The sequence below is a fragment of the Pogoniulus pusillus genome, chromosome 6, assembly GCF_015220805.1.
Source record: "Pogoniulus pusillus isolate bPogPus1 chromosome 6, bPogPus1.pri, whole genome shotgun sequence".
In the NCBI taxonomy this organism is placed as follows: Eukaryota; Metazoa; Chordata; class Aves; order Piciformes; family Lybiidae; genus Pogoniulus; species Pogoniulus pusillus.
The window spans coordinates 44,477,057-44,765,414 of NC_087269.1; the positions used below are offsets into that span (position 1 = coordinate 44,477,057).

Consider the following 288,358-nt stretch of genomic DNA (forward strand, 5'->3'; position numbering starts at 1 on the left):
GCACCAGAATGTGAGAAAATACAAACCAAATATGAGTGAGAGAGTTTTTCTAGCATTTCCTGTACTCCATCTCACTGCACAGAGCAAGGGTTTTGTACTAAGCTGGCAGTGGTAACTCCAGTGAATGTAACAGCTATGTTCCTTAATAACCTGCATTAGATTCATGCTGTTTACTACTGGTCTTCCAACTGTTTTCAGGGTTTTGCACTGCTTTCCCTTTTACTCAGGCACTACCAGTTTTCTGTGGGATTTTCCCTACCACAAATGCAGATTAAAATATTAAAGAAAGACTTTCATTGAACCATCTATGTAAACTGAGAAAGCATGTGCTACTCCAAGTACCCACACCTATGGTATCAGAGATTTGACAATTCTTGTGTTTATAGATATCACATCCTACAGCCTATATTGCTAATTTAGAAGAAAAAGGCAATTATCCCAAAAATATGAACAAATGTGAAAGTACCAATGTACCAACTTTTCATTTTTTTTGCACCATATCTTGTTGGGTAGTGATTGTAACTCTTGAATGTTGTGTAAGGTTTTCTGCTGTCACTGTACATCCATCAATTAATAACATATATGGTGGAGCATGTACTGCAGTTACCATATTGATTTGCACATTAAAGAAGTGCATCAGGCTTGTGGAGGTGTAAACCAGACCTGATTCATGTTGGCAATGATTATTCCTGCTAGAACTATCAACACCATTCAGATGACCAATCTAAGTGCAACATGCCAATGCTGTCCCGGTTATTGTTCCTGGAAGAAAAGATAATACAAGTCATAGAATCAAGCAGGTTGGAAGAGACCTCCAAGATCATCCAGTCCAACCTATCCCCCAGCCCTAGCCAGTCAACCAGACCATGGCACTAAGTGCCTCAGCCAGGCTTTTCCTGAACACCTCCAGGGATGGTGACTCCACCACCTCCCTGGGCAGCCCATTCCCATGCCAGTCACTCTCTCTGGGAAGAACTTCCTCCTAACATCTCGGCAGAGTGTTTCTGAACTGGGTTCCCTTTTTTGTTACTACCTAGGATGCATCCACCTAGAGTTAATATGATGTTTAGCTCCACTGAGCTATCGTGGGTGAATGCTTATCACCCTGAATAAATCTATTACAACTAAACTGTATCCCATGCTAGGCAAAGATAAGTTTTATTTTATATTATTTCTGCAGCAGCACCATAAAGAATGTATTTTACACCTAGCATCACCAGCAAGGCAGTGAGCGGCAACCTGGAGGGGGTGAGTGCAGCAATAGTCGGGACTGTGGCAGTAAGAGGAGAGGTGTTTGCCTTTAACATTGTATAGTCTATGGCCAGGCGCCATCTTTTGTCTGTTTTTTTACCTGGCCTTACAGGGAATTCTATGGAGAATTCACTCAGGAAGTAATGTGTCTTTTTTCTGGGTGGCAGAGGTGGGATGCTGAGGTGGCTTTGGACTCAGGCAGCGTGGGTGCAGCTCACAGCGAGTAAACTACCCCGGTTGGAGGTCACCACGGGTAGCTGCCGGTTTTCACTCAGCTAACCAAGGACACTCCAAGCCACAAAAGAGACAAAAGACAAAACACTAACCTCTAGCAATTTCCAACCTCCTCCATGTCATACATCAAAGCCTAACACATTTTCTTTCCCTGAAAATAATGCAAATTGGTGGCGTGATATCCTTTTGTCCTCTGGCAAGAAGAAGTTTATTTTAGCTGCAGGGCACGTTTTACTTGTCTTGGTAAACCCTGTTAATTTTAACCCTCCAGGGGCACTCAACTTTGAGATTACTGAAATTTGGACACCTGTGTAAAAAGTAAAAATCACCAACTCTCTTTGGGGACCAAATGGGACATAAATGTGAAGGCAGTCTGTGGAATCCCATTTATGAGCTTCAGTCCTCCAGACAGCCCAAGTTGCCGTCCAGGGCTTAATAATTTTCCAACTTTAATATTTGTAATTCCTCTTTACAAGATCTGGAAGGATTTTTTAGGACTTTATTTCAGATTCTCTGATATCCTTTGTTTTTCAAAAGCTTGAATCAGACTAAGTATAATCCCAGTAGGCTGGTGATGTATGGCTTCCCATTGGAATGGGCTGCCCAGGGAGGTGGTGGAGTCACCGCCCCTGGAGGTGTTTAAGAAAAGCCTGGATGAGGCACTCAGTGCCATGGTCTAGTTGACTGGCTAGGGCTGGGGGATAGGTTGGACTGGATGATCTTGGAGGTCTCTTCCAACCTGCTTGATTCTATGATTCTAAGGTATGCCTAGTGCTAAGCCTTTCCCCCACAGTTCACTGTGCCAGTTTCAGGGGTCCACTACCTCACTTCATGAAAGCAGGAGGGTGTTGGGAGTTCTGGGGATGTTGTTTTACTTGACAGGTTCTTCTGCTGTCTGAATCAATTTGGGGTTACCCTGAACATGTTCCATCCTATCTCTTGACCATATACCCATAGTGCTATGGATCAGCATCTCCTCACACCACGCCTCTGGCTGCAGTAGCATTCTGCTGTGGCAAAATATTTCTGTGGGGCACAACTCCTGGAACATAAGAAACTAGGCCTTATACATAGAAGTAGCATAATCTTCCCATGACTCAGCTCTGACTCACCCAGGAACCTTTCCCACATTTAGGAAAAAAAAAAACCCAAACATCTAATTCAAGACATCTTTAGCTCAGATCACTTTTTACCCAAAATTACTCAAAATATTCTTCAGCCATTAAGAAATGCAAGCACTGAAAGATTGCCTTTCATAGATGTCCCAGGTAAGCACCCTAACCACTGACTAGAGATCAGACTCAGAGAGCTGAATGACATGATATTGAACTGAAACTGACTAAAATCAGTGTTATGTTCTCTGTATTGACCACAACGAGGCAGTATCTGTGTAAAGGGAAGATGGTAAATTCAGGGTTTTGTCCAACAAACATTGTCTGCCTAGCTGATACTTTGCATCAGTACATTCATTCCTTGCCTTTCAGCTGCAGGGAGTGAGAATCTCCCCGTGGCAATGAACAGCACAGCCACAGAATATTGGATGGCAGTGCCACCTTATGTGGGTCCATTCTACAGCTTCACCCAGGGTTCCAATAGTGGCCTCTCACCTCAGCTGTGTGCATGGAGCCAGAGGAACATGTGCAAACACAGGGTCAGGTATGATGGTAATTTACCCTGGCCAAGGAATTATCTCTTTCCTTCTTTGTCCACTTAGCTAGTCTTAGATGGTTACAACTGACTCAAGCACATAATTTCATGGTGGATCAGAGACCTCTCCTGGAAACAAGGAAAGGCATTTTGTCTTTTCAAGCAGTTGTGCTATTTCACCTCTGCACATAATTAAGACCCACAAATATAAGCCACTAACATTCTACTTCCTTCAATTTGAATTTAATCCTAAAGCAAGGAATGAAAAATGTGTTAAGCAAAACCATATGTGATGCTCAGATGCAAATAAGAGCAGAATTAGGGAGATGTCAAAGCTTACAATTCAATAAACAGTTTACAATTCAGGCTGTGGCTAGTTGTTTGTTTGTTTAATCTCAACAACGCTATAATTTTTTCTAAGACTTTACAAACTTGGAATATCTCGGGCAGTTATATGCAACACTGAAATTACCTTGCGGTTATACACAGATTTACCGACAGAGGGAGTCCTTTTACTGCCTACCAAAACTATTGCAGCAAATATTCCGAGAGGTTTCAGATGACGAACTGTGCTTCCCTGCTGTTCGACTACCACTGCACTAAGGAGCACGAATGAAAAAGGTTTGCAAAATAAAGTCACTTCAGGGTATTTAGCAGATCGAAATAGGGGGTAATCCAATCACTAGAAGTGCACTGGAGAATCCAAGTGGCCATTTGTGTCATTAGAGCAATTGTATCCGTGGACACAGCTGTGAAACACCTATGAGGATAATAACTCTTCAGTACATTGAGAAGTGTTCTAGCAGATAACTACATCTTTTCTCTCTGTTAGCAAATCAATGTTTAACTGTAAAACTAGTTTGAGTTCTTTCCTGATGGTGTAGTTAGAGCTTGTTGAACAGCAGATATTCACTTAATCCTAGATGCAGTTTGAAAAAAAAAACCAACATAATATGAACCCAAATCCAACAAGTTTCTTCTACACTGCAATGTCATTACATATTGTGAAATTTTAATCATGATGGAATTAAGCTGTATACAGTAAGGCCTTCACAGCTTCTTTTACTCTTTCATCACTAACCAAACTTTCTTTTGGATTATGAAATGTTAATTTAGTATTTTGGAGCCATTGTTCAGATCACTATTGCTTCTGATGTTTACCTTCTAAGTGGCCAGTTCCCCTCTAACTTGGTCTGAAGATTTCAATAGCTGATCCAATTATTACAGGAATCATGTTCTGCATTAGATTGCATTCAGCATCTTTATTCGCTGAAGGAAGACAAAATTAAGCAGAAATAACTTTTATACTTACTACACCAAAGTAAATTCTTGACAAATACAATATATTGCCAGGGCTAGCAGAGTTCTGTGGAACTACTAAGTAGCCAAACCAAGAACTGAGGAGCAATCACGTTTACTTGCCTAGAGGTATGGTGGTTTAGTAATATTAGCATCATAAGTACAAAAAATATGAGGTTATGTTCACATCTGTGTGACAGTATCTCCTCCCTTCTCACAGAAATTGACATTTTAATAGCAGTTAAATGCTCATGAGACAGCTCCTAAGTCTCTGGACTTTTTTCAGCTTGACATGTCAGTGGGTCTTTTAAGAAAAAAAACTAAACATAAAAATAGAAAATCAGTATTACCTGCCTTGGTTTGCTCCCCTCCTTTCACTGAGACCTGGGTTTACACTGGGATTCTAGCAGCATAGAATCATAGAATCAACCAGGTTAGAAGAGACCTCCAACATCATCCAGTCCAACCTAGCACCCAGCCCTGTCTAGTCAACCAGACCATGGCACCAAGTGCCTCACCCAGACTTTTCTTGAACAACTACAGGGATGGTGACTCCACCACCTCCCTGGGCAGCCCATTCCAATGCCAATCACTCTCTCTGGCAACAACTTCCTCCTAGCATCCAGCCTATACTTCCCCTGCACAACTTGAGACTGTGTCCCCTTGTTCCGTTGCTGGTTGTCTGGGAGAAGAGGCCAACCCCCACCTGGCTACAACCTCGCTTCAGGTAGTTGTAGACAGCAATGAGGTCACCCTTGAGCCTCCTCTTCTCCAGGCTAAACAACCCCAGCTCCTGCAGCCTCTCCTAATTCCCTTCCAAAATCAGTTCATAATGGACAAAACAGTGCTGAGTAAACTTAAGAACGGGTACAATCTTGAACATAATTGTTGGTGTGAGCCAAATACGAGATTTTATTCTTCTCCTCTTTCCAATGAGTAAAAAATCTTTGGGTTTTACTCCTTGTTAGCACTGCAAACATATCAGCTTTTCAGGTTTTGGATATTTGGCCATTTTAGATAAACATTCCAACCTTTTAAGTGCTTACAGTCTAAACTGAAGAGCTAAATGTTTATGTTGCTGTGAATAAATTCATCATTGCATTTAACAGAAAACCTGCTAATGTAATATTATTCCCATCAGTGAGTGAAGACACACACTACTGAATCATAGAATCACGGAATCATGGCATCAACCAGGTTGGAAGAGACCTCCAAGATCATCCAGTCCAACCTATCCCCCAGCCCTAGCCAGTCAACCAGACCATGGCACTAAGTGCCTCATCCAGTCTTCTCTTGAACACCTCCAGGGATGGTGACTCCACCACCTCCCTGTGCAGCCAAATCCAATGGCAAACCAAAGTTTTAAAGTAAGATAGTAATATTGCTCTTTAAATATTTAATACGTTTCTACATAGTAGGTTTTATAGCTGGATCATATAAAATTTTCCAAGTTCACATAGTTTCTAACTTTAAATCTATTCCCCAGGCCTTTTGAAAACAATTAATCATAACTATTAGTTTATATGAAGCCTAGAAGGTTGCTTCAGGGGTTTCAAATAGCATATTCCTCCTGTAATTCTGGTTTAATATTAAATAAAACCTTGGCCTTGTATTTTAAGAAATATGATCTAAGATACTGCTAGGAACAGGATTTGGAGCCCATTGTTATATCTGTACAGAACAAGAGTGAAATGGCAGCTGGTTTTAAGAATGCCTTGTGTTACATAAAGAATTTGTTTGGTCCAGAAAAGGCGATTTCTAGAGCCAAGTATCTGTTCTTGATAAATCTCTGCTCAGTTTTCACTAATGCTTTTAGCTTTTGTCTGCTTAGGTTAATGTGAGTGATGTCTCTCACTTCTTATTGTTTACATTTTCCTACTCTTTGGGGACAGCAGTAGGATTTACTAGTGTGTAAATCTGAAAGTATGCCATTCACTCCAAAATACCACTCATGCCTGCAAAATGAAACCAAACTGGGGTATGAAGTTTTCTTCTAAGAAGAAAAACAACACCAACATAAAAAGCATTGCATGGTGGTAGCAGCTTCTCATGTAAAAAAGTTTCCATGTGAAAGCAAAGTAACATAGATGAGGATGTTTCTTACCCTCTGTGGTTAACTTGTATGAGTCCATTTCCACTGTGAGGTTTGGATGCATGTGTTTGCTGCAAGGTCAGGAGAGTTTGCCATGGATCAGCTCCTCTGGGGTTCATACCATTACACATTTCCTGTTTTGCACATGACAACCCAGTAACCTTTTTCAAAGGCACAAGCTCTATGTATAAGCCTTCTGAACAGATTTACTACTGTACTACTGCAAGTGAGTCAGACAGTACAAAGCTGAAGGAAAGCACTCTTGAGTGAAACCTGTCATTTTTTTTACAGAGCCCTTCAGAACCTGAACTTTGGTCCACAGCTGAAACAATTAGAAATCAAAGAATGACCATGTCAGAATTTAAACTGGGGTTTCAAATCTCTAAATATATCAGATATATCTATATTCTGAGTTATTTAAGAGGTCAAACATGTCCAGTGATTTACCATAACTCTGTTCTTTTACTAGACTGCAGATAGTATTTTCAAAGAAACTAATGTCTTCAAGAGTTTTTTGTTAATCATAGAATCAACCAGGTTGGAAGAGACCTCCAAGATCATCCAGTCCAACCTAGCACCCAGCCCTAGCCAGTCAACCAGACCATGGCACTAAGTGCCTCATCCAGGCTTTTCCTGAACACCTCCAGGGATGGTGACTCCACCACCTCCCTGGGCAGCCCATTCCAATGCCAATCACTCTCTCTCCCAACAACTTTCTCCTAACATCCAGCCTATACTGCCCCCAGCACAACTTGAGACTGTGTCCCCTTGTTCTATTGCTGGTTGTCTGGCAGAAGAGACCAACCCCCACCTGGCTACAACCTCCCTTCAGGTAGTTGTAAACAGCAATGAGGTCTCCCCAGAGCCTCCACTTCTCCAGGCTGCACACCCCCAGCTCCCTCAGCCTCTCCTCATAGGCTTTGTGTTCCAGGCCTTTCACCAGCTTTCTTGCCCTTCTCTGGACACCTCAAGAGAGGTGCTGGAATGTGTCCAAAGAAGTTTCTGAAAGAGAAAGCAACAAAAGTGTGGAAATTACAAAGAGAAATGTAAAGGAAATGACTGTTAAGAAACAGTTTGGTTTTGTTTGAGGTTGTTTTTTTGCTTGTTGGTTTGGTTGTTTTTTTGGGGGGTTTGCTTGTTTTTAATCATTTCAAGTGGAGATGCATCCATTTGAAAGACCTGATGCTCATCTATGAAACTGGTGCAGGAGAAGACTTGGCATAGGTCTCACTTTTTCCAAGACTGCTGGAGTCACAGTTGAGATGAGGATTATCCATCCCTTATGTACATTTCCATTGCTATCTGGTCACAGAGCACCTTTGGTGTATCTTAAAGATGATAAAGAAATCATCTGAATTTGTCAGGTTTGTCCTGGTGTAGGATGTGATCTTGTGTGCATAGCTGTGCTCCAGAAGTGAGACTGAATTACATAAAGCAGGACTTCTAACTGACAGAATCTGATAGTCCTCAAAACTAGGATCGTTAGCATAATTAATAACTCTTTCCTATGAGAAAACTCTTGCAGTACATCGGACAGAACAGCAGGAGGAGGATGAAGGCAGCCTTCATTTGTGGGTGCTGCAGTCCTCGTAGTCACCAGGGAGTCTCAGTCGTACAGAGACTGAGGCAAAGGCTGCTCTCCCCCATCCCTCCCGGAGCTTTTTCTGTGTTATCGTTGTCCCATCAGGAAAGGAGGACATAGACAAAGCTCAGTCAGAAACAGTGCATCGTCCTGTAGGGCACTGCTCTCCAAAACTAATATTTGGGTTATTGATTGAAAACAAGAATTAAAGAAAAATAAATAGAAATATCATCATTTCCTTCTGGCATTTCCCAGGATCAGTAAGCCACCAGCCTGTATCCAGCTTCAGAGATGGACTGTCTCACTTCACACACAATGAAAAACAGCTACAGGGAACAGGCAGATGCCTGCTTGAATCCCTCAGTGAGCTCTGCGCAGGGTGCTGAGTCTGCTTGCATTAAATTCAGTCAAGGACTGGAGATGAATTCTCTGTTCCCACAGCTGTTTGGTAGCGTGCAAGATCCTGGCTGGTGAGCTCAGATCAATCCTCAACAGGCACATGTTCACCTCTTAAAATAGTACATTCTGGCAATAGATTGTAAAAAGACCACAGATACACATGCTATAAAAGCTAATTAACATTGCAGCCCACATCATGGCCTGCCATTGCCAATGATGCATCATAAAGAAAGGTTTTACTCTCCAGTACTCTGACAGCTCAGCACGATGACTTTCCACCCCTGCAGTACACTGAAGAAATATACCAGAGAGAGAGATTTTTATCTATTTTTCCATAGTGAAATATTTTTTATAGGAGTGACATCATAGATGCTAGAAACAGAGAAGGAATACCATTGAATTTTCTAGTTGTATTCCATGCCAAAACAAGGCAGATCCAAACTGCACACTTACTACTGTTCTATCTGAAAATGTGGTTCCCACTGCTGCCATCCTTGCAGTCTAACAGAATTTGCCATCAGCAGAGTAGAAATGATCCATGGCAAATCATATTTCTTAATTTCTTACTCAAGCATCTTAATTTCTCAGCTCTAACATTTACAGCTTCCTCTCGGTTCTGGCATTATCTGAATATTTTGCTAATCTGCTCCTGATTTCTTTTACAGTAGGTTTATTATATACTTCAAAATAATTTGTTTGTTTGGGGGGGGGTTGTTTTGGTTTGGTTTTTGTGAATTAAAAAAAAAAAATCAGTGGGTTCATCTATGCACACAAGATTTAAAACCAGAATGAGTATTTTTTTTCAGTGCTATCTCCCACTATACCTTGCATTTGCAATCTATTGTTTCTAACTGAGTTCAACTCCAGATGTATTGTACTCCAAGCTTTTAAAATCTGTTTGAAGCTCATCAAATGAAGTCCTATAGTCCTAGGAGTGGAAACTTAAGAAACCATTTATGTCAAACTAGACTCTCAATGCTACCTGTATGACCAGAAATAGCAGAGTCAAACAACTTCACTTTTAAAGTCTTTTTTTCCACGATCTGTGAGGGGAAAAAGACTTTAGAGATGCAACTAAGTTACAGGATACAAGCTATTAACAAGAATTACTTACATTCTTTGTTGATATATAGAGTAAGACACTATTTTAAAGCAGTCTAGTATTCCTACTAGATACTAGTGTCTAACAGGTAATAATAGATTAACATGCCCAAATCACACAAAACCCAAGCTATGTGGGTAAGAGTCCTTCAGACTATTCTGTAAAGCAATTCCTGATGTTTTTGAAGAAAATTACATACAAAATCCACTTGAATTTCCAGTCAGAAAAGATTTAGTGAAGTAGATCTCCTCAAGATAACCCTTTAGCAGTTCTCCCTTGGAAACTGGATATCCAAAAGGATAGGAATAGAGTGTTAAGAGAATGCATACTTTGAACAAGAGGAAAGAGCAGCTGTCACTGTAACTGCAATGCATTTCTGCTTGTAAGACAGCCTGAAAGTTGCAAGGAGTAGTATTAACTTTAAAACAAACAAACAAACCCCTTCTAATTCAGTACCTTACTCAGTGTGTGCAATTTTAACCTCTCCTGAGTGATCAGCTGAATGCAAAGAAAGAAGGACAAGCTAAAAGAAGTCATGGGAGATATATGTTGGATTTTGAGCAAGGTTCTAAGTCCACTTCCAAAGTCAAGCAAGCACTTACTAATCCTATCCTTAATAAATTATCATTTAAATTGACACATCTACTGATCCTATTACTGGCTAGGTACAAAACCCACTTTATATGTGTAATAATTCCACAAGCATTAAGATCTCCTTTCAAAAAACCATCTAGTGTCTACAGTTCAACACCAGCACACAGGACTTGGGGTAGGAAAAACAAATTATCTTAGTCCTCAGTTTAACTGCAATAATTTGACAATTAACAGCTTTAAATGGTGTGCAATTGAAGGTTAAGGTGAAAGAGAAGACTTGAACATTTGCTACAGTTTGGTAGCAGGAAGGCTCCTTTGGATCCTGGAGATTTACATAGCCTGTTGACTGAAAAATAAGGCATTGTGTGGATTTCTATGAGGCTTCTGTGACAAGCAACAAAAGTTGTCCTTTCTGAGAAATGTACCCAGAATAAGAATATCTCCTGCTGGATAGCTTGGACAAAGAACTGAAACTGCCAAGAGGTGAGGTAAGATGCCAAAAGAGAAGGAAGAAAAGTTACAGAAAGCACTAATGTTTTATCAACAAAATCTTTAGGGTAAGGAACAGCAAACTTACAAATACCAACAGCCACCATACACAGAACGCTGAAACAGAAGAGCAGCAGAAATTCCAGCTGGCAACTGCAGTTAAACACTTTAAATAAGCAACGAGGAGATCACATTACCATCAAAAGGTTGATTTTCTGAAAGGACCCAGACAGACAGTAAAACAAACAGTTACAATCCTATAACCTCTTTTAACACTATTAGTAGTCAAAAAACCCAAAAGTAACATGTGAGCTGGAGTTAACCTGAAAGCACTCTCATGGATTACCACCTGTAAAACGCAGCAAACAGGCTTAGACTTCACAGGGTAAAGTGTGAGGAACACTTATCAGACTAAAGACACTCTCAGATAACATTTTACTGCAAGTCACCAATATCTACACTTTGTTATTTCCTGGATTAAAATAGAATTCATATCAATAGTGGCATGAAAGCAACAAGCCTAAGCTATTAAAACTCCTATGCAGCTACTCAATTCTTATGAATAGGACTTCAAAAGTAAAACGAACTTTTTTCCCTCCCACATTTGAGGTAGGTAGAAAAAACTCAGAAAGCCACCAGCATACTCCTTAAAGTCTCCAGAAAATAAAACCAGTGACAAGGTATTAGTGAAGCAAGAGAATATTTAAGCTCTGCCCTCAAATGAACTGTCATTTTCTTTCCTTCCAAGCAGGCATTTTCACATGTACTTTTATATGAGGTTGGGAAGGAATTCCAAAGAGGTATCTTTAGGTTTTTTCCTGCTCTCATGTAATCAGGCCTGAGTTGAACAAGAAGTTACACCTGACTGAAAACTGAGCTGCTGCATTACTGCCACAGAGAGATTAGATATTACTAAAATTAAGAACATGGAGCCACATGCCAGACTTTGCAGCATAGTCACTTCTCTCATTACAATCTTCAGCATATGCTTCTTCAGTAGTTACATGGAGTATGTGGCTATGCATTTGTGTATGCATATGCACCCTCTACTCCAAATAAATGTGGTCCTTATCATGTATTCTTGGTATGGATGTTTTTATTTCAGCCTTAACTGCAGATGACTGATAGTATCATGCTTTATGGTTTGGAAGGTACATATAGAGGATAAGAAAAACTGTCATCCCTTCATTTGCATGATCAGTGAAAGCAGTCGCATATAATCTTGATCATCCTCTGTGTGAATTGCTATAAAAAACATACAGTAGCTGGCATTGAACTCTACGTGGCAGTAATGTACTAGCTCAGGCTGTCCAGCCAAGACATCAAATAGATTGGAGATTACATGATGCAGGTGTAAATTAGCAACCTGTGAACCTTGAGGAAAAGAAATGACTCCTGGAAAAAAAAAAAGTGAAGAATTGATGATTTACCACAATTCAGGGTGACAACTGCCTGACTAGCAAAAATTACCCTTCATCTTTCTCAGAATTTATTCATGTCTTAAAAATCTACATATTGTTTTTGAGGGCATACTGTCTGGCTTTGTAGGATCTTTTGGAACAGAGCTCAGCAATTTTCCACCCTAAGACATCCGATAGCTACCCTAAAAATAGCCCCCATGGCAGTTTCTCTGTTGAAGATACACCTACTGGTATGTGTCATGCTGATCATAGTTTGCAGTCCTCTTGGACCCTCAACCTACTGCTGACTCCCTAGGGGCTGTAACAGAATGACTTTCGGTGTGCTCTTTAAATGGTCGTTATTAAGTTAGGTCCATAATAATCTACATTAGAAGTGTCTTTTTTCTGCACATTAGGTATATGCAACTTATTGTGTTCTCTGACCATATGGCAGAGGGAATGCAAATCAGTGAGAAGAGTGTGTGAAGAAAAACACAGCATTGTTTGCACAGCTATGCTGTCATTTTCCCCCTTTTCATTTTCCAGTATTCCTGCCCCAACCAGTTAAATACTCAACCAAATCCAACAAACTGATATTTTATTAAGAGCCAATAGTTAGAAAAGCTAGATGAAGTCCTGCTTCTAAGAATATCCACTCAGACAGCTTAGAGCAATGTGAACTAGTCTCTCACTAGGGGTCTCCCTGAAAAATCACCTCCCCAGTAGGGCTGCTCAGATGTACAGTAGTAACTCACCCACTAGCACCTCAGGGGAGCCTTCCATAGTTAGCCTATGGCAGTTAGCAGCAATGAATACTATTGTAGGAATGTTTCCAGGCAGCTTTTGCTACAGATACATCTCTATATGTATATGTGTAAGCATCAAAGGTTATGTCAAAAACAACAAAAATCATTGAAAAAGATTAAGATTTGGTAACAAAATCAAGAGAGTAGAGTGTTAAAGGTCTAAGTTTCTGCAGTGTATTTACAAGCCAGCACTTCCTAGGTTTTTTACTGTTTGAAAAGATATCCCTGCTTTTTTCAACTGATAAAAAGGAATCTCTGGAGCAAGTAAACTGGTTTAAAAAAAAAATGAAAAAAGAAAAAGCAGTCTTTATTAGCCTGTCAGCTTCTCACAGCCTAAAGATATTAAGATACTATATCCAAATTAGTCATTTGATCTCCAGTCATGCTTCGCTTTCTATTTATGGTGCAGAGCAATTATTGCTTAGATTAACTTTCCAAATGGGAACTTAGAGAACACAGTAAGACTTGGGAAAAGTCTAGCCTGCTTCCTTCTTTCAGATACAAGTTTTCAAAAATTGTCTTATTAGAGAAGCATTCAAACTGAATCCACCTCAAAATATGAGCAAGAACCAAGCTAATCATATTGATCCTAAGCTAAATTGTCATGCCATACAACAGGCACCAAACATGAGGAAGGAATGGAGTATGTAGGGGGAGGCATCTTGAAAAAAATAGGAGCATAGAATCAACCAGGTTGGGAGAGACCTCCAAGATCATCCAGTCCAACCTAGCACCCAGCCCTGGCCAGTCAACTAGACCATGGCACTAAGTGCCTCATCCAGGCTTTTCTTGAACACCTCCAGGGATGGTGCCTCCACCACCTCCCTGGGCAGCCCATTCCAATGCCAATCACTCTCTCTGGCAACAACTTCCTCCTAACATCCAGCCTAGACCTCCCCTGGCACAACTTGAGACTGTGTCCCCTTGTTCTGTTGCTGGTTGCCTGGGAGAAGAGACCAACCCCCCCCTGGCTCCAGCCCCCCTTCAGGTAGTTGTAGACAGCAATGAGCTCTGCCCTGAGCCTCCTCTTCTCCAAGCTAAACAACCCCAGCTCCCTCAGCCTCTCCTCACAGGGTTTGTGTTCTACCCAGGGAGATTTTTCTTATTGTTTTGCCACTGCTGGCTTCAAGCTGGAGTGGAAAAATGTTATCTATGTATGTGCTAATTTGGTCAGTCTATTCTCCAGGAGTTGCTTTGATTTAACATAAACATAGTGAAGTCAAAAGTTAACAACTGCATGTTCTGAAGTACATCATTCATCTTCCTGTATTCCCACGTACTTCTTGCAGCTGTGCTATGTAACACACATGGTTATGACCTGACTTCAAACTGGAGAAGGTCTGTCCTTAGCTTTGAGACTAAGGGTACAGAGAGATGGGGAAGAGAAGTACATGAATGTCATTAAAGGATTCAGAAGGCAGATGATGAAAATTCCTATTTACCCTGACCCACTTACCTGTTGAAAAAAAAAATCCTTCCTGCAAATAAAACAATGTGTTTTCATGCAAGGAGTGGAGTTAGACTGACAGATTCCTATCAAAAGGCATTTGGAACCAACACAATCCTTCTCTGTGCTCTAGAAAATCCAGTTCTGGGTATACAAACAACAGTAGATGTGTTGGTTTTTAGCAGCAATGTGATTCATCTCTAAAGTTGTTGCTCTACCAATAGCATGGGTAGCAGGCATCTATGTTTAAATGAGGCCAGCTGAAGTGGGGAGAGAAAGGTAGAAGAAAGGAAACATTTAGGAAGTTAACATTAAAAAGCTTTTGAATAGTTTTTTTTACTTAGTAATAAAAGACCTCAAACTATTTAATCTAGCAAAAATAAAAGGTAATGTCATTAAGGACAAAACAATTTCTATGGAAAGAAAGCACTAATTAAACAAACCAACAAACCTCTTTACCTGGGAGGAGAGGGAAGAAGAAGGTACCAAAAAAGAATTCAAAAGTCAAACTGATAGTATCATAGAATCAACCAGGTTGGAAGAGACCTCCAAGATCATCCAGTCCAACCTAGCACCCAGCCCTAGCCAGTCAACTAGACCATGGCACTAAGTGCCTCAGCCAGGCTTTTTCTGAACCATTTTAAATGCAGAGAGAGATTAATCACCAAAGTTGATGCCCTACCTATTGCAGGGTGTTTTTCAGATCAAGAATCATAGAATCAATCAGGTAGGAAGAGAGCTCCAAGATCATCCACAGTCCAAGCTATCACCCAGCCCTGTCCAATCTTAGCCAAAGATATTAGAAAGGTTGTACAATTTTTGGCAAAATTCAATAGTTTACATACTAGAGTTGGTCAGAATAGACATTTCCATCAGCCTCTGTCATCTTTAAATTCTGCAAAGAGTTAGACTTTCCTCCTAGCATTCTGAGGTGAAGTGTTTCATTCACTTGTCTACACAAAACCCCATTACCCACTAAGGTATCTAGTAACATCAAGTTTATTTTTAAGAAGGTTGCTACTTCCCACCAGAAGGGAAGAAATATGAGCACACACAATGAAACAGTTAAGCCCAGTGCTAAAATGCAAGCCCAAGGGAACAGAACCATATTCCAGCCATGTTGGCTGGGCTGAGTGGTCAATTAATCAGGTCAATCTTTTTGTAGGCAACCGACACACACACACAACAGGGAGTTTTGCTTTTCTTTCTCTAGTCCTTCCTAAGAGAAATCCTGAGTACACTGAAAGGGAATAAATCCACAAATCAATACACTGGAAAATGCTCATGAGAAAACACACTATCAAATCCTTAATCTAAAAGTCTTCTATGCCTGCATAAAGTTACACACTACCACAGACTTCAGAGGTGTGTGTGTGTATGTATTTGAACTTGAAAATACCTAGGATTCCATCATGAAATCTCTTTACATGCTTGAAAGTTCTTCTCTAAGCAATGTAAGAGCCAAACAAGTGGGAAAAAAAAAAAAGAGGTATGTGGGTGACACCAAACTTTCTGAACATCTACATTTGAATACCAGAAGGCAAAAAGTGTGTTTTCTAGGTGTCATGGGTTGCATAGCATTTCCTTTTACTTTTGGTCACCATATTTTTCAGGTTGGTATTTCTGACCTTCATTTTTCCATCTGTTTCAGAAAGACCAACCAGGTCAAACCCTGGCACATTCCAGGTCAAATGCAGATTGATACTCTGTGGTCTTGATAATTTGGTAGGATGAAGAATTGGTCAGTTCAGGGCTTTTTGTTTGTGTTGGTGTGCTAGTTTGAGCCTAGCTAGAATGTTTTGGTGAGAAGGACTAGATTACAGGCTGTGGAAGGAAAACAAGGCTGATGTCTACCTCACTTATAGGCTTGCTGAGATGTATAAAAATCCAAGTATAGATAGGGGAGTCTCCAGTTCTGCTGGGGAACTGGCTGAGCTGCATCTCCAACCTCACCCCTCTCTGCCATTCCTTGGACTAATCCACTTTGCTTCCTAATCCCCTGGCCAAACTTCCATTCTTCCTTGGGACAGGGGTAAGGTTGAGAGGAGTAGGGGGAAGGTAAAAGGGCAGTTGGGAGCCCCTCCTGGGGACTCAGGTTTCTGGGAGGGCTGCTGTGTTTCTGTATTAGCTTTTACCTTGTATATATCTGTATATACTGTAAATATCTGTTTGTATATTGTGCTAAGCTGTAAATATAAAAGGTTCATTCAATTTCCAGAGCTGGCTGAGTCTAGTCTGGGTGATTTCCGAAGTGTGGGGGGGGCAGGGAACACCCAAACCATCACAGTTGGGTTGTTTGGTTTTGTTTATTTGTCTTTCCCAAAGAGCACCTTTTACATTTTTGTACTCTTCATTGTGGACCATGTTTTTCAAACAGCATGAAAGTACTTCAGCAATATGTATCAAGTGAGTTTTCTGTTTGGGGTAACAGGAGCATAAACAAAGCAAGAGTGTCTCTGTGGACATTGTGTCCATCACACAGGACCAGGCAGGCTGCCTTACTGTGCTGTTGCAGGAAAAAGACAGTCACTGGCATGAAGGTGTTGCTAATCCAACAAATGATAAGCTTAACCTCTAAACATGGTATATTAACCTCCTTAACATTTGTCAAGCCAAAGAATTCATCTGGAAAAAAAAAAATCTCTTTTAATCCTTTGTGCTAAAATCAGCATAACAGAAAAGTAAACCTGTTACATTGCTTTTCAGGTCACAATTTTTCCTGATTGTGATCCCTCTAGGAAGTATCTGCTGCATGCACTGCAGATGGGAAGAATCCTCTAGCTAAGTTGTCTCCTTTTGAAAACAAGTACTTGCAATCCTCACGGCATAGCTAGATAACAACTCTGGCCAGATGCTGAGTACCACAAAGCCACCCTATTTCACTCCAAATCTGTCCAGTTGGATTGCTGTTAGTGTACCTGACAATGCACAACATCATTTTGCATATGCCTTTCTGGCACAGTGGATATTAAGCTGGTCATTCTCAGACTGAAGGTTTATGCTTACTCTTCTCAAACAGCTCATCTTATTTGAACCCCTTGTATCCAGCCTCAAGGTAGGGAGGAAAGTTTAAACTAGGCACTAGTTTAAACTTTACTCTTTATCAAAAAGCAAAGTGCAAGAGAGTGCAATAGCTACGGTTCAAGGTAGCAAAGAGTATGGTGAACTTTAGCTATCTTTCCAACACAAAACAACATGACATGATAATTTCTGATCTAAAAACTGACCTGTAGGACTACAATACTGGACACAGCAGATGAATTTACATAGATGTGATTGGCCTGTCCAGCCAGGCCTTGTGCTGAGCTTGGCTAAAATGAGAACAAGGCATAGTCCCTAGATAAAAAAGGCCAGACAGTCGAGCAAAACAAACCAAACCAAATCAACCCCAACCAAACAAAAAAAGACAAAATAAATGAATGGATTTTCCTAAGGCTACAGAATAGTTCAGTAGCTGAAAAAGAGTAGGAACACAGCTCTTCCCAAACTTCATCTATGGTGCTAACTACAAGATGGCCTGCTGCACACCAGCAGTTCTTCTTCAAGATCAAGAATACTGTGTATTGATTCACTGTTCAGAAGCTGAAAACAGACAAGCAGTTCAGAAATGTAGCAAGAAATAATGGATCACTGTTAATTTCCTTCCCAGTCTCCATTGTTCCTTCTAACATTCTTCAACCCAGCATTTATGGGAGCTCTCTAGGAAACAATGCAGCCCTTCTTAACCCAAGCAGTAATGTATTTTTTCAGAGTTTCATTTCCAAGAAGATACTTCAGCAACTACAGGGTTTAAAATGTCTTCATTTATCAAGCTGGTTCTGGGGGAAAAGAAAAGATTGGCAGGTTCAGCAGTGAAACCAAATTCCTCAGAGGAGGGAAGAAGTTTGGACACTGAAAAGAAAGTAGAAAAATGGCCAAAACATGAGTTTTGAAAACTCAGACTTCTAGAGACTGTTTCTCCAAGGTCTCACATCTCTTTACAGACAGTAACATATCTAGACTTATAACAGTCTTATGAGATAAGTAATGATAGCCATTTCTCTGCAGACTAATTATCCAAGGTGCAAAAGACATAACACTCCCAAGCCAAATTCTGCTGCAAAACTAACAAGGTCAGACAGAACATTTCCTGGTGCTGATATAAAACTCCTTCAAAATAGCAGGCTTCACTAACACACAATGCTTTAGAAACTTCTCAGAGCAACAAAGGGACTTCAATTGTTTGTTTTTAATGCGGCAGTACAGGAACACTGCCAACCATTTATCAGAGGCCCCTTGTATATAGTAGTGGCACCAAAAGTCAGTTCTGTACATCATGAAACTACTGATCTGTACTCATCCTGGCTTTGCTTACGAATGTAAGCAATCTGTACAGCTAAGTAGAGAAAGCACATTTCAGCAAGTCCTAATAGGTAATTTTCATGAGGAGTACACTGCATTAACAAATATTTTACAGAGTATGTCTAATAGGTGTTTAGACATAAATGCAGTATTTTGTTTACCTATTTCAATGTAGACATCCATTGACTATTTACAACTGTAGCTAAGGTTGTGAACCGATATTTTAAGAAGAGAAAGTGGTCAGAACTCCAAAACAAAATGCCCAAGCATTTGCTTTGTCCTCTCATACAGCTGTACAGATACCGTGTAAAAAATGCTGGTAGATTTGGTTTTCATAGAATCATAGAATCAAGATCATCCAGTCCAACTTGTCAACCACCCCTATCCAGTCAACTACACCATGGTACCAAGTGCCTCATCCAGGCTTTTCTTGAACATCTCCAGGGACAGCAACTCCACCACCTCCCTGGGCAGCCCATTCCAATGCCAATCACTCTCTCTGTGAAGAACTTCCTCCTAACATCCAGCCTATACCTCCCCTGGCACAACTTGAGACTGTGTCCCCTTGTTCTGTTGCTGCTTGCCTGGCTACCAACTCCCACCTGGCTACGACCTCCCTTCAGGTAGTTGTAGACAGCAATGAGGTCCCCCCTGAGCCTCCTCTTCTCCAGGCTAAGCAACCCCAGCTCCCTCAGCCTCTCCTCATAGGGTTTGTGTTCCAGGCCCCTCACCAGCCTTGTTGCCTTTCTCTGGACATGTTCCAGCACCCCAACATCTCTCTTGAATTGAGGGGCTCAGAACTGGACACAGGACTCAAGGTGTGGCCTGACCAGTGCTGAGTACACTGTGCAAGAGTGGTCCTAAAAGAGTAAGATGAAGATTTGTGGTTTAACGATGGGGAAAAAAAACCTGCTGTTTCACTGTCTATATAAGCCGCATTACAGCCAATCCTTGCCCAAAGGATAAATTGATATGGTTAACTTTCTACCAATTTGTAGCCTCCATTGACATCTATACTCACAAGGCTAAATGGAACTAACTCCATTTGAACAGCTATGCAGTTTAGCACTATTTCAAATCTATAGCTAAAATTTTAGGCTTTTGCAGCACTTAGATTCAACTAGTGATTATTTCCAAGAGAATAGTATATGACATGCCAAAAAAACCCAAAGTCATCTGAATAATTAATTCCCTTACATATCCCTGGAGTTAGTAGCAAATGGCTTTTGGCCAAAATCTGCAAGACAATCAATTAAATCTTAAAAATGTAATATGATGCATCAGAGATTGGGCAAGACAGTCAAAGAAAAAGAACAAAATGAAAGAAATTTGTTCATGGTAAAATATTTTTTCTGCTAAAAATTAGAAAACTTTTTTTTTTTTTTTAGGTTAGATATGTACATATTTTTTTCCATAGACTCTGACCCCATTCTAAGTTACTGATAAAATGAAAAAACCCAGAGCCCATTAAACATTGGAATGGGCTGCCCAGGGAGGTGGTGGAGGCACTGTCCCTGGACGTGTTCAAGAAAAGACTGGATGAGGCACTTAGTGCCATGGTCTTGTTGACTGGCTAGGGCTGGGTGCTAGGTTGGACTGGATGATCTTGGAGGTCTCTTCCAACCTGGTTGATTCTATGAAACATGCCATATTTCATGTTGGGTGAAAACTGGGAAGGAATTAGCTGCATTACTTGGTGACAGTCATCATCAAAAGCCTTCCAGGAAACTCACTCACTGTGCGATAGAGCGAGCAACAGAATCACTAAGTCTTACATAACCAGTGGTCAAAACAGCTGGAAGGCAACATTTCAACAGCTGTCAAGCAACATTTCAATAGCCACTTCTTCAGCCCCGAAAAAAGGAAAAAAAAAAAAAGAGAAATTGGTAATTGTAAATGTTAATAATTGCTGCTGGATAAAGTCTGAATAATTCTCACTTTATCCTTAAGCCAAGTATAGCCTGAAGTAGGAGGCAGCAAATTAAAGTATTTCAAAATATACTGCTTCAAAGCAGAAAAAAACACTTTGTAAGTTTTTAGAGAAAGGAATTTTTTTTTTAAATAAAGCTATCCTAACAACACACATTAAAATACAGCAGATGAGTGAAAATTTTCATTACTAATTTTTTCATGAAGCGTCATGAAATCACAGAATCAACCAGGTTGGAAGAGATCTCCAAGATCATCCAGTCCAACCTAGCACTCAGCCCTGTCCAATCTTAGCCAAACCCCATCTGGCTACAACCTCCCTTCAGGTAGTTGTAAACAGCAGTGAGGTCAGCCCTGAGCCTCCTCTTCTCCATGCTAAACACCCCCAGCTCCCTCAGCCTTTCCTCACAGGGTTTGTGTTCCAGGCCCCTCACCAGCTTTGTTGCCCTTCTCTGGACACGTTCCAGCATCTCAACATCTTTCTTAAATTGAGGGGTCCAGAACTGGACACAGCACTCAAGGTGTGGCCTGACCAGTGCTGAGTGCAGGGGCAGAATAACCTGCCTTGTCCTACTGGCCACAGTGTTATCTCAAGATCAGAGAGTTTGCTAAAAGTAAGGAGGATAAGCAGAATTGAAAGATAGAGAAGATCGCAGCACTGTCAGCAGAGGCCCCTCAGGACTGCAGTCAGACACTGCTGTACCTTTTTCAGCCCCACAGAAGTATGTTGATTATGAAGGCAGTAACTTACATATTCACACTTCTAAAACTTCTGGTTTCAGAGAAAACAAAAAATAAGAGGCAGTTTTTTCTCTGCTGTAGAACTGTAACAAGCTTTTCAACTATGCAATTTTTGCCTGAGATTTCAAAGTTGCTATTGCTATTAAAAGAAAAAAAAAACAAAACATAAGAGAAATTGCAAATACAAATCTGGAAATACTCATACCAAATCTTTCAGGCTAAATACACAAGGCAACTTGCATCAAAAGGGAAGCAGAAGAACAAGGAGAACCAAGAGGAAAAGAATATTCTGTGTTGTCACGTATTGAAATACACTATAAATACTTACAATGCTGGTATGCAAGAAGACAGAATTTAGGGCCTATTACAGAAATTATTGTAAAGTATAATTTCTTAATCAAGATGGTAATGATCATGAAGTGTAAAATGAAAAACAAAGAACTCTGCTTTAGTTGCCAGTAAGAACTGTTATGTCTTGAGCTCTTACACAGATATATTTGAGAAAGCAAATCTTTAGTATTTTTAACTAAAGCTATGCATTGTGGTTTCCAGAGCAGAAGCTGGACTCCTTCCAGGAGATGGAAGCACTCTAGGTAGAGCCAGGATGCTAGGAGCAATTATGACAGACCCAGACTCTTCCTCTTGTTAGAAGAAAGGGTGGCTTAGTTATGGGAATTCATTATGACCAGCCAGTGGAAAAAATAAGCTGGAGATATTCCAGGTGTAAGATGCAGAAAAAAGGCCAGTTAACAAAGCATTTCCCACAAGGTAGGGTTTTCTGTTGTTTGCTTTCATTTATTTTGTTTTAATGCTAAACAATATTCTCCAGAAACAGTGATATCCCAATTTAGCCTGGGTCTGTGTTACTGCATGAGCAGAAGTTGCACAGTAACAGTAGAATTTTAGGTAAAATATACATAAAAATGCAAAGTTTGTCATAAATTACCAGCTTATGCTTGAAACTTCAAGGCCTGGGCAGACACTTTAAAGCCACAAACACACTTGTGGCCAAAGAAACAGAGATTACCACAAAGATACAAGCCACTGCTGAAAATTTGGGGTTTCATTGCCTTCACTGGGTGATCGGTTTAGCTTGAAGGGATATCAGTGTTTGATAACATTGTGCAGTGACTGTAACAGATATAGCTGGTCCTGGGAAGAACAGGAAAAGCATTATTTTTGTTTTCCACAAGTATTCCACAGGCAGTGAGTGGGTTTAAGCTTTTAAGCCTATCCCAGCCTGAATGGCTAGATGCCAAAAGGCAGACGGGTTCTTTCAAGCTGCTGCTTTGCAGTGGGGTTGTTTCTCACTCTTAACAGCGGTACAAGATTGTCTGAGTTGTGTGAAAACAAAGGAATAAGTGAAATTAAGGCTTTTACAGTTCTCCAGAAGTTTCTGTCACTCAAAACACAGTCACTTTTAATCCCAGTTCCAATAAACTGTGGAAACCATTCCTCTGAAATTCACATTGCAAAGCAGGGTAAAGGGAAGAGTTCAGATAACCGCCTTGCTCCTGGGCCCTGAGGGATGCCAGCAGCTTTAGCAGCCAAGTCAGCTCATTAGAAAAAACACAGAAACTAGCTCAAAGGTAAACATAACAATGAAATAAAGGAGAAATGCTCTTTTTGGGCCCAGATTTTAGATAGTCTTTAAAGAGGATAAAACAGGAGAACAGATAAATCTCAGACGAGGGCTAGCTGACTAGGGTTATTTTTTTGTTACTGAAAACTGTTCTCATCTCAGGGAAAATGTAAGATAGGAGTTTGCAGCCCAAATCCAGATCAGTTTTCAAGAGAGGGGATGCATTTCCAGAGAACCCACTGTTAAAGCACAAGCATCAAATCCCTGCAATGTGTGTTAGGGGATGGAGTAGGAAATTTGAAACAGCTTTGGCTAAAGTACCATTCAGCTGAGGGTCATTAAAGAAAAACAGTACTTTTAGAGCCTGAAGAGAATGATATAGGGACAATTTCTTCTTTCCTTGCTCAACAAAACTTGGCCTACATCACTGATACAATCCTGACTTGGCCTACATCACTGATAAAATCCTGACTTGATGGCTGTTTAGTTTCCATAGTCTTGATTTTGTTCCCAGCAAATACACGATCATCAGAACAGCACTGGCCACTGTAATTGGCATCAGCCCTTCTGGAAGCCTCACAGAAAGGACAAATAAGCTGCCCAATAAATGAGACACACACACACATATATATATATATGTCAAAGAATTAAAGTGAAACCTGAGAACATTTTATGACCACTGGAATGCCAATATGGGAAGGTTTCAAATAACATTCTGTGCCCTTCGAAAACACAAGAGGACCATCTTACTATTTTGAAACTCTTACTACCAGCTATAGCTCTCTTTTATACCTCCACAGAGGAGAAAGCATAAAAAGCTATGTAACTGGAAAAATCTCAAACACCACACAAAAGGAAGAACTGGTATAATCAATCCTAAATGGATGTGAGCTGGTAGAGACCTTTAGTCCCAAGACGCAGCATAGCAGAAATAGAAGTATATTACATCGTCTCTCAAGAGCAAAGGAGAGAGCCAGAGACACAATCTAGCTCATGGGCTGCTCTCAGATAGAGCCCACTTAAAAAACACCCATGTTGACATTTTAGTTCAGGGCAGGAAAATGATCCTGTCATAAATATTGTGGTTGTTCTCCCTCATCTCTTCAATCTCAGAGTACACAGAGTGTACCTTAAATCTGTGCTAAAACATGCTGTGAGCGGTGAAGGGCATTTAGTCTAGATAACTACAGCTTGCTCTAGAGAGAAAAAATCCTGAAATTAGTGGAGTGTAGACAGCAGGTCTACATATTGCCCTTTTTTTAGCTTCTTTTTTTTTTTTATTGGGGGAGTAGTAAGAAAACTAACCAACCAAAAAACCAAACCTAAAATACCACCATGTAGAATATAGCCCTATGTGCTACCCACCACTTGGGCTGAACTTTCACTTCCCCAAAGAGATTTTCAAAACAATATGAACCCAAGCTGTTACAGGCCAAGAGAGAGAGGGAACAAAGACTCTACTGATAAGGAAGAAAGTAAGGGAAAGTGGATAATTAAAGAAGGAGGTTGAAAAGCACGAGGCCTTCTCCCTGATCTCTGAGAATTACTACAAGCCAAAAGAAACCCAGAGAAGATATATGATTCTTTCAATTTATACTGAGTTATAACTGACTGGTTTTCATGCTTTCAATGAAGTATGCAGGTACCACGGTGCCATAATAGTCCGATTAAAAATGCATTATAGATTCCAAAGAGACTAAGCTATATCTCTGGGTAACTCAGTGGAATTTATTAGTCTTTGTAGGCTGGCTGCTATTATGATCAAAACAATTATTCATATTAAAATTGTGACTGTCAGCTTAAAAATGTCCCAATGTAACCCAAGCCTCCTGCTAACCTGTCTTTGAGCTACCCAGAAAGCAGATCTTTAGGGGGTATAGCATGAATTATTTATTTATTGGCCCTCGGGAGCCACTCTTTATGGAAGAATTATAATTACATGATTACAATGGTGGAGAGAATAAGAGAATCTTTGAAATGCAGAAACAATACAAGATAAGGATATTTTAAAATTGGAAATCAAATAAAACCTGAACCTAGTTCAAACTGTCCAACTACAACTGAAGATGAATTACTTTGGAAGTACTTCTGCAAACTGCACCTCCAGCTGACACCTCAGCCACAGTTAGGCACTAAGTCAAAGTCAAACCACAAGGTTTTGTTGGGGATGTTAGTTGTCACTGTCAATTCTTCACAAAAGACTATTAAGAGAACATAATTTTGTTCACATATGCAGCACAGTCAAATTTTCAGTTCCTCCATGGGGAAAAAATAAAAGCTATTGAACAAAGGATATTAATTCTGATATATTATTACATTCCTTACTAAGTATTGGTACATTTAAGCCAAGCAAACTTTTTAGGTAGCACTTTCCTGCTGACACACAAAAAACATAATACAGATGGTTTTCTTTCTAGCTGCATGAATCCTCTTATCTTACCTCAAGACATTTGGCAAGATAGGAAAACAGATGCAGGACAGTGACATCTTCATTCAATTCGTTCATGACCTAGAAAGAACCTGACTAAAAAGCACAATGCTTTCTTGTACTGTGCCTTACCATGGGTGCTACCATGATAAGGCACAGATGATACCATGATATGAATACAGTCAAAATACATGCACTCACATTAGAGGCAAAATGACCACCATCACACCAGCAACAAAGCAGAATATGAACTTTTTTCTCCAGAACATACAGTTGCTCTGGACTCCTCTGGATCTCACTAACAAGGCACAACAACCTGCACCTTTACTTTCAGACCAGACAAAACAGCATTTATATCTGTTTCTTCAGATGTCATCTGTGCTTGATGGGGTCTTAATTCTTAAACAGAAGATAAACCTTCCTTTCAAGCCTTTTTTTAACCTACTTTCTCACTTTCTCTGATCCCTAGAAAAGGGAGATGAATACAGACTATTTAACAGCACTTGAACTCACTCACCACCATGTTCTTCATTCAAAACACACTGGTAACAAAGTAAAAACAAATTACAGATGCAGAGGGAACGTGTAATAATTTCATAAGTACTAGAGGTAGTATCAAACAAATTGCATATTCCAGACATGTTAAATAAATAAACACTCACTGAAACATCCTTTTTTTGTTTTGGGGGTCTTTTTTTTTGGTTGGTTGGTTTGGGGGTTTTTTGTTTGTTTGTTTTAAATCTATCTGTTTTCTGAGGCTCAGAGACTCAACATGTTTGATATTAATTCAGGTGTTTGTCCAAATACTGTCAATAAAAAGAGGGTATTTTGTATGAGAAATTTCTCCAATTAAGAACAAAACAGGCAAAATCCCCAAAATGAACCAAACAACAAACAAACAAACAAAACCAAACCAACAATAGTTGAGTTTGTTCTAGTACAGTTGTGTTTCTCCACAGAACTGGATAAATTTTTTGCTGAACAGAATTTTGCTGTGTCTTTGTTCAGGGATGGGAAAAATATTTCTGGTGAATGTCTTACATAACTGTGCCATTAACAAAGTTGGAATTTGGCAATGGCAGGAACAGGCAAGTGCTTTTGACATCACTGGTGTGACACATGCTGGTGAGCTGAAATTGAAAGATGTTCCACCTGAAGGCAAAAAGGGCAACCAGTGTATGAGGAAGCCATCATGAAACAGTGATTTTCTATACTTTATATTTTCAGTGTAAAAACAGGCAAGACCTTTTGCTATAGTTTGTAAGGTGAGCGTTAGCATTGTACTGGAACATCCAGGAGTGTCTCTGATAGCTTGATGGGGATGAGTGTTTTTCACTCAGACATTTAGAGTGACAGGAATATCGTGGCAGAATCAGTGAGGGGGATGTGTCAGCCAGATAATGTGTTTCTGTAGATACATGGTCCCATAGATGCTCTGCAGTTGGCAGTGGCATACACCTTGACCTGAGACAAGTGAATGAAAATGAGGTTCACTCAGTATAAGAAGCGAGGAAATAAAATCCATGCTTTTTTAACTAGTTTGTCAAAAATATATCATCTATTCATTGGCTCTTCACATTTCCTAGCAAATACAACGTTCCATGAAGCAGAAACACTGGAAAGTTAATTTTGGAGAAATTACACCCTTGCAGACTTCCTCAGCCTTGAGTTTTAATTTTCATTCAACAACTTACTAGTGTTAGTGATAGTCTTGGCTAATCTCATCCTCACAGGACCAGGTGGTACATAGTAACACCTTCAAATTAGCAGCTGTGTCTGAGATAGAGACACTAGTAGGCTTGTTCAGCCCTTTACACGAGAAGAAGCTGCTTGCTACTAAATGGGAAAAGATCAAGTCAGTTATTTGTGGTCTGGTAGAGTCTTAACTTAGGAAGTTCATCGTGGGAGTCTGCAGTAATGTCTAGACCAACACGGAGAGTAAAAATAAAGCTTCAGGTTAGCAGGCAAGAAAAACTGCCAGAAGAATATGACTTAAAAAACTCTATTTTTACACCAGAAAGTTCTACATGTTAAATGATATAAAATATTCCAGTTTTACACCTAAAGCAGGAGTACTGTAAACTTCACTGTGACTCCATCTTTGTTATTCAGGACTGTATTGAAGAAGCAAAGAAAACATGTCTTGCTGAAAGTTCACATTTTTGCCTTTGGTTGAATTAAAGAGGGCAAGCATCAAGGTTAATTTGATCAGAGACAAGCAATTCTGTACTGAGAACTGTCTTTACAAAGGCTTTGGGATAGCACTTTTTTCCCTTGTGAATCTTTCCTTTTTCCATTCCAATGCCAATCACTCTCTCTGTGAAGAACTTCCTCCTAACATCCAGCCTATACTTCCCCCAGCACCACTTGAGACTGTGTCCCCCTGTTCTGTTGCTGGTTGCCTGGGAGAAGAGACCAACCCCCACCTGGCTACAGCCTCCCTTCAGGTAGTTGAAGACAGCAATGAGGTCACCCCTGAGCCTCCTCTTCTCCAGGCTAAACACCCCCAGCTCCCTCAGCCTCTCCTCATAGGGTTTGTGCTCCAAGCCCCTCACCAGCTTTGTTGCCCTTCTCTGGACATGTTCCAGCACCCCAACATCTCTCTTGAATTGAGGGGCCCAAAACTGGACACAGTACTCAAGGTGTGGCCTGACCAGTGTTGAGCACAGGGGCAGAATAACCTGCCTTGTCCTACTGGCCACAGTGCTCCTGATACAGGCCAGGATGCCATTGGCTCTCTTGGCCACCTGGGCACACTGCTGCCTCATCTTCAGCCTACTATTCACCAGTACCCCAAGGTCCCTTTCCTCTTGGCTGCTTTCCAGCCACTCAGTCCCCAGCCTGTAGCACTGCTTGGGGTTATTGTGGCCAAAGTGCAGAACCCTGCACTTGGCCTTGTTAAATCTCATCCCGTTGGCCTCTGCCCACCCATCCAGCCTGTCCAGGTCCCTCTGCAGGGCTCTCTTACCTTCCAACAGATCAACATCTGCTCCTAGCTTGGTGTCATCTGCAAACTTACTGATGCTGGACTCAATCCCCTCGTCCAGATCATCAATAAAGATATTGAACAGGACTGGGCCCAGCACTGATCCTTGGGGAACACCACTAGTGACAGCTGCCAACTGGATGTGGCACCATTCACCACCACTCTCTGGGCTCTGCCATCCAGCCAGTTCTTGATCCAGTACAGAGTGAATCTGTCTAAACCATGAGATGCCAGCCTGGCTAGGAGCTTCTTGTGGCAGAGGTTCTAATGGTCTATCAGCAGTGTATATTTATGTAGTATCACTGATTTTTATCTATTATTGATAAATGTACTTAAATGGAAAAGGTTTTTTTTTTTACTAGAGTAGCTTAATTTTTATACCTGCACCAATACCATCGTTCTCATGAAAGCATACACAAGAACTGATGCGGTAATTCTGATCCTGAACCTGTAAACCATGTTATCTTTCATAAAAACTGATGACTTTTAGATCCTTTATAGCATGGTACTAGGTGATGGCTTCTTACTGTTCAGAGGTGTTAAGTGGATCAGTACTTACTGTCACTCCACTGCCTTCATCAGGCCACTCAAAATCAGATGATGCACAATACAAGTTCTAGATGACCCTGGAGGATTTCATAAGCAGGTCAACAGCTGTGCTGACCAAGGCAAGAACTGAGCCCATATATGGAGACAGAGGTCCAAGTTTCAGGCCATGAAAACAAAAACATTTTATCTTCAGGCATCTCTAATTCACTCCTTTCATGTAAAGGCCTGTCCAAAACCTCCTTGCAGAGAATATAAATATAACACAATAAATACTGTGTCAACTCACAGTGACTAAGAAACAAACTTCTGTGCAACAGGGTTAGTGTTAACAGAGCAATGCAGATTCTGGAGTGAACACATGAACTCAGAATGGATAAGATGCATGTACTTCTGAACAAGTGAAATAGTCATTCTGTTATCAAGCCTAATGGAGAGTGGGGATGAAACAGAGAAGGCAAACCCAGAATCATCTGTGGGTGTGTAAAGAAGGCATTAAGAAGAAATCAGTGAGAGTGGAATGTTAAAGCACAGAGAAGTGATATTCTCTGTGACAACTGCGGTACAAGCAATAAAATACTGCTTCCAGACCCAAGCTAACCTATGGACAATCAGTAATTCCACAAAAAGCAGTGAAATAATCCATTAATCAAAACCTAATCATAAATACAATTCACCACAGGTCCCACCAGACTTATTTCCTGTCAACCATTATGACCTGTGGCATCTACTAATCATCATTTCATGTATCTTTATCTCTGCCACTCTTTTCTGTCTCCCAACGTTGCTCTCTTATTTTCTCAAAGCCTTGTTCTACCTCAGCAAGTCAACTCAAGTGAATTTACAATTACTGTAAGAAAGAATCTGCTACAGATCCCGGGGAAACAAATAATTAGGGACTGTCTCTGGCTCCAGGAGCATGTTGTACCATAGATTAAATGAGAGAGGCATATGGGCAGAGATACTATATGCAGTAAAGGTACACACGAAAAGGTACACATTTAAAAAAACCCATCCAATAAAGAGTCATCTTTCCCCTTCTGAGGCACTTGTCTGACTATTTTTACTACATGCTTTAATGCCAAGGTCTTTAAAGGGGCTCCATTGACACTACCTATCCTCTTTGTCTGGTAGCCAGTTACAAAGCAGTGAGGACATATAAGAAATGCCCTCAGTAAAGGGTCTCCTACAACATAAATCAGGTTATACTCACCTGCCCTCTCTCTCAAAAGTGCTTCCAAGGCAGACACTAGGCAGTAGGGCAGATGGGCTGCCCCTGCACCCGCTTCTCTTGCTAACTGCTGTCGCCCTTCTTGGCCCTCTTCCTTGGACTTCCTCTCTTGGATTCCTGGGTCAAGCAAGAGAAAGTGGCCAGGGTGGGCTAAGTAAAAAGGAGGAGATGTCTGAACTCCTCTTTTGAACAGGGATGCTGAACTTTTAGATCAGTACAAGAGACAAAGAGCTATTGCCTTTTAAAACTGAAATAACCATACCCTTCAGAAGCCTGAAGTGCAGCTGGAGTTTGCAGAAAGCTTTGCAAAACAATCCAAGTATCAAAATAGTATTTCTCACACAGCTACTCATATCCAGGGCATCTTTTATGCCATTACTCGGCAAAGCACTGACATCTCCAATATAGAGCAAGTGAGGAGGCTCCAAGATCTGAAACTATAACCTGCTCAGGTACAAAACCTGTATGCTTCAGGGGGATCTATTACATCAATTACCACCCTGAAGGACAGAAACAGTCTTGCAGGAACTATGCTTCATACATTACCCACAGCAAATCATTACTGTATATGGTATGTATTCACCAAAATTCTACACAAGCTATAAATTCTTTTTTGTCCACTTCCAGAACTTTTTATGTGAAACCTATAGGAGGAAGAATAGCTTAAAGGAAGGAAAACACGAGTGCTGACTTTTGTGCCTGTGCACTAGCTTGCAGCTGAGCCTTTAAATCAGTGCAAAAATACATGGTGTTGCATACAGCAAGCACATGCATTTCCTAGACTTGCTTTCACGAAGTTTGTTTTATGTCATGTTTCATTGCTGGCAGCACAATTATACTTTCCCAGCAAGCACAAGTGGCTGTAACTCTGAAACACCACATGCAGATGTACTTTTACAGTTTACAACTCTGCTGAAATGTCTTCTCATGATTTGAAGAACACTTACACAGTTTCCACTGCATAGCTGAATTATTTCATAATAATATGAGCATCTTTGTGCAACATATAAAAAACATTATCTTGCAATATATGAGCTACACTGCATCTGAAAGGACCATTGCATTATGCATATCCCATTTACAGAAACCAGAGAATCCAGTGGTGGGTCTGAGTTACCTGTTCAGCCTTATTTGCAGTTTTGGATAGTCATTCTGTTTTCCTTTTGGAGTGCCATCTAATCTAGAAGAAGATTAAAACAATGGCAACTCAGACCAATACACCTTTAAAAACATTAGGACAACATTCATTTTTAAAATATGAAATGCCATTAAACAAATAATTGCATATGTAGTTTAAAGGCTGACATAATCTAAAGGTATGAACATTGAAATCAAGAACATAACTAAATCAGATTATAAAACAAGTAGCCCTGGCCAGAAATGGCAAATTATGTTCCATGCTCTTGCAGAGATGCCTTGAGAAGACAGCAGCTGGAAGAGGTCCAGCTCACTAAGACGACAGGTAGAGTGAGCAGTTATAAAACCATCTTGAACACAAGACATGGTCACTCAGTATCACAGAATAGGACTGAAGCTGATGGATCCTATCTCTGTGCTTGCCTTTGACCTGTTTCAAGGCTTCCACTTTCCAAGTTGCTTATTGCCATGCAGATTATTTAAAGTTTCATGTTACAGTTTTCACTGTGGATTTTTTACATCGTGAGCACTGTTTGTGAATAAACCTAGGAGAATAAAGAAACAAATGTTTCAGCACCATAAGGCTGATGATGTGTAACCCAAACCATACAGTTGATGTTGCTTATATTCCATTCTAATGTAACCAGTAGTAACTGTGCATATATCCTGAAGATATCTTGCAGCCATTGTCTCAGACAGTTTTGTCTTGCATATTTTGTAGGACAAAATTTTGTCTACTGCCATGCTAAACAGACCATTTGTACCAATTTTATCCTCATTAATCTATGACTTCAAGAGATTAAGAAGAGATTGACAATGAAAAGAAAATGCTACCTTGAACACAGACTGTAGCAAATGTGGTGCAGCATTTTGCTAAGCTACGAGCACTATTAAATCCATAACGGGACAGGAACTGCCTAGAAATAGTTTAACAAAAGAAACTGCAGTAGAAGACCAGGACAAGAACTGAATCTCAAAGTGTGGGTGCTCTTTAGTTAAGCTATTAATAGCAGAGGTATTTGTAACCTTTCCCTTTCTTGATATGCTAAATAAAGCATGTATTCAAATCAGTCACTCCTCTGTGTGGTTAGCAGAAGCCACCAGGGCTACTATCAAGAAATTACAGCCAAACCCTTTCAGTGTTCAAATGCATCTAGTGGAATGTATGGTGTCCCTAACATCATAGGAGTTTGATGCACCTCTCACTGCAGTTGCTATAATAAATGTACTCAGATTTTGCCTGCTCTTGCTTGGATGCAATCTGTTCTGTTCTAAATAAAGCAGTCATGCCAACCAACTAGCTACAATAATGGTTATATTCAGTTTGGAAAAGAAAGTATCAAAATATACAAATTCTCATCATTCAAAATATTGTATCGCTTCAGCCACTCCACACTGTGACCTTCACTGCTACAAGAACCCTCTTAACGTTATCACTTCTGCTTGTCCAGAACTTGCACAGCATCTTACTAAACAGAGTGAACAGTGGAACTGTCAAATAAAAACACATGTGTTTTTCTTTATCAAGTAGAAAAGGGAAGTGATAAGAATAGAAATTGTCTTTAAGGAAGGAATTAGCAAGCCTACCAAAAAAAAAACCTCCACAAAACAAAACAAGCAGCTTCAGCCTAGTTCCTTCTTCTAGACTTTCTACAATATCTGGACTTGACTTTCACCATCTTCCAGAAAGCAAACTTCCTCAGATGAGATTTGTATTTCTTGCTTTTTTTTTCCATTTACCAGCAGATCATGAAAAATCCTCCTCCATGACTTATTAGGTCACTAAGCCTCATTCACCTTAAAACCTAAAAAAAGTTTGGGATACAATTTAATTCTTTTGTTACTATCATCTATGCAACAGACTGTTACAGAGCTCGAAAGACCTTTTACAATGACATAGATTGCTCCTTCTAATGCCAATATGTGCATGTTTAGACATGCCACAAAGGGCTTGCAAACCAGAGCATCTTAAATATTACCACTGATAAATGAATTCTGCTTGTTTCAGCTGTACCAAACTTCATCTTCTCTTGCAGTTCTGGAAAATTACAGTCTTCATCTTCACCTTCACTTAAATTACTGCAAGCAGATAGCTGTGCTGTCTTGCTACCTGTTCTCTCAAGTGAAAAGCATCCATTTTTGTTGCTAGCAGTTGTCAGTTTAACAGTTTTCTACTGTGTGTATGCTAACCTGCACTTTCCATTGCTTGTAACCCTGCCTTTTCAGAACAGAGTTTTCTTCAGTCTTGACAGAGATGTATGACTCATTACAGCAAACCTAGATGCCAACTTTGATAGTTCAAAGGTTCCTTCTCTTAGATAAGTAAGAAAGGCTTCCCTCCCCAAGACCATACTGAGAAGACATTTATTTTAAGCTTTCTGTCACTCAGAAAGAACACTGCTTAAGTTTTCAAGTTACCTTCTGGGAATTCTTTTGGTTTCACAACTGCAGTATTAATATGGAAGCAAGATATAGCTTCCCTGCTCTGCTATGCTCATCTCAGAGAAGAGTTGAAGAACTGCAATTAGCAGTTTACCCACTCAGGCTCCTTCCTAAAAGGAGAATCGTTCATCATCCTCTTTTGTGCTACCGACTCCTTAAAAGGCCTACTCAGCACTAATGCCAGTGTATCCCACCGCAGCCGTGATACCCAAGAGCCTGTGCCAGGGATACCTAGATGGGTTTCAAAGGGAACATCGCGCCGCTTGCCTGCCTTATTTGGGAAACCCTAACTCTGCAAGGCTTGGCACAACCTCAGTAACCGAGTAAGCCTTTGTAAACCCAGAGCTCTGACAGAGATTTAATGAGAAGGAACCCCAGATGACAATGAAGTCCTACCACAGGCCAGAAACATGAGAAAGGAGGCTGAAAACAAACTTGCAGAGTTAAAGACAAAGCCGAGGCCGCCCGGCGAAGAGCCCTCGGAAGAGCTTTGCTTGTATTTGGCTTAAAAACCCTCAGGAAAGAGGAAAAGGAAGGCCGGAGAGCGACTGAGCGAGCCGGCGCGAACCAGGCCGGCAAGTCGCCAGCGACAAGGGGACACCCCCGGCCAGCGGCCTGGGGACCTCCGCGGCTACGCACACACACAAACAGGCAGGCAGCCGGACCGGGCGGGGGCGGAGCGGCTCCGGGTCGGCCGTGCATCCAACGGCGCGGCCGCCCCTGCACCCCCCGGCGGGCGGGAGGCCTATGGGGGCGCGGCGCCGCGGCCCAAGAGCCCGCAGCCCCTCCCCGCCGCTGCCTGCGGGAGTGGGAATAAAGACAGATAGCGGGGCAGGCACCGGCCGGGCGGGGAGGGAGAGCGCAGAAAGTTTCCTGTGGAGCCCGCGGGCGGCAGCAGCGATGCCCGTGCTGCGCGGAGCGCTGGGGCTGGGCGGGCGCCGGCGGCCTTAGGGGGGGCGAGAGCGGCGCGGGCCCCGTCAGCGACTCCCCGGCCCGGCCCGTCCTCTCCTCCGGGCGGCGAGGAGGAAGAACTCCGGGCAGGGACGGGAAAGCGGCGCCGGCCGGAGCGCGGGGAGGGGAAGCGGCACCGCGGGGACAGCCGCCGTCGCCAGCAGAGCCCAGGGGGAAAGATGAGCTTGTTGTCAGCCATCGACACCAGCGCCGCGTCCGTCTACCAGCCCGCCCAGCTCCTCAACTGGGTCTATCTTTCGCTGCAAGACACGCACCAGGCCAGCGCCTTCGATGCCTTCAGACCCGAGCCCTCCTCGTCCCAACACCCTGATCTCGGCTACACCAAGAGCACCCCGGAGCTAGGCTCTTCGCTCAGCTCCAGCTATCTCAACAGTTTCTTCCAGCTCCAGCGCAGCGAGGTGAGTTCGCGCCGCCGCCCCCCGGCGCGCCGCCCCCGGCCCGCTGCCCCTGGACACCCCCCCGGGCCACAACCGCCATGATGCCTCTGCCAGCCTTACCCCCGCTCCCCCGAGCCAGGACCGGGTCTCCCGGCTGGACGGACAGCGGCGGCGGCTGGGAGGCTCGGCCGGGCGCTCAGGCGCCTTTCACTACCCCGGCCCCTTCCCGCCTCCAGCGTTCTACAGGGCTGCAGCGCGCTGCCTCGCTCTTCGCGCTGGCTGTCCCGCTAACGGGACGGCAGCCGGGCCGGGGCGAGGCGCCGCCGCCGCTGCCGCCTCCTGCCGCCTGCGAGCGGCCAGGGGCGCCCGTGTTGACAGTCTGGTAAATGGTTACACTGGTTTCTTTTGCGCGGCCAGGACTGTGCCGGAGGGACGGGGGCGGCACAAAAAAAGTGCCACATCTGCAACAACTTGCAAAAAGGTCGCCGCTCTCACAGTTTAGTTTTAAATTAATACTATAAAGACATATATATAGCTCAAGAGATCTCCTCAGAGGCCAGCATTCTCTGACAGAGATACACACGGGAAAGTGACAAAAAGCGTGAAAAAAGTTTTGCACACGTTTCGTAACACCAGAGCAAGCCTACGAGAAAGCAAAGGGAAGGAAACTAAAAACTGGGGTATGCAAAGATAATTCACTATGGAACTCCCTCTCACAGGAAGTTGTTGAGGTCAAACACTTCTGCATTGAAGGGATTTCACATGTGTGGAGATAGTGCAAGGTGGCATCTCTCCCACCACCGCTCACAGTGTCTCCAGAAAAGATCCAGTTACATTTTCACTCCCTGCTTATGAGGCTCTTGGAGCCATTCAACGGTGGCTGCGTCCGAAGAGAGTTGGATGGGCTATGCATCCAGCTTTCTCTGGCGCTTCCCACAATCACATTAGAGTCCTGTTAACACTATTTATGCCGAAGCATTGGTTTAAAAAGTAGTCTCAGTCAAAATGCACTTTCTCCTTCTGTCTGCACAGGCAGGGGGTTGTTAATGAAAAATTCCCCAGCCGCACTGGTTAAGAGCACAGCTGTTAAGAGCTGGAGTTAACATACACAAATTTTCCTTTCCGTAGTTAGAAGTTAATTTTTCCTTAATTTCAAAAGCACAACTAGTCTGAAAAAAAAAAAAGACACTATTTTTGCAACTGTATAGTTCAAAATCCATTCAGTCCAACATCACAGTATCACAGCATCATCAGGGTTGGAAGAGACCTCACAGATCATCAAGTCCAACCCCCAACATACCCAGATTCATCAAGTACATCTTAACATCCCTAGTTTAAAAATATGCAGACTTAACAAAAAAGCAAAAAGACTAACAAGCAGTGTACCTTAAACTTCCAGCTACCTACCTGTTGATTACAAACTAAAGGTTGCCCTTTTCTGCTTGGCTTACAAGCTTTGTAGTGCCCAGGTAGTGACAGGGCTCTAGAAGTTTGGCCTCCATGAACTCTATCCAGATCAGGACTCCATTCAGGTCTGTGTTTGTTCAAGTCAGGATACATTCTGCTCATTGGAGATTCTCTTCTTGGGAGAGAACGAAGAAACAAGTAAATGGAGGCTGCACCCAGGGAGCCTTTGAAACAGTTTCTGAGAAACAGTTTTCTTTAAAATTCTCCCAAGTTCATTTTCTGCTCCTACTATACACTTTGCCAGTAGGAACTAATTCTTTTGTCACACTCTCCATTTGGCTTACATTTCTTTTAATTGTTTTTTTTCCCCAACACTTTTATCCTTCTAGAAAATTACATCCCCACTATGCCAGGCCTTCCCCAGGCTCCTGCTTGAGCCCCAGCTCTTGAGTGTTCAGCCTGTCAGGAGCCCCTCCAGTGCATGCTGCTTGCGGATCCTATCAGACACCTTAGCTGCATTTCTGTATGGATCCCTATCCTCCATGATCTCTATATCCTGCTCTTTTTATCTCATTACAGTTTCCTGAGGCACATGAATGACAACAGCTGAGAGCACCAGCTCTATAGAAGCCTAGAGCATTCAGGAAATAAGGACCTATTTCATTTCTATACATATTTTAACACTTTTTAAAGTTAAAGCGTGTTAATTTGCTCTAGTTCATTTTCCAGCCTGTGACAACAGTAGCATTGACTGTGTGGCTGGTAGACACTTCTGTAGTCCTTCCCAGAAAGACATGTTAATATGAGGTAACCTGAAAAGAGTGAAAGGGGCATAGTTACCTTTTATGGCATGGGGTTGCATTTTTCCTGCTGGATACACCCTGAAGAAAGTGGGGGACCCCTCTAGTTCCTCAGGCTAATGCTACCTACTTGTGCAGCAGCTTTCATTCAGAGGTTTAGAAGGTATTAGAGATACTGCTGTGCAAAAAGAAAAGAGTACTGTCAATATGTTTCAAGCTTCATTCTTTCCAAAAACTGGAAACAACTGTTTTTTTGACAGCAGTCACCCAAGAGTTTCCTACAATGTCATGCTCTTAATTCTTGAGATTCTAACATCTATTTATTTGCAGATGCCATTGGGAATACACTACATATTTCAACTGTGTAAAATTATGTTGGGGAGCGTTAGTACTGTATGCTTCTTTTACATCAAGTGGGCTAATGCTATCTTTGGAACAACACATAGCTTTCAGCAGTTAAACTGTTGACTGTTTTCTACGCGCTGCATGCTTTGGTTAGCTTTTTTTTTTACCTTGCAGTTTTGTCCTGAGTTGGCTTAGCTTGGAGTTGAGCTGTGACAATGATTGACACATAGCTGTACACAATATTTGGAAAATGACCTAATGAGGGGCCAGAATAGCAGCAGATTGAGAAACGATAGGATCATAGGGTGTAACATAGTCACAGCGTCCTGTACGTTGCCTTGCAATTAAAAAGTTCTGGAAGAGAGTGCTTGGAATAAGAGACAGCACTTACAAACCCTGGATAATAGCAACTTTTCACAAGGCTGCATGGCAGTGCCTGTGTATGTGACTTGCATGCTGACCAAAGGAACTGGACAGAAAAAAAACCCAGAAGTGCCATCACCCACAGAGTGGTCTTGCACTTCAAGATTTTTGTCCTCCAGACTTTTTCCACTACAATGGACGCCTTCTAAATAAACATGATGAACACAGCTGTTTGGTGCATAAAAGCCCATTGTACCAGGAGAAAAAAAAAGGGCAATAATAAAGGTTTAAACAGTAAAGCAACAATGAGTGTTTTGTTCCATACGCAAGACTCATTTTGCAAAACAGACCCGATTTAAACAAAACTTTATTGCCCTGTTTATTGTCCTAAATATGAAACAAAAGCATGTTAGAGCATTAAGACACATTAAACTGGCCATGGAACTGAGTTCCATCCTCATTATAACACCATTAGAGCTAAGCTTTTGAGGTTTTGCTGTGGGGCTGGCTACGTCAAATTGAATGCATTTGAGACACAGCCAGGTAACGTGGCTTTGTGTCACTGAGTGGTGGTATAAATGATAAACCTAGAATAAGAGTGTAAGAGACTCATGTATTTTTCTATGCTCACAGTAGGCATGCTACCACATGATTGCCAACCTTGTTTCTTTGAACCTAGATCATTGATTCTGACACAAGTCAGTAAAGACATGAGGAGGAGCCTGTGTCCTCATTGATTCTTTGCTCACATGCAATACTCTGTCTTTCATGAGGGGAATTCCCTCTAGAAACCTCTGTGGCAGCCACTTTGTGGATCAAAACCAGAGCTAAGCACATATAAATGTGTAGATCAGAAAATAATCACTGCTTTCAAAATGCAATTCATGTTTCTGACTTAGAGACTTCCAGATCCAGAGAAGGGCGACAAAGCTGGTGAGGGGCCTGGAACATAAACCCTATGAGGAGAGACTGAGGGAGCTGGGGGTGTGCAGCCTGGAGCAGAGGAGGCTCAGGGGTGACCTCATTGCTTTCTACAACTACTTGAAGGGAAGTTGTAGTCAGGTGGGGGTTGGCCTCTTCTCCCAGGCAAGCAGCAATAGGACAAGGGGACACAGTCTCAAGTTGTGCCAGGGGAAGTCTAGGCTGGATGTTAGGAGGAAGTTGTTGGCAGAGAGAGTGATTGGCATTGGAATGGGCTGCCCAGGGAGGTGGTGGAGTCACCATCCCTGGAGGTGTTCAGGAAAAGCCTGGATGAGGCACTTAGTGCCATGGTCTGGTTGACTGGCTAGGGCTGGGTGCTAGGTTGGACTGGATGATCTTGGAGGTCTCTTCCAACCTGGTTGATTCTATGATTATAGGCAAGAGAGAAGCTAACTGGGAGTGAGAGTTTGCTACAGTGAGGGATAGATCAGTCATTTAGAATGGAAAATTTGTGGAATTAAAAATAAATCACAGAGTACTCTCTGGAAATAATGTCCAACCCTCTGAAACAGAAGCAAGTCTGTAGCTTTGGGATAGATAACTGTTTATTGGATAGTTTCCCAAAGAAGCAAAGTTAGTATGACATTAACATTCATATATTAGTAACAACAAAATCCCATGAAACGCTGTCAAGAATAAAGATATGCTGAAGGAATTTGGCATTTCTACAGAAAACTCTTCATATCAGACAAACTTATTTTCTGTCTTTCACAGAACTGGATTAATACAGAGTAGCTTGATACTTGGTGAAGAAAGATCTATTTAGCCTAGATGAATTAATTTGGGGGATGATTATAAGATTTTTAGAAGTGACAGTTCTCATTGTATCAGAAAAATACATGGATTGCCATAAACAATCAGGCCACTCACTCACTAAACTGCTGTATCTTTGGGAACAGACATATTTAAAAGAACAAAACACCTGGGCAGAGGCTGCTCACAACTAATAGTTGTGAAGTCCTAGGGCAAGTACAACAGAAATGCACTTTAGCAGGAATTGTCACATGCTCTAAAACACTTCAGATTCTCTTAGATTTGTGGAATATGATTATTCTAATACAGAGCATATTTCTCATACACCAAGTGCTTAATGTGCTCAGCACTGCACTTGGTACTTGTTTGCTTCTCAGCTGCAGACTAAACAATCACAATATTATCATAGAATCAGCCAGGTTGGAAGAAACCTCCAAGCTCAGCCAGTCCAACCTAGCACCCAGCCCTAGCCAGTCAACCAGACCATGGCACTAAGTGCCTCATCCAGGCTTTGCTTCAACACCTCCAGGGATGGTGACTCCACCACCTCCCTGGGCAGCCCATTCCAATGCCAATCACTCTCTGCCAACAACTTCCTCCTAACATCCAGCCTAGAGTTCCCCCGGCACAACTTGAGACTGTGTCCCCTTGTTCTGTTGCTGGGTGCCTGGGAGAAGAGACCAACCCCCACCTGTCTACAACCTCCCTTCAGGTCGTTGTAGACAGCAATGAGGTCTGCCCTGAGCCTCCTCTTCTGCAGGCTGCACACCCCCAGCTCCCTCAGCCTCTCCTCACAGGGTTTGTGTTCCAGGCCTTCCAGCAGCTTTGTCGCCCTTCTCTGGGCACGTTCAAGTATCTCTTACCCAAGCATAATTATTGACACAGTAGTGCAGTTTGCAGATTGTCTGCAGCACATGAAGGTGTCTTTTAATAATAGTGATGATTTGATTGATTTCCTCATTATTTTTTCCACTATCTTCCTGTAAGTATTAATACTGCAGTACCTGAAGGGGACCGACAGGAGGGCTGGGGAGGAACTGTTTACAAGGCCTTGTCGTGACAGGACAAGGGATAATGGAGTTAAACTTGAAGAGGGGAGATTTAAACTCCATGTTAGGAAGAAGTTCTTTACAATGAGGGTGGTGAAACACTGGCAGATGTTGCCCAGGGAGGCTGTGGCTGCTCCCTCCATGGAGGTGTTGAAGGCCAGGTTGGATGAGGCCTTGAGCCACCTGTTCTAGTGGTAATGTCCCTGCTTATGGCAGAGGCTTGGAACTGGATGAGCTTTGAGGTCTCTTCCAGCCTAAACCCTTCTGTGATTATGATTTTGTATTTCAGTACTCTTATCCTACACGTTTTGTTGAAAGGCTGTAATTCCTGTGTTGGAGGAACCTGTTCTCTCTACCTCAGGATGACTTCCTACACATACTTTGTGGCTACTTAAAGTAGCAGTCGAGGCCTTTCAAACTGCTTTTTAAAAGTTAAATGTCACTTCTCCAGCTGGTCCTTGTAAGAGATTCCAGGGAGCTGAATCTCTGTTAGTCAGAAGACAATGCCTGTTTGGGGATTTTGGTGGCATCAGCCTCCTCAGTCCTCCCATCCAGCTGACTCTAGAGCCCTTTGGATGATAAGTTTCTCAGTATGCAAAATGCAGCTTTCACAGCCCACTCTCTATTCTAGATTTAAAGGTCCAGATCCTATTACAAGTATTTGAACTAAGGACTATTAATAATTCCACTTGGATGTGTGCTTTAAATTGCAAAAATCAAATTTTTAAGTCCAGAAGTATTCTTTTTTTCCACCCAGTTCTTATTTCTGCAGCCACAGCCTGGTGCTCTGCTACTTCTGTCTCTAGAAAGCACCCTCTTTTGCCAAAGAGCAACATGCATGAATATACTATAGGAAGATCTATATTTTGTGTAAGAAATCTGAAACTCAAGTTATCATTCAGATTACACTCTAGCCATAGCTTTAGATTTCTCTACTCTCCAGGATTCATTTTTATTCTTTTTCAAATGAAGTGCAATGCATGGTAGATACTCTCCTTATTCTTCACACTGAGGCTGATCTACCCAATAGGAGTTTGATTGCAGAAGAGAACATGTGAGCCAAATATGATTCTCTAAAGTACTTGCTTAAAATAGTTGTGTTCTTTTTACTGGGGCTTCCTTACCTGAGTAAGAACAGCAGAAAGTTCCCAGAAATAAGAAGCACTGAAGATGTGCTTAAGTTATGCCATCAGCCACAGCATCTCATGTTGCTTCCTTACCCTCCCCACACCTGCAGCAAACGCTGCTGTGGCTCAGCAGTGCACTGACATCAATTTATGGCAAGAAAACTATTACCCATCATAGTGGATTGTAGTGCAGCTACAAAGTGCAGCTTCAAAGCTGGTGAGAGCTAAAGTATTAATTACTGAACCTCAAGTCATCCAGAACAGGGATGTGAGCTTCATGCTTTACTACTGATTTCTCTTGGACAGGTTTAAAAAAAAAAAAGAAAGAAGGGGGGGAAAAAAGCTGTTAATAAAAATTAGACCAATTATGAAAGAAAGAAAAAAGGGGGAAAAAAACTATCAATAGATATTAGACCAATTATGTATAGACTTCTCAGGTGAAAATTGTCACCAACCCTTTTAAATCACTTAAAACTGCTACTTTAAGAAGCATGAAAAACAATACATAACAGAGTGCAGCTGCAGAATGGTGCAGGTATAGATATTGCAAAGCTAAATCACACAATACTGATAAAGGATAGCCTTTATCAGTAGAATAGAAGCCGAAGTAAAGATGTTCTGTTGTCTAAACTAGGTGCATACTTAAAAATGATGCTTTGAAAGTGATACTGGTTATCATCTTAAAGCTTCTGAATGGTTTAGTGAATAGGAACAGGGAATATTTATATCTCTCATTGGTTTCTTTTTCCCTGGAAGATTTTCAGTAGCATGATGCCCATTTTGCCAATCTCCTGAACTGCCATTCTTTCTCTCCTAGAAAGCCAAAATTAAATGGTTACATTAAATGGGAAGAATAGATCTTGCTTCATGGCAGTTTACTTAGGTTCTGTCTGAGTTCCAGAGAAGATACAATGGATCAAATAACCAATTTTTACAAAGCTATTCAAATCTTGCAGTAATGCCAGCATAATTCAGACAGTATTACATATAAGTTTCATAACTTAGATTGCTTTTGTTTCCCCCTGAAGGTTGTTTTTTATTCTCAGAAAGATTACAAGCAATCTGCAGTCTACCAACAGCAGAACTTGAAATGACAGACAGAATCACTTGAGGAATGCAGGTTGCAAGCCCTAGGCTTTGTCTGTGTCCCTCATTTTCTAGCCAGGCCAGTGCAGTGCTCTGCTGGTTTTTAAACATAACACAAACCCAGCCCATTACTTTGTGTCACATGTTTTGGTGTAAGCAAATACTAACAAGTCCAGCACTTTGATTAAGATGAATTTTAAGGAGCCTATCATAGGCCCTTTTTCTTAGCTCTTTCAGCAGCTGCTGACAGAGCTGTTGTGTGGTCTTCCAAACCTGTATTTTAGGAAATACATTGTGTGTTTCTACAGGTTTACTTTGAAGATAAGGAAATTTACTTGTGGTCTGGGACTCCATATCCAAAGCAGAAATCTGTTCCTGCTGTATTAAATGACTGCCTGCACCTACTCCCTGCACATGGGAGAATTTGTTGTCTCTTGAATGAATACAAGTGCAGTACTCTAGATAAAGATCATTGAGATCTGGACATCTATATTTACATCTCATCCAGCTACCTGCCAACCAAGCAGACATTTTAAAGGGATCATCTTGCTCCTGTAGTTTCATTTGCTGTCTTAGGGGCTCCACTTTTCTAAACTTGGTTGTGATTGTAGCAGGGGAGCTGGAGCATATATTTCTTCACACCAAGGCAGACTGCATAATTGTTAAGATTGTGGCTATTTGTGGTTGAACAGAAAGCAAAGGAGCTATTGTACAGTCACTGCATTCTGAAAATGGCAGAGAAGTTAGAGGTCTTCAGAGGGTTTGAGCACCAGATCCTTGAAATACATAGGTGTACTTACAACCATCTTTCTCCCAACTGAAATTAATAGAATTAATACATTTTTTCCCTCTCATACACTCAGTCTGGAAAAAAATTCTTACACCTGCTTGAAAACTAGACTGCTTAATTGTTATTTTCTAGTTTACCTGAAGCAGATTGTGAAGATTTAGGTTTACTTGCTCAGATGACACTTAAGGCTTTGCTGTATCACCACTGATTAAGAAAGCTTCAAATGTGGATAAAACCATCTGAAGGCTAGAGTCACAAAATTCAATTCCAGCCTGTCATTCAGTAGATGGAAATAATTTCTTTTCATCCCTATATTCAATTTAATAAAAGTTCTTGTCTTCCCAGGAGTGCAGGCACTGAGGTGCTGAGCAGATTGTGAGGGGCCTGATCTGGGCAGATGATGTATTGTTTCTACCTCTGACAGAGACCTTAGCTTTGCCTCTTTTAAACTTTGGCAGCCATCACAGAGGTTTCTGTGCAAAGAAGGCATTACTGGATGTAAATGATATAAACAAAACCATCTCAGACTTAAAGTTCTGTGTAACCCAAAAAGGACATTTCTTAGCAAAACCTTTCATCAGGCAAGAGCTGCACAGGAGGTAAATGCCTTCCTAAGCGTGTCTTGAGCAGACACATATCTATTTCTGGGTGTTATTTTTCTTAGGTTTGGAGTGTCAAAGGACCCACCAAATGAGAGGAAACCTGACTCTTGTTTTTCAAACTGCAGGTCGGATTGAGACAAGATTTCCTGCAGGAAACAGAGATGTTAACAGAAAGTGCAGGGGTCAAAACATGTCCATCCGTTCCTCCCCTCACTTTTTGCTATGCAACCTTCATAAACTCCTCTTTGTCTGAGAGCATTGTCTCAACAAAAAGGCTTGCTTTCTGATAACATGAAAACAGGCAGGGAGGTTAAGGTATGTGGCAGAAGGTGCTGAGGTATCTGGCAGAGGCCTTCCCCATAGCCCTCTCTCAAGGAATTTGGTGGCCTGCAGCCTGGGGAAAACTCAGCTTCAGGCAGTGAGAGGCAGACTGAGAAATTAAAGCTCCTGCAGGTATGTGTTAATCTGCAATGTGAATGGTCTCCCTTGTCCCTAATATAGTGCTCATGTGTTAGAGTGTCTCTTTAACGTAAGTGGACAGTTGCTTGGCACTCAGCCAACAAAAAGGATCCCTGCAGAACTTGGTGTGAGTTTTAGAAAGTTCTTCCAAGACTGTGTACCTTTTACCAGAGGAAATCTTTATCCTGTCCTTTTCCACCTTCCCACATCTGTTATTAAAGGCTTTTTGTGAGGTCCACGTACATTGTGTAAAAGAAGTGTCCTCACTGACATCCACAGCAAACCTTCCCGAGGCTGAAATACTGAGCACTTATTTCTCTACTGGCAGGCTTCTCACCTCTCTATCTGAGCTTCAGCAAGCTTAAAGATGGTGACTGAACGACTTAACTCTCAGTGTTTTGTTACTGCCATACCACTGTATAGTAGACAGCAGCATTTTCTTTTAAGATCTAAAGATCTGTGAAATTCATTGAAAGCTTTCTATCAGAACGTTAAACCAACAGAGTTAAAGCAAGATGAGATGGTGGCATGCATTCCTCTTCAACACTGCAGTAAACTGAAGTTACAACAGTCATACACCAGGAGTGTGTTGCACCCACTCGTGTTCTGCAGTCTTAGCAGTGAGGAGGAGTCATGAGCTACCCCAACCAGCCAAGCTGTCAGGTCTGGGATACCTAGATTAGGTAGATCTATCCACTGGTTTAAAGAGTCATCATCCTACCATTGACTCGCTTCACAAGTACTGCCAAGTCATGCTGTGTTTATATGTCTGCTTAAGATGCTCTTTCTGCAGAAGACTGTCCTGGTGCCATGTCTCTGAAAAGATTTAGAAGTGACCATTACTGCCAGCACATATTTATCTAAAACTCCCTACAGAGGGAAGATGAATGAAGGTATACTTTGACTAATCTATCTAGGCAGGAATATAATCTGTATTTTAGAGTAACACACATTTTGCTCAAGTCACACCAAAACGAGATTTTTTGACAGCTAACTTCAACACTGACTTCAGAAGGAAACAGAAGCCTGAGTCTTGCTTTTTTCCCTCCAGTAATTTCTTCACTGGATGACGACAGCTGATAGACAGCTGTGCTTACGGATGTCCAGTGATAAAATGTTACTAAGTAAACCCTTAAGCTGTTTTCTGTAACAGTATCTATTATTTATCAGAGGATCTAAAGCAGACATAAGCCAGTTTTAAGGAGCAATTTTTGAGGTTTTCCAGTTTAGTCTTCATAAACTTATCTATTTCTTCTGGCTCTAGTTAGTGCAACTAAATTTATGATAGTATTTTTAGTTAATCCCTCTATTTTCAGAGGCTTTGGTTTTGGCTATGAGTATTGACCCTGCAATGGGGACAAAACCAGGAAGCTCTTTTGACCACTTGCAAAGAGCTGGAGCACAAAAAAAGTCAGAGACTTCTCCACCTGATTGTCTTAGGTGCAGTTGTTGTGCTTTCACACTTTGCATGGCCCTACAGATAAATACCACACCAGAAGCAAACCTTGGAGCGCTAGCAGAGAAGACATACATAGGTCCTTGGTTTGGGTTTTGTGTAGTAGGATGTGCAAGCCACTGAATTACTGTTTGAGTCATTTCACATTTCCATTTCCTCCAACATGGAAATAGCAACTGAGTGAAGGAAATTACTTGTTTGTCCTACTGTTTTATCCGTGACATAGCACAGACATGTACTCAGTTCTTCACAAAAATCCATGCTGGTAACTTAAGCACCTTTTGACATTTCATAATAATTAGCATGACTAGTCTGGATAATGTTTGTAATTTACAGTACATGAAAACCTTTTTCTACACTAATGATAGGGCAACCCAACTCCTTTTTCCAACAGAATACAAACAACCATAGTGCCTGCTCATTTAATCTCAGCTCTGGAAGACTGCTTTATTTTTGTTTGCTTTATTGGGTTGGCAATAAAGCAAAAGTAAGTAATTAAAAATTCTTTGCTCGTTGCCTTTCAGTTACAGACTGTTTCATGTAGTGAAAGAATTGATGTGATAATGGTATAGGAATACTGAAATCCTGCAAGACCTCACATCAGCTCGTGCAATTAAAACAAGCATGAAGAGAACCACTGTCACAAGTCATACTACCTTACAGCTTGAGCAGGTTCTTTCATCAGTCTTTCAGAGGTATTTTTAAACAGCTGTAAATAAGGATTAATTTTCTATATTGGACTGTTAGGGGAGGACATGGTTGTTTGTTTGGTTAGCTCACTGGATTTCAGGTGGAATAGTCACAATAATGATTACACAGAATCACACAGAATATATCTGGTTGGAAGAGATCTCAAAGATAATCCAGTCCAACCTTTCGACCCAGTACTGAAGGGTCAACACTAAATCATGTTCCTAAGTGCCAGGTCCACACAGCAGGTAAAAAAGAAATCACTCTGCTAAGGTGGAGTAGTAACCTCTGTCTGTTTCAATGCTGAACTACTTAAAACTAGCAGGAACAACAGGACACCTGTGATAAGGGAATACTGTGCATAGAGTCCAGCAGTTTGAGATCATTATTTGGCTGCTCCTATCCAGCTACTGAACTTAAACAGGAGATAACTTCAAAGAGGGCAACATGCTCATTTGACCAATTTAAATATTTCTTTCTGTCTTTTATTTTAACCTATGAGGTACTGTGTAGGGGTACCACTGTTGTTTTTTGGTTTGAGATTTTTATTTTGGGAGGGAAATACAGGGAGTGTTTTTTCAAAGGATAGCTTTTAAGTTAGCAACAACAACAACAACAACTACTACTACTAATTAAAAAAAACCAGCAACAATCAACCCTAAGATTACCAAACAAATGCACTGGCCAGATACATCCTATCAAGTGCTTAAATCAACACAGTTTATTCTAGCTTCAGGTAACTGGTGGATCTATTCCCCTTTATCACTGCTTTACATGTCCAGCAGCCACAAACTCAACTTATGACAGAAACATAATTTTCCTGATACTCCTATATATCTCTAGTCCCATTCCCAAAAGCTTTCCTTTTTAACTCCTGGAAGTCCCAATAACAAGATGCCATTCCCACATAAACAGGTTGCCATTGCTTATTATTATAAGTTGTTCTGGAAGACATGTCAACCTATTGCCTTTGGGCAGAATTAAATGTTACTGTAATTGAGATGTTAAAATGCTCCCCTTTAAAAAATAACTTACACAGCTGAAGCAGTATCCACACTTTCAAAAAAGTTCACCTGACACCTACTTGTTCAAATATTTTCTTGCAGATTCCTAACTGTCTTTATTTCCAACGTTATACCATTGCTAAAACAAAAAGCTGAAAAGAAAAACTCTGTTTCAGCTTTTTTTTATCCACCTCTTGGCACATCAGCCCCCCAAAAGCTGTTGCTGAAAGGCAGAGACCAGCCAAGGCAATCGAGCATTTGTCAGATCATTCATTTAACTATAAATTCTTAGAGGCGAGTTAGATGTTGGAACTCTTGAGTCACTCACATATGTTACCCAACTGGAAATCAGCGTAAGGAAGCTATAGAAGACAATAACTGCCTTTTTAACAAAGGACCACACTGCAGCTTTACAGACTATGTGCCCTTTAACTGGAAACGCTAAGAAAACAAACAACAAAGGAAGCCTTACTTCCCAATGCCACCAATAGGTACAGTTTAAAGATCTACTGAGCATAGAGTTTACCTTTGGGAAGTACAACACCAAGTTTTAAGTTTGCTTTACGTTCAGCTTAAGTCAGCAACTTTCACAGGAAGAAAACCACAAATAAACAAACTAACATTTTCAGCTCCAACTTCCCAGCAAGGCAGTTTCTAAGTTTTACCATCAGGTCCCCACCTCCTTCCAGTTCAGCAAGATAAGGAAATCCTGAATTCATTGCAGCTGGCCTGATGAGCCTTGTAATTAGGACATGCAGTGTGGTCTTTTGGCTTCTTGAGAACACTAACTCTTTCACTGCCAAATCCTTTCTCTACTGCTATAGCTAAAAATAAGACTTCATTTGAGAGGTATTATTTGTTCTCTGCTTTTTAAAGAAGTATGTTGGCTTTGCTAGTGGCACACTGTGAACACAAAACAGTCATTGCTTTTGGTGGAACTCATCAGAGCAGGTTCCTTGCCCCCTCCCAGATCTGTGCCAATACACTGGAGACTAGAATGAGTCAGAATGCATTTCCCTCTTCTTTCTACTGTTGTCTGGGACATGTCTGTCCCTGTCACTCTGATCATGCCCTGGACATCCCCTTTGACTAAAGCCAATTCAAAGATTTTGTTCAAAACCCTTCTTAAAAAAATCTGGTTTGTGGCAGTGTAAATGCTAAGGGTGGAATTGCTGATTTCCTCAATTAACTGCCCCAGACAAAACAAACCCCAGTTTATGTATCTGAGCAATAATTCATCTCTTATCTACTATGAAGACAAAATGGACTAAATCAGCATTTACTTTCATCACATTCATTATTTGTCCCTGAGCTTTTAATATTTTGTTCTAGAGGCAGGGTTGAACTTTCCCATTACCACCCTTATTATATAACATGGCTTTTTGGAGTGGCTTTTTTCCACATCCCCTGAAGAACTGGAGATTTCCACAGTCAGCAAGAGGATGTAGCACCATTTGTGCTGGTGCTCTTTATAGTGTCTTTCAAGTGCCAGATTGATGCACTTTTCACTTTGAATCAGAGTTAAACTAATTTAAGACCATTTTCCAGGTCTAGTTGACTGGCTAGGGCTGGGGGATAGGTTGGACTGGATGGTCTTGGAGGTCTCTTCCAACCTGGTTGATTCTATGATTCTGTATTGGCAAGAACTGCTGAAGCAGTTTGCCTTACCCTGTACCAGGAAGGATGGAGTGCATTTTGGGGTAATTTAGGAATTTTAATTCATTGTTCTCTGAAGCACCAGTGGTGTAGGCAATGTCCATCCTCTCCTTTACAGTCATCTTCTAGGAGGTTGTATTTGTGTCTTTTCCTTTTTAACACTGGGCCTCAACATGATTATAGGGAAGCGTTTCATGGTGGCAGTCACAGACTGAGTCTTTTGCTGTGTCCAGTTCTGGCATGTACTACACAAACGCTTTTCCAGCTGAACCTGATAGCCACTTTCAGAGCCATGTGTTAATGTTCAGCCTCAGAGCCATTGGTGGCTTCTAAGATCATGACAGTGTCAGTACAGACTGTAGCCTGATGGAATCTTAGCCTTTGCCAAGGCTTTTGGCTGCTGAGATTGAAACAACCAGAAGCTTGTAAAAGTTTGCTGCCAGAGTGGGCAACCCTTACCTTTGACCTCCTATGTGATGACCTGAAACATGCCAAGAAGGGTTTTTGAAGGAGTAAATTACGTAATATCCAGCTGTAGTGCCAAACTGCTCCCTTATCATGTGGGTAATAGCTCATTGTAAAGATGCGTAGAGAAGAAGATAGTCACCACTGAAGGCAGCAGATAGCTGTGTCTTGCTTTGTCACTAGGTTAGCCCAGTGGCAGAAATAACAGCCTCCTGAAGGGCAGGAGTCATATATCCTCCATACCCCAGGGATGTGCCAGATTTCAGTAATGAGTAAAGAATTTGGGATTTCACATTCAGTGTGTCCATACACTTAGCCTACTATAAAAATTAGATTAATAGGGAACTTGCAAAGCTACTGATGGTTATAATGCACATAAAGTACTTGAAGAATATTTTGGCAAGAGATGCTCTTAAAAAGAAATATTTTGTGTTATTCCAAGTGATGTAAGAGAAAGTGGCTCCTAGGGAGACAAGAGCTTCTTGAAGACCCTTAATTAATCCTATTTTGGTATCAATAGCACTTCCCCTTCCTTTTAACAATTTGTTGCCAAGACTTTCTCATTCCAATAGTGTCCAGTAAGCCCTGGAAAATAAATTCCAGTGACCACTGGAGATATGTTTGGTTGCTTGATAGCTAAACCAGCTAAAAGCTTTTCATTAGTTTTTAAAATAGTTTTTCTTTCAGAAACAAAACAGCTAATTACCCTCTCAGCAGGCAGAAGAGTTTGCAGCAGCACAGAACCGTGCTGTGCTGAAGGTGGAATGATGGGTGTTTTGGTGCCAGCAGGTGTCAAGTCCCCTGTGAGAGCAGACTTCTCTGTGGCCCCTATGATTTGGCCCTGCTGCTGTGCACCAGCTTCATCTTTGCAAGAGGAGTCAGTGGAGCTCAGCATGTTCTCTTTGACTGCAGTGAGAGTGGGTGAAGTGGATTATCTGTGGCAGGGACCTGGCACATAGCTCATTTTTTTATACACCATCTGCAGTGGGGTAAGATTCAGTGATAGTTGGGACACGTATATGTAATTGTGCCTAGAGTTTCAGTATGATTCTTTTGGCATGTGACACTCACCCAGATAAAGCACTCGCTGTGCAGACGTACAGAATGTTTGAGATCTCTAAGATAAATGGAATTTCATTTCAGATTTATTTCACAATCTCTCTAAATGAATTTCAGTGTATGTCTTCAACATAGAATCATAGAATCAGCCAGGTTGGAAGAGACCTCCAAGATCATCCTGTCCAACCTAGCACCCAGCCCTATCCAATCAACTAGACCATGGCACTAAGTACCTCATATATACAACATATGTAAATACAGAAAAACATATATAACATATATTAAGACTCCAATTAAATATTTTGCTTTAGTGGCAGTGAAAAACAAAGTGTCCACAGAAACTCGGATTGGACCTCTTCTTACCTCACTTTTCCATAGGCCAGCAGTAGTTCTGTGGTGAAGGGAGAATTACAATGAGCATAGTATTACTGTGAGGTGTATCAGACCTAATAGAGGAAGGGAGAACTACAATGAGCATAGTATTGCTGTGAGCTGTATCAGACCTAATAGAGAAACACTCTGGAAAATGTGCCCCATCATTTCAGGGTGGAGAGGACTGCCAATAGTTGGCCCTGTTTCTACAGTGACTCATTGCCATGTTAACTTCTTTTAAAGTTGTATTTTTGCTTTTAAAATTCCAACTACACAGTTCTTTGTGAGCCTTGGCACGTTTAAGTGAATGAATCCTTGTTATCTCCATTAAAGAGATTAGCTGTTTAGGTGATTACAGGTTTCCTGCTGTTCTAAAAACAACTGACTAGTAAATTTGCAGTTCCTGGTTTTGCAGATGGAGACAGTGAATATCCTATTGAGGTGAAGCTGAGAAACTTGGTATTTACTCTTTATCAGGAAACACTTAAACCACAGCAGATTTCCCCTTAGAAAATCCAGGACAGATGTATAGCTGCATGCTTCTTGTTATTGTTTGAGCGTGGAACTCTGTGTTGACTGTCTCATTAACCAGATTTGAAATTAAAGATCACTTCACATTTTTCTTGGCATTCCTTTCATTTCCCTGACTTCACTGTTGTTCCTACAAGTAGTTTTGGACAGAAAGACCTTTTGTGGGTTGCTTTTTCAGCTTTTTGCCTGCATATTCTAACTGTACAATGAATGTGGCGTGATCAAACACAAGAAAGCAATTGCTGCTTAGTGGAAAGGTTTGAATGATTGAGCCACAGGAAGCTCGATAGTTTCCTCAGTAGTATGGTGGCCAGCTCCATTCTGCTGCCCTAGTTAATGACTTGTATATTGCTTTCCTCAAATATGCAGCCATTTTCTTAATGAAAAAAGTAATTAAAACCCAACACTTTTCTGCAGTTCTTAGCCCTCCTCAGATCAATGTCAGAACAGTCCTTAATACAGTATTGTGTTTCATGTGACTATTTTCCCTCTTCTTTTGCAGGCCCTAAGCAGCAGCCTGTACAAGAGTGCATCACCTTATGGCTCCCTTAATAACATTGTGGATGGGTTAAGCTCCCTCACTGAGCATTTCTCTGACCTATCCCTTTCTTCAGAAGCCAGAAAACCCAGCAAGAGGCCACCTCCTAACTACCTGTGCCACCTCTGCTTTAACAAGGGACACTACATCAAAGACTGCCCACAGGTAAGGTATATACAATATTCATTTTCGCCATTCATTCAGTCAGTAACACAGAATTCAACTGAAATGCCTTGGTTTGTTTTTTAGAGTGAGTAGCACTGAGGAAATATCTTGACAAAGCGCCAAGCTAGCCATGTGTGCTTTTAATCTACTCTTTATCACAAGCTGATGGAAAAAATATGCTATTCCATTTGACCAATAAGCGTTACAAAAAGATGTTAATCAAGGCACACGAATAAGTAGACCTTGGAAACTTTAAAAATGCCTACTATGTGATTTTCTGTTACAGAGATTGTGTAAAATACATTTTCAAGCAGCACACTATGTAGTCAGTTTGGCAATGGCACTTAATAAAAATATAACAAGATACATATGCTAAAGGAGAAGAAATTGTTTCACTGGATGAGGACTTTATGTAAGTGTTGCAGTAACACAAGCTCCAACTATTTCTGGTGCAAAATGTCTTTGGTCTCCTAGAAGACGTTTGCTATACTTGGCAAGATGTGATGTTCTTGGACTCCAACAAAGTTTCTGTAGTGGCAAAGCTGGCAATATTTATTTCCTTAAAAAAGAGGTATAAACCAGTGTGCACTAAAACCAGTCACCAATCTGCCATTTTTTTTTGCCTAAGTGTAAGGTTCCTCCATCTTCAAGTTTCAGCTGGATATTACTGGCTTAAACTTTCACAAATCCAACAATATTCTATGTAGAGTCCCAAAGAAATTAAACTGCTGCCAGTACTCTAGAAACACAGATGTGGACACCATCAGCATCCACTTCACTATGACTTTATTCTCTTAATGTGTGACTTTCAGCAGAATTAATCTGCATAAAATTAAATACAGTTAATCCACAATTGAGGTTGTCAGACATATATAAGCCAAAACACAAGCAGAAAAGCACCTTCCAGCTGAGCAAGGTCAACATGAAAGCAAGTCTAGTGTCAGATGAGGATACTCCTCCTGATGTTTTGTGTAGACTAAACCTTTTTCTTCATAGAGTTTAAGTATCTATTTTTCATTTATTCTAACAGTATCTGTGGAACTGAAAGTACATTTTCAGTGTTGGGTGTGGAACTTAAAAATATTTTTAACTAGTATTATTTCAACCTACATTGACTAATTTTCTTTTAAAAACAACTGCCACTAGATCCAAAATATTCTAGAAACTATTGTGTTTAACATCCTTAGCATGTTTCAGCAAAACATAGAGATGGGACCACATAATGGCGTACTTTACTTAACGAGGGGATTAAATCTACCACTACCAGAGCTGCGGGAAGGTGGCTGTGCTGTGCTGCATAAAAAACTAAGAGGTCTCTAGACAGTCAACACATGCTTGCTGCAGCTTGCACAGAGGGTCACAAGTGCAGTGTTGGAGCAGTAAAGCATTGTTCATTTCTTAGGTATTTTTGCAGTTTGGGGCACTAGAAATTTAAGAACAGTTAATGAAATTGAAGACATCCCCACAAAAATCCAAACAAATGAAGAGTTTTGTAGTTTAATTAACTTGAATTGCACACCCTGTTAAGATTCACTAGTAAAGTCTTCAATTCCTCTGGAAATGAGGGAAGAAAAGACTTCCCACAGAGCATACTCCATGGATGGCCTGTGACCTAGTGAGTAATGGAAGAAAGGAACACAGGTTCGTGTTTGCTCACTGCAGGCAGTCTTCTACAGTTACAGGCAGCCATATCACACAGCTCCTTTTGTAAACTGATCAAGTTTTAGTTGGGAAGTATTTTGGTCTTTTTCCCTTGCTACTGCTGATGTGTGAAGTTGCTCCAGGGGCTATGTTTGCCCCTCATTAGAAACCTTCCAGTTTCCAGGAGAAGTGTAACTCATGACTACTTTATGGTCATTTGTTCTTTTGCCAATGTTGGCATCCACTGGTGTTTATCTCAGGATGTATTAACAAACTGCATAGCACCACTTTCACACCACCCATCAGCATTTGTTCTGTAGGTCTAATGACACATTTTTTTCTCAGTCTTCTTACAAAGAGCAGATCAAGTCTCTGCTTTCCAATCCTTCTCCTGGATGTTCTCTTGTGCTTTTAATCTCCTTGTGCATGCATGACTTGTGGCATCCCAGAACAAATCTTACCAGTGCCTTTTGCCATGCATGCAGATATCTGTTTCTGTGGATGAAAATTTATGTTGGAGAACAGGGAATACGAAATTAGTTCTACTTCACTGGAAATTTCTAACATAAGACAGTGTTTTATAGTCTAGTCTGCATATAAATGCCTCCTTGAGAAAGAGTAGACTTAAGCATTCGCAGAAACTTAAGCATTTCCTTTATGTTATCTAAATTTGGTGACCTTATTTGCAATGGGTTGCGTTCAAAACTCTGCAAACTTGCACAAGAATTGAGCACCAATGGCAGGATCAGGCCTTTGTCAGAAGGACCCATTTGGTACTGTTGCTTTTGACAACAACTGAGTTCTTAATTTGCACACTGTATGCACTACCTAAAAGCTTAGGTGCTTAGTTTTGCTAGTGCTGTCAAAAGAGAATTGCAGCTATGCATTTCTAACTTACTTCAATTTAGGTAGAGAAAAGAGATAATCTAATCTGATTTGGACAAAATGCACATCAGTAAATCATACAGTATTTTTATTTTCATTTTATGGAACTAATGAGAAACATTTTGAACTGGAATTTTTAGTAGATTTGTTTGTAAGGAAGAAATTGTGTAACCACTTTGACCCTTTATATCCTCCCTTAATTCTGCTTGCTGTAAACACTGTAAAAATGACATTAACACTCTTCCATGATGTCATTCTGAACTCAGACTTATCCTATAGGGTGAATATGTAGAAAGTAGGGACTGACCATTTTCCATGGTTACAGATTTTCTTGAGAATATATGAACATAGATCCTAGACCTCATTTACTGCATTTATCATTCCTCTTGTTAATTTGAGCGGTAATAGAGTAACAGTAAAAACAGAAAAGAAGTTTGTACTTTAGAGGTCCAAGCTCAGAACTCCAGCAAAGCATCTGTAATTCAGAGTTTCCAAATAGCTCTACCTTGTGTTTCTGCCAAGCACCAGTTCTATCTGCTGGTCTTTGTGTTCTAACTTTGTTTTAGTGTTGTCAAACTGGTTTGTGAAAATACATGCAGGCCTAGACTCTTGTAAAATATGTGGTTCCAGCTATGATTTTCTGAGTGCTGAACAAGGAGACTCCTCTGATACCTGTGCCAGTACCAGGCTCTCTGGAAAAAAAATAATCTTCCTGACATTTCCTGTGAATTCTGCAGTCAGGGAATGCTCACATCATGGAGACTTGGTGGGGAAAGGGAAAAAAGTGTGCACACACAATAATCACCCTTCTGCAATCAACTCTCTGGTGCACTGCAACTACTCAGTCCAGTCTCTGGGAGCTAGAGAATTGGCATACAGTGTGTTTCCTGGCTTTGCACTTTCCTCAGAGAGGAAAATGCATGCAGGCATCCCACCAGCAGACATACAGAATGGGAACTGTGTTAGCCTCATTTTGCACTGCATTTAAGAATCTGTGAATCACAAAAATATCCAGGCTGGAAAAGACCCCCAGGATCACCAACCTCTACGAGGTTCATCCCAAACCATATCCTCAAGCACCACATCCAAACGGCTTCTAAACACATCCAAGGCTGGTGAGCCAACCACCTCCCTGGGCAGCCTGTCCCAATGCCAGACCGCTCTTGCTGTGAAAAAATGTTTCCTGATGTCCAGTCCAAACCTACCCAGTCACAGGGTAGTGAATGAAATGTGTGGCATGATCCAGATTAACGAGGCCAACAGACATGATCTTTCTGCTGCCAACAGTGATCTTTAGAGCAGATCCTGTGAATCTAAAGTGCCTTGACAACACAAATTCAAAGTCAATGAGAGTAGTAGGTAATTACTGTGGCTGCTTGCGTTTGCATAGATTTGTTTTTGTGGTTTCAAGCAGGATGTGGAAGAAATAGGTGTCAAGCTGAGTTGAACCCTTTCTTCTTAGTCCATAGCTTGGTCTGCCAGATCAGGCTGCCCTGAAGCTGTCCCGCTCTGTGGTCAGATATAGTGGATCTTTGGCAGCAGAGCAGGCTCAGCAGGCAGTTGTTTGGCTGCAAGATTGCATCAGCCCTCCTGTTTGAAATTTGATTTGTCTTGTGCCTTATGGTTGTGCAAGGATCTCAAATGTCTGTGTTCAAGGAGCCAGCAGCTGTGCTTTCTCCAGGTTCCGAGGCTAGCTAAGATGGCAATGATGAGCAGGCTGCCATCTTAAAGACAGAAAAATTTAACCTTTCTAGGTTTTTAGCTTAGAATCTTATGTTTTAAAGTGCAAACCAAACACAAACCTATTGAAATTTAATTTTTAAGCAAAAGATGATGTTTCAGAGAACCCTAAAACTAAGTGACATAGTAGATCCAGAAAAACCTTAACATTCACAGTGAAAATAATGATTTTTGACAGCTTCTATATTTTATAGTAGTATTTGGATATTAGGTGATGGCTTTCAAATAAACACCTTTTTGCTGCTTTGAACTGAATGAAATATCAGTGTTGTTATCCAGTTGAAGGATAAAGGATCAGTCTCCCCAGTCTCTCAGGAAGCTGAAACTCTGTCTGGCTCAATTTTGCCAGTTCTACCACAGCTTTTGATCAGAGCATACTTGCTGGCATTTGATCTGCTGCTGTGCAGGTCTCTCATGTTTATGCTTCAATTCTGTTGGCTGAGGGAGAGATTACAGGCTTGTCAGTGCAATCTCTGATATGCATAAAGCAGTATTTGGATCACCAATATTGGTGGTGTTCTTACCAAGATGAAGAAAGTAGAGACCCATAATGAAAGAAAACACCATCTGAACTAATCTCTTCTGCAGCAGCACTGATTTCAGTAAGACTGGCACAGAAAGATAACCTCTTCTGGAGTGTCACACACAGTTTGAAAACACATAGAGCAGATACAAAAGTATCTCTATATCCCGAACCTTTGCTGCTTTAGATTTGAAAGACAGTCTGATACAGTGACCCATTTCAACCAGTACATATTTCTTCATTTAAATGTATCTCTGTAAGAAACTGTAATTTGTAGGTATTCATTCTGTAAATACCTATGCATATACTAAACTTCCACATTACAGCATACTGGAACAATTAGAGGCTTCTCATAGTCCTGGTTTTTAACACCATGCCACTTGAATTTCTTACTCTTTTTCCACTCAGCACCTGCACAAAATTGTTTTAGATGATTTGGACTTGGATAGCAACTCTTCAATTATTTTTTTACCACATATGGCTACTTTGACAACTCCATGATATCAAATGTACTACAGAATTTATTGCAGGTTTGTTGCTTTCTGAGATAAGCTGGATATAGTTTGCTCAGATAATTTCTACTTTCATTATGACGACTTGCAGAAATCTTGTAACAAAAGTATGGTGAGCTGCATTTTTATCACATTTGCCACACTCTGGAAACTGTAAGCTGTTTAAGATTATAGAATCATAGAATCAACCACACTGGAAGAGACCTCCAAGATCATCCAGTCCAACCTAGCACCCAGCCCTAGCCAATCAACTAGACTATGGCACTAAGTGCCTCATCCAGTCTTTTCTTGAACACCTCCAGGGACAGTGACTCCACCACCTCCCTGGGCAGCCCATTCCAATGCCAATCACTCTCTCTGACAACAACTTCCTCCTAACATCCACCCTAGACCTCCCCTGGCACAACTTGAGACTGTGTCCCCTTGTTCTATTGCTGGTTGTCTGGCAGAAGAGACCACCCCCCACCTGGCTACAGCCTCGATTCACGTAGTTGTAGAGAGGCTGAACCATCAGAAAATACCCTCTGCACTCTGCTTTGGAAGCTCTGTGCATATCATGGATTTAAAGCATTCATCAGACAGACATGTAACTCATATATATTTATGTGAGTAGAGGGGATCCAAACAGCCCTGCTTTGAGACCACACTCCCAAAGTGCTGGTTTTAAAACTGTGTCTATAATATGTGGCATTTATGTTCAGTTGTTTGATAAACTGCGTGCTTGGAAAGAAGATACTGAGGCCTAACATACCAAAATAAGAGCAGTCAGTGTAAAAGAAAGCAGAACTGTCAAGTGAACTCTGTCCATGCCCGTTTCCTGCCTAGCACACAATATTACATTCCCAAAAGACTGGAAGATGAGCCAAAACCAAACTCCTCCTCCTAAGCCATTATTACTGCAGCTCAGAACTTATTAGTGCTGTAAGTTCAAACTTCTTTTTTTTCCCCTCTGTGGAAATGCAGTGTAAAGAGACATGCTAAAGGCAAAGCCTGCAAGAGGATGACATGGTTGCTTGGTCTTTGCAGCAACCCTGGAGTGGAATCTCAGATCCTGTGTGATAGTTTCCAGTGAACTCTGTGACAGGTGTTGGGGGTCACCCACCACAGAATTTGATTTCATTTCACTAAGGTTTTCCAACTCCCTTTAATTTACTTTTGATTCTCATTTGCATATTTACTACACAGATAATTTCAAGCCAGTTGTTTACTGGCAACGAGGTAGGTATCAGAGAAAGTCTGTTTGAGTGTAAAACCTGTATGGATCCCTAGCATTTAAACTGAATAACATTTCAGCAGTGGTAAAGCCTCATCTGGATCCAAGCTGAGCACAGTAATTCAGGGAAGACTAGAGAGGAGACAAATTAATTTGGGGTTTCTGAAACATGACTTCTGCTGAAAGACTGAAGAACCAGTGTTATTCACTCCCATGAAAAGGCACTTCAGTAAGTCACCAATACATAGAGAGTCATGCACAAAGGGCACAGGTTTTTTTTCCCCATAACTATAGCTAATAATGCCAGAGTACTGGATGTATCAACCAGGCTGCTCTTTCTAATAGTGAGGCATTGGAACAGGGTTCCTGGGAAGACTATTGATCATTGCAAGATTTTCAGGACACTGTAGGTGAAGATAGATGAGGATTTTCACAGGTGATCCTTTCCATGGACAAGTGAGAGAACATGTCAAAGCATCTCCCAGCCTATTATCATGTATCTTGGTACTAATAATACAACCCATTGTCTTAAACATGCAGAATTTATACATTAAAAACTACACACAACATACTAGATCTAAATCCTATCAAAGTTACTGAGAGACTCATTTAAAATAAGCTGAACATAGTTATTGATGTAAATCTGAATTCTGTTTACTAACAATTAGGTGTTCTCTTAGTTTGCAGTAAAACTCATGCTAAACTCTACTTAAGTGCTTAACTTGGAAATTAATGCTATGAGCATGCCTCTTGAGATAGAAAGTGAGGTGAGGTTTCCAGCCTTCCACAAGCTGATTTATAGATAAAGTAGAGAGGTCTAAACCACACTAATTTATCAGTTCAACATTCACACTGATAAGGAAGTAGTAATGGAAGATTAAGTGAATTATGTTTTCCCACTTTGTCAAAGTAGTTTGGTTTAGTGTGACATATAGGTTGTGGAATCTCCATCCTTGTTTCAAGACCTGATTTCCTAAAGCCATAGGAAATCTGACCTGAACTCAGCGTTGGTCCTGCTTTGAGCAGGAGGCTGGACTTGGTGACTTCCCAATATCCCTTCCAAATGTAATGATACTATGATGATTGACCACATTTTCATGCCCTGGAATGAGATCACTGATTGTTCATCAAGATGTCTCTTATCTCCCAGATCTAATGCTTACCACACTCCTTCCTCATGGCTCTTTTAAATGTTGCAAAATACAATCCTGCTAAAACCTGAAGCAAGCAGGCATTTATGGTAACAACAAATACAGAAAGCAAAAGATTCCAAACCTTGGAAATAACACCTGTCAAAATGCCTGTGCACAAGCACTTCCCAGAAAAATGCAGCTTTATGTAGTCTCTGTTTAGGAAGTTAATCAAGTTACTTTTTTTTCTCCAAAGTAATTTTCTCTAGGAAAATGTCTGTTTCAGTAAGGTGTTCAGCTGGGAAAAAAACACCAATCCAGAAAATGTTAAAGTGGACATCTGAAGTGGTAGAAACCACTTTGCAATGCTTAGAATTTGTTTTGCAACGTTTCAGATGCTTCATTTACCCTAATGAACATTTTTATCTTGGCATTTTCAATGTGAACTTGTGCAAATGTTCACATCTGCCAAGTGTGTCAGTATTTCAACTCTCTCAGTTTTAACAGAGCCTTGTTTCCCTGACAGTTGAAAATGCACTTTCTGATAAATGCCATGCTGAATCAAAGAAAGCCTAAAGAAGTGAGGTTGCTGTCAGATAAATGAGGCACACTTTGGCTGTTGAGGAGAAGGTGACCGTGAGGGGAGTGAATTCCCTTGTCTCTCTTTCCCTTTTCATTCTAAGAGGGAGGCTGGCAAATAGGTAGTAGAAGTGGTGAAGAATGAGAGCAGATCTCTCAAGGCAGAGCAGCAATTTCTGCTGGCAAGAGCTAGCAGCAGCAGCTCAGCTTCTTGCTTTTCTCATTATCCTAGAACAGTCTATAGATTGTGAGGACACAAATCTAGCCCAAAGGGTCCCTCTCATTTTCCAGCTTTCAAGAGGTACCAGTCAGATGTGCCTTTCCCTCCTGTTATGCCACTTCCCTCAAGAAAGGAAGATACTAAATGGAAAATAATCACTTTCATTTCCTTAGTGCAACACAAGTTTTATTCTGCTGTATTTGACTTATGTCAGTAAATGTAAAAGGAGCCTTATATATTTTGATAAAGCCCTTTTACTAGCTATAAAAAAGTCTACTATGAGGTGTGAACAGTTTCTCAGGTAATTAATGCTCATCTATGCCTTGTGGGATTGTATATATCCTTCAGACTGGCTGTGGCAGTTCTATCAGAAGTTGGAGGAGGGAGGCAGCACTACGTGGATCAGGAGTACAAGTCTTTGTGCATGCCCAGCTGTCAGCATCATAGACATCAGGCTTGAGATAAGCTTGCTGCAAACTTGGGCATGGTGTCAGTCTGTAAGTTTGGGCATGATTTCAGAGTCACATTGAACATTTTCCAGTTTCAGAGGTTTCTTATACAAAGCACTGGTTTCAAGTCACTTTCTAATTTTAACCCACATCGCAGGTGTGCAGCTATAGATAAAGCACTGCAACAGCACAGACAAATCAATACTTCCACCTGAGCCAGTCTACCCACACCACCTGACAGCCAAGAACAGCTCAAGTGCATACTCAGCCCTTCCAAACACTGCCCTGTGCATCTTACACGGATGAGGAAAGGAGACCCCCCCCACACACAAAGGCTTCATGAATAGGCATGCTACTCTTACTCCTAAACACCTATTTACACAGTTAAGGAAATTAGAAGAGCAGAAAGTGAGGGAGGGAAAGGCTCATTTCAAAGAAAGGCATTAGTAGAATATCAAAGGTGGTTCAGCATTAAAGTAGAAAGGTGGCTTTGCTTTAAATAGTTTTAAAAACCCAAAACTTAATAGTAGTCACTCCACACTGGCATTTTGTATTTCTTAATGCAAGTTAGAGCTGTGCTATTTAAAACAGATTTGTGTAAATTCCAGTTAAAGTTCAATAGACTAAAGCTAAATGGCAGAACTGCACTGCTGTCTCCATCTGACTTTACAGTGTCCTTGACGTTTTTGCACTGAAGTTTCTATCAGATCTTCGATAGTCTTAACTATATTACACAGTTGTAACCTATGTGATGTAATGTGGACATCAAATGTGTAGACTGAAGTTCTGAAGAGTAGACAGAAGCCTGTTTCTATGCAGTTTTCCTGAGGTGGCTTGCAGAGTAGATACGAAGGTCTGATTTTTGTGTCCAACTATTCTCATCTGTAATCACTGCCCTCTCAGTTTTTCACCATTTTGTAATTCTGTTTGATTCAGTGTCCTAGACCCATCTGATCTCCTAAAACACAACAAAAAGCTTCTTGTTTATCCCTCTTTCTCAGTGGGACCTAGTCACAAATGAGTCTCATATCTCTGCTCAGTGCCTTTAAAAGATCTCTGACTAAATAGAATGGCACTCGCAGCCTGAAAGCCAGAGGTCCTTGTGTGCTAGGGAGGGGAGGGATAAGGTGGATTGCAGACTTTTCTCTTCTACAGCTTCTATCCAATATTAGCATAAGTGGGTGCAGCTAATAGGGGTTGTAGGGTTTATGCTTATGATGTGACTCACACTTTGTGTTTGTTTGTAAAGTTGGAGAGAACAGGACATTTTCTTTTATACCATTAACATCACTTTAGCTCTCATCTGCTTTCTTCTGAGTTCCCATTCCTGATTCAGCATGCATGAGTCTACTAATGAAATCCAGATGTCAAACGAGAAAACAATAAGCTCTCCCACCCATCTGGGGGATTAGGTTTCTGAGAGACTAGGGGGAAAAAAGAATCAGGAAAGATTCCTAGAATGTCTGAAACTTTAGATTTCGATGTGTTTTCAGAGAGCAGAGGGCAGCAAGGGGGTGGTTTGGAAGTAAAACCGATAGCAAGTCAAGATTCTTGGTGGAAAATCAAGAAGAAATTGTCTGGTTATCAGTTTACTCTGAGCTCTTAACAGACCTAGCATATCCCAAACTCAGTGCTGCTACTGAAAAATGACCCTGAGCATCACAAATAGCAGTTGCAATTCACGAGTCAAAAAAACCCAACAATCCTGTGATGTAGATTACTAAATGGTTTCATTTCTTGGCTTTGCTATGTCAGGGTCCCAGCCCCTCTGAAGACTGGGACCTAGGAAGAAAAGTTACAACTTCAGCCCCAGTATACTTTGGAGGATTGTTTGCAGATTCACACAGCTATGTTTCCAGGCTTCCTGCATTTCAACCCTTAAATCCACCATTAAGCCTCCATAAGGTGCCCAAGCCCTTTCCAAGACCAAGACTTGATCTCAGGGAACAAGTCTTTTCACAACCCTCAGCTTCTCTGGCAGCCTCTTTCAAGCCCAAATCCAACTGTAGCTTCAGGCTTTCTGCTGCTTTCAACCCTAACCTTGACTATAAACCTAAGCTTCAGGCAGAGCAGTCATTCCTACAGCTGGAGCTTAGCATTTTTCTTTCCCTACAGTATTTTTCATTTCTGGAATGTAAAGTAGTCCTTTAAATGTATTACACCTGAGGCCTTAGAAGATTCAGAAATTGAAACTCTTGTTCCAGCCAACTGGAAAAAAGAAATTGGTTTCATTTTTTAGAGGAAATACTTAACAAAAATCAATTTTACTTGAGCTTTAGTGTAACTCAAAAGAACATTCCCAGTCATTTTCAGTCAAACAAATAATTGTACTATAAGTGATGTCTTCTGCACTTCCGATAACATTAGGGTGCATCTTGGTTTTTCTTTGACACCAAGAGGTGTTTTGCCATAGGCAAAGATCAGGGTGCTTTACAAGTTTCCCTCATTTCAGCTGTATCTGACTTAAACCAGGCCACAGCAGCTTTTATGCTGCTTCTGTGTCTGTGCTTCCTCAGGCATACTGTTCTAGATGGGCAGGACAGAAAGAAAAGTCACACAGGTAGCTTTGCCAGCTATTCTGCAATTGCAGGCTTCTCTTCTCCATGAGCACTTCCCCAGCTGAGAATGGTGGGTTGATGGCCTCACCACGAAGGAAAGTTCTCTCTCAGTCACTTTGGTCTGTTCACTTCTGTTGCCCAGAACATTTAGCTTCTCAAGACACGGTTGCGGTTTGCTCTCTTAGTCTTTTCCCGGGGTCAGTTTGTACATACAGCATTAGTTTCTAGCAACCATTAAACATCAGAAAAACTAGGTCAGGTATATGTGCCTTGGACTTGGAATAGAAGTTCCTGGTGAGCCTTAGTTGCTGTGGGATTATGTAATATTAATATTGTCTCAAGTCAGTTTGTAAGCCAGGAAATCTCCCCTTTGCCTACTACACTAATGCTCCATGGCACTTGAAACCAGAGCAGTTAAGAGAAGTGGCCTTCTCTCAGCACCTGCACCTCTCCCAGGCATGTCTGACTGTGGTGCTTGTGGACTTGGGCAAGTTTTCTTCTGCTCCAGCCCAAGTGGTCTGGTGCAAAACTCCTGTAAACATGCTTGTTGAGCTGTGATGCAGCATTCTGTAGATCTGGGGTTTTCAAATGCCACAGCTTCACATGCACGAATCTTTTACTGTACCATGGAGTACTGTGGTTATACCTATTATGATGGAGATAAATTTTGGGTTATGATGATGGAGAAATTTTGGGTGACCATGAGGAAATGGTAAAATTTCTCATGGATACTGCTTAGTGGTGGTTAGCATCTGCACAGACTGCAGAGCTTTCTGCTGTACGACTGAACAGACCTACTGAACGTTTGTGCCTCTAACAAAGGGAAATGCCCTGTAGGTAGCAGCACTTCAAAGTACTTGTTCATTGCCATGTATTTGGCCCAGGTTATCAAGCTGTTCATTATTTATGAGCTGGTCTTATGTGAACCCTAGTTGACATTGATGATCACTGGTGATGATGAATGGTTGGAGTTGGGTGCAGTCTGCACTCCATGTATTAGAGCCTGTTTTGTTTCAGCTGGCTAATCAGGCAGCTGTTCACTATGATTCAGTAGGATCAGTGCACACAGAAACCACAGGAGTGAGCAGTGGCAGAGCAGTAATTGGCCACTGCTCTTGAGAGACAGAATTATCTGCCCATGAAGGATGCATCTCAGTGCAATTCCTTGGACCTTGCCCATCTTTCTCAGGAGAAAGGGCAGTATCTTGGAATAGCATCACTCTACATAAACATTTCTTATCGTCTCTTTCCTCTCCACCCTATAGTCTCCTCTCTTACAAGACCCATATACATTTCATGGCTGATAAGGGCCAAAAGCAGAAGCTAGTAGAGATAAGAGCCAGGGAGGTGTGAGAAGACAGCTGTTGCCTAAAAACTACCAGCTGTTGAAAAACACTCGGAGAGGGCATTGTACAGTATCGCCCTAAGGTGAGTCAAATAAGGACTTAGTCTAACTTCCCTTTGCATCTGTGGAAGAGACCTACCTATGTCGCTAGGAGTTGAAGACAGACATAAGCAAGTTTGGATAGTCAGCTTTCAGACACTCCAGCAGAACTACTGGAGCATGTACAGAGGGTCTGACCCTGCTAACCCCGTGTTCTGCATCCTGTCATACCTTCTCTTTATCTCACCTTCATTCTTGAGATTCTTTCCCAATCAGTTGTCCTCATCCAGCTGCTGCAGTTAAATCCCTAGTTCCTTTTCCAGAGCATCTAAGATCAATACTTTGACCAATTCAAGTGGGGTCTTTTCCAGGGTGCCCTCCATTGATGTAGGAGTTACGGCTGAAGAATGAGTATTTGTTGCACCGAAACAGACATAATGGGGAATGGAAAGCACAGCTCTTGTATTTCTTTCATACAGTTCCCAGAGACACTAGCCTTATCTAGCTTTTCCAAACTTAGCCTCTTGTCTGATATTTTTCTCTTTTCATTTCCATTGGCTGTCATTTAATTTATCACTGTCACTCTATTAATCACTCCAGAAAACAGGTTTATCTGCTTAGCACATCTTGCAAGCTAAGACAGTAGTTTCAGTTGGGATATTTTTAGCATACCTTGGGTTACATCAAGAAACATCACTGAAGTACAGTGAGCCCCAAGAGTTACATCTGGAGATTTAGATCTAAGGAAAAGAAACTGAAGTTCTTGAAAAAGCCCATAGTAGGTTTTAGTAGGACTCTGTGTGTCAGGCTGTCAGCCAGCAGTTGAATATCCAGCAGTAAATACTCACTGGCTCCTTGTAAAACTGATTTATTCCATACTGCTTTTTAAAAACATCATTCTCAATTCCTCCTCACGTAAGGCAGCTCTTGCTGGGTTGAAAAACTGAATTTGGACACTATAAGAAGTATCATACTGTACATCTCCAGAAGACAAATCTTCTTGGAGCTGATTTTTCTTTTAAGCCTTTCCTAAGTTTTCTGTTGGAGTAAATGGCATGAACTCATTAGATAAACATCCCGGAGAATATAGAACTGGTGTCCCACTACATGCAGCTGAATCTTTTCTGCTGATGTGGCCTGTTTTCATACAGGTAGAACTAGCCAACTATCCTGCACTAACATAGAATAAGGTGTCATTTCTGTTTTCCTTTGTGATCAGTTTGGAGGGAAGGAGTTTGTTTTCAGTTGAATTGGAATAGTCTGACGTAGTTTTAACGTGCAGCTAGCTTTTAAGTACTCTTAACATTCACGTTTGTGGCTTTACTGTGGGTTCCTCATCACAAAAATAGCCATATTGGCTTCCCAGAAATACTGTGCCAGGAAATATGTCTGCTCAGATTTTCTATAAAGAGTGAAGATGCTAGAAGACAACTCACTAAAGATCAGTAGATATATTAGAAGAGATTTGTCGTGCACTCAGTCCTCCTCAAAATCTAGTATTGTGTATTTTTGCAGTCCTAAACAAATCAAGAAATTAGGCTGCCCAGGGAGGTGGTGGAGTCACCATCCCTGGAGGTGTTCAAGAAAAGCCTGGATGAGGCACTTAATGCTATGGTCTAGTTGACTGGCTAGGGCTGGGTGCTAGGTTGGACTGGATATCTTGGAGGTCTTTTCCAATGTAGTTGATTCTATGATTCTATGACTTCAGGACATCCATATGAAACCCTGGTGCTTGCAGCCTTCTCTGCTGTTCATACTACATACCACTTTTATCCCCCCGATACTCTTCAGAACAGACTGACTCTGCAGTGTTAAATCACTGAACCAACAAAACGGCAGAGTCTGACAGGGACCTGGAAAAATTGGCAAGTCCAGCCCCCTGCTCAACGCCACTTGGGTGTTGTCTGTCTCCAAGGATGGAGACAGCACAACCTCTCTGGGCATCCTTTACTATTGCTCAGTCATCCTTACAGTAGAAGTAGTTTCAGGGATTTCAGTTTGTGCCCATTGCCTTTTGGGTCGCATCCCCGCTGTCACTGGATACCAGTCACCAGAGTCTTGCCCTGTCTTCTTCAATCTCTCCCCTGCTACATTCCCAGCCACACAAAGCAGAATCTGGGGCTTTTTTGAATTAAGTCAATGTGTGGGAAGCCAGGATAGCCACACCTTTTTGCCACCTGTGATCCAAAGTCTAACATGGTTGAAGTTAAAATATCTGATTCATAGTATGCAAGATGTCACTTGGACTTAAACTCTGTCCAGGCTCAAAATAGCAGTGCACTGTGGCGTGTAAGGTTACACCTATGTAGAGAATTAGGGTTCAGGCATGGCAGTGTGCTGGGTCCACTACTCTAAGTAGCTTCTTCAGATCTGCCATGGTACAAATACACCCTACAATTCCCACAAGATAGAGATATAGGCATGAAAGATTACCAGGTGGAAGACAGCTTTTTCTCTCAAATACTAAGTACACTCTCCAAGAAAAGAGCCCTCCAGCAAGTCAAGGAACTGAAAGAATTTTGTGCATCTAGGTAGTTGATACAGAAACTTCTGCTGATGGCAGGAGAGTATATTTCAGATGCTGGGGGCAATGATGCTCTGAAATGATGTTGTGATAGGAAAAGGAACAAAGAAGTTCTGCCTTAACACAAGGGGGAACTTCTTTACTGTAAGGGTCACAGAGCACTGGAATGGGCTTCCCTCTTCTCCTCTGAAGACTTTCAAGACTTGTCTGGATGTGTTCCTCTGTGATGTGCGTTAGATAGGATTGTCCTGCTCTGGCAGGAGGGTTGGACTCAATGATCTCCTTGGGTCCCTTCCAACCCCTAATATCCTGTGAAACATTGGATTAAGGCATGCAGAAGTAATGACCTAGAATGAAATAATGACCCAAGTAACAATTTTGCCATTTCAAATTCCACTTTTTCTGTCCCAGTTGAATGGGACAGAGGACAAAGAAAGAAATAAACCCAGAACTCCATTTTAATTCAGAATATCTGCACTGGCTTCAGTATTTCCATCAACTTCTTGACAGAATTTTTGTTGCAATACAGATTTTGTGCTGCAGTTAGTTTGCAGTTAGTTCTCCAGTTCAAATGGAATTACAGAACTAGGACTTTTTAAATCCTTACTCCCTCTGTCCTCCCCTCTAAATTTTTCAGCAGTGTTTTGTGTGTTAGACATTAAGGCTGAAGGTAGGCAGGTAAGACAGGGTCAGTGCCAAAGGACAGCTGAGCATGATTCTGTTGAGTCTCTGGGGATGCATCTGTGAGGCTGGATAACATGGCCCTGGATAACAAACTGGAAAGGCCAGGTAATAAGTTAGCTGAGACTTTCAGCCAGTGTGACTTTATTTAGCTGCTGTGTTGATTTGGTGAAAAGAACTCAATTTGCACAATGTGTACACCAATCTTGAGTCAGAAGTGGCAAAGCAACTCCCTTGACCATGTGTTGCATTTCATCTTTTTCTATGCATTTCCACATAAACCAAACAGTTCTCATTTTGTGCAGTGCCCCTCATTAGAAAGCTAGCTGCTGCTTTGTGATCCAAGGCTGGAGATACAAGTTTTGACTAGCTGTAGCTGATACTGAAACCCTTGGGTCAAATGTACTGGCAGTGCTGCAGTGCTGGCCAGCAGTGAATACGTACTCTGTTCCCAGCATTTTAGTCTCCTTAGGTCTTTGGAAATAGTAAACATTCTGCTTGTTTCTGCACAACTACGCTAATTGCTCAGATAAGTGAACTAGAGTACTTTGTTTTTTAACAAAGGAAATGGCAGTGTTGTGGCACACAAGCTCATCAGCAATGAGGAAAAACGTTTCATTTTTTTCATAGCATCACAATGGAAACTCAGATTTAACTGATAAATAGAAACTGGCCAGAGTTACTTTCAGAATCACTCACACAAGAAGAAACCTAGTCTCAGGGAAACAAATTCTACTCTAATTTTTGGCCATGCTAGAATATGGTCATGTGTGACTTACCCAATGATTGAGATAACTCTTAACAGCTGACCTCTCCCTTGTTTACCACACCCCAAACATTCTGTCCTCTGCAGAATGTTTAGTTCTTGATTCAGCTTTGTTCCTCTCTTGGCAACCACTCAGTGTATATTATCAAAATGAAATGAAAGCATGTTTAAAATTATGCATTTTTATTTCTAGATTCAGCTCCTCTCTAAACTGCGTTTGATGGTGTGCAAAGCATCTTGTTACAAACGATTCAACTATGGGGATGATTCAGGGAACGGTGAATTTGTAAGGCTGAGTTACTACTCATCACTATGAGTAAGAACCAAAACTGTTCTAGGAGTTTTCCAAAACATAAAAGCATTTTGACTTTGGATGTTTGTATTTGAACCATAGCTTTTTAATTGTTTGTATCAGCAGAGTTAACATTCTGCTTATGGTCTTCTGTCCTATAGAAATGTTGTGGAATCACAAACAGGCAATGAAAATGTCTGAAATGTTTAACTGTGACAAGTAATAAATCCTAGACAACCTCTGCAGAAAAAGTTTGAGACAAAAAGCACTGTGAAGGTGCATTTGATGAAAATCCCTGAGATTTTCTTGCTTTAATGAAAACAGCAAAAGGAATAAAATCTGATTCAGACTTGAAACAATATAGTGTCCAGTGGAACACTTCACAGGATCACAGAATTAACCAGGTTGGAAAAGACCTCCTAAGATCATCCAGTCCAACCTATCACCCAGCCCTATGCAGTCCAGTAGACCTTGGCACTAAGTGCCTCATCCAGTGTCCTCTTGAACACCTCCAGGGACAGTGCCTCCACCACCTCCCTGGGCAGCCCATTCCAATGCCAGTCACTCTTGCTGTGAAGAGCTTCTTCCTAGCATCCAGCCTAAACCTGCCCTGGCACAGCTTGAGACTGTGTCCCCTTGTTCTATCACTAGGTGCTTGGGAGAAGAGACCAACTGCCCCCTGACTACAACCTCCTTTCAGATAGTTGTGGAGAGCAATAAGGTCTCCTCTGAGCCTACTCCTCTTCAGGCTGAACAACACCAGCTCCCTCAGCCTTGGTGCCCTTTAGAAATAAACTCAAATATTTTGGGGCCAAAAAAAAAAAAAATTACTGTTTTTGTGATCACCCAATGATGTTTGAATGAATGATCCCAGACATGTACTATTCTGGTACAGAAGTTGCTCTGAACTCTTATTTCTCCCTCATTTAATTCTTACACTTTGAGTCGCACTTTGTGGGCTTACACTAAAGCTAAGGTCTCATTTTTAAGTCCTACAAATCAATCCTGAACACCTTTTACACCCATAAGTATGTTCCACCTAAACTAACAGTTTCTAAACACCAGCAGAAGTTGTCACTCTTCTAATGTTTATTAAATCTACTCAACTATGATTTCTTGTTCAAGAGCTGTGGTCTACGCTGGTCGAGATGTACAGAAACTTAAAAGCCAGGAAGGAATGAGAAGCAGTTGCACTATAAGTCTGTATTTTTGGTGCATCACTGTAGTGAATTAGTTACATCATGGTGGCTATTCCTTCTAGAGCCATTTATGAAAGTCTTTTTGTCTTTTATCTTATCTTTACTAGCAGTTACTAACGCTGTTCCAGTCTGGAGAAGGGTGCCTCAGAAGAAGTTAAAAAAACCATGTAGCAAATACACCAATGCCCTGCCAAAAGTCAAGGGAAGGCAAATAACTGGATGGACTGCAGAACTGCAGCAAATCTACTACAGGCTACAGCTGCAGGTGCATTGGAACCGTAGTCTGATAAAAAGCTGCTTTCTTGTGCCTGTTGAGCTTGGTACTTTTACCGCTCATTCAAGGCAACGTCACAAGTTTGCTTTAGTTCATGGGGAAAAGGGAGCTTTCACATATTTTACCATGAGTCTGATTCTCCTAGACTTTCCTCTTTAGAAAGACACTTTTCACCACTGTCACCAGGGAATGCATTCAGCAGACAAGCTGAGCATTCACTTCTGGAGTGTCATTTAAAGACATTAGCCCCAAACTGAAAGCCCACTTATGAAAAACTCCAGGCTACAGATGCTAGTCAGTGTTAAAGCATGTTTTCTCCAACCACCTTCTTCACATATTCAGATATCTTGTAATATCCAGAAGGTGGATCTCTGCAAGTCCTATCATTTCTGTGTGTCAACAAAAGGAACAGGTATCAATGTGCTTCTGCCTAGGAGACTGGCTGAGTTCCTTCCGTCTTTCTGGAAAGCGAGTAGCTTGCGTTAGCATCTAACAACACTCACAATAATCCTTTTTTCTGTACCACATCTTAGTTGTATATGATCTTAGCAACACCATGCATAGGATGCTGGCTGAAGAATGAACTAAGAGGACATTGTTACAAAGCAGCAGTATTCTCATGTGCTTTAAAAGTCTGTTCCTCATCAAAATCTCGACCTCCTGTATTTTACCACATGGCAGTAGCATTTCCCAGATACGTCATGCAAAGATGGGTACAATAGACATCTTCCTCTTGTGTAATTTTCTACTGCTACTCAATTCTCTCTGTCTACAGGGAAATGCCATGGAAGTAGTGTTTTTCCCTTAGGGCTTTCCCCGAAACCAAACTGATCAGGGCACGCATGCTTTGTTTGTGTGATGCACCGATTGCGGTGTGACTTCTTGCAAACACAAGCCATTGGCTGATCTCATGATTCCTGAAGGAGGAACCAAGCTGGTGTTTCTCAGTGAACAAGAAGAGGGAAAAGGGAAGACAATAGCAAGAAAAATCAAAAGTGCCTTGCCTGCACAGAGAACATAACTATATATAGCTCTACTGAAATGTGATCTGGAATAACTCAGTGGCTTACTGCAGAGGAGAAAATGGAAGCAGGTTCTGTGACACTTTTCTACTAAGGATACCTTGAAAAGCTGCACTGACAACTTTCACTTTCAGTACTAAATGGCTTTATCAATCATTTTTTCTAAATGCCAAGTCTCTCCATGTACCTCCTGGTATTTGGAGTTAGTAAGAGATTTGGTACTCCATGGCAGTTCACAGCATTTGGCAAATCTAGAACTCAAATCCAACTATAACTTCATTTTAATCAGTATTGTATTATCAACAACAAAACAAAACTAAAAGGAAGATCATACCTTCATTACCTGTCTTACATTACATTTTTAATTAAGTGCTTTCTTACTTAGAAACAGCAACAATAGTGCTCTTCTCTCGTAATCCCTACAAATGCATAATTGTTTCTTTAGCACAAGATGCCATAAATCTTGTTTGATTTTGACCAGTAGGATCAAGACCTGCCACAGGTTTGAGTCAACCCAGACTTCAGTGGCCTCATAGACCTGTGTATATCTAAGCGGTGCAGCAGGTAACTAACCATATCCTCTCGGATTGTGGGAGTTCACCTTTACCTTCCCTAACTTCCAGCTCAAGGGCTGAGAATCCATTGAACTGCTCTTACTACTAAAGACTACAAAGGATGTATTGAGTACCTTAGCCTTGTCCTCATCCTTGACCATTATATTCCCCCTCTATCCATTAAAGGACAGAGATTGTCTTTGGTCCTCTTTTTATTGCTAATAGATTTATAAAAGCAATTCTTGTGGTCTTCATCAGCTGAAGCCAGGTTAATTTCTAGTTGGGCTTTAGCCCTTCTCATTTTCTCCCTCATGACTAGGAGTGGCCTGCCCCTTCTTCCAACAATGATAAGCTCTCTTTTTGCCCCCAAGCTGGAAACAAACATTGCCATTCACCCAGGCTGCCCTCCTTCCCCAAGGACTCATCATTTGGAATGTGGGGACAGCCTGTTCTTGCACCTTTAAAACTTCCTTCCTGAGGGATGTCCAGCCTTCCTGGATTCTTCAGCCTTTCAGGACTGCTTCCCAAGAGACTCTGTCAACCAGTCTTCAAAACAGGCCAAGGTCTGTCCGCCGGAAGTCCAAGGTGTCAGGTCTGCCAACTTCTCTCTTTTTACTTCTCCAACAATCAAGAACACTATCATTTTGTGATTGTTGCACTCAGGATGCCTCCCCAGCATCACATTCCTCACAAATCCTTCTCTGTTCACCAACAGCAGGCCCAGCAGGGTCCCTTCCCTGTCTAGCTTCCTCACCAAATGCATCAAGAAATTAACCTCCACATACTCTAGGAACTTCTAGGATTGCTTTCTCTCTGCTGTGCTGTATTTCCAGCAGACTTTAGGGAAGTTGAGGTTCCCCACAAGAACAAGCAATTGTGAGACTTCTTGCAGATGCCTGTAGAATATTTTATTTATCTCTTCAAGACTATTAGTAATTGAGAGTATGGTCACTTGTCTTGGATTTACTATGCCAAGTGTTGTTCTTTACTTAGCTACAAAAGTTACTAGTCCCACAAGCCTGGGAAATGTTAACAGTGGAAGAGGCACCTTCTTTACACAAAAGAAACAAAGGAAAATAAAAGTTAGAAACCTTCCAAAGATATCTTAGGTTTTCTGTGACATATTTTGGCCTTTCTTATAGCATCCTACGTACAAGATGCACTAATAATGCTTCACCTTTGCATCAGCTTGGAGCACCACATCACAGCATCTTTAGGCCAAACTGTGGGCTGCTTCTAAATACTTCTGGTCTAGAAGCTGCTTTTTGATACTGACTCCCATATTAGAACCTAGACAGTCCAATTCTCAGTATATTATAAAGATATTAGAAGCCTGAAGAAAGATAATCCCATTTGCTGTTCAGTGAGGACATGCCCATCTGCTATTGTCTTCTGCAGAACCACATAGTCACTACAGAAATACAACACAGAGATTGTGTGCAGACCTCCCCAGTTTAGCTGCAGCGTGCAATATGCTCCGGAATTTCAGCCACAAAGAAGACCCTTTTTTTACAAGAAGGGGGTAATGTGCTCTTAGAATCCATTAGCATCACATAAAACAGAGCTGTGTTTGTTCTGCCTAATGTACTTTTTGCATGGGGCATCTTCTAGCACAGCGAGAAATATATTCCTTGGCCTCTATCAGTTTGCCCTGAGGCACTGCAGTACCCTACACATTCTCCCCAGGGAATTTGTGCTTTTGAAATTCATAGCTAGGTCCTCTTTAGTAAATGTGCTATGAACTTCATGTTTGTATCTGTAGAATATAGGTTGGAAATGGTATATGTGGGTTTTGTGGTTTAACATAGCAATTGGACTATATAGTTTGTTGAAGTCAATTGCTCTTGCTTATTGCTTGTTTAATGGAAATCACATTACTACTTCAGTTACAGTAATTATGGCAAATAAAAGAACAAGCTCCAAAGAAAGCAGAACAGCACAGCTTTCAGTAACTAACACCAAAGTCATGGAGAAATTCCTGAAGAATATGACTTCCATGGAGGCCTGCTGAGTCAGCAAGCTTCTCTAACTTTCTTTTGTTTCTTTGGTGGTTGCAGCACTCAACTTTATAATCATGCATTCTCAAAGCCATATTTTTTTTCTTTTGTAGGTCATGACTAGTTTCAGTAGCTGCAGAACCTGGGAGTTAGGGGTTTTGGGTCTTTTAGTAAGCATAGGTACTGTGCCTGTTGACTACAGAATCACTTCTGCTTACTGTCTGCCACAGATACATCAATAGAACATACAATCTTGTGTGGTTTTCCTGAGTTAGGCTGGCAGTGAACTCACTGAGGCCTAGCTGAATCCCAGCTAGTTTCCTCTACAACAGGCATTTCAGATATTGCTGTTTGTATTTAAACTTCTTGTAATGTGTAGCACATTCATTTGGGTGTGAGAAAATGGCCTCGTGCTCTAAGCTCTGGAGTGGGATGCAAAAAAATGCAGGTTGAAGTCTGACTAATAGTATGCACTTGAGTTAGTGGTACTGCCTGGCCGTGATGAAGAGTTGCAGCAGAATTCCATTTTACCTTTGGAGTCTAAGCTTTTGTGACCAAAGTATTTTGCTACCATTTTGTACACCTCCTACTGCAACAGTCTCAGGATCTCTGCATAGCAGTAAGTGATCAAGAGACAAGGGTTGAAAACTACTTCATCACCACAGGTCTGTACAGGTTAAGGGATAAATGTATTAAGTTAGCACAGCTGACATACCACAGGTTTACAGGGTACTGTTTACAAAACCCATGAGGAACCAAAGAATTCAAATATGGTTCAGAACTTCCAAGTGGAACCTGGCTTAGCCTCCTGGACGTGCCAAGCGGGGGTGGAAAGCAGACGAGAACTCTCTTTCAGGACATTTTCCTATTTCTGGTCAGGCCAGAGGTTTTGCAAGAGCAGCTTTTCTTCTGATATTCTGGCAAGTTTCTTTCTGGTCTTGCCTGAAGCAGAACCATGTGAAAACACTAATGGAAAAAGCAACTTCTCTCAACGTGTTTGATCTTCAGCTACAGCCTGAAAGATTCATGTTCTCTTTTATACTTAATTCACGTCCTGCTGTTATTTGCAGGTCTGAATGTTTTTTAACTCATGTCTCCTACTTAGCTGCTGTAAATGTGCAGCTTTACATACAGCTTAATCCCTTTTCATAGGAAGAAATTGAAAACATCCAAGTGAAGTCTCAAAAGATAAAAATTTAAAGGAGAAAATTGTGCCATCCAGAAATCCTATGAACAGAAGCTACCAGAACATCTTCTACTTCACCCAAGAACTTCCCTGCTTATTGCCAGAATAGTGGGACTGATTTGAGCATTGACATACTTTGAGCAGAGCTCCACAGACCTTGAAAACAGAAGTAATCCTGCATGATTTCCTGATGCTTGGTCTATGTCATTGTCTAGAGGGTACTCATTCGGGGCAGGACTGCTTCTATCCATGAGTTCCTACCAGTTCTAGCATGACAGACACCTCCTCACAAACAGTGAACAATGATGCTTATATCAGACCTTTGTCCTTTGGAGCTTTTGCCCTCCATGCAATGTAGCAAATCGTGGAACCCACAGGGGTTAATAGGAAACGACCTTTGGCCCTCTTAATAGGAAGCTTTTCTTACACCCCAATGAACACTGAATCTCTGCACCTTACCTCTGACAAAGGAGACATCTTGACTATGCCTAGCAATCAGAAAGAAAGAGTTAAGACCACATTTACCCTCCTTGCAAATTTTCTAATTACACCATTCCCCTAAACTTATCTAACCTGCTCGTGACTATCTGCAGTGTTAAACACAGTGATGTTTTTGCCAGCATGCCTGCCTGATTTCTCTCTCACTCTGTCTGCAAGCATTTGTTCACTGCAGACATCTGCCAAACCCAAAAGTTGATGCTTAAGGGAATTATAGTGAGGAATCTTGTGAGTTTTCTTCTGGAGTGGGGAGTAGACAGAAATAGGAGACGAATGGACTGATCTGTTCAGTCTTTCTTCAGAATAGCACATAGTGTTGTCCTCACCTAAATATTCTCACTCCAGAACACATGTATGCATGTTAGGACCCATCACATACATTCTCAGATTGTGTTCTGGAGACAGGTGATAACCATACTCTGCACCACTGAAATTTCATTTAGTCTGCAATTTATTTATTGCTTTAACTGCAGCTGTTTCTCAGGTGATAAAAACAGGCTCCTGTGCCAGGGCTTTTTCTGAATATTTTGCCAAAAAAAGGATGCATGATTAGATCCTGTTCTGACCCATATGATCCAGAGTGTGGGCAGGGTCACATGAAATTTTCTTTCTATCAAAATTATGGGGAAGTGGAGGGGAAAATGAACAAGCAAGAAACAGATAGTTCCCAAACCTTCAAGCCTTTGTAGAGCCTTTCGTGAAGATTTGTTACAGTTTGGGTGTTACTCACCCCACCCCCCTCGTGTGAAATCGCCCAGACTAGACTCAGTTGGCTGGAAATTAAGGACTGAAGCTTTATATTTACAGCTTAGCACAATAGACAAGCAAATGTTTACAATATATACAGCTGTATACAGAAATACACCAGTTAAAAGCAATACAGAAACACAACAGCCCTCCCAGAAACCAGAGTCCCCAGGAAGGCCTCTCAGCTACCTTCTTTCCACCCCTCTACCTTATCCCAAACTTTGCCTTATGTGCAAGGTGAGTTTGGAGGATGAGCCAAGGTGGGTTAGAAAGCAGATAACCCTGAGTTATCTGTGTTTATGTTCTTGGTTTTATACATCTCAGCGAGCCTATGAGTGAAGTAGACATCACCACTGTTTCCTTTTCACATCTGTAATCTAATTTCTCTCACTAAAATATTTCAGCTAGCCTCAAACCAGCACAAGATTGCAAACTGCCTTTGGTAGAGCACTATGCTGTAGCTTTCTTCAGTACCCCAATTGAAGTGAGTGTTAATAGGAGAGTACGTGCCATGACAAAACCATTAGCTCAAGCAGAATTCAACAGCTGATCCTTGGCTGTCCCTGTGGCAAACACAAAATAGCACTACCTGGTTCTGTGTCACTGTCCACATGCCAAAGTTGGAGTTAAGGACTGGAATTAGGTCAGGGCATCAGCCTGGACATCAGTTGTGGCACACCAGTGATCACTGTGTTCGACTTCAGATAGCCCACTGAGTCACTTTGACTGCACTATTCTGTTCCACGTAATGGTGTTCTCAAGGTCTGTGCTTCTCTCAAATTACTGTACCAAGTGAGAACAAAAGGAATTTTGCACGTTCAGAGCCAAGTTCCTAATGGGCAGAACAGGAAAGGAGTAGGATTGGACAGAGGTTCCATAGTTTGGTATTGGGAAACTGAGTACTTGAACAAGAGTGCTAAGCTTGGACAGGAGGTGATGAACCCAGTCTGAAGAATACCTCAGAGCAGACAGAAGCAAACATTCTGTGCGGAGTCCTGTTAGATCCAGTACTGATGAATTTCTGTTCTACAGAAGTTACAGAAACCCTGCAGCAATATCCTCAGAAGATGATGTTGAAACTGAGATACAAGTAACTTCTAGTTTCAGAGGCAATACTGCACACGGTCTCAAATATCTCCAGCTAGTATAGGTGTTACTCTTAACAGGCCATTGCAAGACAACAGCAGCAATTCAGAAGTTAGGAAAGAACATGAGTCAAGCTAGAGATGATCAAGTAATCTTGCAGTTACATGCCTCAAAATTGGCTAGTGACCTAACCAGCACAGGAAGAGTAATTAGTCATTTATTCCAAACAAGGGTATGGGTGACTCTAGAAGTCATTCATTCAGATATACCCAACTCACTTTAGCAGACGCATGAAAGATTTTGGTAGGAATCTAAGCTTCGATTTATCTGAACCTCTGTAGAGTCTACTGTTATCTAATAGGATCAGAAAAGAGAAATAACGTAGCCCAGATAAAAATAAACAATTATCAGGTTAAATACTGTCCCTGTATACATCTAAACAAGAGCTTCTTGACTCTTCATTCTAGAGAAGCAAATTACTTGGATTATGTAGCATTGTATGACGTGCCCAGAGCTACTAGATACAATCCCCAACAAAACACAGGGAGGAAAACAACCAACATACCAAACACAAACCCCACTCCTGAAAAGTTTTGCTTCTATATCCTGCACATATTTGTAACTGAACATCTTTGACCGTAAAGCATCTATTGTCCCTTCGTAATAAATGCACTATATTGGTAAGAACATAGCACTTCATTCAATTACTTATGTACAGTCTTCATGAAAGCACTTCATAGTCCAGCTGCCTGGATGCTTTCTGCCTTAATCTTGCACAGCTTTCTCTCGCAGCAATAGGTGCTAAATCATCAAGTGTGTTCAGGCACATCTGTGATGTCATGCCATATGCAGAAGTGATCTGTTTATTATATGATGTGGTGTGCATCTGTCCTAGTGAGTCATTCCTATCGTTGTCTTCAGCAGCAGCACGCCCTTTTTTCTTTCCTCCCCTAGCACGTGAATGCATTGTTTTACTTTAGGAGCACAGATATCTTTGGAAAAGACCCAGCTTTAAAAGTTAGCAGTTGCATGGACCTAACTGGGCAGGAATGACCAAAACCAGGATATAGCAGAGGGTACTTAGAGTGAGATGGATGTGTTTATGGAAACCTATGGGAAAGCTCACCATCTTTTTCAGAGCAAACAGGTTATGCACACTCATTACAGATTTGGAAACTTCTTCTTTTACTACTTTGCTGTATGCTTTGATTGGAAGTTAATTGCAAATAAGTTCCTGTTTGCTCTAATGCTCCTTTAGGCTTCATTTTAATACTTCACTGTTGTTCCAGAGTATTGGGGACAAATTTTCTCCTGGCTTAACTCCGCTAACTGCAGTGAAGCTACATTAGAATGGATTTGGCCTTAACAGTTTATCCTTTTGGTTTTTTTTAATCTTTTCTTCAGGGCTGCTTTTGCTTGGCTCTGTACATGACCAGAATATGAATACAGCAAACTTACATTAGAAACAAGTCACTAGAGAAACTGAGAACTCTTTCTAAGCTATCAAATGTCTTTTCCTGGAGTGTAAATGACAGCACAGTTCGTTTCCTTTCTTTTCAATACCTTCTGGCATTAGGACAGTGCCAACTGTCATGTAAACATCAAGTTTCACAAAAGGGTTCTCAAAAGCAAGTTAAATGCTACTTTGTGTTACCTAAGTTACTTCTCCCATTGTTTATACACAAACCTGAAGTCCCCATCACGGAATTACAAACATAAACAATGACAATCCCCCCAAAAAAGGCTCTTTCAAGAGGACAATATGTTTCAACATTTTCATGGCTCTCACTGATGTGTCAACTGATAGAACAGCCTCCTGGGTTTGTGGCTGATCTGTTGTGCAGCAGATGCCAGGGAACACCTGCTTAGTCATCTAATTTAGGGCAGTCTTCCCCTAACACAGGATTTTACCCCCTCTTGCCAGCCCATTTTAAATGACTTAGTGATGAAACTTCCATGCTTCACACTCAAGTAATTTCCACGTTCCAATTAATGGTCTGCTTTTTTATTGTTAGTTCTTTTCATGGTTGAAGGAGAACTGCTTTCTTAGCCTTAAGGCACATGGCAGCAAGAGATGGAAACACTTCTGTCATAACCTTATCCTGATTAGAGATTCCTTTTATCTTAGGGATAAAATGAAAACCAAACTGAAATAAAACAACCATGTGTAATGACTGGTTACTAGTACAACTGTCTGGTACTTGGAGTATCATATCAGGCAGTATAGTGACACATTAACTAACTGGATAAAAAAATCCAGTATGCCTGTGTGAGATGATGTCAAAAAACACAGTAAAGGAGAGGAAACATTTCCAAGGTTGAGGCTGTTGTGTGTGTTTGCAGAATATACAGAAGCACAAACGAATCTGAATATGGAGGAAATTGGAGCACTCAGAGGGCAGCAGTCTTCCTCCTGTGGTGCACTATGCCAGCAAGCTCTTTGCTTAAGATGATACAGTGAAAAAGCAGTGTCTTAAAGGTAGACATTTTCTAGCTTGAGAGCTGTTGGAGATCGGTGTAGGCACCTCAACTTATATAAGTATCTTAAATGCTATTGGTGGCATTAATGTAATGCCACATAAATCTAAATCTCACCTCACCTGCATGTATATATCTGTGCCAGGATGGTTTGCTCCTTTCCAGTGCTGAACCTACTGGACTTGGAAAGTTAAGCATAACTGCTCATCTTGTCCAACTGAGGGCATGAGGATTGTCATCTCATCTTTGGCAAGCCTGTGTCTTCTGACTGGAAAGCGAGGACATCAGAAAGAAGAGACATGATGAAATCCTACATTATGTTTAAGAGATTTTTTTTTAAACACAGTTCTTCAAGTAGAAGTCTGAGTGGGATGCCTTGGAGGATAGCCTTGGAGGATGCAACAATCACAACTCAAAATAGAAGAGCCCGCTGAGTTTGCCTTGGCATTTCCTCAACTGATGCTGCTCCATTTTAGGCACTAAATTCTGCAGTACGACTTCAGAAGAAGTGGCATGTCTGCCATTTCCTACCCACACAGCTATACTTTGTCATTGTGAATTTTCTTCTTAGACATTGAAACTGAAGCCTCACATACAGTAAAAAGAACAGCACTTACTACTATGCACTTTGCAGTAGCCTGATGCTCTTCACTTGCAGCCGGCCACAAAAATTCTTTGCTCCCTTGGTGTCTGCATTTAGTGGATCTACAGAAGTGTTCTACTTCTGAAACTGACAGAGTATTTACTTAGGCACTAGCAGAACATTGTCTAGGGGCTTTGCCAACAAATCCTACTGCACTTCCCTCTAGTCCAGTACTTGATACATTAAGACTAACATTAAAGAAAGAAATTCTGAGCAATTCTGACAGGTCTTGCTCTATCAAACTGTGGTCCTAATCGCTAGTATTTGGGGAACTTAGTGCAGCACTCTTACGTCTGTCTCATCTAGTCAGGAATTCTGCTTCAATCACTTTGGAGAGTGTGATGGTTTGGGTGTTCCCCCCAAAACACACTTTAGAAATCACCCAGACTAGACTCAGCTGGCTCTGGAAATATGAATGAAGCTTATATTTACAGCTTAGCACAATATACAAGCAGATATTTACAGCATATACAGTTATAGACAGAAATGCACAAGGTAAAAAAGTAATACAGAAACACAACAGCCCTCCCAGAAACCTGAGTCCCCAGGAGGGGCTCTCAACCACCCCTTCACCTCCCCCTATCCCTCTCAACCTTATCCCAGTCGCAAGGAAGAATGGAGGTTCGGCCAGAGGGTTAGGAAGCAAAGTGGATTAGTCCAAAATGGAGGGTGAGGTTAGAGAGTATGATGCAGCTCAGCCAGTTCCCCAGCAGAAGCAAGAGCGAGATTACCCATGTTTTTATTTCTTCTTCCTATACCTCTCAGCAAGCCTATGAGTGAAGTAGACATCACCCTTGTTTCTCTTTCACAGCCTGTAATCTAGTCCTCCTCACCAAAACATTCTAGCTAGCTTCAAACTAGCAGAGAGAACTACTGCTAGTTTTTAATGCCAGCTACTAAATTCCCAAATCAGTCACCAATAATTTACATTCCTATCTGCAAAACCCCCTTTCCTCACAACACTTATTTTCTGCTGGATTCTTAGCTTGAAAGAAGGAAAAAACCCTTAATATTTTACTGACACTTGCGGAGCTTTTCCACCCTGCTGAGGAAGCCTAAATACAAGCAGATTGGAGCAGAACAGGAACAAAGAAGCCGTGCTGGAGGAACTTGCTCTAAAAACACAGCTGAGCATGCTGAGTTCCCAGTGCACCGGAGACGCAAACAATAATATGAAGTGGGGCTGGAAGCTCTTGCTGTGAAACCTCTTGTCCCTGTGCATCTCTAAGAATATAGCCAGCCTAGAGGCCACTCTGAGGCTGCATGGGCCAAAGATGCAGCCAGAGCATGCAGAAAGCTTTTTGTGTTTACGAGAGGCCAGTCTTTTGCTCAGGGAGACATGCTTTATTGTTTACCCACTGGGGTTCTGCCTCATAGCCCCTGTTAGGGCCCCTGCCCCTACAGGCATTTCTTGGTACAGTCACTGCAAGCATTTTTTAACTATTACTTGCAAAATGGCAGTGGCTTCCCCAAGGCCATATCTTTGTTTCTTTGTACAATGCTGTGATTGTGTAAATTGTCTTGCATAAGCACGTCAGCCCACTCTGGAATATTTTTCCCCCCATTACAGCCTTTCATTGTTGTTCTTTTATGGTGGGATTTGTTCTTTTGTCATTCTGTCACAAATCCATTCCTGTGGCTATGTCACTTTTAAGGAACAGCATGGCTAATTCTGGCCTTTTAATCTGCAGAAGTCTGAAGAATGGATAGTTCTACTGAGAGAGCTGTTGCCATCAGACTGGACATGCTCTTGTGCACTGCCACAGAAAACCTCTGAGCTCTCAAGACCCTGGAGCCCAGTACAGCTGTTTGTAGTACTTGTATGGCAGACCTTTCCTGCATACAGCTCAGCGACTTGTCTTCTAAATCTCCTGATGCGATTTGTCACATCAAAGTGAGGATTAAGAGAGAGCTTCCTTTCCTGGCATGATCAGGCAAAGCAAGTCCTTGAATCATGAATGCAAACTGTGCAGGCCTCAGCACTGTGTACAGATATTTCCTTAATTTGTACACAACACAAACTACAGGTGAAAACCAGACTCTGTGAGAAACTCAGTTTCAACTGTTGATGGTTAGACAATAGCATGGTTCTTTGGAGCATCTTTGTTTGCACCTCTGTCTCCACCTTAGCTGTAATTCACAGAATCACAGAATGCATCTGGGTTGGAAGGGACCCTTGATGATCATCTTGTCCAACTCCCTTGCAATGATTAGGGACATCTGCAACTATATCAGGTCACTCAGGGCCCCAACAAGGTTGACCTTGAATGTCTCCAGGTATGGGGCCTCCACCACATCACTGGGCAACCAGTTCCAATATTTCACTACCCTCTCCTAATATCCAACCTAAATATACCCTGCTCAAGTTTAAAAACATTGCCCCTTGTCTTCTCCCTGCATCCAACTCTAAACAGTCCCTCTGCAGCCTTCCTATAGGTCCTCTTCAGATACTGCAATGCTGCTATAAGGTCTTTCCAGAGCCTTCTGCAAGGGCAGTAGTATTAGTAGTGTATGAGATTTAACTCTGTTTTCCTCAGTTGTTTGTACTGATCTAGCAAAAGTGTGACCTGAAAGCACATGTAGAGTCTTCCCTATTTTCTTTTCCTCCAAACAGAAGCAGGTTGACTGGCCATTGGGCATTGCTGCCCAGCACATGTGAGACCCCATCAGAAGATATCTATATGGGGAGAGGCTGCTACGAGACAAATTCTCAAGGTTGCAGGCCATGTCTGCAGAAAAACTGAAACCATTCCAGTTGGCACTGGCAGCTTTAGACAGGCTACAGCAGCCCCATCTGGGCCTCAGGAATACATTACACAAGTGAAGCTGAGCAGAAAACGGTTAGCAGCTGTCAGTCTTTTTTGGAAGAAAGGGAAAGTGCACTTAATTATCACATGCCACCTAGAAGGATCGAGGCTATTTATTTATTTTAGCCAAAAACCCACTCCAGCAGAACATGCAAACCAGGATGGGTATTGCTGACTTGACATTGAGGATGTAATTGAGATCCCTGTATCCTAATTAAATGTTAAGACCCATGGAGGTTACTTCTTACCCCTCACACAGGATTAGCCACATACTCCACTGAGCAGCCAATAAGGAATAACCCAAAGCCTGGCTGAGGATAACAAAGTCCACTGGCTTCCAGCAAGCTTTAGAAGTGAGTATGCATGGATCAGATACATCGAATAGATAGATTTTTACGTGTGTTCATTATAGTACAATCACACTCTGATATTGTGTTCAAATACTCTAAGCCCCATGTTTGCACTTGCAAATCTATTGTTTCAGGCACACTGAAAAAGAATCAATGTTCTTAAGGCCTGAATGCCATACATGTTCAGATCAGATATCAGAGACAAACCATAAAGCTCATTAAAAGACAGGAAAAATAACCTTCCTATAAATAGTCTTCAACAGTTAATAATTCTGGAAGAGTTTACTTCCTAACATTAAGTTAGATACTGTTTAACATCTATGTGAGGTGAATGATCCTATGTGGATGATGACAGGTGAATATAAATTATGCTGCAGTTATCAAGAGGAATTAACAAGTATTAGAAGTAGTTTCCTTTTCTTTGGATGGTGTGACCTTGAGGTCATCTCTGAGTCTAACATGAATTTTTACTCAAAATCAGTTAGCATAAAATATAAATGCTGCAGATCAAGTAGAAACTGCCTTTGTAGTGGTGGTTATCTGTGTCTGCCTTGTTCCCTGTTTCTCCCCTGGAATATATGTGAGGTGCTTGTATGCATTTCTGATCAACTCAAAGAGCCACAAAGCACATTTCCTAAGAAGGCTCATGGAAGGCTGTAAGTCTTGGTGGTCCCAAATACTCTTTTGCCAGTGCAGTGAAGAACAGGTGTACCAGGTCTTTGTCTTGACACATGTCAGCATCAATGTTCGTGTATAGATATCACAGCTAAATCTTTTCAATTCAGAGCTGGCTCTGAAGCCTTGGCTGATTGACAAGATGTTGTATGGGCTAAAACATTGCTCCTCAACTTTGGCTTGTGCATCTGAGGCTATGTTTGCCATGTGAGTCTTGAGTTTGATCCTCAGCTAAAACACTTCATTTTTATAGCTACTAGTGTTACTCCTATTCATACTGTTCATGTCCTAACACAGTGATTACTGAATGTTGAAGAAAACAAAGGAGAGCTATGGTGTCAGTTGCCAGCTAAATTGATGAGTGCTGACATTTATACTCTACTGTTATGCACCCCCATTTAGCACTAGGGCACAGTCTCTTTATCAATGCTGGACTTTCCTGGCAACAGTAATAAGAAGATGGAGTGGAGTTAGAAATATGTAGATTAAGTTTTACCTCTCCGCATTTGTTTGAAGCTTGGCAAGCAAAATCAAGATCTCTGTTGTATTAGAAGAGGAAAATACCAAAAAGCAGTAAAAATGGGAAATAGCCCTCGAGGGAATGATCTGATTGGTAATATCATTTATCTAGTAATCTCAGGAAGCTTGGAAATACTCATTCTGCCTATACTTTGGCTTCAGCTACTGCAAAAAGTATTGTCTGTGCTGTTCGTATTGGTCTAAGCCAGTAATAGGAGGAAAAAGTTCAACTGCAGGACATACAGGGAGCAGGAGTCATTCCTTTTGCTTTTTGTCTTGGAGAAAATCCTGAAATATGCATAGCCAGCATGAAGAGGTCTCAAGTTCTCATGAGATGTATATCCTTTAATGTGCAGGTGATCTAACTGCAGAAATCAAGTATATACCAAGAGACAGAGAGCAAAGATAACCGCAAAGGTACAAGTTCTCTGTTATATGCAGATCATAGCAAAAAAAACTGTATTATTGTAACTTAGAAATAATGCAAAAAATAAAACCACAGCTTTATCCTCCAGTAGTTCCTCCCTGCCTGCCCAGGTCAGTGCCACACCAAGTGCTCTCTGCACCGTTTGATGTGCAGAGCAGGCAACAGACAACAACCTGGCCAGTGGATGGATGCAAAAGTACGCATTAATCCAGAGACTGATGCTCAGGGATGAATCCAGCACTTCCTTTATAGTACTGATGAGAGTTGGTTAATAACTTGTGCTACATGAAAAGATATGAGTAGTCAGAACCTTTCCAGAAAGGTGAAGGACTAGACTTGTACACTTTCTTCCTCACAAACAAGCAAAGTAGAATTGCACATTTCTTAACAGGAAAACTAAAAAGGAATTAAGGTATAAGACAAGTCCTTATTTAGCAGGGTGTTCAGTGAGGATATTGAACCTGAAATTCTCATGAAGTAAAATTCTGAAATTTTCAAGTGGTATTTTAGACAGTGCACATTTAGAAACAGCAATCAAGCATGGCATGGAAAACATCCAAGTATGAGGTCCTTCAGATACTTGCAATTCTCTATTTGCTTTAATACAAACGAGAGATGAGGCTGTTCTATAAAGAGATGTTTCTGTCTCTTCAAGCTAAATACTAAGCTCCAAAATCAGGAGGTAAAGGTGACCACCATGTAGACCAGTATGACAAAAACCTGGTGTTGAGGGTCATTGAACTAGGCTAAGAACATTTTCAGTGGCCAGGCTTATATGAACAGATCTTTAATTATATTCCTACAGTCACAAAGCCCAAAATGTATGTGAGGGTCCTGCTAACTCCAACTGAACTGAGGCACAGGACTTTGTATTAACCTTCTTCCCAGTCCCTGTCTGAGGCAGGCAGCACATTGTTAAGCCACACACAAAGGAATAAGGAGTGAAATGAGAAGTCAGGTACAATCTGAAGCATCTCCCAGGAAGGCAGCCCAGGAGATGCTTCAACCATAAGGCATCAACCACAAAGCTTTTGCCAGAATGATCTTCCCTGTGCCCGCACTTCACTGCAAAACCAGCACTTGAGAGTAACATCACAGAAGCTGCTGTTCTTCAGAAATTACACCTGCTGCCAGCCTACCAGCAAAATGCATCAAGTGCAGGCAAGGAAAAGGGCAGTACGAAGAGGAGAATGTGAACTTCAGTAGTAGAACTGTTGTTATCCTTGGCCTTTAAATTACAAATCACTTCAAATCATAAAAACATGGATAGCAAGCATTGGAGAAGAACCCCCAAGAATGGCAGTAAATAAAGAGCATCCTGTTCCTCTTTATGTCACAGTTCATGTGGGAGGTGATACAAAACCCAAGCTTGGCAAGTGCTGCATGTCAGAGTTATGAGCTGAAAAGATGTGCACATACAGAGACTCAAAAGAAGCAACTTCCAGCAAACAGAGGGATTACTGCAGTGGTTACCTTAGATGTCATCCAGCACAATAACATTTGCTCTGATGTTTTGGAAGAGCTCTCCTGCATTTTCACACTGGCTCCTATTACCCTGGAAGTGGCAGGTGGCCTTTGCAGGGCTCCCTGAGGCTGGCATTAGGGGGGGAAGCTAAGCTCACCAAGTACTTCCCTGTCAGACGCCTCACCACCCTGGGAAGAGGAGAGATTTCTCTTTCTGCTTTGTCCCAGGTCTGGAGTTCTTGCCTGGGACTCCCACCTGCTCCTGCAGTTCACATCCCCTGAAACCGGACCCCATCCAGCAGCTGCATAAATCATTACGAACAGGGCTGTAGCAGGGTGTCGAGCCGTTGGCAGCACATGGTGAAGTGACTGCCTTCTCCCTTGCCCGCCTCCATCTTCCCCTAAAGCAAACAGCAGCAGTCCCCACGGTGAACCCGGTTGCGAAACCGCACAGCGCTGAACTTTATCTCTGCGCCGAGCGGGCCTCCGAGGGGCGGCGCGGCCGAGAGCTGCTCTGCTCTGTGTTTGCCTGCTGCCAACCAGGGAATTCTTTCCATAGCTCATGCAGCTGCCCTGGGAAAGGCAGCTTGCCTGCCAACAGGCAGATGAACATGGTGGTGGTATGGGCAGCTTAATGCCTCCTATTTTCTAGGGCTGTGTCAGGTCTGCAAATGCATTTCAGTGAATTGCCAGTACCCATTTGCATGCAGCCAGATCTGCCAACCATTTATCCCCTGTCAGATAGCTCTCATTCTCACCTAAAAACTCTTAGCATTAAAACACCCACCCAACAATGCAAAAACACCGGGCAGTCAGGATGCAAAGTTCAGTTACAAATCAGAATAGGCACTTTCCTCTGTCTAGATAATGCAAGCAATTTTTGGTTCAGGCATAATTATAACAACATGTAGTCACTGGTGCCTTCCCCTCCCCCCCCCCCAAGCTGGAACTTTGAAAACTGGTAAAAGCTGCCACATCACAAATGAGGAAACCACACTCCCTTGGTGAAGAGAAGATAGCCCAGCATAAAATCAGGGGAAAAGGAAACCCTCAAAAAGCCAGCACATTCATTGAAGCTATCCATACACAGAAGTGGTGGTCCAGAGCAGTAATGCTCTGCAGATGCCTTGTGAATCAAGTCACGTTTAAAGGAATTCTTAAGGTCTCACCCACACAAGAGATTCTGGTTTAAAGCCAGCCCCAGGAAACAGAACTCTGCAATATTTCTTTCATACTACAAGGACTTTCTGGGGTTGTCTTTTTCATTATGAGCATTCTAGCAGCCAGATTAAAATGGAGGACCCAGTTCTGCATGCTCAGAGCAAGTTTATTCCTCTTCCCCTAAGGACTGCTCTCTTATCGATATTTTTGTTACACTCATTGATCTTTTCTGCCATGACCTGAAGTCTTCAGGAGTTTTTAAACGTGTATACTAGCACAGAGCCTCCAACTCAAGTTATTTATATGAGTTCTTACAAAATAGAATCATAGAATCAACCAGGTTGGAAGAGACCTCCAGTCCAACCTAGCACCCAGCCCTCACCAGTCAACTAGACCATGGCACTAAGTGCCTCATCCAGGCTTTTCTTGAACACCTCCAGGGATGGTGACTCCACCACCTCCCTGGGCAGCCCATTCCAATGCCAATCACTCTCTCTGGCAACAACTTCCTCCTAACATCCAGCCTGTACTTCCCCCAGCACAACTTGATACTGTCCCCTTGTTCTGATGCTGGTTGCCTGGGAGAAGAGACCAACCCCCACCTGGCTACAGCCTCCCTTCAGGTAGTTGTAGACAGCAATGAGGTCCCCCCGAGCCTCCTCTTCTCCAGGCTAAACAACCCCAGTTCCCTCAGCCTCTCCTCATAGGGTTTGATATATTCCAACAGAAGTCTCTCTTCCTGCATTCAGGCTGGAAAACTGGCAAGCACAGGACTATGCTTTCAATGCACAGCATTCCCCATCTTCTAATACATCATTAAACAAAAACCATCTCTCTTTGGAATGCAATCTGGTGTTAGAGGTCATAGCGAATTCCAGCAACTGAACAGAAATTTTCCTCCCCAGTTTTGTTTTCCTCAGGCAGTTGTGGTTTCCAGGTAAGCACTTCAATGAGCAGGCCCTTTGTGACATGCCTGACAGAACACATATTCTGCTAACACATATCCTTAGCAGCTACAAAAGAGAGTTCTGCCGTCTCGCTACACTTTGCCACTATCACCTGAGCCTGGCTAAGCTAAAAATCAGACCAAAGGACAAAGTAGTGCAGGCACGTTGAGAGAAAGCTATGGCTGATAACTTCACTGTTGTTTCTGGATTTTATCCTGCTTTCATGCTAGATTTCTAGCTCCAGGAAATAATGTTCAAAACCCATGATAGATGATAAATAAGGAAAGGGACAGGGATAATATAATATAATCTGATACTGATTCGATTCTTATTGCAGCATGCAGCAACAGCCTGTGACATTCAGAGAATTTGCTCTAAAAAATAGATATTTACAATTATACAAATCACTTCCTTCTGTTTTTGTGTAGTGTGATACACATTGTCTTACTATAAAAGATCCTCTCCAGTGTCCATCCACATTCGTAAGCCAAGAGCATTATAGTTTGGCCCTGGAGGGCAAGGGGAAAATTTTAAATGCAAGTTATTCTTGGAAATAATTTGGATCCTGAACTCCAAGTCAGAGAATCTTTGAGCCTGCCTCAGCAAACTGTTCAGTGTCTGAGCCTAGCCCAAGTCTGAATTTGCAGTTAGAAAAAGGACAGAGGCCAAACTAGGGACCTGGATGCTCATAAGCTCCTGGGCATTCAGTATTTTTGGATTCCATTCTTTTTTATCCCAACTGAGCTCCTGATTATTTATACATCTCTGAATCTCATAGTGGGGTTTTTCCTCATGTGCACACATTTATAATGCTGGGATGCTATTAAATATTTGTGATGTTTACTAAGCAAAGCCACAAGTAGTGAATTTGGATCAGAGCACCCAGAGATTTCTTCCACAAATTCCAAGTGCAGGCTCAAGGCAAAAAAAATGCAGCTCTGGCATTTACTATTACAGGATGTTGATCTTTAAGGTGTGCACCTCCAGTAAAGAGATTCTGTATTCATCTTGCACATAATCATTTGACATTATTCCCTCTCAGCCAAATTGTAATTCTTTATCCCAGTGGAACAAAAGGGGAGCAAATAAAGCAGAAGGCTGTATGTGGAACATCTTACAGCCTGGGCACTTGGTAACTGATGCTTAGCATGATAGAATGAGAAGAGAAGAGCCTCACATCCAAGGGGTGAGAACCCAAATGAATTGGGGTTTCCTTCTTGTTGAGTTTTGTTTTGTTTCTTTCCCTTCATACAAAGCATTTCTCTGGAAATGTCCACTTCCCTAGTGGAAATCCAAACCCTGAAGTAGCTAAAATAGCCTTTCTTTCTCTAGTTGGGCTTCTTGAGTGCAGCTTCTTGAGGAGGGCTTTCAAGCAGAAGGTCATGCTGGTTAATGGCATGAGATTGAGCTTCCAGAGGAAAATTCACCTGCAGACATTTTTTTGAGGTTGGTAATGAGATCATTTTAGGCCCTTCCTTTTTTTTCTGTGGAGAACAAGACCAAAAATAGATCCTAATCCAAATCCTGAGTTCTTCATTTGTAGGTAGCTGAGCACTTCTTATTCTCCACAAAGCCTCCAAAAAATGCTGGGTATGAGAATTATGTTACATGCAGTAAACTTCCCATACTCCACTAAAATAGCTGAAAGAACCTTAGGGAACTGGACACTTGAGTCTCACCATTTCCCACAATTGTTGTTTGGCTTTCAGCTTGCAATTCTTTTGTCTTGTAGGCTGTGCCACATCTGTGTCTTATTCCTTGTGTTCAAGCAATAAATCTGTTTTCTTGTAGTGCCCTAGTACTTAGTAGTAAGCAAAAAGGCACATGCACTTTTGCAGTTGCTGCTGGCTCCATGTCTGAACCCTGTAGTTCCAGAGAGTATTACAACAATCTGCAGAGCTCTAAAGAAGCAGGGTAGATGGAGATGTTCACACCCCAAATAACCCCTTCTTTAATAAAATCACAGAAACCTTTTGGCTGGAAGGACCTTTGAGATTGAGCCCAATCATTATGTAAATCTACCAAATCTGGTGCTAAACCTTGTCCCTCATCACTACATCTGTGCTTCTTTTAAACACCTCCAGGGACAGCAATTCAACCACCACCTTCAGGAGCCTATTTCAGCTTTCAAGAACCCTTTCAGTCAAGAAATTTCTTCTAATATCCAATCTAAACTTCCTCTGGTGCAACTTGAGGCCATTTTGTCTTGTCCTATCACTTGTTACCAAGGAGAAGAAACTGCCCTGCCATGTGGCTCCAACCTCCTTTCAGGAAGCCAGACATTCTCCCCTCAGCTTCCTTTTCTCCAGGCTGAACAGTTCCCTGAGCTACTCTTGATATCAAAAGCTCTTCTCCAGACCCTTCAATAGCCCATGCTAACTGGTGCTGATCACCTGGTTGCTGTGCACATGCTGCATAGTAACACTAAAGATGACCCACTCCACAGCACTAAAGTTAGGCTGACTATAGTTTCCTAGATCCTCCTTCTGGCCCTTCTCATAAATGGGCATCACATTTGCCAGCCTCAGGTCAACTAGGACCTTTCTGGTTAGCCATAGAGTTCTTTTCTCTACATGCATATCAGTAAAGACCCAGCTCCACAGCCATAAATTTCTACTTTCAAGCAGTGCATGTATCCTTTTTGATACTTAAGATATCTCTTGTTATGTTTTCTCCACTGCCAAGCATTGATTGTTGATCAGTCTAGTTGACTGGATAGGGCTGGGTGACAGGTTGGAATGGATGTTTCCACAACGTGCGTTGAATAGGTCTTGTGCCATTAAGTACTGTGAAAGTGCCCTTCCTGTTATCTGACAAAGACAGGACTGACCCCACTGCAGAACCCAAATCGTTGAACATCAAAAAGCTGCCTGGGCTGGGAACACAGCATGAGCAAACAGCACAGCCAAGATAGACCTGCAGGATTACTGTATCCTCTTTGCTGGATGAGAATTCTGTTTTTAAACTGACTCTGAAATAAATATTTAGCTATAGGCTTTTGAGAATCCTGCTCTGTTTGGGTTTACATTCTACATCAGCAAGTCACAGTATTTGGTAATTCTCATCCCTTGGGGTGGCTTCCTACTTAGAGTGTTACTCAAGGAATGCACTTTCAGACTAGATTTCCAGTAAATAGCCTTGCAGTTCTCAGTCTCGGCGAGTGTCAGAGCTTTGAGCTAGACATTGTATAATGCATCTGCCCTTAAAATCTTTTCAGTATACTGTTTTCTAATTCAGTTTGAGACCATCCTCTGCAAAAGAGCTGTCACAACGTCCATTTTTCCCACTCTGCCTTTCTGTCAGTTACTCAGTTACTGTGTCTGAACAGTCCTAGTGTTTCATTTGGCCTTTACAACAGTCTTCTGTATCTCCACACTTTATCTGTCTACGGATTGCCTTAAATCAAGTTCTTGACACTCACTACTCTCCCCTTATCCACAAATCCAGCTATTTTATCTTAGAAGGCAATCAGGTATGATTTACCCTTGGTAAATCTGTACTAACTCTTCCTGAGGACCTTTCATGTACCCAGAAGTGGCTTCTAAGAGGATGTGTCCCATAGTTTTTCAAGGGACCAAAGGGAGACTGACCAGCTTTTATTCTCCCAGGTCAAACTTTGGGCCTCATCACAGCCCAAACCAAAAGAGTTATCAGGACCTCTACAGACTTAAGGTACAACAAGCAGAATACCCAATGTAGATTTTAGCCTTCTCAGGAGAAATTAGAAAGGTTTTTGCCAAAACAGAGGGAAATCTGTTCTGGATGATTCAAATGGTCTTAAATCTGAAATAAAAGAAATTAATGACATTTGTTTAGCTTGTTGTGTTAAGAGACTGCATACAGATAGCATTCTCACCTCAGCCATTCCTAAAACACAATGTCAGCTAGCTTACTGCAGGACTGGATGCTTAGTGGCTGGCTGATACATACTAGGGCAACTTAGCAATGCATTAAGTGAGGAATGTCAGAAGAAAACCTGTATAATATTTTGGGTCTTGTTTTCAAAGTGTTTTCCACAGCCTCTCACTGAATAATTGATTTTCTTCTCTCTCCTTATTTCCCTTTCTCCCCTGAGTTTTTCATCTCCTCTCCTGTCTTCCACTGGCCTACACTAGCAGGAGGTACCACTGAGCAGAAGAGAAGCCTCTCTCTCACATCTGTGTAGATTTACTATTACTTGCTTTTGCAGGGCAGTACTTTCACTTACCCCATATTTCACTCTGCAGAGACAGGTTGGCCAGAGCATAGCACATTTTTCCAGTCACAGATGTCTCTATCAGATGCATGCCTGTTCTTGAAGAGGAGGGTTGTTTTTTTTCGTGTGTGGTACTTAAATTAACACAAACGATCCCAGGGCAGTGTAAAGCAATTCCTTGATCCTTTTTGCCTTGTACTGGCAGATCAGCTCTTTCTGGCTGCATGTGCTTGCCTTAGTACTTATGAGGAGAAGCTGATGTCTAATTCCAAATAAGAGTTATTAGATTAGATTTTTAATACATTCTCTTTCAAATATCAAGACTGCAAGTCTGGTCTTACAGTAAGCAACAAAACACATATTCAAGATCATGGATTTACAGTCAGATCCTTGTGTCTATGAAGATTTTACCTAGACTGCAGGGGAATTTCCAACCTTATGGAAAATGTGTCAGCCTATGTGAATCTGATTGCAAGACTGAAACCTAATGTTACTATTTTTTTCCACATAGAACCTCTAGCTAGTTTTAACTTTTGAAAGAGAGAGTGCAATTCCATTGCAGAGTTTAAATACTCTCTAACAATATGTATGACTGCAGAAATCAGAACACTGCAGATATATTGCCAAGGAAAAAAAAACAAAACAAAACATCAAACTACACCTATGAAGATAAGCACAAGGTATTAATAAGTTGGTATTTAAACCACTGATCAGAAGTGGTTGTTGAACTGGTCACTGCTAGTGATGGAGTAACAAAATAGCTGCAGCATGTAACAACGAAGTAACTCAGTTTACATCAGTACAGCCAGCAAGCATGTTTGCAGACCTACACCTCCAAAATTTTGCTACACATGGGTTTTAAATGCAATGGGAAAAAGCAGTCACTGAGCCTGATAATACCCGTGTCCTCCATCTTTTACTCATTTAATTCACTTCTTTCCATAATTGCCACACAATAGAAAAAGGTGTAGGGGAAGGAGAGATAAAGAGAAGCAGCTAGTCCAATTCAGGTGCATAGTGGTGTCTCAGTGCTCCACAGCAGAAAAGGAATTTGTTTGAAAAAGAATTTCTGTATTTGGTGTTATTTTTTCAGAGCTAAAATCAAGTGAAAGAATCAATAGGTTGGTTTGTGCATAGGCACTGTTTCCAGATAGCAGCCCTCCCAAGAAGCGACAGCTGATGCAACAGAGCACAAGCCACAGTCTGCATCAGGGTGCTGCGCAGGCAAAAGATGGGATGCCTGCCAGTTCTTGAATTGAGTGAGAGCAAAGTCACAGGTATACAAGTCTCTAACTTCCCCAGCTGTGGGAGAAGTCTGTGTTACATCAGTAATGTTGTAGGTCTTCTGTGACTGTTCATCACAGTAAGTGCCACAGCTCTGATGTTTATAGTATCTGATATGAGCTCAGAAGAAAAGTGTCTTTGTCCTGAGTGATGAACAACTCTTTACTTTGAGGTCTATGTAACTGCATATGCTCATCACAAGACAACAACCACACTCACCCATCAGCCTTTTCTTTTCTCATGGAGTTTCTGGTGCACATGCACCAGCATTATAAAGCAATGCAGCAAAAAAGTCACAAAGCCTCAGCCTTAATGGAACAGTCATAGAGCCCAGCAACCAGCCTTTTTTGTGTTTATTTACCCTAGCATCCATTTGACTTTCATGAATAACCTAACAGAATTTTAAAGAAGTAACATTTTAATACCTAAATAAAAAGTAAGATTATTAATTTCTTTCACAGTTTGTCTCAATTACAGACCCTGTGGCATCCTGTAGTCTTGGCAGCTGTAGTGTTGTCTTATGTGGGAGCATAGATGCAAGCTTGTCTTGAGAGCTCCCAAATCCCTGCTTTCTCCACTGGAAAGAATGGGACAGGAAATTTCTGGGTTACTGGGCTCTTTGGCACAGCTGTCTCTTTTGCTTTCACACGTATTTCTACAGCAAGATGACAGCCATCTTAAGCAATGGAAACAGAGTCTCATTCAGCAATGCTTCTTTGCTCTTTTGTCTGCTCTAAAACGCTCAGTGTTAGGAAGTGTAAAAAGCACTGAACTTTTCCCCACATAACACCACTCTTACACAGGAGTGAAATTGGGTTGAGATATGAATATTTTCTTTTCTCTCAAACAAACAAGAAAACCCCCACACCACACTCCCACAGTTTAAGTTTAGGTTTCATCAAACTAAGTTTACTATTGGAGTCATAAACCTATGATCCAGTAAGATTTACCTGACTTTAGTATAATTTTCATGTCATTTCCAAGTTAAATATTTCCAAACTGGCTTGCTAGGATGGTTATGCTTGTGAGAGAAGATACATGCAAACACCTGTATCTTGGCTTTCATACATACAGCTTTAGGTATCAAGTGCCAAAGACATGGCCTTTACATGCTCAAATATTTTGCCATGTTCCAAAGTCTTTTACCCTTAAATTCAAAGAGAGCATTTCTTGTTCAGTAACAGAACTTAATCTGTTTTTCCTCTTATTTTTGTCCCTGCTGACATTTTCTTCTGTTTGGCCCTCATTGCTATAACGTCTAAAATTACTGTTTGCCTTCCTATTAAGACAAAAGTAACTGGTAATCCATGGGGAAGTGTGAGAAAGAAGAAAGGCAACAACAATCTGAGTGGAAGCACTTACAGTCTTCTCTTCAAGTCCTGTTCTAGCACTGGAAAGGTTTTTTTTCCTTAACACAGCTTCTTTTTCAGCCATATTTTGTACTTTAATTCAAAAATATAGGTAGGCAGAAGCCTACTATGCAAAGCAGAAAATGATGTGTACTTAGTACTTTGCATGAATACTTTGTTTCTGAGTAGGAGCTGTGTTTTTTGTTCTTTGATATAAACTAAGAAATAATAGAGGCTTGCTAGAAAATATAAAGGATACATACACACAAAAGAAAGAGGCAGCCAAAGTGTTAAGAACACCTAATGTCTTAGCACTCATATGCAGTTCTTATCAAACTAGATCTTGATTGCAAGTCAGAAAATGTTATTGCCCCTCTATTCACGTTCATCCCATCAGCAGCTGTATCTTATGCCTACTGACTTCTACAGCACAATTTCTGCTGCCATCAGTGAAGCCCAGTTTGAAACCACAGAGGTCATTCAGTACTGTGCTTTCTGATTTCCCTGTAGATTATAAGCACTGTGCCTTGCCTGTATGGTAATCTGTTCTCAACTTCTGACAAGGAAACACACAGCTCAAAGGCTGTATTACAAAAAAAAAAAAAAAAAAATCACTATTTTAGACTTAAATGTCAGAGAAAAGGCATTAAGCAGCTGCAGCAGATATAGCCACTGCCCATATTTTGTATAGGAACAAGATAGTATCTTAATGTAGAATACTTTAGGGCAAGGTAACCCACTTAAAACTGCTCACATTTTAACTGATGACATCTTGACCACAGCATACAGTCCCCAGACATGCAATTTACTGAGTATAAACAAACCAGGAGGAGAGGAAACTCCTTGGAGTCTACTACACATGATCAACACAAGCACTGCAGAAACCTGCTGATAGTCCCCTCTTCAGTTCTCTCTTCGCAACTAAGTCGAATTCACTTCCTATGATACTGAACAGTATACAGTCCTTTGAGGTGCACCACTGTCCATAAATCCCAGACAGGAAACAGTTTTCAGGCCAAGGAGGAAAGTCAACATTTCTTTTTCTAAAGCTAGCCCAGAGTAACCAGGTCAAACGAAGTTTGGAACTGAAGCTCTTGAAATACAGGATATAATTGTGTATGTTTTTCTGTTTGTTTTGTTACCAGTTCACCGGATGCAACAAATAAAACCATTTCTCTTCTTTTCTCTTGTCTCTTTGGGAGCTCCTCTTTGGACGTTAACCTCCCTGTAAACCAGTGCTTGAGGTCATAGTTCCCTAAGTTTAAGACATCTGCTAGGTCAGATATCCTTGAAGAGAATCAGCTGCTTGCAGCAAGCACATTAGTAGCACAAACAAGTCACAGACAAATGTTAAAGGCATCTCTCTTTTTCCATCTCTTGAATGGATACTTATATCCATATGTATCCATATATCCATTTCCAGTGCCAATAATGATCATTAGATTCAGAGTTGAAGGTCTTAAATGATTCCAATGTAAGCTATAATAATTACAGAGAAAACAACACAGAACAAAATACTGCCCTTCACTTTTGACATTAGATACTGAATTTGCACTGTATTGCATGTACTAATTTGCCCCAAAATCACAGAAGCAAAGAAACAAAAAGAAAATATACTATTGTAATGTGTTGAACACCTGAAAAACAGATTGATGAGCTGCATTTTCTTACAACCTCTACTGATGTTTGAAACTGAACATTCCAATTCAGAGATTCTCCAAAGCACTGGCTGCTTATGAGGCACTTGTTGCCCCTTCTTATATTTGTTATTTGAAGCATATCTATAGTCATTTCAATAGCACAGACACAAACCCAGCAAGTAAATACCCAGGATTGATGCTCATTTCTCCACTAACAATATGTACACATATGAAGAGGGAAAACCACAGTCAGTAAAAAGACCAAAGACTTGTCCTAGAACTCCTTCAGGCCACCTTTTACATACCATAAATGAAATGTTACTCTAAAATAGAGCAGCCAGTTTTTATAGTAGGGGGGGGGGGAATCTGGCTGGAAAAAAAAGCTTGATTGAAAACTTGCACATTGGAGTGCCAGTTTGGCAGCAGTTGAAAGCACAATGGAATTGAAAGGTTTCCATCTTGCCGCAAAGCTCTCGCACAATGTGTTAGACACTCACACTGCTTTGGCAAAGGCCTGCAGTCTCAAGGGTTCTCATTTCTGTCAGGTTTTTGGAACTCTTGTCCAGGTGCCTGAAAAAGTAGAAGGTGTGATGGAATTGGTACCTAAATCTTGTCAGAATTGCAGTGCCATTATTTAGGCCATCACAATAACTATGGTTCCATCGTTCATCTCATAATAGAGTGTCCAAGTGAAATGCTCTAAAGCCATCAAGCTGTGTTTACCTATACATATCTATTTAGACTAAGGATCAATCCTAAATCTAGTGTTATGAAGGGGGAAAAAAAGGAGAAATCATCACATATTAAGTGCCCTTTTAAGCTCTGTCCACTTTACCTTCTGTCACTTGAAACACTTTATTCTCTCCATGTATATTGAGATCTAATTTACAGATGTATTCATTTCAAGTCTGCTAAGACAAAACATTAAGGAGACAAGATGCACTCAAACTGATGCAGTCCTCCTACTGGACTTTCTGTGCTTTTACAGTAAACAAAACCTTAAGAGGATAAATGTAGTGTGTTAATTTAAGCAAGATCTACATTTTATATTTCATATCGTTTACACCATCCTAACAATATCAAAAATTGCTTGAGGTTCAGGTTTTCATTTGATGGCCCTCAAGGAAAGCTCCTCTGCTTGTCTGCACAGACTGTACCATCTCCATGGCAGTACCACAGTTGTACTTCTCATCCCACAATTTAGCCCAGGTCTTGGAGGAGCTTACTCTGACTTACAGCACTGGCAGCCAAACTTGACTAGAATACAGATCTTCATACACTGAAGTCCTGCTCTTAGACATCATCCTTCTGGAAGCTGCTTAGAATTAATTACTATCAGAAGTTTGGTGGGTTTTCATTAATTTATGTCTCTTTGCGCTTCATTGTTTTCTGGATTTGCCAGTGAAAATGCTTACTGCTCTCCCATTCTTACTGCCCTTCCCTGATTTCTGTGGTTCAGATGTTTGGAAATGCTTTGTAGAATTCTACTAACCTCTTCCAGCCATGCCAAAGCAAATCTGAACTCAACAGCCTCCTAAGGCTTTCCCATCGCTGCTGACGCTCTCTTGGTCATCTGCCTGATAGGAAGTTTTTGCTGGGGTTTTCTGACCATTTTTACACATCCACTGTGTTACAGCTAAATGAGCTATGGCTGCCAAGGGGATAAAACAACACCCTACATTGCTTCCTCTTGGTTAGTTGCATTCGAGAGTTTAAAAGAGAGAAACAGAGGTTGGGGGCTTGGGGTGGGGGCAAGGGCAGGAGGAGAGAAAAGCAATGCACGCATGTGTTTTTGAGAGAGCAGGGGAGCTGTAAATGAAGGTGGTCTGAGTGAAAAGAAGTGCTGTCTCTTTAAAAATAAAACGAAAAAATTACCCTCAGTGTTTTCTTTAGTCTTTTTCATTCTTTGGCAGCTTCCCAAAGATTTCACTGTCCTTGTCTCCAGCATCTGGAAACCATCAGGGTAAACAATAGAGTGCTAGGAACTGGAACCCCTGCCTCAGCTCCCGTGGGACCTCACTCTGGAGAACATGAGAACACAAACCATTGGACACCATGTGGTCAATTACTTCAAACTAACAAATCTGTGTGCCTTCCTATTTTCTGTTTTCCTTGGCACCACATGACCCTTTCACAATGGAACCCAGCTGTTGAAAAAGCCAGACATTTTCTTTTTTAACCTCTTGCTTACTTTTGTGCTTGCTTTCCACAGCAAGCTTAGGTTTGGCATGTGCCCTAGGTAAGGGGGGGGGGGGGGGAAGAAAGGTGTCCTGCATATGAAAATCCTGGCTGGCTGTAATGTTTGCCTGTATTAGTCAGCAGAGAGGCTCAAGAGTCTTAACTGAACAGGATCATACTGCAGTGAGCACTCCACAGGTGGTCCTGTGTTTTCTGCATTTCCTGACATTGCGTGCCAGCACTTAAAGCAGATACACCAGGACACTTTTATAGCCTGCTTGTTTTGTGCAGTCAGTAATTGTACGTTGTGACCTACTTTTTAAAGTGTGTTCCTAGTGCAGGTGCTGTATTGGCAGTTGGAAAGAGCTGAAGTCATCTCAAAACTAAAGACTGCTGAGGGGCGCCGAGCCTTGCAGTGCTGCGAAATAAACTTTGCTCTGGATTAACCATGCATGGTTAATCTCCGTGACTGGAGATGAAGGTTATGAGCAGGGAGGGGAGATGACATAGTTTTGTTCTCTGTAGGCTTTTGTTTCCCAAGACAGCATGTGAACTGCATGGAGCAATCCGCCGTTGCTGAGCGCACACAAGTCTGGGCTCCTATAATACAGTAAAACACACAGAATAAAACAAATGATCCAGCTTCCTCCGGAAAGTGAGGATGCTGAATGGGATTGTGAGAAAGATTTAGGACTTCAAAGTTGCTGAACATTCCTAGCATATGCTGAAGAAAATCTTCTGACATTTCACCTGTATATAATTTCTGTAAGAAAGAGAGGTGTGTATGGAAGGCTACAACTAGAGGACAGGAATAAACCAAAACAAGAACGTGTCATGCAGCTGGATCCTTGCAGACAGCAGTGCACCCAGGATGTTGGTCTTGCATGCATTTTGGCATTCAGCTTCATCAGCTTAAGACCTCAAATGGGTGATTGCTTGTCTGCTGAGCAAAGACAGCTCTATCAGTTTGCAAAGCTTAGGGACCTGGCAGTTGTGTGGTCAGGAGACTTGTTCAAGGCAACTAGATGCACAGTATTAGCTATTTGGGTCACAGTGTAATACAGATTTGAAAAGGCTGTTGGACTGAATTGGTCCAACACATCTCCACAGGTTGACTGGCAAGGCCTTTTGCTAGGTGTTAACTGTTCAAGCCCTGACATCTTGATTAAGCACTGAGGACTATGCACACTTCAATACAGCATCCTGGAAATAACTGAAGTATACCAACCTCATTTCTATTATGATTACAACAATCTGTACAAATTCAAGATCCTGACAATTTATTTGCATTTCCAGTCAGTAGTGGAGATTTCCCCCCCCCCCAATCCTCTTTGGATTTATACATAGAACTTTTTCACTGTACAGGCAAAAGGTGACCTGGATAATAAGAAATGAAGCATAGCAATTACATAAAAATATCTGCCTGGAATCTATATATAAATATACTGGTGAGTTACAAACACAATAGCTAACAAGTTTAAACTTGAAGGCAAACAAACCAGGGCACTGCTTGAGTAGGCTGAATAAGCAGAGAATGCTTTAAAATATCATCTGCAAGCTAAAGAGAGGCTGCTAAGCCTAAGACTAACTGGAATTGGTGGGATCTTGTTCCTCCCTTTCAGTGAAGTGCAGTGTGTATTTTGTGTGCAGTTTTATAGTTATAACTCTCTTAAGAGAAATTAAGATGAACCATTAAATAGGTTTCCTACTGCAAGATGAAGCCATTTTGTGGCCAGTAGGTTTTCAGGGGTTTTCTTTGTGATATGCTTGTTTTTTGGTTTTGAATCTCAGATACAGCATTTAGTTCAGGAGCAATACTAGGGAAGGTATTTTTCTCCCTGCTCAACCAGTGGTGTTTGATCCTGAATGTGTGCACAATTGATTAGCAAGAAACTGAAAGGGCAGAAGCAGGGGAAAAGGGAGAGCTGAGACAATGCACTAACAACTTCAACAGCACAGCCGTAGTTGGCCTTTTAACACTGATAAAAGAGTGGGTTAATTGCATGGTACACTTGAAAATCAACCCCCTGTTTCTGTGTGTGAACATCTTGAACAGCTTCTTAGCTTTAGGAGGAAGTTGTTGGCAGAGAGAGTGATTTGCCATTGGAATGGGCAGCCCAGGGAGGTAGTGGAGTCACCATCCCTGGAGGTGTTCAAGAAAAGACTGGATGAGGCACTTAGTGCCATGGTCTGGTTGATTAGATAGGGCTGGAGGATAGGTTGGACTGGATGATCTTGGAGGTCTCTTCCAACCTGGTTGATTCTATGAGTCTGGCTGACAGGTACTCACAAAAGCACAGATAAAGAATACAGACCTTTGAAGGAATGCTTTGCCTGGGGCAAGAAGTACGCATCTTACAGGACTTAAGGGAGTCTGCCCTAACCGAAGCAGTCCCAGCACAGCTTGGATGCAGGCCAGAACACAAATGAAACCACTGTAATGGCACTGACAGATGACCTCATTTTGGCAATGAAGGGCGAGCACATCCATTCTCTTTATCCTGCAGCTCTTTAGTGTTTGACACCACTAGCCATGAGGTACAGCTGTTGCACCAAGAAGAGGTGGCAGACAACCAAAGTGATGTGTTAAGATGGCTTCAGTCTTCTTTGGCAGGAACAGCACTTCCAATAGCTGTCCCTCTCCATTGGCTCAGTTCTGTGGCATCTCATGGTTTTCCCTCTGGTCTCTCATGGTATCTGTGTAGTTGCATTTAAATGCCAGCAATATGTACATATATATTGCACCTAGCACTAACTGTTTTATACTGCCTGCAACCATATCACTTCTACATAGTGAGCCCATGTTCAGTGGGATGAAATGAAGTCACAGATGAGAAACAGCTGCTTGAAGCTGAGTAAGAGCTGATGCTAGCAGCCAGATGAGAAAGCTTTGGAAAAGGTTTTAGAGCTAGTGTAATCTCAAGATCTGTCAAATTTAGGCAGTCTTGTAGGACTACTATAGTTTTAGTCTCAGTGAGTAACTTGTCACAATTATCAAGCAATATTTTCCTTCCCCTCTCAAAATGCTGCCATTTAGTACTTCTTTGCAAGGAAATTATCTAGCCTGCCTTACTTGCTTCTTCTTTACCTCTCCTCTTAAGTGCAATACTGTACACCTGAATACAATGCCTACACCTCTCAGGAAGGCAAGAGTGTTCAAAGATAGTCCACAAGTGTTCATAGCAATTCAGTGGCCAGCTTTTCTACAGCTTTTCATGAAGCAATATAGACTGGATCACATGCTGAGGTACTGCAGACACTTTGACCAAGTTCATGGGCTAGGGTAAACATCTTTCATTACGTGGTCCATATAATCATCTTTGAGTTGCTTCATGAGCTAAGCCATGTTGCTTAGGGACACCTACAGTTCCCATATTAGGATCGCCAGCAATTTCATTAACACCTGTCCCCAAGAACAGCAGCCTTTTTAATGGAAGAGTCATCTCTTCAGGAATAAGGGCACTCAGAATTAAGGATCACCACAAACCACCCTACAGAACTAAGTGTGCACATTTTGAGTTTATCTTCAAGTAAACACACATTGCAATATGTATTTTTACAGTATAGTTAAAAATGAAAAGTCCTGTCTAGAGCAAGGCTTCCACTGCACTGAAGTAGGGTGAGAGAGATTGCTAAGTAACATTATGACATAAGACTGTGTGGGAGTCTTAATGCTGGATAGAAAACTTTCTAGGATATTTCCTTCCCTCTTTCTGTGCACCTAAAGGATGAATGTATCTCTCCTGAACCAGCACAGTATGGAGTACACTGCAACTTCTGTTGTCTCTTTACAAGTACTAGTAACGTGTTTAATATGAGTAACTGATTGTCTGCAATTAACATTTCCATCAGTCAGGAGTGGTTTTTTTATTCCCAGTCAAGTCTGGGGAAGAGACTGCAATTTTGATTGGGTGGAAAAGAGGTAAAAAGGTACATTTTCATGATTCCAGCAAGTTCTTAATACTATTTTTAAAAACTGTCACCTACACTCATTTTGAGTTTGAGATTCAGAAGCATCCCAAAGCCAGTGTGCAATATTTTCTCATTTGCTACAGCTTTACACTCTGCTGGAATTTCCTGCTGAGTTTTGAATGGAACTGATAAATCGTTAATTGAAAACTATTTACTAGTACAGTTGTGTTGAAAAATCATTTGCAAGTTCTATACAGCCACATTCCTGTGACTTTTTTTCATTGATTGCCACAGTTTGTGTCTGTTTCTGCAGTAGAGTCTAATAAATAGGTCTGTAAGCTGCATTTCCTACAACTACTTAGAGTCCTACATATCACCACTTCTGACAGATAACATAGACTATAATGTTGTATTTCTGTCTCATGAGGCTGAGTTACTACTAACCACAGAGGGATGTCTATTTATCATAATGTGCAAGTCAAATGAGCAAGGAGTCATCATGGAGGATAGTGCTGAGGGGGAAGAAGTCTAACCGGAAAGAAAGCTTCATTGGTAGATGACACAGAGCACTGCTCTTATGCAGAGAAGAATGACTTCAAGATTTTACACCTACTTTATTTTTAACTCCACTGCTGAAGTTTTTGAACACTAAGAATGCCAATCCAGAAAAGGTGAGGCAAAAAGAATAAGGAAGAGCATGAAAGTCGTAGCAGGAAACACAACTGGGTAGAGAACTCTATTAATTAACTACTAATAAGGGCAGACAATTTGATGGTCATTTCACCTCATTTACTCTTCAGTTTTCTGGAAGAGAACCAACTTTAGGCAGCTGGCTGTTGAGAGGGATGCACATGTAAGCAAGCCTGAAAGAACCTATTATATTGCTTGTGGTGTTTCTGCTGAGGAAAGACAAGGGCACTGCAGTCATACCTGCCTCTAATGCTAGTCAGCATTTTGGACAGCTCTGTTTCTCTCTCAAACATAATGCAAACACTTTGTCATTTCCATTTAACTGACCAAATTCTGCACCATCTACAACAAGTGTACATTTTGTGTCTACTTTGTGGTACTTGGTCTGCAGTACAAGATTTCATAATATTGCCTTCAAAATCTGATACTGCACATACCAATTTCTGCTAAGAAAGGACCAAAGATACTGAAGGGGAATAACACATTGCCTACAATATGCAGTTGTTTGGTTTGCTACTTCTGGTAGGCAGGGTCCAAAATGTACTGGGATTTAGGGCCTTCATTTAGACAGTGCCACCTGAACGACCTTCATTTAATTCTGGCTCAGCTAGCACCTGGGCTTGTTTTCAGAAGCGTATTTATATGACCAAGTGCTTGGATTATGGAAAGGAAATGTACAAATAGTGCAGATGCTGCAGAGAGAAGTTCATTATCACACTGGCCAGAACGGTCACAAGGCCTTTCCTCCTGTTAAATACCTTGCCATGATAGTACATGAGTAGTCCAGGAATTTCAAGGCACTCCTAGGAAATCAGTGGGCCTTCCATGCTGAATTCCTTCGGCAAACTATTTTGTCTTCAGTGTAAGGCACTGTTCATCTCTCTTCACTTAAAGGAATTATTTTATCCTTTGCTTGTGGTGATATCAATGTGCATCTAGATATTTAAATATGGTAATTAAGTGCAAAACTCTGGGCATTAAGGCTTTTATTTACTGTACTTAACAGGTTTGTGAATAGTTAGTCTTTATTTCCTGGACAGAAGAAAAATTCTCCATCCTTTATTTCTGCACCCTTTTACCTGCAAGGTCCAGCTCTTTCCTTTTGTCTTTCCTATTAATCAGCACAAGTATTCATATGACCTGCTCCCACCTGCTGGAACTGTCCCCATGCCTCTGCCAGTCCTTTTGCTAACCAGGAGCCAGCAGCTGTTGCTGTGCACAACATAAGCACTGCAGGCTCAAATCCAGGCAATCTTGATCGCTGCTTTTCTAGAGGCAAGTTTTCAACTGTCATTTGGAAAGCTCTCACTGTCAGGCGAGAGTTCGATGTGCAGTTCTACTTCTGGTCTGCATTAATCTATACTGATAGTTAACAGAAGAGCCTTTACTTTTCTCTTGGTCAAGTACTTGTAGTATAAGCCACTTTCAGCTGAGCTAATTGTTTGGGAGAGGGAGGAATGCAAATGCTAAATTGGCCCCACATGTTTCAACAGACTATTGTTAAGTTGTGGTTGAATGCAGTTTCTTCTGGAAGCTTACAAAACTGACTTTGCTCTAACAGTGCTGCCTTAAATTTTCAGTACAGTGATCCTTATACATTGTTGGATGTGTCCTACAAAGTCCCAAAACAGTTTCCAATGAACACAGATGGAGAAAATGTTTTCCCAAGGAAAACATGGAAACTGCTACACAATTGTGTCCGTGTTAGTCAGGACAGAGCACCCAGCTTTTATGATAGCAGGGCTGCCGTGGCCCACCCCTGTCACCTGAGCAGAGGATGCAAACAGCTGCATCGCAGTGTGCCTCTTGCTGTGTGCATGCCTGGTCTAGCTGCAGGACAGCACCATCAAAACAGAGGTGTCTGGCTGCTCCTCCACATGCTTATCAAGTGGCAGGACAAGAACTGCAGTCCAGGCAGGCAGCTATCTGCAAGTTATCCCAGTGACACATGGACACCAACAGCACTGCTTGTGTATCCTTCCCACTACCTTATGCACCAAGCAAATGGCAAACCCTTCTGCAAAACCCTCCCTGCAAAACAGTGCTGCCCACTGATAATGGCTATGCAGTCTGCAGAGCACACAACTGTAATATCTCCACTGGTGGTTTTAAATACCTCTTCTTGGTTAAGGAGTCTTGTTAAATGCACCTCTACCTACACACTGAGAAGACTTGTGATAGCTTCAGCTTTTCAGCAAACGGGCATGACTAGTGCCATTAGACTCACTACATTCTTTTTGCAGGCACTGTGAAACAAAGCAGTTGAGTTTAACATCAGAGATCAAACAAAGGCAGAAAAGACTTTTACAGCTGTTCTCCTGCCCTGGAATTGGTTGTGCATCTCTCCTTTTTTGGAACACTTGTTTCACAGCGCCTTCAAACATATACTGTCATCACAAACTTCTTGCCAAGTACCACTCCTAGCTGGTTATTCACCACTGCCTCTTGCCCAGGTCAAACTCCACATGTCTAAAACATCTCTTGAAGTCATTGACTGAGAGCAAAGTGCTCACTCTTTCAGGCCAGTCTGAAGTAATCACCTGATCTCTGTTTCATCTGTGTGAAGCAATGAAACACCTGCTTCATAAGAGAACTGAAAGATAATCCTTGTGTGATCAATTTTCTGGCATCAAAAGCTGTTGGCTTGGTTTTCTTCCCATCACTGTTCCCACACACAAAAAATCCCCAGCTGTTTTGACAGATTTAGTCAGCTGGGTCTAACTCCAGGGCAGCATAGATACAAACTAGTGGACAATCCCACATTAGAGACAATTTTGCATTCAAAACATTGAGTTCTTTTTTATTGCTCTACCTACTCTTGCTTACAGGAAATATTTTCATGTTTTAGGCTGTACAAGTTTTATGTAAGAGAATAATGTTTTAAGTAACCTGGATAAAGCCTGTGTGAGATGAACAGCCAAAGGCAGGCATAGTAAGAAGTAAGCTGCATCCCAAGACAGCAATGTGCCCTTGTAGGAAACAGCACCCTGGGGTTCACTAAGAAAAGTGTGTCCAGCAGGTCTAGGAAGGTTCTCTCCCCTCTCTGTTGTGCCCTGGTAAGACCACACCTGGAATACTGTGTCCATTTTTGGGCTCCCCAGTTCAAGAGAGACAGGGATCTATTGGAGAGCCTCTGATGGGAAGCTGCTAGCCTGACTAGAGGTCTGAAACATCTCTGTTATGAAGAGAGACAGAGACCTGGGGCTGTTTAGTCTTGAGAGAAGGCCGAGAGGGGATCTTAACAGTGCCTATAAATATCTGAGGAGTGGGTGTCGAGATGAAGGTGCCAGGCTCTTGTTGGTATTGTTCAGTGACAGGACCAAGAACAAACAGCACAAGCTAGAATGCAGGAGGTTCAACCTCAACACTGAGAGACACTTCTTTATGATGAGGGTGATGGAGCATTGGAACAGGCTGCCCAGAGAGTTTGTGGAATCTGCTTCTCTGGACACTTTAAAAACCCACCTGGATGCATTCCTGTGCAGCCTGACCTGGGTGATCCTGTTTTGGCAAGAGGATTGGACTTGATCTCTGGACATCCCTTCCAACCTTTAACATTCTGTGATCTGCTAGATAAGATACTGTATCATAAACCTAGAGAAACAAGGATCTACAGGAAGGAAAAACTGATATTATCAGTTATGGCAATTTAAGTAACCTCTGGAGGCTTTTTAGAAGCTTTAATGCGTTTAAAATTGCTAATAGGTGCTCTGGAAATCTGGATTATTTTGCCATTTCACAAATAAAGCTGAAACACAAAGAATTAAAGCTACATGCATAGACATTGCAACTACTCTTTTCACCTTAAAACATTTTAAATGTTGGGCAGTCATTATCCCACTCCTCCTAAAGGAGAGCACTATTTTAGTATCTAATATTTAAGATTAGAGCCCATTGGAAAAAGAATCCATCAAGGAGCTAGTAACATTGCTGACTGACAGAAGAGCTGCTGAGAGAACATGGATGTGTACTTCTGATCAATGGGCACATTTATCTCTGTGCAAGTTTGTTTGGTATGGACACTGACCTTGCAAATCACAGTGAATATGTGATTCCACACTTCTTCATTCAATCTCACTCTTCACATGTGTTGCTATTTTAATCTACTCTTACCATTGAATTCACTACAGATTGTTTATGGTCTTTTGCTTCCCTATGATCTCTGAAGAACTTTTCTTATCCATTGTGCACTTCTAATCAGAAAAAGAGAATACCTACTCAACTCTTTTATAGCTGTGGGAAATACAGAACAGGTAAAAGAAGAGATTTTTCAGCTCCTTCTTTGCCTGATATTGAGGATTTGACTTCAGCTCATGCTGTTTAAACCCCACTCCTAAATTATGGATTAGGAATAAGGCACTTAAGTGTGGGTGCTTCAGGGAAGTGAGGAAGCTGTGAATTCTTCCGCATAAGTAGAGAAAATGAAGGAGGAGGTTTTTCCTGTTTATATCCCCATTTTGTCAGCAGAAATATGTCCTTAAACAGAAGCAGATGATGGGCAATCCCTAAAGTGACTCCTTGCGCCTTTCCTTGAGCACATCCTGGCAACACAGCCCACTGCCCACAGGCCAGTCTGACAGCTGAAGCATGTTTTACAACCAAAGCACTCCCCACAGCCATCACAACAGCTTAACAGTGACATTCTTGACACATTTCTTCCTTTTATCTTCAAGAAGGAACCGAAATGGCTTAGAACACAATTCCTCTCGAACTGGCTTGGCTATGCCAGCCTTTAGGAAGGGGTCATCTGAGGCACCATTCCACCCATCTCAGAATCCTCTCTGGCAATTTCCACCAGCATAGAAATATTGAATTGCAGCTTTACTGATGAGCCATCTGGCAATAATGTTACTGAACCATTAACGTTCACCACTTTAAGGAAGCTTTCCTACAGTTGCTGAGTAAATATGTGTAACTCTACATTTGTTTCCATTTATCCATGCAAGTTAAATGCCTAATTAATACATCTTTGGAGATCCTGTCCTTATAGCTGCTTATTAATCTTAGATTTAGACTAATTACATACCACAGTTAAATGGTTTCAGCGTCTCAAAACCGATTCAGATCCTGTTGTCATGAACAAAACCTTGCATTTGGTAGCTATTCGAAGGGGCTTCTTATTCTGAAGACCATTCATACTGAGCATAAAGCAATACTCAGAGAGAAGATTTATTACTGTGAACAGATAGCAAAATGCTATGCAGAGACTGGCACCGCTGTGCTCTAGGAAGGTAACTCTATTTCTGTGCCGGCAAACACATTCTGCATGGTTTTGTGTGCTCTGGTATGGAAGCAAGTGGGAAACAGCCCACAAAATTCATCTCACTTGCCACTAAAATGCAGAAACCTCTTCAGTGAGGTATGGTAAAGCTTTAACACAGCCTCATTAAAGGACAATTTGAAATAGAGACAAAAGGTTGTTTGAGATTCTAAAGCTTGCCCAGATCTCCATTGAAGCAGTCTTCGTATCACAAATATCCCAGCGTTAACCACCTCAACCACATCTACTCTCCACTCTGAGTGGAGCTTTCCAAGTGAGCTTCTGCTTAGCTACTAGGTAATGTGATGTTTAGAAGACTACTGGATCCATTTTCAATAGAGTGGAATGTTCTTGGTTACATGGTGCTACACAGAGCCAGCTACTTTAATGCAACAGTGAAGGGCAAGGAGCCAATGCTGTTTGTGAGGAGTCATCTGCTGACTGAGCAAACTGCCATAAGGGCTTGGTCTCTTCCATAGGCTGTAGTTGATACATTTGCATCCAGTAGAAGTATCATAGAATGTCAGGGGCTGGAATGGACCTCAAAAGATCATCTAGTCCAGCCCTCCTACCAGAGCAAGATCACCTAGAGCAGATCATATTGGAATGCATCCAGATGGTTCTTGAATATCTCCAGAGAGGGAGACTCCACTGCCCCCTTGGGCAGCTGATTCCAGTGCTTTGTCACCCTCATAGTGAAAAAATTCCTCCTCAGGTTCACATAGATCCTGTTATGCCTCAACTTCTACTCATTGCCCCTTGTCCTGTCACTGGGCATCACCGAGAAGAGGCTGGCTCCATCCTGGCACTCACCCTTATGTATTTATGAACATTAATCAGATCAGCCCTTAGCTGTCTCCTTTCCAAGCTAAAGAGCCCCAGCTCTCTCAGTCTCTCCTCATAAGGAAGATGTTCAACTTCCTTAATCATTTTAGTGGCTCTCTCAAGCAGCATCTTGTCCTCTTTGAAATGGGGAGATGGGGGGCAGAACTGGACACAATACTTCAGATGATGCCTCAGGGCAGAGTAGAGGGGAAGAAGAACCTGTCTCGACCTACTAGCCACACCCCTTCTAATACACCCCAGAGTGACATTGGCCTTCTTGGCCACAAGAGCACACTGCTGGCTCCCCTTCACTGCTCAGCACTGACCAGCAAGTCGGTCCCCAACCTATACTGATACATGGGATTATTCTTTCCCAGGTGCACAACTCTACACTTGCCCCTGTTGAACTTCTCCCTGCCCAATTCTCCAGCCTGTCTAAATCTCTCTGAATGGCAACACAACTCTCCAGTGTGGCAGCCACTCTACCCAGCTTGGTGTTGCCAGCAAACTTGCTGACAGTGCACTCCATGCCCTCACCCAGGTCATTAATGAATACATTAAGCAATACTGCCCCCAGTACTGACTCCTGAGGGACTGCACTAGTTACAGGCCTCCAATTAGACTCTGTCCCATTGACCACAACTCTCTGACTTCTTTCCTTTAACCAGTCCCAATCCACCTCACTACTCCATCACCCAGACCATACCTCCTCAGTTTAGCTATGAGGATGCTGTGGGAGACAATGTCAAATGCTTTACTGAAGCCAAGGTAAAGCACATCCACTGCTCCTCCATCACCTATCCATCTAGTTACATCCTCATAGAAGGTTATCAGCTTGGTCAAACATGACTTCCCCTTTGTAAAACCATGCTGACTGCTCCCAGTGACCTTCTTGTCCTTGATGTGGCTAAGCAAAGCGCTGAGGATAAGCTGCTCCATTACCTTTCTGGGGACAGAGGTGAGGCTGACCAGTCTATAGTTCCCTGGGTCCTCCTTCTCACCCTTTTTGAAGACTGGAGTGACGTTTGCCCTCCTGCAATCCCCAGGCACCTCTCCTGTCCCTATGACTTACCAAAGATGACAGAGAGTGGTCTGGCAATGCCCTCTGGCAGCTCTTTCAGTGCTCACAGGTGCATGCCATCAGAGTGAAATCAGCTGACGAGCAGGCCTGCACAGTTACTGAAGTTGGGGCTGCCTTGGAAGAAAGCTCATTTGTTGGTAGTCCATCATCCTGAAAAATTAACCTGAGTTTGCTCTGCAAGCCAGGTTGGAGATGTCCATCCAAGACAGCCCTCTCTCTCCAGGCTGGTCAGACCTGCAAACTAACAGCAGCTCTCTTGGAGTACAAAGTATGACTGAAGAACTTTTTCTGCCCCCTCAAAGGGCTTTTCCTGAGGCCCTCTGCCTGTCTTCTACCCAGTGAATGCTTTCTTTGTTCCCACCAAGCAGACAAAGGGCAGCATTACAGAGTAAGGATGGCATTTCTGCCGTGGCATTAAGGCTGAGGAAGGGGATTATTCTGCTTAGCACCGGCCAGGAGGCAGGGAAACACCATTGTCTGTGCCGTGACAAGGCAGCCCTTGAAGGCTGCAGCCAAGACCAAACACAAGACCTGTGTGTGGGGAGACGTGCGCGCACACTTGAGGCAGTGTCCCTGGCCAAGTCCTGGCCCTGTGGCACACCTGTGCCAGCTTCCTCCCAAGGCCTATCTATTACGCCCGAGCACACAAAGGGGCAGCTGCGCTGAGGATGATGAAGCCATGGCGCTGGCTCAGCCAGAGCGAGCGGAAACCCAGAGCGGCCGCCGCTTGTCACCTCGCTAAATGGAGGGTTTGTGGTGAGCCTGGGCAGAACACTGAGCCTCTCAGCAGGCACACACTGAGCTGCACATCCCCCCCAAAGCAGAGCGGATAAAGTTAACCGCTCCTTGGAAACACTCGATAGAAATAAACCAAGGGCCTTAGAAGATGCTTGCTGCTGTGCCAGCACGGACAGAAGAGACTGAATCTGTGGCATACCAAAACAGCACAGCCTTGGTAGTGCCCCTTGATTTGGGAGAACACCACCCATAGGCTCAGAGATGTTACAGTACGCCAGGTGGGATGCACTTGTTTCTCTTGGATTTTATCATTACATACTGGCTTGGTTTTGTTCCTGAACTCAATAACACATCTGAAGTAGTCCCATGCAACAGAGTACCTTTGTATGAAAAACACAATTAACAGCTCCTGAGAAGGCTGTCTCAATAACTTGGAACTTTTCTTTTGCCTCAAATATCAGGGTCATGTATTTGTCCTTAATTCAGCATCTCTCAATGGGAAGACTATCAGGGTGAAAGAGAAAAGGGGAAACAATAGCAAAAATGGTGAAGATCTGCATACTTCTCTTCCCCAAATCCTAATCCCATCTTTCCAGCCATCTGCACCAAATGTTATAGCAAGCATTTTATACCAGATACTTCTTGTACAATACCCTTTCAAAAATAAACACTTTTTAGCCTTGAGCAAACAGAGACTGTGTCCAGTAAGGCCATTTTGCAGTGGCCTTTTCAGTCTGCAGCAGGAGAATTGCCTTAGACTTCAGAAAAGCTTAAAATGGCCTTAGTCAGAACCATGTTCCCATGAAAGGTACTGAACATAGCACAAAGCCTTGTCATTCCTTCTGTGCCACATAGCCCCTTGGTGGATCCTCTGCTCTTGTGAGATTTCTATTAGAGCGTGTATTCAGCCTTTCTGTTGTTTGATAATGAGCTTCTCACTTTATTTGCCTGTGGGTACTGAAACTGTCTGCCAGGACAAAAGTGAAATCATCCATTTTGACCAGGGTGATGGGTGTAATCTCTAAACCAGAACTAGCTCCTTAGCAAAAAGGTGCTCCTAAGACATACAATCAACCAGGTTGGAAGAGACCTCCAAGATCATCCAGTCCAACCTAGCACCCAGCCCTATCCAGTCAACCAGACCATGGCACAAAGTGCCTCATCCAGTCTCTTCTTGAACACCTCCAGGGATGGTGACTCCACCACCTCCCGGGGCAGCCCTGATCACTACAACTGCCATTAACATGCTTTCTGGTGCAGCATGTTCTCACTAGTGAAAAAGGTACCAAACTGGTGGTGGGTGGTGGTCTGTTTTTCCCACTGAAAAGAATTTCTCCCTTTGGAGAGAAAGATTATTTACTCTAAGGCCTGTTCATCATCTGATGCTGCTTTGGGTCAGTGTACATCAAAGAATATGGAACTATTAGTTGACTTAAAGCTACTCCTCCATTTTAGGTCAGCTGCTAGCAACAAATCTGGGGTACTTTCAACATCATGTGCTCCAAGTATGAGACTGCTCTGGTGACAGCTACTTCTCTGTAATAGTGACTTGGAGGAAGTGAGGTTTTAGGTATCCATGATAAGGAAATGCTATGTGTGTCTTTGATGATAAAGTGCTTAAATATGGGAAATGCTGTATGGGACCATGGTACTAACAGTGTGAAAGCTGCAAACAGTTGAATAGTTTTGCTTGTAGAAGAAGAAACAGGCAAGTAGATAATGAAAAAAGGAATAGAAATATCACCCCCTTGCATTACTCACTCATTTAGACAGTTACCTTTTTGTTTCACTTTCTAACTACATTCTGGTCAGAACAGAGTTTCCACTGAAAAATTTTAACACCCATAATTATCTTCATTTCAAAGCTCCTGCCTTGTTTCAAAGACAAGCCTAAGACACAGGTGTCCAAGAGACAATTTCTTACAGTACGGCCAGGCAGCCTGATGAGTTTCAGACATGAGTTTCCTATTTCAACACAGAAGAGATTTTATTTACCTCAAAAGCCACAACTACAAACCACAGCATACAGCAACTGTGACTTGATTTGACCTATGATCTGCCAGTTGCCTACAACATTTCAGACAGTCCTTCTGCTGACTTGCTTTGTGACAGGTTAGAGGAATAAAGTAACTAGTAGTGAAGAGGAGTCAGTTGACTCATTTCTTGGCAGAATCTGAATCACTGAAAAGGCTTTGCCTATGCTGTGCATCAGTCACCTCCTAGATGCCATTTTTTGCTTCCAGTGTACTTACTACTCTGATGTGAGAAATCCTCCTCATTCCAATATTTTTGGTATATTGCTCTCCCACATTTCAGATACCTATTAACATTCCTACTCTCAACTGATTACAGTCCAACTTTTCTCATCTTCAAGGCATTGTATATTTCTGTATGTGAGCAAGAAAAATACTACAACAGGAAAGACTTTGCCTTGGTTTCTTTTCACGAGAGTTTCAGTAAAAAGCTCAAAGCTTTTGTAATGCTGTAAGCATCAATCATTAATTTTACAGAATTGGTTACAAGATTGGGCAGCTGCTGATCTCTTTTGAATCATAGAATCAACCAGGTTGGAAGAGACCTCTAAGATCATCCAGTCCAACCTAGCACCCAGCCCTAGCCAGTCAACTAGACCATGGCACTAAGTGCCTCATCCAGGCTTTGCTTGAACACCTCCAGGGATGGTGCCTCCACCACCTCCCTGGGCAGCCCATTCCAATGGGAAATTTTGGTAGCATGACAGCAATGTTTTAAATGATTCCACTTAGCTTTGTGCATTGTGTGTGTGGGGGGGGAAGCAGTAAAAGAAGCACGGTGGAAAATGCAAATATAACTTCAGGAACAAGATGGGTTAAGAAGAGAAAAGATATTACCACAAACATTTCACCTAAGGATGGTTGTCCAAGTCCTCTAGAGGAGTGTATGCTTACAAGTTCTCACTGCAAACCGTGGTTATGTCTAAAACAGTGAGATGTTTGTAATGCCCTTCAATTAAGATGTTAAAAACCTGCTCTTTCATAATAGAGACACTAACTCTACAGTAGAACAAAACACCAGCCAGGAAATCCTCCCAGACACCTGCACATACATAGGGGTCCAAAGCAAGTGAAGAGCTCTCAAGTGATGTCATGCACATGAAGTAGCTGAGGTTTGAGGGCTTTTGAGGCGAACTGACTTGCAGATGGCCCTTCTAGGCAGAAAGATATAGGGTTTTTTTTCTATGCATTACACTTATGTGTGATCTGGCAATAAGTTTCTAGAAGAAAGAACACTGGGACCAGAAAAAACCCCAACACTCTTTCACGTTATAAGGATAAAAAACATCTCTGCTGTTTGAGGATCAGCAACACAAGTCCTGCTTCATTTTTGGGCTATGCACACCATGTTTTTTTCAGACTCAAAAAGAATGCTGTAATTTAGTGCAGGCTGACTCAGGGTTTTTGTATGTCATCTTGGGGGGATGGGGAGGGAGGGGAAGGTGGAGGAGAGAAAAGGAGGCTGAGGTGGAGAAAAGAAAGGCAGTTGCTCATCTGGTCTTTATTTCCTTTCCCTATTTCTTAATAGTTCAAGCAAAGGCCCATTCCAGCTAGAGGCAATGACACTCTTACTGTGGTATTTGATTTTGAAGGAGGACAGACCGCAGCCTGTTCTATGTGCTGGGGTCCTGGGAGTCTCCACAACCATGCTGCTTTGGAGTGGAGAGATGACAAAGGGGTTGGGCAGTCCTTGCGTTGCTTTCTGTTGCAGTGGGAAGAGTTCTAAAGAGATCTCATGCTTTATCTTTTACATAAAGAACTTCCTAGCTAGGAATCTTTAAAACAACTGTATGTGTGCTTGCCTTACCTTCTGTCACAGGTTTTTTGTTTACTTTTCAAAGTCAGTGGGGATGTCACAAGCAGTTAATGGAAAAGTACCTTTTGTACTATCTTTAAAAATACATGTGGTATAAAAGAGAAAAAAACCAAACTTCTTTTAAGCAGAGCCTTTAAAACAATTGTCTCAAAAGATGAGGTCAGGGTCACTGATGACAAGTTTAGAGTAGTTCTTGTTCTGAACACTTATCTGAGGATTGTGTAACTCAAGATTCATGCACACTGCTCACTTTGGTAGTAACAAACATGTAATTACACTTCCAGAATGTGAGGTGCACTGGTACTGCCTGTACTCCAGATGAGTAATTGAAGCACAATGAGATCTAATAACTCATCCACAAATTCAAAGGGGCTACAGTCAAGACAGCAAAGTCCAGGCTTTCAGAGGCCCAGTCCAGTGCCTTAACTATACAATCACATCCCCTCACGATGTGTGCTTTGATGTGGGGTTTTCCTTATTGTAGTTACACATATTCCTGTGCAGTACACAGGATATGCCATGGACCAGGTCTTGCACCCTTAAGGATTTAGTAGGTAGTTGTAAGTAATCCTGCTTCTTTTAGAGCAGAAGGAAGGAAGAAGGCTGAGGGAGTTCTAGAAACATCCTTTCCCCTGAAACTTGCTCTTATCTTGACAATATTTCCTTTGCTTTCCAAGAGCTGTTTTGAAGAGATAAACCTTTACAAGAGCAGAAGCATTTCTAGTTCAGACTAAAAGAAATACATTGCTGTTATGATTCATACACATGTGAAGGGAACCAGAAAAAAGTATTAATCTAGAGAGTACAACAAGCTGTGTACAGTCAAATCAGAGCAAAACAAGCCATTCTGTCAGTGGTGTAACACTACTGATGATATACTTCATATTACATAGTGCAACTGAATTTAAATAGTCATTGCTTTGCTACCTTCTTTTCCTCATGCAATACCTTCCCCTGCACACCTCCTTGCCCAACCCGCAAGAGCAGAGAGTTTGTTCTTTGGCCACCATGAGAACCTATTCAGGAGTCAGCATAGGAAATTGTATGGTTCTTTAAATTTTTCTGTCAGTTAAGGGTATTAAAACATCTGTTGTATCATGTTGACCTTGATGTGGGCTACAAGAAAAATAGATGATGCTTTGAGATGACCATAGTTTCATTGGAAAACTAGGCAAGTTGTTATTTTTTACACACACACACAAATGTATATGAATGATGTCAAAGCTTCTAATCAAATATTTACTGTAATTTCCTCATTAATGTCCTCCAAGCCCTTCAAACAGCTGCCTTGGATGAAAAAAAGTACCATACCATAAAGCAATCGTCTATCCTGACATTCCTGAACATCACAGACTGTGTTCCTAAGTAACAAGAAAAAGTAGCAGATTCCCAAGTTTCTTCTTAAGGTAACTGAGGTATCCAAGTCCCTCCCAAAAGTACTTTCAGCAAGTGTAGCCCAGCAAATACATGGCATGGGGAAAGCCACAGTGGGTCCAGCCTTACAAAAGGATAAAGGCACCAAAATACATAGATAACCACACAGCAGAGGAAGCTGTCTTCCATCAGCACCTACAGTCCTGTTTAATACAGATCCTTTCTCTACTCCCCTCTCAATTCAGACCAAAGTTCTATCAAGCTGCTTACTCAGTGTAAGATTAAGCTACCATGGTTCCTGAAGAGCTAAGTACTGTTTTGCAAAGTGACATCTCTGCAGTTAAAGTTCCTACACAGCTTTCATAAAGCCTTCAAACAGTAGAAGTGATGCTAGTTCTGTGTGCAGTCTCTTTACCTAGACACATGACAATGAAAGAAACACCATCACAGTATCAACATCATAATTCAGTCCAGATCTCTTCAAGCAGGTACTTTACATAAGCCTATCTTAAACCAGCCATGAAGAAGAGGGCAACATCCAACATTTTGACTGGGGCTTCAAAAGCACCTGCCACTCAGTTGGAATAAAATTACCTCCAGTGACATCTGTCTGCCTTCCTATCTGTTTTGCCTGTAGAAGGGTCCCATGACCAATGTGGAGGCAAGGGAGCTATCAGAGCTATTGCACTGCTTTTTCAAGGGCAGAAGAACATAATCTTCAAGTCTGCCAGCACATCACTAAATCAGTGCCCTGGATGTGCTGCATTAGTCCTAAGATAAATCTGAAATCCACATGAAACCACCTGAGGTGGACCAATTAAACAGGTCCAAAAAGATGAGTCTTGAGCTCAGCTTGGAAGAAGTAATGTTTGATTATAGCAAGGGTGTGAGCCTCACTGCTTCAAATCTCCAAGGCATTGAGAAAAACACCAACATATTTTATGTAGTATTCTATCAGAGGAGAAGGGGGAGGGAGAGAGGAAGGGGTATTGCCATTGTGTTTTCAAGCAACAGATCAAGAGGGACAAAAAAGTCCACACATCAGGAAACTATTAAAATGAATACATTCCTAGCTTCCTCATAATTAATTCAGCATGGCAAATTTTGTATCAGAGAAGGGAAAGAAAGATTTCAACTACTTCCTTTTATCTCAAGCTGTTAGGAAGAATATGATCGTGTAACACTGAAAAGAAGCTCTTCACTGCACCCCAGCAGGCTAGTGCAATTTTAACTTTTCCACATGCCTAACTGGATATGCAAATCTCTGCTTTCTGTATGACACACAACAGAGACTCAGGTTCATTTAGGCACTCTCCATCCCTACTTGTAGACCCAACCCTTTTTTTTCTTTCATATTGCATTAAATAATAGAGTGCCAACAGTTTTCTCAACACTATTCTTCTAGGGGGAGATTTTTTCCCAGTATGCTTGCTTTGTTCTACAAGTTAACATTTCGTTTACATTTCAGCAGTTAACTCCACATTCGTAAGAGGCAAAGACTATTCTTTCCCTGTTCTTGAATCTTTAGGTTCTGGGTTAGACCAAGTTATGCAATACTTGCAAAACTATCTTTCACAGTCATTCACCGTGCAAAGAGTTGCATGCACAGCTAAAGTCAGTCCCTGAAGCAGAATTAACCAAGATAATTATTTGCAGCTTTTCTTAACAGGAGATTGAGGTAGAGTTAGGTGAGTTCTGTGGCTCTGAAAGCCTACCAAGCACATTCAAAAACTGATCATTGCCTCTTTCCCTGTATATAGTGTAACTGAATGCATAAGCATACTGTCTGAAATTCTAACAGCTGGAAAATTGATGCCAACACCCAGAAAACAAAACAAAATACTGAGTTAGAATTTTGAATGCAAAGGGTATTTCATCTCCTCTTAAGACTCCACTGACAAGCTTCATCTAGAGAGAACATGTTTCTTTCTCATACATTATACACCCAAATTTTCTTGTAGGAAATGATTGACTGAAAGGTACTTGGTGTAACAGTGCTTAGATGGCTCAGATGAAGTTCAGGGTTGCACTACACAAGGTACATTGTGGTATGTAGCCCAAAGTGGTTAGACAGTGTCATGAAAAAACACAGAAATGGCAGGGAACAGCAAAAGGACCTCTCCCTGCTACAAATGCTATAGTCCAATTACATGAGCTGATCAAGGTCAGACAGGAATCATAGAATCAACCAGGCTGGAAGAGACCTCCAAGATCATCCAATCCAACCTAGCACCCAGCCCTAGCCACTCAACTAGACCATGGCACTAAGTGCCTCATCCAGGCTCTTCCTGAACACCTCCAGGGATGGTGACTCCACTACCTCCCTGGGCAGCCCATTCCAATGCCAATCACTCTCTCTTGTCAAGAACTTCCTCCTATCATTCAGCCTATATTTCCCCTGGCACAACTTGAGACTGTGTCCCCGTGTTCTGTTGCTAGTTGCCTGGCAGAAGAGACCAACCAGTCTCATAATCACATAACTCTCCTTCCCAAATCCCTTCCTATTACAGTTTGCTTCTGCCAAAACCTCCAAGTAGTTTAATTAAGAGAAAAGCCTAAGACAATAGCTCACTATTATTTACTACAGTTGTTTCCTCAGTATTTACGGTGCTGAGCTTTCAGATGTTTTCTCTATATATACTAGCTGTTGAGTGCTGACTAGGATTTGCAAAGGAAGCCCATACTATTGACTTCTTAAAGCATTCCATTTTTAGCAGTTAACACATCAGATAGTTGCTAATATTTGGCAATTCTGCAAATATTGTGCTTTAAGCAGACTTAGCACAAAAATATTATGTATCTTTGTTGGTTCAAGTGATCAGCTCAACTGGGCATTTTGTAGCAGAAGACTTTGTTCCAAAATGCATGGCCAGGATTCAAAAAACCCCCAGATTTTAATTTAAATATTAGCATGTTTGCCAAGCCAGCTTCTTGCATTTGGAGGCTTTGATCAGCTTGTCCATGACAGCCATGCCTATTGCTTTAATCATTATCAGAAACCATGTGTGTGTTATTAGTAACAAGCAACTGCCAAATTTTACTTTTGGTTTACCATTGTGGAAATGACACCAAAATTGCATTTAACGTAGAATGTCTTGGCAACACTGATTGTTCAAAGCAATTGAGAGATGCATAAGCATCTGTTAGAATAACAAACATAAAACTGGTCTTCCACCACTTCAGAGTTCACCTGTAAAAGTTCATTGATATGGCTTAATTGAGATGCTTCCCCTAAGAGTAAGACCTAGAGAATGAAGATGTTTGTAGATGCAGAAGTAGGGTATTTGTTCAAGCAAAATGAAAAGACTAATATCATTGTGGCTTGTATGAACTGCACAAACTGGTATGATTTGTGTAAATGTTCTGTTCCTGAAGGAGGGTTGGACTTGATGATCTATGAGGTCTCTTCCAACCTTGGTGATACTGTGACTGTGTTCCACTCTGAAGACCACTCTGCTAGAAAGAGAGTAACTGCAGGGCCAACAAAGTAGACAATTGTATTTATGCTCAGTAGAGATAAATGTATGAAGATGAAATAATTGAAGAAATGTGTGAAGGGACAAATTTCTGTATACACTTGTCTGTGAAATTGCTGTCCACATAAGGCAAAGATATACTACTATCAAAAGCAGAATATGTTGACCCCTGGAGCACCAAGCAGACACAGAAAGAGCATAAACAGTCTTACAAGTAAGATTTCCTTCATATCACTAATGCATAAATTATCTTAGAGACAAGAAGGCTGTAACAAAGCATTACTTTGGTTTCTGTATTAACTAAACATTCTTCCTGTGTTGCTTGTACTACTAAAAGATTTAGCAGTAGTTCATTTGAAGTCTTCAGTGTCACAGACAAGCAATACCATACACCAGTGGCTTGGACTACACACAGCAAGGGAAACAAGACCAGCTATGTCGGAGTTAATTTGCTATACATAACTTCTCTGTGTGTCTGCCTACTCTGTTGATATTCAGATTTAAATATATACAAAAGTCAGGAAGGAGAAGGGAGAAAAGTTGACCAATCTAAGAATTCCCTTTAGTAGGCCATTCTGGCTGAAGTGTGCAAGTGTGTCCTCATTCTCTACATAGCCTACGCATCGCTGAAGGTGGTCAGAGAAGTTCAGCCAGTTCCCCAGCACTCTACAGCTTGCTACACAGTCAGCACTAGAATGCCAGAACACCCACTATGCCAAGCCAGACCTAACACACGACTTCTCCTTTTCTAATGGAACATTTTGGGTATGCTTTATCATAATTTCATCTCTCTCAAAGGTATGCATGTACAGTAGCACAAAATAAGAGCGTTAGGGTTTTTTTTTTATGCTATCTCCTAGTTGTGCTGACTCATATTTGAGAGCACTCTATAGCTCACACTTCAAAACACAGGTCTGCTCCTCTCATTCCTGCAAACCACTTGGGACATGGTGAGCATATGAAGCTGTTGTTTGCTATCACTGCTTTTCTGCTTTTTTGAATCATACCTACAGACTTCTAGGAAAGGGATCCACCTGCCAGTGTCATGCACACTGTCTTCCCCTTGTGTTGTATGCCTTTCAGCTGTGCAGTGCCAACTCAAGGGAAGATGAAGAGAAGAACCCTAAATAAATTGTTCCTCTGCATTGCAGTTTGAGGGAACTCTGGCCCTTGTTTATAATGAGTCAAGTTTTAGGCAGGGCCTGTGAAGGGATTTGTTTTGGTTTTGCTGACTCTGCAAACAGATACTTTGAGAGAATTGTCTAGGGGAAGCAAAGAGTCTTTTTTTATGTCCACTGCTGCCAAACAATTTGGCAGATTCCTCTGAGATGCACAATCCAATAGGTTGAGAGAGAGCTTGGCTGGCTGGTTACCAGCAGAAAAGCTCAACTTAAACACTTTTAAAATCTTATAATGGCCAATTTGAGTTTTGGCTGAAGAAAGGAAGAGGACAAAAATTAGAGGCAGCTGGGTGTCAGTGAAGAATGGAATATCAGTGTCGTTTTCATTCTTAGGCCATGAATAAAAACAAACATGAAAACCATACATTGGATATAGCTTAGGCAAGTGTGTGCATTGGCTAGGTAGGTCTGGAGTGATTATTTCATTTGTCTTCACGTTTGTCTGGGAGACCAAGGTGATGTACTGCTGTCTCAAATCAGAAGGCAAGGTCCTTTCATTTGTCTAACTGCTAGTGGCCAGAGGGAGGTGGTGAAGTTGCTGTCCCTTGAGGTGTTCAAGAAAAGCCTTGATGAGGCACTTAGTGCTATGGTCTAGTTAACTGGCTAGGGCTGGGTGCTAGGTTGGACTGGATGATCTTGGAGGTCTCTTCCAACCTGGTTGATTCTATCTATGATTCTATTCAGCCTGTGAGCTAAAAACACGAGTCCAAGGCTGGTTTCAGTTTGCAAGGCATGAGAGAAGGGGCACCCCAAGGAAGGAAGGAAGGAAGGCAGGTTCTCCCCCCTGCAAATCCCCTGCTGGTTTCTGGAGTCAAAGCTGCACAAAGAATCTCTCGCATAGACCTAGAACTGGACTATGAGACATAATGCAGGTAATGGGTAGTTTCTGGTCCTTCTAGACAAATCTGTTTGGTTTTGATCATCCCCAAAGGCCTACCTGTCCTGGCTGCATTAAAACAAAAGATCTTTGAAATGTAGGCCTGAAGATACACAGAAATGTAGGAGAACCATAGTCAGCCCTGTCACATAGCCAGAGAAAGTCTCAGAAGAGGACATTGAGACATATACAGTGGCTGGCTTCTGGTCCTTGCCAGTCAAAAATCAGGACAGACAAAAAATTGTCAACTCCCAGACATTGCTGAAAACATTTTTTTTTTAATGTTTACATTACAGTTTGTAACCTAGTTCCAGTCTTATTTCAAAACTCAACAACAAGGAGATTGCCCCAACCTTCTGCAGCCAAGGGCAGAAACCAGACCAAATAGGAGAAAGGGACCAAGCTTAAAGGAAATGGGACAACATGTTGACAACAAAATATTTTGCCATTATGAATAGGGGCATAACTTTGCTGTGTTGCCTTGGAACATACAGAAATCCCTATCTGAAGAAAGAATGAAAGAAATGGCTCAGCAAGAAAGTTACAGGACCTAAACCTCAACTGAGGGTGAATAATAAAGACTATTCAGATCAAGCCAGGGTAGGAAGGGAATAGGAGATTAATGTTTTAAACAAGATAAATCTCACATTCAATATCAAAAGTCAAAATGTGTCTTCTCACTCTTTTTTTGGCACTTAGTTAAGAAGAACCTTTGATGAAAGCAGTTCTTGCCCTCCAGCTGGATGAACACTAAGACACCTCTGTCACAGAGCAGCCGGGTGCTTGAGCACCCTGCCAGGCAGGGCTGGCTGCTTCTGTGCCAAGGAGCAGGCTGTTCTTTGGAAATGTTTATGTAATTCAGCTGTGCTGCTGCTGAATCCACAGACAGGAGAAAAAAGAAAAATACCTTTGAAAAAGCCCTGACAATATAGAAAACACCCAGCCCCACCGCTCCCAGCCCATCAGTGTGTCCCACTCAGCTTCTGCCTTCCAATCAAACACTGATACATTTTTGTTTTGCTTGGACCCGAAGGGTGGAGGGAGTTGGAGGGTTGCCTTTGCTGCTCTCAGTGCTTCCTAATGATGTGTCTCACTAGAGAAAATGAACTTGTTTGTTTGAGAATTCAAACTCCCTGTGGGGCTCGGTTTGGGAAACTGAAGATATGGGAAGGAAAATAATGTCTGTCAGGGCAAAGTATAAACATCCATACAGCAGAGCGCTGAAGCACCTACAGAGAACCTTGTAGCTTTGCCAGTAAATTAATTCAATTCACCAACTGAGGAGGGAGCTGTGACAGCCACAGAGTTAAAATAAATCAGAAGTCTCATCTGGCTACTCTAACAGGAAATGATTGCCAGAGTCAGGGCTTCTCTCTGCTTTCCCTGGTTCTATTTCCAATTTACTGAGCAACTCAGAGGGCGACAGACGTTAAAAGTAGCTTCTAATTTGAGAAGTCTCCGTTTCTGTTGCCTGGCTGTGCCACAAAAGGCTTCGCCAGCTAGCATCTTCCGTGCCCTCTTTTGCACTTGTAAGGGCAGAGCATCGGTGTTTGAAGTCTGCTGCCTGACCTACAGTTATCAGCCTGATCAAAGTGACCACATCTGAAAGCTTCCCCTGCTTGCAGATTGTGCTTTGCGCAACATATTGCTGCGGGAGTCTGACTGTTTAACTGCTCTTTGTGGCTGGCATAACATACTGCAGGGGGAGTGTTATGTTTGAATATTGTTGGTAAACGTTTTCAAGACTTCTCAGGCTGCTGTCTCCCCAAGTCAGTGCTGTTACTTTTGGAAATAATCTGCCCTCTGACCAGCACATTTTCTGAGAGGACTCAGGGTAGCGAAGCTTCATTTGCAGGTCTGACTGCAGGAGGTGGTGCAAGTGCAGTGGGACTGAAACTGAGAATGAGTAATAACTTGCCTTCTGTTCAGTAACATAGCCTCAATTGAAGCGTCTCTCCACCGTGGAAGCTCCCTGTGCCCAGAGCTCCTATTCAGTCCCATGAGAATTTCTAAATGAAAAGAGCATGTGGCTCCTTCTTACACTGACTTGAATTGTACCACAAGTTCCTCAGAGACAGAGCCAAATGAAGTGCCCAGAATAAGGATGTCTCTATAAATTGACATTTTCCTGCCCTACCTTGAATTACAAGCTCCCATCCTTGTCAAGGGACACCATGGATCAGAGGATCATGCTGGCTGCTTGCCAACACTCATTTAGCCATAGAAGTCCAAATGCTTTTATTATTCCAATGAACTGATTTTTCACTCTTCTAAGCAATACTCTGTAAGTATGTGTATTTTAGTGTCAGCTTTATCTTTGCTACAAGCCAGACTGTTTACAGGGGGTTGTCAGATGGTGTGTGGTGAAGCAAATTCCAGATATTTGCCAATTTGTAGCAGGTTGCTGCTGCATCTGATTGTTTCAGAATGTTGTTATGCTGAGGAATAAACATGAAAAACAGAGAATGTAGTTCACTGAAACCACAAAAAAAATAAATTAAAGGCAAATAGGACAAAAAAAAGGGGGACCAAAGTATGTTTGTGGGCTCCTACTCATCCGCTCTCCAAAATGGTGCAGGATGGGGGTAGCACACTGAAAGTTTCTTTTCCCTTTCTTCCATGTGCAGCCTTGAAGGCACCACAGTGTAAATCACCTCCATCAGCTACCAGAGCTTTGCTTTTAGGGCTTCTTCCAAGCTCAGGGCTTCTGCCAATCACCTGCTATTTCAACCCATGTGCTCACATGGAAAGGAATTTGGATCTACACACTAAGAAATTATACAAGCTCCTGAAACAAAGACAGGCCAGCACAATGGATGATTTAATTTCTGTAAACTTCATCTGAGATCAGAAAAAAACCTCAACCACAAACAAGTAAAGACCACAGAGGCATAACAAAGGCAAAGTAACTCCCACTAGACAAGAAGCAAAATGTGGCACAAACACAGGCAGTATTTCAACACCTGCTTAGAAACTCTTAGGAAACAGCTTCACCTTCATTCTGTAGAGCTGTTCTTAAGACAGTTGCACTTCTCACCTTCAATTTAACCTATTAACATGTTATGTATCTTACCCTTTTTTTTGGTCAAGTGCAACACCATTTTAGTGAGTGGATTTAGAAGAAGTAAAACTGTTTGGGTAATTTCATTGTCCAATCTGCTACCATCCATTTGGGAATACCTTCCTATTGCCTTAAAAATGTAAAAATTAGTCAAATCATTTGCCAAAAGCAGAAAAACCCAGTGAAGCTCATAAAATTAGTTCTTGCCACTAATCAAAACTATGTCTTTCCTTCACACTCAGTTCCTTCTTGGTGCACTCCCACCTAAGAACACACATCCACACACGAATGACTTGCCAATATTTCCATGCTGAGAGGCTGAATTTTAGAAAGCTTTCTTGATTATAGATTCTAGTGACAAAGATCTAATTAAACAATACAATCCTTCAATATGGAGCTACTTCTCTAGATGCTGTATGTAATATTAGCAATATCTACTCCAAGATGATTTTAGCATAATCACAGAATGTCAGGAGCTGGACAAGACCTTCAAAGATCATCTAGCCCAAGCCCTCTGCCAGAGCAGGGTCATCTATACCAGATCACATGGGAACCTGTCCAGGCAAGCTTTGAGTGTCTTCAGAGAGGGAGATTCCACAACCCCCATGGGCAGCCTGTCCAGTGTTCTGTCATCCTCAGAGCAAAGAAATTCCTCCTCCCTATGCCTCAGCTTCCATCCATTGCCCCTTGTCCTGTCACCAGGCATCACTAGGAAGAGCCTGGCTCCATCCTCCTGACACTCACCCTTTACATATTTATAAATTGAATGGATATTAAAGCTATTAATTGCAAAAAGCACACGGGCACATTTCTAAATACCATGTTCAGCATCACAAGCACTACAGGTCAGAACCTCTGTATATCTCTTACAGAAGTAGCACTCCAAACTGTTAAATTCTAGCTTCAACATAGGAACTCTTCATTAAAGAGATACAACCTTCATGCCTGCTTCCAGTGTGTTTTGCCCAAAGTATCCCAGTTAAAAGAACCTTACTTTCCTCCTACTCTCCCACTCTTTTTGGTCACTGATTGCTCCTTCCCTTTGTTTTATAGGCTCGTCCAAAAGGAGAAGGCCTGACTCCGTATCAGGGCAAGAAACGCTGCTTTGGTGAATATAAATGCCCCAAATGCAAGAGAAAATGGATGAGTGGAAACTCCTGGGCCAATATGGGACAAGAATGTATCAAGTGCCACATTAACGTTTATCCTCACAAACAGGTAGGAAAAGACCTTCTTATATACAGACTTAGAACTAGGAATACTCTTTCTAAAGCATGGACTGTAATGTGCCACATAATTTGATTCTCAGAAAAGCTGCTGTTCTCAGTCCTGGAAATCTGGTCTGGTGTTAGTTACAAAATCCTTTCAGTAAAGATACCTCCAAACCAAAACCTTAACTTGCCTTTGTTACAGAAACAAGAGGTGGGGGGAGTGTAATCCGAGGCAGAGTAAAAGAAATTCAGCAGTAGCAGTGAGCCTCCTTGCTATTCTGATCCTCTTCATATTTACACCAATTTAATGTTCATTCTGCTGGCACCTGTGGAGTTATGTCCCTTGTGCACTCTTTTGCCTGATGAAATACAATTGATTTGGTAACGTGGCTATGGCTGTTTATGAAGAGTGGTGATAGAACAACACCAAAGCGACTCCTGCCTATGGAATTCTTTTGTTAATGACAGTAAAGCAAGACAACTCGGTTAAAGAGAGGTTGTTCAGTTTCCATAATGCCAAGTGATGCCCAGGCTAAGAACTTCAAGAGAAAGCCTATTAAGACAAAAGGATCAAGTCAAAGGAGCAGCTCTGCTAGGAAAGCTCTAACTGCCATCCTGCCAGCCACCACTCATATGATACACAGACCCTTCTTTCGTGATTCCCTTCAGACCACAGTTGCATCTGTCCCCTGAGGTAATTTCCTGCGTTCCCAAGATCACCATGGTAAAAGTGCCAGTTCCAGCTTCTATCTCAGCAGAACTACTCACAAGCAGTCAACCAAATCATCAGTCTTCAGTGAGAGGCCAACTCAACTGCATGAGGTCATAGTCCTTATTTCCCTGACAAAGCAGGCTACAACCACTCTGGTTGTCAGAGTTGATATCTCATGCACAAAGTCACTTTTGACAAACCCATGAGAAATAAATTTGTCCATCAGGGACAAGATTGAGGGGAATTTCAAAATGCAGAAGATCATTGTAGATGGAAAAGGTGAGCATTATTTTAAGAGTCTGGAGGTGCAGTTTGCCTCAGGTGTAACACATCCTAGCTGCGTCGCAGGAATAAATAGAGCTCTGCGTGGGTTGTATTACCTGCTGCCCAACCCAAGAGACTGCTCAAACCATAGACCCTTTGGATGCACATGTAATGTAATAGGTGCCAAGGAAATTCCATCCTGAGCCTTGCATGTCTCATTAAAGTGTGTGCAAAATCTCTATGAAACCCTCTTTCCATGGGTATTATAAGGAACACATCCTGTCATTTCCAGGAGGTTTTGGAGAGAGTGTATTAGGGGGAAAAAATCCTGAAGGCTTTATCATAACAAGCCAGGAATCTTGAAATTCATTGCAACAAGCATGCAGATGATATACAATTAAGTGTATTAAGCTTTATCCCACACAAGACTAACAGATGAACTGTATTTTCTCTTCTTGCATGCATGTGCATATTCATCTATTTCTAAGGGTAGGATTGAGCTCAGTCTCTACAGCCACATTGTACACCAATATACAGACCAAACAGTGATTTACAGTTACTATACTTTGAAATAGGACAAGAAGTAATGGGCACAAACCAGAACACAGGACATTCCATGTAAACATGAGGAGGAACTTGTTTACATCTAGGGTGGTGGAGCACAAGAACAGGCTGCCCAGAAAGGTGGTGGAGTGTCCATCTAAGGAGTCATTCAAAGCCCACCTGGACACTGTCCTGTGCAACCTATTCTAGGTAAATCTGCTCTGGATGGAGGGTTTATCTAGATGATCTCTATGAGTCCCTTCCAACCCCTATCAGTCTGTGATTCTTTTGCTAATTTGCATGAGAATCAAAAAGCTTGCAAGGTCTCTCATTCCTTGCCACTGTTTAGACAGCCACATCAAAACCCGTGCTGAGCACTGAAGTAATTTATCACATGCATGGAAGTAAACTTCTGAGGGTGAGAGAAATTACAAGATCATTGATTTGTAATACAAGTTGATACATATTTATATTGATCTTGCTCTTCTAAATTTCTTCCATCATTTAAGTTACTGTCCAAAGGGTCACAAGAAATTCACACTCTACAAAAGGCTTTATAGACCTGTAAGTATGCCCTTTCTGTAGTAAGAAGGGGTTAAGTAGTCCCTTGGACAGAGTTGCCCCTCATGGCAGGGTTAAAGGAGTCTAGCCTACATAATAGTACTAAAGACTTCATACACACTGTGGAAGGGTTGCAGTCTACAGTTCTACAAGCTGTGCTTGCCTTGAAGCCATATTCATGCTGTTTTCCAGAGAATAACCATAGAATTTGCAGTGCAGGCTTCCACTGCTGACCTCCATTGCTGTGTTCCCATGTCATTTCCAAAGGACACTATAACTCACAATGTGGAAGAGCTTTGCTCTTATGTTCATGTCTCACCAGTAAGCACTGAAGCTACTTGAGGTCTTCAAGACTAGAATGCATTCAGCTAGGCTTCAAGATATAAAACTTGCAGCCAGTCAGTAGTACTTTTTCCCAACATTTGAACTTAAAACCTTGAGACAAAAGATTGTACATCCTGAGAGTGTCACCACCTCACCTCTGTCTGTTTCTGTTTCTCAGAGTTCATGTCCTGATTTTTTCCTAGAGGTGCTCTGTGTTGCTTCTGATGAAACATACCAGTAGTGGCCAGAAAGTAAAGAAAATTGCATCAATTCATGCACAAAGCCAGCAGCAAAGGAGAGCTAACAGACTGCATGAGGTCAGCACTACTTCTTGACAGAGCCTAGGGTTTTCTAACCCATACAGTGCTTTTTATCCAAGCTTCCAGCTTCACACCAGACTCTCTAAACACTTGTCAGCGTTTGTGTGGCATTACTCTGCACCATGTTGGAAAACATGCTCTATCCAGTCACCAGTACTTTTACACCGATGGCTGTAGTTTGTAAAAGCACTGTGAAAGATACTTAAATCCAGTATTTCTATTTTGAGACTTAAAGCACGCCCAAAAAATATCATACTGTACACATAAGATTGTTAGTAGTTCTAATTAGCACCACTACACCACCTTAACGTTTTCTTTATGTATTTCTTCTAGATTTTAAGTTTTCATTAGAGTTACTGCTTTGTTGACACCTACCACAAAGGACTTTTCATCCCTGTTTGACTTCCTATTAATTTCTTGATTTTAGCAATCGCTTTCTGCCTCCCTCCAAGTGCATTAGTGGATGTCTTCAGATAGTAATGTGCTCCTACTATATAGTATCAGACTATTTCCACACTCTTGTGAATCTTCCATTAGACAGTTTCTCCATCTTAAATAACTCATCTAAGATCAGATGCTGCCTCTCCCTAGAGGCCATGTTTTTCTTGTGCCCTTTTAACTCCACTCAAGAAAAAGAAGTCTCTGTCATTTTTCTATAGCACCTGTTCTTTCACTGCAAAGTCACCATGCTGTGGGATGTGATCACAGTGAAGGTAATCCATAAATAGTTTTGGTTTTTAATTTTACAAAACCCAGAAGAACTGGCCACACTGGACAGCATTTACCTCTAGTGAAATAACTTGTTTCTACTTCTGAATCATCTGCAGAGAACAAACATCAACAAATGTATTGAAATTCATCACCTCAGTTTTTCACTCCTTGCCCTGCCATTTGGTGAACATACCATGGTGACCTAACAGATGTTACATATCATTTGGTGAACATACCATGGTGACCTAACAGATATAACACACCATTTGGTGAACATATCATGGTGACCTAACAGATGTTACACACCATTTGGTGAACATATCATGGTGACCTAACAGATGTTACATACCATTTGGTGAACATATCATGGTGACCTAACAGATGTTACATACCATTTGGTGAACGTATCATGGTGACTTAACAGATATAACCTACCATTTGGTGAACGTACCATGGTGACCTAACAGATATAGCATATCATTTGGTGAACATATCATGGTGACCTAACAGATGTAACATACCATTTGGTGAACATATCATGGTGACCTAACAGATGTTACATACCATTTGGTGAACATATCATGGTGACCTAACAGATGTTACATACCATTTGGTGAACATATCATGGTGACCTAACAGATGTTACATACCATTTGGTGAACGTATCATGGTGACTTAACAGATATAACATACCATTTGGTGAACATATCATGGTGACCTAACAGATATAGCATATCATTTGGTGAACATACCATGGTGACCTAACAGATATAGCATATCATTTGGTGAACATATCATGGTGACCTAACAGATGTAACATACCATTTGGTGAACATATCATGGTGACCTAACAGATGTTACATACCATTTGGTGAACATATCATGGTGACCTAACAGATGTTACATATCATTTGGTGAACATATCATGGTGACCTAACAGATGTTACATATCATTTGGTGAACATACCATGGTGACCTAACAGATGTTACATATTTGGTGAACATACCATGGTGACCTAACAGATGTAACATACCATTTGGTGAACATATCATGGTGACCTAACAGATGTTACATACCATTTGGTGAACATACCATGGTGACCTAACAGATGTTACATACCATTTGGTGAACATACCATGGTGACCTAACAGATGAAAAGGTGTCTTGCACATGATTAAAAAAAAAATAATAGTCATTTTATCAGCAGATGAAAATCTCTGTTGGTTCCTCAAAATCAGCTATCCTTATGTCAAGTTACAAGAACTTTGCACTCCAAAAGTGCAAAAATTACTTAACTGCAGACAACTCAGACCATGTCTGAAACCAGTCAGGTGCCACATTTCCCTTATGAGGGCATATTCTAAAGAGTCTCTATTCACAGTAGTATATAGAACATGGAAACTTAGAGCAGATCAGATTGACCTACACTGTTCTACATCTGATCCTGCACAGCAAAGGGAAGGTGTGCATACAGACACAGCTAACACCTGCAAGGACAATTTCCCATCCTCTGCTCTGGCCAAGTGAGTGTCTCCACATTTCCCCAGTTTCCTGCCATGGAGACCAACCTCTGTAGAGTCTATTGGATAGGTGAAATGCAGCCACCAGAAGGGCTACCAGGACTCGCTTCATCACCCTCCATGGTGGAGACTGGGATGCTGTTACCCAATTTGAGAGTGAAAAAAGGTGAAAGCTTTATTTCACAATTACTTGAGATTTACTGCAGTGAATTAAGACTCTATTCTCAAATTCCAGGCCTGCCCTTTCCTCCAGTCCTCTTCTCTATCTCTGCATTTCATATTCCCCACATGCTTTCCTCAAACCTATGGACCTCTCAGTCAGGCTTGTCCATTTTAGAATAGAATCAACCAGATTCAAGGAGACCTCCAAGATCATCCAGTCCAACCTAGCACCCAGCCCTAGCCAATCATTCAAACCACGGCACTAAGTGCCTCATCCAGGCTTTGCTTGAACACCTGCAGGGCCAGTGACTCCACCACCTCCTTGGGCAGCCCATTCCAATGCCAATCTCTCTCTGCCAACAACTTCCTCCTAACATCCAGCCTATACCTCCCCTGGCACAACTTGAGACTGTGTCCCCTTGTTCTATTGCTGGTTGTCTGGCAGAAGAGACCAACCCCACCTGGCTACAACCTCCCTTCAGGTAGTTGTAGACAGCAATGAGGTCCCCCCTGAGCCTCCTCTTCTCCAGGCTGCACACCCCCAGCTCCCTCAGCCTCTCCTCATAGGGTTTGTGTTCCAGGCCCCTCACCAGCTTTGTTGCCCTTCTCTGGACACCTTCCAGCACCTCGACATCTCTCTTGAATTGAGGAGCCCAGAACTGGACACAGCACTCAAGAGGTGGCCTGACCAGTGCTGAGTGCAGGGGCAGAATAACCTCCCTTGTCCTACCAGCCACACTGCTCCTGATCCAGGCCAGGATGCCATTGGCTTTCACACAAAGGGTGGTTTGTACCCAAGTACACAAACTTGGCAATAATATGATGATCATCTCCACTCTGGGATAGTTCTAGGGTAGCCATTTAAGCACATGCTCTGGTTCTGTGAATAGCTTTTGCATCTCTGCTCCAATCTTGATTTCCTGTCCTTACCTTTCATTAGTGGGTCCCTGGAGAGGCAAGCAGCCACTCTTCCCTACCACCTGCTCTTTGTTCCTGAAGGCTTGTTTCACTCCAGGAAACGATCCCGTGCCAATTCTCCACGAGGAATGCCTTAATTCAGCCCTGTGCTCTTAACTCCACATACCCTATCTGTGAGAATGAGCTTTTAATCTATCTGGGGCAGGAAAAGTCTTCTCAGCTATTGTACAGCTGTGTATGTACTTCAGAGTGCTCTATAAATAAAGCTCCACATTTCTGTATTTAAGAGAGATACTGAAGCATGTGTTAAAAGTAACATAAGAGCCTGATAGCTCTCTTGCTGCCATTCACTCCCCAATTCATCCATGGAACAGGGAATCAGGTGGCTCTCACACCTGAACAGCAGAGGAGAACTTCTCATCCCAAAGAAGCTCTGCAAGCATTTCTGTTCTCATAACTCAGTTGTATTCCTCATCTGGAAACTGCATTTCCACCACATCCTTCAAGTAGTTAATCTCCCTGTGGCAGTCTTTACAGGAATTCATAGGACATGGGGCAAAAACTGGAGTCACAAGCTCAAGCCTTTTTGAGGAGTAGAAGACCAAAGAACTACCCTGAAAAGGCTGCTCTATGGCCATTCCAATAGTAGTTTTCCAAGTAGTAACTTCAGCAACTCTAAACATAAACATACATCTCAGACAGGACTTAAACCTACCTCTTATTCTTTCAAAGAAGCAGGATTTTGTAGTTGTGTTTATGCTCCTTCTTACCCTGCTCCAGCAGTGGAGCTACTCCTTATAGCCATTCACCAGCATTCTCGGCACTGTAATAACCCAGATGCCAAACTCTGAATTCTCATTTTCTTCCCCTGCCTCACTATAGCAGCAACATCTACACCTGTGGTCGCTTCCTGGCTGGCTGCTTATCAAGGCTTCTTCTCTGACTTTGTGGCTAACTGCAGTGCTGTTTGTGATGACAGCTGTTGCAGTGGTGCAGAACCAGCCATCTGGTGACCGACTTGTCCTCTTGGACACTATTTTCTTCCAGCTGTCAGGGATTTACTGTTGGACTGGAAATAATTTGGTATGTAAATACATTTTTGATGATATCCAAGCTATTACTTCCATGGGCAATGCAGTGACCCCATCACAACTCTCATACCCCAATGCATCCACAAAAAGAGATGGAGTCTGATCATTCAAACTCAAAGCACTGTTCAACACTTTGAACCCTATACGTACGCTCTTTTGACTTCAGGTTCAGTAAAGCCTGCCCAGCACGTCCATTGTTGTGTGCTCTGGCAGTAGGAATACTGATCACTCCTGGCTGCTGCTGTTCTCAAATCGCAGGAGACTGTCACCACTGAGTTCATGTGGTTATCATTCATTCCTAGCCAGCCTGCCCCACAGGCATGCTGCTGACAGGCTGCTTGCTTTGGGCATCATACCTCTGATCTGCAGCCTTCTTAAAGCCTCTGAGATCCACAGCAAAAACTGAAGGCCTCATTAATGCTCTTGTTCACCCCAGGCAGACAGAAAAGCAGGGGGTCTGCTGCTCAAGGATGCTCCTTGCATCCCTTTTCCCTGGAGTCTAATTTTTTTATTGGACTAAACTATAGGCTGTGTCTTGAGGGAAACATAGGAGTCATGGCTCCTGCGAGCTAGAGTTGCAGAATCCATTTCTGTTCACCTATCTAACCTGCCATTTAATCATCTCAGTTTGTGCAACTAAAACCTGATGTTAGTAACAAATCCAGAAAATCGAGTGGTTCTTACATTTTCATTTTGATTTGATCCTTTAGCTGTCAGGGTTGCTAATTTTTACATTTTCAGTCTTCTAAATGCAAACATCAGCAGCCACATTCTTCCCTCATGCTTCTTAAGCAGAGGCAGTTTTCCCTCAAGGATATCCTGGTGATGCTCTATGTGACGCCTAGCACTTAATACGTGCAAGCTTTTTGTTTCTGAGAGGCTTGGGTTTTTAACTGTCTTGTGGGGAATGCAGAGTTCATTTGGTACATGTAGACTTGGACAGCAGTGGTTCACAATCAAAAGTTAATCTGCAGAGCAGGAATTGCTGTTGAAATTTATTTCAGCTTCATTCCCCCAAAGCAACAGCTTTAGTCACAAATGCTTTCCTGGTGGAGCTGCACAAGATTATTGCTACTCAGCAACTACCAAGAGAAAATGAGAGAAAGATGTATGAAAATGAAGAACCTAAGAGTGCCCATCCCTGTATTTTTTACTGAAATATGGACTGCCAAATCCTGATGCTTGCATTCAAAACAAAATATTGTAATAAGTATTATATTTAAACTCTCCATTGGAAGGGGGGGGGGGGGGGAGAGGCAGCATACCTGTCCCAGAGAAATATAAGCAGAATTTTCTGTTGGTTTGCAAGCTCCATTTCACCTCTAAGGAAAGGAATTACTTCATCAGCCAAACAGTCCACCCCCTTCTCCGTCCCCTCTCCAAATGCATAGCTGACCTTTCCACACTACCAGCCTCTCAGCAGCAGCACAGAACTCTTGCAGCCTCCTCAGCTGTTTGGAACTTGTGCATAATTCAGACAAACCCCAAAACTAAGTACAGCTCTGCCACACCACTCCTGCACTGGCATGTTTTCCTTCCCCTCTGCTTCTGCCATGCCAAAGCTGGAGAGAATTGTCCACAGTCAGCCTGTGCCAAGGAAGTCCAACATGAGCCAGCCAAAGAGCTGTGCATCTGTCAATATCCTACCCTTTTAGCATGGTGTAATAAAGGCTGCAAGGGTGTAAAGTTATTGAAGTCCTCCATAATTGATAACAGACAAATAGCAGCAGAACAGGAACAGTTGCTTCTCAGGGTATTTGAAGAATTTGGTTTTCTTCCAACCCATGAGGAGAAAAGGGAAAACTGATGAGAGATGAAATTTGATTTGATGTAAAAACTGGATTGAAAGTTTTTGGGGACACAAACCACTCAACTACGCTACCAGTTTCAAAGTCGCAGGCTCCTACAGTCCCCTCGGAAACACAGCCCTGGCTCTGCTCATCTGCACTTCTTCCAGCTGGCCTTTGGCAACCTGCTTTCCTGTGTTCATAACCCCTCTCTCCCCAGCCTCTGTGTCGTAACACACTGTTAACAATAACATTTCAGAAATCAAAATGCTTCACTGGCCAAAAAGCTGAGCTCAATCAATGCAGGGGGAAAGCAAACCACAGAGAGCTATTGTTTCTGAAAACTGTCCAAAAACTCTTGGCACTTCAAGGCATTCCCAATATCCTTTGCACTATTTCCAGGAAAAATTATTCCCAAGACCTTGCATATTAAATAAAAATAAAAAAATCTGGCTTCTACCAATAAACATGATAAGTGCTCTATTTTTTCTCTTTAATCAGAGCACAGCTAGCATGTAGAAGCAATCAGAGCCGAGTCAAGTAGCCTGTTTTAAGAGGACTATGTAAAAAAATCTCAGCTGAGGAGCATCAACTGACTCCTGAACCTGAGCATCACCTTTTACTTCATCTATCTAATGCAAATCTTTGCAGAAAAAAAAAATTGAAGGAAGTTTGTGGGCAGATGTTGGTGGCAGAAGGGTGGATTTTCTCACCAAATAAACTTGTTCAGCTTTTCTGTGTTGTGGCAGAAGCACTGCCTGCACCAGTGGTTGGGTTGCAAGCCTAGAAGCTAGAGTGATGGTTCTGATCTCAAATCCTAAAGTAATGGCAACTTCCAGTAAGTCATTCAAAGCTCAGTGGAATTACAGGGGGAGGTTAGAAGCTTTGAAGGAGATGAGGAGCCCACCTACTTTCCTTATCCTCTACCCAATACAGGGGAATTGTAATGGAGGGTAATTAACTGATGTGAGATGGGATTAATTAATATTGTTTACTGCTTTTGATATTCAGGATTCTCTCACCTCCCACCCAGTACATTTTAATAACCATTAGGATCTGTGCAACAGTCATGGAAACATACAAAGGAATAACTGAATCTAGACCAAATAACTAGCACTAACACAACATCCAACTCAATTGAACTGGAAGAGGAGTTCTTGCGGTCAATGTACTGCTTGCCCACTAAATGGGCTCAAGAGGCTCCTTTCTGTGTAAGGCAGAAGGCCAGGATTCAATTAGACTCAATTACAGACTTTGCTGAAGAGACTTTTGAGTATTTACTCACAAAACTAGCTCCCGACTTGCAGGGTTAGCTACAGTTTCAGCCAGTACCCAAAACACTTGCAGGGAGTTCTGCTGATATCTTTTCAGCTATTGAGGCTTCTGGTCTTCCCAGGCGCTTAGTAGAGGCACTGGGAGAGAAACAGACAATCTCTGATCTGGCTGCTCTTGGCTTCAGACTCAGCAGTGAGGCTTGCAGAGGGCCAGGCAGGATGTCTTGCAGGTGTGCAGTCTTGCAGGAGACTTGCAGGTGCCCACCGCATGCAGGCACTTTTGCCTGTTGCTGGTAAACCTGAAGCGGTTTCCAAGAGGACAAAGCCAAGTGTCAGGGTCTGTTACTGTGCAGCCAGGCTGGCTTACAGTTCAGCAAACAGTGCTGTAGAGCATGGCACCATGCAGCAGCGGTGAGGCGGGAACGGAATCGCTGCCAGCAGCGGAGAGCACTTGAAGGCAGAAACAATGAGGGGAGCAGCAAGCACAGCGTCTCTGCCTGCTCATCTCTTCTCAGCGCAGCCAGGGTCTAATGGGCCTTTGGACATAGACTGGCCAACCAGAAGGGCACTTTTCCAACCCTACCCGTATTAGGTGAAGCCAGGGCTTGCTTTTACCTTTTAGGGCAGAACACAAACAAGCGGTCAAGTTGTTTACAAGTCTGTAAACAAGTCTGGACAGACACGGTGGCACCAGGGGCCTTTTGTCTTCCTTTCCCATGGTTGCATCTTGCAACAACAGGAGGAGGAGGAGGAGGGAGAGCAGAGAGACATGTCTGGGCAAGCCAGGACATAGTTAGGCCTATTACAGCCTACCACGAAAGGAATCCGATTTCCAACTAAACAGTAAATGAAGTTAGACTCAAAGACATATAATATGTGACCCAGAACAGACAAAATGTCAGACAATACCATGGGTAAAAACATGGAATCAGTAGCAAACTGTTGTCAATCACCACTTAATTAGTCCCATTTACTCTATTGCACAACCAGCAGAAGCAGTACAGTGTTGTACTCACTAATACAACCGAGTACTTGCAGAAATCCCTTGTTCAGGATAGCAGAATGTATTTCAGCTATTCCAAGAGCTGAGAAATTCTTCTGTTCCCTAGACTATGAGCCTTTCTTGCAACGTTATGTACTCACCAAAAAACCCAAAAAGCTTTGAATATCTCTGCCCTTCCTGCCCACAGGGGCCCAGCTGTGAAATGAAGAACTTATAAATCAAAATTCAGGTGATCACAGTATCACAGTATCATCAGGGTTGGAAGAGACCTCACAGATCATCAAGTCCAACCCTTTACCACAGAGCTCAAGGCTAAACCATGGCACCAAGTGCCACGTCCAATCCTGCCTTGAACAGCTCCAGGGACGGCAACTCAACCACCTTCCCAGGCAGCCCATTCCAGTGTCCAATGACTCTCAAGATCAAGTGTATCTTTCCATTTCACAGATAAGGGACATTCTTTAGGATTTAGGAAAGATGTGAAAGCATAAACAGTCATGATTTCCCAACTTCTATTTATCCAGTCCTTGCTCTGGCAATCTTGTTTCACAGGAGGTAGGCAAGAGGCTAGCATCCATGTGAGAACAGAGAGAAATGTATGGCTTGTTTGCAGATTGCATATCACATCCTGTGTCTATACCACAGTCCCAGAGCACAACTGCTGCCTTCAAGGGGAGGCACAGTGCAGTGAAGTAGGCAGGTACAGTTCACATAAAAGCCCCAGACATTATGGGTTAAGGACTTCTGTTTGCTTTTTCAAACAGTGGTGCACTTTACATTGTTTTATCTTGCATCTCTGATTATTAGGCTCTCCAAACACTTAAACCTCATAGCAATATTTAACATGAGTAGTTTGTTTTCAGAATGATTGGGAAACCCTTTAAGTATTATGCAAAATTAAAGAATCTACTAAGAACGAAGCATTTTCATTCCCTTTTAAGAGCCTTTCATAGAATCAACCAGGTTGGAAGAGACCTCCAAGATCATACAGTCCAACCTGGCACCCAGCCTTAGCCAGTCAACTAGACCATGGCACTAAGTGCCTCAGCCAGGCTTTGCTTCAACACCTCCAGGGATGGTGACTCCACCACCTCCCTGGGCAGCCCATTCCAATGCTAATCACTCTCTCTGCCAACAACTTCCTCCTAACATCCAGCCTAGACTTCCCCTGGCACAACTTGAGGCTGTGTCCCCTTGTTCTGTTGCTGCTTGCCTGGGAGAAGCCAAATATACCTCTGCCCCTGCAATTGCACAAATATTAGAAAGAATTAGAGTGCCAGTTCATTACTCAGAGTCAGGCAAAAGGTTGTGTTGTGAGGTTGGGTCATTAGCGGGTTTCAGGGTTTTTATCAATGGTTTTGCAGCTGCTCTACTTCAAAAATTGAAGCCTCAGAAGTCGGAGATTGAGTGTTGAGAAAACTTCATTTGGCAATGTAATCTCTGCGCACGATTAAGACGGTTTTCTTGTTGTAGCAGCTAATCCTAACGTTGGTAACCCCTGCTGGCATTGTTGGGTAATGGGATTCTCATGCTTGAGACTAATGCCTTTGGTTCACTCCAGTTACTGGAGACAAAAGAATCAACCTTTGTGTTACTCTTTTCACAAATACAGTTTCCAATTCAGTTCAGTTACCAGCACCTTTGAGAAGAAGAATGGCATTAAGTTGTGAGGCTACTCTGAACCAATGCAGACCTGAAAAAATACCTTTCATCCCTTCAGGAAAGAAATACAATATCTTTACAGCGATCAGGAGAAACCTCAGCTAGGCCTAGAACCAGACTTCCCATGCATATCAAAGGATAACAGGGACAAAAATGCAGATTTAACCTCATTTCCTTCCCTTCATTAGAGACCCCTGGAAAAGCCGGACGGCCTGGATGTTTCGGATCAGAGCAAAGAACATCCCCAGCACCTGTGTGAAAAGTGCAAAGTTTTGGGCTACTATTGTCGCCGTGTGCAATAAGCCTTGCAAGTGGCCTTTGCCATCCCTCTCATCCTTCAGCATCCTCTGGCAGCATGCCATCAACAGCAACACAACAAACCAAGAGGAAAGCTCCAATAACTGCCAACACTGCCTATCTAATAATATGCCTTACCACTGAGAGAATGTAGTGTTTCTCCTGTGCATGCACGGGCATGCCACAGGTACTTACAGGACTATGATTTGTATGCATACATATATATGTACGTTTATATATGTATATGTACACACACCTATGTAAAGCGTTACTGATAGTGTTCACCACAGAACCACGGCCACAGGTTCTGCAGATTGTTTACACAAACCTTATTGTCATGGCCAGGTGAAATGAAGTACTATTTAATAGGCAAGGTATAATAGTCACAAGGAGTATGTTACATGTATGGCTTTTGCAGAGGTTAAATAACTGTGGGGCCACTAATTGCAAGCACTCACCCACAGCTTGAACGTTATTCCTATTATATGACAAGACAAAGGAAGGTGAAACAAGCCACAGTGCAAAAGGAGGAGAATTCTTTCTTCAGTTTCAGAAAGCCTGACAGTTTTGTGCTGCCAATTTCTTGGACTTCTTCTACTTGTTACCATCACTTGGACAAGGCTTAGGCAAAACCATTTTTGCAGAATGTAGCAAAAAAAAGTGAATAATTGTTTGAGGGTGTGGGTTGGTTAGAAAGGGAACACCATAATGAGACCCAGAGCATCATGACAGATTCCCAGAGGTTTTTGGAGGAGACTAAATTGACTTGGTTGTGCAACTAATAGATCTTTCTCTTGTCATATAATCCCACTGAATGGTCCTTGTACGTGTATGGGGTGTAGTCATTAGGCCACAGGCGCATTAAATTTACTGTGAACAAGGGGGATAAGAATACTCAAAACCACCCCCAAAAACCTTGATTGAAAGATTAGCCAAACTTACTATCATCGTTTTAAAGCCACTTTCTGGAAGCATTTGTGTGTCCTGTTTTCTACTGTACAAATTTGTTGTAAAACTTGCTAGCCATAGGGGTGTCCTGCAGCACAGAGAACACTCCATAACCTCCCCTCTTTACGTCTTCCCGAAACACCTACGTACCTGAGGAGCAATGCAGGAGTTACATTTCATTGTCCCATTTCAGGTAGAACTTTGTACAGGGGCATCCTGCTTCAAAGGAATATCTCATCAGGGATTGGGAAATATCATCAACTGAATGTACCTCGAGACAGTATCCTGTTTGCATGTCTACCGAAGCGCATAGTGGCAAAAGGACACAACAAGCAATTCACCTGAAGCATTCACTAAAAGCCACAGGGATGAGGCTTGTTTGGAAGGCTATTTTGAACAACTTCTATTTTTATGAAGTTTCCTTTAGAGAGATAGATTTGTGTGAAAGATACTTAGTGGAAATACTTCAATTCCTAAATAACTTGATGTGAGTTAAATTTGGGTTGAGGATTAATTCCATTAATCCTGAGACAGAGGAGGTTTTATGCCAAGTGATTACAGGACATTACCAGCATGTACAGTCAAGCTCTTGTAAAGCTAACTGAACAGTCACCATTCATACAGGAAATGTGAAGCCTTTCACAAACTTCTGCCATTTCTCAGCTTTCTTTTAAGCAAGGCAAAATTGTTTCTGCTTATTCTGGTGGTAGTGTCACGTAGCTGTCTTTCGAACATCATTGTTTATGGGTAGCCCAAGTGATCCAGCCCTCTGGATCACTTCTGGAACAAGTGATGAAAATGAGGACCCTGGCTTCTGACCACACCTCTTTCATTAGCTGCCTGATTTTGAGCAAGTCACAAGAACCTTCCAAACCTCAGTTTTCCCAACTGCAAAAATGAGATTAATACTACTTTTAGTATACCTGTCTCATAGGAGGGCTGCGAGGCTTACTTAAGATCTGAAGAGGTTTGACACCATTGGATGAAAAGTGTTGTGTAATGCCAAAAGAGTATTAACTAAATGAATAACTTTGTGACTTCTTTTGCCCAGTTGCCTAGCCCATCAACTGAAATAGCTGAAAATAATATCCTTGAAAGTTAACTCTTAAAGAGTTCAGTTTCTTCAGTGGAGAAGCAGTTTCACCCTTTTCAAATGGAAATGCATTCTGTTGCACTGACTCGCACATTACCTTAGGGACAAAGTCTCTAAACAAAGATTCTAAATCTTCCAACACCCATAAGAAAAAAAGAAAATACACCAGCAAATCTAGAGATGGATTTTTCAAAGCCTGACCTCTAGTAGTCATCTCAATAGCTTGTTTCAAATAGGAGTGATTTTCCAAGAGCCACTTACTAAATCATATCTTGCTTTTTCATCTTCAGCACTTAGTAGTACATGGGGGAAAAAAACCCACACAACCAACCAAAAAGAAACCCACACACTCAGCAAACACCACCAACAGAAAGCAAACACAACAACAACCTTAAGCATCCTTAGATGAAGATAAGGGGGAAATGGCCTTTTCTCCCTGAAACTAATATTTTTACTGTGTTCAATTTCTATCTTATGATAACCACTAGGTCAGCAAAATACCGCACCTCTTGATAGAGCTACATCAGTATAGAGCACACCACGAGGTTCTGAAAAGGTCAGCTATGATAACAGTATATGCAGTTGTTGCTATTTTTCACTACAGTGCCCTTTTAAATTTTGTTTAGCCAAATTAAACACTGCATGGCAATGCCTTTAGTTTGAATGTTTAGGTGTTAATGAGAAATACGCATGAACAACTTCAATAATTAATATTTATAGGTGTAGAATAATAATAATTCTTGAGAGCATACTTATGAGAGTTCACTATTTATATCACTGATATTTTCCTAGGCAGCAGACTTGAGAGAGTATTTAAGTAACATTTAGCATATTTAAAATAAAGAGAAGAACAGATTTTTCCTGCACTCACGTCGGGTGAAAGCAGATAAAGAACAAAGCATGAGGAGAAGCAAAAAGCAACACTGCCACAGTACTGCCTAACTCAGAGATTGCAGATCCATTGCAATGCAGGATGCAGCTATAAACGTGCCCTGGCCACCCCAGGGCTGGAATAAGCCTGCTTGCCTTGCCATCCCTGCCAAAAGCGAGGTGAGGAGGAGGAGTGACCACGGGGAGCAGCCACAACCCCGCTCTGTAGCCATGGGGCTGAACTCTGACTTCCCCCCCAGCTATGTGAGGATATCCCCTTGTTTTTAGTTCTCTATACACAGGGCTCTAACCTGTCTCCTTTAGAGAGCTGGTGCCTGGGGAAGATCAGCACCAAGCTCACACAAGGGGAGCCTTCCTTTGACCCTCCCTGCATCAGTTTTGCTCATAGGATTGTAACAGCTGGCCCTGGGCATTTGCTCCACACTTATCCATGCACATTTTGCAAGTTGCTGGAAAAAACACATCTGCAGAAGGAATGTACAATAGCTTATGACCATTGCCTTTCAGTTCATGTCACAGAAGGGAAATTCCTGAATTGTTATTGAAAGAAAGAGATTTACAATGTAGATTTCTTCTTCCTCTACACCACCCCACTCCCCCGAGGTAATTCACCTATAGACCTATTTCCAAACTGGGAAAAAAAACAACAATCTTTAAAATTCAGATTTTTTACAGGAAAGAGGAGGAGTTGATGTACCTCTGAAGTTTCTCTGACTGATTTCTCATGTTCTCTTTAACCAGTTCTGCATTTAGAACATCAGCTACTAATCTTTGAAAGCATTTTCAGGCAGTCTTACAAGAAATGAAGCAAGCATTTATCAAGAGAGTTCCAAATCAATACAAGCCTCTCTAAATTGGGTATTCTTTCGGAGGGCAAGGAGAAATTTGGATCTGTACTCTTTATTTGGCAAACTGTATTTTTAACCGCAGATGCCTTCTGTTACTTTCCTCCCAATCCATCCAGCAACATACTTTTTTGCCTTCTCTCTTTCCCCTCCTTTTAAAAAAGAAATAAATGGAAGTTGAAAAGCAAAAAAAAAAAGCACAACCTAAACACAATTTGTTTCCTCAGCCAGTCAGAACATTTCATCCAGCATTTGTCCTTGGCATTGGCACTGCCCTGGAGAAAAGCATCAGTGATTTAAAATGTGTGGCGTAGGTTTAGTTGCTTTAACTTGATGCAGGTCCAGTGAAGCTGTTACTTCATTTAATGGTGATGAAGCAAAATCCCTCCAGCTAAAAGAATGCCCCCATTTTATCCAGGTTCTACTGCTGCTACCACAGACATAAAACGATGCCATACAAGCCAAGCCGGAGGCCTTTTTTGTCTCAAAGTTGCTTTTTAAGTTCAGATAAATACACAAGAGTATATATATTATTTCTGAAAATAGGTGTATTTTGAAGTTCCCCATTATATGGGACTTATTCTATGAACTAAAAATGTGAAGTTAGAGATGTCTGAGAGAAGCCTTATACCGAGAAGCGTTCTCAACGTTTTGCCTTTGTACACAACGCGAAGGTTAGACTATACATGGGTTGTACACCTGTAATGCTCTAGTCTGAAAAATGAAACTACTTCAAACATTACAAATGAAGGGCTTTTGGGAACGCCAGGCTTTCTAGATAAGCTCTTTGGCCTGTAGTTATGTAGAATGGTTTCTTTTCCCTAGTATGGAACCTAAGAGCTGTCCACAGAACAGCGTGCGATAAATCACCAGCACATGTTTTTCAAGTGAAGTGAATCGACATCCATTTTCCACTTGCCTTTGCCAGCATTCTCAAGTGTAATGGAACTAGCCCCATACAGAAATCATTCTGTAAGATACCAATCCACTCCTGATTGGGCTTCGACCTGTATCCTCTTTCCTAGCTCCAAAACCACTGCTGTCCATTCAGTTTGCTCTATTGCTGAAGCGCTCAGAGGGCCGTTTTGAGATCTTAGAGACAGGGATGATGGCTTGTGTTTCTAGGATGACTTTCAAAGGGACAATCGTGTGCAGTTACTAGCTATAGATGATTGATATAAATGTTTACCCCTGTATGAAGTATTTTACAGTTGTACTTGCAGATGTGTATTTATCTTGAGTTATACTTGACATAGAGTTTCTTTCAGTTTGGGGTTTGTTTTTTTTTAATACTATGTGTGTATTTTGGAGATCTTTTTAGATGTTAAAATTTTTCAATGGTTACAAATATTTCTTGTAATACTGAATTTGTTATCTGGAAACTCTTTGCAGTAACTTCTTTTTTTTGTATATATTTGAGGGCCTTTTTAGGGGGGAAAAAAAAAAGTATTGTTTGTTTCTGGGGAAAAGTTTTTACCATTTGGAAGCTTTCAGAAGGGCCTTCCTCTCAACTAGGATACAAACAGAGGTAAGAGCTTTCTTGAGTATTTTGCAGAATTAAGGATGTATCCTCAAGAAAATATTTATAGAAGTAATTTACTTTTTTTTTTTTTTTACAATGCTTTGTCTGTATAAAGTATGCAACAGAACTACATTAAGAAGGAAATATTGTCTACATAAAATATTATATGAGAGTTGGTACATAATTCTGACAAAAAAAAAAAAGCCTTGCAATTCTTTAAGCCATATTGTTTTTGTTTTCCTTGGATGAAAATATCAGTATTGAGTAACCAATGTATTATTCAAGTGCTTAGACTTATATGAAAATGCTTATACAGTTTATTTATGTGTATGTGGGGAAGGATTGCTAGGAAAACCTGTCACTAGGCATATAGCAAGTGAGAAGCAAATAACAGTGTACTGTCACTTTATGGTCTTGTGAGAGACACGGAAGGTGCTGAAAGCACTGTCAAGACTCTGCTTTCAGACTCTCCAAAGCACAAGTGCTGGGTTTCAAAGGGTGGTTCTTACCTTTCCCAGCATCTAGAGGGGAAGAGGGTTGTTGGAGACACCGTTTGACAACTTGACTTTCACAACTCATTGTAGACTGTGAGCTCAGCTATGCAGTATTTGCTACAGCAATAATATCAGTGAAAGGATGCAAAAGACTGAAGTAGATTATTGTAGGGATTTATGCTTATTTTGAATAGAACTCATAGCAATATAGCATATGCATGTGCACGTATTGGAAGCATTTTTACACTTTACATTTCATGTAGTTTGATTATGTTATGAAGGACTGGGATTTTAGTTGGATATTTTACCATGCTAATGTGGGAGCTCTGTCCAACCCTGTACTGGATTCTTGTTTCCTTTAAAAGGTTATTTAGTACAGCACTCACTGTGCTGTGCACTAGTGCTAAAACTAACACTGTATCTTATTAATTTCTTCAGCTTTTAAAAGAAACCCTAATGATTATTACATGTGTTTAGCTGTACTTACTGACCTTGTCAGATGCAGTTGGCAATTTGTATGATTTCTTTTTCTGTAACTGTTAGTGAACTTGTACAGCTAAAACAAACAAAACTTATGGACAAAAGCCTCAGAGGTACCAGTTCTGCTTCAGCAATCGAGACGACAGCTTGCTCATCTGGTGACTGTGTTGCTCAAGGGGCTGTAAAACCTCTGTTGTGACTTGTCCATAAAATGGCATTCCGTCATGTGCCTTATTTTCTGGATAGTAAGCAGCTTTTCTCTAGTATTCTAGCATTTTAACGCTGTATTAAAGTACTGGGAAAAAAAAACAACAACCAGCAAGAGTGTGGTATGGTTTTCTTGACATCTCCTTCCTTTGAAGCATTACTGCCAGCTGCCTTGGGTTCATGGTTATGGACTGGCCAGCCACAGCCTGGTGTTTATGGTGCAAACCTGCCCCGGTGGCATAACCGTGACCTAGAGCACACAAAGAGTTTCTCTCCACTGCAGCCAAGTCCCTAATCTGCAACAAACCTGACTGCATCTCAAAAGAGAGTGCTTCAGCTCTGATGGTGGACCAGCCTGGGTTAATGGTGCCAGCTCTTAGTTTTTAACAGCCCAGCATTCGTCTGAAGAAAACACTCCCACAGTAAGACAAATACACTTCTATCCTTACCAGTTGGGTACGAAAGCTCAGTTGCTACACTGAAAATTAACATCTGTCAATTATAGGTCATTTAAATGCACTTAAAATTTAGGGGACTGGATCCAATTCATTCTCCCAAAACACAAAAAGAGGGCAGAAGCTAGGCCTACTAAATGCTTGTTGCTTATTTGCAGTGGTCTTACATGTCCTATGAAATTCCAGTGGCAAGCAGTTCTTCCATTGAGACTACCAATACTGTTGTGATGGGAAATTAAAATGAGTACTCTGTAAAATTTACTTTGCCTTTCAGGTGCCCTGCCTCTTACCAGGAGAGATTCCCCCTATTCAAACCAAGCATTTTCACAGACACACCAGAAAGCAGTTCTTCCACACCCCGTCAGCTCTATGAGCATGGTGTGCATTTGGCACTCGCAGTTCTTTACCACAGCAACACCATTTATGTCCCAGAACAAACCTGATGTTTGGAGTTTCCTATAACATTGATACTTTGAAGTTAAAAAACTATTTCATCAGTGTTCATGGTAAGGCAATTTAAACACTACATCAAAGTTACTGTTTTTCAAGTTAGTCCCATCAAAACCTCAGTCTCAGACCGATCCAGTATAGCAGCAGGTGTGTGAACCAGACCTTAGATCCCAGCTAGGAAGGAAAAATGGTCCATATGTTACACTTGTGTAGCCTCACAGCCCCCATACAAGAGTCATTCACTGCCATACAACACAAGTTAAAAAGGCTTTTCCTTTGACCATATCCCTCTAAGTAAGGATGCACAAAAGAAACATGGACAAGAGACCAACCTGAAACACCAAAGGCAGAATATTGGCACATCTTTCTACCAAGAATAAGCAATCAAGAGCCAAAGAAACTTCTTAATGGCAAGAACATGTAAAATCCTTCCTCTGGAGAAGCATGTAGTACCTAGTTTGTACATGCATTCAGCCTTGCTTTTCTCCAGTATTCACCTCCTGATGTAGAGAAGTAGACCATTTGCAAAGTCTTGTCTCAGCAACACCAGCTGTTGGGCCCACAACAACTCACTGAGCTCTTTTGGTTTACTGAAAGTAAAGCTGTAACTGCTCTTCCTCACCATCTCCATCTCAAAAAATGCTTCAGACCATAATAAAATCTAGAAAACTTAACCTGATACAACCTACCAAGCAACACAGATAAATACTTCTCACAATCCTCATATCAACTTCAAGAGACGCTTTCAGTAGCCAAACATGCTGAGAAACACTTACCTCAGTAATCATTTATTTGGCCTTTTGCTGAAGAAACTGAAGGTCAGGCAGCCACATCCATGAGGAGTTCCAGTGTCTGAGCTGCAGCCCAGGTGAGCAGGCAGCCCACCCTGCCTTACAAGAGAAGGGAACCCTCTCAGCCATCCCTAATTAAAGGCACTGCCCAAGCATACAGCTGTATCCAATGAGGAGATGAGAGCAGCAAGCCTGGGCATTCTTTAGAGACTTTGCTTCTGTGCCATGAATTTAGCTAAATAAAATGCAGTAATTGTTGGGCTTTTTCCCTTTTCTTTTTTTGTCTGAAGTAAAAGATAAAAGTGGACCTTGCATGCCCAGCTAACCCATCCAAAGCCCATGCCTTCAGGGAAAGCAAATCAGAGCCAAAACATTTAAGGATGTTTTAAGAGGAATAAGATGAAACCCAAAGATATTCTTTAGTTTTTCACTCTGGCCTCCTGGACATTTCACCAACAGAAATACCTGTGGGCAGCTGGGAGCCAAGGGACAGTTCAGTTCACATCTAGGAGAGATGATAATTCTTTTCATGTACACAGTAATTGACATCTCACTCAGTGAAAGACACCAAGTAGTACATACTCAGTAATAGATTTGGGCCACAAAAATGATCAGAGGGCTGGAGCACCTCTCCTCTGAAGACAGGCTGAGAGAGTTAGCATTGTTCATCCTGGAGAACAGAAGGCTCTGGGGACACATCATAGTGGCCTTCCATTTCTAGTACCTATTTACAAAGGTCTGTAGCACTAAGTCAAGGGGCAATGATTTAAAACCAGAGATGGGTAGATTTAGATTGGACGTGAGGTTCTTTGCTGTGAGGGTGGTGGAACACTGGAACAGGTTGCTCAGGGAGGTGGTGGAGGCCCCATCCATAGAGACATTCAAGATCAAATTTGATGGGGCTCTGAGCAACCTGATTTCATTGGGGATGCCCCCACTTACTGCAGGGGGTTTGGATCAGATGACCTCTAGAAGTCCTTTCCAACCCAGTCCATTCTTTGAAATTACTGAGTAGCAGCCAGGAATAAGCAAGCAGTGTTAGTTTGGATCACTCAGCTCAGAGATCATAATAGCTAAAAAGTAGACAGCAGCAAGAGTGGATGCCAGCAGAAGCTGATTGCTTATGTTTAATGTCTTTGCCCTCAGTGAGCTGCTGTAGTAAAGAAGCTAGGGGAGTAGCTGCTGGTCTGATGGTTGGGCTTGCCTGGGAGAACTAGGTTTTGTGCAACAAGTACAAGCTGCACTATATCAGTGTAAATGTACTTCAAGCCCTGTGTGCCAGGAAACACTTGCACAACATCCAGCAGGCACCTGATGGCTCTTAGGACAGGTCCAAGGAAATACCTTCTAGTTCTCTGGAACTCATGCATTGGAAAACAACCTTGAGAGCTTCCTACACTCACACTCAGCTGAGCTGATTGACAGGAAACTAACTGAAACACCACCATGACTTGTGGTCTACAGCTGAATCTTGCACCACCATAGCTAGTTAGAAATCTTTTTTCTTTTTAAATTCACTGCAGATAGTTTTGCTTTAAGCTCTGGTCATAATTAGCTGTGTTTAAAATGATTTTAACTGCATCCCTGTACTGCATTCCTGCTTGCTGAGCCATGCTACCCGCTCTTGCTCTCCAAATGTTTGGACAAGGTTTAGCTCTTGATTAGCCTCACCATATGGTATTCCAGGGTCACAAAGGAATTTACTCAATCAAGTAAAATTTCTAAGAGGTGTTTAAGCACCTCCCAGCATCCTAAAGGTCCAGTAAATGAGGCTCACAAGGATGAAATTGTAGGTTCTGGCTGAGCCATGTGCCATGCCACAGCCAGAGGTAGCCAAACCATGCTGAGCTTCCATTATATGTTTCAGCCATGCTACATTACACCCTTCTGCCCAGCATCAACCTACAGCTAAGGACATCCCAAAATAATGTGGAGGTTGGTTAGCCTGTGCTCATGTTTCCTCTTCTGCTGATCTTGAATGTCTTTAACTCCAGAGATAGAGTTTCACAGCTCATGCTGTTCAGAGTCCTGAGGTGCTCTTGGATGAGTGAAAACACACGGGAGCTGTGAGGAAAGCATGACACATGCAGAGCTGAATGGAGAGACACAGTTTAATGCCCTGATTATCTCTGCCCATCTCTCTATGAGTGAAAGAAATGTCAGTCTGAGGCTGATAGAAATAGTCAAACCAAAGAACTTAACATATGGAGGCTTAAGTGAAATTAATGTATCCAAGAGAAGAAAATTAACTTTTTCTCCTTCAACTTCCTTCCTATGTTGAGCCCTGTGCACCTCCTTGAAAGAATGCAACACACAGAGGATCCTGGCCTTTACAGTCCCAGAAAGGGTGAAGTTCAGTCTAAGGTATGTGTGGCTTGCTCCTTTAAGGACTGTACAAGTGAAATACGCTTTAGATAATTTGGGGTTTTTAATGACAATTTAATACCCTTCACAAACCTGATCTTCTGTTCTACACCTTAGCAGCAAACAGATTTCAAACAACTTGAGAAGTAGGGGGAAATTGTCACCTGAGTTCCTTCTGTAAAGGTAGGCAATGCCTGCACAAAAGTGTATAGGCATAGAAACCTGATTTTCACTACTGGCAGATATTCTTGGGTTGGTGAGATGAACTGCTTTCTCTTGACCCAGGTACCACCTGGTCTCTAGCATGTTAGCAACCACTTCCAGAGATACCTAAGGGGAAAAAAAAAACCAAGGAGAAGTAAATCTGCTATTAATCTGCTGTGCTTTGTTCCCCAGGCCAAACAAATAAAGCAAAAATCCTAATAACCCAGGTGGTTAAAATCTTCTCAGTGCTTGGAATGGGACAGGCACATTTAGATTATAAAGTTCACAAACTTCAGCATAGGCTCCCCCATCCATAGCTTTAGTTTGTACACGATCGTGCTTGAAACAACTGGAACTGTAAATTTCAAGTTCCTAGATCCCTCCCACCTCCTTGGTTTCTCTTGCCTCTCTCAACTACTGCCTGCATTTCACTGTTGTTGGTCTTCTGTGGCCTCTTTATTTCAAGCCTGAAGTCTTGTTACATTCTTTGCATCACCCCTGCTTCTTCAAAAGCAGTATTTTATATCACAATGACACTCTGTCCCTTCCCCACCTCCTGGCTGGTGTTCTCCCATGTATTTCAACCAGCCCCTGCCTCACCCCAGCTGCAGCACAGGCAAATGCCCTTGTGCTCTACAATGGAGATTGAACAAGGCCAAGTGCAGGGTTCTGCACTTTGGCCACAACAACCCCAAGCAGTGCTACAGGCTGGGGACAGAGTGGCTGGAGAGCAGCCAGGAAGAAAGGGACCTGGGAGTACTGGTAGAGAGTAGCTGAAGATGAGCCAGCAGTGTGCCCAGGTGGGCAAGGGAGCCAATGGCATCCTGGCCTGCATCAGGAACAGTGTGGCCAGTAGGACAAGGGAGGTTATTCTTCCCCTGTGCTCAACACTGGTCAGGCCACCCCTTGAGTGCTGTGTCCAGTTCTGGGCTCCTCAATTCAAGAGAGATATTGAGGTGCTGGAAGGTGTCCAGAGAAGGGCAACAAAGCTGGTGAGGGGCCTGGAGCACAAAGCCTATGAGGAGAGGCTGAGGGAGCTGGGGGTGTGCAGCCTGGAGAAGAGGAGGCTCAGAGGTGACCTCACTGCTGTCTACAACTACCTGAAGGGAGGTTGTAGCCAGGTGGGGGTTGGTCTCTTCTCCCAGGCAACCAGCAACAGAACAAGGGGACACAGTCTCAAGTTGTGCCAGGGGAGGTCTAGGCTGGATGTTAGGAGGAAGTTGTTGGCAGAGAGAGTGATTGGCATTGGAATGGGCTGCCCAGGGAGGTGGTGGAGGCACTGTCCCTGAAGGTGTTCAAGAAAAGCCTGGCTGAGGCACTTAGTGCCATGGTCTGGTTGACTGGCTAGGGCTGGGTGCTAGGTTAGAGTGGATGATCTTGGAGGTCTCTTCCAACCTGCTTGATTCTATGGTTCTATGATACTTCAAAGTACTTGTTCTACAGTGTTGAGGTTTTGGGGGTTTCTTGCGTTTGGTGCTTTGTTTGAGATTTGTGTTTGTTCATTGTTTGGGTTTTTACTTTCTAATGAAACACATTTACTTAGGAAGCACTGACAGAGCATTAAGTCTGTGAGAAGGACACAGAGAAATAGCTAGCTTAACTACTCAGACTTCAAACTGCACTGAACTCTGGCCACATCCAGATCAGCAGGAAGCAGGTGTGTGACCATGGCTACTTCACTGCTCTGCAGGAAGCAAAGTGAGGTCCTGTAATCACATAGTGGTTGTGGTTTCTGGTCTATTTCACTAAATCCTGGTCAGTGGATCAGCACAGAACCGAAAATGTCACATACGAGGCAACACCACTTTGCAAGGGGCAGCAGCTGAGTTCTTGCCCTGTTTAGTTCCCAAGCATGACCATCTGCAGCTGTATTACGGCCAAACAATCCCTTTTTAAATCCTTCCCAGGGCTCCTTCTGTCACTCCTCACACAGCTCAATAGCTCTGGGAGGGCTTCCCATGAGAGATGAGTCTGTTTTTCCTGCCCCACAAATGGCCTGTCTGAAGCCCTCTGCACTGGTTAGGCCAGGTGGAATCACTAGACAGCTCCTTAGGGTGGAAAGCTTAGGGGAGCACCTTGCTTCCCTGAACTTTAGGGTAGAGGAGGAACATGCTTCAATGGTTTTGCAATGCAGCAAAAAACCCACAGTGAACCAGGTGTGAAAGCTATCTTCTTGATTTCTCCTTTTAGCACATTTAGTTGCCTGGTGTGAAGGAGCCCAAGATGGAGTTAGCAGACAGATCTGCAAGATCAGTCCTGGCAAATGTGGAAAGTTTTGCAGCCTCTGGCTCCAACCCCAGCTTGTCCCCACTTTCCATGAATGCCTAATTGAGACTGCCTGGCTTTTTCCACAGAGGTGGGAGCCAGTTTCCAGGCAGGGCATATGGGTGTATCCTCTAAGTCTTTTGCCTTGTAAAGTTTTAGTACCCAAAACAGCCTCCCATCTCCAGTATGATTCAGTTGGCTGGTAAGGGAGTGGCTGACAAGCAGAGGTGGTGCTTATTGCTGTTGGCAGGAGAAACCAGAGTGGAGGAGTGAGGACTGAGCAGCTCTCTTTTAAAGGCATTATGCCAACAGTAACCATCTCATTTTGTATGGGGTGTGAAATTCTGTCAGGGTACAAAGTCCCTGCAAGACAGAAAACTCAGGAGTGCACAGGTGCACCAGACAACAGCCTGAGAGTCAGAATGTAGCTACTGCAGCTGCTCATCCCTTGAGGAAGCTTGTAGCATTTGTAAAGAGGGCACCATCAGCTATGCCATCCCCCAGCTTACTGTGTGCAAGAGAGCACCCACAGCAGCAATGGGACTTACCTGGCACTCACACTCTCAGCTGCTGCACTTCAGCCTCTGCTCATTGCTGCTCCCACTGCAGAAGAGCTTAGAAGTCCCAAAAGGAGAGGATGTTTATGTACCATTTTATGTGGCAGTGGCTCCTGTACCAGAACTAGCCTGAGCTGCTGTTTCCAAATGCAAAGCAGCTCAGAGGCACCCAAAGCCACGGCTCAGCACCTAGAGCAGGGTGGAACTGCCCACAGCATGGGCTTTGCCCCGCAGTGATTTCCTGTAGAGGGCTGAGTCATGATTGACTTTCTCCTGGCCTAGGTGGGCAGCAATCAGACAGGACACAGCGAGGAAGCTGTCTGGGCTCCCCAGCATGCCATGTTCACACTATTCCTTTCCCAGTGGGTTAGACCCTGCACCTGCCAAATATAACACGGAGGATGGAGTGGCCTGGCCCATCGTGGATGTTAGCATTCTATATTAATCACACAGAAATCATTTTGGACAGTTAATCATACAGATGAAAGACCAACTGTCCGCACACATTGTGTGGGGTGTGACCTAAAAGCAATCCCAGTGACTGAGATGATGTAGTGTGAAAGCTGGATTAAACAGGCCAAGTCAATCTGGAGCAGCTAAAACAAACCGAACTCACTTCCAAAACATATGTTGTGCTGTGGTAGCATGTCCCAAACATGCCAAAACTGTGATACATTTGTTCCAGGGTCACAGCACCAGAGGCAGAGACTGAGGATGGTTGCTTCAGGAAAAAGCTGCTCAGAAAGGCATTCTGAGAAAGTCACAAGCCCTCCTGAATGAGCTGTCTGATAGGGCTTTGCACATCTTTTCTACAGCAAATCTGCTCCAATACCTGGAGCCCCAGGAAGAGATCCAGGCTCACGAGGAGCAATCAAATGTGAATGAATGTCCTGGGCTTTTGCTGCCCTCCATAAACATTTTCCAGCTAATGGTAAGCTGTTTTGAAAGCCCCCAGCAGCTTGGCTGGGGAATAGAGACATTTTGCGACATCTGGGAATGATTCCCACCCAAATCACTGCCTCACATACACCTGTATTGAACTTCATTTGCAGCCAGTTTGCTGTGGAAAGCAAGCCTGTGGTGCCCATCAAGATCTGGGACTGGGAAAGCATCACCACCACTGAGACTGGCCTATTCCAGCCCCAGCATGGTTTATGGAGGACTGCAGTGTGGAAAGCAGGGGTGGTCGTTGCTTTGAAATGCTCACCATTACTCTTTACTGACCTCACTTTGATCCATCACCAGTGCAAAATGTTTTATTGGAGTGATATGGCCATGTGGGAAAATAAAACAGCCCTCAACCACTCACGGGCTGATTACCCAGACAGTACATCAATCATACTGGTAACACAGGGAGTGCAAAGTGAGTTGCAATAGCACTTGGATGAACTGCAGCCCTTTCCCATCAAACAGTCCTCTATGGCCACCCCTGCCCGGGTGAGTGCTACTCAGTTCTCCACAGTGCTCTTTTATTTTCTTACTATTTAATTTCCATATGCTTTGCATTGTCTTTCTTTTTACTTTGCCTCGTTCATCTCAATCCTCTGCTGCCCCAGATAATCAAGAGCTGTCACCAGTAAGCCATTAGGTAGTAGAACACAGCACATGACAGGTAGGAAATGTTAAGGTCGATGCTTCAAACTATTCCTTGTATAGAGCCCTGAAACATGTAAAGGGTTTTATCCACCTCAAACTCATCAGTGCAAAAGTGCTTTTAGCTTGGGTGTGTGAATGTAGTGCTGCTCTTTTGAGTGGCTGTAGTTCAGTCTCATTAGTAAAGTCCTGCTTCATTTACAGAGGCCACGATGGAGAGTGTAAGTGGCATGGAGTTCCCAGAGTGACAGAAGGCAGAAAGGGCACACTGCCCCAGAGACAGCTGGACAACAAACTCCTCTTTCTTACTTTCATTTCTCCCTGAGAATCTGCAAAGGTACCAGAGATCATGAATTTGCAATTCATCTTCTATATATGAAGCACAGAAATCTGTGGAATCCTTTGTGAACGGAAGGCAAAATGGAGCAGGTAGAAAGGCTGACCCAGAAGCTTGCTGGTTCCAATCTAACCACATGCGAGCTGAGGAGGGTGCACTTACAGCACACTGCCACCACTGGCACTTACAGCTGTCACATGGAGCAATTGGCAGGGTGTGAAACTCCCAGGCACCCAAGCTACCTGCTCAGAGGCAGAGGAGAGGGAAATGGGAGAGCCGCCAGATGGAGAAGTTCTGAAGCCTAAATTAGTGTGATTTTTGCTGGAATGCACAAACATCCTCTGCAAGTCGGAAGGCAAAGGAAGGAGCCCTTGCACTATGGATTTCTGGGGTGCTAAGATGGAGAAATCGTACTTGGGTAAGAAATCTACTGCAGATAATAAAAGTTTGGGGTTCTGTGCTTTGTTTTCTAGATCTGTACACTTCTATATCTATTTTCTGGAAAAGTCTTGACCTGGAGGTTTACTAAAGAACTGTTTGCTTTGTTTCAGTGCCAGCCCCATTTACCTGACAGTATAGCACAGAGAAAAGCAAGGCATGCAGGCAGCTTTAGCAACCGGGGGGTGGGGGTATTGAGGCAGTGCCTGGGAATGTGCCCTGACCATCTGCAGAAGATCAAAGGAGAGACTTTGCTAGCCTTTGGAGGAGTGCTCCTTGGCTGACACAAGCATCCTGGCCATAAGGAGTGGTGACAGTAAAACACAACAGATAAAACTCAAAGCCTCGCAGGGTTTGTGCTGTATTTATTAATGATTTATGAAGCAAGTGTGGGGCCGACTGCAGCCTAACAACCCACTGCCCTTCCACAGCTATACGTGCATTTGAAACTGCTCCTTAAAAAGAAATGAGATGGTCAGCATCAGTGCAGCTGAAACCTCACCAAGATGACCACCAGCTGTTTCCCCTGGGTGCGGGGAGGTAAGTACAGCCCCTGTTTCTGAGCCCTGCAGATTGCTCCTATGCTGAAACCCTAGGGCTGTGCCAGCAGCTTGTGCTGGTGCCAGGGAGCTGTGGCACTTCCTGGCTGGCTGCCCTTCTCAGCCTTGTTCCAGCCACCAGTGCCATGGGACACCTTGCCCCAGAGACTGCAGCGTTCCTTCACTGTGGCTCGCAGAACGCTGCAGCACCAGCATGAGCCCTGCTGCAGATGTGCTGGTTCAGGGTGCTTTAGAAGGCTCTTATCAAATCAAACATCTGAGCAATGGCCATGCTGCATGGCTGTCTTCTCAAGGCTGCAGCAGATCGTTTCTGTGCCGTCATGTTTCTCTAGCAGACTTTTGCCAGATGGCCATACATGGCTGTGGTGTCACTGAGAGAGCTAAACAGAGACCTGATGCAGACGTCCCCCTAAAAACATGTCTGTATTTAGTCTGACAGGGATACAGTGGTTTTCAAGCTGAACAAGAGTTTTACAGGCGAATTTGAACTTCTACAAACACGTTAGAGCTTTACTCTTTCTGAAAAATAAGGGGGAGAGAGGTGGCTGAGTGCTGCAGTTACACTGCCAGGCTTCCAGGCTTGCTCCGGGATAATAGCTATCATTTCCGTACAGCAAGACAGCCACAGAAGTCATGCTGCAGTGTGAGGTCAGGCCAAGGCTGAGCATACCACTTTCTCCCTCCCATCAGCTCTCTGCTAGCCAAGAAAAGAGTCCAGTGAGGCAATCTAGGGTTATGTTCAAGCCCTCCTGTGTTGCAGAAAGGAGGAGAGAGAAACCTATATACTGGAGACTGGCAGACCACTGGGAATTACCTTTAACAGTCATCTTGCCACCTGGCCACCTTCTTGGTGGTCAAGACAGCAGCAAGAGTGGCTGGAAGCACAGCATCCCTGGCCGCAGGAAAGGGCTCCCCAACACCAGTGGATGCCACTGGGGTCGCTGCAGCTCAGGTCCCCAGACAGCAAAGGCTCAGGTCTCCAAGGTGGTCTCTTCCTGACAGCACAAAGGTGAGGCTGGTAAGATGGGATCCTGCTCCAGACAATCAGCCAAAGCAAAACCCCCCCTGTCCTGCTTCAGATCCCTTTAGTAGATGATTCCCACCCCTTACAGACCACTGTGGTTGTGGTTGAACATCTACAGCACTGACAAAGACCAGATTGCCACCAGAGTTATTTCTTCCTGTAAGTAAAAGGGGAAACTGTGGTATCTCACACACCCCTGGGCAGAAATACCTGACAAATAACTTCACGGCAAGGACTGCTGCTAATGCCATCAGGGCCTCACTTTGTGATGTTAAATTACTCGTTTCAAATGCTGCCTAGTGATGTGAAACATATTTATAGTTGGAACAAGTGGGATGTTCTGGGAAGGCTTGCATTCATAAATAACCCCTGGCCTAGCCATAGGCAGCACTTGTACATCTGTCACCCAGCTCCCAGAGCTCAGCGATGAGACAAAAGCACGGCCCTCCTCACTGGCTGGCTACTTGTGCAACACAAACACACACAAATTAACATCTCTGGACATCTCCAGGAGCAATGGAAACTAATAATTCTTTTTGGACAGGATGGATTTCCTGCTGAATTTAATAACAACATTGGAGACAACTGTCTGGATACTTGCTGCTCGGAGATAACCAGCCAGTAAAATAACTGCGGTGTTTTCCTTGCAGAAAAGCTCTGTGTGACAGACACACAATCTCCTAGTCCTAGACACCATTGTGCACATAAATATATATACAAATCCTATCAGAAAAAATGCTTAAGATGAAGGCAAAAAAACCCAAACCCTCAAGACAGCTCTCTATTAGCAAGCTTGCTTTTTATGAGGTTTTAAAAGCTACACTGAATTTCAGGTCTCTGGTTTGAGGCTTTCACAAGGCTTGCATTTGGCACCTAGTTCCCTCCGAATTCAGAGGAAGCTGGGAGTTTAACTCCCTTTAGGACCTTCAGATCCCCCAGTTTTTGTCTTCAGTGGCATAATAAACGCAGTAAGAGAGACAGTAACTCCTCCAAGAACAGACTGAGAACAAGAGTAGAAAGAAATGATAAGGAGTGCTGGCAAGCCAAGATTCACATCAGGAAAAGGGGGTTTTAATGCAGTCAGAGGCCAAAAGGGAGCATTAAAGCATCTATTTTGACAGCCCATATGCCACAAGTCATTAAATTTCAGCTGGTTGCTCTCTTATTGAGCCTAATAACTCTTCTGGCATGTCTTCGAAGAGAGGCATTTCATCTTGACTGGAAGACTTGCATCAGTTGATGGCTTGGTCCAAAGTTAATCATACTCACTGGTCAAATGTTGACCCTCATTTTCTATCCTTACTTTGCACACCTCAGATTCCAGGTGTTGTGTCTTTTTATGCTTTCATATGGTAAAATCAAGTACCTGGTGTTTTCTCCCACATCCCACTTACGTAGTGCAATGAAGTAATTCTCAGTCTTTTCCTTCTCCTCCTCCTCTTTCTTATTTTCCTTTAAGCTAAAATGTCTCTTTTTATAAGGAATTGTAGTTCTAATTACTTCTGAGGTTCAGAAGTTCTGCAACTTGTCTAGGTTTTCCCACATGCTTCTGAAAATGGTCCCTGAACCATGCAGATTGTGCCTTTGTTTCTTCCTTCATTTTAAAGACAGTGCTTCCCCCTCTTTTGGCTTCCTACCCCACAGAGGCCCTTTTGCCACAGCACAGTAATGGAAGCTCACACTGGGCTTTTCACTCATGACAGCTCCTAGTTCCTTCAGGTATGCAAGGTGGCATCTACACATGCCACCTCCATGGTCTCAGGAGCTACATTTGCAGATGGCTACATTAAAACAGAAAACCAAACACTTCTGCAGACATCAAGTCACTCCCATCACTGTGCCTGACTTTTGTGATACTGCCATTACCCGTTCAGCACTCTTTTGTCCATAAGCTTTAACAGAAGTGACTTTGCATTGGTGTTGGATGAAAAGGATGGATCAGGAATTTGTTTAGAAATAGAACAGCCCTTGTGAAATGCCACTGACTACAACACTAACACCAACACCACCTGCATGGCATTTGCCACTCCTGACATGAGGACCTCAACACCCATCTTCTGTGCCACCAGGACTGCCTAGACATGACAGCTAGAGATAGCCCTGAAGTGGAATTTTCACATCTCACAGGTAAATCAAAGGCCCCTCTCACAAAGCACTTCCTTCCACATCTCCAGCATTGCCCAGCCAGCCGCAGCAGGATACTGCCAGAGGCATTGACATTACAGGCAAAAGAATCATGCTCTGAGGTTGTACTTCTGACATCAATAAGATTTTCCAACTCACCTCACTTGCTATTTTCATGACTGTATCAACTACTGGACAAAAGAAATCTTGTCTTTCCAATCCTATCACACGTTCCTCCCCCACCTGCTGCCTGCTCAACCAGGGAAGGGCCAGGCAGCTGCCTGCAGTAACACACTCCTGGTGCAACTGCAGACTCTGTACACCTTTAGGATTGTAGGATAGGAAAGCTAAGTGGTTTCTGCTGTTCTGTTCCTCTTTCTGGCAGTGGTACCAGAGCCATATGTCCCAGCAGACCCTGGGCAAGGACACATCAGCACTGCCTGGTCTTTGCAGGGCCCAGGGTGGAAGTCATCTCCCTGTGGCACAGCTATATTTCAGACGAGTGTGAAGGGCAGACAAAACCTGGATATGTGACAAGTATGAGTTCATCAGGAGTGACTGCAGCTACAGCCCAGCTTTCCTCCTCCGCCGATACAATGTCCAGCAGCACGATGTGCTGTAAGACAAATCCACTGGCTTCTCACTTCTCCATGCTTCTAAACATAGTGGTGTTTGAGGGAAAGCACCACTTGAAGGAGTTAAACTGTATTTCAGTCTGACCACAATCCAAAGACAAAATTAATTCCATTTTAAATACTGATTTTGGTTTTCTTGTTTTTTTTCATTCTCTTACTGAAGCAGTTTTTAAGCTGGGTCTTCACCTCTTTCCCTGGGCCCTTACCCACTAGCATTTGAAAGGTTGCTTTTGCAGTTGTGGGTTTGTGGTTTTTTTCTGACAAGGATTAGTTCCTCCTTGAACTTTCCTATGGTGAATACTGGTGCAGATTTTCAGAGAGAAGGGGAAAAAAAAGACATCTCTAGCACAGGCTACCAAGGAACACCAGTAACTGATCAGCCCCTTTTACTTAAAACCAAACACCTCTCCCAGGCCATTGAGAGACACTTTTGCTAATTATGAACCCTTCAGCAAACCTTTGGGACCCTCTTTGGTTCATCTTCAGTACAAAGGAATCTCACTAACTCAGGTCAAGAGAAAATGTAGTTATTGCAGAGCAGAGCTTGCAAATCACTGCAAATGCTTCCCTTGGCTTTAAAAACATATGCTGTAATTCAGCCCTATCTGTCAGTAGCAGTTTCTAGTTAGAGCCTTCTGTTTACCTCTAGAGATTCCTATCTCTCCCCAGACTATGGCTGCATCCATTGCCTGTGTGAGCAATGAAGCCACAAAGGGCTGGCCAGCCCCTACTCACCCTGGTGCTGCATTCTTCGAGGCCAAGACTCAGCCTAGTGTCTTACTACAGGAAAAAAATGACAACATATAAACACTGGGAAGCTGTGTTACCTCTTCTTAAACAATCTCTTTCTGCAGGACTTGGAAGTATTAAAAGCAGCCATCCATATGTGCTGTCTCAGATGACCACCTCTAACCTAACGGTGAGGGTACATTCCAGCAGGCTGGCACGAGTGGATGCTCAGGCTGGGGTAAGAGCTTCCACAAACACCTTCCCAGGACTTGGTGGAGGTGTTACCAAGAGCCAGACCCTGCAGACAGCAGTCTGATGGCCCAAAGCTTGTCCTGACACAGCAGCTTGTGGGCAAAACTCAACACACACCAGTATGGCATTATGATTAGCAAGGAGCACAGCAGTACAGGCAGTACTGGTTCGGGCCACGTTCAGCCTGGAGGTTTGCTAACCTCTGGCAGCTGCAGTAGGAACACAAAGCACAAAAAACCCCTTCCCCAAATGCCAAGTCAGCAGTTTTCTTATCAGAGGATACTGAAAAAAAGGGATCTGAAACATACTGGGAGGGTTTCCCACTAAACATCAACTACCAGACCTTTATTTATAACTTACTAAAGTAATGACATCTCAAATCTGTCTAAGGGAAAGGGGGGGCTGCTTTGGGTTTTTCAGCTATGAATTTTGTTACCAAAAAACTGCTGTGTTAAGCATGAATGCTGATCATTAAAGCACCAAGCCAATAAAAATGATCCAGAGGACAACATTCCTTAATGGAGACCGTAAAATGCAAGGAGAAGGGAAGGACAACTTGGAACAAAGACATAGGAAATGAATACCTTTTCCTGCCAGTCTTACAAACACAACAAATCACACCAATGGACTTAAAAAACCCTGCACTTTCAAACTCATCATTGATCATGTATACTCAGGAAGAGTTTCAAGTGAGATTGAGTTTTAATCTTCAGACACTGGTAACCACAGTGGGCATTTTGCCTTTAACATTAGTGGGGAAGGAACATAACACTTTGTAGGCCCAGGTGTGAGGACTTTTGCTCAGGTGAGGAACTAAGGGAGGAGGAATGAGAAGTTGTTTGGGCTTGGTATTGTTCTAAACATTAGAGGTCAGTTTTCAAAAGCTGCAGAATTGGGATGCAGCCACTCAGACATAGGCAGGCAAAGATCTGGTCTAAGTCCACTTCCCATTCTAATAAACCAATGGCTGTAATAAAGGGCAAGGAACTTGAAAATGTGCAGAGCTAAGAGATAGTATTTTATAGTTCATCGTGCAAGGCAGAAAGCTGATATCTCACTAACACATATTGGAGGTTGTTGCAGAGGTTCCAAAAAGAAAGGATCCTGCTTGTTTCTATCCATTCTTCTCTCTAGTCTGTGCTTTTGTTCTTTTCCAGCTTCCCATTGCTCTGTGACATCTAGCACAAAATACATGTAAAATACTCTCTGTCCTCATGTGTCCTGATATGGTAGCAATGGAGCCACCTCATCACTAGGACTCTAACACTGAGATCTCTCAAGCATAAGGCTATACAAAAAGGCTAAGAAATAATAAATCAGTTCCTCAGGATCAAAGAGTCTTGTCTTAGTAAATTATACTGGATTAGAAGAGGGTAAAAAATTCACTGACTACTGAGGAACTGTATCAGCTTAAAGACTGCATCACATGGGCACGAGTTATTTTTCCTGTTTTTTTTCTTTCCACCTTTGGGACCTCAACTGTTTCTCAGTACATCCCACTTATGTGAATGAACAGCAGTCAATGAGCCAAAGACACATGGACTGGGAACAGAATCAGCCTCAGCATCCTGTTCAGCAGGGAATCATCTCCCCAGGCTCATATTTCCACCAGGTTTTGAGAAAGTGGCTGAGGAATATCTGTTGAAGCTGTGACTTAAGAGACAAGAGAACTGAAATAATGAAATAACAGGAAATTCAGGATAACAAATTACATCAGTGGAACAGGAACAATTTGGGGTCTCGTTAAGCCCAGGAGCTTAGTCAGCAATGGCACAATGGGGCAATATTATTTTAACCCTTTGACTCCTTGATAAAGAGCTCAGCCTGCTCTTTGAGGGGCCCTGTTCTTGAAGAACAACAGGGAACAAACCTATGTCAACTGCAGGCTGTGAGCAACTTCATTCCTGAGGAACTGAGACAGCTTCTGGACAGACAAAAGTGACATGGGCCATGCTCCAAAAGTCTCAAAGAGTAGAAAAAGAAACTGAATTCTCTTAGGTGGGATAATAATGACTGCAGCTGCAAAGTCCCCCTGAAAGCAAGGCAGAGCCCTTAGGTTGTACTTTAAAGGCTTAGGAGGCAATGCTGCCACATGGTTACTATTTGTGCAGAAGCCAGTCAGCTGGATGGTAATCACCAGTCCAGCTCCCAGAGTCACTCCCAGCCATGCTGAGAAATCTTCATCCCTGGGGCTTCACCCCAGGTCCAGATGGGCAGGAGGGATCTGCCAGGCCTTCAGAGCCTCTTGCTGAGGGAAAGAGATTGGCTCGGGCTCATGCTCAAGCAGTGTGAGGAAACTCCTAAACTAGCATTGGCAGGGTAAACAGGGACATGGGGACAGGAAGCTTTGAAGCCATGCAGCAGTTGCAGGTAGTTGCATGTTTTGCTGAGATCTCCTCCCCAGCTGCTGAGTCAGATGCATAGCTAATTTCTCAGCTAACATACTATTGCTGTCATATTTCTTGTTTCAGGTCTCCTACAATACATTGGTTTCCCTCTTACTTTTTTTTTTTTACTACTGTATTTGCTCCTGTCCTATAGACGTAAAATCTTATTTCTTCTGCATTCTAATGTACTGCATCCAAACTGAGCTGGCACATTGCTGCACATTACCATGACTTTCTCTTCAACCTTGCACCCTTGTGCTTCCACGTGTGTTTTGAGTTTAGATAGCAAAGAAAATAGAAAGTGGAAGAAATAGGTTATTATTCCCCCATGATGCAAACTGCTGCTGTCACACCTCAAGTGTGACAGGAGCAGCAAAGCTGTCCCCTGCCACCCTCCTCCTCAGATGCTCTCTGCAACACCTATGGAAGGAGATGTTATAAACCTCATTAACTAGAGCAGTAATTAAATGGCAAAAAAACAGCTGCAGCTGTGAAACACAACTGTGCTGCACACAGGCAAAGGTAACTGGTCTTCAGCTCCCCCTCTGCCTGCTGCTTCCTCTATCTTTCTCAGGATTCAGAGCTTAATGGCAGGGAGAAGCAATCTGTGGTGGCTGCTTTCATCTAGACTGGCCAGATTTCCCACAGAGGATTGAGCTTGCAATCCAAAAGGGTCTGGGAGCACTGCTCAGAGTCAGGGCAGTGACAAAAGCCCAAGAGCTGCAGCCATGCCAGGAGCCCCTGCTCTGCATAGGCAGGCGAGAGCAGCTCAGGCTGAAGGCAGCTACCCCCAGCACCTCCATTCTCACGTGGCTGGAGACGCAGCTCCAGCAGGACAGACGCAAACTAGAGACGGTCAGCAAACACCACCTCACCTGGATCTCAGTTTCCCAGTCAGTATCTCACTTCACTGGTGGATTTACTGGAAATACAACGGTGTTAAGGTGTCACTTCAGGGGAGTGACCCAGAGGCAGCCAAGGGAGCAGTGTGCTCTTGTTGCAGACTGAGGGATTTAATTCAGTACAGAGCAAGATGCAGCTGGACATTAGAGGAAGTGCATCTTCAGGCACTTGGGCTCGTATAAGGAAAGCAAAAGCAGCAGTGCTTGTGCTCACAGTGCCTGTGACAACCTGCATGGCTGCACCTGCTCCCAGCATTGTCACCATCGTGTCCCGGCTGCACGGGCACATTGTGTGGCCTCAGCACCAGCCAAGGAGCTGGGCAAGGAAAGCCAACAATGGCTACAGCCTCTATCTCGTGTCACCCCACAGCAAATAACGCCTGCAAAGCCACCAGCCTGCAGCCCTGGAGCCAGCCCTACCTTCAGACTCTCACAGCTGCTGGTGCCACAGCTGTGAGCACACTGCTGTGTTGAGAGGTGGTGTGGGGACACACTGTGCACTGGGAGCTCTGCCATGCAGGGGCTGAGCATGCTCCTTCCTCACAGAGAATGACAAAGCTCTGTCTGCACCCCACTGACCATAGTTACAGTCAAATCTTCTGGCAGTGGGCTAAATCACAACTTCCTTCACGTTTCCACTGTGGGGTGAAGGAATTAGTATCTCAGGGAGCTGAACTGCACAGTCTCCTGTCAGGAGCCAGGGAAGACTTCTTTGCAGCTCCCTTGCTTTGAACTCTCTTCCTTGACATCACCAACAGTGCACAGAGAAGGGCAGGTGACGGCAAGAAGAAGAAGGGAGGCATCTGACCCAAAGGGCCATTTTCTCAGGTGGCTTTGGGCCAGGAGCTGTTTGACCTGATGCATGCATGTCATACCCTGCAGTCAGCCCCCAGCTCTTGATCCCAGGTGTTGCCAATAATCCAAGAGCAATCGTGAAGACCTCCCTCGTCAGCCTCGGGTAATTAATGCTGGCATCACCTGCCAGGGCAGCAATCAGCACTCTTTCCCCACTGCACAGGCCCAGCCTATTGTTTGCATGCACGCATCAAGGAGCCAAGAGTCTAAGGGTTAGTGGGTTAACAGCTACATAACATCACACTGTGCTCAGGGTGGGGGACACCAACTGCAGCTCTGTGCTTGGGTGTAACAGAGTGCTGGCCCCAAGCTACAACCCTTTCTCCCCTGCCCAGCCAGCCTGCCTTGGCTCCTCTGCACACCCCTCCCTTCATTACGAGCTGTACAGCCCTGTAACGAAAAAGAGCCCTAAAAATGCAAACCTTGAGCTTCTGCTGTTAAAGCAAGGAAACGTTCTTTTAAAAAGGCAGCAAAAGTGTTTATAGTATCCTGGCAACATAAGCACAGCATGTGCGTGCTGGCATCCCCCTGCTTTTAATGTACAGCACTGCATAGCTTTCTCCAAGGACAGTTTGCACTTTGTTTGGCCTTGGCAGCCATCCAGTTAATAGCAGCATCGCTTCCAAAAAAACAAAATCCTAACCAAACACTGACTTTTGGCAGGGAAAAAACCCACCCTAAGACACTGCATCACTTGGAACGTGCACTGTTTAGTACTAACACGAAATTTATTGCTCAGGCAAAGCCTAAACACTAGCAGCTGCTGCCTCCTCCTCTCGCTCCCCTGCGTCTCTGAGGACCACCTCCCGTCAGCTGTGCCAGTGGTGGGGCCAGAGCGAACCCCTGAGAGCCAGGCCAGCCCAAGGCAGCTGCCACACGTTGCTAGCAGCCTGGGTCGGCCGTGACAGCCGCTGTGACCGGAGAGACACTCAGTGACACAGGCCAAAGCCTCTCCGAAGGAAAAGGCCTTCAGCCAGCAATGAGGCAGGAGTGGAGAGGGAGAGAGCGAGCAGGAAAACCACAAGATACTTGTGCCTGCTAAAAATGATTCCCACCTGGTAATTTTAGCAGCTGTGTTCCTCTGCCTACCTTCCTGGATGAATTTTAAGTAGGAGGCAAGTGAAAGTGACAACAGTGGCAGTATTCCCCTCACCCCAAACTTATGTATCTGCCCATTCTTAACTTCTCCCTGACCCCATCTTAAAGACACAGTTATTTTCTCCAGTCATGCGGGTTTTGTTCTGGCTACCAAAAAGAACTGGGAATTCACATCAACATTTCTCGGGGATAGTTAAAAATAGCGACCCACTGCGGCAGGACTGAGTCACACCAGCAGCCCTGCTACCCAGCCCTGCACTCCAGCCCGGGGGCATGGACCTGCTCACCTCATACTACCAAGTCTGGGACGTGGCTGTGAAAAGAAACATAGCTTCCCAATAAAGAACAAATGCCATGCAGCCATTGCTTCCACCCTGCCCAGCTAAGGATGATTTTATTCTGGTATGTGCTGGGGTGGATCTCAGCAATGCCCTGTCTGTCTAAAGGTGGCCCAGAGGAGCAGCAGCATGGGGCAGTCACTCAGTCTTCCCCTTCACCATAAGCTCACTCAACTCACAGATGTGATGGCCACATTTGGGGGTGGGGGTGGGGGTGGGGGGCAACTAGAGAAACTCTCTGAACCCTGTGGTTACACAGGTGCTGTGCTGAAACACACACCTGTTGTAGCACTCACAGGATGGGCTGCTGTTAGGTTGGAGGTATGCTGACGTCTACACACTACCTATAACCTATGTTTCAACTCTCAGAAAGATAATATATATACATAGTGAGCATGGGCTAGATTGGGGAAGAATTGTCCACTGAGGATAAGCAGACTGGGGAAGCAGTTTTAAAGCTCAAAGTCTGTTTACCTGCTCCTTTGTGCTGCTTATTTCCAGAGCCTTTAGGACCTGAATGCTTTGCTGAATTCCTGAGAGATGATGAGCTGTGCTGCTGAGTAACTTCTCGAAGTTCTTCAGTCTCAGTGATGACCAAATGTTAGGGGTTTGTTCCCTTCGCTGGCTAATAAACAGCAAGCAATTTGGAGTCTCCATTAACCCCTGGTATGATTGCACTGAACTCAAGTGAAAAAAGAGCAGCAATACTTTATTTCCCAACTATGTCCCACGATATCTCCTTCATCACTGTCAGAACAGGCAGCAGATACTGAGTCCTCTGCAGCAACTTTCTCCACAGGCAATTGACTCCAAGACCTTTCATCTTCAACCACTTACAGCTTGCAGTGAAGATCCTCCTGCATCCTGATTCTTAAATCACATCCTTGGCAGTCCATAACACAGTTGGCCTCAGCTCTGACAGAACTCACTTCTTTGCTCCTCTTTGCATTCCAAAGCAGTGAGTCATGAGCTTCCAGGAGGTGCAGCCTTTCTGTCCTACAGCTTCCCCAAGCACACCTCTCCAACGTGTCAGGTCATGATGGGTGACCTTGTGCATGAGTGGAAGTTCTTCCTCTTGGAGATTTTGGGGAGAAGAAAAAAAAACCAAAAGCACTGCTAATCTTCATCTGCCTCCATCTGTCCTCACCCAGCTGAGCGAGTACTGTTGGGAAAACATTTTTGTTCTCATGAAGCAAACTCTATGCAGGTTCCTTCTGCCAGGAAGAAAATTATGTCCAGGGAGGGAGGCAGGTGCAGCCAGCAGCATGGCACAGCTATGCTTGCAAGGCCTTAATCAATGCCAAGGGAAAGAGGTTACATCAGAGTGGTGCTCATACTTTCACAGTGTCGTGGCTCTTTTCTCTCCCACATTCTGGCAGTTCACCCATAGCTAATGCATGATGCAGGCTCTGAGTGGCTGCAGCAACCCGAGCAGCAGCCCCTGGCAGACACAGGGACTGCAGAGGAGGCAGGAAAGCATGGAAAAGGCACATCCAGAACTGCATTGGAAAAATCAGAAAGCTGGTAACTGGAACTATTAAGGCTCAGGACAATTGCTGCCAAGGTTCAGTTTTCAGTTCTGATAGTCCAACAAACAAACGTTTTGAGATGTGAAATTTCTGGGTCAAAGCTCACCTGCAATCAGCTGGCTCATGCAAAAACCTGCACCTCAAGATTTGAAGTTTTCCAACTTGAAGGTCAATGCCTTTTTAGCCTCTTTAGGTCTGAACTAGGTAGAAAGTGTCTGTCCAACTACAAAACATTTCCATCCTCCAACGTCTGGACTTCAAAGCATCTAAACTTTATAAACAAAAATACACTGCCTCAGTCTAGCACTGAAGAAAGCAATTTATCTAAGCACAAAAGCTGGAACAAATAATTAAAACATGAGACTAAACAAAAATATTTGTGTTTGTTGAAACAACTTTGAAATGGAAATTCTGCTTTTTTGTTTTTCTGTGGGTATTTCTTTGCCATTTACCTAAGGGTGCCCTCCAAGAATCTTATTTCTTACTCATCTTGCGTTTGGAAGTACATCAGTGGTAGCCATCGTGAAGCTCAGCCTGCAGGTCATTTTCTGAGGTACTGATGCCTCATGCTAGAGGCAGCCCAGACGTGCCACCATTGATTCACGCTAAACATCCAGGTGACAACAGTACACCTGCCATCCCTCGGCTCATCTCAGAGCCACAGCTTCACAGTGAACACCTTTCTGTCTCTTCTGTCACCTCTCAGAGTTGTACAAGATTTCTAACCAGTAGTCCCCCTCAAAAATGTGTTTCAGATGACAGATTCCATTTTAACAGCTTCTGTTGCACCTCAGAAAGCCACAGATGACGGCAAGGTACGGCTGTGCTTAGGAAAGACTGCACTTCGCTGATGCGGCACTCAACTCGCGGAAACTGAAGCAGCTCCTCGCACCCAGCGAACTACGCAGCGGCAGCTCTGGGTACTCCAGGAGCAGCTAAATGCACGTCTGACTTCAGGGCAGCCGCAAAGGACGGTTCGTTACCAGCACTGCTGCAACTCCGCCTGTTTCTCACCTGAAGGCAGCGCAGCTTCGCGATCCGCTGTGGTTAAGGAAAAGGGGACACTGCCAACGGCGCCAGCGCCAGGGCAATGAGGCGTCCTGTGGTGCCACCTCCTGGGCAGCGCGACAACGGCGAGCTCGGCGGAGCCGGGCGGGGAGGCGGGCAGCCACCGCAGCCCACAGCGCAGGCCGCCGGCAAGCGCGGGAAATCGGCGGGATCCGGGCGCCAAGAGCCGCCATCGGCCAGGGAGAGCCAAGCCCCGGTCTGATCAGTGGCAGCAGCCGAGGGTCAGACCCAACTGGCCAATTACCAGACCGCGGGGTAAAACCCGAGCAATTCCAACGCCGATCATTCCCACAACAGAAAAGATCTGCTCTAATTCTCCGCTCCACGGAAAGCAGGGACCCCTCAGGCAGCTCGGCCAAGAGGCAGCGGTGCAGCTCTGCCCGAGCCGCTGCGCCAGGGGCAGCGCTGAGGTAACACGCTGGCAGGCAGGGGATGGAAAAGCAGACTCTGCTTCAGTGCGGAGGGCAGCAGGTTTCCCACGTTTGTCATCAGTGTTTTCAGTTACCTGGGATCACTCAGCTGCTTTGAAGCCAACTATATACTGAACCCCTTTAAGCTCAATGCTTTTTACCAGGAGGAGACATGGAAAGCGTCCAGTTAACAGCTAAATGTATTTAAACACATCATTTTGGGCATTTTCCCAAGGAACTGCAGTTCTGAGTTTAGGTTGGGCAGGAAAGTTGACTGTCAGTCACACAACCACAGATGGCTGTGGCCAGCCATCCAGAATGCTGAGGTCCTCTGACCCTTGCCTGTGGTGCCACAACTACCTCTTAAAATCAGATTTGGCATACTTCAGCTGTAGGTGTGCTGTTCCAGCACAGGAATGCTCTTGCAATGGTGCAGGATGCAAGACCTACACTGAAATATTGCCCTGTGCCTTTTCTTTTTCAAGGAAGAGGGAAGGAAAACAAGAAAACCCTAAACCCCCGTTTTTAGAAAGATACTTTTATATTAAGACCATTAAGTGATTGACCTGTTTGGTCTGTCAAAACATTTAAGAAGCATGTTACACCACTCTGAACACTCAAGCAAAAAACTTCTCTTTCAGCAGAGGACAGTATGCGGACTAGTGGCACCTGGAAACCAAAGCCAGCCCCATCGAGACCCTGCAACCAGTATTATTGATCACAGCGACTCTGCAGGCCTCAGTATGTATGTGTGAGCTGTGATGGAAAATTTTGGCTCCCACATTTCAGAAGTCAGGGTACAAAGGTGCCTTTAGAAGCCACAGCTGCATGTACCACATCACTACACCATGCACACTAGGACTTCAGGCCTAACACAGTTCTGAGAAAATGGGAGTGGTTGTAGCAAAGCAGCTTTCATTGGGCTCTCCAGTCTAAAATACTACTGATAGCCACCATTCTGGGTAAATTCTTAAGGTCATCTTGGATCACACAGCAAAAAGGAACTTTTCCTCAATTGTCTACCAACTTGTCAAAATCAAAATCAGGAATTAAAAAACCTCCCAATAAATTCAGTTCCCCATCTCTGCAAATTGATGGAGTAAATCGGACAAGAAACACGTCTCAAAACCTGGACCACTATCCAAACAGCAGGTGTTTTACATTCACTAGTGAAAGGCAAAGCTGGCACCAATACCCTGTCTCTTGCTGGCTGTTATCTCTGAACACTATGAATCAGACCCACTGCAAAGTGGTAGAACAAATCAGCACCAGTAAAACACAACAGGCTCCAGCAAATAACTGTGCAGTCATATTTAAGAAAGGAACACTTTTTTTGTTTTGGGGTGGGTGTGTGTAGAATTGTATTTAATTTTCAATTATTTTTCATACACAGATTAAGAGAACATACACACAACAAAATATTCTATCAAACTGAAATAAGGTAAACCAGCACAAAAAAAAAAAGGCAACAAAGAAAGATGAAATAGTGGAAAGAAGTAAAAGCTTTTCAATTCTGTTTTTAACACAAAATTACACTCCAGATACTACCTCGTACACACAAAAAGGCAGCCCTCAGTGGAAAAAAAAATTCAGTGCAAAACAGTTTTTAAAGCCACACATTATCAGAATGCAATGGTAGGAAATTCACATTTTATTTTCTCTTCAGTAGTAAGATTATTGCACAAAGCTCAGTCAAGCATTGGTATTTTACTGCCTTAGTGATTCTAAAGGTTATGTTGTGAGGTTCCACCATTTGCTATTGCTCAGGCACTCTGCATAAAATGTACTGGTTGATACAAACAAAATGTATTCACATGATCAGCTGAATTATTTCCTCCTTGTACATCAAACACAACAATAATGATTTTGCCTTGTGATTTCATGGTGATAAATTCTGACTTACAATGATGATGTGCAATTCAAGTAACACCCAAGGCAAGGTGAGCTGACTTCACAGAATCAACAGGACAAAAAAGGCATGAAACCTCTTACTCAAGCAAGCTCACTACATCCTCAAGGTGCAAAAACAGGCTGTCTGTTGAGAACTGCTGTACTCCTTACAAGACCAGATCTCAGAGCAGAGCTGCACTTCAAGTAATTTCACAGTTGCATAATAAAAAAGCCCCATGATCTTTTGGCTGATTTGTGGTCTTATTGCCCAGGCAGAGCTCTAGTAGTTAAGGTAACTCAAACTAATGCCCTTCAAATCACTCAACTGAAGCAAGGTATGGTAGAGTTTAAACAGTGGTCTGATGCTACTAAAACAAAACCAAAGCAAAATGAAAAAAAAAACCAAACCAACAAACCCAAACAAAAATTAAACCAGAATGATTTTAAAAGCCCACAACTGCACATTAATTCTATTGGATAGACTAAAATTAAGACACAAGAAAACGTGTGACAGTCATGTTGCAGACAGTCTTGAAAGCACTTGTTAGCATTATTTCTCCAAACAAGATGTACAACAGGTGTTTATTAGCACCAAAGGAAACACATATTTCTCAATCTATGCCTACTCTCCCACTGCAGAACATTGAGTTGCAAACTCCACCACTGATTAGAACACCTGAAACATCCAAACATTAAGAACAGTCTCAGCACTGTGGTCAGATGTGCTCTGGTGCTGTTTCTTTCAGAATGCCATGGGACTCTGCCACATCAGTGTGACTACCAAAGTAGATCAGGTCAAACATTTCAGTTACTGGTTTATATTTTTAATCAATATTGTTAAAATAAGTATTAAGGTTGGACCAAGTTAAATAGAAAATATGGTTCCATAAGTGCTACTCATGGGACCAGAAATGTTTGGGGTTTTTTGATTCATATTTCACAGCATCAAAATCGTCCTGAAAGGTTAGGCAAAAGGCTAGGACAACTGTCCACAGTCAGTAATGACAATCTTTTTGGAGGTTTTTCCAGTCTTGGAACCAAAGCTCTCAATTTTTTTCACAACATCCATTCCTTCCTTCACATGCCCAAATACAACATGTTTTCCATCTAGCCTGTAAAACAAATAAACAAAGGCAGTTTTATTTAAAACAACATAAAGACTGAAACAAACTGAGCTCAGTAAAGGGATGTCAGAAGATCTTCATAGCTCTCACCCCTAACCAACTGTAGGACAAAGGCACAACTGCTCTACAAGCGACACAAAATACTTTTGGTTCCAGACCTTAGAAGCATTCTGAGGGATCGTGGCCTCATTACTCTTACAGCTCTTCCCTCCCTCAACTAAGCACCAAGTGCATTTTCCATTGTGAGTCAAGCAATTTGGCCATTTAAAAAACCCAAACATGACAAACCCAAAGCAAACCAAATCCCATCAGCCCACAATCAAAGGAGCACCCCAAACTCTCTGGGAATGCAGGCATCAATTCGTCAGGTTTACAGACAGGCCTGAGAACCTACCAGTCAGTTTTTGCAGTGCAAATGAAGAACTGAGATCCGTTTGTATTGGGTCCTGCATTGGCCATTGAAAGAACACCTACAAGAGCAGCAGCAGTGTATTAGATTAGGTTTAACATGCATGGAGTGGGAAAGACAATTCTCCTCTACATATATAGACTAAAGTTGGACAGACTGGAGATGCAATAGTGTCACATTGTCTCCAAATTTTAATAACAACTTCACGTCTTTGACAGTCACCTCCAGCCCATCCTCCCTTCTCTCTGCAGCAAGAATGTTAGTAATGCAATTAGTTGTACATATCCTGAACGTGATTAACATAAGGCTATCTGCTGTGGTGCAGCAGCAGCAGTAGTTTCTTCTGATGCAGTTCTCATGTATGCCTTTTCCTTTACTTTCTCCAGGTTTAATTTGATCATGAAAGGGTGCAACTGTGTTACTTAGTAAATAAGAAATCCTAGAACACTTTGTTTCACTTTTGCAGTAATCATCCGAGTAAAATTGAAGCCTACGACTTATAAAAGAGTAATAATCTGACTTGGGAAGAATTTCTAAGCAAAACACAAAAACCCCATACTTTATTTTGCACAGTGCTTTCTATAGTAAGATCAAGAGTAGCAATGTCACCCTTTTCAGGCTGACTTGTATTTGTACAGCAGTCTGCACAAATAAACACAGGCCAGGGACAATGCATTGTTAGACTTTCTAAGTACCAAGTTTGTTGGTTTTTTTTTAATAAAGCTTTATAAGCAATGCTTCATTATAGGTTATCATCATCAGAAGGTAGAAATATATTTATTTACCAGGTCCAACGTGCTTAAGCACAAAATTTTCATCTGGAAATCTACTGCCATAAATGGATTTTCCACCAGTTCCATTGTGATTTGTAAAGTCACCACCCTGGAACAGAAACAGCTGTCAACTTCACTGGCACACAAGTATTACTTTACAGCAGAAGTCACTGTATTGATAACATACTCACTTCTCCCAGTTCAAAAGTAATAAAATCAGTACATTTTCTTCAGGTTAAGAATGAGTATGGCCACATAAGGATTTAAAACCACACAACTAGATGAAGACACAATCAAGCTAAATGTAAATTTCTGCTCCAGGTGTTGCTGACAGTGACATTTGCACCAACCACCTTTGTGCGTGTTACCAGGCTTGCTTGTGTGTCTTAGGCTAGACACACAAAACTGAAAAAACCCCACCAGCAGCCACAGCAACTCACAAAGGTGGCTACTAAACACTGCTTCCAGCAACATGCCATCTCCCCTTTCAGAAACAACACCACTTGTGCCAGCAAAGAGCTTGTACCTAACAAGTATTTCATGTGATGTTCATCTGTGCACTCTCACCCTGAGCAATCTATCACAAGAGGTGTTACAGCTACTGTTACGCAGTCCCAGAAGTATGCCCTGCATGCCACACGCCATGTGTAGGCACCTGAATTGTCACGTCCTGGGTATGATAACCTCCAATTAGGCTATACCAATTGCCTGAATCATATGAACAATCCATCTCAACAAGTGGGACAGTTTCTACTGTTTCCTCTTACTGTAAGGTGTCTGAAACCTGTGCAAGTGTTTCCACTTTATTAACAAGTACCAACTAATTCCTAAACATCAATTGACAATCTTACTGTACTGTGGTTTCAAACACCTAATATTCTCACTTCAGGTGGGGACAAACCAGTGAGGCAAGGAGAAAGGACTCACACAAATCAGTGATGGAATGAAGACTTTTTGCCTCTTTTGTCATGTTCACAAAACCTTAGTTTGTATTTCAAAGGCAAGAGAACAGGTCTGACAGCTGTATTTTTTAGCTTTAAAAAAAGTGCAGGGAGGACCATTGTAATCACCATTTACAAACAAATCATGCTTACTACCACCTTTATTTCAATTTTATTTTTGCTTAACGGCTATTCTACGATGCAGTGCTCTTACAATGTATCTTAGGAAAGAGAGGACCACCAGAAACCATGTAATACAGTGCCCTACAGCAGCCAAAATCCTGCTCATCTGCCATGGACAGCAGAAAAAAAGCTTTTGAAAAGGCTGTTTTCACTTTTATGTTGTGGCTGTTTAAGAAAAAATTGCTAACCTGTGTGGACTTTAATTCAGAATTTTGAAAAATACATCTTTTAAATCAAACAAATCCCACTTAATCTCAAAAACTGACACACATCAACCCTTTTGGTTCCCTGCTTTCCTCTACATCAGAAAAAAGTTTGGAGAAAAAATATTTGAAAAAACCCTCACATTCTCTTATTGCAAACAGATCATTCTATTAGGGATAAAGAATAGACATGTTGTTTTCTTTAGCTTGCTTAGAACACAAAGCTGATTGTCATTCTACCCACAAATGTTTCTCCCCAGCAAGTGCTGCTTTGCCAAATAGGCCCCACACTAAAGTACGCTGCTGTACAAAAGCAGACAGCTGTAAGCCAGTTTAAATAGTCTACACATAGTAAACAAATAAACAGATTTACCTGGCACATAAATGAAGGAATCACTCTGTGGAAAGTGGATCCTTTATACCCAAATCCTTTTTCACCAGTACAAAGAGCTCTGAAGTTTTCTGTGAAAGCAAAGCATAAAGTATCCCACTACCATACATGATACATAATACAAACAAACACAAGCAGATGATGCTCCCAGCTCAAACTTCAAAACTACAGCTTCAGTTCACTCTTTAAAATTTTTGAAGTATCTTTACATTATTATTGATTTGGTAGTTGTTTCCATGGCTTAAAAGCCCTTCTGCTACAAACCTAAGGAAACACAGCCTGTTTAACCTCAGAAGAGAGCACAGATGCAACTCTCTTCCATCTTTTTTTCTCTTCTACTTTGCTGTTATGTCTTAACTGCAACATCCTCACTTCCTCAAACCCACCACACCGAAGCCAGTGATTTCATTTTCTCACTTTCATGCCTTCATTACCTATAGCAATTATGAACATGATCCCATTCTCCTCTTTTTTATCTTTGCTTTGTTGTGTTGGCTGGGGTTGGGTTTGTTTGTTTGGCGTGTTGGTTGGTTGTATTTTGTCTGTTAGTTACTTTGGTGGTGTTTTGTTGGGTTTTTTTGGGGGGAGGAGTGTCAGAATAGTCATCTACTGGGAAATGAAAGAAAAAAATCAAGCTTTCAGAACCACTAAATAAGCAGATGAGGAAGGAAGCACGTGATAACACACAAAAACTCTGTAACTAGAAATCAGTTCACTGATCAGCCAGGGACCAGGAAAAAAAAACTTTATGTGCTCTCTGAAAACAGAGACACCCATTTGGTTCAGAGGTTTGACTTTGAGGCAAAGCAATATGTTCTTAGACATATTTATTCACCACTGATAAGCGAAGTTATGGACTGTACTGTTGGCACAAATTACAAAATAGAGCTATTTGGAACACTGACAAATTGTAACTTCTCACTAGCACTGTTTGGACAAAGTTCCTATCATATTACTCTATTCAACAAATGGGGATGGCACATGGAAATAGTTTCTAAAAAGTACATGGAAATCACATTCTCAACCTTAAAAAGTAGAAATTCTGGAGATGCTACCTTACCTGCTGTCTTTGGAACCACATCAGCTTTCAGCTGTTAAAGAAAAATAAACAAACAAATTACTAAGTCAGCTTTTTCATACATAGGTAGAAAAAAACTTCTACATGGAAGGCTGGTAAAATGGAACCTTCTTCCCACGCTGTCTGTAATCACAAGCTACCCAAAATTCCACAGACATCTTAAGATTTTCTAAGCATTTGCCTAGAAACTAAAAATAACTGAATGTAAGTTTTAGTTAGTTAATAAAAGAAAATTCAAGCAGAGTCTAATGACTTCATTGATCAGCATGATAATTTAGTAGTAAGAAGAATCTTTATGATGGACAACAACATCAGCTGGATACAACTGGAGAGACTGAAGTCTCTCCAGCACATTTAGGTCCATATCATGACAGCGGACAGCAGCAGACACCTAGAAACAGAATGGCTGTGGCAAGACTTTAATGTTACATCCCTAAAATCTTCTCCTCAGATGCCTGTAATCTCTATCTGAATCTAACCACAACTTAGCCAAAGATTAAAGCCAAAGATGCTGCAATGTGCTCAGATTTTCTGTGAAGAGGGCACAATGAAAATGATCAACAGGAAAATGAAATCCTACCTCAATAAGTATTGAGACATTAATGCTATTTTTTACAATACCATCCACCCATTTACTAAATCTCATTGATCAATAATGAACTTGCCCAGCAATATATTTATCTATGACCCACTCAAAGGCTACCTCCTGAGAACAAGAGAGCGGGCAGTGTCCAGTGATGTGTACGCTTTCAATGATGACAAATTAACCAAGATGTAGCCTTAAGGAAAGCCTTTCTAGAGAAAACCCTTATAAACTACATCTAAAGAAATCAACTGATATAGAACTCACTTGGGTACTGGTGGCAAAAGGTCACACTGAATTCCATCAGTACGTAGCAATTCAGAAAAGCAGCATACTCTCTCCAGCACATGGTTAGGGAACACAGTCCCCACTCATTCCCATTCACAACACATTTATCCAGAGGGACGTGCTAAGCCTTAAGGATACGTGGTATACCAGAATTCCAGTCCTGGTGCCTACTGTGCTTCTCCTAAGAGTGGACTGTACCGCAGTTTTCCTGTTCAGGCTTTCCTCAAACAGCTGGGTATTTCAGAGACCTAACTTTTAATGATAAAGCTGGTTGCTAGCTGCCAATCCAAACACAGCTGTGCAAGCCTTTCAATGAGCACGAAGCAGGAAGCTTAAAGTGGCAGCACCTCAAAAAGGCTAAGACTAGCACTTAAACAATTACCAGGGGGTGAAAAGACAAAAGGGGGAAAAAAAGAAAAAGGGGAAAAAAAAAAAAAAAAAGAGAAAAACAAGAAAGGAAAAAGCAAGACGAAGTTGGGAGCCTGGCTTAAACACTCTATGGGTGTATTGCCCCAGCGGCAGTCCAACCCCAGGGGACTGAGCAGCCACACGAAGGTCCAACTCTTCACCGGCAGCACAGCGCCCCCTGAGCAGAGCTGGGGCTTCGGGCACCCTCTCACTCCTGGCACTGTGCTTACTCCTCTCTATCCAGCAGCACACTTCAGTAAGTAGGTTTTTTCCTGCTTAGTGCTTCAGTGTTCATTCTACGGCTCCTTTTTTTTCCTCTGAGGCTCCCAGCCTCAGCATGGTCCAATCTCCACCTCAGAGGCGGCCGCCTCCCGAACACCTGGACGACTCTCATCACACAGCTGAGGCAGACAAGCCCTACCGCCACACGCTAAAGCGGATGCCCCACGCCAGACCTCTGCTGACCCTTGCTCGACACCCACTTGGGAGAAAGCCACCTCACCGTGTCTCGGGCGGGCTCCAGGTACCTGGCGAGAACCTCCACCTGTGACCCCACCTCGTGCCCACAACGGGGGTCCCTTTCCTACAACCCCAGCAGCCGGCACCGCTCGCTGTGCCGGCCGGCGCCCTGGCGGGCTTGCCCTGACCTTGCGGCTGACCGGCCGCCATGGCCGCGCGCCCCGCCACCGGCGGCGCCCCGGCCCCTGGGCCCCGGCCCCCGGGCCGCCCGCGTGCCCCTACCTCCAGCACCACGCGACCCAGCGGCTGGTTATCGGCGCCCACGTCCAGGTACACCACCGGGTTCGGCGTGCCGGCCGCGCAGCCACGGGCACCGCTCGTCCCCACACAGCCGAGTCTCAGCGGCGGCAGCAGGTCACCGGGCGGGCGCAGCAGGCGGCGGGCGGCGCTCAGCGCCAGCATTCCTCAGGCGATCGTGCAAGCAGGTAAGCGACAGCAGACACAGAGCCACACGCGTACACAAATCACACGCGGCAGTGCCACCGCGGCCTTTTATGGGTTCCGCCACAACGCCCGCTGGGGGCGGCGCGCAGGGGAAAATGGCGGCGGGGGCGTTGTGTGGCGACGAAGGGACAGGCGCCCTGGAGCTGCTGCTATACGCTGGCCGCGGTGCGCCGGGTCGGCTGCGGGGTGTCAGAGGCTGGTGCGGGACGGGCGGGAAAGAAAGGTTCCCCATGAGAAGGGGCTGCTGCGAGGCCCGGCTGCCCTCACGGGGCACTCGCGTCCTCTTGCTGCCTCTCATGTCTCACGGCTTTTCAGAGCTGTTGGAACGAGTTTTTCGCCTGCTTGTGTGTTTTGGGTTTGGTTTGGCACGTTTCCTCGCAGACCCTTAATCCAGGGATCAACAGTGATAGGAAGCTTCTAAAGTTCTGTAATCGCAGGCGGCCCATTTGGGCTCGTCCCGCAGGCCCCAGCGAGCACCCTGGCGGGAAGGCCTGAGCCGCTCCCCGGCGGCGCACAGGTGGGGTGATTGAGTGCGCTGAAGAAATGGCGGCCGTGGGCTGCCCGTAACACTGTTACTCACCAACAGCACCCGGGCAGTTGCCTAAGGACGCATGACATAATACATGGGTGCACCTGTGCTGGCATTCTGGCGTCACTGACCCCCTGGGGTGCCCATGACGTTGTTTCATAGCCTGACTGGCTTTGCCAGGAAAGCTGCCTGATGGATTAAAAAGTGGATAGCAATGGGGAAATATCATTCATCTTTCACGTGAAAATAACTTCATTTTAGTTCTCTGAGCTTGGATCACAGTATTCAGGTGTGATTTTGAAATTGTTTCTGGTTGCCATGCTTATTCCATGTACAAGGTCTTGGAAAAGATTTTCAGACCCTTAATACCACAAACTGTCTGGTTTGGTCCTGTTCTGTGAGGTCAGAGAAAGCTCTTCCACCCCTGTAACAGCAGCAACGTATCTCTTTCATAAAGCAGTAAATGTTGTCTCCAAAAAACCACTTGAGTGCATTTTACTGCACCTAAATACCTAATGGTGCAGTTCCATGCTGCTAGGTGAACCACAGCCTACCGTTACTGTAACATCACTTCTTCAACCAGAAATCATACCACAAATGCAAGCCAAATGTTTTGTATTCACTGAAAACAAACAGAAAATGACAAGCTCATGCAAGTGTGCTACACCTAATACAGTCCTGCCCCATCACAGCTGAAACAAAGGCCGCCCAGGACCTTGCAGTGAGTGGGACACAATAGGACCACTGAGTCACTGCAGAATTACTTCTGTAGATAGATGATGTTCTGTCTGCTTGCTCTGCTCTTTCAGCTTCCCAGATGGAAATACGATTTCTATTAAGACATTTCTGAAAAATATATCTAGTTTTACAGAGATTATTTTAAGGCAGTAAGTCTGCAAAACTAAGTATCGTTTAGTTACAGTACTACATGCTAACTTTGTTAAAAATTATAGTTCTCAAATGTGGGAAAGCAGCTCCTAAAGTGATTCTTAATGAAATCAAAGAAAAGGGTGATTCTAGTAGTTAAGCATCTGTAATTTTCATGTTCCTTGAATTATAAATTAAGTTATTCTAATGAAGGGTAGAGTAATGCAGCTATGTAATAACATATGACAGAATCACACAAAAGCCCCTAGGTGAGGAATAGTAAAGTTTCAATTTTGTCAAGCTGAATCATCAGAAAGCTGTCAATCAAGGCACTGCTGTGACCACAGAATTCAGGACAGAACTACAACATACAGATAACTTAGAAATCCTAGGTGAACACCACTTTTCAGATACACAGTACAGAGACCCCTATACTTGATGCCTGTTAAATGGAAGGGTATCAAGGGTAAATTTAGCAAGTTAAGAGTTTTGAGACAGCAATTCAATAGTTGATGGGATTATAAGGGTGGCTATAGCATGTACCATTGCTTTATATCTACACAACTATTTTAGGCTATGCCAAAGGGTCCATCTTGTCTGAAATCCTTTTGCAAAAGAATGCTGAAACAGGTGCGTGTTATATAGGCCAGTGCACTTTCAGCCTCCAACTGCTTTCATTTCAGAGAACTTCCTGACTTGGATGTGACTTTGATACATCACAATCTTTTTTTTTTTTTTTCTCTTCTGTGTGCTTATCCACTCAGTGGATCAGTCTCAACTCTTATCTGTCTTCCTTGGCTGTAAGCTGTCCTTCCACAAGCCTGCTGCACAGTGCATGAAGAATCCGTTTGTTTTGAGTAGTGCTTACACTAACTTCAGCTAATGCGTCCTATTTCTTGCTCTAGAGGTGAAAAATTGAGTGATGTCCACCTTTGTCATAATATGCATGTTTTAAACCTGCATCTTATCACAGTCATTTATTTTCAAGACTTAGAAGTCACAGTCAACTCAATTATCATTTATAAGAAGGATGTTCAATGTCTTTGGGATCATCTTTACTGCCCTTCTCGAAGCTTTTTCCACTTTTATGGATTTTTTTGAGATGAGGGGATCTTTGCACAGATCCAAGACAGGGGTGAACAATGAGCATAAGAAAACACCTTTCGGTCACTAGTGGTATCCCCCAGGGATCAGTGCTGGACCTGGTCGTTTTCAGGGGATTGAGTCCATCATCAACAACTTTGCAGATGACACCAAGCTAGGACCAGGTGTTGATCTGATGGAGGATAAGAGAGCCCTGCAGAGGGACCTTGACAGGCTGGATGGGTAGGCAGAGGCCAATGGGATGAGATTTAACAAGGTCAAGTACAGGGTTCATTACTTTGGCCACAACAACCCCAAGCAACACTACAGGCTGGGGGCAGAGTGGCTGGAGAGCAGCCAGGAAGAAAGGGAAGAAAGTAGGCTGAACATCAGGCAGCAGTGTGCCCAGGTGGCCAAGAGAGCCAATGGCATCCTGGCCTGCATCAGGAACAGTGTGGCCAGTAGGACAAGGGAGGTTATTCTTCCGCTGCATCAACACTGGTCAGGCCACACCTTGAGTATTGTGTCCAGTTCTGGGTCCCTAAATTCAAGAGAGATGATGAGATACTGGAACATGTCCAGAGAAGGGCAACAAAGCTGGTGAGGGGCCTGGAACACAGCCCTATGAGGAGAAGCTGAGGGAGCTGGGGGTTGTTTAGCCTGCAGAAGAGGAGGCTCAGAGGTGACCTCACTGCTGTCTACAACTACCTGAAGGGAGGCTGTAGACAGGTGGGGTTGGTCTCTTCTGCCAGGCAACCAGCAACAGAACAAGGGGACACAGTCTCAAGTGGTGCCGGGGGAGGTCTAGGCTGGATGGTAGGAGGAAGTTGTTGCCAGAGAGAGTGACTGGCATTGGAATGGGCTGCCCAGGGAGGTGGTGGAGTCACCATCTTTGGAGGTGTTCAAGCAAAGCCTGGATGAGGCACTTAGTGCCATGGTCTAGGTGACTGGCTAGGGCTGGGTGCTAGGTTGGACTGGATGATGTTGGAGGTCTCTTCCAGCCTGGGTAATTCTATGATTTCACACTTGGAATCCTGAGCAAAACAACTTTGAACTGTTCACAGGTGTCTTTGGTAGAGCAAACAATGCAGCTTTCCTCACTTTTAGGCCTCAGTAAGAAAGCAAAACACTTTGCTTTCTTTCACAGTGGTTTCTTTTTATCTGTGAATATGGACTGAATTGTGGTCTCTAAGCTTATGCAGTGAAGCTACTAAATCACTCATTATGGTCTGCTCTTGCACAAGTCAAATGACTTCAAACTCACACAGAGAGTTTTAAAACTTGTGATTTACACAGATCAGGCTACAAAAAGAAGAGGGAAAATGTTCTAAAAACTCTGTCAAAGATCACCCCAAAGACTACCAAAGAAGGCTTGGAGCTAGCTCTGCAAACTGAAATGATTTGAGAAGTATTTTGAACACATCTGATAAAGATTCTACATTGGGCTAGAAAACACATGTGCCTGGTGCCTGTGCTGTACTGCACAAGGCAGGCAGCAGAATGTGGTGGCACAGACTAAAATCAAGACAGATGTTTCAGCAGAGCCATCAAGCTGAATATCTGTCTACAGATTTCATCATCCTCTTTTGCTCCCTTCAGTCTCAATAGATAGGTGGGGCACAACCAAAGCATTGCAAGTATAAAGGTTACAGATGAATAAACAAGGAGTAACATTTTGATGTGTGTTTGTAAGTAGGTATTTTTAGAAACTCATCTATGAAAGAAACCTTCTTGTGTCCTAGCTGAGAAACAACCTTAAATGATACAATGATGGTGTCTCATATTGATATACTGCGTACAAATCTTCACAAACATGACCATGAAGTAACTGAAATACTACCACCATTCTGCCAAGATGGACAGGAAACGAGGGTGCTGGTGAAGTGATTCTTCTAATGAACTAGAAGGAATAAATGTTTGAAACATGACCTAAATTTGGGGATTTTTATTTCAGGGGTCTTGATATGGTTACCCCTCAGCAGACAGACATAGCTCTGGTACAAAGGTGTTACACTTTCTTGATTCCAACTGTCTGACTGTGTGCCCACTTGTCTGTGACACAGGAACCTGGGTTAAGTGTATGAATTGAAACTTGGATTGCTGCTGTTGGATCGATCTTGGCAGCTGTGGTAAGATCACATTTTGCAACCCATCAGCTGCAAAATGCGACTACATGCGACTCACGTCGTTTTTGGCAGGCTTTGGTATGCTCTTCATGGGGGCAAATAAAACCTCAAATATCAGCTGCAGCAATCTACAGCTAAGTAGATTTCACATGAACATGACTTGATACTATGATAGAGGGAATTCCCTTGACATTGATTTTCACATTGATTTTAAGAGTCTTTGCACATCTGGGACCTAGCTATCTCAAGGATGCTGCTGGTCTGGACTGTTGGTAGAGAAAAATCATACAGGGACTCACCTTGATTTTAAGTGGGGAGAGCAGGAATTTGCAGCGGGCATTTCCTCCCTCCACCTACAGAGCCTGGAAATGCTGTACTTCAAAACACAGCATATTTTTTTTTCTTAAAGGTTTTGGATAAGCTAGAAGATGAGTTGAGAGCTGGAAAGGATTTCTGTGATCTGTGTCTGTGATATGCATTTATTTATGAATGGGGACTAGAGTGTAGGTGAGATGGTAAAAAACCTTTCCATTATACTAAGTGATTGCAGTGTGAAATTAAATCATACCACAACTCAAAGGGCATAGAATAGCCACACAGGTACATTTACAGATAAAAAGAAAAAATGCTAATAAATATTCTCACTATCAAGATTTCCTCTTAGGAACTTGTAGTAACCCAGCTCACATCATGAACCTTCTCTCCAGCACACACTGTACATAAAGGAGGAGTTTCCCCACATGACTTCATACTAATTACCTACAAATAGTCATACAAGAAAAACCTCAATCCACTCATGCTCCTTACAGCTGTGATTAGCATTTTCGTTTCAGAAGTTCTGAGTGACATTGCTTGCTTGGAATTCATTACTCAGTCTCACTGCATAATATATGGAAACTCACTGCTAATATGTCAGATTGTACTGTGCCTTTATGCACCTTGCAGATGTCCATAGCGTCTCAGATGAGAAGCACCACTACAGGTGGTCCATGAACACTTCTGGATAGATCACAACAGCCTGTCAAAGCATGTAGGACATTTTAAATGCACAGGTTTAGACTATAAGGAAAATGCAGCTGTTATTCCCAGTAGACTCAAAAAGCTTCAAGACTTGTAGATAGGTGGTTTGTCTGTGGGTGGGTGGGAAGATGCTTTGCATACTTACGGAACAGTATGAAGATAGAGCAAATGTTACAGAAGCCTTTCTATCTTCTAAAAAACAGAGATTTCAGTTATAAGTGATCTATAGGGATCAGTTTGGTTTATTTACTTGTGAATAGAATAGAATCATAGAGTAGAATCAATCAGATTCAAAGACACCTCCAAGGTCATCCAGTCAAACCTAGCACCCAGCCCTATCCAGTCAACTACACCATGGCACTAAGTGCCTCATCCAGTCTTTTCTTGAACACCTCCAGGGATGGTGACTCCACCACCTCCCTGGGCAGCCCATTCCAATGCCAATCACTCTCTCTGGGAAGAACTTCCTCCTAACACCCAGCCTATACTTCCCCCAGCACCACTTGAGACCGTGTCCCCTTGTTCTGTTGCTGGTTGCCTGGGAGAAGAGACTGATGCCCACCTGTCTACAGCCTCCCTTCAGGTAGTTGTAGACAGCAGTGAGGTCACCTCTGAGCCTCCTCTTCTCCAGGCTAAACACCCCCAGCTCCCTCAGCCTCTCCTCATAAGGTTTGTGTTCCAGGCCCCTCACCAGCTTTGTCGCCCTTCTCTGGACACGTTCCAGCACCTCAACATCTCTCTTGAATTGAGGGGCCCAGAACTGGACACAGCACTCAAGGTGTGGACTGACCAGTGCTGAGTACACGGGGCAGAATAACCTCCCTTGTCCTACTGGCCACACTGTTCCTGATGCAGGCCAGGATGCCATTGGCTCTCTTGGCCACCTGGGCACAATGCTGGCTCATCTTCAGCTACTATCTACCTGTACCCCCAGGTCCCTTTCTTCCTGGCTGCCCTCCAGCCACTCTGTCCCCAGCCTGTAGCACTGCTTGGGGTTGTTGTGGCCAAAGTGCAGAACCCTGCACTTGGTCTTGTTCAATCTCATCCCATTGGCCTCTGCCCACCCATCCAGCCTGTCTGTGTTCCTCTGCAGGGCTCTCAACACCTGGTCCTAGCTTGGTGTCATCTGCAAACTTACTGATGCTGGACTCAATCCCCTTGTCCAGGTCATCAATAAAAACGTTGAACAGGACTGGGCCCAGCACTCATCCTTAGGGAACACCACTACTGACAGCTGCCAACTGGATGTGGCACCGTTCACCACCACTCTCTGGGCTCGGCCTTCCAGCGAGTTCTTGACCCAGCATAGAGTGAATCTGTCCAAGCCACGAGCTGCCAGCTTTGCCAGGAGCTTGTTGTGGCAGACAGTGTCAAAGGCCTTGCTGAAGTCCAGGTAGACTCCATCCACAGCCTTCCCCACATTCACCAGGCAGGTAACCTGATCATAAAAGGAGATCAGGTTGGTGAGACAGGACCTACCCTTCCTAAACCCATGCTGGCTGGGCCTGATCCCTTGGCCATCCTGCAGGTGCTTTGTGTTGGCACTCAAGATGACCTGTTCTATGACCTTGCCTGGCACTGATGTTAGAGTGACAGGTCTGTAGTTTTCTGGTTTATCCTTAAGTATAACCTCTGGTCTGAAGAACAAGCTCTAAGCTAATAGTATCAGAAATGCTATTGGGATTAGTTATGCTACTTCATCTTGTATAAGATGATTCTGACCTTGGGATGATCTCACTGAAAATGGACTTGCCCATTAATTACTCACCAGATGAGACTCTTAGCAGCTCCTTCCTGAGGAGTGGAAGTTCCCTGTTCCCTGCCTTCGAGACTGTTGAAACACCCACTTGCATGGAAACTATACCCGTTCCCTCCCCCCTACCAGCTCCTGTCATGCCCTGTCTTTTCTCTGGCTGTGCAACTCTGCTGACCGGGTCTTGGTTTTACACAGCTGATAAAACTGAAATAAATCATACCCACACTGCTTATACTTGCTGTCAGGAACACTAGAAAATGTAGCTGGGGACAAAAAAAACAGAGAAGAATATCATACACTTAGCATTTTAAGACTGACAGGGTAGCAATATGACAATCTAGGTTGAGATGCATTCTAGAAGTTAATTTTACTTGCAACTCAAGTGGGAAATGGTTGCAGTGTTCAGAGAGGCACAGGGCCATGTGGGACCCTTAGTCCCATGCAGCACACCATCAGCAACACCCCCAGATTCCCAGCTTTTTGTTCTCCATCCCTGCTATAGTATTTATTTAGCAGCTTTCTCCAGTTATTTTCCTTACACTGTCATGTCTTCATGATCTGTCTTCTCTTCACTGTTTCTCAAAAGCACTGCTTTAACTGGCTCCCTGGTAAAGCCTTGGCTTTCCCTTGAATTTGTCTTGTGTGTAAACCTGACCAATGATGCTTTGAGTAACAGCTGCCTCTCTGCCTTGTACAAGGTGAATTATCCTGTCTGCACTCATAGCTCTGAGATATGTTTTTCAGTTGTACAATTTCACAACAGGAGCTGGAAGCTAAAAAATGATAACATCAGTTTGAAAAGAATCACCCCCAAAAAATGCTTCACAGGTGTAGCAAGAACTAAAAAATCGTCACCAGTTTTACTATTAACAGTTCTGCTGGAAACAGCTTCCCAAGGCAGAATCTCAGATTCCTTTCTGCTTTTTTGAAATTTCACTATAGAAAGGATTGTTTACTCTCAGCATTGAATGGCATTACTGCATTAGCTAGCATGGGACATTATCGAGTACTGTGTCCAGTTCTGGGCCCCTCAATTCAAGAGAGATGAGGTGCTGGTGCGTGTCCAGAGAAGGACAACAAAGCTGGTGAGGGGCCTGGAACACAAACCCTATGAGGAGAGGCTGAGGTTGTTCAGCCTGGAGGAGGTTCAGGGGGACCTCATTGCTGTCTACAACTACCTGAAGGGAGGTTGTAGCCAGGTGGGGGTTGGTCTCTTCTCCCAGACAACCAGCAACAGGAAAAGGGGACGCAGTCTCAAGTTGTGTCAGGGGAGGTATAGGCTGGATGTTAGGAGGAAGTTGTTGGGAGAGAGAGTGATTGGCATTGGAATGGGCTGCCCAGGGAGGTGGTGGAGTCACCATCCCTGAAGGTGTTCAAGAAAAGACTGGCTGGGGCACTTAGTGCCATGGTCTAGTTGACTGGCTAGGGCTGGGTGCTAGGTTGGACTGGATGAGCTTGGAGGTCTCTTCCAACCTGGTTGATTCTATGACATACTTACATGACACTTACCTGAATAGACAATGTCCCACCAACCAAGCTAACAAGTTGTCAGATGCACATTAGCATGTGTCACATTTATAGCTGAAGAACATAATTTTTGGATAACAAAATGTTTGGTAAAATATTTAAAAGCTCAGGGTAAGAATTTCTATTGGCATTCAGAAGAGCCAGGAGCCTAGGGTTCCTGAACTTTTGATTCTGTCTCAGTGTCACTCCTGCACATTCTGCCATCAGTCTGATAGCAGCAAACTGAAAGTAATGCTTCTTCCCAGAGGGACTACCATTCATAATGTAGAAAGCTGCTAACCAAATAGGAATCTTGCAAAGGAACATATTTTGAATAACTGGGTATTTTCCACAGTCACTAAGATAGCTGCATGGGTTAAGTGCAGAATTCACTGATTTTGCATGCCTTAAATGTGAGAAATACAGAAGCAATGAACAAAGGAAAAAATGAGCTTTGGTTTTAAATTTGAAACATGAGAATAGTTGGTGAAAATTTGAATCAATTTAAATATACATTAGAACCCTAGCAAGACTTCAACTCCAGCATTTCATTGTGTGGGGTATTTCAATAGCTTTTGTAAGCCAAATGAAGAAAAGAAACAAACAGAAGAATTGAACCCTAACAGCAGTCTGAATATTTTAAAAGATGTTTCAATTTTTTTGTGTTTGACTTGTTCAGATTTATTACACTGAACGACTTGTCTCCATGTTCATGATAATCAATGTCTTTGAGGTGGCAGTTGAAATTAAATGTTACAGAATAGTTCAACAACAACAACCAAAAAAAACCAACCAAACAAACAAAAAAAAAACAAAACAAAAACAAAAACCCAACCCAATATCATGAAAAAGCTGTGGACAAACAGAGAAGTCTAGATTGTAAGAGTCACTTAAAAATGCAATTGGTCAAAACTCTGACCTAGAGAAAAATCAGTACTGGTAATCCTAAATCTCTTACAATGTCTTAAAAAAGACCAAAAAAAAGTGTAGAGAAACCAGTGTGCTTGGAATGGTAGATGCTGGTGTTCTCGGTTACTGTGTGTAGCTAGATCTACCAAAAAATGTCAGTTCAGTAACTGGAAATATACTGCACAAATCAAGCAGATGTATCCAAGACACTGAACAGAGTAAAAAACTTAGTATCATCTAGTCCACACACAAAAGAGAACATTTTTAACAGAAGGATAGTCTTAAATGACAGAAAACCAATTATTATGAGTAATTGAATAGGTTCCTTTGGGGGGTACCTTTACATTCCCCTGCAAAACTCCGTAGACTCATGGAGACAAGGTATCTCAGCAGAAGGTTCTGAAGGTCTGTGATGCAAGAAAAATCCTGTGTTCCTTTAGAACAAATGTGAACAGTGCATTGACAGAATGACAGACATTAGAGTAACAGCCCACATAAAGCTGGTACGATTTCAGAAAGTGGAACCTGTAATAAGTTAGTATGTAAGAAAAAGAGGTAATAATTGGTGGCTGCAAGTTCACAATACAGTAAAACTTGTACAGACTTGGAATCTAGGCAGGTAACAGGGAAATGGGTTCTGGTTAATTATACATACAAATAAAAGGCTAGGTACACAAAGTACATAAATTAGTTCTAAAATGAAACAAGATAATAAATGAGACCGTTAGATATAGCACATCAGGTGAGAGTTGTAAGCCTGTTTTATATACTGTCTAGTTTACTTTTTGAAAGGAAAGCAAGCAGCTGTGTTCATACCCAGCAGTGCCATCCCCATAGTCCAAGCAGAAAACAAACAGGGCATCCCTTTTTCCATGTTTCCAATTGTTTTCAGTCTCTTGCTCCTGAAAAAGGCATAATGATGAGCATGGCAACAGAGTACAAGGTGCACAACTGAAAAATTATGTGATTCAGACATTCATACTGACTAGGAAGAGAAAAAATGCAGGGAAGTAAGAGTGTTCTGCAGTTGTTGAACAGCTGTCAAACAGAGAAATCATAGACAAATACTCACATAGGTGGCAGAGAAGTCATAGACAAATATTCACGTAGGCAGGAAGCACACGTGGAGTGCACAGTGCAGGGGACACTGTAATGGGAGACACTGGCATCAGCTGGATACGCACATTGTACCTATCCTGGGGTCTTCAGGTTACATCTGAGAGAAACTCCACTTCCAGAATTGTCATATTCTCCTCAGGCTTCAAAGGAAGTTTGACAAACATACAGTGCTTAGGGACATCATTTGACCTCTTCCTGTTTTTCTCCATCTGTACAGTGCCAAAGTGGCTTTGCACAACATCTCACTGATATTTCTTGTGAGATTCCAGGAAAATAGAACACCATAACCAAAATATCCATTAATTATTGCCTGGAATAGGTAATTGGTTTTTTTTCTGTTTCAGTTTTATGATGCTATCCTAGTGGGTTGGGCCAGCAAGGAAGGCAGAAACTGGAGTTACAAACAAGCAGTTTTCCCCATTTTTGAGAAAAAAAACATATCTAGTCTAGATATACCTACCTATGTTCCTCTCTATCTACTTCTGTATTGCAGTCGACACTAAGTACCTGCGTCCTTGTGGATCTGTGGAGCAATTGCTAGATCTCAATTACATTCCTGTATACATATTCATATTCTGAAAGGGTTAGGCTGTTCCTTCCTATTTGAATGCATTTGAAAGGTGGGTTTAGACTGAACAGTTCCACAAATGCCACATGCAAATACTTGGTAATCTCTGTTAAAGAAGTTGTCACATGCATCTGCAGTTTTGACAAAATATGGGTGTTGAACTCTGCTGACAAAGGACCCGTGTGTACCGTGGGTGGTGTTGGTACAACCCTGTGTGTATTCCCTGTGTCACAGTTCAGTCTGCTTAGAGTTAAGACAAGTTAATCAGACTTGGTTAACTCAAAGGCCAACTAAGACCAAGTCTTTATGATGGGAATGCATTAAAAAACCTCTCGCTTTAGTCATCTTCCATGATCACTAATTTCATGATGACAGCCTCCAACTGAAACAAAAGTATCAAGCTGATGAGAATTTTTCAACAAAGTTAAACTGCCCTGCTGGATGTGTAATCCCTCCACACGTGCTGACACCAGAGACTAAGCAGGGAATGGTTTCTATGCGATCCCACACCTATCAGTAAATTTACTTCCACAATCTTTGACTTTGTGACTCTTCCCTCCTGCTTCACAGCTTTCTCTTCCCTGAAAAAGTACATCCTGCACAACCAACTTCCACATCAACACAGATGAGCAGGCAGGGCGAAAGGGGGGAAGTTAGTTTCTTCAAATTGAAACTCAAAATTTACAAAGCAGCTGCTAATTAGCCAGACCTTAATTTTGCAAATTTATTTAGGAAAAAAAAATAACATAAGCAAATGAGAATATTTCAGTGTTACAACAGAGTATATAAATGTCTAGCAATAGTCAAATAATTTGATCTTTAAATACAAAATAACCACATGAACACCTAATATACAGGTTTCATCTGAATACATATTTATTAGATAAATATTAGGTTGTCACATCATCTAACTACATACAGTTTTGCAAGACTAAAAATCACAATTATTTCTTCTGACCAATTTAAAGTATGAAATGATTGCATTGTACTGTACATACGATGTACAAACAAAGACAATGGCCATTTTTGCGTGGTACTTCGGATTGTACTTTTTTTTTTCCTTTTGTTTTTAATCCTCTTCTGATCATAATATCAAAAATTGTAGAAAGTAAGAATTTGGTTACCATTTATTTTTCTCAATCCCCGCATTTTTTTCTTCATTATTTCTGTAGCACCCTAAAAATACACAGGTGATAGACTAGTACACGTAAGCTAAATATTACATGTAGATAAAACAAAACAAAACAAAGGAGCAGAGTATATTACAGAAGTGAAAGTGAAACAAATGCCGAGACTCCACAAACGCTAACAAACAGGATTCATTTTCCACATAAGATGGAGCTTCAAGCTTTTTTTTTTTCCTGCAAAATAAGAACAATGCACATTCCAAGGAAAATGAATGCATTTCTGTTAACATGTCTCTATTTGTCATTTACATATGTACAGCTGTCCCTTGAGTCTCCGCTGCAGACATTGGTGTGTATCTGTCAGTCCTATAATAATGTCTTGGCAGCAGAACTGTAGATCTCTGTGGGTTCTTTCCCAGATGAACTTCCATAGGGAAACAATTAAAAAGTAAACAAAGAGTAAAAGAAGAATAAAAACACTACTGGAATTTCATATAATAACTAAGCTTTAAAAGAAATGACTGTGATTACCCTATTTGCTATTTTTTTTTTCTCTAAAATTCAATATGGCAGTGAACAGATAGAAAAATAACTAAACTTTTATTTAGAAGGTTTTTCATACTGACTCCACTATACAGTACCTGATTTTAGCTGACAGGTAAGTTTTAAAACTCTCAAATGTCCAACATTTGGGTGATGGGTAAAAACTGTATTTTCTCTCTTAAGTTCTGCTTAGAAACCAGATGTTTCTGTAAGCTTAAAAATGTCAACCGTTCACTTTGATTCTCTATTACTGTACAAAGCAGGTGCAAACACTGCTCGAAACATACTGCTAATAGCTATGGGGCTTTTTTTTCCTTTATGCTTTCCAACAGGTACTTTTAAATGATACATTTTAAATACAGCCAGTTAGCAAAAGGTCAATCCTTAACATACCTGGTTTGAAATACTAATGGTGTGCTTAAGAGAAAAATAACTTAGCTGCTCAGGAGTCAGTGAGGGTGGAACATTAAATAGAATCAAATTCAAAAACAATATCTGAGCAACCAGTTCCAACTAATAATGAGATACCTTCTTTATTCCAAAACCTATGGCTTAAGAAACCTCCCTCCAAACAAAACCCCCAAACTCTAAGGGCCTTCAGTCAGTTTATCCTTAGCCCCCCTTGCAAATGACTTCAATACCTACATAAATAATGCAGCAAAACTACTGGGGAGAAACTTACTACAGTAAAATGGCTACAAAACACATCTGTTATTGAAGAACGGTCTTTCCTAGGCATTGTGTGATAGCAGCACCACACCACAACCATATTACCATGTATTACAGCAAGGTTGCTTTAATATTCTGCAGAGATCCTCTACAGGTTGTCAAACATATGTAAGAAAAAAGACACTTCTAAGCAGAATAAAATATACTATAGTGTTTCCCTCTCCCACCCACCAACATCCCTAAACATTACTGGGCCCCAGTTTCAGAGACCAGAGCATCAGTATAGTGATAGAAATACGGTACCTTATATACCTGCTGCTTGCTTTAGTGTGTCTTTCCCTGTTCAGACAGCTGGTCCTTGGTGTCCTGCTCACTTGGGCAAATAAACAAAAGCCTCTACCCTTACCAGCCCACAGTCACTGAACATCAGTTGTTTTTTTGCCCTAGGCATTCACTTATTATTAAGGTCTTCATGACAGAGCTGGGCCTCGATTGTCTAGGTACTGCTTGATGTATCAATTTATTTGTCATACACATAGATATGAAATTTGGGCTAATTTATCAAAAGAAAACAGGGGGTTGGGGGGTGGGGGAGAGGAGGAAAAAAAAAAACCCAATCCAACTCCCTTTTTCTGTTAAAGAACCCTCAATATTTTTTTTTCTAAAAAAAGGACCCATATTTTTCTTCAGACAAGGTATTTAAAAACACCAGCAAAAGTATAACCAGATTGTGAAAATGTTGAATCTTATCAAAGACGATACTAAAATATTCACAGAGATATTTACAATAGCAATTCTTAAAATAATTGATTTTGCATAATGAACAGCGCCTTTCTTAAAAAAACTTGAAACAGGAAAAATATAAGTGTGGGACCATCTCTACAGAATATGTTGGACAGATTCAATACTCCTACTGGAAAATAAAAGAACTAAACCGCCATTTCCTTTAATATCTACAGCAAGGTGCTGCTGACTAGCATATATATATCATGAGGCATGTACAGCAGTAGTGGGAAACGTTAACAAGGAGAGCAAAACAAAACCAAAAATTGCAAAGGATTTACAAATAGGACTTTGGTGAGGAAAGCAAATCCAGAGTCGTAAGCACAGAGCATGCCATTTACAGCACTGCAAACTAAACACAGAGGGCTAGGAAGCTATCTAGTCAAACTGACGGGAACAAGCAGGATTTTGCCTGGCACTTCAGTTTAAAACGTACTGTGGTGAGCAAACAAAGGGTGTTTGACTGCATTTGGGTAAGGGAAAGGAGTAGGGTCAAATTCGCTTTAGTAACAAAAAGAAACAAAAGCAATAACTGTACAGTGGGCGAAAGCTGAAATGTTGCACCACAAGGGCAAAGTTGGCACACATGCACTTCTTACATAGCTACTGTACAAAGTTTATAAGAGAGAGCAAGAGAGAGAGAGATGAAGAGCACAGAAATGGGCACGGAAGCAACAGGAAGCTCATGCAGGAGCAGCAACCACACAAGCAGCACAGACCACAGGGGCAAGACAGTGATTGTGGCAGCAGGGTCTCTTGAGGGCAGTAGCAATCTACCAACAGTTACTTATTGTCCCTATGCCCCATCCTTCAGGAGAAAGAGCTCATCCCGGCAGCCCAAAGTTTAAAACAAAGAAACTGGAGGAGAAAAGAAGAAGGTGGAATTATCTGTAACAGTCAAAAAAACAGAACGCAAAGCCAAACAAAAATGAAGCCATAAGATTTCTGACCAATGTCCATGCCCCTTTCTAAAGCCAATTATTAAAAGTAATTATGCAGATGTTACTCTCCCTCCATCCTGCAATGATTTCCTGGCTGCCTTCAACCCAGCCTGTCCTGGTATGTATTGTGCAGTACAGTGACTCACATGCTCAGGGCACCAAAGGCTGCAGGTAATATAACCAGGAACAGTTTGGCTGCATCCCCCCTCCCTCTCTTTTCCATTCCATATGGCATACATGGCAAAAAGATCTATTACAGCAATCTCAACAGCTGGATGGTAATGCAGCCACAAACAGTACTGAATTGAAACCAAAATCACAAAAAAAAACCCCACCCAAGCAAACCACCTAAGCATTGCAAAAACATTGTTTTTAATTTTTTTTCCTGGGTGTTTCCAACCTGTGTTTGGCCAAAGGAATCCTCTGCAAAGAGGTGATTAAAACTCCTGCACTTGCAGAAATAGCAACACCCAAGGCTGCAGCCTGGAGATTCTCAGGACTCCGTTACTGAAGTCACATTAGCTAAACTGCCAGCTCCCTCTGACAGGCCTGTACATCTGCCCTATCTTTGCCACTTGACTGTAGGATTTGTGCTTTTGAGCTTTGTACGTGTTTTTGTGTGTGGCCAGGACAATCACTCCAACGCAAACGTACTGTTGGAGGGGGTCAGAGAGGAGGTGGGGTGAAGGGAGATAGAGTTTCAAAAAAATGGAAGAACACACGTTGGAAGGACACTCTGAGATGGGTCAATAAAGACAGTTCCATTTTGTTGCCTTTTCTTCCCTTGCCAAGATTCAATTTTGCCAAGATACTTCACACTATGTTTATCACAGAACTCTCTCTCTAGAGGATGAACAACAAATGGGGTTTCCAACAGCTGCACAACTGTCTACGCTTGTCACGTGTAGCACGGCAGACTCAGAGATTACTGCATTGGCTTATTTTTTGTGGGTTTGTCCTCCCGACACTTTCGCAGTTTTTGAAGCTGACAAAAGCAGTTCTGAGATGAAGAAAGCAGGGAGTGCACCATTGGATCAACTTGTGAGTTTGGTTTTTTCTTCTCTTGTGGAAAAGGAGTGTTAAGATTCCTTGCTGTGCAGCCACACACGTGTGAACAAGTGAAAGGGGTGGGAGAATACACATGGTTTCAGTTGTTCTCAAAGAGAGACAGAAGGTCATCATTGCTATTGCTTGGCAAATCAGGAGGATCCAGGTACGAAAGCAGCTCATCCGGATTTGTGAGTTCTGGAAGTAGCTATAAAATATAAAAATAAAAGGAAAATTACAGGTAACAGGAAAACAAGTGAGAAAAATGGAATCAAACGCTATGCATTCCTGGAAACTGGCTTTCACATGTAGAGAGCCAAATAAATTGGAAGGCAGCAGCACAAACTTAACACCCTAAGATGCTGCAGTATCCACTTGGTTTGTGAAAAGCTTGTAATGCACAGCTGAAAACTGAGCACATTACCACCTCAAGGAGTTTCTCCATCAACCTCCCCACCACAAAGTTCATCGGTAAACTAAGTGTATTTCCTGACAAGTGATGCAGACAGAAACTTGATAAATGCTTGTTAAATATGTTAGTTTCCTATAAGCCACCAAATAAAACTTCAAAGAAGCAGTTTCAGTAGTATGTACTCGAGCTTTAGGGCTGACCAAAAAAGACTGGTCTGACTCACTCTTCAGTGTGATGTCCACCTAAGGCCTGCATCCCTGAAGGAGAGGCAGCCCCATCTTCTCCTCGCCCCTCAGCCACACCCTAATGCCTCCGAGTACTGATATAACCTCTAGGGCACTGAGCTGGAGAACCTAGGGACAAAACTAGCCAGAAAAAAAACCAACAACAAAACCAAAAGCCAAACAACCCAAAAAACAACCAACAAAAAAAAAAAAAGTTAAGAGGGAGAGAGAGAAAACTAACTGAGGACTATGGAGAGCACAGTGCAAAGGCAGGTGGGTGAGTTCTGTCCTTCCTGTGGCAAGCAGTTTACAGTGGCTGGAAGTATTAAGTACAATATTAAATGCAATTTCAGTCATTTTAAACCGTCAGGGGGGTAACACCCCATCCAACTGAAGACACACTAACCTTCACAATGTTTTAAAGTATCAAAGAAAAAGTTGTAGGGCTTTATTTATATTTTTTAATGCTGTGTGCACCGGGCAATGTTTTCTGCTTTATTCTGCACCTCACCATATCCTAGTCAAAAGTGTCATGTATATAAAAAACAGCAGGGAAGAGTTTATAATAAACTCCCTTTATCTTCAGCGTTGTGTTAAAGCAAAGGCATAAAAAATGGACTGCTTTAACAAACTCAAGAGTAGGTTTGAGAAATCAATTTTAAGTTGTTCTCTGTCTTCAAGTGCTGTAAAACTAAAAGCTTGACTGCATCACATTTAGCATGCAAATGTGATATGCTTCTATTACTCCTGTGCAAATGCAGCTTCATCTTCTAATGTCATAGGGATGAATGTATTTTTCAATAAGCTAAACATGAAGCACAGAAAGAAGTTTATTACTTTTTGCTTTGTAAAAAAACAGAGTGTCAAGTTTACATGAGCAGATGGCCCCAGAAGGAACACTTTTCTTAAAGGCCTCCCTCCTTTTATTCATGGTACAAACAGTATTGTCATGGTACTGGAATAGAGATATAAGGGCTTTTATGAATGTCTAGTACAGAAAACCAAAAGAAAACTGCCACCCCACCCAGTGTGTAGAAAGTAAATAATTCTTGAGCATGTCCTAGAATTTTACAACTCAATTCTTCAGATGTTAACATAATGTCCCTGAGACTCACTCTTGTATAAATGAGGACTGCTGAAAGAAAAGACTTTTAGAAAAGTGAAGGTTTTAAACAATGTGCTCAGTATCTCTGAAGAGGAACTTGTCTAAGTTTTGCGGATGACCAGGGCTTGTCTTGGGTCAGAGGGGCCAAGCAGCACAGCCTGCCTCCTGCGCAGCTGTTGTGACAACTAGAGATGCCGGGAAGGAGTCACAGGGCACTGAAAGTGCTGTGCTGGAGCAGAGGATTGCCAGGGACTGGGAGGGGGAAGGAGGGCACGGCAGGACAGGGCAGAAGCTATGGGAACATGTTAGGCTTAGGGGCAGGTTTGGAGAGGTGCACTCAGAGGTCCTGATGTGAATACCAGGGCCAGGTCTAACTAGTCATTTGAATCTTGTGCCTCTGCTGTCTGAGGTACAAGTGCCAATCACCTGTATCTCTACCTATGTAGGTTACGTCCTTCAACCCAGGTTAAACCTTAAACTGTATCACAGCAAAGTCCTAAAGAATTGATGTGATTGTGTCAGCAAGGAGCGGACCAAGTTGCCCATGGTACAGTCCCCTGTTTGTTTTACTGCACGTGACTTTATTCAGTCTGGTTCCAGCACAGAGACACTGAAAGTTAAACCCATTAAAATAATCCATCTGATGGTGATTGAGCTCGTAGATATGCTTCACAAAGCATATTCCCCACACTGTACAGCACCTGCTTTCTCATTTAGCTAAGATAATTTTAGCCTTCCATTAAGAGTCCTGCATGCCTCCATCAGTGATAACCACAGTACTGTGATAAACAAACAGGTTTTTCTACTTTGCCTTCCACTGAGGACTGAGGGCCTCACCCGTAATAGCATACTTTATACTGCTTAAATATCTAAAGAAAAAAAAGGCATCTTTATTTCACCTATTAATACTGCTCAAATGGGAACCTTAAGGGTTCTGACCTCTAACTGCCACATGAACTATCATTCCCAAAGGATGTGTATGTGACTGTGTTGTGCAAAACAGCAGCTGTCTGGTTCAGAGAGAAGATGGTCCACTGTGCATCGTTCGTGTAAGTGGAGCATTCTTCCCTCCCAAATAACCCACTCCCTCCCACTCTGTGAGACTACCTGCTGGCACACTGCTCACACTGCATAACAGGGAAGATGTAAGTACACAGCAACAGTAAGAACAGATATAAATCCAAGGCACAGAGAAAATTACACTGTGCAGCAGCGGACTTCAGAATGGACAGAAAATACGCATACAAGAATGCATGACTCAAACGAAAATCCAACCCTAGTGCTGAGGAGTTTCTATTTCAGGAGGCAGGTAATTAACCAGAGAGATACTTAGGCAACTCACTTTTGACTCCACTGAATGGATGCTAAGAGACAGATTACTTGGGGCCTCAGAACTAGGTTTTATCTTTGTTCAGTTGTGAGCTGCCTCCCATAGTGGCTAAGGAGATGGAAGATGTCCTTGTTTATTTCCTGTGTGGCATACCAGGAGGATGATGTGCTGCTGAGCTACCCACATGGGCAGATATAGATGGGTACAGCCTGCTTTTGGCCACAGGGACAGAACCATGGGGTAGGGCAGCACAGATCCCTCTCCCACTGGTCAGGGCATGCTCTGCAAGGCTCAGCATGTAGCTCACTTGACACAGTTGTGCCACAATCAGAACTTCACACAGCTGAACCCTTCTTCTTATGGAGGCACTGTGATGGCTTCACGGTCTAGAAGCGCAAACAGGAGCCCCTGTCCAGAAATGAGGGGGAAAGGATGAGATCGCTCTGAGCTTGGTGCCTGAACTGCCATCTGAACTAACACCTGCCTTGCTGCTAGGAAGAGGCTATGGCTCAGCATGCCATGCAGCTGCTTAAACCAGACCCATCCCTCCAGCAAGCCAGGAGCACTCTGTCACCTCAGCTGCAGCAGCTGCACCCATGTGCCAAAGCATGGAAGGATGGCATGTGCTGTGGAAGCGGCTCCCCGTCCCGCGCTCTCCCCGCCCTCCCGCCGCGATGCGAAGCACACACTATGGCAGGCAGATGATAGTATGACACAGACTTACATCCAGCGAGGGCTCCGGCATGTCGGGTGCTCCCTGTCCACCAGCCTGACCCTCTAAGGCTGAGGAGGGATTAAAGGTCAGGTCACTGTGTGGATGGTTGCTAGAAGCGGCCGGGGGTGGCTGCCGGGACTGCTGGGTAGGAGGCCCGCTGTGATGTAATGGCTGCCCTGACTGGCTGCTGGGGTGAGGGACGTGCAAACCTTGCTGCATGGAAGTATGGGACTGATCAGTGCTGCCGGGATGAGGGATCTGCGGAGGAGGAAAAAAGCAGGAAAAGAAAGTGAGGCCACAAGGTACAGTGCTCACGGTGCCTGACTCTGTAACCGCATGTCACGGAAAAGAAATAACAAATGACTTTCAAAAAGACACACAACAAAACAACCCCAAACGCTGCAACAAAAGAACAAACAGAAAGCGCGGTCACAACACTCCATATCCCAATGGCAGAGGAAGTGCTTCAGGTTTTGAGGGTTATCTCAAAGGGGAGATAAACATGTTGGGTTTGTGCTGCTGGTTTGCTGTTTTGTGATGTGGGAAACTGCACTTGGAAGATGCAGATGAATGAACCCCAGAGGGAAGGGAAGAAGGCTCAGTGGTGCTGCTCAGCATTAGCAAGGCCAATGTGCTTTTGCAATTAGAAACTCCATGAAGGAATGGAAAATTTGTTGAATACCTATGCCAGGAAACTGATTCAATTCATATTGGGTAGCTTCCTGACACCACTGCCTGTTTGTATTTCAGCTGGTTACAAATCTCTTGCAAATACTGGCCCTTCCTCACTCCTCCCTTCTTTCTTTTCAGAACATGACACCCCTTTTAAAGAAGAGACTGAAGGTTTTCCTCACTGATACTCGGCAGCTCTGATGGTTGACAAAAGAACAAGCCAGCCTAGTGAGTGAGCTCTCCATCAATCTGCAGACCTGTGGTAGGTGGTGATGTACCTGCTGACTCCAAAGTACAATCCATTAGCTGAAACTAAGCTAATGATTGCACTTCGGGTTTGTGTTCGTGGATAAATTCTCTAGCAAAAGTTTAGTATTTTTTGTTTTCCGTGGGGAATAAAATATCAATCCACAGGCATCTTCCAAACTCTATTATGGAAGAATGGAGACGTCTTTCTCACATGACAGAGAAGTAACAATAAACAGAGAAGCTAAATTCTTCCTTCTGCTGTATGTCACATTTAATGCTAGTGGATTCTCTGGGGCTTGACCTCGGGGCCATGAGAAAGAAGTGTCTGAATGCTTCATAATCAGAAGTCTCCTGTTAATTTGGCATATGGAGAAGCAAAAAATGTAAACATTTTTTGAGGAATGCTACGTATTGCCATGAAGTGGAGCTGAAATAAAGAAAACCAGATACATACAACAACAGCATGACATTCATCCAGCCAAGCCAACAGAAACCAGCAAAATGCTAAGTCAGCATTGACCCTTCCATATCACAGTGAGCTGCAAGGTTATTTTAACCTTGTCTTCGGTTTTGGAAAACAAAAAGGGAGGTTAATGCAAATCTTAATTAAAAGGTTCCCATCAAATAAATAAAAAAAGAAATCACAGAAACAGGCTTTTAAAAAAATACATTTCACCACTTATGAAAACTGAACCTTGAATACTGCTCCCATATGGTCCACTGGGACAGTGACACTCAGCTATATGGAAGTCCTTTTCAATACTTTGACAGTATAAAGGTTGCAAATGAGCATGACTATCTGCAATGGTGCATTTGGGCCTGTCTCGCACACTGGAGTTCCAAGTAGTTGTTAAAAATCACTGACACTCTTCTCTTCATTAGGCTCACAGTTTGACTACTTTAAAAGTATTCTGCAGTGTTACTGTTGTTACCTTAGGGGCAAACTTGTACGGTCTGCCCACAGACTGTGCCTTAATGTAAATGAATCTGCAGCCTAAGAACTTTGCAAAAGTCAAAGTGAAAGCAGATGTCTACCCAAATAGTACTGTCTCCTTCTTTGTTCATTGAGAGCATTTGCAACAGAAAGTGTGGAAATTAAAAAAGCTTAATAATAAAAAGAAACTTATCTAAGGCAATGTTGCTAATAGGGCAAAGCAGTTTCCAGATACAAAACAAAACAGGATTATCTTGAACAGTTTCTTAAACCTATCCCTGAATGCACAAAGTAAGAGTCATACTGGCATGCTGATATCAGTAAGTACTTAATCCGAGAGGCATTTTTGTGTTCTCAGACATAATTCAAAACAAATGAGCAGGTTAGAAATTCTGTATTATGTTTTCATAGGTAAGTATTCTATATATGTAATTGTTTAGTTGACAAGGCAGTATCTTGAGCCCTTGAGATAACTGTGGCAATTGTTCCCTGTAAGACTGAAGGCCACCATACTCTCAAAAGGCCATTGCAGGTTCAAAATCCATCTTATCTAGGCCACAGACTCCACCAGCCTACCTGTAAGAAAGTAAAACGCTCAGGGCAAAGGTTTTTCTATTTGCATTCAGCTGGCTAGTGATAAGTTTGCCACGGTGGAAAAACATTCCAGCAATACACTTACGTATGTTTAGATTTTGTCTGCAGCACTCATCCTTGTAGTTTAGAAACACCAGCCCACGCTAGGAAACAAAACTACCTTTGCTTACACAGCAAAGTAATTTCACAGTTGTTTTCCAGAGCATAAACTCTGGCACTCTAAAACATCACAATCTATAAAAGGAGAGCTTATAGCAGACACACCTACATCTTCAGCCTAATAGCACAACTCTTTCAGCGCCCAACAGTGACCTCTAGGAGTACCAGGATGTATAGCCGCAGAACAACAGGACCTGCTGGCTGCAGAAAAATATGCCTACCATCTCAGGAGAAAATGGCAGTGAAAAATAAAAGTCAGCAGGTTAAGTTGATGGTTTACATCTCTATCTGCCACTGGGGTCATGGTTTTACCAACTCTTTGCTAAGTTAGCTGGCATAACCACTGAAAGATGCCATCCTGCCCTGCTGCTCCTATTGGTCAGTTTTCCCATCCAGGCCTTTGTCATCAGGTGCATCCTTCCAGACATGCAATGAACTCAGTTAAGGGACTGACATGAATCAAAGCTAAACTTCCCCTCCCCTGAATTTCAGTCACTTCAGGATCCAGATCCAGATCACTTCTCATCTGCCATGACTAAACTGAAGCTAATGCCTGGTCTAAAACTTGTCTAGAATTTCTGAAAACAAGCACAATGTGATTTTGGCAGCCTTTCTGTAGCAATCTTGCACTGACACAGAAGCATCTGTTCTACAGTTCTCACAACCCTTTATACTGAGAAGACGTATTCTGGCCATATTGCACGTCTTGGGTTTTTCTTCTTTCACAGGAGAGGAACAGCAGTGTTGACAGAGGGTAGTTCTCACGGTCCATCCCTAGTTACCCAATCCTACCTACAATGGGCAAAGACATCTGCATTTCCTGGAGTGACCTACAGAGTATTTCCACAGGTATCAACTTTCTCTGCCTGCCATTATGTAAGGGCCACAACATAAATACTCCTAATAGGAACATCAGGAATTTCCTCAGCAGCATTCAGCTCCAGTTAAGAGACAGACCTTGGGTATGACAGGACCAAACATCTGATCCTGACTCACTTTGTAAACATGAAATGGTCAAAGTGAATAGTAGATGAAAACAAAATGCATCTTAAACGTGTAAAAGGAAAGACAGAATGCCAGACAAGAGCACAGACAACATCTTAAAACTGAAGTTCAGTTACACAGTGTGATTGGTAGTAATTTTCATACAGAGACATCTGTCCAAAGACATTCAGCTACAGTATTTGTGACATGCATTTCTCTAAAATTTTAATTTTAGAGAATAGAGAGCAGTAATTTTAAAGCTGCCTTTCCTAAGCATCTGCAACAAACATTTTGTTTCTGAGAGAGAAAGAAAAAGGAGATAAAGAGGAAAGCAGAGTAAACTTCATACTGACAGAAATGTGTGGGACCACTTCCCGTCCTTACATATAGCCTGAAGACTACATGGCTACATTGACAGGGTCAATCTAATTCCCTTTTGCTCCAGACCTGGATACTGCTCCTTGTTAGAGGAAATGATCCATTGACACAAACTAGATGGAACTTGCATTTTAGTGCTGCTTCCCATTGGTGTATCAGGAGAGATGAGGCAGAGCTGAGACAAGGGTTTACTGTAATTGCCAGCCATCATAAACAAGTACCAGATTTGCTACAGGTGGGCCCACAGAACCAAAAATCCATTAGTATTTGCCCAAATACCCTCTTTATGGCTCTAGAATATGCGTAGCTTGGAGAAACTTTCACCTTTGCTATCGTGTGTAAGCAGTTCCATTTTCAGAAAGCCACAGATTTTCCACTTTCATATTCAACCGCTTTGTATCATAGAACAGAACCATACAATGGGTCAAAAAGGAATCCTGAAGGTCATCTTGTCCAACCCCCCTACAGTGAGCAGGGACATCTTTAATTAGACCAGTCTGCTCAGGGCCCCATCAAGTTTGGCCTTGAATGTCTCCAAGGATGGGCCCTCCACCCCATCTTTGGGCAAACTGGTCCAGTATTTCAATACCCTACCACTTCACTGGGACAACTAATGTAGCAAAGGTGTAACAGTTAACCAACCAAGTCAAGGTGTCAGTTAATGGGAGGCAGAGAGAATAATTCTCTGCAGCTTTGATGCAAAGAAAAACAGCACTGAGTTATTCAGGTTGATAGTACTTCTCCTTACTACTATATTCTAATAATGTAGGGTTGGTTTTGATACAGATAATTCAGCCTGCTCTTTAAGTAGGGCATTAGCCTGTAGAGTGGTAAAGTTGCTACCATTTCTGGACCCTTCCTTTGCAGACAGCCTTGTTACTTGGGCTCTCTCCAAGCTATGCTAAGAATGAACTCTCCACTCTTCCTAGTTCTCCCCACTCTCCTTGGAAAACCTACTGCCAGACAGAGAAGATGTTGACTGAGTAGGCTTTTCCTGAGCATCTGCTACCACATTTCCTCATTGCATTCTGAAATTGTACTTTCTAGTATTCACTCAAGACATGGCACTTGCCAAGTGCAGTAACAGCACACTATACAGCCCTTGCCCTGTAACTTAAACGAACATAATAGGATGGATACACACATCCTCCACAGAGAGTTAAAATAGATGACTGGCCATGTCTAAGAGCTAAATGCTGCTGGTAGCTTTTCTATCACCTGGCAGATGCACTTTCTGGAGATATATGAAGTTTTGTATATAAACCTCAGTGCTCTGAGCAAGCTGCTTTTCCAGTGCACAGTTCTACCTCTCCATCTGAGACCTAAGGAACCTTCATTTTTTTAGTCTCTTAGACTGACAGACACCCAAATCAGCAGCAGTGTTTCTCCTTGAAATCTACAGGCTTGCTCTATTCCCACCGGCTTGAAGGTGTCTTTCATGCTACTTGGGTAACAATTTCCCTGCAAAACGCATTGATGCAAATTTTGCCCTTGAGGACAAAGCCAGGCAAGATACTGCCCCTGATTTCAAGTCAGTCAGTGTCCTGTTATAACAGGCTGTCTGCTGAAGATGGATATTCACAGATCCTGCTGGCCTAGGGAATGAAGTTTACTTGTTTTCATGTGTAACGATTAACATTGAGGCAGGTTGTGTATTTCAGAGAAACAAGCTCAAATCACTATTCAAAGAGCTCAGAAATGCTTTCCAAAAAGCTATTACAGACCAGAAACTAAACCCAGCATTTTGGGCATGTCGCAAGACTACTCTATTTCACAGACTTCCCAAGTGAAGAACCCACAAAAAGTAAAAGCAGTTCCTAAGACAAGTTCATTAGCTGGATGAGGGCTCCTTACCCCTACGAAGGAAAATCTACATCCACAGCACCATTACTTACAGATTCCTGCATGGGGTGACTGAGAGGTTTGTCGAGAGCTGCCATGCTGCTTGGCATGTCTGGGGGATGTGAAAGCTGTGGCCCATGCATGAAGTCATTCATAGACGTGCCACCAGGATTCCCGTGCGGGAAGTCAAAATTTCCATGACCTTGATAACTGTTGCCTAAAAGAGAAACAGATGTGATATGAATTAACCCCCCCTGCTTTCCAATATTGATCTGTCAGAGTACCCTGTAAAGGCTGCGTGGCGTGGCATCCTCCCTGCACAGCACAGGGCGACTGCAACGCTGAATGTGACAACACCGCGCTCCCTTCCCACTCTGTTGCTGAACCTAGTAGGAGAAATAGGGAGGAAAAAATGGCACCCAGCTTTCAAATCCTGGCTGCTGTGGGAACTAACTGAAAGCTGATGAGGTTCTGAAAAAACACTGTCATGTCACCAAGCAGACTTAACCAAGTTGAGAAGTGAAAGGAACATGCAATTCTATGGAATATTTGCATCTGGAAGTATGTCAGTGCAACTGAAACTGACTGCTCTAGTTCACACTTATTTATAGGACACCTGTGTTATTTATGCCTGTGCTGCTGTGGCCTCTGTAAAACTGTAGCACTGCTTCAGTTTGTGATTAAGCCAAATGACACAATATCCAGAAGATGCCACAGCACCAGTCTGTAACATAACATCTATATTACCTCTTCTTCAGCAGTATAAACAGACAACTTCTATTAAGACAGTGCAGGAGAGGTCATCATGTCTCATTTGGCTTTGTGATGTAATAATTTTCCCAACAAAACAAAATTCACTTGACTGTCTGGAATAAATCATCTGGATTCCTCTCCTCTACACACATCTTACCATCGAGCAACAATCCCAGAGTTCTCAGCTGCTCTGCAGGACAAGCACTGCATGACCACTGTCAGTATGTTTTGATTGTCCCACTTCAGGCCAGTGACATTCACTTGAACTCTAAACAAGCAGGAATCTAACTTCCCATATTTTTTTGTCCAGATTTCTCTGAATGCTTCCAACTGCGACACCAACTCTGCTGGCTCATTTGCCGTGAACAGCAAAAACTGCACTTAAGCCACTCAGCTATTTCATAGAAGTATCTGAACTGGATGATACTGAGCTCTGAAATAACAGAATAGCTTTGTAGCTTGCTGGGAAAGATGTCTGACAGCTGAAGTCAAGAAGGATGTTTGACAAACTGAAGTAGCTGCTTCATTTGGTCTTTAGCACAGCTTCACAAGCAGAACTTTAAGCTCATAGGAATAGAAGTTATTAGCCATGTAAGAGTATTTCTCAAAGAAGTCAAGACTTTGATCTATCACACAAATGCTGCAGAGCCTTACTAATTCTCATTTTGTTAATCTGAAAACTGGAAGAGTATCACAGAATATAGCTGTTTTTTTCTTGCTTCTCAGAAAAGATTAATAGCAGGGAGTTGGAAAAAAGTCTTGTATTATTGACTCTTGTTGTATTTGCAAATTAAACTTCAGTATGCTATTGTCAAACCCAACTAAACAAATACAAACCACAGCAGTAGTACTACTACTTTGCTCTGGTGTACTGGTCATCAGATAGCAGTATTCAGTTTTAAATACAGTTTGAGTGCACATATTGATGCACTGCATTGATGAAGATGCAAGGCAGCCCAGGGAGTTACAGCCATGCAGTAGCATGTCCTTCTCAAAGAGTTATGCCACGTAGAATCAACCAGGCTGAAAAAGACCTCCAAGATTGTCTAGTTCAACCCACATGAGAGTGAATCTGTACAAGCCACAAGCTGCCAGCTTTGCCAGGAGTTTGATGTGGCAGACAGTGTCAAAGGCCTTGCTGAAGTCCAGGTAGACTCCATCCACAGCCAAGGGACAGACCTGTAAAGACATTTAGGATAATCTGGTGCTTTGCACTGACATGCCTATTACAGAGAAAATATTGTGGGTTCCTCCTGCTTGATGAGTCAGGGCTCCAAGAAGCAATGACTACCTCTGCTATAGCATCCACAGAGAAGACAGGGAAGTAACAGCCTAAGCAGCAACTGTTACAAAACCCCTAAGCCCCACTTTATGTGACTACTCTGTCCATTCCTGATTATGAGCTAGAGATGAGATGAAGAAAAAATGGCTCTGATCTCATGCTCTGACTGCACTTCATTCCTACAACAGGAGTGAAAAATTTGTGATTCAGTGCTCTTGGCTTTGTTACAGTAATCATTCATCTGTTTGAAAACCTAAAAAGCTTCATCATCTGTCATCAGTTTTGCAGTTATTGGAGCAAATTAACCATACTTTGCATGCAATCTATCCTTTCCTTCAAACGCCTGAAAAAAGCACATATATCACCTTGTAATCAATTTGGAGATTCTGATGCTGTGAACAGTTGGTCTTTTCCCAGAGCTGAACTGAGTCATACCATACTACACACAGAAGAAACTGTGTGTTCATACTTTGAGAATTGTCAGTATAATTGAGTTACTTCCAAGATACCTTTGAAAATGTATCTCTACTGCCTGTGTTTAGCTGCCTGTTTCTCAATCTGGCAGCATAGGAGTAGAGGAACTCAAGAGTAGTTTTCTAATGCAAAGGTTTCTGCAAAGCAGTTAAAACACATGACAAGCCATCCACTTTCTTGCTGGCCTGCCAAACGTCACCCATCAGGCCACAAATTAAAGGTGCGCAAGTGGCAGTGTTAATGTGTGAGGTGCTCTGCTTTGTAACTTCTGTGGCACAAGGAGCCTTCATTTGAATGAGAGTGGAGCAGAAGGAAAATGGACAGAAAAAATGAGGGTATATGTGTACTGCAGTTTGTTGATTCAGGAAGAGCTGCAAAGCAATAAGCCATTAGGGTTTACTGCAGAATTGCAGCCATACAGCTTGCTTTCCTTACGCATCTCTCAGAAGATGCACTGACATACTTGAATCACAAAGTCCACTGAACCTCTGACTTCTGGGTGCAGAGATCTGTTAAACTAACCTTGGTTACCATAGTCAGTGGAGTTGTTGCCTCCTGGAGGAGGGGGAAGAGATGGGTAAGGTGATGGGCCAGGACCCAAAGCTGCAATCATCTCCATCACATTTGGCATGATCATCTGGCTTGGACTCATAGTCTTAAATCTTTTTGAGGGAATGCCATCTGGGTCATCTTTGATGTGAATATCTGACTTTATAGGGACTGGCCTCCAACTGCACGTCGGGTCAATGGTAACTTCTTCAAACTCCGAGCTGTAAAACAGCATGAAGATTTCAGGGTGTTAATTCATTTGTTTGGTTTTGTTTTTCTCAATCAATGCTGCTGAAGTTTCCCTAAGAGGCTGCATGGTAACAGATGTTCTGAAGTACTCCAGTATAACACAAGCTCGAGACCTTTCACTCCTCAAGCGTGTGCTGGAAGCAAGTGTTTTAAAAAAGCAACTCTGAGAACACATTTCTGTGTTTATCCACACAATGAAATCCAAACATATCTTTGTGGTCTGCCACATGTGAATCAGAGGGAGTACTTGCAAATAAGACACAGCATTTAATCCTCCATTCTCACTCTGCTTCATTGGTGAAGCTACCATCATGAGATACTCCATGTAAGATCTATTAATCAGATGGAAACTGCTCCACCAGAGCCATGAAATACAACATTCAAGCTCAATCATCAAGACCTACTTTGGAGTGACTATCTCAGTACTCATTAATTTATGTCCTAGTTGCTTAGTTTTGGGTATCAGGAAACAAGTAAGTTCACTTACTTTTGTATAGCATTCAGAATACCCCACATGTACTGGTCAACCTCCAAGCCCTCCAGCAGAGCAGTTTTACTAGAAGGAAAAAAAACAAAGCTCACATTATAATCGTGCTACAGGTGTAAAAGAGGGATGGAACAAGGTTAGCAATGAAGCCAGCAGATTGGGATCCACCACCATATGATCTGTAACACGTAATTTAGAGATGATGTGGCGCAAACAGTTTTAGTTCTCTATCTGCATTACCAGGATAATAGTACTGTACATGAAGCAGATAAGACACATCTACTTGTGTGCATCATCCACAAGCTGTTTATCTCCTTTCAATTTTTTTTGGTGAAATATAATGTGAATTTGAAGGCCTTTCAAATACAGCAGAGCTCTCCTGTGAATATCAGTTAGCACCTTTATTTTTCCAAATGGATCTTTTTGGAGGGACTACACAGCAGTACGGCTTCAAAGCAACTACATATTACAGCTATTTACTTAAGGTAGCACAGATGGGAACAGAACAAAAGAAGACCAGAAATTGTTTCATTTGTAGGTACTTAGATATGAATGCAGGTGCTCAGGCTCAGAGAAACAGGACAAAGTTTTTGGCCTGGATGTATGATTACATCAATTAAGATGCAAGACATCCAACTTTTGTGATACTTTCAGCCTGACTTAGAGCACAGAAAAGATTCAGGTGGTTTAAAGGAAGCACCTGCATATTAGCGTGCTTATCAGTCATGAAGAGTCACCAGAAGAAGTTCATCTCAAACCTGCAGCATCCACAGAAGCAGAGTGGACAGCTGCCACTCCTGTTCATACCAACTGGTGCAGAACTAGAAGCTTCCAGAGATAAAGTACAAGTTGCTATAGATGCAGCTGCTTGAGCAAAAGAGCTCTGGCTCCTCAGCTGAGACTGAAACAAGCTTGGAATTCTGTGGACTGAGCACAGTAGCTCACAGACACTTGAACTGGCCTGCAGGCATTCTGTCATTACTTCTGCTCAGTAAAATGCTAAGAACAGACAGTCTGTAGCTACTTCAAAGCTTTTTGTTCCATTTCTTCTACAGTATACTAGTTCTCTGGTCAAAACGTAAGGCTGAAAGCATGCCAAAGTATCCCTCTTTTGTTTCAAGCAACTATTCCTAAGTCTTGCTCCACAGAAATATTTTGCCTTTTTTAAAATCAGTCTTATTCTGGACTAGAATCCTTCCTGACTTCTGCTTTCACCGCAGTTTGCACTTTTTGACTTGAACTTTGGAGAATCCAATTTAATTTCCTACCTAATTACTGGGAAATGGTGCAGTCTCCAAAATTTTCCCTTCTTCTTGAACACTGCAGTTAACTACTTATCTATGTAACTAAAAGCACAGTGCAGAAGACAATTATTTGGCATCCTCACTTGGTGTCCAGGATGGATGCTGAACATTTTAGTGTCTACATATTTGAAGTCCAGTAACTTGGCATTACAACATTAAAATGATTTAAAAAGTAACTCCAGAGTAGACTATCCACTCTTCTGCCATGACATGTTGTCTGGTAGCTGCTTATACTTTATAATTTAGGGGAAGACAAATTCCCAGTTTTTGTAGATACTTGTCTTACCAATGCACATACTTGAGCTTATTTTGGACTCTAAATAACCTGTTGATACCCTGTACCAGAAGCTCACAGATTATGTATTTTGTGAACAAGTATTTCTTCTTGTCTCCTCCTAAATTTCTAATAACCCAGGGTGTTCCCTCAATTTATGGAATACTGCAAAAATTCTTGTTGGGCTTTGTGCTGTTAGGTAGATGCAATATATACACCTTACTTCCTATTTCCTCCTTCTGCCTTCCATAACCTTAAATATGACCTGAATTTGGTCAAACAGTGTAAAACTGCATTCCATGTAGTATGGTTGCACTTACTTGCACACCGGACACCTCCAAGTTCCTCTTTCACAGTTCAGTTGCAAGTAAGATTCCAGATCAAAGCACTAGGTACCAGAAAGAAGCAAAGAGGAAGAAGAAAAACAAAACAAAACAAAACAGAGTATTAAAATTAAATCAAGGAAAAATACTATACAATACTGTATTCACTGGATCAGTTGGCCAAAAGCAAAACTGCCAAGAGAAAAGCCTGAAAACTAAACGAAACAGTTTACTTTCTCCCTCAACACTAAGTATACACACATATGAATCCATTTCATGAGGCTCTCTCACATGGTCACCAGCCTAAAGGTACTGTTAAACACATGGATGAGAGAATACTGCTAGGCCACTGGCATCTACTCACTTGTACATGCTTGCAATCGTGACCCCTTGCTGGGAGCTGAATCCTCCGGAATGTGATCGGACACTTCAGAGAGACTTTAATGGCAGTTTGCTCTACTCCGTCTTCCCCATTTAGTGTCGCGTTGCCAGAGGAAGCTGCTACGCTGCTGAAGTTCCTCTTGACTGTTTAGGATGAAAGTATGTGCATGTGTGAGAAAACACAAATTGTACTGTAAATTCCAACGTATAGAGCTGGAAGATCAACACCTCAACCTTTCAGGGAGAATTTACCCATGTAGGCATAATTCTGTGTAATTTAAAGTAATCTCCTGAAGAGACAAAGCATCACACACATGTATATCAGCTATACCCTCACCCAAAGAAGTGTCATACAAGCACTTCAGTCAGCTCTGAATAAATTAATCTTTCCACATGGAGCTTTTAGGTAAGTCAACAACTATGAGGGAAAAGGCAGAGAGATTCTCCTGGAATCAGAGAGTCCTTATTGGAAACTAAGCTTGTCTCCTTGATACTTTGCCCCCACCCAAATAGTCCTCAGCTTTGAGGACAGCAAGGGTTCAATGCACATGATGTGCTGGAAACTCTTAACCAATGCTTTAGGTATTCAATAAGCAAGCAAATCTTGTATAGAAATATGACAAGTGAACACAGGCATTCTGGAAAGTGATCACCCACACAAAATGCAAACTCACTCTTAGTGATACAATGCTCTGCTGGCAGGAGGCGTTTCTTTAGTAGACCTTGAAGTACCGAGCGAACCGATGGCCGATGTACTAACTGCAGCACGAACAAGTGTGACTGAAAGAAAACGCACTGCGTTACCAGGAGAACCAAACCATGCCACGGGAAATACACTGCTCAACACTGCTGCATTCTTCTCTGGGACACGTGGCTTCCCTAAGAGCCTGATGCTAAACTGTGACAGGTGGTTCTGCTCTGCCGCTCACACGCACTCCTTCAGGGACACTGCATGCTCTGCAGTATGTTGTTCTGTGCTCCAGGTGCCTCTCTTTAAAAAAAGCCAAGTATTTTCTGCATTTTCTCTCTCCTCAATATTGAGAATACATAGGGGCTGATGGATTCATCTCTGACATCAGGGTTTATTTTTAAAAGCCTAGCCTACCTGCCTGTCCTCAGACTACATCAGAAGTTTAAAAACCAATTTGCTACTGATGTGTCTGGAACTAACTGAATCTTATTTCCCCAATATAGAGCTCACTGTGGATTCATGGGATGCTGCCCCTGCTCTTAGCCACAAGAGAAATGACTTGCAGAGAAACATCAGTGTGAAGTAAAACAGGTAGGTGGCTTCCTGTCAAAGTGCCTTGCACTGCAACCTTGGGAGAGGCAGCAGCTTGCTTTCTTGTCAGTGACAACAGGACAAGCAAAAGCTCAAACTGTGTGTATGTGCTAGTCTGCATTAAAAATACAGTACTCCTCCCTGAGAGTAACTAGACCATGGAAAAGGAGAAAGTGGAAAGTTGCATAGTCTTCAGTGTATTACAGAATGTGAGTTTTCCATCTGAAAAATCATCACCAGTGATTTTGGTGTTGATGTTCTCATGTCAAAACACACACAGCTTAATACTGTAAGTAAATGGAATTAGTACTGACCAACAGTTTGCATCACTGTAATGCACTTCAGCCACCACATTACGTGTGCACACACTAAACAGGCAGGAGATCAAACTCCCTTCCCTCCTCTCTAGACCACAAGCCTTTTCAGAGACATTGGAGTGACACCACTACATTCTGCAATAATGCAATGCCAAAGATGTCCGTATTAGCATTCTGAATGTGCCAACATCATCAACCAACCACCTTACCAGAAGAATGCAGGGGAAAATATGAGAGTAAGGCTCCTCCAGCTAAGGCAACATTTGCAAACTGTGCTAAATGGCAAACTCAGCACTGACAGCTGCAGCCATGAGCTCGCTGTACTTACACAACAGCACGCTGTGACTGTAATTTGAATCGTGTTTCTTCCTGGCTGGCAGACATGCTTTAAGTGCAGAGGTTTATGAGATGTCTTGTTGTCGCCACGTTCGATGGTAAGTGGGGTTGCATTAACGCTGACCTGGACCGAAGCTGGCCAGTTTGTGTTCATTTGTCTGTCTTCATGGTGGTAGCACTTGAACTGTAATTCCAAGTCAGACCTGTACAACAACCAATAAATCTTCCTTTAAACTTTGCTTTCACACTGCAGAGGGAATTCGCTGTGGCACTTGGAATGCTTTTTCTTTATAAATCATACTATTTTTGATAGAATTACTGCCAGTAAAGCATTTAATACACTTTCCTCATAAAAACCCTTAACAGAAGCAGTTTAGGATGCATCCATGCAACAAGGCCACAAAGTTGTTCATGTTTTACACTTAGAAAGGACTTCCAGGGGAACATCCCAAACCACTTTGTAAAACTAGACCATGTAACGACCCTGCAGTATGAAAAATGTTAACATCTGGTATGTCTTTCCTGTGTGTTAGGAGGTAAGAATGAGAAAATGATATGCTGCAGTGGGTTGAGCTGGAAGACTCTGGATTCTTCACTACTTCAGAGCATTTTAAAAAGCATTTGAATGAATGCCTGTCAGATACAATACAGGTACAGCTAACCCAGCCTTTGAACAGGTCTATCAGCTAAGGTAAGATGACCACTGTACCTTGCCCCATCTGGTTTCTGTGATTGCAAATTAACAAAACTGTGGATTAGATATACCCAATTCAGAGCTCCTTTCAGAGCAAAAATTCTTCCCATCTCTCCAACAATAACTTCCACACACTATTTAGCTCCTCAAATACTAGTTTTATAACACCTCCAAAAAAGGAAGAGGCTGAGTGGGTGGTGCCTATGACTTCAGTTTCATCCATGAATGTTAACCTTGTTTTAGGAATGAGTAACTTGAGAAATCTGAAAGAATATAAAGAACTGAAATGTCAGGATTCTGCTGTTTATGATGGCAATAGGTAGCCAGATGATTATCATTTATCATGCTTGAACAATCTAGGTGCACATTTCTTCATCTTGCTTGAAGGAAGACTGCCATGAGCAACAGCTCATTCAGCAGCTCATCACCTCAAGTGCCATTTTTCTTATCCAAAAGCAGAGATTTCAGCTCTGACTTAACATTGTCTTCTCTGGATGTCCAAACATCAAGATTTTGCACTGGATAAAAACATGGTTCTGGGGGTTTGTTTTCAGTAAGAATGGTACAGAATACAAATTATCTCAGCTTTCAACATAATCCATCTATATTACAGAATCACAGAATGATCGGGACCGCTACAGATCTTCTACTCCAATCCTCCAGTCTCCATGGGTTGTTGTTTTTGCTGTTGTGGTTGATTTTGAGTTTTTTTCCCCAGTATTTCATTAACACTTTTCTGAACATTTTCTCACAAGAAGCACTGAAGATTCTCACCTCATGAGAAAACACCACATTCACCCAGAAGGAAGCAAGTTGTGGTCCTTCTGGTATGGAAAACGATTAAGTGTGTTTCTGAGGCCTCTGAGCAGGCCTGTCGAATGTCACAGAGTGGTGACAGAGCTCAGGAGACTCTCATGTCCTTAGCATTTAGTGGGGCACTATTAATAACTGAGCAGTGCTAAGACTGAACCAGCTTCAAGGTGACATTTTCCCTGCCCTCAACCTTTCTGTTTCTTGTAGCCATGAAAATTTCCCATCAGGGAGAAAAACAGTTGCATGGCTATTCTTTATGTGAGTACATGTGAGAAGTTTGCTGGATATTTTAACTGGCAGACAAATACTCAGAATTGGCTTGATTCCACCATTCTCTATAAACCCAAAATCTAGCCACACGTGTGACTAATCCATTTTTCTGGAGTTCATCCAGCCCTAAGTTAAATGTAAAATTGCTTCATTACAGGACCGTCTGTTCTCCCCACTGCTTTGAAACAGCAGACCTGAGCAAAGTTTACCTATGAGCCTTCGTTAAAATAAGTTTGAATAAAGGCTATATGTTTGGTGAGCTAGGGAAGGGAGAAAGAAAGAACAGATATTAAGAAACAGCCTCATGCCTCAGTGCAGCACTATAAATCTACTGAATGAGCCAGCACAATCCCCAGTAGTGATTACTTATTAATAAGAACTGGCAAGTAACTGCCAAAACTCCCTCTGCTGCGAGTACTCCCTGATAATGCAACACAAGTAAGCAAGAACTGACCTCAAAGCTAGGTGTTAAGTATTGGATGTGGTCTGCCTGCAGTTTCCCTCCCTTTCAATCCTCATTCTATCTCAGAATGGACTCCTGCTGTTCTATCAACAGCAAGGACTCCTGCATGCCATATCAAGCCTCATCTTTAGAGCAAGTGCCTGTTCCTGGGGCAGGGAACTAAGTACACCTCTGCCCACCTCATGTCTTCCATACCGTGACGACAGAAATCTCAAACGGGTTTCAATGAATTATCACTCCCATTAAGGTCAGGAAGAAACTGTGAGACAGGCATAATAAGAAAATGTGCTTAAGATGCTGCATTTTGCTACACCTGTGAAACAACCAAACAACCTCCACACAAGATCCTGAGCAAATAACCAGCCTCTACAGTGCACAGACACAGGTTCAAACAATGCAATCAGCATCCAGGATAAACACCAAAATGCCTTCTGAGAAAAACAGGAGACAAAATTATCCCATGGTATTGGAAACAAGCAAACACAAAAATGAAGGCTCTGGCTGTCATTTGATCTAAAGCCCTTCCCTGAGCAAGACAGAATTCAGACATAACCTGGGATCCCTTACGCAGATCTATAATCAATGCGGCAAAGTGCAACTGCGAAAAGCTCTTCCTCTGTGCAGCAAGTGAAAACCATTAACCTCTGCATGTGGAAAGCTGTGCTCCTGTACTTCTGAGCCTGGCCTTACTTACATTTTAGGAAATGAGTGTGTAAAACTTGAAGGATTTAAGCCCTTGTCCTTCCAAATGATTTTACCAAGCCTCTAAATCAGGCCCTTCACTAGTGTGTTATTTTTCATTATCAAACACTCTGCACCAATTAATTTAAGCATAAACTGTAGCAGCCCTGCACAGTTATTACTGCAACTAACATTTCACAGGCAACAAAGTCTCCCAAATGGCAGTTGGTCCTGGTGCCATGTGAGCACATCCCACAGGCATTCCACCCAGGGCAGAAAGGATGGAAGAGTAGCAGTGACTTTTCGAACACCGCCTATGCTATCAGCAAGGAGGCAGAACACAGATCAGGAAGGACTTTAGGAAGTGTTGTCTCCCAGAGAGGCAGGTGAGAGTACCTGTGTGTACAAAGAGCACTTTTGCTTGTGTTCCCTGCAGAAGGGCTGATCTTACCTCCACATCAAGGTCTGATGGACAGTTGGCCGTAGGTGAAAGACGTGGTTACTGACTGCGAGGTTGTGCTCCAGCCGGAAGGGCTCCAGTACAACCCCGTCTCTCACAGGGAAGGTCAGGCGCAGCTCATCGTTGTGGTTGGCTGGGATCGAAGAGGGAGAGAAAGTGTGAACTTTCCCTTTAGCATCTGCAGTGCAATAACAATGTGTACGTTTACACACAATAGTAACAAACGGCACAGTGATCTGCTACTGGGTCATACACACAAAAGGGAAAATCATGAGTAACTACATCACCTAACCAATTCGAGTGGCACAGCTCAAATCAACAGCAATGGCAAAACAAAGTCTTCAGCTCTCCTACACTTAACATTAGGACCCTTAGTATTCTGGCCAAAACCAGAAATCAAGCATGGCAAGAATTTCTGGGGTTTACTACTGGAGAAGTTCTGTCTCCAGGCTTACACTGCTGGCAGAAGACTGGCAACAAATCACTTAGCTATGGCTAAGAGTAATAATGTTTATGTTTCCCACTTTGAACTGCATTACCCAATTAGTCCCAACAGATTCATCAGCTGAAACTATGAAGTGACCAAAGACACAGGTATTCAATTACAATCTGATCTCATAAAATGAAGTTTTGTGGTAACTCCCAGCTATTTTTATGAAGTCCAAATGCCTTTAAACACAGTGTTCCTGCCCAGGTAATATTGCAGGCCACCTTTGACTTAATTTTTCAGCTATCCTGAACTCCACACAACAGTTGAGAAGTGCTAATGCAGCAGCAGCTATTTTACAGAAAACATAAAGGTTATCCCAGTTCCCTAGTAAATGATATCTCCTATTGTTCATCAGTCACTTCAGAACCTTAAATGTCTTCTGCTAGTATGCAGCCAGAGAGATCTTGTTATTCCTGCCCTGTTTCCATCCAAATGTAGCTGTGATGTTGAGTGGCTCTGAAGGGAACATATATCAACTTCTGGCATACTACTAAATATTCTTAGGAAGTCTGCATGGATCACAATAGAGACACTGCCCCATATATTCACGTTTTATGCTGTTCTGCAGTGTTGTTCAATGAATGACTTTGCCCTTGAACAAAACAGACTGCAATCAAAGCTCACAGAATAAACAAGCCTACCAAGCACACCTCACACAACCCAAAATCAACTGTTTTATTCTCAGGAAGCATATAAAAGGAATGCCTCATGAGTAAAATTCTTACAAGTTTAACCTGGAATAACTTCTGTGACACTCTTTTCTAGGAGGCAATGGCAGACTTTTTCTTTCCTGTCCCACAGCTGGCTCTAGGGAACCTGCACCATGCATGCCACCTATGACAACTAAGCAGTCTGAGCCTCTCCCAGAACAGTAATTGGAGTTGGTTTCCAGACTCTGCAATGTATGTGGTAGAGAACAGAGCGACAATAAACGTCTGTGGGGGTGTTCTGTTTGCTACTCACTTGGAGGTGGTGGTAAAGCATTGATATTTGGTTTAATGTCAGGTGGGAATGGTGGTTTGACATCCTGGTTAGGTGACAGGTATGGAGGAATATTGCTCCCTGGAGTCATAGGTGGCGTGGGGTTTCCTGGAACAGGTGAATGAGGGTAATTTGCCACAGGTACAGGCCTTGATGGCTAGAAAATAAATAACATCATATTGTTATTGCAATAGGAAAATAAGAGTACTAAGTCTTGTGAACTGCACTGCTATCAAGCACCAAAGACTACAAACAAGGTAGGGAAGCCCCTGTGTCTCTGGAAGGACAAGAAAGCATGTGGCATCCCATGAGACCTCTGGGGAAGAGGCAGATTAGGCAAGCAAAGCAGGAACTGAAATTGCTGGCCAGCTGAATTCAGGCAGCAAGCAGACACAATCAGAACTGCCAACAAGGCTGCCCAGAGGTTCACCACATTCCTCTGAATGCTCTCTTTCCAAAAAGAAGCCACTCACTCCAGTTTTTCCACACCACCCCATCCCACTCAGCCCTTTGTACCTCTGGCTTCTCCCAAAATTGCCTCAGTTACACAGAAGCCTACATGAAAAACAAAACCCCATGACATCTAATGTCTGTGCTTCTTTTACTTCCATCTATCCACCCCTGTCAAACTTGTCTATTAAGAATGAAAGCTCTGGGTACCAGGGGATGTTTTTACTCTGTGTACCTACAATTTGATTCTGTTCTTAGTTTGCTGCTGAGTAAAACAAACTAAGAGAGAAAGGATAATTAAGTATAAACAGTAGCTCCAGTACTAAAATACCACCGGTTTTGGTTCTTGAACTTAAGGGGATGGCTGCACCTAACAGAATAAACAAATAACAATGACATGAAGGACACTGATGTTGAAGAAAACTGCAATTGTACAGCACTGTCTTGTGTACCCTAAGCATATACGTACACATGAGACTGTCAGAAGATGAAAATCTTTACAGATGGACAAAGTGGCAGGACTTCAAATCATTCTGTATCTAATGCTGTGCTGCCAGCCTAGGATACTCTAAAGTACCTTAAGAGCTGTATTCCGGAATTCTAAGCATTTACATTTCCAACCACCTTTGCTTTTTTTCTTCAACACATACAGTTACTACCTCCATAATCACTACAATCCAAAGGTTCACGTTCTGTCTCTGGCAAGCTAGAATTTTGCCTCTGGCCAGGATAATCTCCTTTCTTAATAAGGTCTCTTATTTTCTAATTGTTTCCAGGATGGTTGGTCTTTGAAAATACAAAACAGGGCATGCATTGGAAAGACACAGATTCCACCTTAAAATTATCCTGTAAACTAAAGAATTAAAACCCATTTAAAATAAACACAGGTAAAGTGTATGAAAAAATCTGTCACTTAAGAACTTCATAGAGTTCTGCTGCTGTTCAGTTTAGCATAAGTGACAGCACTGGAGTTAGAGTAGTTGAAGATCTGTCTCCTTCTGATGTTCTTCCTAGCAGTGAACTGCAAAAGCTGCTGTGATGCAACAGGTAGAATTCCCCTTCGAGCACCACAGTGGACAGCTCTGTTGCAGGCGAAAGAGTAAAGGAGTTTGTTTCCCCCCACCTTTTTTCCCCCAATGGTGGTTTCTGTGTAAATCGCACTGGAACAACTCCAACTGAACACCAATGTCCATCTGAAGATTCTTTCAGCCTACATTCCAAATCACAATGTAGTCTAGAGACTTCAACAGCTAATGGTTTGAGAGCAGGTCAGGCCTTCAGTGGTGTGTCCCCCCCAGTTTTGTACTCACTGGAGTATCTGTGTGCAAAATATTACTTTGGTGTGCATTCCAAAGATGTCAAACCTCAGCAGGCCCTCAGTACAAACTCAGTTTGTAGAATATGAAGTTCTCAAGATGCATCCATAAAACAGGCTTTAGGCAGCATTTTAACAATTCTAATTCTTGCCCAAAACAAGCAGCACAGAGGGAAAAGGAGGGAAAAAGGGGAGGGAGAGGCTGGAGAAAGTTCAAATATGAATTCTACAGCTGAAACAGCTTTTATGCTTAGGCTGACTTACTCCAGTAGTGACCACTGTAGGTCAGAAACTGGGATGCTGCAATGTGGAACTTGTTTATTACCAATCTCCCAGGTTGTGTTCTTGCAGGGTACCATCAACAGGCAAAAATACTACACATGAACTCCATCAGCTATCTCTTTTAACATGCTGGTTTTTAGAGTGAAATCAACATTTTCTGGTACAAGCCCCTAATGAGCTGCACTAACATTCAGTTTTGTTTCTGAACTGTTCTGAAGTTACAGAGCAGCTTGGCTGATCAACTTGATTCTGTGATAACAAAAAATTCAAACAAACACTGTTCTTTTTCTACTTCTTTAATTATGCAAAAGTAGTTATTATGTCTGTCAGAATGCAACAAAATAATCTAGAAATTCCTACCTTATAATACTGCCCCATGTTGACCGTTGGAGGAGGGTACTGCCCTGTGTTTTGCTGGCTTGGCATCCTCTGACCAGGGTAGCTGGGAGACGTAAGGGGTCTTGGAGGGTTGGGAGTAGGGTACTGACCAGGCTGGTTTGGAAACTGGCTATTTGGTCCATACTGCTGGTTTCCATAATTTGGCTATTCAAGACAAGATGAAAAGAGAAAAGATCTGTTTCACACAAGCAGCTGTCTTGAACTGATAACTAACATACACTCAACAGCAGAATCAAACCAAACAAAACTCAGGTGAATACTCCTCAACTTAGAGCCACTCATGCCTAAGCTGGAGCCCTGACAGAAGTGAATATTCACTCAAAAGCATCTAAGTTCTGCAAAGCCAAATGGGGTAAGAATGACTTTTACCTTAACACACTATGCTCAGCCTTACAGCACTGTCAAAGGGCACTGTGGTGTTTGAAGAAACCAGAGTTACAACCAGGTGCAATGTTTACAAAATCTCTGTGTTTTCAGAAGTGCTACCAGCCCCAACCCCGGGGGCTTCTTTTCCAGACAGAGAAGCACAAGAAGAAAAGCTAACCTAAGAAAATAGTCCTGGAATGGGCAAAGAATAGAAGCTGAGTTGACCATGTATGTCTTTCTCAATACAACTACTATGTTGGAGAGCTGACCAATACCTTAACAACTAAACAGAAGTTATTACTAGTCTTAAACACCTTGCTAGTGCTAGCTAGTACTCTGCTGCAGTTCTGCAATCCAAGTAATGAAAATGGGAAATTTCAAGGTAATAAAATGTCAGTTTGAAAAATTAACTGAATAGTCACAAGTTTCCATAAGTGAAGCTCTCAAAAGCCAACAAGCAAGTAGCATCGACGGGACCTGCAGAAGTGAATTAGCAGCTAGCATGCCACATGTAGAGCACTGGTAAGTGCCAACTGCCGGGGAACACTATCACATTCACTGACAATAAAAATGCCTTAAAATATGAAATACAAAGATAAAAATGACGTGGGCAAGCCACATTCTGGGTCTTAATCGTAGAACAAGCGTCAGTATTTCGAGTGAAAACCCTTCTCAGAAAAGCAAGGCTTGCAAAAGTGTATCCATTTTTTTTCTACATTTTTAAATTGAAAAAGTAATTTTCAGCTCAGGAGAGAAATGCAGCTCATTAATAAACGTTTGCTGTATTTTCTGCATGCCACAGTACTCTTTGCTGTACAGTTTCTACAAACCCTTACTACCACTATTACTGTCAGGGCAGTATCAGGATATTCAGAGCTCTATAGCTGGAGTTGTAACTCTTGTAGTCTCAGTTTAATATCAAATTTCACCAGGAAATTACCTCTGAAGATAGTATCTGGTGGCTAGATTTGGAAAGACATTCAGGTGCATACAGATGCTGAGAGCCAGTGAGATTCTCAAAAGCAATACTGCCTGATTCATAGAATCACAGAATCAGTTGGGGCTGGAAGGGACCACAGGCATCATGTAGTTACAACCCCCCTGCCATGGGCAGGGACGCCTCACACTAGATCAGGCTGTCTAGAGCTTCATCCAGCCTCGCCTTCAACACCTCCAGGGATGGGACTTCCACCACCTCCCTGAGCAATCCCCTCCAGGGTCTCACCACCCTCATGGTGAAGAACTTCTTCCTAACATCTAGTCTGAACCTGCCCATTTCCAGCTTTGTTCCATTCCTCCCAGTCCTGTCACTACCTGACTTCCTAAAATCTCCTTCCCCAGCATTCTTGTAGGCCCCCTTCAGATACTGAAAGGCCCCAATAAGGTTACCTGGGAGCCTTCTCCTCCCCAGGCTGAGCAGCCCCAACTCTCCTCACACCAATTTGACCAGTAAAATGCATTAGTACATTTCAAAGTTTAAAAAAATCAGCCATCTACATCTTTGGTTGTCTGAATTGATCTAAAACTTTGACTCTAAGTGTTTTGCCCAAGGTCATAACACAAGTCAATGTAATTTTGTCTACAAAGCCACTCAAATCTCATTTAACAGCATGTGAACTTAGACAGAAATACCACACTCCAAATAATCTTCTATGAGATAAATGCTGACACAGAGGGATTTGAGTTCAACATTATTTATATTCATCTCAGTGCCTATGAAAATCAAGCCTCAAGAAGTTTGGAAAGCAATTGGTCTTTAAAAGTAATGTTACTGCTATTATACAATGTATGCCCTGTATTATTTTTGAACAACAAACCCACCCAGGAAAATGCAGATCACACATGTACTGGATTCCAAAGAAGCATTTCACCTTCAGCATCCCTTCTAAGATGTCACGTTCAATAGACCCTCTCTGTTAAAGAAGTCTGCTTAAGGTCTATGAATTCACTACCCAGCATGACAATGCCAGGTGATTTTGAGGGTTCAGCTGGTTTTGGGCCTTTCTTGGTTTTAATGACTGTCATCCTGATTAACATAGCAAGGAAGTTCTTCCCAGAGAGAGTGATTGGCATTGGAATGGGCTGCCCAGGGAGGTGGTGGAGTCACCGTGCCTAGAGGCGTTCAAGAAAAGATTGGATGAGGCACTTAGTGCCATGGTCTGTTGACTGGCTAGGGCTGGCTGCTAGGTTGGGCTGGATGATCTTGGAGGTCTCTTCCAACCTGGTTGATTCTATGATAAATGCCAACCTGAATTTTTAACCTCCAAAGGAGGTTAAAAATGAAGAGCTGCTGCCACTCACCTTTTAACAGCAGTGTTCTTACTAAGGCTGGAACAGAGACATACCTGTCTTAAAGGAGTGCACACCACTCAATACTCATCAACCTGCAACTTTCAGTCAAAACAATATAGCTGCAATGAATATAATTTATTACCTCTCCTGGGTAGGGTCTCTTTATGCCCTGTATAGGCAAGGACTGGGGCCGAGGGCCTGGGTAGGCTTGCTGAGGCATCCTCTGCCCATGGGTGCTGAAGGGACTCATTCCAGGAGGCCGAGGCTGGTTCATGCCCATTGGTGGCCCACTCATGCTGGAGGGTGTCATTCCTGCTCCCATGCTTGCTGGGTTCATGTTGCCTGGCATGGAAGCAGGGCCACGAGGACCAGGCTGGTTCATAAACTGGTTGTTGTAAGCCTGAGTGGGACCCATCTGGAAAGAGGAACAAACCTTCAACGGAAGAAGAAGAAAAAAAAAAAGGAATAAAATGCGACATGCATTTAAAACGGGAGGGGGGAGCTGAGCATGCTTTCAGAGTCAGGGAGGAGGGCAGCACTTATGTCCCACTGTCCTCCAACCACTGCCAACACGTGATGGGCACCGACGTTAGCTACAGTCAAAAGTCAGCTGGAGGTGTAGAAGGCGTAAGGATGACAGACATCAGCCTAAGTGGAGCAATTAAAGCATTTAAATTGGCTTGTCTGTTACTATAAGGAAACAGGCTGTGAAAATTGAGCACAGTACAGTTCCTAAAGACACTGTGCTGCTTTTCTTCTCCTGGCATATGGGCCCATACACTTCGAAAACCAAAAAGCAGGTGAGGAAATAACCTGGATCGATAAACCTTGTTTATTTTAAGGAAAAAAGTATTGCATGAAGTCATTACAAGCTAAAGGCTGTGGATTGCCAGAAATGCATCTCTCACATAGGCTGTTCCCAGAGACAACATATTAAAAAAGCAGATTTCTTTTCTACTGTTGTTTCCTTCTTTGAAGGGAAAAACCCAAGCAACCAACTGTAGCTGGCAAAATAATCACCCAAGCAGCACAAAACCTATTCCAAGATTCTGCAACGTTTCACTGGGTTCTCAAATTCGGAGGTTCACAGGGCTGGCAAAGGCAGCACCAGTGCACCACAGCTATAACACTGGGTAACCTGCCATTTGTGTAGCTTCCAACCACAAAGTGAAGTCAGGCAAGATTTACTGGGGAAAAGGTGGGAGACCGACTCGTACCTACACGCACACATTCCAGCAGTAAGCATTTATAGCCACGCTCATGCACAGAACCAGCAGAGAGCTACCCTAACAAACAGGGCCTAAGGAGAACAGCCAGATTCCCTGTAAGGGTCCAGATCAGGCAGGTATGGCCACATAAGGGTTACTCTCTTACCGGTCCATACTGGTTCATGTCCTTATTCTGCGTTTCCTGAAGAGCTGCCACAGTGGCTGTAGCTGTAGCTGTTGCTGTAGCAGCTGCAGCCGCGACTGCAGCAGCAGCAGCAGCTGCAGCTGGCTGGGTGAAATCAGCTGGCGGTCTCGTGTGGGGGGGGATCCCCATTCCTGCAGGGGTATTTGGGCCTCCAGGGTAACTAAGCGGGAGGGGAAAAAAAGCAAGCAAGAAAGAAGAAGAGATAACTAAGATGTGCCTTACGGATTCTGCTTTGAACGTTGGTATGACCCTCATCTGGAGCTGTTCCAAAGCCATGTACCACTGCCTAACGAAAGCTGGCAGGACGGGGAATGAGGTGTGTACATGAGACACAGGTGTTGTCTTAGGGCTGTGGCTGGGACTGCACAGCAGCACTATCGGTTGTTTCAGGTGCAGTGAACTGCTTTGCAGCTCTATAGCTTACTGTGAAGTTGCACTGAAATGCTGAAAGCTAATACATGCTCCACTTCCCAGCAGTGCAGGGGCAGGTTACACAGTAGAACAGAAGCTTCCTCCACTCCAACGCATTCATCTGCCTCACTGGTGAGTTATGCCAAGTATTCCCAACATGAAAAACATTTCTCCCTGAACCTTAGCAAGAAGGCCAGGAGAGACCCAATGCAATCAACTCTACTGGATCTCACACAATGTATTTTGCAGCTTCAGCTTCTACCCATCTCTCCTAGTGACCATATATTTAGCAAAACCACGCCTTTCCCACTCCAAAACATCAACTGTCTTTATAAATATGAGCCACTATTCTGTGCCAGTTTTAGAGATGTTAATACAAAGCTCAACTTTCTGACTTGTTCAAGGTCACTCTGTGGATCAGTGCCAGAGTTGAAAGGAGAGATAAGTTCCTCGAGTCCCAGGCTTATATTCTTCACACTAGACTGCCTTTGCTAACAACCTTTTCAGCAGGCTCTGCAGAGGGGCCATAAATAGTGGTTTCAGTTAAGTGCACTTACCACCCTTGTTTACAAAGCATAGACACAGAAAATCAAAATCTAACACAAGTCAGGCTATTAGTTTTGTCTTATTCCACCAATGCCACATTTACTTCCTCAAATAAATACACAGCTTGACCCTCTCTTTTAACAGACACCTTCACTCCTGATTCTCTTCAAGGTCCTGCTGTGGAGTAAGTCTTTGGGCAGAAACACTCCATTATGAAGGAAGTGACTTTGCCTAATACTCAAGCTTATTCCTCCATATGCACGTAGAAATTATACCATCAATACTTTTCACATCCTGCCCTTATTAAATGTTAATCATGCCTAAGCTTGTGGTCTGTTTAACAATCTCTCTTAATTAAAACTTTATTTTGGGGGTTTATTAGATCTAATTGATTGACCTGCACGATTTCCATTTACTGTGATGAATTTCACTGCAATTTGGGTAGCTGATTTTCCAAGCCGTAAAAGCAGTATGTACTTCAGTTAAGCAGCAGAAAATAGCTGCTGTGACTTTATATAACTGAAGTCATGACACTTCTGCTGGGTCATTGAAACAAGCTCTTTCAACTATTTACATCCATTTATCACTTCACACAAGTAAATCTTACCTGCCACCAAAGCCTCCACTTCCAGGATAATTGGGTCGCCCATACATGCCCTGCTGTATGTATGGCTGAGTGGAGCCTGCCTTGGCTGAAAACTGTTGCTGCTGTCCAGCAAACTGAGGAGAATTGATCCCAGGGTTGCTGGTAGTCATCCCAGAAGCCATGGGATTTCCTGATGGGTTCATAGGGTTGTTAGCATTTGCCATTGGATTTCCCAACACCTGTGAGTAGAAACATCAGGATAAGGGACTGTAGCTTGAACTCTATCAAGCAAATTAAGGTTATTTGCTGCAACTGATAACTATACCCACCCTACACTCCGATCTCTATGGCTAGGTGCACATACCTGGCGATTTCTCCTTCTGCCACTTTCAAAACCTCAGAGTCTCTGATCTCTAATTACCACACACGGCAGAGTTTCAACTAGATGGAACCCAAACAACCATGTTTATGAAAAGAAGTTGCCATGAAGACCTGTTAGATTTGTGATCTGTAAGTGACAACTGCATCTGATGAAGCACCTTCTCTGTGCAGGACTTGGAAATAGCTTGCAAATATTCAGTCCCACCGGCACGCTGCGAAGAATATTACAGATGCAAAACCTGTGACACAGTGTATTTCAGTGCCTTAACCTGTTCCTGACTCCAACTCTCTTCCAAGTGTACAGAAGTCTGCTGGGTGTCTTTATTGCTTCCTAGAAGAGTCCTCTCTTCTGTTTTGAGAAGGACTTAGTTTGCTTGTGTGAAGCTTTTTTTGGTTTGAACCGGAATTGCTCTGATTCCCATTGAGGTTTTTAAGTGTGGCTGTTGATGAATCACAGGCATGGAAATGTGTCTCCTACTCGGAAAGAAATTCAGGGGCTACAATTTTTTTGCAGAAGATTGAGTCATGAGCTTTGGGAATTTGAGAAATCAAACTGGTGAGTCTGGCTCATGCCTTTCCCTCTGGGAGCATGAATGGCAAACCCAGTCATTCATTTCAATCTTGCTCTGAACAGCTTCAACCAAGCTTCATGTTGCAGAGTTGTACCCCACCCTTGCACTGGTCCTGAAGCAGCATTTTCTTCCTTTTACCAAAGCACCTTTTATGTTGTTATTGCACATCCCTCTGAAGCACCATGAAGATTTCAAGTAACATGGCAGTGTTCTCACACCAGAAAAAAAAAACTCTGAGGTTTTTCTTTCTTTTTTTCCCCCTTTTGCCTGTTTGAGTGTGAAAGATTTCCACAAACCCCCTGTATTCCCATTCTCTGGCCAGTATACAGACCTACATGTTTACTCAAGTGTTTCCCTCCCAGGTGGGAGCTGTTTTAAGGTGTTAGAAATAAATTAACAATAATAAATAACGTAATGGATCCCATAGTTTTCCCCTGATTTTTCTGCAGAGAGATTGCCACAGTCAGTGGCATGTGAATGTCTACATGATTTGGCCCTTGAATGATTTCGTTTTCCAGTGGCTTAAAACAGAAAAGTTTTACATTTTCTGACCAGCATCAAAATAATAAAACAAACAAACAAAAAGATCTACAAAAATTGTGCATGGAAAGTACTGACACTTGATTTGAAAAGGTAGAAAAGAGAGGTGAGATTCATGTACCATTTGCACTCACTAAAGGTGGTGGTGTGATTACAGCACTACATCTACAGTGTAAGAAAAGGCCAGGCTGCCTGCCAGCTTGAGTTGTGCCACATCCCTAGGAGAGCACACGAGCACGAGTAACTGCTGTCTACTTCACCAGGCCCATTCTTTTTGTATAGCATAATTCAATATACATTGAAAAAGAGAGGTAAGAGCAGAGTGAACTAAATGAAGTATAAGCAGGAGCTTATGCTTTTGCTCCAATGCATATCAAAATATTCTTGCCAAGTAAGGCAGCATTAATAGGAGAGGTTAAAAAGAGCACAGCCTGTAGCTGCTAGTTAACATCTCGGCATAAGAGCAGACCTGACTCTGGATTTCACCAGCCCACAAGTCTGACACAACCCCAGGTAGAATCAACAATAGCTGTTATTTAGTGGGTCCAGCTAGAATTGTTATTTTTAACTTGAACAAAACAACTCTCCAAATGCAATCTGAAAGTCTGGAGAGGTTTGGAATTAACAGAAAAATCACACTTTTAGTGCTGAAACCAACCAGTGCAAAATACATGCTAAAGCCAAGCCTGACATTTGCATGCAGTGAAGGGAGTCTGAGTCAAGCTTTCAGACACCTCCTTTCTGATGTCACCAAAGAGAACGTGACTGCAAAAAAAATGCACAGCAAAGAGAACACAGCCCCAAAAGGATTTGCAGACATTAGTGAAAACACACATCTGGAAGGGAGGAAGCAGGAAAATGAGGCTTACCTGGCTTTGAGAGGTGTTAGTCACACCCCATACTGTGGTGACCACTGATAGGGAGCCTGGAGGTTGGTTGGTATTTTGCTGCCAGGGAACAGAATCATAAGGGAAAGACCCATCACTGCAAAAACAAATGTTTAGGAAAGTGAGATTCTGGACAGTGGCAAGTTGTTGAAGGGAACAAAGGGATTAACACCTGACTACCTTAGCTCTCCACTCCTCCTGCCATTACTAGCTCACTGTGTTTCTTTAACAGCAACATGATCATATCAAACCCAGAGAACCGATGCGTTCCTTAACCACAGCAAAGCACAGGGCTCTTACCATAAAGTCTGTTACCAGTGAAAGTAAAAATAAACTCGGGGCAGTTTCAAACAAGGACACTAAGCAGGCTGCTCAGAAACACTTATTTTTTGCAATCCATCTCAAGCTCTCCAACAATCACTGCTTCAGCTGCCTCATATCAATTCAATTAGATTTTGAGACCAGACTGCAGCTCTGCTGTCTGCACTGGGTCCCCAAATGGCCAGAAAAGCCTTTAAAGGCATAGCAGTTCAACATCATTTTGAGAAGTAAATTGAAATTCAGATAGTGTTCTCCCACACGATGGATAAACAGCATGCCAAAAACAGTATTAGCTAATCAGCATTCCAGAAAATCAACTGCAGATACACAACACATCTTTCAGATAAATATGTGGATGAGAGGATGGGGTTTTTCCATTAGCTTTGTCCACAGATGCAAGCAAACATCTCTTACAGTTCTTCTCCTATGAAAGCACCAGTGGTTTAAAAACGACCACGGCCTAGGTGCATGTCTAGTGTCATTAATGAAAGATGTTAAGTGCAGTGAAAACAGCTACTAATCCCACAACTGTGGAGTATATGCCATCTGAAATGTGCTCGGTCTCATACTATTAACTTGTGATTAGATTTCTATTTACATACATGTACATCCTCATCTCTCTGCAGACCACTTAATACACATGCCCATCGCTCTTTCGTTTGCATTCTGTGTGACTGCATTTTTGCCTGGATCCCTAGCTATCACTGCAGCTCTATACAGGTTCTACTGAGGGCTTCATCCATGTGCCTCAGAACCAGCACCACGAAGTGCTACACAATTAACCCATGACTCACCGTGAGTCCTCAAAAGGGCTCTGCGGCAGACCAGAGACTTGACTGTCTCATGTTCCCAGATAGTATTCCAGGCTTAGACCACATCTGCTTCCTTTTGTGCTGTGAACCAAAATCAAAGACTATCTGTGTGTCCATTCTTTAGGCTGCTCACACCTCCTACTGTAAAATATCATAGAATCATTGAATGCCTCAGGTTGGAAGGAACCTGCCATGGGCGGGGATGTCTCATAACTAGACTCAGCTGTTCAAGGCTACATTCAATCTGGGCCTTGAACACCCTCAGGGAGGAGGCATACACAGCCTCCCTGAGCAGCCTATTCCAGAGTCCCACCACCCTTGTACAGGAACATCTTCCTAAGATCCAGTCTAAACCTACTCTCCCTAAGCGGGAAACCATCCCCTCTTGTCCTGCCACTAGACATCCTTAGGAGAAGTCCCTCTCCAGCACCTTCCTGTAGGATCCCTTCAGGTATTTTTAGGCAGCTTTATAGAGTCCCCCCAGAGTAAAGGGGCAGAATCACCTCTCTTGACCTGATGGCTACGCTCCTCTGGATGCAGCCTAGGATACAATTTGCCTTCTGGGCATTTAAGACTAGAAACTGCATTGCACAAGCATGCACATGTGATAAAAACTATGTCCTGAGGAACAAACACTTCAGTAAGAGCAATACCAGCTGTGCAAGGTAGAATGAAACAGTGCATTTATTTTACAAGCAACTAGGAAATCTCAAACAAACTCCACCATACTGCGTCAGCACCACATTAGGATATAACTGTGAATATGAACTGGCCTCCTTATCTCAAGATACCCAAACTGAGTTAAGCCATAAAGTCACACACAAGAAAATAAAACTAACTGAATTAGAGAGAAGAAAAATCTCCCCACGCAAATAGTTAGGGGGAATGAATGGAAAATAGCAATTCTATATAAGGTGTTTGACATAGAATGTTTATGCTAACAGTATCCCTATAAAATGATGTGTGAATAAGGGCATATTTAATACCTTGCCATCACTAAGTTCTCCTAGCTTGTTTTTCTTTAAAACATTCCATCTTTAGAAGGCTGAAAATCTTGCCCCTCTCCATCAGAAGCTCAGACAATAGATTCAGTGACTAATGTTTGCTAGTGACGCAATGGTTCAGCAAGTTCCCTTCCATCAGCATGGAGACAAATGATGACTAACCCAGAATTTGTGACTGCAATGAAGCCTTCCTCTTTTTTCTTGCTCTGAATGATGCCTCCTACTTTACTTCCTTCTCTGACTGTTTCTGATGATGTCTTCTCTGTGACTTGTTTGGATATTTATGGCACATATGAGTGTTTGTATACTTGAATGACTGCAAAGCATCTCTCTCCACGACATAAGCAGTGAAAGGACCCACTGTAGCCATTCTTCTCTATCCCCCAGTGATGTGCTGTGGGCAGGTAATAAAACCTGAGGGACGAGGCAAATATTTTGCAAGTGTATGAGTAAACAAGAAGGGTAATGAGAGGCAGGAATCAACGCACAGAGATACTGACAGCTCTTCTAATGCAAATACACTGTATGGTCTGTACTCAGACTTTGAGCTACTGATGCCTCAGCCTACTGTGAAGGAGATAAAACTCTTTCTTCCCTTTCTTTGCCTCCAGTGCATATTTCTCTTGCCTTTCCTCCTTCTACAGTATACAGATTTCATATACTATCCCTCCATATTTTCAGGATACAGATTTCATATACTATCCCTCCATATTTTCCAGTGGTAAATTCAGAGTGTTTGTTTAGTGGAAGCACTTCATCAAATTACAGAGAAGAGCACGTGTATTTTTACTGCATTACAGTTCAAATGGGTGACCCCTCAAGAAACCATACTGTTGACACGGTGAAAGTCTTCAGCACAGGATCCAGCACCACACAAGAAAGTCAGAAAGACTGACTGGGTGCAGATTTGCTGAGAAGTGTTCCCTGTGCACACTGACCAGCACAATAGCCAGTGTGGGACTTGGCTCTACACTGCAGACATTTCTATTCAGAAATCATGGCAACACTATAATAGTGATAGATGTGCCTTGCAGAACATCAGCTTATGCACCCTAATACACGCTTACAGCGCTAGACCTCACTTCACTCAACTTCACTTTAGCTACCCTAATGAGAAATAGCTTTTTCATGCTTTGTATTCCCCAGCAGGGTACCCTAGCCCATTACAGCTTACACAGATCTAAGAAGTATGACTTCTGCCACACTGCATACAACACCCACCTGTCTTCCATCACATGAAGGAGGACTCCTTTTTTTGGTTTCAAGCAACAGGAGATGCTGAAACACATGCCACTCATCTAGGGAGCTCCCCTCCACTTGGCTCTTCCAGCTTGCATTTCTGTCCTTAGACAACCCAAAGGAATACTCCCATCATCAAAGGAAAATCCATGTAACTACCATAATGAAACGTGACCAATCCAATTCTCATTTGCAAAAAGAGCAGTGCCTTTCCGCTGTGATTCTACAGAGCTGTGAATGATCCTGAAATCCCTTTCTTTAAACTTGAAAATGGCAGCCGACAGAGAAAGAAGCTTCTACCTCTCCAACTACAGCTAAATACTGCCCATGACATTGTTCCTGTTGAATGGTACAAGGGTAATTAAGTCTCTCACTGCACCCTGGAGGGCTGTGAGTCAGTTTGGGCTCAGCTGGAGTCCACTAAAAGAGTATTGACTAAATTTATAGTAGTGCTAATGAACCTATACATACTACTGGTCAACATTAAAGGCCAAACAGCAGAGGAAACCACAGAGCCAAGAAGGCATGGAGGGAAATTACTTCGCCAACTATGATGTAGTGAAACTGCAATCAAAGAATAAGGAGGAAGAATTTCTTAGCTGCTGGCAAATGTACTGAAACCACCAGTAATACAACAGTCATGGGACAGTCACATTGGCACTGGGCTCTGAACAGCTTCTCTTAACTCAGTACTAGCAAAACAGAGCGAGGTAGGTATCCAGTCTCTTTGGAGTAGCTATTATGGAGTTTGTATCAGATGCACACCGTTAGTTAGTTCTAATAAAGGTGCCTCAGTAAGAAGGAACTCTACGTAGTAAATTAATACCTGTGATTTGTGGTGTTATCTGAAAACCATGCATCCTAAAGATGTTTGTGTTGTCATTAAAGCAGCTGTATGCCTATTTGATACTCTCTTTACATATCTTCACTGACTGAGGAAGAAGAGAGTCAGGTGGTTCACTGAAGCACGCATCCCTAGGGCGTTGGTACTTAGCGTGTTGTGGAGGAGGGTAAAAACTGAAATTACACCTTCCACAGTGCTTGTTGGGAAGGTCAGGTATCTAAACAACTCCTTTTATGAAGTATCTACCTCTGGTTTAAACATGAACATTTATCAACTACTGCAAAAAAGCACTTTTTCACTCCAAGCACTGGCATTAAGTTTCCCACAGCCAGGCTTTCAGTAGCTAGATTCTGTTGCAGGGGTCTTTCGTGTTTTTGAAGCACAGTCATGCCACCTGCCCAGAAGCTGGCACACACAGACTCCACACAGACCTTTACAGCTACTGACTATCCTAACTTCTTCAGCTGATGTCAGACAAGTAGGCATTTGCCAGTGTAACAATGACTCATTTCTCCCCTGTCCTCTTTTGTCACTCATGGACATCTAGAGAGGAAAGCATCTGACAAGAAGAAGTGAGGTGTCAGAAATCTACCCAGGTCAAAGGCTCCTGTGCAGTTACATACGGCCAAAAATCAGAATGGTCCAAGTACAGCCATGGCCTGGGACTCCTGATCTGTTCTCACCCTCCGACATCTCTTTATGTCTGCAGCTTGTTCTGCCTCTCTGTCTCTGGCCAGGTGCATGCCCAGGGTGTCCAGCACCCCTCGGCTGTATTCTTGGTTGGAGCCTCTAGGTGACACTACTTTAATATAAACTAAACACAACCGTTTCCAAACAAGGCTCCTTGCTCCTGCCTCACCCCTCTTTTCCTTCTCAAACCTCATCCATCTGCAGAGGAAGAATACCACAAATACCACAATCAGAATAGGAAATAAAGCCTTGGGTACCTGTAACACCAATATATGTGCTTCATGCCCATGTTGTGTCACAAGTTAGGTGGCTTAGCTTCTTTCCTCCAGGTTTAATCGCTTTACTTGGATTTCTTGCATGCACACCACTCAAGTAGCTTTAATTATTAGTAAGGATTCAGTAAGCAAACCTTCTTGATTAGAGCACCACTATAAACTTACTTTAAGCACACTGTTACTTAAGCCAGTTTTGCATGGTGCAGTACCAATACCCAATCTGAGCTGCATTTTGGTGGGCTCATGCTACAGAATAGGCATAGATGTCACTACATTTTTAGCCTTTTTGTAGCACTACAATCAAAACCTAACAACTTCTTTAAAAAGTAAAATCTAAAGAACAGAGAGAATACTATCAACAGTTTCATGCAAGACTAAAATGCTCCAGGAAGGAGTTCAGTTAATTTTTTCCCAATTTGATAAGCTAAGAATCCTTGACAATCTGTTCATAAATTACAGACCAAATGAATTTTAGTATCTGTTTTATTTCTGGTCAAATTTCCACTGAAAATATTCCTGGCCTTGACTAGTAACTTGAAGAAAACAACGTGACACCTGAAAAGTAAAATTTGCTTCTGCATACTGACAATCAAAACCATGTCAGGGATCTGCTTTTGCTTTCTTTCTAAACAGCCTGTTTTTAGCTGAGATTTTTCAGTGGAACAAAACCAATGCCTCACCAGAATGCACCATCTTGATATGACCGAAGTGCTTGGCCAAAGTGTTTCAACTTAAACCACTTACACTACTTTTTAGTCCAGTTAAATGTTAAAACACATTACTATTAAACAATTTTGTAATGCAAAGCTTAACCGAGTTATCCCTTGACTTTTTCTGCCTTTCACACACTGCAGAAACCACTCTACACAGAATGTCCTCTGTTCATATGGCAGAGCAAGGAGACATCTATGTAGAAAGGACACGAAGGCCACTTACAGTCAGCAAAGAAACACAAAGATACACTCTAAAGAAAACAAAGACTAACCACTTCTGCCCATCTCACAGTGACAGAAAGAAAACTAAAAGCTGATGTTGCATACAGGTATCCTAAGGTGATTACATTAAAGATGAAGGGCAAAAAGGAAGGTAAGGCAATAAATATAGTTGTATCTCAATACTGGCTTTGGATAGCCAGCAATACTTTATTTTTGATGCTGCCTCTGTGATGTGTACCTCCCTCAGGTACATTTCTCCATTTAGAAGAAGTTTAAATGGAATTGTCAGAAGTGATGGCTCTGCCATGCATTTCACTAAACAAGCACATAGGACAGAGTCTCATCCAAACCAGTGAGCATCTTTGTGTAACACAACAATGAAAAATGCTGATGCCCTCTACTTCTTAACAGAGTGACTCCAAACGTTCAGATCTTACATAGAAAATATACAGCTCCAAAAATCATTCCCTCACAATTTCTCATGTCTGTTGCTTCTCTCCAATCTTTCCAACTAGATGAATACCTCCTCCAACCTTCTGGAAAGCTTTGCTTCTCCCAACTCCAAATGTACAGAGGATCCATACCTAGTCCTTTGCTATCAAGGAAGGATTACTCCAAGCATTGTTTCAGTACTGATGTTGCCTGTACTGGGCTACATGCAACGTAAATGGAAGAGGAAGACTGAAAGAGGTTAGAAATTCCCTAATTCACAGTAAAATGGAAGCAGGCTGGTTTCTGGCAAACTCAAAACACTGAAGAAATCTGAACCTGTTCTAGGTGAGCAGATGCTGATGTAGCTGTCAAAAGGTGAAGGCAAGCCATTTATCAGCTTAGTGGCTTAGATGGCACCTGAAGCTAGCAGGTGGCTATCACCTCCTGCCTCTGCTCTTTTAAATATCAACACAGACATTTACAGAACCCATTCACGCAGCCACACACATATGCACAATACAGACATTTGTGTGGAGACTGAGACAGCAAAATCTAGCTGGCAGTTCAGCAGATGATGCAAAGTACCTCTGGAAACTGAAAACCCCTAACTTTTTCTCTCTCTAAAGCCCTGACAAGGCCTGTGAGGCCTAGATGACTTATGACTGCATGAGGTGCAAATGCTGCCTTGCCTTTCACATTGGGTTGCTCCAGGTCAGGCTGTGACATGTTTGCTGCTGCCTCCTGGCACCTTACTCTACACAGTGTCGTTAGGCAGAGAGCCGTGCCTGCAAAGTACCACACCGTTCAGCAAGAGATACTGCATCTGAATCTACATGCTGAAATAAGAAAAGTGCCATTAGGCCAAATACTTAAATTAATTCAGAAGTTTCTGACCCTGCAGACACACACAGTCCTGCTGCATTACAATTTCATATATGCCCATGCACACGTGTGTGCAGCTGCACACAAAGGTACAGAGATAATGCAACCTGTTTCTGTCCGTGTGGGAAAAAAAACCATCACGGCTATGCAGGTACGAAAGAAAAATGACAGAGGCTCCTCCTGCCTCAGAAGAAGCAGAAGGGGTTACCATCATCTGACATTAAGGGACCACAGCATCCATCTGGTCAAAGGAAGAAAGATTAAAGCATCACACTCAGTTCTATTGTCACACAAGTAGACCATGCAATGCATTACTACAGCCCGGATTACAGTCACAAAATCCATCCACCGGTAACAGCCCTGTGATTAACATGCCACCTGTTACCTTCTCCAAATGCTGAAATTATCTTATGATCGCTTTCAGCTTGACAAATGCAGTTTAATCTTTATTGCATCTCACAACACAGACCTGCTTCATCCATGTCTTATTTATCTGACGTGTGTCGGAATGCAACCCCGAGCCCTCGCTCCCCCCCTGACACCAGGCATTCCTGCTGCTCTGCTTTATCAATATACCTGGGTTTCCATATCCGACTGCTCCTTTACAATAAAAAACACACCCACCCAGTATTCTACCATTGCCTGTTGCCTTGGTAATCCAAATGCCTGGGTACTCGCTGATTATCGGCGAATGAGACTCGCATTGTTCACACCGCAGCGCGTCTGCTATGTTAATGTGAGATAATGGCAGCCAGAAGACTCCTTTTGTTCCCAGCTTTGCTGTTTATTCATAGTGCCTGGAGGTCAGCGACTGCTACAACAACCGGGGAAGGAACCGCTGAAAGCGTGAGCAGATTCCACTTCTGCCTTTGCCTCAGAGACAGGGGAAACACGAGCAGCCCCGCACAGCGAGAAGGGCACCGGGAGCGCTGCAGTCTGACTCACGCAAGGTGTAGCAGGCGCCTGGGAGGAAGATGTGATGGACTTGCACTTCCGAGATTTTAGATGAAGCTGATTTACGCTCCCGACAACAGAGAAACTCGCGTTCTTCAAGAGGCGCGGCGGGAAGGAAGCGAGGGAGGGAGGGAGGGAGGGGAGGGGGCAGCACCGCACCGCCGCCGCTTGCTGGAAGCGAGGCGGACTGGGGGCTGGGGGCTGCCCGAGCAGCGGGGAGCAGGGCACCGGGGCGAGCCCTGCCGAGCCTCGCCGCCCGCCGGCAACCTGCGGCGGCCGCCGCCTGGACGAGGGCGGCAGTATCTCCCCGGCGCCGCCGGGCTGGCTGCGGGGAGCAGAACCGAGCAGCACCCGGAGCTGAGCTCTGCGGCCGGGCCGGGCAGAGGTCCCGGCCAAATGAGTTGGCCACTGAGGGACGGCTGCACCTCGGGCACCTACGGGGCAGGTCTTGAGAAACGCCTCCCCGAGCCGCCTCCGACACCCTGCCTGTCAAAGTTGTTCGCAAACGCTGCTGCTGACACAGTGACATGGGCAAACAAACCATCACATCCTATCTCCCCTGACGTGGTAAGTGGGAACGGAGAGCATAAACAGACTGTGGTACCTTCTCGCGTCCTCGGTCTGAGTGGAGATGAGGACACTGAAGAAGACGCCCCAGTTGGTCTGCTATTCGTGGAACAGCCCTTTCACGGGAAGAAACCACTGATTCCTACTAAGGCTGTCGATGTCCTCTGCCTATTGCACAGGCTTTGTTGTCATCTCTGGAGAAAACCAGTCAGGGATTTTTTTAGCAAGAATTTCTAACCTATACTATTCTAGGGGAACCATTACAAAAGCTCTCCATCTCTGCAAACAGTAATGACTATTTCCTTTTCTTCCCCTTGCGATACTCGAGAGACTTGAGAACCCAAGTGCAGGGGAATAGCAGGAATCAGAAAAATAATGACAAAATTGTATAATAGGATTCACTCCTTTTGTAATCTACGCACAGGGAAATCCTGGAGGGTCACAATTTCATCTATGCAAATGAATGACTGACACAGGCAAAGAAGAGGCATCAAGGAAAATACCTTCATACAAGACACACATCCTTGTTTCCGTTGTCAAATCATGCAAAACAACCCCAAAATCTTTTAAAAACAAAATGCATTTGCCATCATTTGTGCCGTAACTTCTCTTTTTTTCTCTCTACTGAAGCACTGCCAGACTGTAGAACTCCCTCTCTGCTTAGAAGCCATGTCACCTCCTGGCAGGCAGGCAGGAGCCCGGTGCTGGCAGCATGGGTACCCACTGAACCACTACTCACTGGACTCGCCGCTGTGAATCACAGCCTGTCTCTCGCCCACGCTTTCTTTGTCTAGAAAGAACTGCTACACTTCTCACGCGGACCTGATGCTGCAGTGACCACTGACTTAGTTCGGATGTTCCCTATCCAAAGGTACTCAATTCGGCTAAAACGCTCCCGGTGATTTCAATGAGTTTTGCATCAGAACTAGGCAAAGCACAGCTTTCAGAGCAGTTATCATGCAATTATCACGCTGACAGTCAAAACTAGTGAAAACTAGAGGTGTTGCCACAGCTGAATGATTCTGAGCTTCAGTGCCATCAGAAATGAGGTGGTTTCATGAGAACAAACGACAGTGTGAACCTTCCCAAAACAATGGAAGAGGGAAAACTACCGAGAGTCAGCACAAACCACACGGGTTTGAGAGCAGCCTCATGTAAAGAGCATGCTGTGATTATCACTAAACAGTAAATGGCAACCAATCTGACATTTACAAGACCTGCATGTTCAGTGTGGCCCAAACACGAGAATGATACCTGTCTTTTCAAAGATGTTACAGGACTCCAAAAACCACCATAGACGTGCCTGAGGAGGTCAGATTTTGCCTCGGTCAGCAGATGCTTCGAATAGTATTTGCCTAGTCTCTATCAGGATTTAAAAACATATAGCAGCTGACACTCTTTAGTTACAAAAAACTAGAATTGTCTTAAAACTTCACTACACACAATGCACAGGGGAAAAAAATATGGATACATAAGACTTAAATGTACTTACCAGAAAGAAAAACAACCCACCAAAGTATAGCAGTGTTGCTGCATATTATTTTTACTGCAATAGCACTCACTTTGACTTTCTGATTAACACAGAAGCCCTGTTTTCACATCTGTGCAAGGTGTTGTCGACACAATAAAAGATCATCCTTATCTTCTAACATGAGAAATATCTCAAGAGAAGTTGTGCTGCCCACTGTTTTCAGAGATCACAGAGATCTCAGCCTCTCCTGTTACCACAAGACCTGATCACAAATTTATCTCACCTACAATGAAATGCAGATTTTTCACATGGAAATATTACAGGTGTAACAGTTAACAGCTAATGGTTACACATCATCAGTATTCAGCCAGGGAATACTATTAATTTGCTTTTAGCTTTGATGTTCTCTCAGGGTTTCCTTCCACTTCTTCCCCATGATAAGTAAAAAGCATGTGTGCTAAAACTAGTATCAGCAGTTTCACTTAGAAGTGGGCAAGCAAGTGTTGGGACAGTACTGCTGAGCAATTAGTACTGTCGTTTACAAGCTTAGAGCAGCAGGGCCCTAACCTAATACTGTTCTGAACAAATCCTGAGGGTTCTGTGTTTGTCTGTTTTGGTTTGTTTGCCTGTTGTTTTTTTCCTCTTTAAGAAATGGTACTTTGACAGAAATATTTGTGGATTCTGAACTTTTCCATTATTTTCTCCTGAGTTTTAAGATTTGTTGACAGAAAGGAAGACAGGAGAAAAAGAGAGGCTGCTGTTGTAGAATCAGGTGTGATGTAGGTTGCTTTAAGAAGCATATTCTCTTATATTAGGATTAACCATCTGTTCAGATCTTAATTATATTTATTTCACAACTTCCAAACCAGAGAGATTAAAAGTCTTTGAAACAATCTTATCTTTCACTTAAGAAGTTTGGAATTACTTCACAGAGGTTGTTCCTGTCTGCCACAGACACATGCAGGAATGAAGTGATCCCCGACTTCAAAATGACGTCAAAATAAGCACAACGTGCTCCTTTTCGTACAAGTGTGAATATACTGCACCTGACCTTTCACTTTAGCCACTTCTCTCATCTAGACATTTTTTTAAGTGACTATCACTGTCAAAACTGTCTATGATGGCAAAATCAGACACACAGCAAGCTCCACAGCAATTCTGACACCTTTTCTACTAGTATAAGCATACTAGTTATGATTCTTAGCTAGTTATCCATCCAGACACGTAACTGCCATTCTTTTCAACAGAAGTAGGAGCTCTGGGAAAGTTCAACTCCTAGTAAACTGTAAATACTAAGAAAAGGGACAACACAAAGACTGAAAATAGGCACCCTTCTAAAGCAGGTCTAACCAATAAAAGGTATTTATGGTGATTGCCTGAACACAAAACAGTATAATAGAATCACAGAATCAACCAGGTTGGAAGAGACCTCCAAGATCATCCAATCCAACCTATCGATCAGCCCTATCCAGTCAACTAGACCATGGCACTAAAAGCCTCATCCATTTTTCTCTTGAACACCTCCAGGGACAGCCACACAGAGCAGTCACTATGTGCAAACACAGTGATACTGATGATAACAAATAACGACAATAAGTAATGATAATAAATAAAGCACCTCCCTTAATATTGAGTTACTATTTAATCTACAGTTCAATTTTCTCAAAACCTCCAGCATTAAATAATTTGTGACCAAAAAAATGTTCATATTTGTAATCAGTTTCAACTGCCCTATAAAGACATTTCTGTCTTTTGCTCTCTAAGTGCATGACAGGTGGCACTTAATACAGAAGACAAAATTTGGTGCAAGAGAGAAGGCAGTAAGAACCTGCCAAACACTCATGACTACTTCAGCTAACAGCTGTCTAGGTTCAGGTCTTTCACTGACTAAGTGAGCTCCACTACAAACTATGTAGGAAATGAGAAGCCCCCTGCAGCTTGCATGGGTCAGATCCACCTTAAACTAAGTGTGCAGCTCCTGCTGGGACTGATGGAAACTGTACCCATTTCAACCATGTAAAGGTCCACTGCTTAACGGATGAAGTGCTAGAGAAGTTATCAAAGCAAAAGGTGTATAATGACAATACTCTGCACTTAACAGCATTTGCCTTAAATACATAGAATGGTTTAGGTTAGCATGACAGTGTGGGTGTTATCTGCCTGCCCCCCTCTTATGAAATCGCCCAGACTAGACTCAGCTGGCTGGAAATTAAGGACTGAAGCTTTATATTTACAGCTTAGCACAATACACAAACAGATATTTACGATAGATACAGCTATATACAGAAATACACCAGTTAAAAGCAACCCAGAAACACAACAGCCCTCCCAGAAACCAGAGTCCCCAGGAGGGGCTCCCAACTACCCTTCCATCTTCTTTCCACCTCTCTACCTCATCCCAGAGTTTGCCTTACATGCAAGGTGAGTTTGGAGGATTGGCCAAAGGCATTGGAAATTAGAAGGGTTAGTTACACAGAAACAGCCCAAGGAGAAAAAGCACAGGCTTCCAGAGACCCACACTGACTATCTTGTCTATGTTTGTGTTCTTGTTTTTATAGATCTCAGCAAGCCTATGAGTGAAGTAGACATCACCACTGTTTCCTTTTCACAGCCCATAATCTAATTTCTCTCACTGAAATATTCCAGATAGCCTCAAACTAGCACAATTAGAAGGGACCTCAAAGATCATCTAGTTCCAAAGCCCCGGCACAGGCAGGGACACCTCCCACAAGAACAGGTCACTCAAGGCCTCATCCAACCTAGCCTTGAACATCTCCAGGGAGGGAGCATCCACAACCTTGCTGGGCAACCCGTTCCAGTGTTTCACCACCCTCACTGTAAAGAACTTCTTCTTAACATTTAATTTAAATCTCCCCTCTGCCAGTTTAAACCCATAAATTCATTTAAAAGTAGAAACAAGTCAGCCACCTTGAACAGTATTGGTCATCTCAGGTATTACATCGATTGGAAAACTACAGCATGAAGAACTCACATTACTGCCCCCTGGAAGCGAGGAACCCTAATGTTTCACTCTTATGCAGAAGGGCCAGCACAAAGACTTCCAGACTCTCTTAAGACCCCCATAAATCCTTTAAGTAGGACTTGCATTAGAAGTTATGGAAGATTAAGGAGGTAGATAGGTCTCATACTGGTCCTTCATAGGATGTTAGGGGTTGGAAGGGACCCAAAGAGATCATCAAGTCCAACCCCCCTGCAGGAGCAGGACAATACTATCTAACACAGATCACAGATCCTTCAGTATATGAGTGACTTTTTTACTCACATGAATCAATAATAAAGTCTAAAAACACAATAAATAAATGAAAAAAAAAAATCAATTAATTTCCCATTCAAGTTTGACCTAAACATGATTTCACTACATTGACTTAAAAAAAAAGCAGAAGGTTTTTTGAGGGGTAGCAGTGCTTGTGATGTTCAGAAACCACTAGAGTTTGCAGTCCAACCAACTATAGGCTGGATGTTAGGAGGAAGTTCTTCACAGAGAGAGTGATTGGCATTGGAATGGGCTGCCCAGGGAGGTGGTGGAGGCACCATCCCTGGAGCTGTTCAAGCAAAGCCTGGATGAGGCACTTAGTGCCATGGTCTAGTTGACTGGCTAGGGCTGGGTGCTAGGTTGGACTGCATGATCTTGGAGGTCTCTTCCAACCTGGTTGATTCTATGATTAGGAATCAGGCATTTAGCTGAATTTTTGCTCTGTATGCAACAATCATTTTGTTAATCATAAACTGAAGTTGGAAAAAAATCATCATGATTATAGAGTCCCTACTCTGAAAGCATTTGTTGCATAGGTGCACATCCTTGTATGACTTACATTCTGCTCTCCATGGTTTGACCAACACCATCACTGTCAAAGGCCTCCTTGATCAACCTACTTCAGTTTTCTCCCACAACTCAATTAACTTTTTAAAAGCAAAAGTTTGTCCCTAAAAAAGAGCCAGCCCTGAATTCCCTCCAGTGTACGTGCCAACATATTCTTAAATGTGAATCCTTAGACTTAGATTCCTGTGATACACTCTTGAGCCAGAATTTATTTTAAATAGCTAAGGCCTGTTTCGACTTTGAGACTAAGCAGCTGTGTTTCTGCAGTGCCAGGTACATCAGGATTCCAGGCCCTGGGTAGAGCTCTGTGTCATTTTGTTGCTAGTAAAAACAACAGCAGGAAAAGCTCTGTGTGAAGTACTGAAGATATTCTGCTGGAATAAACCCTGTGGAAGGGTTTTTTTGTGTAGTAATATTTAGCAGCTGACATATAGCCCACATCCCCTCTGTTAAGGTAATAAGTTAGGTTCTTGAACACTTTCTTGGTTGTTCTAACCCTAGATCAGGCTGCCCAGAGCCTCAGCCAGCCTGGCCTTAAACACCACCAGCCATGGGTTCTCAACCACCTCCCTGGGCAACCCATTCCAGCCTCTCACCACTCTCATGCTCAACAACTTCCTCCTCATGGCCAGCCTGAACCTACCCATCTTCAGCTTTGCTCCATTCCTCCTAGTCCTGTCACTCCCTGAGAGCCTGAAAAGTTCCTCCCTAGCTTTTTTGTAGGCCCCCTTCAGATACTGAAAGGCCACAATAAGGTCAGCCTCCTCTTCTCCAGACTGAAGAGCCCCAACTCTTTCAGTGTGTCCTCACAGCAGAGCTGCTGCAGCCCTCTGAGCATCCCAGTGGCCCTTCTCTGGACACACTCCAGCATCTCCACATCCCTCTTGTAATGGGGGCTCCAGAACTGGGTGCAGTACTCCAGGTGGGGTCTCACCAGAGCAGAGCAGAGGGGGAGAATCACTTCCTTCCACCTGCTGGCCACACTTCTCCTGATGCAGCCCAGATTCTGTTTGGCCCTGTGGGCTGCAAGTGCACACTGCTGGTTCATGTTGAGCTTTTCATCCACCAGCACCCTCAAGTCCCTCTCCTCAGGGCTGCTCTCCAGCCACTCACTGCCCAGCCTGTATTTGTGCTTGGGATTGCCCCGACCCAGATGCAGGACACTGCACTTGGTCTTATTGAATTTCATGAGCTTGGCTTGTGCCCACCTCTCCAGCCTGTCCAGGTCCCTCTGGCTGGCATCCCTTCCCTCCAGCCTGTCTGTTGCACCACATAGCTTAGTGTCGTCAGCAAACTTGCTGAGGGTGCACCCAATGCCTCTGCCCATGTCACCCACAAAGATGTTGAACAAAAAGCTACCTGAAGTAGCTGGTTACATTTTTGTTTTACAGGAAATGCAAAGTGTCTGTTTTTTTAATTCACATGAAAACCTTGTGAATTACAGATAAAGTAAGATGAACTTTAACACTAAGCTTTTAATCAATGTAGCTAATGCAAACACAAATGTTGCTTCATCAGCAATGTTATCACTGGGATTGTACCTAATGGCTTTTCATAGTTTGTTTCATGCAAACAGTCAGGAAACTCAAGTGTTCTTCACCTCATGTTCACTATTGTCTTACAGTCTGACTACAAAACATTCATGAAAATAAATAATCCCAGTTGGAAAAAACAAGTGGAAAGCCATAAGATGTCTCATTCTAATGTACCACCTGAGAGATTTTGAGCAGTCATGGGTATGGCTAAATTACAGACTAGACAGCAGCACACAACCTTAAGCAGTGATGCTGCTTATTCCAAATCCCTAAGAGGCTGCAGCAGCTATTACAAGTAGGTTTTGCCACAGAAATTATGTTTCTAGTGGGGCGTCTCACAGGTAAAGTGCAGTAATTTAGAGCCCGTGTCCTCTTCAGCAAAGCACTTCAAGGGCAGTACTCAAGAGGAACTTCCAGGGACTCTTTGGTACGGGGCAGGATGGCCTACTACTAGGTAGAATATTGGGCAACCCAGCAATCCCAGAAATCCTGGTGTTCAGAATCACAGAACCTCAGAAGTTGGAATAGCCCTCCAGAGATCACCGAGTCCAATCCCTCTGCCAAAGCAGGGTCACCTAGGGGAGTTTGCACAGGAACACACTCAGGCGGGTTTTGAAAGTCTCTAGAGAAGAAGACTCCACAACCTCTCTGGGAAGTTCAAGTTTCAATTCAAGTTTAGCAGAAGGAAGTTATTTGGTTTTGGACATATGACAGATTTTCAGTGGAAAAATGCCATGAAAGAAAACAAGTTGTGCCTATCTTATCTGGTAACATAGCCCAGAGGCCCTGTGAGATAGACCAGTGCTTTCATCCTTACTTTATACACTCTAAGGCATCAGAGGCTAAAAGGTCAGAAGAGGATCGAGCACCTAAAAACTACACCTATGAGAACACATACACTGCACTATGCTTTTCTGGACATTGGCCACTACTTTCACCTTGGCTTCAGCAAAACTTCTCTCAGGTACACAAACAAGTTGGTTTAGAACAGAAGGTTTTCAGAGTTTTCTTGAAGTGTCTTTACAATCATTTCATAAGCAACTGAAAAAAGAAGCAATCCAGATATTCTGAAGAGGAGTGACTCCATATTAATTATACTATAAAAAAACACTTCTTCTCAAGGGCTACAGAAAAAGAACCATAGAATCACAGAATCAACCAGGTTGGAAGAGACCTCCAAGATCATCCAGTCCAACCTAGCACCCAGCCCTAGCCAGGCAACTAGACCATGGCACTAAGTGCCTCAGCCAGGCTTTTCCTGAACACCTCCAGGGACGGTGACTCCACCACCTCCCTGGGCAGCCCATTCCAATGCCAATCACTCTCTCTGACGACAACTTCCTCCTAACATCCAGCCTATACCTACCCTGGCACAACTTGAGACTGTGTCCCCTTGTTCTATTGCTGGTTGCCTGGCAGAAGAGTACAGTGTTTGCCTGAACAAGAATAAAGGAAAGAAGACAGACCTAACCCCAAACCATAAGTGGTTTCTGGACAAACTCACACAGGCAAATGCACTGGTGCAATGATGTCGTTAAGTTGCGCTCTGACATGAAAGCTCAAGTTACTTTATGCCTCCATGGAACTATATATAAGGGATTTAGCCTCATCCTCACTCTTCAAATCCTTTACTAACAAAAGTGCCCTACGGTAAGAACAATTTATACTATTTTGATTTCTTAATATGTGATGTTGAAGGAAAGAAAGCCTTGGAAAAAAAATCCCAGAAGCATGAAATCAGTGTTTAATCTTGTCTTCACTTACACTTTGGCTTTTGCCTTGACCTAGGCTCTGCAGACAAGAAACACAAATGCTGTTCCTCCCCCTAAACTGGTAATCAAAGGCTACATCTACAGCTTCTTCTAGCATCTTTTAACACTCAGGTGTTCGCTAAATTAACCTAAGGGCTCTGTGATCTTCACCTGATGGAGGTGGTATAGGATATTTTTCCATCTATGGCTACACACACTACGTAATTCTTTGTATCCATTTCCAAAGGCACTCACTGAACAGGGCAATGTTTTCAAGAAAAGCCAGTGGTGTTTAAATATACACTAGGAAAATGTTTGGTGACAGACACGCTGTAGAAGTTTACCTCTAGGGGTAACTGAAGTTTGCAAGCAAGCCCACTTGATCTAAGCACAGGTTTGAAGATGGAAGCAATACTTCACTATGCACAGGCAACAGCACAGACAAAACCTGAGTTCATTTTATACTTCCTGCATTGTCTGTAATGCTGTTCAGTGCTACCTTTGTCAAAGGCAGAAGCATTTCAATTAACAGGTTTGTCATGTGGTACCTCTGTCCAGACTGCCACTCTGATGGAGCAGGCTGAGACTCACCTATGCGAAAGGGTGGGTTTCATGGAGCTCATGGAGTTCATGGGCGGTTGCATGGGCAGTTTCCCTGGAGGATCGTTCTGCCGGCTTTTCTGGTGGCGAAGTAACAAGAGCCGACCCAGCTCCTCACACCACGATGAAAGCAGGGCTGTGCAAACAGAAGACATGGACAGTAAGCAAATAACTGAAGAGCCATCGCGGGCAAGTGCAGACGCAAGCTACTGTAACCGGAGTCCCAGCGCAGGCAGACAAACCCCAGGACTGAAAAGCTTGTCTGGGAACCACCGCTCTTATTATTACCCTGTCGGTACAATGTTTCTACACAAGTTACAAACAAGGTAAAACTCTTGCGCAGCCCAAGAGGCACAAGAGAACTTCTCTAGGCTGATGGGAACAGAGATGAAGAACGGATGAGGCACAAGGATGTGAGAGAACTGTTGTGAGGGAAGAAATATGCAGAGGAACCTGTTTTATACTAACAGAAATTTAAGGAAAACATACAGAAGACATTCATGGATGGGAACAAAGAACAAGATCTCTTTTCTCTTTGGCTATTTTTGTGCATAAGATTGATTTGAGAGGCATGAAGAGAAACCCATGTGCAGAAATTAATTTCCAAAACTGTTAGCAGCTACCAGTCTTGAATGAACACCCAGAGGAGTGCATGTATGGACAAAGATAGGCACTTAAATCTATACCTGACCCAGCACAACCCCTAACTGTGTATCTCCATTATGTGCCTAATCTTCTGGTCAATGAAGGTAATTCTGTGCTTACAGGAAAATCCCGATTATGAAGATGCAGAGTTTTCTAGAGGGAGTTGCAAGCTTTTGCATCCACACTCTGAAAAGACCAGCCCCCGTTACAGAAATCACCTACTGCACAGTAAGCAGAGGCTCAGAAAGTGACTGCGGGGAAAAACCTGGTTCCTATCAGTGCACTCAACCAAGACATCCTACTGAAGCCTCCAGCAACACCTGACTGAGCCTGAAAGCTGCCTGTTTAACTCCAAAGTCAGAAGTGGTTCCAGTAAAAAGTCACCAAGGTATGACATAGTGAAGAGTTTCACTGGAACAAAGTGCAGACTAATTGCAAAATCCTGCAGTTGCAGAAATGTTCTCAAGTGGAAGTGCTTTCAGTTTTTCCTCCTTTAAAGTGTGCTTTACAAACCCCTCAGAACAAGAAAATCCATTGTACTTAATTTTTAACCAAGTGCTTTCCTGAGGTGTTATGAACTGAACACAAACCAACAGATTGCACAAGGAGGTACGAACCAGAACTCCACTCAAACCCCAAGCTGCCACAGTGGTTTAGAGTAGAAGAGCTTTACATGTAATTTTAGCCTTGCTGGTTTAAAGGAGACAAGTACAGAATTCTTTAAAATGGAGGCTTCTATTTCCATTTTCTTGCTTTTCTAATAGTTGCTTTTCCCCCAAATAACATAACCATAACCACTAGCAAGCCATCATTTCAGGGTACGCCACCTTCCTTCTCCAGTAGCTAATCACAGGTACTGTTAGTGCACACTTAGAACAAATTCCACAGAGATCAATTGCAAAGCTGTATTCGTAGGGGGATAAAGAGAACCTGCTTTGCCAGGCATAGCCATCAACACGGCTTTTCAGCACGAGAAACAACTGAAATGTCTCCCGTTTAATGGCCACACAAGAAAAAAGGCCCCAGCCAATCCCGGGAATTAAACACGCATTTGGACAAAGAAGAGGTAGTAATTTCACTGCGTTTATCAAGCACCAAGTCAAGAGTGGCGTTTAGGGAGGCATTTCAGAGCTCTGCTGTGACAAAAAGGGGACAGCATTTCTTTATGTAACTAAATATGGTCACTCAGAAATTCTCAGCCTCACATGTAGCCTACAGAAAGCATTCCCCCGAGCTCTGTGAAATGTTCCAGCAACGAGTGTCAGTCTAAGCTGCTTCTCTATTAGCCAAGGAATCTGTCAACAAGCATTTGATCAAATTATGCTCACCTTTTATCCCTGGCATATCATTATTAATGTGCCAGTGACAAAGGCCCCCCTCCCCCTTTTCCAGCCGCCTGGAGATAGAAATCCCTGCCTCGCAGGGTTTCTTCCCATGCACCATAGCCACTTGAGCTCAGAGAAACATGAACAAAGTGTTCTGCTGAATGCTAAATACAGCCATCAGAGAGTAATAGTGGATGCTGAGCATTTCCACAGCTGAGTGTAATTACTATGGAAATCGTCCATCTTAAACGAGGCTTTGATAAGAGGAGGGAGCTGCTCCTTGCGCACACCTATGTGCACTTGAAAAATAAGATAAAGGGCAACAATCCAATGGGTCTGAGGGCAGGAATCTGCAAACAAAAGCCAAATCTGCTTGGAAAAAAAACAAACCAGGGTAACTCCTGGAAAAGGAACAGGCCAAAGGAGATAGCATTGCTTTGGTGAAGATAAGAAAATACCTCAATGAATTGTTATTACCGATATCCAATGCACGCATTTATAAAGGTGAGATGTAAACCACCAAAGAACAAAGAGGTCCTCAAGATAAGCTGGACTGTTTCAACCTACAAGTTATCTGGAGAGGGCTCATGTGTTTAGAAACTATGAGACTTCAAGTATTAAACACAGCAAATTTACTCATCTCTATCACAGCACACATTATGGAGAGGTTTAACCTTCCACCCCTCTCGGGACATTTCTATTCATGTACCACATATAATGATCACCCTCTCGCCTGTGTCAGTGTTTGTGCGTGGAATGAATATAGACATGTTTCCAGCCACCTCAGGAGTTACCTGTCCCTCTCTGTGCTGCTCAGCAGGACCAAGAACCCCTCTCAGGCAGTCTGCTCTCCCCTGCTGGAAATGCTGGGGCAACCTCTGTTCTCCCCTGCTCCATCCACCACCACTGCTCGGCTCCCCACTTGGTAAGATGAATATATACCCCACAGACACATCTGGTACAGCTGGCTTCTGAAGAACATCACTTCCTGGGCTATTCAAGCAAGATGAAACAAACTCCAAATGACTTTAGAGATTGCGCTATTCATCTTTAGTATACTTAGTTACTGCTTTTTATGCTGACAGTATTAGGCACATCTCGACTCATTTACACTCAAAGCACGAGAAATTCAGTATCATACTATAATGAACAGATAAAGCAGCAAGCACAAAGGACAGCTACAGATGGTGCCAACAGTCAGTCTCTCCCTCTCATAGCACAGCCAAGCAGCTGCTTTTTCTCCCCGCTCTGCCCCTCCTCCTTGCACAACAGGAACACAGATTTTGCAGATGGACCATCCACACAGTCTCTTGCAGCCCCTTGCAGCAGCAGTTTAAGGATCAGATTTAAATCGTGATCCCGTGCTGCATCGCTACAATGTCTCCTGCACCTAACAACGTGGCTTTTCTGCTTGTGTTGAAGTCAACTGTTGCAGTAAGGGGAAAGGAAAAATCCTTTTATGTGAAGCCTTCTTTATGCCCCCATACACAGCCTAGGTGTAAATTACAACCTGATTAACACACCAGAATGGGTGTTTTCAACCTCTGTTCAGTCACTGAAGGCTCTGCCAACTCATGCCAAAAGATGCATAATAATGGCAATCAAATGACATGCTGACAGTTTAAGTGCATTCACACATTTATTTGGCTTAAAGGGACATGCTTTGGGATGATTGGTGCAATATTTGACCTACTTTTCCCCATTTGCAAAACCTGTATCATTCTTAATGGGATTGCATTTCACTGTAAGGGTTGATGTATCCATAAGAATAAATCAATACTGATTTCCTAACGACGACTGTGTTCAGAAACCAACACAGGAATGAGCAGCCTCAGCTTTTCTATCTGAAACACAGAAAACCAGAAAGATGTAAAAGTAAGAAAAATTCCAATCACAAACAGCCCAAGGGGTTTCCCTAAGGAAACAAGAGAAAAATCCCATTCAGAGATATTCAGCTTGCTGCTACACAGTCCCATTTTTGCTTCTCCATTCTCTGAAGGGGGCCAGACGTTGCATGAGTGTGTCTCAGCACAGAACATGACTGACCTCTCCTTAAAATACTCATAAATACTCCCACACACCCAGAGCTGGCTGCACTTTATGTCCTTCTAGATGCCATCAATAGTTTCATTGAAAAAATGGTAAGACATTGTAATGTACCCACACTGAGATCCTGGGGACAAGGAGAGGGAAGTGGGCTCGGAGGCAAAGTTTTATTTATTTTCCCTTCAGCCTGAGTCACATTTCAAGCATTTCTCTGCAACCACAGATCTAAGCCTTGCTTGAGAGAGAAAAGAAGCAATTGTTATTTAATCCCTAGCCCTCTAGGAGCCAGGTCTTTAAGAACATGCCAAAATATCACAAGATTTGTGGCACAATTATTGAGACCAGCCGCATCCTCTGGTACTGTTCCTTTCGTGTGGGTTGTCTTTTTGTGCTGAAAACCTGCCAGGCAGTATGGAAACAAAGGCCCCTCCTGCCCGCTCCACGGCACCTTCCTGTCCCTCAGAGCTGTGTAAACCCATCACCCATCGGAAGCATCACACAGCCACTTTGGAAATGCCAGGCCCTTATGTTATGAAAACCACGGAGCTCCAGCAAGGGGAAGCCATGGATCATGCCCAGGCTGCCTGCACCACTTCTTACTTGCTGACAACAAACGATGCTGGCATGCTTGCAAAAATTTCGTGATGGATGCTGATGATACAGCCTAAAGGATAGCTCGTAGCAGTGGCACCGACTATCACTCCAGACCGTTACAATCCCTTTCGGGCCAGACAACAGAAACGGCAAGGGAAACAGGCTAAGCGATCAATGCTACCCCATAGATTCACTAATGCATCTCATTAGCTGCATCCACAGCAGCACCGATAGCTGCAATCCTGTAACTGACTGATTTAACTCCGCGCAGTGCGAAGTGCCGTAGTAAGCATCTCCGAGTGAATGAGTCAGTGGGCTCCCTAGAAAGCAAAATACAGAGGAAGCACGGTGCTAATCTATTTACCTATTATGATACCCTAGTATTAGTTACAGCTTATCACCTCAGTAAATCGCTGCCTCTTGTTAGGGAACGTGCTTAAAGGTGCAGCAAACTGCTATTTACTGGCAGACACTGTATTTACAGCCACAAAGACAGGTGAGGAGGAGACAGGACAACAGCTCAGTAATTTCAATGCCTTCTGCTCCCCGGGAGACTGCTGAAGGAGCACAATAGGATTACGGCTTCCTTGCTGCAGTTGAGCTGCAGCAGATAGTTCAATAGGCAGACTGGCAGACCGTATTTCTTGCTCACTGCAATGAAAACATTAGGAAAGAAAGGAGGAGTTTGCTTCAGAGAACTATCTGATTAGCACCATCTTGCTAGCTTGGTTTTGTGTCTCAGAAGGAAACACATTTAGCTGAAAAGATATTTACACTATAAGGAAGAAAACACAGTGTTTTTTTCACAGATCACATCTATTAATTTTGTATTGCTCTTAAAATCAAATTCCTCTTTTTTTTAACATGGAGTATTCCAGTGAAGTGGAATACAGAGCTATCAAGGGCTTTCTAGCCTCTTCTGCACAGAGTGTGATCTAAATGCAGTTTATATATGCCATTTAGTGAGATAATTTGGTGGGGTGGGAAAAGAAGCAGTGAAGAGAAGAGGAGAAAAGTGGAATAAAAAATAGTTTCTTGGTTATTTTAAAATGTTGCTCTTTTTATACAGAAAATCACTGTACACTGTGTGCTGCTTGGAAAAATACATTTACAATGTTAACTACCTAATGCTAAATATCTCGTAGTATCAGAAAAAGAACTACAATTGCATTAGAAGGATTGAATCTTTGCCCACAATGTTGGGAGGAGGTAAATCAAATGTTTTCCTCATGTTGTAAAAACCATTTTTTCTTTTAAAGAGCTAGGAAATGGAAAGAGAAGGAGGAGCTGGTCATCCCGACCTATTTCAAGGATTGCTTTTCCTGCAGCTTTCCTCTTTATGCACCCTAGCAGAGCCTGGCAGTGGCTAAACTGTCAGGCAGCCAATCAGGGCAGGAAAGCAAGGCTGCAAAGGTAACTGTCCACAGGAGAGATGCAGAGATCTGTGTTTGCCTCTCCTCTCCTATGTCCTAACCCTATGGCAGACAAACCCTACACGAACCTCTGCTCTGTATCTGCCTCAGTGTCAAGCCCAGAAGGAAGGGTATCTATAATGCAAATCATAAAGCACTGGTAGCAATTTCTCACAAGTCCAGCTGTCCAACATGGACTCACAGCAGTTCCCAGAGAGTCCATCCCCTCCTCTCAGGCCTACCTCTCCAGCTGTTGGCAGATGCTCATTGTGCACACAGTGGTCAGTGGCACACGGCCAGTGCTTGCTCCCATATGTTTGCTCCCACCTCATCTCAGGAGGCTTACATCCCAGCTGCCTGCTTTTCTGAAGCAGCTGAGGACTCTACTTGCTGTTCTCCTTCAGGCAAAATCATTAATGTTAGCTTAAACAGTCCAAACAAACAAGCTGGATTAAACTGATTTTATATGAAGTTAGAAGTACTAATGCAAATCTGCCTCACTAGTTACTCTGTAGTGAGAAGAGCAAGCTGTATCTTTCACACTACTAGCCTCTACTAGTCCCAGTGACTGCACAGCAAATGGTGTGGAACTGACTTCCCCATCAAAGCAAAATGGGCAGCTGGCTCAAACCCTGCATTGGAAGGCATGAATTGCCCTGCTGATCACACCAGGAACACCAAGTCAACAGTCATTGCTCAGCACTGTGAAACAGTGTACAATACGTGTTTCTACCACTAAGACCCAAGTGATGTCCTTTATTGCCAATGAATGCCTCCTCCATTACTACAGCTACAGCAGTGCCCTGCAGAAATAACCAGCTTTGCCCCAGTAGGATTTGTAATGTGGTTATGTATTAACATTATAAAATCAAACACTGTGCAGGTTTGTAGCAAAATAGGTAACACAGGGAATGCCTAATTAAAATGAATTAATACCAAAGTAATTAACAGAGGCTTTATTTAATAGAACTCTTACTGCAAACCTGAGAGTTATCTAGCATGTGCTTTCAAGGCTGCTAGATGCAACAGCATGCACAAGTCTGGTCCTGAATATGGGTCCAGCTTGCCTTGGCATATCTTACAGTCGTTAAAGATACCACTCAACACACACACACACACATATATATATATGCTTCCCTAAAAGCTCTTGCCAATTGGAATCATACATGCTGGAGACAGAGATTTGAATGCTAATATCCTTATCCCATGACTTCAGTGGAACTGGGATTCCCCAATTTCCTTCTACACTTGCCAAAACTTGGCAGAGCATTTTACCAGATTCACTACATTAACTTTGAAGCAATACATTACAAAATGCAGCAACAATGGCTCAATTTGGCAAGCACAAAATACTCTGCATGGATCCAGATAAAATACGTAAGCATCTCATTCAGGCTTAGCTCTACCCACGTTGCTACATCTGAAAACAAGTCACTTTACAAAGAGAAGACAAAGCTGGTGAAAGGCCACCAACAAGTGAATCTTGGATATGGCTTTCCAAAGGAAATGCACTCCAATAGAATTAGACTGCTTTTTTCTTGCTCATCCAATTGCTGGTTTCACTGCTTCGGTTTCGAACAACACTGCCTTTCATTATTTCTGGATGGTTTTATTTGTAATGCCAGCTCTAGTCATCAACAGACTTCACATACAATACAGGCATCTGAAAAATGGAAGTGACTCATTTTAACCCATCTTTAGCTGAATTCAAACTGCTGACTCATAGGTAAGAGGCTCGGTTTCCCTTAATCTGTCCTGACCCTCCAATTACTCTTGTAGAAACTCCTAACACTACTGCTAGCATCCCAAAGTGCTAGGATTTAACCAGAGTCTGAACACAGAGAATCCATGCACAATCAGTATGATCACCAAGGCCTGGAAAAGCAAAAATCTAGTGGGTATCTTAAAAAAAACAAAACAAAGGGAAAAGAATAACTGCAGAATTTGAGGTCCATTTTACTACTGGGGAAAAATAACCCAAACTACTCCAATGGACCAAGACTAAAGTAAAAACCAAGTAACTACCAAAACGGATTTGTCAGGAACAAATCATGCCACATTTCTCTACCTTCTTTACAGTAGAAGACAAGAGACCTTTAGTATAGATTAGTCTGCTTTTTGTGAGGCTTCAGTGCTGCTTTACCTCTTACAAACCAGAGAAGGAAGGTCCAGCTGAACACAGCAGAAAAGGGCTGTAAACGTAAGCCTACAGAACTATGAAACAAACGGTCAGTAATAGGAACAAGCATTACTAGAGGAGTTTGAAACTACTGAATGTAATTTATGCATATCCACAGCACAGATGGGTAAAGGCCTAGAACATATTCTGGGTCAATTTACAGATGGCATGAGCTGGAAAGAAGCATCAGTTCAAAGTCATCTTGAAAATCTGGTGAAGTGGTCCAATAGGGACAAGTATAAAAGTATGATACTGCACACCTTCCAAACAACAGCATGAATTCCAAAGGCAAGAATTCCTGGAAGTGGAGCTGAAGGCAGTAGCTGTACAGAGGCTGCACCATGCTGTGCTGCCACAGCAAACTCAACTACATGAGTGGAAGCCAAGTCTGAAAGATGCGCAGCTCTCTTTTCCCTCTACCCCACTACAATGTGCAGCCACAAAGGGAAGGAAAAATCATCAGAACGGTTAGGAAAAGAACTATCAACACAATCTGCAAGAAAAGGTTGCTTGAATTGGAACTTTTGGTGGGTTTAAGTATTTTTTTGGAGAGGGAAGACTGACAGCAGTCTGCCAGTGCGGTTAGTAACAAAGCATTATTGCTGGAAGGTGTCCAGAGAAGGGCGACAAAGCCGGGGGAAGGCCTGGAGCACAAACCCTATGAGGAGAGGCTGAGGGAGCTGGGGGTGTGCAGCCTGGAGAAGAGGAGGCTCAGGGGGGACCTCATTGCTGTCTACAACTACCTGAAGGGAGGTTGTAGGCATGTGGGGGTTAGCCTCTTCTCCCAGGCAACCAGCAACAGAACAAGGGGACAGAGTCTCAAGTTGTGCCGGGGGAAGTCTAGGCTGGATGTTAGGAGGAAGTTGTTGGCAGAGAGAGTGATTGGCATTGGAATGGGCTGCCCAGGGAGGTGGTGGAGTCACCATCCCTGGAGGTGCTGAGGAAAAGCCTGGCTGAGGCACTTAGTGCCATGGTCTAGTTGCCTGGCTAGGGCTGAGTACTAGGTTGGACTGGATGATCCTGGAGGTCTCTTCCAACCTGGTTGATTCTATGATTCTATGATTGTACGATTCCATGATTGTATGATTCCGTGATTATCCATAGCAAAGCATTACCCATAGCAAAACCACCAAAATACAATATACAAAGAGACAGAAAAAATACAGGTTAGATACTTGGAGCATCCTAAAGCTCAAAAAAACATAAGGGGGTAAATTGAAGTTCCATAAATGGAGATGCTGAAGAAAAGTCAGGCAAACACCCAACAATAATCGTATAAGGGATTCTTCAGGGCAAGGGGGGCAGGGCATAGATGACTTTATGAAGTATTTTACAATCAAATGAATCTATTATTGTGAACACAGAAATTTCAATCCAACAGCCTGCACTGGAAAAATATATTTAAATCTGGCTTATATTCCCAAATGACAAAAAGTACTTAAGATCTCTGTTACAGAGTGGGGGGTTCCTGCAGAGAATGCTGAAGCGGCCACTTGAGTACACGGCTTGTTGGCTAAGTTTTAAAGATGAAAGAAACCAAAAGCAGGTGACATGCTGAAGGTCACACCATTTGTGACAGAATGAATCCTGGAACAGAGAGGATCACACACCTTCCTCCCTTCACAAGGAAAAGCCACAACCACCACATCAAGGCCTTACCCCTCTGTGCCCGCAGTCTATGTGTCTGCCCATGGAACATCTTCAAACAACTGAAAAACATCTGGAGAGGCTTTCAAGGAGCAAAAAATTACAAACCCCACACAACCAGAATTTATAGCAGAAACGTGTTTCCAAAGTTAACACTGCACAGCCAGAACTTCTGAGCAGGACCACAAGCTATTTGATGAACTTTGTGCGTCTCGGTTCTGCAGTCTCACTCTTCGTTGTAAGTTACATTATTTCACATTTTTAGGAGGGGAAAAAAAAAATGTTTTTTATCAGGTGTCCTCAGAAGTTTAATTTTTTTGCACAATTAGTGTTAATACAACTTTTGCCATCTTCTCTACGTGCCGAAGGAACAGAAATGTTAGTTTTCAAAGTTGAGGGTTGCGGGGCCATTTTTCACGCTACACTTGAACAGAAATAAGCTGTAAGTGCTTAGAGCCTATCCTTGCATCTTGCTTCTAATTCTGAAAGAAAAAAAATACAGATAGGTCACAGCCTCTGTAGGCTGAACATACAAACCAGTTAAGAACATCAGCAGAGAGAAACACAGCCTACAGGAGTTTAAAGCTTACCTATTTCTGTTGGAACATTACAGAGGAGGCAGATGTGTGCACACTGTCATTTCAAAGCAGCGATGTTTCCCATCTTACTGCCCAGTTAATGTGTGATACTTTCTACCCAAGTCACTGCCTCTCTTTTTCCCTCTCTGACCCACTCACCCCATAAACCATGTCACCTTCCCTTTACTAGCAGCCTGCTCTCCCTCCTCTGGTACCAATCACCTTTTCCTGAGAACTGGCTAATTAATCAACACTCAATTAACATACTAAAGTTAAATGCCACATAATTGTTTCCATGCTTCTCTGGGAACTTCATAACTAATCTGAGCTAGAGAAGGGCTTCTGTAACCTGAAATTTCATTTCTTCTACTTGTGTCTGTTGGGTATTTCTCACCTCAAACACTGCTGTATTAAAGAAGCAGACTTTGTGAGCTATGAACGCTCTTGTTAAGGCATTCTGAAATCCTTTAAGACAAAACATGTATGATGCTTATTTTATTTATCACTGACAAAGCAAAACCAGAAAATCATCCATGCTCTGTTATGATTAGGGCCACACAAAAGACTCAGATTGGTGTAAAATATGAAAGACGTAAATAACCCTGTCCTGATCTTCAGATTATTTTGGCTGTATTTTCATGATACAAAGTGCTCAGTAGCAATACTGTCTTCAGGTAGCTTGTATTCTGCTGTCTATGCCCATGCCCTACTGCGGCTTGCATGCTCCTAGCTGTGCTGAAGCATCTCTTTGCATCACCACCTTGTGAACTTGACCAGGATTCTGGTCTGAGAGGGTGGGTTATTTTTTAATTTATTTCCCCCTGTCCCTGACATTTATTTGGTTTTGTTTTGTCTTTCCCCTCACAGGTAGATTAATTCTCTACTGTGGCTCAGAGCCTGACCACAGCACCAAGGCTACAGCACTCTGCAGAGGCAGAAACCAAGGAGCTGTTACTCTGCACAGACAGCATTTGAAGACATGGCTCCAGCACACATGTATCACGCCTCCATTCAATGAGCTGAGCTACAAGCACACAGCAGTTCTGAATAGGAGGCAGATCTCTTTAAAATCTCAACTATGAACCTTTGTTTTTAGACAGATCAGAAAATGCTGTTTCCTTATCTTCAGGGGAATATTCATCATTTTATGTAGGTAGCAATAGGTTACCTATGGAATAGGAGAGAGGTAAAAAAACAGCTGTGTTCATTTTTGGTTTTTCTCATCTATCTAGCAAAGAAGTCAGCAGACATTAGAGCCCACACTGATTTTTCAGCAGATTTCTTTTCCATCAGAAAATAGAAAAAGAAAGGAGGAAAAGGGTTGTTTGTGACTATCCCATCCTACAGACATTTATAGACAGGCAATCTACCTAAATTCTCACGGAGGGCACTTGGCCCTCTCTCCCTGCACACAAGTGCTGCAATTGCAGGACTAGAGCTGTATGAGATAATGCCACCACTGCTGTCTATAAATAACAGCCGCGTTTGGACGCAGCCAAGTCACAGGGAAACGCCAGCCAGCGACACACGTGTGTGCATTTGGAAACCCAATCGTTCTAGTTATTTTGCACGAAATAACATTTCGCTTTCCAGATTTAGCTCTGCTCCATGCACTCTGCAGCTCGCAGAGGACTGCTATTCCCACCCCCCTTCCAATACTCTTCTTCCCTCAGAAGCTGCTGACTAGGGCATTAGCGGGGCATTGTGTAAAACCCTATCATGTGCTGCTGCGCAGGCAGACTGCTTGCAGCGGCAGACAAGAATCAATTCCTCTGGCAGCTCAGCTAACCCTCCCTCCCATCTCATTGACATCTTCTCTCAGCCACTGAAAAGGCGAATGGGCCTGAAGGAGGCAGCCGTGGGGAGGGGTAGGCGGGCGAGAGAGCCAGCCAGCCAGCACAGCATGGATGCCACACGCTGGAACACTGCTCCTGAGTCTTCCCAGCCTCCTGCGAATGTTTCAGGCGTAGGACTGGGATGACAGAGGAGATAACACTAATGACACAGGGAACAAGGTCTCATCACCAATTTTCTACAGCAAATCTGTTAGAGCGGTGCAAAAGGCTGATTAAAATAAGTAATAATTTGAATACTCAATCCCACAGCATTAGTAACAAACAGCAATAGGCGATAATTTCATATGAGTTGTATGAAACTCTTCAGAGCACCTTGTGGGAAATGACCAGGACACAATCTGACACGACCAAAAGGTTGTTTATCCAAAACTGGAGTACCCACAAGACATTATCAGGATAAGATTTTCATCTTTGGAAGCTACGACTGGAGAGAACACGTACTGAGGAGGAGAGGAGAAGGGAGGGCAGCGAGGGACCCAGAGGACTTCCCAAGACTTCAAGGCCCGTTAATTCTGCAGAGCTCTTCACAGAGACAGTGTTTCAGTTTCACAGCTTGCAGAAATGCAGCAGTTTGTACCAGCATTGAGCAAACAGCCTATCTAAATAGCAACCGTGTCTATGTAATGTTTATCTGCATAAGAAGACTCAAAATGGACATCAGAGTGTCAACTATTACAGTAAAACACACAGCAACATGCTATCCAAGCAGACAGCAAATAAACCCTTCCATTTCAGAGCCATTCTGCATTAGCTCCTGCTTAAGTCGGTGGAAAATGCCATAAACCATTTCAGTGTCAGGAAGTTCCATTTACACAACCTCTGCCAAGCAGATCCTTTGTAAGTACACCATTTTAGGTGTAACTCTACAAAAGCTAGCTTCTCTTTTTGTACATTGATAACTAATGTTAGTCTAGTGGATGAAAACTGTAATTTTGGTGACAAAAACTAAGGGATTATGTGGGAAAGTGGTTAGAATAGAGGGTCAAAACCAAGAAAAAGGAGAGCAGAAGATAAGATAATATATTAAAGCAAAGTAAGGTTTCTGAAAGGAGAGATGCATTTATTGCCTACAGACTCTGCTCAGCTACTTACAGTCTGGGAGCAATATAAATGGCCTCTCACAAACATGTAAGAACTGTCTCCTTCTATAAGGAACTTGAAAGACATGCTGTAGAAGTTCAAACCCTAGATGGCATGAGCAAAAATTTCTCAGGGAAATTAACACAGGGATGTTTTCTGGAGGAAGTTGGTTACTTGAAGAGCTTGAAAGAAATAAGGGCTTTGCAAGCCAAGTATTAGGAAATTTTCTCTAAGGGTGTGCTAGTTTCAAGCTAGCTAGAATGTTTTGGTGAGAAGAACTAGATTACAGGCTGGGAAACAAGGGTGATGTCTACTTGCTTGCTGAGATGGATAAGAACAAGAATATAAACACAGATAAAGGAGTTGCTCTCTGTCTGGGCTTTGAGCTGCATTTCTCTCTCTAACCTAATCTGATTAATCCACCTGCTTCCTAACACTCCTGGCCAACCCTCCATTCCTCCTTGGGCACAAGGCAACGTCTGGGGTAAGGTAGAGAGGAGTGGGAGAAGGTAGAAGGGTGGTTGGGAGCCTCTCCTGGGGACGCAGGTTTCTGGGAGGGCTGTTGTGTTTCTGTATTACCTTTTACCTTGTCTATTTCTGTATATAATTGTATATACTGTAAATATCTGCTTGTCTATTCTGCTAAGCTGTAAATATAAAAGTTTCACTCAATTTCCAGAGCTGCTGAGTCTAGTCTGGGTGATTTCCAAAGTGTGTCTGGGGGCAGGGAACACCCAAACCATCACAAAGGGGAATAAGCCTGAGGCAGTATTTTTGAAAGTACAAGGGTGAAGGAAGAGGAGGATCCTCAAGAGCAACAGGAACCCAAGGAGCAAGAATGGGGGGAACAAGGGACAGAGCTGATGCTGCTGTCTGTTTAACAAAAGTGAGAATAGCTAATTACCTGGGCTCCAAGAAAGTGTGACTCCCCCCCCCCATCCCACATACTTCTCCTTTATTTCACCTTGAGAACAAATTTCTATTAGATTTTCTTCCTGCTTAGACCCCAAATACACAGTTTCCCATGAATGAAGGTCTCCTCTAAGTAAAACTGTCCTAGCTTGGGCAAATTTAAATAGTATGTTCATGCAATACTCCATGTCTTGTGTATTGCAATACAAATCAAGCTGCATTAGCCAACTCCAGTTTGGTGCTATGAAAACCAGGGATCACAGCATTTCAGAATTCCACATGTTGGATCATCTATTTGACTTTGGAGAAAAGCTCTCCACTGGAAATGCTCCTGCACACACATAGAGTGCCCCTCTACTTCATTATCAGCACAACTCTTTGGAAACCAAAAAACGGGCTGATGAAAACATTTGGCTTGTTTTGCCTCAGACTCCACAGTGATTGTTAAGATTGTTCAGGACACCATCTCCAAAGGCTGTCATGAAGGGTTAAAAAAAAAAAGAGGGTGGGGAGGTAGGCAGTGCAGCTCGACTGTAGTTTTGGCCAAAAGAATGGCAAACTCCCCCCCATTTTTTAACTTCCTACACAATACACTTGTTCTCCTTCTGAGTCATATCTGTTCACATTACTAAGAGAGCCCCACAGAGCCAGTATCACTAGGGCAGAACAAGATGTAGTTTCAACAACACTGCTAGCTGACTCTGGCTGCTGCAAAGCCTTTGTTTTCAGCAATGATAAAAGCAGCAGAAAATGACACTGTGAATTCAGTTTCCAGACACTGTAACTCATGAACCAGGGATATTTGGTGCGGCAAGGTAAGAGCAGACATTGTTCGTCTATTGGTCCAGTGAGAAAATTTCTGAAGGATGGCATTGGAATTCCTTCTACCTTTACATACCACTTACACCCACTAATTAGGTCAGAAATGTTATAGATCAGAGACTCAACCAGGTTGGAAGAGACCTCCAAGATCATCCAGGCCAACTTAGCACCCAGCCCTAGCCAGTCAACCAGACCATGGCACTAAGTGCCTCATCCAGGCTTTGCTTGAACACCTCCAGGGGCAGTGACTCCACCACCTCCCTGGGCAGCCCATTCCAATGCCAATCACTCTCTCTGTGAAGAACTTCCTCCTAACATCCAGCCTGTACTTCCCCCAGCACAACTTGAGACTGTGTCCCCTTGTTCTGTTGCTGGTTGCCTGGGAGAAGAGACCAACCCCCACCTGGCTACAACCTCCCTTCAGGTAGTTGTAGACAGCAATGAGGTCACCACCCCTGAGCCTCCTCTTTCCAGCAGGACCACACAAGCCCCATGCATCAACACTAATACAAAAACAAGCAAACAAAGAAATAAACAAAAGTAAAGGCACTACTAATTAAAAAAAAAAAGGGCAGAATATTTTCCAATTGGAAAATGCTTCAGGTTTTTAAAGCAATACTCAATTCTAAAATACACACAACTCAGTAACTGTCTGTAACAACTATTTTGTAGCTGTACCCTAAATCAGATGATTTTCAAAGGCAGAGCTGAGCACTGTCATGTGATCAAGACCATGCAGTTAAGAGACATACACTGTAAACAAAGCATTTCTTTTATCTGCAAGTCACTGCTAAACATTAGCTAATCCTCACCTAATCCTGTGAAGAGAACATCATCCTAGTTTCACAAAGGGAGGCTGAAGTAGTGAACTAATCCTTTGGGGAAAATACTCAGGTTAGAACCCAGAAGATCTAGTTACTGTCTAAATGTACAATGAAATCACATCTAGTTGCTCCAGGCTACTGACTGGTAGGTCTAAGTGAAAATTTCTGTCCATTTCTGATACGTTTCTGCTGCAAAGACTATCCCCACTCCCTGAGAGACCTTTTGGGTAACTGTAGGCAAAAAGGTCAGGAAGGAGAGAATGGATTTTGACACCAACACAGAAAGAGGATTTTCACATCTATAGAGCAGTGTCTTGAAAGGAGAGAGGAACTGCTCTGGAGGAAGATAATGCCAGTCTTTAAGGACATACATTCACAGTCATCCATAGCATCCTGAAGAGAAGAGGATCAATGCACCTAACATCAAATATGGGATTAGAGCTCAGAGGCTCCTTTCCTAGCCTGGATGCAGACCATTAGCCCATGCTAATCTGACAGGAGGAGTTCCTACAAGGCAGCTGAAGAACCCCACGGATTCACGTTGCAGAAAATAAAATGAGGAATCTAAAACCTTTCTGCAGATTCTTGCCCAAGCAAATGTGCCACTGAACACTAGAGAATAAATAACACCCAAGTGGCAAAGGTTAACAATCTTCCTTCCCAGGTGTATTTCCAAGCACATGCATGTGCTGGGAAGCTGCTCGGCTACGCAGCCTGTTTGACACCCGAAGCGATGACTGCACCGCTCCAGCAACTTGAGCCAGAACTTTAAATAGAGAAAAGAGGGTTCAAAGCTGAAGCCTAGGATCAAGCAATCAAAGCTTTAAAGTGAAACAGTCTAGTTCACTGCAGTATTTATAAAAGGTACTATCTCAAAGCTTTCGTGGAGTACAGACTAAGCCCCTGCTATTACAGACTGGAATAAACTAATAGAGGAGGTATGTTTAAGGAAGCCTTGTCAAGCACAATTTTATTTCATCCTGGAAAAATCTAGGAATCAAAACCGACAGCCAAATACAACATGGGTAAGCCAAGGTGAACAGCTTTGGAAGATAAAAGGGATGAATTTAAAAAGGTATAAAGACTTCATAAGGGAAGGCTGGAAGAATGTTACATGATCTACAGCAAACATTACCTATAGTACCACGATGAAACAAATGACAAGCTTCTCTCAGACAGGTTCTTGACTAGCAAGTTTCTGCAGATATACACTGATTAAAAAAACAACCAGAAAAACCTACAGCCTGGACCTCTGTGGACAACAGAGAGGGAGACAGCACAGATATGAAACACAGTCACTACACTAATGAGAGAGATGAACAGAGCAATCAATAAAATTAGTTGTCATCTCTGCACCCGATAGTGCTGTGTTCCAGACATTCTATGACTGAAGCCATCAGGTCTTAACTAAAGATCTCTTCTAGTAAAGGTGAGAAACAACAGTGGATCAGACCACTGATCTCACAAGTTCAGTATTTTTATCTGTCCTAGGCACTGGAGAAACAGTTACAAAGTGCTTGCTTTGCCAAATGCACCCTGCAGCAGTCAGAGGAATCCTCTCCAGTGTTTGGAAAGGCATCAACTCAGAAACTTCCCATCAAGTAGTAATCTTTCATACTGAACTAAAACCACTTTGATCTCCATTGTAACACATGTGTAGGCAATTTACAATTAATCCCCAATTCTAAGGGAATCTTTAGAACACAGGAAACACTCCTTTTTGAGAAAGAAACACTCAGTAGTGTTCCATTGGGCACTGGGACTTTTCAAAGTCTTTGCTCTCTGATGATACACTGGATTTATTTTTCAAACTTTGGGAACTTGCATGTGATAAAAACTGGGTACCTAAATATCACTCCTGTAACTACAGGGAGGAACAAGTAGTGGAGAAACCCATTAGATAACCATAACTGAAGTGCAAAATAAAAGCAGCATTAAGTAGTAAGGTGAAAGAATTGAAGTACAGCTCTGCTCCACTCTTTGGAGTAGAGACTGGCTCTTCAAATGTGTGTACAGTGTGTAGCACAGCAAGCATTATGATTTGGAGATGAGTAATCACCAAATATTAACAACTAATAATCACAAATGCCTTAATGTCAATAAAACAGCACATCTGTGACTGGCATTTTTCAATGACGGAAAGAATCAGGATCACTAAAAAAGACCTGTCCAGTGAAATATTAAGAGACATAGAGCCTAAATCTGGAGAAATCACATAGAATGTGAAATTGCTATCAAAAAAGTCCAAAATACTATGTTATTGTGTGCTGGCTCACAACTTGGACCACGGGGAAACAGTAGTTTTGGGTTTAACTTATTTAGTTTAGAACTGCATATTAAGGAATGCATTGGCTATTTCACAGTAAGAACAAGACAGGCAAACCCAGTGACACTGGCTGCAAGAACATTAGCTCCTGTTAACTTGCTTAAGACATGGCAAATAGAAAGGGGTAAGCCAAAGACTTAACTGAAAACAGTGTATGAGAAGCATAAAAGTAAACAGGAGAAAGGATAGGCACAGAAGGTGAAGGCACAATTCCCACACACTAAAAAACTCAAGACAGGAATGGGCCCAAGGAGGACAACCTGAGGGAGGTTGAGGTGAGGTAGATGTTGGTCTCTTCTCTCAAATTATTAGTGAAAGAACAACAAATGGCCTCAAGCAGCACCAGGGAAAGCTTGGGCTGGGCACTATGAAATTTTTTTCACTGAAAGGGTTGTCAGGCACTGGAACAGGCTGCCAGGGATGTGGCTGAGTCATCCTTCCAGAATGTCTTTGAAAGCTACATAGATGTGAAATAGAAGAGCACTGTCTTGACTTGCATTTGGAAACAGCATACAAGACCTGCAGATGTTCACTGGGGAGATCAGGAGAAAAGAAGAGAAAAACTAGGAGACAAAAATGGGATGGAGTGGGAAGTGGAATCTCAAACAGTCTCATGTTTCATGAGCTCTCCCATTACCTCTGTGCACCCACACCACGTCCCAATTCAAGAACCTGTTGCCCACCAAGGACCAGAAAGGAATGAGCTCCCAACCGGCCCTGGCCTGGGAGGACATCCAGTTCCCATAATGCTAACTCCTACAGCAGCCTGAAGTCTGGAAAAAGACCTGGGTCAGCTCAGGAGTGAAAGCAACAATCCAGTACATTAGACCATGGTATTTTCAATATGGGTAGAAGTTACCTAGGGTGATTTCTTCTCTCAAAGAGTAATTGCATTTATATTGTTGAGGATTTACATTTGATCCAGATTTTCAGTTACTAACAAATTGAATCCTGAGTGGAGATGACTGAACTTAAGAAGACTGAAGCGTACAAACATGGCAGGCGCTCTGGATATTTGGCCCAAGTTCAATGGTACAAGACTCTACCTCACTCTAAGCAGTACTGTGGTTCAGAAAGCATACAGATCCCATCTAGAGTAGAATAAACTGACATTACAGCAACTGAAAGTCAAGCTAGAGCACAGGCGGATCCAAGCGAACCCTCAATACTTGTGCAACAACACCAGCCAGAGCTCCAGGCTGTGAGGGAGGGATGCGAGAAGGTGCACCCTGCTGCGTGCACATTTCTAACCAGCTAACTCAACAAGTGGAGAAGTAACTGATGGAATAAACAGCACCACAAATTTCTGAAAACTGGAGATGTCAGTTCCTATTATTCAAATAATTTCACCATCTTTGCTGCTATCAAAACCATTTCAGGCTTTAGAGTCTGCATATAGTAGAAAAATTAAATATGAAGAATAAAGAAAACCCAATCATTTATCTGAACACTTAAAATGGGTATTAGTCCACTACTCACAAATTAGTATTCCATTTGGCACAGTTACAGTAAAGTAAGTTGAATTCACTTTATAATCACATCAGTTCAACAGTAACAAAATGGTCCACGGCAGCAATCTCTCAGCTTCCACGTTGTTTGAAGTGGGAAATCTCTCATACTTGTGATAGCAGAACAGACAAGTGTCTTGACAAGCTCCACGGGACAAAGCATCTGCTAGTGTAAATGTTGCCATTTTTCTGATGGATATCAGCCTGAAATCTAAACTATTACAGCCAGACACTGACAATATTAATTATTTCTGTTTTCAGTGTGATTTGTAATAGCTCCCAAAGAGGGCTGGATTGACTGGTGCTGCCTGGCTGTGCCTGCTCAGCTGGTAAATCAGGCCAATGCCTGAGCACACTGGTTAGCAGTCAAAGCTGTGAGCAGTTCAAACATGGTCAGCCACAAGGAAGTCTTCTGAGATTTTCTCTTCTAAGGCCAAGGAGGTCCCTTGTGAGTACTTGCAAACCAGTTATTGAGCTGTGTATCAACTTAGTCAACTGTGGGTTGATGTTTTTCTTTCACATGGTAAAAAAACCCTGACAACTTTGCTGCTCAAAGACTAGTGTCTTGCCAAATGGGAAACACACTATCTGGAAGGATTTTTTTCCCCATAAAGAATGGCCTAGCCTGTTTTCTGAAACACATACCTAGTTTCATATCTCTCTTCCTCTCTCCCCTTTTTTTTCTTCCCTTCCCTCTCTTTTCTCCCTTCAGATAGATATATACTTTGTTAAATATTCAACCTGAACTGCTAAAACTCAGCCAAAGGACAAGGACCTAAAAACAATCTTATGATGGGAATGAAGAACTCCAACAATCCTGCCTTTATTAGAAATATACCTAAAACTGAACTGTAATGTTATCATCTGCCCATGTAAGACTGATTAAAAAATGTTCTGACAACCACTTTAAATCCACACAGACCAAGTGGTAAAATTATCTTTGTAACTGATGAAATCACTGTGGTACTACAATGCTGCTTAGAGCACGTGGCACAAAACCTTGATAAAGAGTCCTGCCTTGCTGTTTATTTCAGCCTGTCCTTAGGTTGGCTTCTCCTTGACTACAGTCACCAACCTTCTCTGGCTACAATTTCCTAAGTGATGAAACTCAGCTACTGAAGGATGGGCATCCTTTAAAGGCTTTATTTCAAACCTCCTTTTCCACTCCCCTTCACAGGTGTTACAAACCATTATGGTGTATGCTGTAATTACAGTTCTTAAGAGTCATTGGTGCTGGCAGCTATGGGTAATGTTACATATGGTAACATTCCTACCAGCAGGCAAAACCCCAATCACTTTCTTTCAATTTTTGGGTTTTTTTCCCAAAACCAAATGAAAGCTTAGGAATTCATTATACTGACAGAAGTGCTGTTCTTTCACATGACAACCTCTGTTTCACTGAAGAAGCTCACAAACAAATACGAACAAATCAACTTCCCCCTCACAAGCTTCTCCTGCCTCATGTGATCCATCAATCTAGTTCAGAGAGACCAACGATGCTGGAGACAGTTAAGGGTCTTCATACCCACTGAAGCTCAGTCCCCCTACCTGTACACCAGATATTGTTCCCAGATGCTACATACTTTCAGGTGAAAGCCATACACCCCATCCACTGCCAACATGAACCAGGTCAGTATCTCATTTGGAAGGGGACTGAGATTTCAAACAGCTGCTCTGACCCAATGAGCCTTTGTGCTGTGAGTCAGCAAGTGATCTTCTCTCAGTACTTTACAACCCACACAGAGAAGAGGTGGGACCATAGTAAGTACCTGCCTGTTAAACAATGTCATTTCACAAGCACCTTTAATAGCAGCCTTTCAATATTCTGCTTCTCCTGCCACTGGCTTCCACCTTCATGACCAAATAACTGTGAAAAGACCCAATGAGCAGAGATCTTTCCTCTCCTTTTTTCCTTCTGCCAGGGATGCCACCGAAGAGATATTTCTTCAACTACAGTGCAAGACACGTCCCTTAATTGTAACAAAATGTATTCTTAAAAAGGTTGCCTCAACCTGTTGGACTGCAATTTTCACTTCTAGCAAGTTATTTTAATTTTACATGAGACATCTTTTCATTTTGACAGCTCAGGAAACTGGACTTGACAATGCAGGTGATGGCCCAAGCTTGTAAAAACCAAGCTGCAATTGATACACACACGCTTGTTGTAATGGCCACCCCTAGGTAGAGAACACCCTGCAGTTAAAAAACAGATGACATCAGAAGCACTCTATATAAAGGCCAGTAAGTTTTGTCATCTTACTAGATTTTGCTGCACATGCTTTCTTAAAGCTAGAAATAGCAAATTCTCATAAAATGTGCAACAAAACAGTTTTACTCCTACACGAAATGTCAGGCAGGCTAAACCACAAAGGCATGAATGCATACCTGGAAGAAGGAGTAGGATGAAATCAATTTGAAGTCAAGCAAGCTGATACTTTATACCAGATCTCCACTAGATCTGGAAGTTAAAATTAACATATTTCAAACTGACCTTTCAAGCTAGGTCCTGAGGTCACAGGAGGTGTACTTGAAGGAGCTGAGTGTGTTTATGCAGGGTGAACCTCTGCAATTTTATAGCATTATTTACAAGGTGTAGCGGAAGGTAAAGAAGAGCAATCTGAAATCTAAATTTGATTCAGCTTTTGTACTTTCTGCTTAAGCAGAGGCTCTCTTGCCCAAGAGCCTCAGTGAAGTGTTGCTGCCAAGGAAAATTATCTCAAGTACTACTACAAGACTAGCTAGACGTTGGACCTTTGGCTGAGGACCTCAGAAGACTTACAGCCTATCATATAGCTAAAACATTAAATAGAAATGCAACAAGCACAGAAAGTGTGCTTTGGAGAAAAGCCAGTTATAGCAAAAGTTGCTTTGTTTGCAAGTCCAAAAATATAGCCTCATTCACTCACAAGAGAAACTATTCACAGACAGAAAGAATACTGCATAATTTGTAGGCTTTTGCAAGGTTTCTCACCCCTCCAAGATTCCCTTTTCCTAGAAAGAGCATGAGCCAGACAGAGCTTTTTGCCCCCTCTGCCAGTCTTGTACATTTTAGGTCTTGTATGAGTGAATCACAAAGAGCTGCGACACAAAGTTCAGTTTAACCAATTGCCAAAGAGGAAGGCACTCATTTAAAAGCATCCTTGTGCAAATGACTACAGTAAAGCATGATGAATTAAGAGAAACAGTCCCACACAGAACATGGTCAGAGTCATCTATCCAGCACGGTGCAAACCGCAAGCAGGCAATGCTGTCTCCTTTATCTGCTTTCTCAAACTGACCTTGTTGATCTGCTAGATCGTGGGGCTGTGTATCATATTTACAAATACAGAGGGCAGGGGCAGACAGCTGACTTGAAACAGAACGTCAGCAAAATCCCAGCTTTTACTTTGTCTGCAAAGCTTTTACCGCTGACATGAAACCTGAGTCTCATGAACAGGACATCTGAAAAGTTGTTTCAAGGAGAGATGCACCAATTAATATTTGTTAATACAGACAGTTACATTGCCAGACAAAAGCTCTGAGAGTTCAGTTTACCACATCCCTTCTAATTACAGAGGATAGAAATTGTTTATATTCTCCACTGGCAACGAGGTCCTTCACTGTGCACAGTTAGCTGGCCATTGAATCTCACTGCTTCAACAGTGAAACATCTGATGTAGGCCAGGCTACCACTTTAAAGGGTTTCAGATCAGTTAACCTTAATTTAATACCCAGAAATATGTAATTGAACAGATAATGGAAGTAAACCTGTATGCTTCTTTCAAGATGTCATTGAAAACAGGGCTGGACTGATGCTTGTTCAAGTAACTCAACTGCCCTTTTTAAGAGGCTTGGACAAAGTCCCTGCCAATAGACCATCGAGAAACTCAGTAGTGCTGGAGTCTGTGGCAAACAGATCTGTGGAACTTCTTCACAGAAAGACAAGCAGAATCAACAGTTCTTACTCTTACTATGACTAACAATTAAGGTGAGTGGAATCAAAATCATACCAAAAAATTAAAGGTGTTTACTGTATTCACCCAATCTCTGAAAAAAGACTTTGACAGTAAAATGCCAAGATTTGCAGATGGCATATTTCTGGGTTAGAAAAAGTCAAGATCAGGAAGAAAAACAAAGTGTATGGTCAAGCAGAAGCCACACTATGCTTTGGATTGATGCATATGACCATTTGCACCAGTTTAAAACATGAGTGGCTTCTAAACCTGCACACACTTTCAGGATAAAGACGTGACATTGTCAAAAAATAGATTAAATTGTCAATGTATGGTAAAGAATAGAAAAGTGGGACATAAAAAGGAAACAATAATACTTTCATTATTACTGCTTAAGTGAAAGGCTCACTGTGCAATGAAATATAGTATATAGTTTTGGTTTCTCTGCCTTAAAAGGTAAGCAAACTGTGAATGGATTCAGAAATCAGCAAACACAACTGAGGAAACACAGACACCTGAATGACTGAACAGCAAAAATCTATGTTATTGATACAAACACAGAAACATCAAGTTTCATACTTGACAGAAAAGGCTTCAAAATTATGTGACTAGTATTCAGAAATGAACAGATGTTTTTCACTACTGCTGGTTTTCTCCTTCACACAGCTCGGTCAAGAGAATTGAAATCCCTATTGCAAAGTATTTATGAAGCCAAGAACAGAGTGCAACTCAAAATAAAATTAAGCAGTTGTATGTACATCTGCTCACTGACATTAGAAAAGATAAATGACATAAATGGACATGAAACATTAGCTCTTGTTCTTAGAAGCACAGCAAGTTTCATACATTTGTCAGATGTGACATCTAAGATCAAAAGTGGAAGAAAAAAGTCACTTTCTGAAGTGTAGGACACTAATTTCAAAGAAGACCCAGCAATTATTCCTACCTAATGATTCTACCCAACTCTTCTCCACAACAAAAGCAGCACATATAAACTCAGTAGTAGTTAGAAAGGCAACACATTTAGCTAGAAAAACTGGGAAGCTAAAAAAAAATGATCAGGATTAGCAAATTGAAGGCCAGAAAAAGAGAAGTGAATCATATATGCCTGCTGCCTATAGAAATCACTAGAGCAGTGCATTTTAAATCAATCTGTTCATCCCAGGCTATATGTGTATATTGGGACAATTATTTGTTTTCCTTTTTCTAATGTTTAGTCATCATAAAAACCATCTACATGAAAACAGCTTATGCTTTATGGTTCTGATGAAGCTCATAAAAAATTAATAGAATAAGAAGGAGGAAACATGATGATGCAGAGAGATTATACATCCAAAAGACAAGAGGTCTCATTGATAATATGCTTCGTTCATTTTCACATCTGAGGCAGCGTTTTAAACTTAAAGGTTGCATTATAAAATGTGCATCAGTGGTTGTTAGCTATCATGTCAAAACTAAAATGCACATGCTTTGAAGAGAGAGAATTTATTCAATAGCTTCTCTTTCACTTATGGCAAAAGAGATAAACAAGCACAGGAAAATGAGCTCCTCTTGCAAAGTCTCGAGCATGCTTGGGAGAACAGCAAAAACTACATGAACTACAGCAAGGATTGGAATTTTATCTGCTAGGTAGAATTCTAACTAGTTTTCTAGGCTCAAGGATGCTGATGTTTTCCTTTTCATTACATACCAACTCTCTGGCTTCTGGGCAGAGCAGAAGTACAGACCTTAGTGTCAGACTTTCAGCCTTGCTTTGCACCTTCAGTTCCACATGAGCATGCTTCCTACAGCGGGCATGAAGACTTGACTTAGTCACAGGAGATCATACTAACCAAGGTACAGAGCTGATCCCTGTGCTTCACTCTGGAAAGCCAAGTAGGTTATTAAGGAGAGAATCCCAAAGTAAATTTGCTCAAGAGTTTCCTTTGCTCATCTTGGATTTCTCTCCCTTCTCCCAGTGAACTTACACAGTAGCAGTCTTTCAAAATTGTGTTGAATTGGGTCAGTGAAGCTATTTTCTGTCTTCATAGCAACAGATGCTGAAGTTTATACTGAATTGCCTTCTGATGTCTCACAATCCACTATTTCCTCCTAATAACTAAAGAAGAATAATAAATATGCAAGCAGCAGCAACAACCCAGGTTAAAACCAGTGTTTAGAGAACGTTGCTGAATGCCTTCTCTGCTTCAGTCTTTACACCTAAGGCTGAACTCCCCTATGGACTCCAGACCCTGAATGAAGGAGAGGAAGCCTGGAGGAGGGAACACTCCCCACTGGTCAGTGCAGACTGGGTTAGGGATCAGTTACACACATTAAACATTCACAAGTCCCTGGGCCCTGATGAGATGCACCCAAGGGTGCTGAGAGAACTGTCTGAGGTTATTGCTCTACCACTCTCCATCATCTTTGCCAACTCGTGGCAGACAGGAGAGGTGCCTGAGGACTGGAGCAGAGCCAATGGCACTGCAGTCTTCAAACAGGGCAAGAAAGATGTTCCAGGAAACTACAGACCAGTCAGCCTCACCTCCATCCCTGGAAAAATGATGGAGCAGCTCCTGCTGGAGGGCATCTCAAGGCACTTGGAAGAGAAGAAGGTTACGAGTAGTCAGCATGGATTTACCAAGGGGAAGTCATGCTTGACTAACCTGATAGCATTTTATGATGCCATAACTGAATGGGTAGATTCCGGGAGAGCAGTGGATGTAGTCTACCTTGGCCTTAGCAAGGCCTTTGTCACTGTCTCCCATGACATTTTAGCAAGCAAGCTGAGGAAGTGTGGGATGGAAGAGCAGGCAGTGAGGGCGGTTAGGAACTGGTTGCAAGAGAGAGTTCAGAGGGTAGTGATCAATGGTGCCAGGTCCAGCTGGAGAGCTGTGACCAGTGGTGTCCCTCAGGGATCAGTGCTGGGGCCAGTCCTGAAGGCTGTGCTGCCGTCCAGAGAGACCTGGACAGACTGGAGAGCTGGGCACAGAGGAACCAGATGAAGTTCAACAAGGACAAGTGCAGAGTTCTGCCTCTGGGGAAGAATAATAAACTCCACCAGTAGAGGCTGGGAGGTGATCTGCTGGAAAGCAGTCCTGTGGAGAGGGACCTGGGGGTCCTGGTGGCTAACAAGTTACCCATGGCACAGCAACGTGCCCTTGCACCCAAGAAGGCCAATGAGATTCTGGGGTGTATTAGGAAGAGTGTGTCCAGCAGATCAAGGGAGGTTCTCCTCCCCCTCTACTCTGCCCTGCTGAGACCTCATCTTGAATACTGTGTTCAGTTTTTGGCTTCCTGGTTGAAGAGGGACAGGGATTTGCTGGAGAGGGTCCAGGGGAGGGCTGCAAGGATGATTAGAGGACAGGAGGGCATGGCTTATGAGGAGAGGCTGAGGGACCTGGGGCTTTTTAATCTGGAGAAGAGAAGACTTAGAGGAGATCTGATAAATAAGTATCTGAAGGCTGCCAGGAGGAGGGGGACAGGCTCTGCTCACTTGATCCCTGGGATAGGACAAGGAGCAATGAGTATAAGTTGCAGCAAAAGAGGTTCTGCCTCAACACAAGGAGGAACTTCTTTACTGTAAGGGTCACAGAGCACTGGAACAGGCTGCCCAGAGAGGTTGTAGGGTCTCTTTCTCTGGAGACTTTCAAGGCCTGTCTGGATGTGTTCCTCTGTGATGTGTGTTAGATAGGATTGTCCTGCTCTGGCAGGGGGGTTGGACTCGATTTCCTTGGGTCCCTTCCAACCCCTAATATCCTGCGATCCTGTGAACACAGTCTAGAACTGTGTGTCCCAAGCCTTACCTTTTGCTATCAAACTCTGATCAACAACTACAAAAAGGCCTTTTCAAGGTTCCTCATTTACCCTCCTTAATCTTGTCCATTCCAAAGCCAATTATGAGAATAAGAAACTACTGTGAACTAATGCTAATTAGGAAGGAGAAATCAAGCACAGGTAGCAAATAACGAGAATCCCATTAACACTTTAGAGCTGCATTTGTTTGTAACTGTATGTGGTAAAAGCAGCAGCAAAGGAAAAAGGAAGGAAAACGTCAGATTCATAATAGTAGACTCTGTTTCCAAAGATGTGCTTCTCCACAACAAAAATAACCTTCTAGACTTCAGAATTGAGGGTAAAATTGAAATAGAAGAACTCCCTGACAGAAGAAACTATGGCCCTCCACTACACCCATGAAAAGAGATGTTCCACCCTTTACCATCTTCTGACACACTCCTGGTATCTTGAATAACACCTGTGTAACTCAACAATACATCCTATAACTGCTTTGGGATTTCTTGCTGTAAAGTAGCTGCCTACATGATTACATTCCCAGCTGCCATTTCACTGTAATTTAACAGTAATTCCTTCATGTTTATATTTGATGCTTTTAATACCATTGCTTTCTAAGGTGTTTCAGAAAGTATTTACCTCCTTGAGTCTGTATTGGTGAAATTCAAGTAAACAAAACCAGCTCAATGAACTACTCTGCTGCACAGACCATCTACAAAACTAACCTGCAACATTCCTGAAGCATATTAGTAGCAAACAACATACAAGCCACTAAGCTCAAAAAAGGATGGAACTGCAAACACTAATGAGTCAGAAGAAGACAGAAGCTGAAACAACAAGTTGATTAAAGATACCCTTCCATTGACAGGGAGTGAAAGGAATTGCACAGCACATACTAGCTCAGTTCTGTCATACACTGGTTAAGACTACAGGTGTCAAGATTAATCATTTGAATCTTGCTGCAAACCATTCCTCTGCTTAGGCCATTTTGTTATTGACACCTGTCCTTACTATCACATACCTGTTTATTTAAAGGAAAAGAACATATGGCACTAGAGATACTGAGAAAGCAAATGCAGACTAATGGGTACAGATGTCAGCCAGGCAAGTCTGGCAGGTACATTTGTCCATCTGCCTATTCATAAAGACCAACCATCCTCAGGTCTCACAGACACACCAACATTGGCCAGGCCCTCTCCTAACATAGAGATCTTGAAAATCCGTTCTCAAAGTTGAGATAGAACTTTGATATCACTTCATACTTGACATCTTCAACAGTTTTGTTAGCTGAACTTTTCCAAGTCATAAACACTGCTGCCAAGTGTAAGCTCGTAAAGCAAAGAACATACCTGAACTTCAGTATTGCTATTAGATACCTGACCTTCTCCTTACTTGTATCCAACATCTTCTTTAACTTAGGGACTTCTTGCTCACCCTGACTGACACCAAATTCAGGTGTGTTGCCTATCGAGGTTTGTGCACTGGCATTTTGTTTTTCCTGTGCTCATGGACTTCAATTGTCCTGCTAATGTTTTGGGTATTATAACTGTTTATGCATCTGCACCTTTAGTTATGCAGTCTGAAGAGACCACCTAACCTCTTTTCTGCTGACAGACCCAGGCTCTTTGCAGGCAGAAAACACGTTATGGAGAGAGGGAGAGAGAGTGCAAGTTCAGTGAAGCTGTGTGTGCACATCAGGACCACTATGTGACTCCCACCCAGCAGGTACTGAGAACATTTCACCTAACCTGAGCATTTTGTGGGACTACAGCTTTAAGGTTTTGCCTGCACTTACATTTCCCCACTTTTTCCCTGGTTTTTGTTGTAACAGAAACTTTTAATTGTCACTATTGGAAAGGAAAGAACTCAGCTTATGATAAACAACTGAATTCTGTAATTACTAAACCCAAAACAAATTGATTTGCTTTTACTCTGGAAGTGTAATTTCAAGTAACCAGCATGCAGATGAATGCACAAATCATTTTCAAAAGGAAAAACTACCTACAGCAAAATAACCAAAGTAACTTCCACTGTGGCTCCCTGCTGTGCCCTCTCTCAGTGCATAAAATAGGTCAGAACCGGCAGATGTTACACTTCTGAGTTCAGCACAGGTGAGTTCTCCAGCAAGAGAAAATACACTGCACTGCAAACTGGCTCCTCATGAGGAACAATTCTAGCCTTGTCTTGGGTACTGGGAATGTCAGTGACTGGATTATTAGTTTGTGGGTTAGGTTCACTTAATTGAAATATCAACAGTCCATTAATGCTGGATTAACAAGATATTTAAGTAGGCTAAACACAGTACTCCAGACAAGCAACTTTCCAATGCTCAGAATAACAATTACACTTAAATTGCCACAATATGAAGAGAGGTTGTCCCATGTTACCGTCTGCAGAAGCAAATACAACTGGAAAAAAAGATCAGCACCAATATTTATCGTTGAGTAGATCTTCCAAACACAGTTAAAGACTACTTGGCTGGAAAAACAAACCACATCCCTTTTGGTGTAAAAATAGAAACTGTTTTAATTCACTTACTAAAGGCTCACAGATGTGTTTTAGTCAAGTGATCCTAAAGTTGCAAATCTGCTTTACTCTGGTAAGTCCCAGTTTCTTTCCAGAGGGTAGGTCACTGCATGGAAGAGCAAAAAATAGCCAAGCAGCCTTGGGAATACATGAACAACAGTTTTCACTCAGAGTAGTATTTGCTGATGACACCAAATTGAGTGGAGTGGCTGACACACCAGAAGGCTGTGCTGCCGTTCAGTGACACTTGCACAGGCTGGAGGATTGGGCAGGAAGAAATTAAATGAAACGAGGGCAAGCGTAGAGTCTTGCACCTGGGCCGGTATCAGTATAGGTTGCTGCTGTTGGAAAGCAGCAAAAGGGAAAAGGATCTGGGGGTCCTAGTGGTTGGGAGGTTGACCATGAGCCAGCAATGTGCTCTTGTGGCCAGGAGGGCCAATGCCATTCTGGGGTGTATTAGAAGGGCTGTGGTTAGTAGGTCAAGAGAGGTTCTCCTGCCCTGGTGAGGCCACACCTGGAGTACTGTGTCCAGTTCTGGGCCCTCTAGTTCAAGAGGGACATAGAACTGCTTGAGAGAGTCCAGCACAGAGCCACAAATATGATTCGGGGAATGGAACATCTCTCTTACAAGGAGAGACTGAGGGAGCTGCAGCTCTTTAGCTTGGACAAGAGAAGAGTGAGAGGCAAACTCATCAACGTTTATAAATATGTAAAGGGTGAGTGCCAGGAGGATGGAGCCAGACTCTTCTTGGTGATGCCCAAAGACAGGACAAGGGGCAGTGGGTGGAAGCTGAGGCATAGAAGTTTCATGTAAATATGTGCAATTTTTTCACTGTGAGGGTGACAGAACAGTGGATCAGGCTGCCCAGGGGAGTTGTGGAGTCTTCCTCTCTGGAGACATCCAAACCCTGCCAGTCTACATCAAACTGATCCTAAAAACATGCGTGAATGACTAAAGCTTTATTTATGCATGTCCATAACGCCTGAAAGACTCTCACGAATGAGAGTATATTTTGGTGTAGTTCAGCTGCTTATCAATCTCCAAAACCTAGCATTTTTTTTCCCCTACAGAATTTGCAGACTAGACAGGTTTACTATTGGCTGTGGGTAATCCATGGCACAAAGAAAAATGACAGTACAAGGAAGAGAAGTGTTTCAGAGACAGATATAGAAGAATATGCATGAGAGAGTATTGTGAAACAAAGCACCTTAACTGACATCATAAGCTGTCAGTACATTTTCATGCTAACTGTGACTAACTAAAGGCACAAGCTGAGTTTGAATACACAGTATGAGATTGCAACAGAGCATCATCCAGAAACCTGCACTTAGTGAAAAGGTTGGCAAGTTGACATAAGCAACATGAGATACAGCTCTTTCCAGGAGCATGCTTCTTGCCTTTTCTATTCTTTGCAGCCATTTCAACAGATATTCTGCCAGCACAACCAATCCAGGAAGTTTGATGTACATGCCCACTGCAAATCCAGTTTAGATCGGCAGGGAAAACAGATCTTGCTGGTTTACAGCTTTTCCTAAGCGAGTGAAGTAAGCTGCATCGGCAAAAGGCTGGGTTTGCTGTAGAACTATACCTGCCCTAGCACTTCTGCTTGCACTGCGAGCTGTAAATAAGCACAGACCTTAACACAGGTTTTATGCAGGCAGCCAGGCCAACAGCATCCTGGCCTGCATCAGGAACAGTATGGCTGTCAGGAGCAGGGAAGTGATTGTGTCCCAGTATTCACCACTGGTGAGGCTGCACGCTGACTGCTGCGTTCAGTTTTGGGCTCCTCACTACAACAAGGACATTAACGTGCTGAAGCATGTCCAGAGAAAGGCAATGAAGCTGGTGAAGGGTCTGGAGAGTAAGTCTTAAGAGAAGTGGCTAAGGGAATTGGGATTGTTTAGTCTAGAGAAGAGGGGGCTGAGGGGAGGCCCCATTGCTCTCTATAATAATCTCAAAAGATGTTGCAGTGAGGTGGGTGTTGGCCTCTTCTCTCTACTATCAAGTGACAGAACAAGAGGAAATGGCATCAAGTTGTACCAGAGAAGATTTAGATTTGGTATCAAGAAATTTCTTTTCTTTTTTTCTTCTTCTGAAAGGGTGATCAGGCATTGAAATAGGTTGCCCAGGGACCTGACGGCATCATGGTCTCTGAAGATGTTTAAAGGATTTGCAGACATGGCACTTTGGGACATGGTTTAACGGCCACGCTGGTGTCAGGCTGACAGTTAGACCTTAGAGGTCTTTTCCAATCAAAACAATTCTATGATTCTGCAAGTAGAATCTCATGCCAGGTGATCTCATCCTCACCCCACACAACTTCTTAGCTTAATGCCTTTCTTCCATGTTTCATATAAACAAAAGAATCTAAGTAATACACCATCCCCCCAAAGACGCTTTCACGCGATGTAAAACTCAAGTGCAGTGGAGAGTGGTTGTATTTTCAGAGCTCAGATTACAAGAGAAGAAAAGCATTTGCAGCTGTGGGAAAGGGTGAAGGGGTTGTATAAGGTAGGCAGAAGTTTCTAGTCTGATGGCTACTTTATAGCTGCTGAAGCTTAATTTAATTTTAAACCACTAATAATACTGTAATTACCAAATAATTGTTTGTTTGGTAACCTTTTCTTTCCCTCATTCTTCTCTTTCCTCTTCTTCCTTACAGTACTGTCAAACCAAAACACAGATCTAGTCTTTCTCCTACACAGGTAGAGCCGTATTCCAGCTTTTGGGAGAGAAATTACCATCACTGGGGGAAATCTAATTATGGATTATTTTGCTGCTTGAGTCAATACTGGTGTATGTAGATAATAATACACATGCAGCATGTAACACAATCTTCAATCTCCAGTGTTATTAGAGAGAAAGAGGGGAGTTAAGGACAGGCTAGAAATATCTTTATCATCAATGAAATCTGTGGCAGAAGCTTCTGGAGAGAGCCATTTAGTTGTTTTCTTTCCTCCCCCTTTTTTTTCCTCTTAAGGTCCTTGATTCATGGCAAATTGATCTCAAAACAGATTAGGCTGTAGACTCCAGTTTCAGATGGTGATAACTGGTAAAAAATCTGTTAACTACCTAATTCTGAAGAGGACTCTGAAAATGCTGTTAAATACTGTGAGTGAAACTGTACAACAGCTTGACATGGCATAAACTAGAAGCATTGCTTTTGGTGACATCACTGATAGAAAACAGAGGGCCCCAATTAACCTTCAGTTTAAGGTAACTGTTCATAGTGGACTTACAAAAACAACAGCTGCTTTGACATGCTTTGTGAATACCAACAACTACAGAGATATTTCAGGATATAAACAACCAATGTTAAAATTGACAATGACATGACAAAGACAATGAACACAATAAAATAATAAATATTACTTTCACACTAGACAAATTTTGGTATTGCTGTTGGGCAGGCATTTGGACAGTCAGCAGATACAGAAGTAAAACCAGAGGCAGTGGAAGAATAAAGTCCTATTACATATATTAAAGACAGAGGTGAAAGTAGGCAGAATCAACCAGGTTGGAAGAGACATCCAAATCCAAGATCATCCAGTCCAACCTAGCACCCAGCCCTATCCAGTTGGAAATATGGAAGCTACTACTTAGGACTCCACTAAAGTAAGAAATGTCTAACTTCCATACAGTATTATTTTATGATCAGGCTCCCTCATTTAAGCCTGCTTTGGGTCACTCTGACACCTTTGCAATTTGTACAGCCTGGATTTGATTAAATGGCTGGAGAACAAAATGCACATTTCAGGTAAATTATCTGTCACTCAGTGTTTTGGATGACTTAGGTAAATTCTGAGGGTTCATGCAGTTAGGGCACGTGCTCTGACTACAGGAGAGATACCTATAATTGAGAAGTAGGAAGCTCAAAGTAAATATAATGGTTACAAAAAACACCACAATTAAGAATCCACATTAAGAATTAAATAACCTAAACACTGACAAATGTCTCATTTTACAGTGATCTGCATCAGCTTTGCTTGACTTGACACTAAGGACACAGCAGAGAATCAGAACTGATGATTCTGTCCACTGTGGAAAGCTGCTTGCCTGAGTGCAAAAGTGCTTTTTCCTTGCTGTTTAATAAAGGCCTATATGATCCAGGTAAATAAACAACAGTAAATACTGAAATAAGACATGGATTGCTCCACATATTTTCCAACCTTCACCATTAAAGCAGAAATAGCAAGAGCTCAGGCACCTTCTCTTAAGAGAGCATACAACCTTTAAAACATCCATTTCCCAGGAGCCAGAAAGAATCTCGTCTTTTCACCAACAGGCAGTCACTGCCTGGGACGAGTCACCTCCCTCCACTAAGCAATTAATTCTAATCTACTCTGCACTGTTCCAAAATGCTGGAGACAATTTTATTCAAAAAGAAAACTGTCAGTGACATGTCTGTCACTTGTATCCCAAGACAAGTGCAGAAAACAGTCTAATGTCTGTCTTGCTACCACAAGCTCCTAATTTTTGCATCTGCTAGCAACAGCTGATGGATCATGCACTAGGCTGTCATGAAGTAAAAATATTAGCCATCAACACACTCAAGCTCTGGGATCAGAAGGGACAGCCCACCTCGTGACACTCTCCAGGACTGCCAGATGTCTGATTTTGTCCCTACAGCTCCATTTCTTCTCGCTTAATGTGGTGGGGGGCCCCAGGGGATTTTTGACATTTGCATGCCAAACAGAAGAGAACTGCACCTGAAATTGTAGGAGAGTCAGTATTTTGGAGCATTCCAGCTCAGGATTTAGTATGGAATGTAGCAAAATTAAACAGGAGTTACTTTTCCTGGGGGATGGATATTTGTCTATTTCTAATTCCTGTTCAGAGGTCAATTTGTTCCAGCATCTATTTCAACTAATGTCACCTCAGATAACCCTTTAAAAAAAAACACATTAATTTTGCTCATGGGACTAATGCCTACACAGTTTAGTAGCAGGTACCACATTTCTCTTACCTCGCTTGACTGACTACATGAGGACAATGGAGGTGCAGTAAAAAAATCTGTGCAACAGAAGCCCTCTTGCTAATGAAATGCCTGCAGTGCATCTTCCTCTATCATGCATGTATAAGGTCATGAATAAGATACATATTCCAACAGCAGCACTTTATTTTATTCTCTTTCCTCACCCTTCATCACCTTGCTGGTGGTAAGAAGCTGAGTATGCTGGTGTAGGCTGGGACAGAGTTAATTTTCTTCCTAGTAAACAGTGTTGGTTTATACAGGGATGTTTTTATTACTGGTAAGCAGTGCTTGCACAGACTCAAGGGCTTCTCTGCACCTCACACCACCCCACCAGTCAGTAGGCTGGGAGTAGCACAAGAAGCTGAGAGACAACACAGCTGAGAAAGCTGACCCCAACTGACCAAAGGATATCCCATGCCATCTGATATCATGCTCAGCATATAAAGCTGGAAGGAATAAGGAGGAGGGGTGAAGATGTTCAGAGTGGTGGCATTTGTCTTCCCTGAAACTGTTAGTGTATCATAGAGCCCTGCTTTCCTGGAGCCTAATGAACACCTGTCTGCCAAAGGGAACAAGTGAATGAATTTCTTGTCTTGCTTTGCTTGCATGTACAATTCTTTGCTTTACCTAGTGAACTGTATTTACCTCAACCCACCAGTTTTCTCACTTTTACCCTTCCTAACTCCCCCATCCTTCTAGTGGGGAGTTAGTGAGCAGCTGTGTGGGACTTGGTTGCTGGCTGAGGTTAAACCATGAGACACTGAGTCAGCACAGCACTATTTCACAGAAACAAAGTCACATCACCCTTCATCTAAAAAAAAGAAAAACAAAGCAGTATGAACAACATTGAATAATTTGAAGCAAACAGCTCAGATGCAACAAGCTCACAAAGACAGGAAACTGCTCTGAAGTGGGATTTGGGAAACAGGCTCAGATAAAGTGACTTGCCAAACCCAGCTACAGGCTGCGCACAACAAAGTCAAATCACCTCCTCTAGCACATGTTTCAATTTCTGTTGGATATGACACACAATGTCTCTCAGTTTAGGAACACTGCAGAATGTTCGTGGTGTTTGTGACTGCCAGCCACCATGCTATAATCACAGGCAGACCACCGATGCACTACGAAATTACTTCCTGCATTTCCACAGATAACTGAAAAGTAACTAGCAAAAGGTAAATCATTTTGCATCTCAAGCAGTGTTCTCTGCTCAGGATAAAGCATAGAGGTAGTAAAAATGAGTAACTGCTCAGCGGCGCTACCCTTCCCACGCTCACTCTGCGAAGGACATTTGTTTCCAGAGGTGTCGGTTCAGTACCTCCTGTAAGCACTATGCTGACTTCAACCTCTCTCCAAAGTAAGTCTGACATTCTCTCCTGATTTGTGTCAGCTGTTGGCACACATGGCCTGATTAATGCAAGTTACAAAATAATTCTACTTAAGGGAGCAAGTTCCCATTGAACTATCTGCTAAGTTTAATCTACAAGTGCAAGAGAGAGAGAAAAAAGCCAAAAGATGACATCTGGGACAGAACTGAGGTGGAGTCACCGTCCCTGGGGCAGTTCAAGGCAAGGTTGGACGTGGCACTTGGTGCCATGGTCTAGCCTTGAGCTCTGTGGTAAAGGGTTGGAATTGATGATCTGTGAGGTCTCTTCCAACCTTGGTGATACTGTGATAAAGATACCAAGAAATCAATTTGTTTTCTCCTCCATTTCAAAAGTATTAATAGGAAATAAAAACAAAACAAGCAAGAAAAAAACATTTCAACCAGGTCAAATGAGTGTTCAAGTGGAGGTAAGAAACCACTTTAAGCTCTCACAGGATTATAAGCATCTTTGACAGGTCTGATAATTTTAAAGGCCTAATTCCATTACAGTATCTGGCAGCCTGCAAGGGCACATTTTACTAGTCACAGGCCACCAGGTCATGACAGATGCTGACAGAAAACATTAAAGGTTAAGTACACATAAGACCATAAAGCAATGTGCCAACAATGTTAACTAGCAAGTAGGGTGATGTTTGAGAGTATATAAAATAGAGCTGGGTTTTCCCATCAACTGCAGTCCCAGGGAGCCCTAGCAGAACAAGGTGTCAGGGATGGTGAGCATCAGGCATGCTCACAGGACATGAAAATCCTCTTTGCTATCCAAAATTTCCTATGTTAAAATTTATGAAGTGCAAGATCAAGTTAACTGACATTGTAAAAACTGACCTAAACCACAGATTTCACCAATCCTCTTCAGCTGGGAAACACCAGCAGCTGCTGTGCAGCCAGTAGCAGTGGCAGCATCGCAAAGGAGCAGCAAGGCAGGAAACATCCTAGCAACTAAGGTCAGGCAACCTGCAACTGCCTGTGTAGAAGGGTATATAGCATTTTGATTTTGAAAAGTAGCATTCAGATCCTCACTGTGATGAGGATTTAAGACAACAGTGAAAACAGTGTAGCAAGACACAATAACTTTGCCTTAAAATCCCTGCCAAAGTTACTCTGGAACAGTGCATAGTCACTGCAGGTGGTAAGGCACTTCAACTCTGCCTGAGAGAATTTACGCCAGGCATTTATGCAGTTACAGTACCCACAGGTAATTTTGATTGCTCATCCCTTAAAGGTGTCTTGGTACAACGACAATGGCCATAATCAGTTAACTTGTTCCATTCATTAGATATAAACCCCAGTACTTCACATTCCAAACTAGCAAAAAGGAAGTCATCACACAAATCACTGCTCATGTGTGTGAAAAGGCTTGAAATCTCCTCTGCACACTCTCCTCCACAAGGCACTACAAGGATATTCACAAATATATCTTAAACGTTTTTCTTCCCTAAAAGAGCTCCTCTGACTGACATCTATCTGGATAATAAATTGCAAATAGCATGTACAATTAAGTTAAAAGCTGTTCAATATGTAAGGGGAAGGGAGTTGACTACTGACCAAATTTGACATACAAATAGCCTGTCAATTTGTCACCAAGCCAAAACAAATAGAATGGGCTGGCTACAGGTGCAGGTAAATGCCTCAGAAATAGACATCAATAAATCATTTAGGTCTCTCTAACATTTTAGATTGCAGGCATTTAACAAGAAGGACATTTTGGCAATGCGATTATTGAGTGCTTCAAGTGAGCCATTTGAAATCAACACTGAAGGGTTAAAAAAGTTATTTTCCTGATCTCTTATAAGCTACTTTTAACAGAAATTATACACTTGATCTTCTTTTCTGTCTATGGCAAAATATGCAATCCAAATAATCACAGTAGTATCACAGTATCACCAAGGTTGGAAGAGACCTCATAGATCATCAAGTCCAACCCTTTACCACAGAGCTCAAGGCCAGACCATGGCACCAAGTGCCACGTCCAACCTTGCCTTGAACATCCCCAGGGACGGCGACTCCACCACCTCCCCGGGCAGCCCATTCCAGTGTCCAATGACTCTCTCAGGGAAGAACTTTCTCCTCACCTCAAGCCTAAACCTCCCCTGGCGTAGCTTGAGGCTGTGTCCTCTTGCTCTGATGCTGGCCACCTGAGAGAAGAGAGCAACCTCCTCCTGGCTACAACCTCCCCTTAGGTAGTTGGGGCATTACATATTAATGATCAACTAACTCTTCTGGTCTGAAACTACGAAAGTATAAATCCCCATCTGATATGTTTTTGGTAGATGTACAGACAAAGAAGTATCCTGATGAATGTCAACAAAGCCAGAAACCCTACATTCTAGTCTTACTAAAAGCATCTACATGGAAGGATGAAAACAGTGCATCATCGTGTACAAAATGTGTTCCTTACAAGTGAAATAATTCAGTCCTCATAATTCTCCATCTGAGATGCTTCTTCAAAAAGCCAGCCACTGGCTATCTCCTCTTCCTGCTCAAACACCTTCTGCTGGGCTGTTTTACTATGAAAACGATACAAGGAGCCACAAATAATAGCAACAGACAAAAGCTTAACTGCATGTGCAAAAGAAGGCCACCCTCATATTAAAACCAGAAACACAACACACAAGGACATTCTATGCTTCTATTTTCCAAAGAGCTTAGAAGTGTATTCAAAACTCATAAAGTCACTTAGGAGAAAGATTAAGATCTTTTGCTTTCTAAAGGACTAGGACCTTATAAAAGCTTACATGAACGTTTCTGGTTTTAACCTGCTTCTAATGCAACTCTGTCTAATGAAGCCTGTTTCTTGACAGCCACAAATTACTTGAGTTAGTCACTTTAAGGACCTTCCAGGTAAACTGGCCAATTAAGGAACTGTAGTATTTCCATCCTGAGGAGTAATTAGAAAACATATACAGCCTTTGGAAAGCTGACTGGAAGGGGAGAACTTATCAGTTCCTGTCTATGTTGAAGAAGATGACGTGGTTTCTGAGTTTCTTCCTGACTAACCTCCCAATTGACCTGTTCCCAGAAAAAACAGCAGGAATGCATACGGATGAAAAGGCATGTAGGGATGTGAAGGACTGGTGCTAATTTCCAAGCATACACTATTTTATTACACCTAGGGTAGGAGGAGTTTCCACACACAACCCACATGATGACCAAGCACACTGTCAAATGTGCATTATAAGAGAGAGACAACAGCCATATCCAGACAAAATCCCAGTTACGGCACTGAAGTTCACTGAAGGTATTGTCAAACACCAAACCCCACAAAGGGTGACACAATGCTATGGCACATCTGTCTGAGCAGAAAGGCTGGAGTTAAAACTTACCAGCAGTAACAAAAGGAGAATGCTGAGACACAACCAGAGTGGACCCTGTAACCAGAACCAGGGAGACCTACAAGTTGCTCAAGGCAGTCAAGTAACAGCCTGTGATCAACAGAAGCAAACACTGCTGGCAGATCAAGCAGGATCAAGACTACCTAAGTCACCATAATCAGTATGAATAAGTAAATCATGCCAAGCTTCTCTGAAAACTGAGGTGTTAGGGCGATGCTTGAAAAACTCGACTTTCTTAAACAGTAGGTAAGACAGAGAAGTAAAGGCACTGCTAACACCTTTCCTTGAAGCCTGGCTAGAACAGGGGCAAGTGCATCAATAAGTGGCAAAATAAACAGAGTATTTTTCTCTTCTCCTAATATTTTCTAACACAAAGTTGTTAACAAAAAGTTAACTATATTAAGCCATTAAACAAGAGGTCAGTAAACTGGTTAGCAGAGCAGAGCACTGAAAAAAGTCATAGGAATATCTCCTACAAGCTCTCTCTGTTACCATCTCGGGTCTGAGTAAGAAAACATACCCACGAATAAGTAAAGGAGTGATTTTTTTAATGAGTGTCTCTGGTTGCCCTAGTTCCGCTTTTCCTGAAGCTTTATGCATTTAATTTGTCACTAAGTCAGGTCAGAATTATTTTGAAAATCCAGTAAAAAACTGTTTCAATGATAAGTACATGAAAGAAGGAGCCGGTCCAGGTACTTAAGCATTAAACCTAAACAGCATTCTAACAACCTTCCATTTAC

General features: G+C 42.6%; 3 protein-coding genes and 4 long non-coding RNA genes across 25 annotated transcripts in view; 2 read left to right on the top strand and 5 right to left on the bottom strand.

The window, feature by feature from the left end:
• Positions 1-4,300: 4,300 nt before the first annotated feature.
• LOC135176371 (uncharacterized) lies at positions 4,301-6,651 on the bottom strand. The gene is made up of 3 exons (XR_010302617.1): positions 6,536-6,651; positions 4,782-4,834; positions 4,301-4,401 (listed from the first exon to the last, which is right to left on the bottom strand). It is a non-coding gene; the product is annotated as an uncharacterized LOC135176371 (long non-coding RNA).
• Positions 6,652-30,113: 23,462 nt separating this feature from the next.
• Positions 30,114-35,322, bottom strand: LOC135176370 (uncharacterized). Its single transcript, XR_010302616.1, has 3 exons — positions 35,175-35,322; positions 31,244-31,306; positions 30,114-30,243 (listed from the first exon to the last, which is right to left on the bottom strand). It is a non-coding gene; the product is annotated as an uncharacterized LOC135176370 (long non-coding RNA).
• Positions 34,475-147,802, top strand: ZCCHC24 (zinc finger CCHC-type containing 24). The gene is made up of 4 exons (XM_064145436.1): positions 34,475-35,075; positions 52,552-52,752; positions 127,907-128,071; positions 141,106-147,802. The coding sequence occupies exons 1-4, from the start codon at positions 34,836-34,838 to the stop codon at positions 141,217-141,219; spliced, it is 720 nt and encodes a 239-aa protein (XP_064001506.1). The 5' UTR covers positions 34,475-34,835; the 3' UTR covers positions 141,220-147,802.
• Positions 147,166-149,452, bottom strand: LOC135176369 (uncharacterized). Its single transcript, XR_010302615.1, has 2 exons — positions 149,376-149,452; positions 147,166-148,773 (listed from the first exon to the last, which is right to left on the bottom strand). It is a non-coding gene; the product is annotated as an uncharacterized LOC135176369 (long non-coding RNA).
• Positions 149,453-173,450: 23,998 nt separating this feature from the next.
• PPIF (peptidylprolyl isomerase F) lies at positions 173,451-180,251 on the bottom strand. 2 transcript variants are annotated; one of them, XM_064145455.1, is made up of 6 exons: positions 180,072-180,251; positions 178,034-178,064; positions 176,956-177,044; positions 175,268-175,364; positions 174,468-174,543; positions 173,451-174,061 (listed from the first exon to the last, which is right to left on the bottom strand). In XM_064145455.1, the coding sequence occupies exons 1-6, from the start codon at positions 180,249-180,251 to the stop codon at positions 173,926-173,928; spliced, it is 609 nt and encodes a 202-aa protein (XP_064001525.1). In that variant the 3' UTR covers positions 173,451-173,925. The 2 variants fall into 2 exon arrangements, with proteins under 2 accessions (XP_064001525.1, XP_064001526.1); XM_064145456.1 differs by lacking the exon at positions 180,072-180,251 and adding an exon at positions 179,070-179,159.
• Positions 180,184-214,732, top strand: LOC135176375 (uncharacterized). 2 transcript variants are annotated; one of them, XR_010302618.1, is made up of 5 exons: positions 180,184-180,274; positions 201,483-201,606; positions 204,009-204,129; positions 213,755-213,842; positions 214,252-214,732. It is a non-coding gene; the product is annotated as an uncharacterized LOC135176375 (long non-coding RNA). The 2 variants fall into 2 exon arrangements; XR_010302619.1 differs by lacking the exons at positions 213,755-213,842; positions 214,252-214,732 and adding an exon at positions 207,548-208,090.
• The window catches only part of ZMIZ1 (zinc finger MIZ-type containing 1), a 359,852-nt gene continuing 264,122 nt past the window's right edge, over positions 192,629-288,358 (bottom strand). For 11 of the 17 annotated variants that reach the window (XM_064145441.1, XM_064145438.1, XM_064145439.1 and 8 more), the window contains 17 exons: positions 247,932-248,076; positions 229,770-229,884; positions 227,429-227,646; positions 225,826-226,024; positions 224,594-224,884; positions 221,755-221,937; positions 219,330-219,504; positions 217,868-218,054; positions 214,488-214,698; positions 213,235-213,340; positions 212,544-212,704; positions 212,177-212,244; positions 210,279-210,347; positions 209,516-209,763; positions 206,538-206,701; positions 200,682-200,930; positions 192,629-197,094 (listed from right to left, as the gene is read on the bottom strand). In XM_064145441.1, the coding sequence (XP_064001511.1) occupies positions 196,987-197,094; positions 200,682-200,930; positions 206,538-206,701; positions 209,516-209,763; positions 210,279-210,347; positions 212,177-212,244; positions 212,544-212,704; positions 213,235-213,340; positions 214,488-214,698; positions 217,868-218,054; positions 219,330-219,504; positions 221,755-221,937; positions 224,594-224,884; positions 225,826-226,024; positions 227,429-227,646; positions 229,770-229,884; positions 247,932-248,076 (2,897 nt within the window). In that variant the 3' untranslated portion in view covers positions 192,629-196,986. Of the gene's footprint in view, positions 197,095-198,334; positions 200,366-200,681; positions 200,931-206,537; positions 206,702-209,515; positions 209,764-210,278; positions 210,348-212,176; positions 212,245-212,543; positions 212,705-213,234; positions 213,341-214,487; positions 214,699-217,867; positions 218,055-219,329; positions 219,505-221,754; positions 221,938-224,593; positions 224,885-225,825; positions 226,025-227,428; positions 227,647-229,769; positions 229,885-237,845; positions 238,221-247,931; positions 248,077-288,358 lie in introns of those variants that run through there. The other 6 variants (XM_064145454.1, XM_064145447.1, XM_064145448.1 and 3 more) reach the window with 6 other exon arrangements.

Coding starts and splice junctions, on each gene's coding strand:
- ZCCHC24 (XM_064145436.1), top strand. CDS start 34,836: ATGAGCTTGTTGTCAGCCATCGACACCAGCGCCGCGTCCGTCTACCAG. Junction 35,076..52,551: donor TCCAGCTCCAGCGCAGCGAG/GTGAGTTCGCGC, acceptor CTTCTTTTGCAG/GCCCTAAGCAGCAGCCTGTA. Junction 52,753..127,906: donor ACATCAAAGACTGCCCACAG/GTAAGGTATATA, acceptor TTTGTTTTATAG/GCTCGTCCAAAAGGAGAAGG.
- PPIF (XM_064145455.1), bottom strand. CDS start 180,251: ATGCTGGCGCTGAGCGCCGCCCGCCGCCTGCTGCGCCCGCCCGGTGAC. Junction 178,065..180,071: donor TGGGTCGCGTGGTGCTGGAG/GTAGGGGCACGC, acceptor TTTCTTTAACAG/CTGAAAGCTGATGTGGTTCC. Junction 174,544..175,267: donor GCTTAAGCACGTTGGACCTG/GTAAATAAATAT, acceptor CTGCTCTTGTAG/GTGTTCTTTCAATGGCCAAT.